Genomic DNA, 243793 nt, shown 5'->3' with positions numbered 1-243793 from the left:
TTTTGTAGGAAGACCAACATACAGTTTTGCAGTCATCTTGTACTGACGTCACTGTGGCATGAATCCAGGTGGCCAGATCAGTTGTGATCAAGGTAAGGGGGCATTTTTGGAGCTAGATTGAGTTGAAAGAACAGCTTTATTGCAACTGCATTGACTTGTTTCTCCATCTGTCATGTTGTGTCCAGCATAACCCCAAGTCAGCAAAAGTCAGTTGAACCTCATAAAAAATGGGGTGCTCCATGTCCTGTCTTCCACACTAGCATTACTTCTGCTTTCCAGGGTTTAGTTTCAATTTTTCACTATTAAGACATTTTACCACAGAAGTTCAGGGTGGGGCACACACCATAAATAAATACAAAATACAATTAAGAGCCCTATTTGTATGTTAAGGGCTGCCAAGTCGCTTCCAACTCATGGCGACCAAACGAATCAATGCCCTCCAAAAGAGTCCTCCTGGTAACAGTCCTGTTCAGGCCAAATCAATAATTTAAAAAAAAATCAACCGATTAAAAGAAAAATCCATGAACGGACATTCCTGAGGGTTTCCCTTCATCCTGCCCTCGCGCCAGCCTGATCACGTGCCCGCCACCTTGGACCGCGCGCGCAAACGGACTCGCGAGTCATCACAACCGTGCCTCTGGTGTCATGGCGACGGGACGCGCGCATGCGTCCAAATCGACGGAGAGGGGGGGGAGGGAGCGCTTGCCACGTGGCCGCCCACGTCCAATGAGCGGCGCCGGTGGCGAGGGGCTCTGGCTACCGAGAAGCTTCCCTCCCTGCCCTTCCTCGCGGGCGTTCTGACGGTTGGTGACCGTTGGGCGCGCGCGCTGCGGCTCTCCCCCCCCCCCCCACCTCCAGCAAGCAAGGAAACTGTCGCGTCGCCTCCTCTTCAGTTGAGGAGAAGGCGGAGGATGGTGGTGCCGCTCCGCCCGGCTTCAAAACCCTCCCTGTCTTCTGGCTTCGTGCTGCCGCAACGCCGGTGAGTCTGCAAGAACCGGCGGGGATGACCGCCGTCTGGGGCCACCTCACAACGGGGGGCGGGGGCGGGGGCGGGGGGGGCGGCCCTAGCTACCATTCCTCCCGACCCCTCCGGGATATTGGCGCCCTTCCAGGGAGGGAGGGAGAGGGATCAGACCCGACGGGGGAGGGATCCTGATGCAGCCGAATTGCCGCCTCCCCCTGGGCTGGCTCCCCGCAGCCTCAGTCAGTCGGTGCGAGAGCGGCGCTTCCTTCGCCTGCCTCCTTCGTTTGCCTCATCCTCCCTTGCAGGACCCCGCCTGGATGATCCAGGCTGGATCCAAACTCCGCCGGCTTTCAGGCCCCCCAAGAAGCCCCGTTATTTTTTGCTGCAGCCTCCTGGCAGTGCAGTCCCGAGGAGCGCAGCTGGGTCGAGCGGGCTTAGACGGGAGGGATCCTGCATCGTTGCAGCCTCCTCTGGAATGTCTGTTACTGTTGGATCTGGAGTCAAGGACAGAAGAGCCTAAACTCAGGGATGGCGAAGCTTTTGGGCTCCGCCTGTCAGGAATTCGGAAGGGGAGGAGCGGCCTGTTAATGAAGTAAACATAAATGTCTAAGTCGATTCTGCTGGTGTGTCAACCCCCCACCCCCATCAAAAGAGAAATAATTATGTACATACTCATTGATTGTGTTGTGGTTTTTCCAGGCTATGTGGCCATGGTCTGGTAGTTTTTGCATCTAATGTTTCATCCACATTTGTGATTCACATACAGAAATGCATTTTACCTTGACACACCTCTGAAGATGCCAGATGTGTGGGTGAAACCTTAGGAGCAACAGCCTCCAGACCATGACCACACAGCCCAGACAACTCACAACAGCCAGTTGAATCCAGCCGCAAAAGCCTTCCACAATACAGTCCAATCATATGTCGTGCTATGTATATATATAATGAAACAGAGGGTGCTAGTGAACACTGACATGTCACCCTAAACGTTGTGACGTGTCACATATGTAATAAGTTTGGCATTGGCTTAGCTTGTGCACGCATGCATAGGAGGCATATTGCTAATTACATCAGTTTAGGGTAAGCAAGGCATTGTGATACTTACAGGTGGATGACAAAGGAATTGAAATTGTCTGAGGTTTTCTGTTACTTGGCTCCATTTTCACCCCAAAGGGAGACACAACCAAGAAATCAGAAAGTGATTCTAGACTGGGAAAGAGAGCCATGAAGGAGCTAGAAAAGAATGTTAAATAAGGATGTGCCCCTGGAGGTGAGGATCAAGATAATTCATGCTGTAGTATTCTCATGGAAGGCATCTTGAGTGATGGCACCTAGCTGTTCAGGGAGGCATGACTAAATTGCCACTTGCTGTCTCTCAGACAGGAATTTCCTGAGCTCAGTTTACTTCCTGCCTTGTACAGGGAGAGCAGCTGAAGAAGCTATCCTTTGATTAAATCTACTTATAATCTTAAGAATTCTTTCACTGATCCTTGCTAAAGAGAAAGCTTCAACTTTCTGTCTTCCCTTTCTTCCTTTCTTTCATTCTGCGTGCCTCATAATTTAGGCTACATTTTTATTTCTCCACCCACCTTTTCCCTCAGGGCAGTTTGAGGCTTAAGGGGAACCCTGTGGATATGGTTTTCTTTCAGAAGACAGTGCTAACCCAGGCCTACTTTCCTGTAAGCCACAATACAACAAAGCCTCGTACAACGGAGGACAGGGAGAATGGCCGAAGGAGACTGTGGTGCTGAAATGAAAGCGGCAAACAGAGCTGCTTAAAAATGGTGTTAAATGGTGTTTTCCTCCTTGAAGGAGGAAATGGCCCCAGTGGCTACCAGTTTGGCCCTAAGCAGCTTTGATCGTAGACCTTCCCACCAAATGACAGCCATCCAACCCAAATGTCTGAAGTGGAGTCAACAAGGGTTAACGTACAACCTTCCACCCCCTGTTGTGCCTTTGGGAAGGCAACTACCTTGCTGCAATGAGATCATGGAAGCAAGTCAGGAGGGCCTTAAGGAAACTGTTACAACAGATCCAAATGCAATTCTCTCCCACTTCATCCATGAGTTGTCATCACTTTCCTCCCTAGATTTCTCCCCCACCCCCAGCATATTCTCATTGACTGGTATGGTTATGGGGAAGGTCATATTGCTTCGTACATGGAGCGCTTATGGCAGCACCCCACTTAAGCAGCTAGATTTAGAAAGATTTCATACTCAGGCTCTCACTTCAGACATTCCTCAGCAATGTATTTCCCTTTTCAGTATCGGACAATGAAAAAGGAAGGCGAGTTCTCATCAGACAATGAGCACACAGTGGAAGAGCAATCTAAGCTTCTGTTTTTGAGCCAGACTGTGTATATTGTACTCTGAGTCAGTTTGCCATTTGCATTACAGTAAAAATGTGATCTCAAGCTATGTGGAATCCTTCCTCAGCCTTGCTGGCCCAAGCTAGTCTGATATTGTCAGATTTTGGAAGCTCAGGAGGTTTGGCCCTGGCAAGTAATTGGATGGGAGACTAAGAATGTGCAGGGTTGGTGCATGGAGGCAGGCAGTGACAAATCACCTTTGCTTAACTCCTTCCTTGAATAGCATCCTGGGTCACCATAAATTGACTGTGTTGACAGCACGTTACAAACATGTAAACTTGCTGCAAAAAAAAAGGCATGGGTGGATTTAGTATCTTTATCAAACCAGGACTGACTCATCCCAATTGCCAAGCCACTTAGGCACTTAATGTTTTCATCAGTGAATATATTTGCTTGTTTCACTGATGAAAAAGAAAGGAAGGGGTCTCCTTTAACCATCATGGGGATTTAGGGTTGTAGTTGGCAAGATATGTATAATGGTGGCTATAATAAGGAGTGTATTGGCCAGAACTGAGTGAAAAACGGTGACTGGGTCCAGGGCAATGCCTTTCGTAGGCTACAGACTCTCTCTTAGGCCTCTTCCACACATGCAGAATAATGCACTTTCAGTCCACTTTCATAATTGTTTGCAAGTGGATTTTCTTAGCAATTTTCTTAATTCCAAGAGAAAATAATTTACATGGAATGAGCAACCTGTGTTCTCATAAATTGGACCCATGTCAAATCTTTAGCACTTGCCATGAAAGCTTATGCTTCCATATACCTGTTAGTCTTCGAGGTATCACAAGACTCTCTCTTTATTTTGCTTTATCTTCTTTTTGCTCAAACAAACTGACATGGCAGTCCTACTGGTATTATTACTTCATTTACTATGCTGTTTATTTGGATAAGCAGTGTTGCCAGTTTGTATTTATCATAGCTGTCAAGTTATCTTGAGGACTGAATTGGCAGATGATTGAAGATACTGTAATTGTGAATGTGAAAAAACATTTTTGTTTGCTTGGAGTGTGTTGATTGGAGGTTATAATATTTCCCTTTATTGTATACTCTGGTAGTACCAATTTCTGCTGTTGTTGCTATGTTGTACAGGTCCTTCTCATTATTTTTTGAATTGTGATTGTTGCATACTGACAAATGAGACTGGAGGGCAGAACTATTATTATTGCGGAGGATGGTACAGGGCACTTTGAAGAAGAGTAAAGCAAATACAGAAAGGAGAGCCATTCTTTAGCTGTGACTGCTGAAGTAATCCTGCTAAATCCCACAAAGTCTAATCTTCTGGCAGGGATGCATTTAGTAGCATGGTGATTAAGTACTGATTTTTGAAACTGGATAAAATATGGGAAACATAGTCCAAAGTGGGCAAAGCAAATATAAGAACACAGCACCACAATAAAGCACATGCTGAGTGAATATCCTTGAGATTCAGCACAAACTAGGAGCCATGTCTTCTTTTTTAAATACTTGAGATGTTGTAATGTTAATATTAAATTCACAATATACAGTTATATGTAGCATGTGAAATACTGGACATGTTGTGCGTGTGATTACTGAAGGCTTTTAAAAAATGTAAATGGACTATAATGTTCTTAAGCCAACATGCAAATAATTAAAAAGAGTCTCAGGTTTGCAAAGCTTCCTAATGTGAGGATTTCCTGATTAGGATAATCTCTTTTGGGTTTGGGTTGGTGATGGTTGCTCATCATCTGCCTTAAAATCTTCAGTGACAAGTCATGTAGGTTTTTGTTCTACTTCAAGTAGCTGTGAAAGGAGGACTTCCCTGTCATTTCAACATTTCCTAGTCCACAAGCTTGCAGCCTTGGTTCTATTGCTGTGGTTGGACCTATACATTGTGGAAGAGGCTGGACAATTCTTTTCATTGGCTCCAGTTACTGATGAGGATAAGGCCTGATCACAATGCATTAATCCTGCTGAAGTGAATCTAGTCTGAGGTTGGTCAGGGCCTTAGTTGGAGGTCTTTTGGGAACTTTGTTACTTTGAGTTACATAATAGAAGAGAAATGTCTGGCTAAGATGCACTTCTCATGCTGCCATATTGCTTATATTTCTTTTATCTTCTATTGCTACTTTTGCTGAGGGGTGAGTGCAATCAGAAGTTTTAGAAGGGTGTAATTTTGTTTAGGATTATACAATTATTCATGGAATTATCCAGGGTTGCCTCCTCTTTATCTTTATGATCTGTGATGTTCTGGACTTAGTATGCAGTGGTTGGTGTAATACATAAATGCTGTAAAGTTCAGCATTTATGTAAATGGAAAGTTGTCTGTTTGCTATTAAAGTGTGTAATGAATTTGTAGAAGTTGCTGCCACAAGATATCTGGTGTGTTTGGGTTAGGTGACTTTAAAAGGAGGTTATACAGATTTAGAACAGGTTCAACTACAGCCAGGAGGTCTGAATGGGATCTCTCATGTTTGGATGTGTCAGTTGCTGGGGGTGGGGTAGTAAAGAAGGACTTTTGTGTCCCCGCCATGGTTCTTCCAGGGCATCTGTGGTGGATTCCATATGGGCCAAAAACAGCAGTGTGAAAACGATGTAAACCTTTTTACACTGTTTTAAACCATTTTACACCATTTTCACACCACCGTTTTTGGCCCATGCTGAATCCGCTTGTGCGAAGCAAGATGTTGGACTAGCTATTCTGTCAGGGATCTTGCTTAAGTTTCCTGGGTGGGTTCTTGTGTAGCTTTTTGTCCCTCTGCATAGCAGAGACCAAACATCTCTACAAAGCAGAAATGTGTACAAATTTCTTTGTTTGAATTATATATGTGTCATTTGTAAGGAATATTTTGTTGGCACAAAACTTGATGTGCATTGCCTCAGAACCATATTCTTTTTAAAAATCATCTTCAGTCCTAACTGCAAGCCACTGAAGTTTTATTCCATGTTTACTGGAAGACTCATCCCAAGCTTTGTTGTGTTCTGTGGTTTTATGTTTTCTGCAGGGTCATGGGTGGTATTTTCAAAGGCAACTTTCAGTGTTTTCTGACTCTTCTTTGTAACACTGAGCTCTAAAAACAGGTCAGTGCATCCGCTGGCATGTGGCTTGGATGGTACAACATTATTTTCTTCGCATTTTTTGGGCAAAGGAAACACTTCTGATTGGAAAATAACTTCAACAATGACTAGAGAAGAAGCAGAAAAGGCACTAAGTGCAAGGAGGATTTCAAAGGCAAGAGAATTTAAATCTGGAACAAAATAAGAAGCAACAGAAGGGCTGTTTCTTTTTGCCTTTTCATAATTATGTCCTATATCAGTAGCAATACATTGCTGTATTATGATCACGTCACAAAAATCTGAAAGTATTTGGGGTACCCAAAATAGAAAATTTATTATTTTTTAAGCTGTTCTTGGTAAGCCATAATTATTTAGAGTAAATATTTATGTAACAATCACTGCTGCCTCTCTGTTCCAAACGGGATTTTTCAGTACTGGCATGTTTCCTCAGTTTATATGTGTGTGTTCTAATCTGTGCTGCTGGCAGGTGCTAGCTAAGGCATGGCCTGACAGACCAGAGGCCAGATGGGCAACAAGTGAGACGTAGTCAAGACAGACTGTAGTTAGGACAGGGAGCAAGCAAAGGCACGGGCAAGGCAGGGTGGACAGCAGGCCAAGGTGTGCAGCAGCCATGCCCCACCCAATGGGGAATGCCATGGCAATACTCACACCAACTGGCAGGATCCTTCTCCTTTTCCCCAAACTCATCCAGTGCAGCATACTGACAAATGGGTTAGCTGCCTGGGAACTGTCCCAACAGAGCTGGCTCCCAACAATTTGAGATAGCCTGAAAGGGCAGGAGGCACCTGAGGATGCTATCCGCTGGTGGCCCTAGCTGTCAGAAGTTCACCAGTAGCTGGAGCAATCAAGCTGGCTGATTGTTGAGTTGGGAGTGGGATGAATGCATGTCCAGAGACTCAGCATTATGATGGCGGAGGAGAAGCTTGTCTCTGATTGATTCCAGATAACTTCCTGGATAATCAGGTAGTGCACAGCAAAGCTTTTACTGTTCTGAATTATCAGGAATATGCTTGGGATTATTGAAGGAGAAAAGACAGAACTAGGTGTGTAATCACTGGTGCCATCATTGAGAGGGTGCTATTGATATATAAATCAAGAGAGGAACCTGGAGATAATTGTTTCTTGTATGTGAAATGGGCTTCCTGGAATTAGTTTGGCTCCTAGACACTTTCTGTCTCATCTGTTGCCTAACCCTCATTTCAGAATCTATTCTTAATATGTTTCTCATCAACTTCTGTACAAAGAGACATGACGTGGACAAACATGAGTGAATTCTGGAAGAATTCTGACTGAGCCTCTGTTTCTGTACTTGCTTGGAAGAACTTCTTGTTACTATTTTTTTAGCCCTTACACAATTTTAAGTGAGGAACCTGTTAAAAATTAGTTGCTGACCACAACTGCTAATAGATTAATGGATCAGGTTGTAAATATTTAAACTTTGTAGCTATGCCAATTTCTAGCACCTGACAACTTGACTTTGCCAACTGTCAGTGAACGAGAACTTCATTTCAGACCAAGGTCTTTGTGCAACTTTCTTCTTTTTGTGTTTGTCTTGCACTGCTTGCCCCCAGTGTTGACAACACTGGTGGTCAGAGGTCTGGAGCAACCTGTTTTTTTTGTTTGTTTTTTGTTTTAAAACCACCCTGTTTTCTGTCTGGAATTGCAAGCTGCTTTTTAGTGTCAGAAGGTAAAATGACTTTGGCAACTGCTAACTTACAATTTTAATGAAGTTTTGAAGAAGGTTTGGAAACTTTTGCCTGCACTGATCCAGACACATTTATTGGGAAAGGTTCAGAAGGCATATGAAAGTGGATTCCTGCAGGATATGGTTATGTTGAAAAATGCTATTGATATTGCTTTGTAGAGTGCTCTGTAGCTATACACCATGCTATAAATGCTTCACTTAAAGTAATTTCAGTATCCAGTATTGCTTAGTGTTGTAACATTTTAAAGATGGCCCAATGCAGAATTGGAAGACTAATTTAATGTGTATTTTATTATTTTGTGTAGGATGAAGGCTAGATTTATTCTTGGACGCAATTACTAAAATACGGCATTAATCTAAAAAACAGAATTTTCTGATAGGCCATCTTTTAAGAACTCCAAGCTAGGAAAGTAGGTTTTGTAAATCTCACTCTTTTTTCTTTGATTTTTTAAAAGGGGATTGAGAATGCACAACCGACAATGCTAGGATTACAATGGGAAGTGCCACACTTCGCTATTTCTGCTATGGCTGCCTCTTCACTTCTGTGACTTGGACGCTTCTGCTTTTTATTTATTTCAACTTCAGTGAAGAGACCCAATCTTTCAAGTATGTGCCCATCAAGGGGTTTGAGCCTCAGAAGCCATTTCCCAAAAAATTCTATCCCCGTTTCGTTCGTGGGTCAGTCCATGTACCTGAGCCTCAGCACAAAGACAGTAATCCATTAGGAAATGGTGCAAAGAATTCTGTTGAAGGTGATGCTGAATTTTCTCCTGAAATGGGTAAGTCTAAGGGATTAGAACTGCATCATAATGCAACAACTCAAGAGGTTACATTTATAAGGGAATAGGATTGTAGTCAGTTCAGTGCTTGTTTTGTATATCATCCTCTTTTACTGTTTTGTCTTCTAACTTTGTAAGCCACTTTTTGCATTGTAGCATTTTCATGTCTTAGGCAGCTTTTTATTTGTGTTCTCGTTCTCCCTGGTGGTAGCAGGCCATCTGGTTTGGGTTGTTCGCTGCCCTGCGGCGAGTAGGCAGGAAAAGGCTCTTTGGTGACTTCCTGTCAGGTGTCCGTGGTGGTGCCGCCCCAGTATCTTCCTGCCTCGGTCAGAGTAGGCAGCACTATCCACAGGCTCCTAGGCTGGATTTCACAAAGCTACCTTTTCTTCCTTGTGTTGTTGTTTTTTGTGATTCCCTTGTGTGCAGTGTACGTTTGATCGTTTTTCCACTCCTTTTGTCTGCGTGCTGACTGAGCTCTCTCCTTCCCTTGTGTTCCCGCCTTTTTCTTGGCTTGAGGAAGGAAGAGCTATGGCGTCGGCGCCATTTTCTCCACCAAGGGAGTCCTTCTACCGATCGCGGTAGAAACCACTAGGTTCAGTCTCCCACACACAGTCGCTGGGCTGATAGTGAGGAGACTCTTCTCGGACCCAACAGTCTCCCACACACAGCCGCTGGGCTGATAGTGAGGAGACTCTTCAGGAGCTGCGCAACAGCCGTGGGGCTGGGCGGCGGGCTCGCTCGCGCTTCCCAGGCCCGCCAAGGCAGGAAGACGCTGCATCTCGGTGGGGCCCTTCACAAGGACGGGAAGCGCGGGCCGGATCGACCGTGACCGCGGACAGGAGACAGATCGTTGCGGCGACTGCTCAGGCGTGCACCCAGGGCATCGCCTCTGCCTCCGGCCGGGGCCTTTGATGTCTGCTGCTTCACAAGCCTTTTTTTCCCCACCCCCGCTCTTGTTAGAACGTCTGAGGGAACTTCGCTGCAGGTCAAGTCATGCGGGTGCCATGACGGGGAGGCTGCCTTGGGAGTATCTCTGCCTTCAGACTGGAGCGCCTTTCTCCCCGCAGCAACTGGTCTCCTTACTACAGGGCTCCATAGACCAGTCGGCTAGTAGACATTTAAATGCTCGTGCCTCCCCTCAGACAAGCAGACGCAGATCCCCTTCCAGGTCCTGCAGGAGAATCAGATTGCTTGATTATGATGCAAGTACTTGAGTGAAGGGGAGGTAGACCTGGACTCAGACGCCTTTCTGAGGGAGAGTCTTCACTACCAGTTCAGGCAGACCAGAGCCACAGATTAATTACGGTGGAACAATTATCCACTCTTTTAGCCAAAACAATGTCGGCTTTGGAACTGAGGGTCTCTGAGGAGGCGGGCGATCCCAATGCTCCTGCCACGTCCAAGCCCACTAAGGGCTGCCCTAAAGGGATCTCCTACATCTTTCCTTAGAGGATCAGGCTACTCATTTTTTCCCGCTCCCAGAGTCTTTGGCCCACAGTTCAGAAAAGAATGGGTCACCCCCGCTTCAAACAGAGGGTTTCCTCCAGTCTACAAGTAGCTTTACCTAGCTCCGGACTAATTTTTGAGAATGATTAGAACCCCTCTAGTTGACGGTCCCATCTCCTCACTGCATTCAGGGGGTCTGGTTTCCCGGGACGGAGAGGGTGATGTTAAAGACCCCATTGATCGTAAGGCGGAACATGGTCTCCGCAGAGTTCATGATGGTGCGACCATGGCAGCAAAAAAATCCTGGTTCTGGCAGCCACCGTCCCCACAGCTCCCATTCTTTGGCTCCAACGCCTTCAGAGCATCATTCCACCCGAGTGCCAAGGCATTAGAGAGGGGGTGGAGAGGGTAGTCATGGCCACCTCCTTCCCAGCTGATGCCACCCTAGATGCACTCCTAGTCTCCTCTAGACCCATGTCTTCGGCATCAGTCTCACATAGATTGCTCTGGCTTAAGCCCTGGCAGGCTGACACCCTATCTAAGACAGCGGTGGCTAGTTTTGATTTTGAGGGAGGGACCCTATTTGGGTCAGAGTTAAATAAGACCCTGGTGGAGACCAAGGACCATAAATAAGCTATGCCACGGTCCGTCAGAGACAGGCCCAGGTTTTCTGCAAAACCTGCCCTCAAAGTATTTCGTGGCCCCTTCCACCAATCACGGGAATATAAGCAGACTAGCTGGCAGCCTCAGTCGTCCTTCTGTAAGACACACGATTTTCGCAGCTCCAACTAGAGCGGCAACCCATTTCGGACCGACGCCTCTGGCAATAACAACAAGGCGGGACTACGCCAGGGTTCCAGTCGGCGCTCGGCTCCTTTCCTTCAGCCCCGATTGGCAAGGAAGACGAAGCCAACAGACTAAAGCTGGCTGTCAAACAGCTACTTACCATCAGAGCCATAGAACCGGTACCAAAATATCAACAAGGGATGGGAGTGTGCTCCCATTTTTTCACTGTCCCCAAAAAGAATGGGGATGTCAGGGCGATCCTCAGCTAAGACATGTCAATCGTCATCTGCGCAAATTCAGGTTTCGCATGGAAACCATCAGATCCACGGTTGCGGCCATCAGGAGAGGGGACATGATCACCTCCTTGGTTCTGATGGAGGCATACCTCCATGTACCCATACACCTGGCTCATCATCGCTTCCTCGGTCCGCGATAGCAGACCTCCATTTTCAGTACATAGCTCTGCCGGTCGATTGGCGACATCTCCCTGAGTTTTCACGAAAGTCTTGATTGCACCCATTTCCCTGCTCCGCAGTCAAGGGATGCATATCTATTCGTATCTCGACGACCTTCTCATCAGATCTTGATCGGAAATACAGGCTGTCAGAGACGTGGAAAGGGTCCAACTGGTCTTATCGGATTTGTCATCACGTGAGCAAGAGTTCCTTGGCCCCTTCCCAACAGATGGAACACTTAGGGGCATTGATAGACACGTCCATTTGTACTCCCTTTGTACCTCGGGTAAAAGTCCAGAAAATCCAAGAGACCAGTCTTCGCACCTTGCGGGCAAAATCTTCCAACTTACTACAACTTGCCAGCTTGCTGGGCCCTTTGCTGTCCACAATGGACCTCATACAGTGGGGTCGAGCCCACGCCAGGCCTCTACAAGCCCTTCTACGGCCTTATGCAAAGCAAATCATTCTGAAGACAGATCGATCATTGAGCCTCCCCCAGCAGTCTGTCTCAGTCTAAAATGGTGGACCACCCACCACAACCTCCTACAAGGTAAGTTTTTCGCCCCTTCGCAACAGATCCATATCCTTGTGGATGCCAGTCTGTCCGGCTGGGGTGCCAAACTGAGCCACCACCTGGCTCAGGGCTCCTGATCCGAAGCACAGGCTCAGCTTCCGATCAACATTCTAGTAGGTCAGAGCAATATGATGGGCCCTGTAATCATTCAAGCAACTTATTCTGCAGAAGCACGTAGTGCTTCACGCCGACAACATCTCGGCGAAGTGCCTTGTCAATCATCAGGGAGGCTCCAGGTCGCCTGCCCTACACAGAGAAGCTTTGCGTGTGATCTCATGGGCGGAACAGAATCTTGCATCCCTGCGAGCCGAACACATTCGAGGCTCACTAAACACGGAAGCCGACTGGCTCAGCCGGACCACGCTCTCCAGCTCCAAGTGGAAGCTGAACCCAGCAGTTTTCCAGACCATCCAGGAACGACCCGGGATGGCGACGATCGACCTCTTTGCATCACTCCTCAATGCTCAGATCAGCGTATTCTTCACCAGATACCACCATTCACAGACGACAGCGACCGATGCGCTCTCAGCTCCCTGGCCACAGGGGTTCCTCTATGTTTTCCTCCCGATCCAAGTTTTTCACAGACTACTCCACTGCGTGCAGTCGGAATGGAGGGAAATCATACTGGGGGCTCCGAACTGGCCCAGGAGGTCCTGGTACTCAGTACTAAAACAGCTATCTGTCACACCACCGTTGGTTCTACCACAACTGCCAGACCTGCTCTCCCAGGGCCCCCTACTACATCCTGGCCCAGGCTGGCTCAGACTAGCCGCCTGGCGCTTGAGCGGAGACTGTTAAGAAAACGGGGTTATCCTAAAAGGGTCATAAAGGCTATTTTAGCTGCTAGAAGAAAGTCCAATCAGAATTTATGACTCCTCCTGGAAGGCTTATGTGCGGTGGTGCCGTAGAAAAAGAAGGGTCCCTGAGTTAGCTTCCCTGCTGTACATATTGGAATTCCTGCAGAACGGGTTTGAGTCAGGGTTGAGCAGTTCCACCCTAAGGCGTCAGGTAGCTGCCATTGCAACGGTTCTACCTGGGACGAAGGGGATGCCTATCACCAGGCACCCAGACACCTTAAAATTCTCAAAGGGGTTTCTCAGTCCCAACCGCCAGTACAGCATCGCTTCCCTACCTGGCGTCTCCATGGGGTGCTAGACGCACCTACCAAACCCTCCTTTGAACCTGTTCGACACATACATTTAAAATGACTTAGGATGAAGCTTTTGTTCCTGGTAGCCATAACCTCCGCTGGAAGGGTATTAGAGATTAGAGCCATGTCAACTAATCCAAATTTATGCTTTTTCCCCTGCTTTAGACCTAAAGTGGCATCTAAATTCCATTTGCAGCAGGAGGTGGTTCTGACAAAAAATAAAAATAAAAAAAGTTTTGTCCGAATCCCACACACCCTGTAGAGAGCCAAGCCCGTTGGCATCACACCTGGATGTGAGAGTATGCTTCTCTCAAGACCTTTCTGATAATGTACTTCAAAACAAGACTCTGCAAATCGGAGGCTCTTGCTTACTAACATCAGCCCGCTTCCAGATTGGGCGAACCTATGTCGGGCTGCTTCTATCAGCTCTACTATTAAGGCCTGCATCCTTGAGGCCCATAAGGCCAGGGGATTCCCCATGCCGACCGGAGTTACAGCCCACTCCACCAGGAGCACGGCCGCCAATGCAGCTCTCCTTAAACGCATTCCCCTTGAACAGATTTGTAGGGCAGCCACTTGGGCTCCACCCTCTTCATTCGTTAAACATTGGGAGGCCCATTCTGGAGCATATTATCGGGGAGTAACCGAACCCTCCCTTTTTCTCAGGGCACTGCTTGGGAAGTTCCCAACCAGATGGCCTGCTACCACCAGGGAGAACGACCCATTGGATACTCACCGTGAAGGGGTCTTCCTTGCAGTGGTCGTGAGGCCATCTGGGCCCACCCCGGGTTTTTTTTTGCTATTGACCCGATAATGTGTTCTCTAAATATCCAGCTTTACAGTTTTTTATCGTTTACAGTTCAGCCTGTTCTTTGTTGGGCTCTTTGGTCCCCTTTTAAATAGGATTATTCGTTTCCTTCATGGCATGTTGGGCCGTGGTGTTGTATATTGTACTTTTGTTACGTTTGCCGTGTACTGTTACTCTCGGCTAGTCAGATACTGGGGCGGCACCACCACGGACACCTGACAGGAAGTCACCAAAGAGCCTTTTCCTGCCTACTCGCCGCAGGGCAGCGAACAACCCAAACCAGATGGCCTGCGACCACCAAGGAGAAGACCCCTTCACGGTGAGTATCCAATGGGTCGTTTTCCCCATTGTTGAGTTCTACTGCACTGTTTATTGCAGATCTTTGCTGTGTAACTGAATTGTGTTTTCAACTCTGCAATCTGTCCTGAGTTCCAGCAGGAAAGGTGGACTGTAAATGAAGTAAATTAAAAAATAAAATAAAAGCAATAATTGTTATAGTGTCTTTAGAGATCAGACTTTACATAGGCACTTAAGCCTCTTGAATGTCTCACTGTTTTATTAATTTTCTTCCATCTTGTGGAGATTTAAAGTATTTTAATAGTCTTGTTCAGGTCACTCAATTCTCCCCTTGACAGTACTCTGTATGAGTGTGTAAGATACGGAAATGAATTCTTTCTTACTCTTTCTTCCTTTAGTTTGATAGAGTGGGGATGAAGTGGTCAGCGTGTGAGGGATACTAACTCAGAAAGTCTCTTGGCCAAAGTTCAAATTGTAAAAAAAGGTTTCATTCCACTCATATAATAAAGAAGTGTAAGAGATGAAACTATAAAATACAACACAAAAGAAAACAAATTTCTTGCTACCTGAAAGTTAGCAAAACTTTAGACTGCTCCTCTGAGATGCATCACCTTTTCCACAGCATAACATCTGATCTTAGTAAAGAGTGATAGAAAATTGTTCCTTTCAGCACCATATTTCAAGGGGTTCCTCAGGTGCTCTTCAGTTAAATGTGAGTGCTTACTCTTTTCCCACTAAAGGATGATTTGATGAATAAACTCAGGATTGTAGGGAACCTCGGTATAATAGGAGCTTTGTCCCCAGTTCTTCTTAACAGCTCTTCTTAACACAGAGCTCAAAGGAAGTCTGGAAGGAGCTAAGGGAATTCAGGCCAGATGTCAAACGAGAAGAAACTCTCCATCAATTCCTGCTGGGTTGACTGTTGCCAGGTCATTGTGACAGATGGCCAGGTGTCACACCTGTAGAATGCTTATGTGCGTTTCTAATCTCTGTTTAATGGAGCTTGCAGTTTCTCTGAATAAGGCTTGCCTACCCTTTGCCTAAAACATAGGAATGGGCTGAGTTATCATTGATATGCTATGGAAACCCACCTTGAACTATTTTGGGGGGTTTTTTTGGATAATGATGGGCTAAAAATTTCTTTAAGCAAGCTAGATCTACTGACGCCTTCTTTTCACATTGTTGTAAACCAGAAGAGAAGAGAGGACCATGTTAGAAACTGATGAGAAAACCTTATTCCTTGAAACCCACCAACTTGCCTGGATTATTAGTAAGAGCTAAAGATTTATTTATAACTTGCTAGGATATATTGCTAACGGAAAATGCAGAGGCCATTAAATTAGATCTGCTCCTTAGATTTAAACTGGATCTAATTTTTCTCTTGTTCAGTTTAGGATGTTCCAGGTAGAGAGGGCTGGTTGTCAGGTGTGAGAAAACATCATCTGATCAAGATAATCCTGCTTTGTTTCAATGTGGTATGAAAATTCAATATAGTAGTGTTGCTCCATACAAGTCTTGTTCTGAAGGGTGAATAATAGATTCTTGGATTCATATTGCTGAAAGGGGTCTTATGGGTTGTCTAGTCCAAAGTCCTGCTTAATGTAGGAGATCCGGAGCTAGAGCGTGCCCAGCAAATGGCTGTCTGGCCTGTGCTGAAAGATCTCTGGCAAGGGACACCCTCAACTCCCAAGGTAATTGCCTCCATTATGGGACTGCTGTCAAGATTCAACTGAAATCTACACTCCTAGAGTTTTAGCCCATTCGTTCTAGTCTCCCCTTTCAGGCAACAGAGGACAAGGTTCACCTCCTTCTGCGTGACAGCCCTTCAGGTATTTGAATAGCTTAACCATCTCCCATAGTGCCCCTGTTTTCTACTCTTGGATGAACATACTCAGTTCCTTCAACCTTTCCCCTCATAGGAGCTGAAATTTGTTAATATATATAAAGTGTTCCTGCATGAAACTGTTGTCAAGTGTCTTTCTGTCAAGTTGTTTTTCATAAATGTGGAAATGTTATGAATCCTTTTGTTTTTAAGTCACTGTTCCTTTAAGGGCTTTTTTTAGTGCAGATGAAAAGGCCAATAGCTGTGACTATTGGTAATGTTAAGCTGTCTGACCTAAGAACCATCTACAGTTCCAGATGTATTTAGCATCCTGAAAATCTTTACTTTCATTTAGACTTGTGATCTTCATGGTTGCAAGTAGACAGCAAATTGATTGTGTCTAGGGCTTGCATCAGTGATTAAGCTCCAAAGCCCTGGCCTAGTAAAGAGCTTAAGAGGCAGAGGTAAAGTAAATCAAGTGTAAATTTATTTGGCTGCAGCACCAGTTTTCGAGAAGCAGAAGCAAAGAACACAAAGGATTTCCAAGTTTTATACTGTTTACAGAGTCATAGAGTCAGCATCATCATAACATCATCTGCGAGGTCAAATAGCACCTAAGAAACAATTGAATATGAAAGTTCATCCTGAGATGGGCACCACAAAAGTAATAAAGGTCTGGAAAGCAGCAGCTGAAGGGCCAGACCTCATTTGAAGCTGGACTTCAAGTGGAAATGATACATGGGGTAATTTGGTTCCAGAAAGATGACACAGGGAACAGTGATACGGACTAAGAGGGCAACACTGGCGGAAGGAGGATATTTATGCTTTATTTGGCTTATTGCTTTATTTGCTTCACCTTTTTCTCACTGAAATGCAAGTCTGTAAGATAGTGAGATAAATAACAGGCAGGATTGTTTTGTTTTTTCTTACTCTGATTTTAAGCATCCTGGAGATCATTTTGATTGTGGAAACAGTGTGGGGGAATAATTAATCTCTCCTTTCCCCAGTTCTGTGATCCAGCTCCATGATGGACCACATAACACTTAAACGGAGTTCCAGCCAGTATCATGTGAAACATGGCCTTAACAATCCCAAATTTATTGCGTTTAAACTTTAATAATTCTTCTAAATCCTCGAGGCTGATTCCCCTCTTGATGTGCCTTCTTGTTAATGGATAATATAACTGCCAGTTACAGTACCATGATGAAGCAAGATAGTTGCAGTCTACTGTTATGTGACAGAATTGCAGCAGACTTTTATTTATTACCAACCAGCTGTTGTCTTTTTGACGCATAATGAATAAAGCAAATTGCACAATTGACCTGTGTGATATAAATCTGGAGGGGAGCTCTCTGAGCAACAGAAAATTTTGGAAGCACTTCATTTGAAAGAAGTGGTGCTTGGTGCTCTCTTCTGTTCTATACAGTCTGTCCTTCTCACGTCCTAGATACTTGTAGGATATCTGTCTAGCTGGGAACACCCTGTCCAGTTCGACTGTTTTGCCTCCCCAGATGAGATCAAGATTCTTCACAACATTTTAGCCATTGGGTATCAGCCGTCATTAAACCTCTCCCCTTGGGGTATGTGGTGCCCAGTCTTGAAAAGGAGGATGATCCAGAATGTTTCAAACTGAGGCTCTTCACAGGAACAGAGCCTATTTATATGACTATACAGAGGGCCTCAACAATTTCTTTTGGAAAAAGAACATTGTAGCAGCTTTACATTGCTAAGGTAGTTACGTGTATTTCTGCTTCGGCTTTTATAAGTGTTAATAGGCATCCTCCCACTGAGCAGAAGACATTTTGTAGGTGTTCTTCACCATCCAGTCAGGGTGGCAGGAAATGACCTTTTTTCTCCTTCCTGGTTGTGATGAGACTGCCCATCTTTCCTCTGTTTGGGAACTAAACTAATCAAGAATAATAGCAACGAATCCAACTTACAGTAACATAGCAACAACAGAAAGAGACTACGCAGAAGAAGTAAAGAAGTAAAGCAGGTTACATCTTTACATCTTGTGCTCTGTGCGTCTCGCCTCCCGGTTGCATTGCCTGCTCCGTAGCCTTGGCCCCTGCCTTGGTTCCTTTTGCTGTATTGAGCGGCCTTGCTATTGTGAACTGGGGAGCTTGGAATTGGGGGGGACAACAGCGACAACAAGAATTCCCCCCCTGCAGCTCCCGGCGGGGCTCCGGTGGCTCTCAGCGGGTCCTTCGGCAAGACGTCTCGGCGGGCTGGGGCGAAGGCGGAGGCAGCGGCAGTGACGGGACGCCTCCCTCCATAGTCGAGATTACGGCTTTGGCGGAGTCAACAGTCTGGAGTGCCCATTGCCCCTTTGGATCTCGGCGGGCCGACGGTGAGAGAGTCGTGCGAGCTGTGGACCCAAAGTGTGGCTGGAGGAGGGGCGACCGGAGGAACAGACTGGTTTGGAGAGCTGGAAAAATAGACCAACGTAACAGGAATACCAGCTGCTCTTTTGGGACTCGGCGAGCCGGTGGTGTGAGGGCTGTGCGCGCCGCGGATCCAAGGAGCAGCAGACGACGGAAATTGGCATTTTCGAACTTGCCTGATACAGCTGGAGGCATAGGCCTCCTGCTGTTACCCTGTTCTGCCCATAGGCACTCCATTAGCTCTTCAGGCCTGAATTCAACCAAGTGGCTGGCCGGGTGGTGGGAGCCCCGTGCTTTGCCTATTCTGTCCACCAGAGGGCGCAGGGAATTGGTAGCTACCATTCCCTTTTACCATCTACTGACGCCCTCTGTTGACTCTGGTCTTGACCTCTCCCTGTATTTTTTACATCTGTTTGAGGGTCAGAGGCAGGAACCTACGACGACGATTGGTTACATCCGCAGCTCATTAGTGAGAGTACTGAGCTGCTATATATCTGAATGATTGGGTGCAGATTTCGTTCTTCTATTCCACTCCTGTCTGTTAGTTTAGATAGAATTGTATTGTAGAGTAGTTGTTTAGTATATTGTAGGATTAATGGGTAGTCAGTTAGTTGGTTTGTCTAGGTGGAGTGTCTAGCTTATTTATTATAGTTAGTCGACTGATGTTAGTCAGTAGTAAGTTTAGTCCCACCTATAAGGGTGTTATTATTGTTCAGTAGGCTATTGGATAAATAGGGAGTAGTGGGGATATGGGGGCGCCATTGGGGCTAGGGATCCCAGTTTTAATGGGACGAGGTAAGTACGGTAGGCGGTGGGCTTATGAGAGAAGACGAACGAGATATGGGTATGCTCGCTCACCTTCTGCCCTCCGACCTATCCCAAGAAACGAAGGTGGTTGGGTTCAGGAACACCCCGCTTCGTCCCTGGTGTTGATCAATGCCAGGTCCATCAATAATAAAACAGCAGTGCTTCGGGATTTCTTAGGAAACCAGCAGATGGACCTGGCTTGCATCACCGAAACCTGGGTGCGTGAAGGGGAGACAGTTGCTTTATGCGAAGTTTCCCCACCAGGTTTCGCGTGCCTCCACCAGTCACGAACACGGGGCCGGGGGGGCGGCGTGGCAATGTTCATCCGAGATTCCATCCCCTTTAGGGCTATCCCGGTCCCGGAGATCACCGGTATGGAGTGTGTCGGCCTAGAGTGGTTGGCAACGGAGAGGTTGGCCGTCCTCCTGGTGTACCGGTCGCCTAGCGCACCGGGGGACGGTCTGCTGCGGCTGCTGGAGGTGGTGTCTGACTGGGCATTGAGGTTTCCCAGACTTATTGTCCTGGGGGATTTCAATGTCCATGTCGACGCTGCCTCATGTGCAGTAGCTGCGGACCTGGTGTCATCCATGGCGACGCTGGGCCTCTCCTTGGTAAATTCTGGCCCCACTCATGAGGCGGGTCACACGCTGGATTTGGTCTTCGGGTCGGGAATCAATATGGTCGTATCCTCTACTGATAGAGTGCCATGGTCCGACCATTATGCCCTGAAGGTTTGGATGGACTTGCCATGCCTCCCCCGTCTAGGCGACAGACTGATTTATGTCCGCCCGCGGAGACTTATGGATCCACTTGGTTTCCTGAATGCTCTGCGGGATCCTGAACCTGCCGGCACACTCGATGAGCAGGTGGAAGATTGGAATGCCCGGCTTTCCGATGCCATTGATGTTGTTGCCCCCCGGCGTCCTCTGCGTCCCCGTTCACGGCTGGCTGCGTGGTATACTGAGGAGCTACGCCATATGAAACGGGAACTCAGACGACTAGAGCGAGTGTGGAGGAAATTTCGTGACGAAGCTACGCGAACATCCTATAGGACGTTTATGAAGGCCTATGAGATGGCGACGAAAGAGGCGAAGAGAGTCTTCCTCTCCTCTTCTCTCGCATCTGCTGGCTCCCGCCCGGCACAATTGTTCCGTTTAATTCGGACTTTGACCTCATTACCTGCAGGTTCTACAAATTCTCAATTGGCTATCAGCTGTGAGGCATTTATGAGCTTCTTTGCAGACAAAGTCGCGTCGCTCCGCCAGGACCTTCCTTCTGTGTTGAATACAATTAGCGAACTAGAGGCTCCCTTGCCGTCTTCCGGCCCTTGTTTGGCCCAGTTTTCCCTGCTCTCTGAAGCCAGTGTCGACAGGGTTCTGGCTGCTGTTAGACCTACTACCTGTCCTCTGGATCCGTGCCCCTCCTGGCTTATTAAAGCTTGCCAGGGGGAGCTACGACCCCACCTGTTGAAGATCATCAATGGCTCCCTTGAGCAAGGAGTCTTTCCGGGTGGGTTGAAGGAGGCAGTGGTCCGCCCACTCTTAAAAAGACCATCGTTAGATCCAGGAGATCTGGCCAATTACCGCCCCGTCTCGAATCTTTCGTTTCTGGGGAAGGTAATTGAAAGAGTGGTGTTGGAGCAGCTTCAGAGTTTCCTGGAGGACGCACAGGCTTTCGATCCCTTCCAGTCCGGCTTCCGTGCTGGGCATGGGACGGAGACTGTTCTCGTCGCCATCACGGATACGCTCCGCATACAACTTGACCAAGGCGGATCGGCGCTGCTGGTATTACTAGACCTTACCGCAGCGTTTGATATGGTCGACCACAACCTTTTGGCCCACCGCCTGGCCACTTCCGGGGTGCGGGGCACTGTCCTTCAGTGGATTGTCTCGTTCCTCCGGGGGTGGAGTCAGCAAGTGTGGTGTGGGGACCAAGCCTCCCAGAGGTGCCCACTTCAGTGTGGTGTGCCCCAGGGGGCATTGCTCTCCCCGCTATTGTTTAACATCTATATGCGACCACTTGCTCAGTTGGTGCGGAGCTTTGGGCTGATCTGTCACCAGTATGCTGATGACACTCAGCTCATTCTGTTGATGGACAGTCGCTGCCCCTGCAGCTCTACAGCATTGTTTGGAGGCGGTTGCTGGATGGTTACAACAGAGCAGGTTAAAACTGAATCCATCGAAGACGGAGATCCTTTGGCTGGGCCGCCGGGGGGAGGCGGGGGATTTCCAACCGCCGGAGTGGGAGCGGGCTACATTGGCACCAGCCTCCTCCATTCGCAGCCTGGGGGTCCACCTGGATTCGTATCCTTCAATGGCGCCCCAGGTCGCCCATATAACCCAGGTTGACTTTTTTCACCTTAGACAGGCCCGGCGGTTGGCCCACTTCCTCTCCCAGGCGGACCTCGCCACTGTGATCCATGCAACAGTCACCTCTAGGTTAGACTATTGTAACTTCGCTCTACGCGAGGCCTTCCCTTACGCCTGATCCGGGAAGTTGAAACTGGTACAACATGCAGCGGCACGTGTGCTAACAGGTGGTGCCATTAGCGAACAAAATCCACCTGTGTTGCGCGGCATTGCATTGGCTTCCGGTTGAGTTCGAATCATTCATAAGGTGTGGGTACTCACCTTTAAGGCCTTACGCTGTCTGGGACCTTCGTGACCTTCGGGACCGTCTTACCCCATATGTCCCTTTGCGGCCTCTATGCTCGGCAGAGGCCAACTTGTTGGCTGTCCCTAGCCCCTCAATGATGCGGTTGGCCTCTACCCGGGCCAGGGCCATTACACCCCTGGCCCCTGCCTGGTGGAACACTCTACCACCAGCTATTAGGGCCTCCTGCGGGATCTTGGAGAGTTCCGCAGGGCCTGAAAGACCTAATTGTTCCAATCAAGGCGGTTTGGAGGGCTGACCGCTGAAGTCGCCCTCCCCTCTCCTCCTTTATGCTCTGGGCCCTTAATTGGGCCCTCAGCTTTTTGGGTCTGTTTCCAGGGTGGGTGTATTACGTTTTATGAAGTTTTGTTGGATGCCGCTGTAACTTATTTAATTCGCTGTTTTAATTGGGGTTTTAATGTTATTGTTGTGATGATTGTGTTGTTTACCGCCCAGAGCCCTTCGGGGGAGGGGCGGTATATAAATTTGATTATAAAATAAATAAATAAATAAATAAATAAATAAATAAATAAATAAATAAGGTTGTCTTAAAATAGTCATGATGATCTTTGGGAGTGGCAAGATATCCTCCTTAATTCAGAGGAGAGGGACCATTCACAGTAAGTATCCAGTGGTCATTCTCCCACTGAGCAGAGGACATCTTGTGGGGCTTCCCAGAGCAGTGTTTCAAAGTGTCCCAAAGAATGGGTGGTTAATCATTACCGTGTTTCCCCAAAAATAAGACAGTGTCTTATATTAAATTTTGCTCCCAAATATGCGCTATGTCTTATTTTCAGGGAATGTCTTATTTTTCCGCTCCACAGCTGCATGCTCTGGTGTTCTGTTCGACGGGCATGCTTCCAAACAAAAACTTTGCTACATCTTACTTTCGGGGGATGCTTTATATTTAGCACTTCAGCAAAACCTCTACTATGTCTTATTCTCAGGGGATGTCTTATTTTCGGGGAAACAGGGTAGTTGGACTGATGTATGTGCCATTAGACTCTTCAGCCAAAGGCTGCCTCCAAAAAAGCTGTAAGATCAAATGAAGATCAAATGGCCGCTTTGCAAATATCTTCAACAGAAGTGGGGTGGCATTTGGTAAGTATCCAATGGTTGTTTTTGTATAACTGTAGTAGTTTCATGTTGATATTTTCCTTATCCTGTCAAGAATTACTGTGGAAGCAGTACATATTGGGATAGTTGAACTTTTGGTTTTAAAAATCAGATGCCCCATGAACTAATTTTGGTCCTTTTTTCTGTTATAGGAATGATTTTTAATGAACAAGACCAGGAAGTAAGAGACTTGGGCTATCAAAAACATGCCTTCAATATGCTCATCAGTAACAGGCTGGGATATCACAGAGATGTGCCAGACACAAGAGATCCAAAGTATGTTTCCGCATTTTCTCAATAAAACAAATGATTGCTTCAAAAGACTTACGATGCTGAGCTAGTGAAATGTCTATCCTTAGTGGGTAGGGGTAGAGAGCAGGGATTTGTGTTGCAGGAACTGCTGTGGAATGTGGCAAAGCAGAATGAAACATTGTTCTTACCAGGGGATTTAATCCTGTTAGGGAGCTGATTTTGAAATTTAATATTCTTGTCATCTGAAAAAAAAAGTAGACTGAGGTGGAATGTTGTGGCAGAAATAGTGAAGACTTTTTTTGTAGCAAAATAATGTAAAAGGAGGCAGAGGCCAGAGAGCCAGTGTGATGTAGTAGTGGTTAAAGTGCTGGAATAGGATCTGGCAGACCCAGGTTCGAATCCCCACTTCTACCATGGAAGCTCGCTGGGAGACCTTGGACCAATCACACCTTCACAGTCTAATGAACATCACAGAGGCCCCTTCCGTACATGCAAAATAATGCATTTTCAAACCACTTTCACAACTGTTTGCAAGTGGATTTTGCCATTCTGCACAGCTTCAAAGAGCATTGAAAGCAGTTTGAAAGTGCATTATTCTGCATGTGCGGAATGAGCCAGAGTTTCCATAAAGATAAAATGGAGGAAAGAAGAATGGTGTGAATGGGTCCTCATTGAGGTGAAAGGTAGGGTATAAATAAAGTAAATAAAACAATAGTAAATAAAGTAAATAAAATGGTAAATAAATTAGATATTGGCAGGTCACATGGAGGGATGGGAAAGTGCCTTTCTTTTCTCCTCAGCAACCCACCTGCCTGGCCCAATTTTTAGATTCTAGCGGCTGCTGGACATCTGGATGTTTGATTCTGACATTTACTGTGAACAAAATCTGTCATGAGCAGGAAAAGGAGCAGTTTAAGCTTTGAAGTTATATGTGGTGTTTTTTCACAGGTGTAAGGAAAAGAGTTACCCTCCTGATTTGCCACACGCTAGCATTGTAATATGTTTCTATAATGAAGCACTTTCTGCCTTGCTCCGGACAGTTCATGGTGTCCTAGACCGCACTCCATCATATCTTCTCCATGAAATTATCTTGGTGGATGACAACAGTGAATTAGGTGAGAAACTCTTACATTTTATGCTAGTTTTGTTTAGTGTGATTCAGCTGTTAGGTTTGTGTTGGGCTGACAAAATAGCTTTGCCAGGGGCTCTGGTCAGGCATGTCAGTGTTTCAGATCCATTCTTTGTGACCCAGCAGGAGTTATTTATTTATTTATTTTTTTATTTTATTATTTGGGTTTATAAACCGCCCTCCCCCAAAGGGCTCAGGGCGGTGTACAACATGGATAGAGCACAATAACATTTTAAATACGATAAATATAAGTTAAAACAGCTCTAATAAGAATAAAAATAAACCCTTCCCCATTTAAAATGCAGCATTAATAGTTACAGTGAACTATTTCTCAGGGAAGAGTGTTGCTGGGAGAAAGACAAGGTCTTGTAACCCTTTTTATTTTAGCTTAAGCTTTTGTCTGCTGGAGCCTACTTGGCCAAATACTTGAGTGATCCGAGTTACTGATTCTTCCTATTTGTGTTCATGAACAGCTACTTTCAAGCTTTGAGAAATATTCCCAAGTCCACATAGCGATCTGAGTTTTCAGGCAGCTAAAATCAACTGATGGTTGGTTTGTACTAAATTTGGTCTTTGGAGGAGGAAGGGGAGGATTGTGTGCTTCTTCCCCTTTTGTGCATGCACCAAGAGCCTATTCAGATGATATTTCAATCATTGTCTATTTTATTTATTTACTTTGTTTATACCCCCTTTTCTCCCCAGTGGGGATCCAAAATGGCTTACATCATTCTCCTGTCCTCCATTTTATCCTCACAGCAATCTTGTGAGGTAGGTTAGGCGGAGAGAGTGTGACAGGCCTAAGGTAACCCAGCAAGCTTCCATGACAGAAGTGGGGATTCAAACTTGGGTCTCCCAGATACTAGTCTGATACTTTTAACCACGACACCACACTGAAGGACTGAAAACATTTTTGTTAATATTCTACTTTTGTATCAGAGGTATATTATTGACCTCTGTTTCTTTTTTAGATGACCTGAAAGAACACTTGGGTGTTTATATATCAAAAAACCTTCCAAACAAAATAAAACTAGTCAGAAATGAGAAACGAGAAGGATTAATTCGAGGGCGAATGATTGGAGCCTCCCACGCTACAGGTGATATTGCCTTTCTTGTCAGCCTTAACTGGTCAAATCAGGATGATTGAACACAGTTGCTTGTAACTTCAGTAGCGTAGTTGGTAGACAACATGTTTTTTCTTCTACTGTCTCAAACTGATTCTTCCCTAATAGTTAGCTATTTGATAAATGTGTCCCATTGTTGAGTGCAGACTTTATTAGTCAAACCACTCAGGAAAAGGGTCAGATGGTGTAGAAAAAATATGCTTGTGGCCCTAGATTGCTGTTTGGAAAATAGAGTAAGCAATAGAGTAATTCTTGAGCATGCCAAGGTTGGCTAGCCCTTCCCTAACCAACAAACATGGAATTTCCCATGAACTGTAGGGACATCTCACTTACAGTTGTGGCAACAAGAGCAAGGGAGGGAGGGAGGGAGGGAGGGAGGGAGGAAGGAAGGAAGGAAGGAAGGAAGGAAGGAAGGAAGGAAGGAAGGAAGGAAGGAAGGAAGGAAGGAAGGAAGGAAGGAAGGAAGGAAGGAAGGAAGGAAGGAAGAGTGTCTCCTCCTGAGTTTGAAATGCATTAGGAGTGGAATGTTAGAATGGGTCTTCCCTATAAATATTTTCATTTGATCTTAATGTACACTTACTGTGAAAAACGAGGTTTAGAAAATTCACTGAAACTATGTCCCAAAAGGAGGTCTACCCACTCAAGTCTCATTAAATATAGGATGGTACATTCAGATGATGGTTGTCACTATGGCAACACAGACACACCCAGTGTTAGTGCAGTTTACAAATACTCCCTCCCCTTGATCCACCAGAGAGGTTTGCTGCGGCTATAGTAATTAATTGGGTTAGAATATTACTTGATAATCTGTGTAATTAGCCTGCATTATACATTAGCATGCATCAGTGATAACATGGTGTTAAATCAGGAAAGCTTGTATTGTAACCGGTAATGATGGCATAAGCTCTCCCTAATTAATGTGTGCTAATCACCAACATTGCAGTAACATGATTTAATTCAGATCCCTGTCTTTGAACCCATTAGCTAAATTTACAATACATTGAAATGACAAGAGTACTGGGTTCAATGCTGCAGCGAAAAAATTGTCTCTTGGACCAGTATCAGTGATGAGAAAGATAAATCTGTACAGCTATAATGGGAATAAAAATAGCTTTCCTGAATGGAATCTCTTTTAGTTCCTCTCGAAATATGAAAAATTTGGCTTTCATTTACAAATAACCAGTAGGGATTTTTGTAAATCATTAGGTTTTCTCTGTTATCTACAATGCTAGCTGTGTTCCTTTCATTCCTTTCCTTTCACCATTTCAGCTTCCAGACTGCCATAAAATTAAAAGAGGATGCTTTACTTTGATTTGGCTAGTATTGGCAAGCTATGCACTCCATGGCAGCTTTGGAAAAACAAGCAAGTAGGAGTTATGTTGCTGCTGTTACACTTGGCCTTATCCAAAAGGGGAGATGCTCATACAAACCATAAGGACATCTGTCTGCACTGTTGCATTGCAGACAGCTGCCCATGTGCGCCAGATATGAAACAGTTGGGATAGATGGATAAATAATGAGAGCTCTGAGAACTATGATAAAATTGTGCCTTTTGTTTGTTTTAAATGTTTCCTGGCCTCAAACTTTGTTATGATCGTATTTCTCAAGGCTCTCGCCAAATGAACTAGAAAGTAGAAGGCATTTGGGACTGGCCTGTTTTTGTGTTTCTCTCTCTGGTAAAATAGGAATTGATTCTGCATCTTGTGAAATGGTAAAACTCTGAAAGTGGTGCCGTTGCTTCCTCGTCCGCCATGCCTGACGTGCTCTTGCCTTCTCAGGGAAGGTGCTCGTGTTCCTAGACAGCCACTGTGAAGTGAACAAGCTGTGGATCCAGCCTTTGCTGACACCTATCCGGGAATCACGCAGAACAGTGGTTTGCCCTGTCATTGACATAATCAGTGCGGACACCCTGACCTACAGCTCTTCCCCAGTGGTCCGTGGAGGGTTCAACTGGGGCCTGCATTTCAAATGGGATCTTGTTCCTTTATCTGAACTGGAAGGCCCTGAGGGAGCCACTTCTCCAATCAAGTAAGATTTCTGCCTGATTGCCTGCTGATACTTTTCTGCTGCCCACCAAGTCTATTTAGATAGCATTTGTGATCAGATGGGGCTCCTGCCCACGTACTTCTGAATCGCCACTGAAGATCTGATTGGCTGTGCAGATTAAAATTTCATTATTTCCACAGCTGGTGCTACCACAGTGTTTATTTTATTTCCTTGCCCTCTTCTTTCCCACAGTATTTTTTTAAAATTGCTACTCTTGTGGGTGTGTGGTGCAGGAAGGAGAGAAGAGGAAAAGTAATATTCGAAGGAGAAAGTAGAGAAAGCAGTTGTCACCAGCCCTTTTTGTTAATTTTGTTTAATTTAGATCCTTCTCTGCGGTCATCTGTTTTTTCCCCTCTCCCTTCTATTGCTTGTCCATTCCAATATCCAGAATATCCAGACAGTAATTCCCCTACCCCCTCTCTCTCCTTTGATTAGATATGATTTCCAAAGCAATTATTTTTTTTACAGGTCACCTACAATGGCAGGAGGCTTGTTTGCTATGGACAGAGAATACTTCAATGAACTTGGACAATATGATAGCGGCATGGACATCTGGGGAGGCGAAAACCTGGAAATATCATTTCGGGTGTGTATATGCAGATGACACCCCCTTTTTCTTAGAGTACTGTTGGAATGTTAGCATTTTTCTGCATACTGTAGCAGGTCCCTAAACTGTTCCTAGTTTTGCAGAGCAGTATGGACTCTGGGTTACTTAACTTATCTGTGACCAGCACAGCTGAGTATAAGCATCTGGCAGGTGCGTGGCCAGTACAGAGAGAGTACAGAGCTCAGGAGAAGATTAAAGGTTATTTTGATCAAAAGCTGTTACGATAAGAGATTGTAACTGTCTCTAAAACAACCTAAACTGGGTGGAACTTTTCCCTCACTTTGTATCTTGAGATGAAGTGAAAAATTCTTGGGGTGGAGCTGAAAATATGATCAAGAAAACACACAGTTTAACAAAGTATGCAGACATATAGAACTTAGCAGTGGTCTCGTCCACTGAAAATCCACTTCACCTCCGTGACCCGTTACTTGGACTAGTTGCATCTTGGTGATGCAATTTGGTTAGGATTATGAAACAAAATGAGTTATATGACATCAGTCCCGCCCCCGCTTCAATAGCTATTGCTTGACACGTTTAAGAAATTAAGGGCAAAATACTAGACATCAGCATCATCTTTACAATAAAGGACTATGAAGAAATTTTTAAAAACCCATGTATGTATTTGTGTATATATAATTGTAAATAGAAAAGTATGTGTATAAGAATGAGTTTAAGGTCTTTTTGTGTCTTAGAAAGCTAAGTAATCATGCAAATTTAGAGTTTGTAAAGCTAACCAATTAGAGAAGGAGGAAGGAAAATGGAGCTTTTATATTGGCCCTTAGTCTGGTAAGAGAAGAACCAATCAGACAGCAAAGAGAACGTAGTAATCTTATTGTTCTGGTAGAAGCCAATCAAAAGTTGGATGTTTCAATCCTTCTTCAACCTACAAGTAGAACAAGCTAAGGCTGTTTCTGCACAGCCAATTAAAGTGTTGTGCCATCGGTGTTATTGGCAAAGCTGCAGTAACGGGGCGTTCGCATGGGCAGGTGCTCCATAGACAGGTAGCACATCTTCTGAACCCCAGCGCTTTGCACAGCTGCTGATAACACTTTTTACTGTCATTTTACTGGCTTTTTTGACCTGTGTGGAAATGGCCTCAGTCTGCCAGGAACTTCAGAAAACAGGACCAGAGCTGAAATCCAGATATCTGCAGCAGAGAATTCCCTTAAGAGGCATAAGGTGCCTGAGAGCTAAGAGAGCTGTTACCAGAGAGGGTTGAATAGCTGCGGAGAGATCTGTAGGTTGCTGTTAATCTCAGGGCCATTCACAAAGGAAGTTTGTTGCACTGAAGTCCTGGAAAGAGGAGGCTCTGCTCCCCATGAGAACACCAGCAGAAAAGGCCTCAGAAGTTTGTAAGTTGGAATTAATATAGAACAAGAACAAAGAGAATTCCATGGTATCCAGTTTCTGCATTTTTCTGTTGTTATCCAGTTGGTGTTCAATAGTAAAGAATAGTTTGTTTAGATTCAAAGAGAAACAAATCATTATTTTACTTGGGAAGCAAGCACCTAAGGTGTCTACCTATTCTAACCAGCTCTGAATATCCTGACAAGGCTATTGTTGTATCAAAAATAGAGATAGGGTCTAGTATATGATACCCCATTATGATAATGGTTAGTGTCTGTATGATTAGGACTGAGGAGAGCTAGGTTCAAACTCCTGCTGCTGATCTTGGGGCCGTTTGGTTTCTACCTCCTTCACAGGGTGGTTTTGAGGGTAAAATAGAAGTGGGGAGAACCATGTATGTTGCTCTGTGCTCCTTGGAGGATGAGCACCATAAAGATGTTTGTTCACAACAAAATGAGTAAATAAGACCAGCCGTTCCTACATGTATATTTATATGTGATATCTTTGTTTTACTTTCTCTGTGTTTTTGGGCAGATCTGGATGTGTGGGGGCAAACTTCTCATTATCCCATGTTCCAGAGTGGGGCACATCTTCCGTAAGCGTCGTCCTTATGGCTCACCAGGCGGACGGGACACCATGGCGCATAATTCATTGCGTCTAGCACATGTGTGGATGGATGATTATAAGGCAAGAAAACCACTACTTCAATAGTAATTAATGCCCATTGTTGGTTCCTGGCCTGCGTGGCCCAGGCTACTCAGTCTCGTCAGATCTCAGAAGCTCAGCAGGGTTGGCCCTGGTTTGTATTAGGATGGAAGACCACCAAGAAAGTCCAGGGTTACTATACAGAGATAGCTAATGGCAAACCACCTTTAAACGGTGGGAGCTTAGAAAGAAGTGTTCACGAATTGCACTGAAAGGAAAAGATGGAGGCCCATTCTGATTATTCCCAGAATTTGCATTACAACCTAAAGGTTCTGTAGCAGTAGTGAGAACAAGGTACACTGAATCCTACACACATTTGCTCATAAGGAAGTCCCACTTTGTTCAGTTGGGCTTACTCCAAAGTCAGTGTTCTTTGGATTGTAGCCATAGTCTCAGGTTTGAAATTGCATGTTATAGTAGATGCCTGTCATCAAAGCTATCTGTAGACTTTTGGGTTGTAGGTTAGCTTGCACAGATGACTTTACTTTCACTCATACCGATCAGTTGCTCTTTCCCACATTGTTTATGAATTCTCAGTGTAATTTTTCCTTCTCCCTCTCTTGAACGTAGGAACAATATTTTGCCCTAAGACCAGAACTAAGAAATAGGAGCTATGGCAATATTACTGACCGTGTCGAGTTGAGGAAAAAACTGAACTGCGAGTCGTTTAAGTGGTACTTAGACAATATATACCCAGAGATGCAAATTTCAGGACCCAATGCCAAACCACAGCCTCCAGTCTTTTTTAATCGAGGGCAGAAACGACCCAAAACACTTCAGCGTGGACGGGTAAGCATGTTGTGCCATCTCTGCAGCCTCCAAATCAATTTCTTTTTTCAAAAAATGTAATTTTGAACCTTGAGAAGCTTTGTGTGAATTGAAAGAAATACTGTTGTGACCTTATAGTGGCTATTATGGTGCAACTTTGAAGAAATTACTTTGAAAACTGGCAAGTGCACCCTGTAATTCTCTGATCAAAGGTGCTAAAAGAAAGCAGACTTGCAACTTCCTTTCAGGTAAAGAGAGTTGTCCTACAAAAGGGTCTTTGACATTTGTAGGCCACCGTGTCTTGTGAGACCAGCAGTTCTATGGGACTGTTCTGTTTTTGAAGCACAAATGAAACATGTTGAAGTTTTAGCTGTGGTTGGTCTCTGTATGACTTGGTGATTTTTGTCCACCATAGTCTGTAGTTCTTATTTCTGGCAAAGGCTCTGCAGGATAAATTGAAGTTTTACCTGGTGCTGCAATAATGCAATGACTAGAAGGTAATGTTAAAGAAATGGAAGTATTATCTTAAATTCTGTAGGTGCCACATCATAAGAACCACCCTGCTGAGTCAGAAAAAGTCCAATATACCATTTCCAATATTACTGCTTCTTCCTCTCACCTGGTATTCCATATGACAGTTGTCAGTCTTCTGCTCTTAAAGAGCTAGCAGCTAAGGTTGAAATGAAGCAGAACCTCATCTTCCCATGCAGTCCCCCAGTAGTACTTCCCAGATCTTGTGCAGATCTGTTCCACTCCAAACAATCTTCTGTTCATTGAACTTTGTAAAATTTAGCACTTAAGAAGTAAGCACTTGATTCTGTGCATATAGATTTGCAAAGGAACAGTGGGATTAAGGTATTTTTCTCAATTCTGTTTTTGTAACATTTGTGCTGTGAAGAAGAGACATGTTATCCCTACAGACACAAATTCATTGTTTTGAGAAATGCAAACTCATGCATCCATTATATTATTTTCTAGAAAACTGTCCAAAATAATCTCACAGAAACCTCTGGAAGAGCATGACATTATGAATGGATTAATTGAATTCATTTACCAAAAAAATTAAATATTGCATTAATATACATACAGCCTTATGCTACACACCGTATATACTCATGTATAAGTCGAATTTTTCACCACATTTTTAATGCTGAAAAAGCTCCCCTCGACTTATATGCGGGTCATTAACATTTTTTGTGTTTTTACTTTGCCGGCCAGCAGGGGGCGCAGTTTTAATGCTAGCAACACCAAAATTTCAGGGTTCCCTCAGAAGACACTCCTGATGGTACCAGCCAAGTTTGGTAAAGTTTGGGTCTAAAGGGGGGTCTCAAAGTTATGGACCCCAAAGGAGGGTGTGCCCCCCTATCTCCCTCATTGTTTCTCAATGGGAGCTATTAGTAGATGGGGCTACTCCTTTTGAGGGAGTCCATAATCCTTTGGATCCTTTCTGAACCAAACTTCACTAGAACCTGGCTGAGATCTCATCAAGGAGAGTCTCCTGTATGATACCAACCAGGTTTGGTGAAGTTTCTGGGTAAAAGGGGATCCCAAGAGTTATTGATCCCAAAAAGGATGTCCCATCCCCATTGCTTGCTTACAATGGGAAGCTAATAGTAGATTCTTTTCCATTTCTGATAATATCCTTCTTAAAATCTAAGTTGAGTTACATTTGGACACACAGATGATGATGAGAAATCCAGTTTTGAAGGATTTTAACTCTTGTGTTTTAGCTTGGTTTCTGACTGAGCTAAGGTGTTTGTACTTTTAAAGTTATTGTTGATACCATATTGTTCTTGTTGACCCTCTTTTCCACTTACAGAGCCAGTTTACTGTTTTTCTTTGAAATAAATATTCAAAAACATTTAACCTACTGATGCCTCAATTGATGTAATTTTATTGGTATCTATTTTTATTTTTGAAATTTACCAGCAGCTGCTTAATTTCCCATCCTCGATTTATACGCGAGTCAATAAGTTTTCCCAGCTTTTTGTGGTAAAATTAGGTGCCTCGACTTATATGCGGGTCGACTTATACACGAGTATATACGGTAATTAAAAATAATCCTTATTTCATGGTGAATAACCTTCGGACTGTAATGTATTGTTAATCGTAAACTCTGTAGAGTTTTCCTTTGAAAGCATTTCATTAAAAACTGTTTTAAAGTTTTAAAAATCGAATTTAAATTTTTAAATCCATTTTTAAAAAATTCTTAAACAATAATTGATTTTTTAAAATCCGCCCTGCTTTCCAGTGGGGTGATAATTACCCTGATAGCAAACAGCTTATTTTTTTCTTATGCCAGTTCGGTGTCTGAACAGCTGTGAAGGAGAATGGGTGAAACAGAAAGGAAAATGGACTGCTGGGTTGAAGAGGCCAGAGAAACCGAGGCGGAACTAGATGGAGTACTGATGATCCTAGAGGAAAGAGGGGGATGGGATGGGATGGGATGGGATGGGATGGGATGGGATGGGATGGCTGAAAAGCCATGAAAGCTCTGGGTCTAGCGTAAGATATCTGTTGGGACCTGAGCTGAGATCTGTTGCCTTTACCCAGCTGAACTGATTTCTCTGCCTGGATGTCATTTTTCTAAACAGTGATGTAAATGGGTAAGAATTGGTTATGTTCTGGATAACATGGCTCAAACTAGATTGTTCTGGGCTAGAGAGAATCAGGTAAAGAACTTCCTCTTGGTTCAGTTAAATATTAAGAATATTGGATAATGTTTTCGTTGGAATGTAGGGAATGGGATGATAACTTACAGGTTCAATGTTGTCTGCTCTAGATAGTTATTACACCAGGAAAGAAGGGGCACTAAAATAGAGCCCATTTAGACATGGCCAGCCCAACCCAGCAGGGAGATGGCGGCGAAAGGACTTGTGGAATTGGCACGGGCTTGCACCAATGTGGGTTCCCACCTCGCTGCTGCAAGTGGCAAATGCGCCTGCGGGGCAGGGTAAAGAGGATGACAGGCCGGCGCCGCACAGCTTGGTGGCGCCCAATCTGAAAAAGAGCTGAGGCCTCAGAGCTCTGCCGGCCTAAACCTGACCATCAATGCAGCTGGGGGAGGGCCTGGGACGTTCCTGGGGCAGAGCCAACTGTAGTTGGCTTCCACCGGGTTTTCAACCCAAGGGCACACCCAAGCGTAACCCTCAGACTTATGCCACTCAAAAGGTTGATGTAAGTCCGTTTTTGGCTGTGGAGGCTTTTGAGGTGGCCAGGGTTTTCCAGATCCTTGCTACACTGCTTGGAATCCCTCAGGAGGTGGTGCAGCAACTCTGGATTGGGCTATAAGTAACTAAAAGCCTATCAGGGAAAACATGTGCAGACTTACTCAGTCTTCTGAGAGCATAGATTTCACTGGGCTTAGAATAACTGCATCAGATTGAACTACAGAAAGCTCACACTGGTGCTGATGGTATTCACTTTAGAGCAGACTGTGCTATTACTAATATTTATTTGTAAAATGTTTATTGTACCACAGTAAAAATAATGTAAAGAAATAAAACCAAACAAAATATACTTAATACATTCTACATGTAATACAGTCACAGAGCACTTGAACCTGAGTGCTGAATCTGCTGTTTCAGTAACGGTACATTGGTCATTGTTTATTGTGCTGCCTTTCAAGAGCTGAGAATCAAGCTAGAAAATAAAATTGTTGCAATATGCATTCTCTTTTACTGTGGTGTTTACACTGTGTTGTATTAATGGTTTTATAGAAGGCAGTGACCAGTATTAGTGTTGAAAGTACAATTCAATGATCCTTGTCTCCAAACCAGTCCTGGCTTCTCCTGTTGTACATTTTCCCCATAAATCCCCAGATAGCTGGTTCTAGGATTGAAAATGAAAAACAATATCTGAAAGTAGTCTAATATGAAAATGTACATCTCTTTTAGCCAATACAAACTATTCCATTACAGATTCAGTTCTGCAAGATTTGTAACTGGTGTTCCAAATATTGAAACTGAGGCAGTAGCTTTGTAAAAGCCAACAGAAAGTTGAAGTGGCACCAGTCTACCTTAGATCCAATAGAGCTTGTCTGGAGATTTCAGTTCACTTCTTTTCCTTTCCAAAATTAACCTCCCCCAACTAACCTGATCAAATTTATCCAGTCTCTTTTTAAACGCCACCTGTGTCACAACTCCAGACTTGATCAATGAAGGAATTAATACTTTGAAAGCAGAATTTTCGTTTATTGATGGCAACCATAGGAAAGCTGTTGACTTATATTGTCAGAACTGAGTACATTAAAACAGGCAAAGCATTATATACCCCGTCAGGCCCACAACTTTCCCTGAAGCGGAAAGGTGCTATTTCACACTCATATGCTCACGTGCACACACATTCCTCAGATGGTGAGAACTTGGATGAAAACACTGCAGTTTCCACCACCCACCTCTGCATTTGCAGAGATGAGGGCAGGCTGGCACAGGGAAACATTCCCAGACCTGCTTAAGTAGTAAACATTCAGTAGACAGAGATATGGCAGGACCCAGGCTAAGGCACTAGAGGGTCATGCCAACCTGTGATTTTGACAGTCAGTAGTTTTTCTGTTGGTAAGGTCCATAAATTGCGTATTATGTGATGAACTTATTAGTTCATCCTGAATCTCTGTCCAACTTTCCTGGGTGCCTACAAGTGTTAGTATTATGAGCCTGCCTTTATAAGCCTCTGTCATGTGTTCCCCCTTAGTCATTTTTTTCTCAACTGTAAAGCTCCAACTGTTTAGCCTCACAGGGAAGGTTTTTCAACCAAGCCCATGGTCATTTCAGTTGTGTTCTTCTGCAGCCTTTTGCCATTCCACTTTCTGTTTTGAGATGGGGCGATCGGATGTTCAGTGTTTCAGAATGTACTTCAATATAGCTAGCTGCATTTTCCTGGAACAAATAATGTCAATATCTGCTGTCTTTCATACCGATAGCTGTTTAGAAACAGTTTTTATAATTATCTTTTAAAAAGTAAGCCGCTGAGCTTCTGAAACATGTAAAACCTGGAGATGCATACATAATCTTCCCTCCTAAAAATTTGCTTTCTTGAGCTGCTACAACCACAAAATTGCCTGTTTGTTATGAAAGCTGGTTTCTGTTAAGTGATAACTCCTAGTGTACTCTTCTTCAGCCTTCTGTGTTCCTATGAGGTCTGGGCAAGTGAGCCCCACTGAAACTGACAAAGATAGTGCAAACAACTGTACTTTGAGCCGTACCCCAGGATATTGTCTGAAATAATAGCACTATCTGTACTACTAATGACAGTGTTTGTGACATGACTGCACAGTTCATTGGAGCTTTCCCTTTTCCATGTGAATTGTGGGCTCAAATGTTACATGTACCTTTTTTCCAGAAAGTGGTCCAGTTAAAACATGAGACCCTGATGAAAAATGGATTTTAACTGTTGCTGTTGCAAAGTGCTTGAATGACAACCGCTATCTGTGCAGAGCAAAGCCATAGTGTGGAACTCACTTTTGCACATCTGATAGGAAAACTCAGAGCCAACCAGAGCATTGTTCCTAAATGTAAATGTAACATTTAAATGCAAATTTAAACATTCTATCTACATTCAGAAGTCACAACAGTTTTAGATTAAGCTGGAGGACATCTGTGTCAGGTAGGAATGCAGTTTTGGTCCTGAACTGCAACTCTCTGGTCTGATCCAGTTGCAGTTCACTGGGACCTGAACAAATTGGCCCTGGTTTACTTCTTGCAACCTACCTCACTTTACAATCTCACTTTGCGGGCGATAAACGTCAATTTTTTCATGACAAATAGGAGCTTGATCAAATTAAATGTGTTTTGGTCAAGCTCTGCTCCCCAGTGGACACCAGAGGGGAGTGTTGGAATACAGCTAAAGTTGTGTTTTGTGCCAGACATCAACATCATCTGTTTAATCTCAGATTGTTGTGATACTTAAATACAGCCACTGAGATGCTTGTATTTTCCATCGTATAAGCATGTGCATGTGTGTGTGTTTTCCCCCTTGCAGTTATACCACCTCCAGACAAAAAAATGTCTGGTTGCCCAAGGTCATCCAAGTCAGAAGGGAGGACCCGTTGTGGTCAAGGAGTGTGACTACAGTGATCAGAATCAGGCAAGTGACCAGTGTTTGCTTTCAGCTTGCGTTGTCTCCTGGCTATACAGTTTCCCATTGTTGTTTAACTTTGCTCAGGCTACTTAAGGTAGTGACGAACCTGTTCAAACATGGAAGTAGACTCTACTGGGAGCGTCAGTTTGCTGGACTCCAAATGCTCTGGTCATCCATGTCTTTGTGAGCATTGCAACACCAGGAGGCATCCTATTCAGTGCTCATGCTTATTAGATTTTTAAGGAAAACTACTTCAAAGTGGAGCTTAATCAAATTAAAACAGTAAGGCCAGTATAAAACAGCCAGTTTAAATTGTATACGAAACCATAACCATAATAATGAGCATCTACCTGGTCACCCCAAAAGTAATGTATTCATTCATTAGCTTTCTTAGCCACCATTTTTTTATTCTGCTTCAGGATTAGTTTCTAGAAAGATTATTGTTTTTCCTGCATCAAACCCTAGAAGCAGCTTCATGAGAATGCTGTACGTTTGAGAGCTCCAGCAGCTATTTAGCTGGTAAAAAAAGCAAGCAAATAGGTCAATATCCTGTTGTCCCAGAAGGTTTCCTAGTGGGCGCTGCAGAGCGATAGAATTAGATGGATTCACGAACCCATGATTGCTTCATCCTAGGCTTCTGGAGCCATATTTGGTTTTGTTGGCCAAGAGTAGCCGGTGGACCCCTCTCTTTTTTTTGGCAATTGAACCTCTTTCACTCCATTGCCTTAATGCTTTTCTGCCATTTTTTAAAAAGTTGTCAATTTTAGGGTCCCACGTTTTAAAGAGATGGCTCCATAAATCTGTGTACGGTTGCAAATTGGAGTATTAGCGGGGCCCAAATTTATTAAACACTTCTACAAGCAGGTGTTCTATGGAAAAGCCGCGTTTACTTGGTGAATTTCTTTACTTCCTACTCTGAACCCTCCCAGCCTCTCCTAAAGGATATCAAGGTCATTGGTGTAGCAGGCCACTGATAGGTCCAAGAGGATGAATCAACAGGGAAAAACTCCCCTGTTTCTCTCCCAGTGAAGATTATCAGTCAGTGTAATGAAGGCAATTTCTGTCTCAGGCCTGAATTTGAAGTGAAAGGAATGTAGATAATCTGTTTCCTCTGAGACCATCTGAAGCTGTGAAGGTTCCACCTGCTAACGCACCGTGTCCAAAAAAGACCACAGAGTGGTAGTTGTTTAGGTCAGTGGGAAGTCTTTGAGATGGAACTAATCTCTGCTCTGCTTGCTTCAGACTTGGTATTTAAATCTCTCTAAATAGACCCTATCCATAGACCCAGTTGTGTTGTCTGTTATGGAGGGGTTTATGAATGTAACCTCTGAGTGTACACAGTTTAAAAACAGAAATCATATATAATATGCCTTGTTAACCCAGCAAAAGTCCTACTTCCATTGCTTTCTTATAGACAAAAATTGTAGGGGGGAAATGTTCAGGGGCTTTAAACCTGTTATATCCAGAGTTCAAAATGGTTTCTTAGAAATGTATTCGTCTCCTGTTGAAGCCAGTTCTTTAGTTTGATGCATTAGAGGCATATTTTTACATCTCAGGAGAACAGCAAATGTCTTTGAGCTGTTATAGAATAGAATAGAATCTTTATTGGCCAAGTGTGATTGGACACACAAGGAATTTGTCTCCGGTGCATATGCTCTCAGTGTACATAAAAGAAAATACATTTGTCAAGAATCATAAGGTACAGCACTTAATGATTGTCATATAGGTCTAGTAAGCAATCAGGAAACAATCAATAGTAATAAAAACATAAAATGTAAAATCATAAAATAAAATGAAATGTCAGCACAGGCTATAGTCATACAGTCATAATTGGGAGGAGATGGGTAATAGGAATGATGAAAAAAGTAGTGCAGTAATTATATAATAAATATATAATAAATAGTTTGACATTATCGAGGGAATTATTTGTTTAACAGAGTGATGGCATTCGGGAAAAAACTGTTCTTATGTCTAGTTGTATTTGGATACTAAGGTTTACTTAAAAATAAACAACACTAAATGTATTAATTGCTCCCATTCCTAGGTTTGGCTTTATAATGAAGACCATGAGCTGATTTTAAACAATCTGTTGTGCTTGGATGTGTCCGAAACGCGCACTTCTGATCCACCACGCCTGATGAAGTGCCATGGGTCAGGAGGGTCTCAGCAGTGGGTGTTGGGGGTAAGTGTGCTGAGAACAGGGATAGTTGGAGACTGGAGGGGAAGGGAATGATAAACACTGCTTTGGGTCTCCACTGTGGAGGAAGCATGGAAAAGTGAAGAAAATAAATATATAGTAACTTTAGTGCTCTAAGTGTGAGAAAGAACAAAGATTTTACCATATTGGCTTGCAGTAGAGATTCCTATAAAATGGTCTGTAAAACTTCATTACAGTCTATATACTGTGCTCTCAGGGTACGTGATCCATGATATGGACTATTGCTACCAATTAAGTTCCAGTAAATATTGCATGAGTATATCCAGCCAGTAGGGTACACCCATGTAGGAAAGAAAACATTTTGTCCAGACATAGATTTGACACAAAACTGGTCTCATTTCAGTTCCATGTGTAGGTTGACTGCCTCTCTAGTAGCTTTCTAAACAAACTGGCAGAGACTTTAGAATTCTTTACATGCAAAGATCCTGGTGACAACCACATCACTGACTACTCCCACAGCCAGATCAGCTCCTTCGTTTTCTGATGAACTGGAGCTGGCCTAAGGGCTGGTTGGAATTCCAATGCTAAATATAACTCATCACATGTGAGCGGTCATTTTATGAGACAAAATAGGTTAGTCAGATCTGCTTCATTTTGATTTCCAGCTAGGTTTTGTAACAAACCACTTCAGTTGCCTTAGCGCAGGGGTGCTCAACCTTTTTGCCCGTGGGCACATTTGGAATTTTGACACGACGCTGTGGGTACAGCAACAAAACAGTGGCCACAAAATGGCGGGTGCAGGGGCAGCCACAAAATGATCACCACAGCTTAATACAGTAACAGAGTAGAGTCTCATGCTGTGCTGGCAACTGCTGCCAAAGCAACATTTACAAAAGTCTGCAAGCCAGTCAAATCTCCAGTAGTGAGTCGGAAGCCCTATTTGGCCCCATCTGCTTCTCAGAAACACTTGGTGGGCCCAAGAAAAGGTGTCAGTGGGTGCCATGCTGCCCACAGGCACCATGTTGGGGACCCCTGCCCTAGTGGATTATATCTGCACTCAGAGCTGAACAGGGCCCATGTTACCCTGTTAATTCTCCTGGAACAATTCCCAATTTGAGGTTCCATTGAGCCAGGGAATCCTGTAGTGACTTGTTACAATGGGACTGGGTGGCACTGTTTGCCATTAGTCAATTTTGTCAGTTCTAGAAGGTGGTGGTGTCCCACCAGAGGGGCTGATGGTGCCTCCCATGGTATTTAACATCTGTATGGAGTAGCCTTAGTGAAGTAGTTCAGAGATTTGAGCTGAGGTGTCATCAGATTATAAGTGGCACTCAGCTAAGTCACTTTTGGAGGGAGGCTCTGGAAGTCAGGGGTCAGTGCTGGCAATCGTGACTGACTGGATGTGGGTTAATGAACTGAAGCTTCAGTTCCTGATTTCTAAATAAGAATTTATATCGTTGGAATCTGAGTAACTGCTGAAAGTCCTAGTAAGATCATCTCTTTACAGGCACAGTAATAAGAATGACATTGTACTGTTTTATCTCAACTGTTTTAGCTCAGCTCTTCCTTGATATTCTTTTCTCTCCAGAAAAACAGTCGACTCTATCAGGTGTCTGTTGGGCAATGTATGAAGGTTGTCGACCCCCTTAGCATCAAAGGGTATGTGACCATGGCCATTTGTGATGGTTCTCTTCCTCAGCAATGGCGTCTGGAAAGCTGAGAGTCAACAGAGGTGTGTTTTCTCACTAGCAGATATTTGAACTGAGAATTTGGAAAGTTTCCGCTCCTAGAACTGTTATTTCCGATAGAGAGTATTTTAAAGAAACTATTTTAATGGCAGTCTGAAAAGCCCACAGCTGGCTATAATGTTCAGATGAGACAAAAGCAATTGGCAACTCCCTCTACACTAGTAGAAGTGCAATTAAACTGTTCCTTGGAGTTCCTTTGCATATGGAAAAATGCTAAGTAATAAGTAAAACGGTGTAATTTAATTAGTTGGTAAAATGAGTACCCAGCTTGCTTGGGGGTAAAGTGTAGATGACTGGGGAAGGCCATGGCAAACCAGCCCCTAAACACAGCCTGCCTAGTAAACGTTGTGATGTACATCACTCCTTGGGTCAGTAATGACCCAGCGCTTGCACAGGGGATATCTTTACCTTTTATTAATCCGTGGGAAATTTAACTAATGATCTTATCCAGTTGTCTGAAGCAGAATATGATCCTGTCCTTCCTATATTTGCACAAGTATCATGGTACTAGACATGTTCATTTTCCATTTTAATGGCTGAATTATTTTAGCTGGTATGGAACAATCATGTTTTATCTGAAAATCATTTGTATATTTAATTTAGTTTTAAAATTAACGTTATATAATGAAAATGGTTTTTTGTCTTGCAGTATTTAAAATAAAGTTATTGCAGTTTATTTGTGGTGCTGTCTGGATGTGACATTTTAAAAGAAATGTGATGCTTTATTTGGTAGCATCGTGAGCTGTTCTCCTTAGCCTGTAAGCCAGGAGGTTTGCAGAAATAGAACTAAAACGCTGATGATGGTGGCAGTAAAGGCGTAAGTCAGAAAAATACACTTCTGCCTTAGGACTAAAGTATAGATTACAAAAATCTGAACAGTATGCATGGCAGAATCAGAAAAGCTTTATAAATGGTTTGCAATGTTGCTTTTCTAAAAAGTGCTTGACTTTAGAAATGAACCAGCAGGGGACCCACAAAGACTTATTGGGTGGGGTAGTTATTTCCCCCTCCCCCACTATTTCCTCTTTTCCTTCCCTGGCAGACCCCATAGCCTCCTCCCTTTACATGTTTCTGTTCTTCCCAGATTTCCACAAGATAACATACTTTTACCTGTCCTCCTGCCTTCACCTTTTGCTCTTCCTTCCCCTGGCAAAGTCTGGCCAAGTTTCATAGGGCCAATCTGGGCCAGTTGTATGGGTAGCAAGTCTCCAGTGATCATCGTAGGTCTTGTATCCATCAAGTCCTATTTCATGGGCACATGACAGAAAGGTCACAGGGCCTTTCACAAGGTGTTTTGGTCTCCAAGTGCTCTCCACTTCCATCTCTCCTTCATTCACCAACCAACCGTTTATCTGCCTTCCCCATCTTCAGCTGTATTATTTACTGCAGTTATATGCTGTGTCCTCTGCAATGGAGGTTTAAAGTAGCTTATATCAATCACTTGGCATTTTATACTCACAACTCTGAGGTAGGTTAGGCTGAGACCATGAGAATGGCCCAAAGTTACTTAATGAGCTTTCACAGCAAACTGGTGATTCAGACCTCAATCTCCCAGTAACTAGCTTGAAGCTCTAACCACTGCATCACTCCTGTGGCTGCTGTTGAGCAAGAAGCCAGGCCCAGGTGAATCATGCAGGTTGGGCAACAGCAAATTGCCTAGTGATTGCTGCCAGGCCTGGCTCCTCTCCCAAAGGCTAAAGCAATCCCGGAAAGCCCCCCTCCCTGCCCAATTTTACTGACCAAAGCCAAGTCTAGTAATATTGTTGCCTAGCAACTGCCACTGACAGCATACCTTTCTTAAAGCTACCAGTATTCTTTTTATCCCTTTTGGGGTGGGGAAAGCTAACCCTTCTGCCAATTTTTTAAATTTGTATTTTTCTGAAAATCTGGGACATTTTCTAAGTTTGTAGACAAATAAATCTTGCCTGTCTAAGGCCCCAGTATACAACTTTAAATATCCACAGCTTTGGCCACATTGAGAATTTGCTATATTCACTACTTTGCAGATTACTTGGGAGAAAGCATGCTGGTGATACTCAAAAGTAACATATACCAAGATAAATTCACATCTGTTATAGTTGGCTACTAAGCTAACCTGCTTAATTGACAACATCCCTACTTAATTTGTGTTTCTGTGTTTCACTTGAACAGTTAGGTTTTGAAACCTCACTACCAAGATAAAGATCCAAATCATTCAGTCAACTAAGTAGTAGTATGTGTGTACTAAGTATCTCAAGTGATCCTGTGGATGGATAACATTCCTAATAGCCAGATCCCTGACTGCAGAATGTGAGGTGTTGCAGGCATAAGCTGCCCTTTTCATTTAAATGAAAACAGCACCCCTGCATGATAAAACATATTTTCCATTTAATTGGGTAGGGAAGTGGCTTCTGTGCGTCAGGTCAACTAGCAAGGCTGTGGTCACATGAAAGGAATCCTTCCCAGGGCATAATTATCATGAGATAAAGCCGGAAGGGGTGTGTGTGTATCTGAGAATCCACCACAATTGTTACTATGCAGATGGAGGATGGATGGGTATCTGCGGAAACTGTGAACAAGCTAAGGTAGTGCATTATGATTACATCTGTCATACATGAAACCATGGCTGGACTAAGCATTTCCCAAGAAATGCACGGGAGACTGTTAGTTTTGCCATCATAGAGGATCATTCAGTTTTCTCCAATCCACTTTGCTTTTTTCTCAGCAATTAAAATATAATCTCAGTAAACCGCTTCTTGGTAAGGAATTGTTATACAAAACAGGAACTGTGCTAAATTGATTCTGTCTTGGCATAATACTGCAAAACTGTACTGAAATCTTGAGCCTGCTTAAAATATTCTGTGGAAGTCGCACAGTATGGAAGGATACATCCTGCCACAAAGAATAAACACTCCCAAATGAAAATGTGGAACATGGTGCTTTATAGATGTAAAATATTTTATTTGTAAATGCTGATCTTCTAAATCTGTTTCCACAAATTTCAAAGCCCATAACACTCTGTATACTTCAAAAATTTCATTTTTGCCAACATTAGATACTATTATACAGAACAGAAAAAAACCTGTAGGACAAATACTGGTAGGATGTTGGAATATTGTACAAGAGAAGAAAAATATTCAAGAAACAATTTCATACAGCTATTTATCAAGAGAAAAATATATACAATTGATTTATTCTGTAAGATAAAAATACATCATGCCATATACATTACAAGTTCAGAACTGTATCACTGAATATACCAACAGTTTTACAGTCCACTTTAGTTGTGCACACAAAAAAACTTCATTTTTTTTAATATTTAGACTGTGAAGTGTCAGTACCAGAATTTAAAGTACAAAATAAAAAACTAACCTGGTTCAAAATGTTGATTAGGTTTCTACAAACACAAACAGTGTTTATTTTTAAAAAGAAATGTAAACAAAACAATCCATACAAACACATTTTTAAATTACATTTTCCAAAACCCTACTGCCAGAGTCCTGCAGCTGAAAACACAATTACACCTAATTTTTTCCTTGTTTTTATTTTTAAAGAAGGCAGCTATTGTATTAGACTTACGTTCTCACTACACAGTTCTATTTTCATTACATGATTTTAGTGTAAGCTGAACGGCCATCTAATCTTCGCTACTTTTTGCTGGAAAAAAAATGTTCAGCCTCTATTTTGGGTGGTTTTAGCAGTTATTCACAGTTATCACAAATCCTAAGCACAAAAAACCTGATTTAAGAAATAGGGATGTGACAATATAATACAGATAAAATAAATCAGTCAGTCTAAATTTCCTCAGACATCTACAAAAGTCATAATTGTAATATACATGCTCTCTACCACTCTTAAGGGTTACTTAAAAAGTTTATTAATAGAACACAATTGAGCCTGCTTTAAATATTAAAAAAATAAAGTAAAACCTCTCTTTAAATTGAGATTTTGGTTATTCCATAACATCTGTAATGGCATGTTTAATAATACAGAAGATCATATTGTAACATCCCTATCAGAGTCTTATAATAAGCACCCGAACTTCTGCAGAGCCTGGTAGCATTTGGTCAATTACTATTTTTTTTTGTATACTGTAATGTTTTTTTCTTAAAATATTTACACTTTTGTACAAAGTAACAGGGTTGTTAGTTCTGCAGGTAACAGCAGCAGCTTGGCTTCTAACTTTTCCTTTTAAAAATAGCTTCATTCACTTATTTCAATAATAAATACAAAAAGTTTCTCTTATTTTACAGAAATCAAAAACTACAATAAACTGACTCATGGAATCAAGTATTTTAAATGTATTTTAGTGCAAGTTATTTTTTCCCTTAGCTCTATCCCTAAGGAAGTCATTTCAGTACATTCCTTGTTCAGTGGTGTTTATTTTATTTTAATTTTTTTTTCTGCATTTAGAGGGCCTGCCCCTTTAATAAGTAAGGCTGTGGCCAGCACTTTGGACGTCTCCCTTTCGCTGGTGATTTCAGTCTACATTCATTGATGCCCCACTGCCCTTCAGCAGGTCAGCCGTAGCTTTTCTGCCCAAGTTCAATGATTTCTCCTTAGTGAGTTCATAAAGTCAAAAGTGCTGGACCGGTCTGGAGATCAGTGTCGCCTCCGTGTGCCTGGGCAGCCAGGCAACGCCACCTTCTGCCGGCTTCCGCTTCTGACGCTTGCTTGACACGCAAGTTGAAGGAAGTGTAATTTACAAAAGTGATTTGTGTTCACAACCCCCCCCCCCCCACCCTCAAACATCACTTCTTCCTTGGGACAAGCAACCCTCTGAGACAGCAAGGAATGCATCTAGTTCATCCATTTTCGGCAGTTTACCGCTCCACAGTGACATGGAATCTTGTGCTGGTCATCTTCAAAATCAAACTTATAGTCATAACAGAGCTGGAAAAAAGTGATAATCGTCAGGGGAAGAGTTAGTGCTTTAGGCCTTGCCAAACACCAAACCCACCAACCTTTGCAGCTGTATGGATAAACACATCCTCCGTTTCATCACAGTGTCGGATTTAAAAAGGCTGATGTTACTGAAAGAAGAGATTAGCATTGCAGTTATGATGGCCCACCTCCCCAGTCAGTACAAGGGTGAACGGCAGTTTTGACCTGCAACGTGATACATGGGGAATTTAATGATCAAGCCCCAGCTAGTTTATTATTGGAGCTAGAGCTCTTGTATTCCTCTTCTCAGGCCTGAAACCCATGTGCAGACTTAAAAACCTGAATCCTCACATGAGGATCAAGTTTCAAGCAGAGAAACATGTGTAAGTACCCACTTGAACCGTCTTCACGGTGACTTTCTAATGGGGGAGGGGGCGGCTACACAAATAATACTAAAAAGGTAGTACAACCCTCAGATTTTCAGCATTCTATGTAACTTTGTGCTTCAGCATACACTTTTTGAGATACAGGTTCTCATTACAATTATGTAAACAAATCTCTAAAAATTGTAACTTCTTTACAATCTCAACACTTTCAGCAGGCTTCCATCCAGCCATTATCTGCAACTGCTGCCCCACATACGGTCTAGTTTCTGTAGCAGTCGCTGAAAGCAGCAGAGAGAAAGAGCTGCGACTGACCAGAAATTGGTGCAGAAACTCAGTAGACTTTTAAAACAAAATGCTGGTGGACAGTGCATCTTGCACTTTTGACAAAGTGATCTGAAAGGAGAAATGGAACATATTCTGTAAAGGAAGATATAAATCTCACCTCTTCTCCTTTCTGGATTCTCCTGCTGGAGCTGATGATAATCTTGTGTCCCCTTTCAAAGGTTACCACCTCAGCCACACAGTTTGGTGCGCAGGAATGGTTAATATACCTATGCGTGGGGGGATCAGTATTTTATTTGACTGTGGACTACTGTAAATTGATTATACTATTAAACAGACATTCAATCACTGCACTCTAAACAAGAATGGCTACATCAACAGCTTACAGCTACACATCTGTCAAGACAGCAGCAAAATCAAGACTATAGCAAGTTAATACACCAGCTTCATATTTCAGAGAAAGTATGGACATTGAATGAGCCCACTCAGAAACTAAAGGATGTTACTGAAGAAAGCATCCAGCAGACCCTCCCAGGAAAGAGGCAGCGAAAGGAACGTATCTCATCTCCAAGAATGAGATGACCATTTCTATAGAGCCACCCACCTTGCAGGACCTCCTGTCAATGTGGCATCAATGACATGGTCATTGTCAATGCGGAACATGTACACCCCACGATTCTAGAGGGTGGAAAAAAAGAGAAGATTTCACTCCACCACCCTCTAAATCTTTGTTAGGCAATGTGAATGTTTGCAACAGCAGTCACGCTGCCTTACCTGAGATTCATACAGCTTCTCTTTCCTGTTGGCTACCTCATTGCGGATGATAGTTCCGATATATTCAATGACCATGGTGTGCTTTTCAATGTCCCTAGCAGCATATAAGCCCAGGCCCTGTAAAGACAGCGAACAGTTATAGCAAACTCGGGTCCCAAAACCCCCTTCTAAATACCAAAGTGTATACAGGAACCACTACACTGGTTTAGGACGAAAATTTAGATGAAAAACAGCACTACCACAACCCAAGAATTAATGCCATCCAGACACAGATATTGTAACTGACCTGAATACGTGAACGTGCCAAATACACATTGGATTTCCATTCGGTCTTCATTTTTCGGTATTGTGAGGACTTTGAATGAACAAACTGTTTACTGTAAGGTGCATTCAGTTCTCCGGTAACTGTGCTCTGAAATGACTTTGAAGTGCTGGTGCTATTCAAGGTGTGAGGCCTGTAGGAGTGGGTCATAGAACAGAAGAGACATACAAAGAAAACTGAAGATCTCTCTGAATTGTTGTGTGTTTTGAATTTTAAAAAATTCCAGACAGACATTCAAAGCCAGCTAGCAGAGACGACAAAGCAGCTTCCCTGGCTTGGACATGCACATACACAGCCGACAACAGCAGGGTTTGTAAGCAGCACACAGAAGCACAAATATCCTACGCAGCCTATAAACCCTGGGCTGTACTATGTGAATTTAAAAGAAAATACCTTAACACAAACCTCTTGACATGGGTACTCATTTTCGGCTCAGAGCGGGCACAGCCGGTGGGGTTGATGGCAAGCGGGAGTTCCATGAGTGGATTTCGGCCATACCGGAAGGTGTAATTCTCACAAGCCTCAACCCCGGGAAGCTGAAAATACACCAAGGGTTTACATGTCAGCGTGGATGCCGAAGAAAGAGCCAAAGAAATGGCCAGTGGTGGTTTCAGCAGTGTAGTTAATGAGCACAGCTGCGGCTTTGCTACAAGCAGGCAACCCAAGCACTTTGCAAACCTCCCATTTTCCTTGCTGATTTTCCTTTACAAGCAGGTCCCCACAGCTGCCTTTTCAGATCCTGCTCACAAGACTTATCACCATTCTTTGCATGATACTGTGCACAGATGATACCCTCTTGTCTACTCCACCACATATGCATTCTCATATTCCCTGGCAGGGAGGCGATACCTCCCCATATCTAACTTGTATTTCCTTTCTTAAGTTTTTTGAAACCTCCCTCAAAAAGGGAATCTACAGCTTAGGAAAAAGGTATACCTGCCTTCTGCATGACAGGGAAACAGGAACTATAGACATATGGCACCAGGATTCAAGGCAGTTACTGTAAGAAAATCTTTTGCCATCACATTAGTCTATCCTGTTTTGCGCAATGGCCTCCCAGATGCCCCAGATTGCCAACAAATAGGGTACAAAGTCCAAAGCATTCCTCTGATGTTGGCTCAGACCACGGGTATTCAGATGTTTACAGACTCCCCCTTAGTCGCCATGGCCAGTAGCTACTGATCGAGCTACCCATCCATGAATCTGTCCCAGTGCCCATTCAAAGCCACCTATTCATGTGGTCATCATTACTGTTCACTAGCAGTGAATCCCCTAATTTAAATACTCCTTTAACTGGATCTGCTTTACATCTACGCTGCGCAAGGTCATGCAACATACTTTGTCTTGGGATGTTTGTTAGATCTGGGCATAAATCTTAGACAACCAAGCATAGCAATTCATGCATTTGATGAAATGGGCTCCGGCTCATTAAAGCTTTCTTAGTCTTTATGATGCCATAAAGACTCTACTGTTATAATACCAGTTTTAGGTCACTGTCAAACATCAGTATTAAGCAAGAACAGATCAAGAGCCGATTTGAGGAAAGCCACTCACAGATTCTGCTATTCTTGCCACTGCAGAGACAGTCAAACCAAAGAGGTCTTCGCCCTTCAGATATGCAGGGAAAAGCTGAAGCATTTCAGAACTCTTCCGCACAGCAACAACAGGATCCAGGATTTTATCCCAAACACCTGCATGCACACATACACAGGGGGAAAAAAGAACAGAAGAAGTCTAGGACTCTGTGTTTATACCACCTGAAGGACATGGGTACTATGGATGTAGCATGAAGATGTCCTCTAGAACTTGGGGGAGGAAGATGGTGCATTTCTCTCACAATAAATTCTTTACACTGGATCACAGGCATATATTTTGCTCTATGCTGCAGCAATGTGCTGTGTGCTGTATTGGGAAACAGTCTGAAGTCATCACAAGGGATAGTGATTGTGGACATTCACAGTTTGCTACAAGTGATATATTGTAGAAATGTGTTTTGTGTGATGGCCTTCCCCAATTTTGCCTGCCTTTGCTAGGAAACTGCAAGAGGCAATAGAGAGGTCAGTGGTCAGCTAATAATTGCAGGTACTTAACTGACTCAGTGGAATGAAGTGAATCACATAAAATGTTTTCATATTAATTTAGCCTAACCCAACATAAAACAACCACCAAGTTACCCAAGAATACCATATGGAAGTAAAGAATAAATGTGACAAGAAGGTGACAGAGAAGGAAATCAGAGATTCATGTGTTACCTTTTGGGGTTGAGTCAGTAAGAACCACATCTTCATGGCCTTGCTCAGTAATCCTAATCACAAAAAAGGGAAGGCCCTCCTTTTCTTCAATAGAACACAGGTAGCGACACCTGCGGTTGGCATACCGTGTACTCCAATATAACCGGCTGGCCTCGTAGCCCACAGGGTAGAGAACCTTTGAGGAGTGGAAGGCCTGCATCTGGTGAGGCAACAGCTGGCCAATGGTGTGGAAGATAAGGCTCCCCACTCGGAAGGTGTGCTCTCGGTCCCCCCGCTGTACGATGCTGGCAATCTGGCGGACTTCATCACGCTGGATATAGACCCGCCTGAAGACTGCAAAATAACTGAGTTCTTGCTCATGAGCTCCCTTTGGTTTGTGCATGGGGCAAAGCATGGTTTTGTCTTTGAAAAACATGCATTGTGCTTTAATGGCACAGGTAAAGTGATAAATATTGGTGCACCTTAACCTGTGACAGCCGCTGGTGGCGCCCATCTTGTGGCAGAACGTGCATTTCATTTGCAAGCCCCTTCTCAGGGCAAGTTCCACATTTATTAAGGCACCAGCTTGTGTCTCATAGACCTCAGTAGACCAAAGTGCACAATTCAAATGGACCCAAAGGTCTAGGTCAAGGTTAAGAAGTCTTGCTGGTCCATCTGTTAACCCATCACCCTCTTCATGACAGAAACAACACTTTCGGTAGTCTTTAGGCACCGGATCAGGTTTAATGGTTGTGCCCAGTCTCCTGAGGAACTCATCTATCTCCTCATCACAAGGAGGCCTGAAGGTCCCTTTAGGAATCACAATCTGGATGTTCCATTTCTTCCACTTCATTCCTTTCCATTTCTTACTGAATGGTCGACAGTCATCAAAACCATTGGGTATTGTTCTCAAACGGGGTTTGAGTTTCACGGTTACCTTCAGCTCGTCTGGTTTTGGCTCCACCCTGGCTGCTTCAAAAGCAAGAGGGAAGGTCAGGGGAGATGATGGTGGAGAAAACCTTTCCTGGATTTGAGGGAGACAATGTACATCCAGTGTGGAAATGTTGTTGTTATACTGATGGTAAACTTTGGGGGGTGCCTCCTTCATGGGGAACTGTGGTAAAGAAGGAATTGATTCCTGTAGGGGGAAAAAAGAAAGCATGTCACACAACTTAAGAAACATACATTCATGCAGTATTATAAAGGGAGAAAAGCTACCATTGGGAAACTGGAAATTCTTAGCTTAATTTATTAATATCAGTCCTTATACTACATAAGTGTTCCTCATTAGACAGCATCAACCTTCTCAATGAAAACTAAATTACTTTTCTAATCCATGAATTCAGACAGAGGACTTTAAACACCATATTAAAATGGAGTAGTAAATTGTTTCTGGAAAGAAGAGCCTCGAGAATCGGCAGTTTACAAGGACTGGTATTAAACCTCTGCAGTGAAACACTGAAGAGAACAACTGTGTATGTGTACAGAGTGGGGTATTTATGCATCCGCACTTACTTCTGTGAGGCCTGACTAGGAGAAACTCCTGGTAGATGCCCTGAAAAAGAGCTGAAAAATTTGGACAAGATCCCAGTAAAATTCACCTACATTAACTCTATACATTTATATTAAGAGAGAACTAAAGGACAAAACTTGCAGAAAATAAGGTGAATTAAAGTAGTTCACCTCTGTTATTTAATCCTACAGAATTCTGAAAAGTAAACCACATGACTAGCCACATCAATGTGGATATTTTGAATGAAATTTTAATGTGTGTTTCGTTAAAGCAGCAATTTCAGGAAGGCCCGGGTATAACGTGCTTGTAAACTTACCTTGCTCTCTGAATTTTTTGCTTGCATGGATGCTGAATAAAGAACAAAGCAGTTATTGCTACAAAAGACAACATCTTTCTCAAGTCTCTCAGACCTCTCTCTGGAATCCTGAAAACGAAAACCCAAACAGCATAAAAATGCAGCTCTAGAAACTACATTTCACATCAGCTAGCATTTAAAAAATAAAATCCCCTTTATTTATATGATTCCATCTTAGTCTAATAATTTGGAGCCCAAATCATGCTCAGAAAGGCCTTGTCATGCTTAGATCTTAACTGTTTAAATAAATGCAAAGTAACACAACTGATTTGTTTCTTGACACACAAAACAATGGCATCATAAAAAAATTTAAAAAAGGAAAAAAGCTTCCCTAAACTCACTGCACTAGTACTACATTTTAGCGAAAGCGAAATCTGTTGAATTCTTTGCCCTTCAAGAAGCAATAAAAAGAACAATAATTTACACAGAGTATAATAATTAAAACAATCTGCATGCATGCACACACATAATCTTAACCCTATGTGCAAAATAAAACCATTCTTTTTGCTACAGTACCTTATTTAGGAAAGATGGATCTTTGAAAGACTTCCGCACACCACTGCCCAGAACTACCACTTTACAGTGTGAACACCATTGTAGCCTTGGACCGGAACACTCTGTAGCACTGGGACTGTGAACCTTATAGCCTGCCAACCCTAAAGACAGTGGGAACAAAATTTGTAATGAAGTGCAGTTTTAATCAAGACATTTGAATTTGCTTTGAACTTTCTATCCTCAAGCCCATATTTCCCCGAATGACACCCTCTTACATTTTAGTCGTTTGGGACTGGCAACACTAGAATGACAGAATGTGCCTCCTGCCCGAAATGGTATAACCTCTATTTTGCCTCATCACCCCCATTAGAACATGTTTTGAATTAATTACAAAAGTGAAGCACAGTCAGTTATTCTCTACACTCAAATTATCTTCCAGATATAAGTTGGGAAAAAGCAATGATCCAAATCCCTTTAATAGCACCAGCTGAATTACCGTTGCCACTTGCGGGAAATGGCATGTTGGGCTGTTTGAGTCCATAAGGCCCTGTGAAACCGAGAGAGCCTGGCTGGGGACCATGAAGCAGCAGCTGTTGTCTGTATTCAAAGGCAGGATTTGCTCTGTGGGGGTTTATCAGTCCCATGGAAGAAGGAACCTCTGGGGCACTGCTGATCTCATAACTGTTGGGAATTCTGACATGCAGGAGGCTGGAAAATGCAGCTACGACACTGCCAATATTCTACAGAAGAAAGAAAAGATGAAACCTACACGCCAAGCCAATTTTAAGAAACAAATAAACAGGCTACAGCAGGGGTGTTGAACTCATTTGTTATGAGGGCTGGAAATGACATGTGATTTGGTTGGGCCACGTCTGGGGCGGGGACAGTGGATGCCTCAGCTGGCCCCAGAACAGCACTTGGGAAGGAGGGTGTATAGGACTGGCAAGCACGCAGCACAGTGGGGGGGACATAGGTTCAAAAGTAAGATGAGGCAAACCCCCCCCCCCCCCCCACACACACACACTCCTGATCTGGCCTGGTAAGAGTGATGGGGCAGGGGAGCTGCTTCAGCTGGCTCGCGATCCTGAGAAGCCTTCTTAAAGGGCCAGGTCCATGCTCAAGGCTGCACGTTTGACACCCCTGGGCTACAGCCAAACAGGGCGTGAGTCGGGGGTGCATGTATCTATTTTCTGTAACCCTAAGTCTCTCCCTGGAATACAGCCATCTGTTTTGCAAAAAGGGACAAAAACAAATGCCCGTTCAGAGAAAGCTACAGTTGATTGGCTGTGGGATGTAGCATCATCCTGTTGTCTTATATCCGTGGTGGCGAACCTTTGGCACTCCTGGCAGGGGCTGATGGGAATTGTAGTCCATAACATCTGGAGTGCCAAAGGTTCGCCACCACTGTCTTATATGATTCTTGGTGAAGATCGCCTCTGAAAGAATCTTGTTTTTAAAAACTAGCGTTAAAGTTGCACATCATGGGAAGAAGTTATTGCAAAAGATTACAATGATTTTTTTGGGGTGAAATTTCCCCCTGCCTAGTCTTTCCCTAGTCTTTCACCTGGGCAATTTTCATGGGTAAAATTTAGTATGATTAAATGAAACTGACTGAAATCAGCATTTATAACTGTCTTATCGAAGCAAGTCATTTCCAAACATAAGATGAGTAGCCATCACATCCAAAGATTGCACACAATATTATCAGAGGTTAGATGTGATTTGCTCCAAGCTGGAATTTAAGGACATTTACTTCTTTTACTTTGTCCTTTAGATTCATGATTCATCTATACATTAGGCAAAGTCACATCAGACTGGCACATCGCCATCAGAGTGATTCTCAATGTGATTTGCTGGAACTTCACTTTCTTACCTCTGCAGCTGTGGGGTGCAAAGTAATTGCTACAGACACAAGGCCAGATTTTGGACCATTTGGGGAAGGTCCAAGCTGAGAGCCAAAAAACCCCGAGCAAGGTTCTGTTTTAATAAAATTCCTTTTTGCTTCTGAACCTTAATGAAAAAGAGAAAAAAATGCAACATTTGAAGTAAATGCTAATACAAGGAAAGAAAATCAGAACGTGCATTTAGGATTTAAATCAGCATTACCCTTTCCAGAACTGGTGGGTAGAATTGGAATGATAGGAGACGGGACCGGCTCTGGGGCCTCTTCCTTGACAGCTGACAGATCAGGATATCTACTTATTTCCATGCCCATGACACTCTCAGGGGATGATGAGGGAACGAAGCTGTCAGGAGTGTCTCTGTCACCACAAGGATCTTGAACCCTGAGAAGGAAAGAAGCCCAGAAATTTGGGAAACGAAGATCAATGAGGAGACGGGGAGCTGTGCTTGATAGTAATAGGAGGTAAACTGCAATTCCACTGGCCTTTTTTATATAGCTATGGGGGGATGGGGAAAGGGCTTTTTCTGCCATCAGTTTTAACCGTAAAGTGGTGCTTATGTTGTATTTAATCATTTTAAAATTGTTTTTATAGGAATGTTGTATTTATAGTTTTATATATTAATTTTTATGTTGTAACCCATCCTGAGCCCTATGGGGAAAGGGTGGGATATAAATTTAACAAAATAAATATAAATAAATGAAGAGAAGCAAGCCATGATGCCAACAGGTATATCATGGTGATGCCTCCCATAAGAAATTCACCCCTTTGCCTTTGCAATCCAGCTGTTTGAAGATGCTTGTAGGGTACTACAAAATACTATTAATACCAGATAATTAAAATCCCAACTGTGAAATTTTGTATGTGGAAATGGTGCCATCCGAAGAGGGTCAACTCTCCCCACTGACTTATATGTCTCAATTTTGGATTTTTAAAATCCAGGGCTTTGTACTGAGAGAGAGGACAGCTGGTTAACCTAGCTCAAAGGAACAGCATACAACCCTATTCTAGTGGGGAACAAGTAGGTACTTACAGAGGATTCCATTGAGATTTGAAAACATGAGGTCAGTGTCTAGCCATTAAGAGGACCAATAAGAATCTGGACACTAGAAATATTACCATGAGCAACAGTAGAAATACTCGCAACCTAAAATACTGGCAAGCTGTCTGTAACTTCCTTACGGTCACTTGTTGAATACATATTTCATAAACAAAGCTGAAATTCCTAACCTGACAAGTTTCTGGCTTGAATTAGGGGTTATCTCAAAGGTCAAACCATTTGCTTGTGACTGGCACAAGAAGGAACCCCAACTGGACATTTGTAACTATAAACAATCTTCGCAGAATTCAGTCACGCCAAGGGGCTAATTAGGCTACCAGGTACCCAAGGAGTTCGACGAAAACATTTACCTTAATTCTTCATGATTGTTATGAGGCGGAGTTGGAAGGGATGCAGGAACATCCACACTTTTTGGACCCTGAGCCATTGCTCTGGCTAACAGATCATCTGGAGGTCTGAAAGGCAGCTGAAACTGCTTCGATCCTAAAGCCTTGGTAACTGAAAGACAGCAAAAACAAGGTAAATAAATAATTTAACATATCTGATGACACATATGAAAAAATCACTTCCATTCATGTTTCTTTTGCGTAGTCAGTTCACAACCAAATCCCCTGAAACTCCATCACACAAAATCATTTTAAAAAAGAAAAAAACACTAACAACCCTCTATTTAGAGACACGAGCAATGGAATTCTTATACATGTTCATCAAAATGTGGTGGGATGCACAGAACACTTACCTCGGGGCTCTTCATTACACAGTGGGTTTGCAGAGGGTTTCCTCGTGTTTTTCTGTTTACATGCGAGGAATCATTCTCTGCCTGCCCTGAAGCTAGCTTGCCTCTGCAGCCTCTGCAGCTTTTCCTGGTTATCTTAACTCTACTCATCAATTCCTCTGAAAGGCACAGATCTAATCACACCCGTACTTGCAAGATAAAGGGCATTGTTAAAGCTCTTTAAATTGCATTTATATTGATATACCTCTGATAGCAAGTATATTGCTATTGTAGCTCCTTTCCCAACATAGCCGCACCCCCCCCCCCCCAAATGGGCTAGTCACAGCTTTTCGGAGCTCTCTCAGCCCCACCCACCTCACAGAGTGTTTGTTGTGAGGGGGGAAGGGAAAGAAGATTGTAAACCCCTTTGAGTCCCCAACAGAAAAGAAAGGGGGACATAAATCCAAACTCCTCCTCTTCTTCTTAACTCAAGTCACCACTACCAGTACCTATGGCTCAAAGCCATTCAGCCCTCGTGCCCAAGAACTTCTGTAATGACTTCCAAATTTGCAAATGGATCTCAGTGCTTGGAATTGCCACACCAGGCGGCAGCTATCGATATTTCTTAATACTATGCCAACAACTGAGTAGCCACATAAGCCTTGGCATTCTTCCCATAAATTTTGTGAAGATTGCAAAACATTCTGATTTAAAGTAAGTTACAAGCATATAGTAAAGTAATTCCAGATTTCATTGTGAACATCTTTGGCAAACACCGAGACTTACCATCATGTCCCCCCAACATTCCGGCCTTGCTAGCGAGTTCCTCAGTGGTTGCAAATCCATTGACCATTTTTTGGCAAGCCACAGGTGGAGGGGTCGGAGGGAGGGAGGCTGGAGGGGTAGGAGGATTGCTCAAGTTGTTTTGCTGCAGAAGAGGGTAGGACATCAAGTTAGTTTGTAGCAAGCCTATCTGAAATAACAGGAAAAGTAATCCGCTTACAAAAAACAGTTATAAATCATGCAGATCTGATAGAATACCTATAACATTTATTTTCTCAAACTGTCAAATAACACAACAACTTAATGTACTGTCGAAGGCTTTCATGGCCAAAAATCAACCGACTGTTGTGGGTTTTCCTGGCTTAGTCGCCAGCCACACAGCCTGGAAAGCCCACAACAGCCCAATGCAACAACTGTTCTACCAAAACACTGCACGCCAAGTCACAAAAGAAACAACATTCGATTTTGGACTTGGAAGTTAATTGGTAAATCCTTGATAAATCAACATTTCCACTGAAAGAAAACCTTTCATCAGATAAGAACCAATAAGGCTCTGCAGTGTATTCTATGCCAGATGTGTCAAACTCATTTGTTACGAGGGCCAGATATAACATAAATGTGACTTGGTCAAGCCAGGGCGGAGTGTGTGTGTGTTTGACTGTCTCAGCTGATGAATTCCCAGTAGGTTCCCCAGCCCACACTGGCACAGGGGGGCGGTTATCTCAGTTTGAGAGGGCTTATCAGGCCCATGAGCCAGCTGAGGCAATTCCCCCCTTGCTCCCTCTCTGGCCTGGCAAGCCAGGCTCACGGGGGGCGGGGGGGGGGGCAGCGGCGCTAATAAGCCCTCTTAAGGGGCTGAATCGGCACCCAGGCCACATGTTTGACACCCTTGTTCTATATCAAGTGAGGGATGTGTATAGCTATGTACAGGTGAGCATGTATGTGAGAGCAAGGGGAGCCATTTCTCCCTTAGCACCGACATGGCACTGGGGTGGGGAACATTACTCAGCCCCAGAGATGTCATATGCATCTTTCCTTGCGCCACTGCTGTTCTCACTTTTGGCCACTCATTTAGCTTTCTCCAGGTACTGCTGTAAAACCTCTAACATCTTGTTTAGAAAGAGGCAATGGCAGAACGAGAGGAAAAAAACTGAACACAGGCCTCTGTCCCCAAACAATGACAACATCACATTATGTCTTTCAGGCCTGAGTACATAGTCTGTATTCATGAATGCAAAAGGAAATGCTTATTTATTTATTGGCTTTGTGTCCCACCCTATCCCCACAGGGCTCAAAAGTTTTACTAAATGAGGCAGTAATCAGTGACCTCTTGGTCAAATCGGACCAATTTCCCATCTTAGAGTTAAAGGGTATATCTGGTTAAACAGCGCCAGTGTGCCGTGGGACTGGCAGAAAGCTACTCTAGAGGAGAAACACAAGAACTTGATCTGCCACTCCCAATTCTGTAAAAAAACTAGTTGCTGGCCTGAGCTTCAATTGCTGCAAAGTGCTGAAGTGGCAAAATATAGTCATAACAGGTTCAGCACAATTTTATACTGAAGGAATTCAAACTGGGGTCTGCAAGATCTTTTAATAGACAATTTTTTAAAAAACCCTGCCAGTGACAGGCTGCCTAATGCCAGTTCAGGAAAAAAGCAATCCTTTTCTGCTTGAAATTATCTTGCTTTGTAATAAGATTTCCTTTTCCTCCACTGTGAAGGCTATGACAACAATTTATGATGCTATATTGGTTTGAAAATGGAGTAAAATTTTCACCACCCTATGAATAATGCCTGTAAGAGCCAGTGTGGTCTAGTGGTTCGAATGTCAACCTATGACCTGGGAGTCTCGGGGCTGAATCCTTGCTCTGCCATAGAAATTTCCTTCATTATCTTGGATCAGTAATTCTCAGTCTAACCTACTTCACAGGGTTGTTGTGAGGATACACTGGAGGAGAGGAAAATGATCTAAGCCATTTTGGATCCCCACTGGGGAGAAAGGCAGGGCATAAAACAATATGCTCTAATATTTCTGGTTCCAATAAGCACAAAAACTGATGACAGCAGGGCAACAAAATAATCTTGTTAGATACATCAGGGCCATGTCAATCACCAGCTGTGTTTCTTACAGAATTTTTGCAAAATCTTAATACAGGAAAAAAGTACCTTGTAAATTAGTTGAGAATAGTAATCTGATACTCCATCAAGTGTAGCGCTACCAAAGCTTCCCATAAGGTGACTTCCACTATTCAGATGGCCACTGCCATATGGCAGAAAGTGGGCAAAACTCACGCCGATTATTGGCTCCATTAGAGGCAACAAAGAGAGTTGCTGTAGGAAAAGATGAGCAATTATGATTCAAAGTGACAAAAATCATCACGAACTAGCTGTGAATTCCACTCAATTACACTAGACTGATGGTTATCATTAGAAGCCCGGTTTTCCCCACTTATACAGTGGTGCTCAAGGAGTCCTGTAGTACTTCAATTGTGACCCTAGTTAAAACACTTCAGGCATATGCCAAAGTCTGTCTGCTTCAGCCTCTACCAATGCAGCTGAATTCCCAACCAAGGACCCTGGGTCTCCAAATGTCAAACAGTGCCACTGTTATATAAACTTCTCTTAATAACAGATGTTATATTAACAGGAAACCAAATGGCTTTCTTATTAGAGATTAACTGTGAATATCAAAAAGTCAACATTTGATTGGTTTATAATAATTTGGAATTTGCAGCAGTTCCTCTGCCAACTTCAGCATTAAAAGTGGTTGCTGTTACTCTTTTCCCCCCCACTTTTTAATCTTGCTGCCCTTTTGCCAGCCAGACCCTTTCTTGCCAACAGAAGGTCTTTCGTTTAGCTCTCTTTGCCATGGCTGCCTCTGCCCATCTTCTTTCTTTCCTAGCCCCAAGGATCAGGGCTGCTTTCTTTCCCTGGCACTCCCAACAAGTACAGAAATTCAACAGCTTCCCAAAAAACTGAACCCAGGGCAGATAACCTCTGCAGAAATTATCCCAGCCAGAGAGTGTTATGCACATATCTTTTAATCTGCCTTAAGTAACCAAATGTGCTGAAAACACAAACTGTTGTAGGGGATGTGCCCATCTTGTACAACACGTGTCTTCCCCTGGCACAAATTGGACCCCTCCTCCCACCACAGGTTGCCACGATGGCAAAAGACTAGCATAAGAGCAAGACACGACTCCGCACAAATTGGATGCCTCCCACGAGAGTTTTGGGATCCATTGTGTGTCAAGCTTAGTCAGGAAGGCCATTGTCCACTGAACTTTTCCCCTGGCTCTACGATGTGCCTGGCTGGATAACGGGGCCAACTAATCTCCACTGTTTCACCCGAAGATAATTTAATCACACTCTGTGTAGACCATCAGTGTTCTGGAGAACAGCACAGGTATTCTCGTGGGTCCTGATCAAGCCTCTCCTATCTTTTCATTCAAATTACAGAAAAGCGAACAATTATGTTGCCTCAGGACCCATTTTGGGATATAAATATTGATCTGTGTGTGTGTGTGTGTGTTCTGGATCAGTGCACACACACGCGCGCGCGCGCGCGCTTGTGCATGGCTTTCTTTTGCTCCTGGAAACACTAGTTGTTTTTCTCTTCAAAGACTAGTCACTTTCACCCAGTGACGTAGGTATAGATTTTTTATGGGGGGGTTCGGGGGCGAGGCCACGCCCCCACCCACCCCTGGGGTTGTGGCCACACCTCACCAAGCCACGCCCATGGCCTCAGTGCTTATAAAAAGCAGCTCTACGAGGCAAGGGATGGCAGACTCCTATGACCTGCCCCCCCCACCGGCTGGGCTCCCCAGCTGGCAGCCGGCAGTCCCTTCTCTCTCCCCTCCAGGCAGAGGGGTAGCTAGGGAAAATGGAGCCCAGTGCAAAATCTGAGGTTTTATTATTTTTATTCTTTAATAAAATCAATTTTAATTCTACAACTACCTGCTCATCTGAGAGTTTCCACCCAGGACTTTCCTAATATAGACAAGTGATCAATCCCAGTTAAACGCTCTTGCCCTCCGTCCCACAGTACAGACTTAAGTGCTTAAGATAACAAAGGAGCCTTTCTTTAATACAAGAATTTCTGCCACTAGAAGAAGAGTCTGTGGCATCCAGCCCATTTTAGACCAATATGGAGGTGAATTTTTTCTCTCTTAACCTCTGATGAGGTGTCCTTTCCCCCTTCAGTGCTCACCTGTTTTAACTGCATAAACATGTCAGCATTGGGGTAAATAGCCTGTTTTTCTTCTTCCTCTTTCTTTCTCTTCTTAGATCGAGGTGCTGTCTTCTCACCTGCCCTCTGTGTTCGTTTGTTTCGCTGCTTTTTCATTTCATGCCCTAAATCTGCTCTCTGAAGCTGGCTGTTACTACATCCCAGTGTGCCCTGCAAAGGGTTTCCTAATGATTGCTGATGGGGAAAGGAAGATAAAAGGTATAAGCTATATTAAGATATATATGACTTACGTTTTGTTTTTATAGTTTTTGGAACACGCCATTCTTACCAAAGCACTCCTGTGTACCTACAACAAACCCGTGTTTCTCTTTTCATGCTGCAGGAGTCATTACAATAGTACATCCCAAGGTGGAAGAAACAATGTGACCATGAAGAGCCAATCCCAACTTTCCTTCCTCTTTCCATTCTCTTTGCCCATCAGGCTGTTTCTCAGCCTGAAGTTGCAATTTACGAATAGATCTTGGGGGGAGGGGGGGGAGTTTCTGAAGCTGCCCTTGCAGAAGGGGCTTCTCCTTCACCCCCATGAATGGTCACAGGCTCCTCAAACAAATCTTCACCTCTGGTGATAAACTTCCTGCCCAAGCCAGCAAAAGACTACAGAAGAAAAAATGGATGAAGACTTTCTTATGTGGAGAAATGCTTTGGGGGTCCATGACTCAATATGCAAAGGTTTTATGACTATCATTCATTTCTCAAAATGTCAGTGAAGTCACAGAGGTCAGCAAAGACTGGTGCTCCTTTCATTACATGATTGTTCAAGCACAACTAAAGAGTGCACTGAACTGAGAAGACAGCCTCACTCCACATGAAACCTTTATTACAAGTGGTGCTGCAGAGGAACATTCCGGTCTCATGTGTGCTGTGTAGTGTTCTTAAAACTATTCAGGGTTTTTTTTTTGCCAGCTGTATCCCACTTCTTGAATCAGAAAGATTTGCCCAGTTATCCATGTTTTGATCACATCCAGATTCAATTAACTACATGACATCTTTTGAATACTATCTGGGAACTTTAACTAGGGCAGAATCAACAGCAAGGTTACTGCCTGGTACTGCTGCTCCAGACCATATTTCACCATTTCTCTGTGCCACAGAAAGAAACACATGTCACCATGACATGCTTCTAAAAATGATACCAATAGATGCAGGCAAAACGCCAGGAGCAAAAACTACCAGACCACAGCCACACAGCCTGGAGAACCTACAACAGTGCACTGATTTTGGCCGTGAAAGTCTTCAACAATACATATTTCGCCATTGCTAAAAAAAGCTGCACTGGCAGATGGTGGGAGGCCTGGATAACTGAACAGAACCTCCATATTTAGTGGCAGTGTATCAGATTCCTAGCACACCACAGGTGATGGCCATCATCTGTATTGTTTTGTTGTAAGTTTCCAGAGGCATCTGTTGCCAACAGAACTCTGGATGAGAGAGACCATAATCTGATTTAATCAGACAATTATCTTGTTTCCGTCAGCCTAAACAATAGTGTGTGATAACAAAGTGGCAAAATAAAAACACAGGGTTGGATCGAGACTAGAGTCAATTGTCACTGTTTACTCCTCCCCGCTGTGGCTCCCCATGTCTGTCCCCCAGACGTAGCTTTTTGTGAAGGTAAGTGGGCTGCAAGGAGCAAGGCAAGAAAGTTCCATTCTACTGATGGAAAATTTAGTGTAGATCTAACCCATTTATACATTTATCTTCCCCGGCCCCAATATGTTTCACTTAATTTTAGTCAATCCCAAGTTATACAGGCACAGCAGAATTTGAAATTGTAATAAAACCTAAGTAGAATGGCTAGGAGAAGGAAAGAAGTGGCTCCTCCAGCAAGAGAGGATCAGCTGCTGGAACGATGTATTCAAACCCTACATGAGTTTGCCAAGGGGCTCATAGGCTCAGGGTCACGCTTTTTCGTATGGGCCTGTCACGCTTCTTTACTTCCGGCTTCAAGTGGTGAGCCCTGAAGGATGTCAAAGCCCTTCTTACTCCATCTGGAGCACAGCTGACATCCTCAGATTTTTTGAAAGAGGAGAAATTTCTCTTAGACATCAGTCATTTAATAAAGAATCAACACAATACATTGGTCATTATGCTGTTAAAAATGTTCAATGCTGAGAGAGTCTGGATGTTAATAAAAAATAATGTGCTTACCATGCTGCCTTCAACTGGGTCATGTTTTTCCATGAATTTGTTCTCCTCAGTACTCTCTTCTGACGGGAAGCTGCTTTTTGATTTCGAATTGAGAAGAGTGGCAGATTTTTTGTTCTTCAGCAAGTGTTTGAGGAGTTCGTTCCCCGATTCCCCTTTTGCTGCTGGGATGCTGGTGGGTTGCGCCTGACCCTCGGAAGAAGGGGCAGGCTGAGCTGAAGCTTTATCCTCTTCTACTTTAATGCCACTTTGATTCTCTATCTTAGGCTCAGCTTGACCAGGGCACTGATCAGCTTCTGTCTTTTCCTGTCTAATTTCCTGAGTGCTCCCAGAAGCATCAGTCTTGACCTTGTCTCTTTCTGGCTTTATACCTGATTGCTCAGGCAATTTGTTTTGTGGCAAATCACTACTGGAGAGCTGACCTTTCAGTTCTAAGGAAGACTGGCTCTTGGCAGCAATTGGAGGTGATGAACCTGGCAGCTCTTCTGCCTCCACCTCCCCTGGATGGCGTGAAAGTTCACCAGGCGTGCTAACTGTCAGGGTGGAGATGGAATCTGAAACAACTGGCACTGGCGGCCCTGCTGTATCTGAGTGTGGTGTTGATGGGGTATTTATTGATTCAGCATCATCCTCTTTTTTCTTTTTCCTCGTTCTTTTCTTTTTGCCTTTCTCCTCTGGGATGATATCAGAATAGAGCTGAATGAGAGACTGACTTGCTCCAGGACAGTTGGTTCCATGGGCCAGGGTGCTGTCCTGACCACAAGGGGAGCCAGTACCAGCTACTGGAGAAGAAGCAGGCAAGCCAGGGGCAAACTGAGGTCTCACTTGATACTGACTAAATCCGACTCCAGAGATACCTCCATGGGATTGTTTAACAGCAGGGAAAGTGGGACTGCCATCTGGAGCAAGGGGTGGATCAGGTCCAAAAGGGGAAGATCCCACAGGTTGTTGCTCACCACATAGGAGAAAGTTGGGGGCAGATGCAGAGTTTGATGGTCCTTGCTGCAAAATGTGCCCCATTTTCTGCTGCTGCTGTGGAGACTGCTGAAGGGGCCGTGGGGGTTGCATGAAATCACACGGCAGGTCAGTATTGAAGAACGGCGCTTGGGACAAGGAAGGCCTAGCATTTAATGCTGAGCCCATCGTGCCATGTTGCTCCATTTCCATTCTCTGCTGTAAAGCTCTTTGCCGATCCACCTCTTGCATCAGCTGAATCCGCTGCCTTTCCTGCTGTTCTCGCAAACGCTCCTTTCGTTCTCGCTCCTGGAAGCTTTCGCTGAATGGATTATTGTCATCGAACTCTACATGAGGTGCTGGCCCTGACTGCACACTTGCACTGGGAGCTGAGACAGGAGTGGGCGTCACAGTATTCACTGGCAACTGTGTCAGTGGAGGCTGCAGTCTTGGTGCATTGTGGGGGATGTGCGTTGGGCCAGTGTTGGGAGGTTGCCAACCAGGCAAACTGGGCATCCGAGGTTGGTTCGGTTGCCCAGGAACACCGCCTGGATGCTGTGGATGCTGAAGCTGTTGTGGTACCATTGGGAAGCTTTGTTGACCCATTGCTGGTGGTGATCCTCCCGGGACCATTGGAGGCTGAGATGGCATGCCGGGTACCATGGCGTGAGGGCCCATGCCACCCTGTTGCTGCTTTATTCGGTATTCTTCAATGAGTTCGGTGTGTTCCTTTTGTTGCTTTCGGATCTACAATGTAAAATTGTCATTAAGGGATATTTCATAGGGCAGTGATGGCAAACCTTTTCGAGACCGAGTGCCCAAATTGCAACCCAAAACCCGCTTATTTATCGCAAAGTGCCAATACGGCAATTTAACCTGAATACTGAGGTTTTAGTTTAGAAAAAACAGTTGGCTCCGAGGTGTGCGTTACTCAGGAGTAAGCTTGGTGGTAGTTGGAGGGTTTACTCAGAAGCAGGGGTCCCAAAACTTTTTAAACAGGGGGCCAGTTCACGCATGGCCAGAGCCCAGCTGGGGGCCGGACCAAGTGCCGCCCGCGGGGGGGGGGCATCCATCCGCCCTCGACCCGCCCCTGGCCGAGCCCCCCACCCCGCGGTCCCCTTCCAATCCGGCCCTGAAGCTCCGCCTTTCTCTCTCCCCCCTTTGCCGCATTGGTACGGTCCCCTCCGGCCGCTTGGAATGAGCAGCGAGTCGCCCACGCTTGAGGCTGTTTGTAAACCTGGGGGTCGGGGTGCCAAGCTCCAGGGGCCGCCTGGAGTTTGACACCCTGACCCCCGGGTTTACAAACAGCCTCACGCTGGGCTTACTCGCTCATTCTAAGCGGCCGGAGGGGACCATGCGACAAGGGGGGGAGGAGGAGAAAGGCAGCTCTTCCGCCTTTCTCTCTCTCCCCCCTTGCTGCATTGGTATGGTCCCCTCCGGCCGCTTGGAATGAGCAGCAAGTCGCCCGCGCTTAATGCTGTTTGTAAACCTGGGGAAAAGGAGATAGAGAAGGGGGAGATCCGCTTCTGCCCAGTGGGCCGGATAAATGTCTTCCGGGGGCCTGATTTGGCCCCCGGGCCGTAGTTTGGGGACCCCTGCTCAGAAGCAAGCCCCATTGCCGAGCTTACTCCCTGGTAAAGGATCGTGCTTTAGTTCTTCACATGAAAATCAGTGGGGTTTAACAGTGCTTAACAGGGTTACCTACACTGCTTTCCCAAAACTAGGTGTTAGGTTTAATTCTAATAATCGAGCCCAGCGGGCCAGGCCAGCCTAGATATGTGTGTGTGGGGTGGTGGGGGCGACTCTGTTTGCCCATGCCCACAGAGAGGGCTCTGAGTGCCACTTCTGGCACTCATGCCATAGGTTCGCCACCACTGTCATAGGGGCACTGCTTTCTATTCGTCAAGTTGCAGAAATATGAAAAAAAAACAGGAAAAGATATTTAATCAAAATATTTGGGTATAAACACTAAAGTCTACTTTAGCCCTTTGCCCAGCTCAAAAGCTGGAGAATATTAGTTTCTATGACATATAAATCTTTGTTGTTTGTGGCATACAAGATATGCAAGAATGCCCAATGTCTTTACACAGTAGTCTGAATCCTATACCCGGGTGTACTGCTTCCTTTACCACCACTTCTATCATTTAAAAAAATCACTGCTGTTGTAACACAATCTATTTAGGAACAATAGAGTTCACCTGCTTTCTGCCAAACCCACCCCCATTACCTGTTCCAGCTGCTTTTGAACCATACTCTGCTGCTCCGTAATATGCTTAAGCTGCTCTGCATCTTCCTCAGGAAATTCTCGGCCAGCTTTTTTTGCAGTACGCTGCTTTGCAGAAAGCGCTTTTTTTGATTTCCTGTGTGCTCCAATTTGGTCTTCAAGGAATTTCTGCTGCATTTGAAGCAGTTGCTGTGTTTCTTGCAGCCATTCTTCATATTGCTTTCTGTGTGAATCATCTGAGGTGGACAAATATAAAACAATATTTTTTAAAGGATTTAAATTGTTTAAAAAGTTTTCTTTCTCAGTTGTGCAGCCATTTTGTACCAGGGGTCTTAGATACACATCATTCAAAGTTTCCAAACAGCCTCATTTTCCAAGGACTCTCATAGCATTATCATTTGCTTGTTTTTGCTACAGACTTAAAATTAAAAAACTGAAAAGAGAAATGTAGAACACTGTTCATTATATATGCACAAAATCTCTTATATAAGATCATACTAGTAACCTCACCCTTTTCTTTAGCTTGATCAAGGATCAGTGCCATCATTTTGAAACTGTGACTAAGCTACACAAGCCTTTTTTGCTTTGCTACAGGAAAAACTGTATGTGTAATTAACTGAATGCTTAAGATATGGAAGTGAAAGCTGCATTTTGCAAATGACTAGTAAAACGAGTCCAGTTTTGAATTGTTATTTCACTTTTACCACTTTTCTATCGTTACAATTTTACATTAAAATTCTATCAGTAGTTCTGTAAGTAACTGCTGATAATCACCTTATTTCATTAGTTCAAATTGAAAGGAAAAGTAATGGATCTAAATGAAATAATAAAAAATATTTTCTCAACAATTTGCTCCACATTTTTACCACAACTGGACAACTCCATAAAATAAAAGCTATGACGACTTTTTGATCTTGTCTGGAGAAACACAAATTATTTATTGTTTTATAACTCCCTATGATACCATGTAGGATGCTATAGCTTGAGTTAATCAACGTAACATTCATTTACTTGAGTTTTCTTTGTTGTCAAATAATGAAGATTTTGAATATATTCTTAGATACTGGACTGTTTTATTCAGTTCTTATCTCCAGTGACATACTTCTTGAGTTGATCTATTTCACAGCAGAAGTGCAAAATATACATAAGATTTTCTGAACAAAATTTTTAAAATTCAATGCTAATTAAACATTTTTATTTGATACCCTGCTCCATCATTTCTCCCATGTGGAAGCTCTTAAATTTTAGATAAAATTTGTTTGGCATCATCAAAAAAAATCAAATTTGGTTCAAACTAATCTTTCCCTTTCAAAGCAACATAAACGGATCTACAATGGTTCCATAAAATTATTTTTTCTTCTATGTGTTTTATACAGCATTCTGTCTTCTGTGGTGTGTCATGTTTCAAACACTGATTATGAATTGGTTCAGAATGTCTCAGTTATTTTGTTTGAATTATGATCTATCTGAAAAGTGAATGCCAGAGAATCAGTGGACTGTAAAAAAACAAAAAATTCATATATTTTGAAAAATAAAAATACACATGGATATGTTTTTGTGTAGAAAGCCATGATCACACAGAAGAAATTTAACTCATATACTTACTTACAAAACCAGGACCAAAATTTGGAGGGTTTGGTCTAGAAATCTGAGGTGCTAGGTTTCCATCCTTTAAAGAAAGAAACAATATTATAATGTGGTAATGCAACTCTAATTTATAGTTGATCAGATGAAGCAAGGTTGGATTTTTTTGTGCGTGCTGTCAAGTCACAGCTGATTTATGGCTACTGCTGGTGGGGTTTTCATGGCAAGAGACATTTGGAGGTGATTTATCATTGCCTGCCTGTGTCACAGTTCTGGTGTTCCTTGGAGGTCACACATCCAAATACTAATCAAGGCTGACCCTGCTTAGCTTCGGGAGATCAGGCTACCCAGGGCCTGTTCAGATCAGCATGATGAATCTAGTGGCAAGCCTGCAACAAGTAACAGGCTTCTACATTTGGATACGAGCCCATGGGCAAGGCTGCTGAGATTGTATAAACATTTGTAGATGGCAAGTATAGCTCCAGCCGCAACCTTTAGAAGCTGCTGCTTGACCTGTGGGACTGCTATCATAGGCAACACTCGACCTCTAGGAACCGAGGATGGTATTTTTCTGAAGTTACCCAAGAAAAAGAAGAGTTTGGATTTATAATCGTCCCTTCCCTTTCTCCTCTGTAAGGAGTCTCAAAGCAGCTCACAAACTCCTTTCTCTTCCTCTTCACACAACTGATATCTTGTGAGGTAAACACTAACCCATGCTGGCTCCCAATGAGTACATGAACAATTTGACCCAGGTGCCCCAGCACGCCGTCTGCTACCCTGCACTGGCTCATGGGTTACGATTCCAGTTAAGAAAAATTAAGCCACTTGACAGAGACATTTAGACAGCTTCCATTACCTGCGTAATTGCTTGCTGTACTACATTCTGGCCTTCACCACTCTGTGTTCCTGCCACCGACTGACCCAGAAAGGCAAATCTACAAATATGCAATAGAAAACCAAGATTTCAATTTCTTTTACAACTCATGTACGGGATATAAAATGAGCAAGACAAGTTTGACGTCTCCTTGCATCCTTCGTCCTTCCCTGCCACTGTCAGGGGTTTCCACCATTCTGGGACCGTTTTTAATTTTCTTTTTAAAGTTGATTATGGGCACATCCCACCCAGCAATCTTGAGAGAGAATGACAGTAAGTTATCATGACCTTTTAGTCTCTATTTATCTGGCATTACTATCCGCCCCTTGACTTGTGACCTCCTCACCTATTTTGCCAACCTCAGAAAAAAAGTGCAGGAACAAAGAAGGTGAGTGGCGCAAAAGAAAAGGCAGAAGCAGCCACTGTATATGACTGATTTATAGCTATGAATGTTTTACTTACTTCCATATATTCAAATATTTATATCTTGCCTTTAAGGCTTACAATAATAGTTAAAAACATTTTCAAAAACTGAAATAAAACACCAAATCTCAAAAAAAACCCAACCTTAAAATATACCTACCACTCAACCCTTCTTCAAACACTCTAGCAAACAGGAAGGCCGCTGGCAACATCAGACTGTTACTTAATTAATTTTACTTTTGAAACTGATAGCATTGTGATATAAAAAGCCCTACCCAGCCACACCTTCTTTCCACCCCCAGCGGCTTGCCCCTCCCTAATATGGAAAAATTCCATATTCCTATTATGGAAAATATGGATTCCTAATTCCCAATATGGAAAAATTCCTAATAAGGCCCAGGGGTGTCAATGCTGTCATCTCCTCTTCCTAACTAATCCATAAGGTCTCCATGGCTCCCTCCCAACTCAAGAAAATCAACTGCTATTGGTTTCCATTATTCCATGTCCCCTATTATTATTATTATTTTGTTTGTTGTTCCTACCTGTTTATAACCATTGGAGGCATTCCCATATTGTTCTGTGCCATGACTTTATTAATCCCTTTCAATGCTACCATTTTGGCTTTCATGATAGGATCAGTGATTGCATCAAAATCTATGAAACAAGAGTTTGAGAGTTGTCAAATCTGCAAAATATTTAACTTACACAAAACCCTGCTTGTACAAAATCAGTTCATTCACTTAGAACTAAGACTTTCTAAAAAAATATTATGCAACTGCAACAAAAAAAACCCTGTGCCACGAGCTTCCAATTTTTCAGACCACTTAAGCGGTTACTAAACAGTTCTTTAGGAAACTGCCATAACAAGAATGGGATTCACATGACAATAGGACAGGGCTAATCTATCAAATGGTGGGATGCTGACTGGAATCACAGCAAAGCAAACTTTTGCACAGAGCAGCACTGATGAAGTGCCAGTTCCTCTTAATGGGAGGGTTGAGCATGCGCCAGAACCATGATATCCCACTCCCAAGGAGACGAACCATGCTGCCACGGAGAAAGAGATGGGGAGAGGTGGTGCCTGATAATGGAAAATGTCAAGTGCTTTTCTGATGCATATTTACATGGAGGTTTTCAGCCTCCCCACCTCTCCTGTGCTTCTTATTACCGGATTTTGACTGAGCTGGTCCCACTGCCTCTCCCAACTGCCAGTTCAGTCTGTAACCTGAAATCTGCAGGTTTGCTCCAGTTGAGTAAACACAGGATTTCGACAGATCTCCTTAAAGCAGGGAACTTTTGTTCTTTTGAGGCCACAGCGAGGCAAAAATTTAACCCATGATTTATTTTCGGCATATCTACAGAGCATGCTGGTTCATATGAGCCTGGAATGAAGCTTGTGTACTATCATTAAATACCTTAAAATTGTGTCTACACATAATCTAGCAAATATAAGATTAAGATATCCAAGAGGAGCTATGCAAAAATTCATGATGGAGAGGAGTGGCAGAGAGGTGGACTTGTTTCTGCCCTCCCTCCCTCCCTCTCTGCCCCCCACACCTTCCCATCTCTCTCTCCTTAGGCTGACAATGTTCCTCTTCTCCTATTTCAAGTGGCAGCAACAAAGATGAGAGAAAAGAAGCAATGACGGACATCCCAATCTGTAAGGTTAAGATGTTTATTTATTTATTTGATTAATTAATACCCGACCCTTTCCCAGCAAGTTAGGAAATTTGGCTTCAAGGTTGGGGACTGGCCAAGCATGCTGATCACATCGACCATTCACATGTCTGCTTAGAACATAATGCTCATCCATCCATTGGGGAGAGCCACAAAGTATGAGCCTTCACACACCATTTTCTGCAAGGGCAGAAACCCTGCTCCTGCCCTGACCAGCCTTCCAACTTTCATCCTCCATTTCCTCTACATGGGTAGCATAGAAATATTGCATTGGATCAATTAGTGGAACTGACAGACATTGGCAGTTTCCTATGCATATCAGACCACAAATAACTATAGCAAAACCTACCGATGTTGGGGAAAAATGGCTCTGAACGCTGGCGAATCATGGCCTGCATCTGTCGCTGCTGCTGCTGCTCTTGCCTCTCTTGATCCAGCAGGTCCTGCAGCAGAAGAGGCTGTTCCTCTAGCAGAAGAGGCCGCTCTCGGTTTTGCTGCTGGGCCAAAGTCTGAGGAAGCATCATTTGCTGGGAAGTAGGCAGACCACTGGCACCAGGACAATTCACAACAGGCACAGTTTGATTCCCAGAGTGCCCTGTCCCCAAGTTATGGTTAACTGGTTGGCCAGGGATGAAGGCCGGATTCACTGTGGTCCCTTGAGAGAAATTATGGCTTATCTGTGGAACCATGTTCACATTAGGAGGTACTGCATTTTCTATGGTCTGACCAGCAGGTGCCATTAAAGTCTGTGGAATACTTGAAATGGAGTTGGTTTGTGCTGCTGGCAAAGAGTGAGGTGGAGAGTTCAGGGGCCTGGTGTCAGAGCTGTCTGAACTCTCATTAGCTAGCAAACTTGTAAGAACTGGAGTAGATCCAGAAATATTATGAGGGCTTGTTATACTTTGAGCAGGTGGTAGAGCAGGGCCCTGGATAGCACCTGGACTAGACACAGTGGCTTCTTCATTAGTGCTTGGCTTGTCTGGCAGCTCCACATTACAAAGGAACGTTGACTTTTTCTCTCCATCGAGCAATTCTGTTTCAGCAGTAAGTGAATTGCTTGAAGATGCTGCATTCCCATCACCTTTTTCATGTTCAGTTTTCATTTCCTCCAATGTACTTGGAGAGAGCACTTCTGTTTTAATCTCAGTAACCTTGACGGGTTTTTTCTGAAGAGCAAGCAAGTCTGAAGGAACTGCAGCTTTATTATCTTGAAGCTTCTGATGAGCACTGTCTCCTTTGCCCTGTATGTCATCTATAGGAACACTGAGATCCAGCTCCTCATTAAACATACTCTTTTTGTCACCTAAATCGAGTTCTGGATCAGTGTAAGCAATTATGTCAAACTCTCCTGATCTTAGGAGGTCATCAAGGTGGCGATCGTTAGTTTCAAGGTTATCTAATGTGTCCAGCTCATCTCCTTTTCCATCCTCTGGGTCCAGATTTAGATTTTCAAGATCTTCATCAACTAAATCCTTAACCTCCACACCATCCAAGTCTTTGACATCTAAATCTTTCACAGCGGGATCATCAGGATCAAGCTTTTCTTCTAATCCATCAGTGTGCTGGTTTGAAATCTGTAAACCACCTGATGCCCCAGCAGATGCTGATGCTGGCAAAGGAGCTCCTGAAAAGGCCTCATTAACTGATGGATGATTTAGAGGGCACATGACTAGCACAGAACGAGGATTCACGGGACCTTGATGAGAGGGTGGTAAATGTTCCAAGCCCGTGGACACATGCAATGGATTGTTTAAGCTTTGAGGGTTGTGTCTTGCAGGCTCCAGTTGTCTTGAGCCTTGACAGTCCTGCCGAGGTACAAACCCTGCACGTTGTTGGTGCTGGGGAACCATGTTCATAGCAGCACTAGCTGATGAGGAATTAAAAGGAAGCCTTGGTCTGCTATCGGGTGCTCTGTGACACAGTTCAATAAATGCCTGACCCATTATGTTATGTTGCTGAACCTGAATTCCTTGTGGTAGGAAATGCTGAGACAGTCCAATAGGGTTACCCATTTGTGGTTTGTTTGGTAATCTAGGCAAATCTATAGGCATGGATCTTCTTAGTTGGGGTGGAACTGGAGGACGTTGCATTTGTTGTGAAGGACCAAGGAAACGTTCTTGACATGGTGGAGGACCACGGCCACCTCCAGAAAAACCAAATCTGGAAAAGGTAAAAAGAAGCCTTTTGTTGACTTAGATGGTCTACTGCAACGTACTTAACATAATAAACAACGTTTGTTGGCTATTGGTGGACGCAGAATGTTGGACTGGATGGACTTTGGATCTGACCCGTAACAAACATATTCCAATGTATCTTGTCATGTCTTTTATTTAACAGAATTTATCTATTCATGAAAGAAAGTCTAAAATTAAGGCTCTCTTTCGGATCTCTTCCTGACAGATGGCAAGGACTTCCTACTTGAAGACTTGTGCACTCAACTTTTCAGAGGCAAAAGCTGGAAGTTACCCAGCAGAAGAGTATCATTTAGTGATAGGGAAATTTGATGCTCCTGCTGTTGGGTTGACAGGAGTCTAAAATCTTCACAATTGTAATAATAAAGTGATATATTTTATTTATTTATTTATTTATTATATTTGTAAACCGCCCCATCCCCTAAGGGTCATATTTATAATGTTGGAGATTATGTTTAAAAAAACCTGTTTTAGCGAATTTAGTTTGATGAAGTAACAGCTTCAGCTTTGAGGAATTATGGGTTGATCAAAAACAATGGGACTTTTTACATAGGAAGACAATTTGTTCCAACCCCATGGTTTGGGCCCAATTTTATGAGTACAGACTTTAATACATTTCACTGGATTCTACAGAGATAATTTTGAACCACATTTTCACAGACACTGTAACTGACATTAAACTAAAGTTAAAAAAATTAAAAAAAATTATCAAAGTATCATTACATATAAAATGTTTAATTAATAACAAAACTGTCAATGAATATGCTAATTCATTCCAATGATTCTGGTTGACATGCTAACAATGCCAAAAGAATCCTGATTTTTAAAAACTCATTACTTCATTAAACTTTATTTTATGATTAAAAAGACCAAGAAGCATACCTAATTGCATGAGGCCTCACTCCCATGCCACCCAGATCTCCTAGAAACTGGGGTCTATTAAACTGTCCATCAACAGCAAACCCCGGGAACCTTAAGCCAACAGGTGGGACCATGGATGACCGAATGTTGCCAGGGTAGGGCGGAGGAGGCCGGTTGAAAACCTGGTTCAGATTTTCTTGTTGCCACTGCTGAACAGGGGCTGTATGGGGTGTGGTAGCCTGCTGTGATGCTTTCTCTTGACGTGCTGCATTCTTCTTTTGTTGTTGCTGCTGCAGAATAATTTCACGTAATTTCTGGCGCTGAAATGGAATAATTGATCATGTTAACCTAAGGAATGAACTTCTCCCAAGTGCTATCTCTGAGGACCATGCAGGTATACAGAAGCAAGGATCACTAGGAGCCTCACTCCTTCCAAACCCACCCACCTCCAATCTCCTTCCCCTAACCACAGTATCAGAATCCAGTGGCAAAAACTATGATTAAGGCTATCTAGGCTCCCCCTTTGATTAACATTTTAAGCTGGTTAAGAATTCTGATTACAGAGCACAGCGATTCTTATCCATGTTACTATAGGTAGCAAAGTGTTCCCTAACTGATTAGGGAGATGTGATTAGGAGAGATGAAGAATCTCATGCCCAGACCCCAGTCTCTTAAATAGCTCTCAATTACATATGCAGTGGCTCAAAAAATGTCCATGTATTACTTCCAGCAAATGACATGATACTGGGGAGAGGACGGTTCATATCATTATATCCCCAAAGTTCCCTCATTCTTCACTACTGCAGGAACCACAGACTCCCTGTCCAATTTGGAAGAAGTATAGTCTTGCTTCCCTCAGACAAAGAACATCTGGTGCTACTTGGTTGCTGAATAGCACATTTCGGAGGCAAGAACTATTGCCATCACAGAGGATAGGAGAGATCCCGACTTCTCTGCCTTAACCACGGTGGGTTCTCAGATCTTCCTATCAATGCAAAGATGACTTTTTTGCCCAACAATCCTGAGTTCAAAATATCTGAAACCATAGCCAAATTTTTGCTGTGCCATTTGAACTAGGTTCCCTTGGCTTCTGTTCACATTATTTTCAGTGTTCTTTACTGGATTTACTCTTCTTTGTCCCTATGTTGTATATGCCTAATAAAGGTCTCTGAATGTGAATCTGGATAGGAGAGAGAATCTGCCTTCATAATAGTCACCAATGCTTTTAAAAAAATCTTCCTATGTTTGTTGCAACAGTCTTTTCCTATTGAAAGCCACCTCAAAGGCCTGTGTTCAACCAAAAGAAGCAGCATTTAAATAACTAAGATACTAGTAAGAGGACAGCAAATCTGCTACTGTAGAAGCTACAGCTGTGTGTTTCACATCCAGTAGAAGTTATTTCTGAGAGAGTAGAATTGCAACATTTCTAAAAGCAACTAATCTTTCAACTATCGCATCTCAAAGTTTCAGCAGCACATTATCCAACACACCTGTCTTAGTTTCTCTGCATCTACCTGAGACATTGGGCTCTGTGTGTTTGTTGCTCCTGTTGTTGGTGCTGGACCAGGAACTTGAGAGGTCTGGGGAAACTGTTGCCCCTGTGAGCTCATGGAAGAGTTTGCAGATGCATTGAAGTTCCCCTCAGATCCAGATCTTGGTTGATCTACAACATCATGGGGAAGCTGAGAAGTTCCAAAGTTTTCTGGCTGAGGCCTTGGAGTTCCAGGAGGCTGATCATAAGGGTCACATGATGGTGCATTTGGAGCAAGGCTAAAAGAATCTGTCACAGTAGATCCTGATGTTCTTGGAGGCTGAATACATGGATCAGATGGCCTTACAAAAGTCCCAGGTAAAGTCCTACTCTGTGACACCTGTATATAAGGATCTCGATTTGGCATTGCAGCTGGTCTATTGTAAGCTTCTGATATTCCAGGCCTTGGGGTTGCTGGTGGCTGGGAATATGGATCATTACTAACCGGTCTTGGTGTACCTGGAGGCTGGGCATAAGGGTCAGAATGCCTTTGATTAGCTGAAACCTGAGCAAATAAGTCTGCTGCCTGTGCAGGTCTTGGGGTAGGTGGTTGATGCATATATGGATCAACTGCAGAGGGTCGAGGAGTACCCGGAGGCTGAGCGTAAGGGTCCAAGACTGGGCGCGAAGTACCCGGAGGTTGAGCGTAAGGGTCCGAGACTGGGCGCGGAGTACCCGGAGGTTGAGCGTAAGGGTCCGAGACTGGGCGCGGAGTACCCGGAGGTTGAGCGTAAGGGTCCGAGACTGGGCGCGGAGTACCCGGAGGTTGGGCATAAGGGTCCGAGACTGGGCGCGGAGTACCCGGAGGTTGGGCATAAGGGTCCGAGATTGGGCGTGGAGTACCCGGAGGTTGGGCATAAGGGTCTGAGACTGGGCGCGGAGTACCCGGAGGTTGGGCATAAGGGTCCGAGATTGGGCGTGGAGTACCCGGAGGTTGGGCATAAGGGTCAGAGACTGGGCGCGGAGTACCCGGAGGTTGGGCGTAAGGGTCTGAAATGGGATGTGGAGTACCTGGAGGCTGGGCATAAGGGTCCTGAGGAGCTCCCCTTAAAATAGTTCCAGACTGAGCAAAAGAATCACTCTGGTTTCGTATTACTCTTTGAGGATGGACAAAGGTCTCTTTTATTGCTGTGTGGGATGCCAGAGTGGGCTGACTATATAATTCAGTAGATGGATTGTGCGAAAAGCTATCCATAGGCCTTGGCGTCAACACAGGCCGTTCATAGGGATCCACACTCATACGTCTCGGAGTTGATGGCATCGAAGCATAAGGGTCTTGTGGGGACTGAGGAGGGCGCATTGGAGTTTTAAATGTGCCTGGACTGCCCTCAACAACAGAAGTGGGAGACAACGGTGGCCGTACATATGAATCAGTAGGAGACATTCGAGGCCTCTGAAATGCATCTGTTCTAACAGGTGGTTTTGTGAATGGATCATTGTTTGCTGCTGTTAAAGGAGGTTTCCCTGGTTGCTCTGAAATTAGAGGTGATCTTGGTAGCCCCAAAGGTTTGGAGAATGGTTCTACTGCCACTATAGGCCTGGGTGTATCTGGAGGTTTTGCATAAGGGTCACTGCTGACTGGAGACAAAGAACATGAATCTCTGACTGGTGATGGCCGGCTTCCTGTTGACTCAGATACCTGAGCTGGCCTGGATATGGGTGATGGGGGTGGACGGATATCTACTGATGTAACAGAATTCCTCCTGACAAAATTCTGATTTTGGTTAACAGGTGGTGGCCTGGGCGTTCCCACCATTTTTGCATATGGGTCAACTGGAGAAGGTGGTCTGGTGTTAGAGGAGCTAGGAGGAAGAATCTGTTGTGAAGAAGACTGAGAATGTGAATCCTGAACAGGCATTCTGCTTGTTGTCGCATGCGGAGGAGGCGGTTGTGGTTTTAGAAATATATCGGAAGGGATGGAAGTAGGGGTGCCAGGCAATGGTTTTGTAAATAAGTCTTTGTGGAATGTCTGTTGCGCAGGAGACATGCTTTCATTGCCAGCCTGAGGCGTTAAGGGACTCTGTATCCCACTGCTAGGTGTATCTGAACCTGACTGGTTCAAAAGCTGTTGTGACCCAAGTTGTTGCTGGAGTTGCTGCTGCTCATTTTTCACTTGCTCAAGTTTCTGAGTTGCTTCAATTTTAGCTTGCTGCTTACTTTTCTGACGCATTTGCTGTTTCAGAAAAGAAAGAAAAAATACTATTACAGCTATGGACAAATTAAAATAAAAGAAAGGCATTAAACCCAAAAGGAAATTTAAATATCTTTTCTAAAAATCTGACATTACTCAGAACAAGGGCCAGAGGTTTCTACAATCGAATTATTTAGACATACAGCTAGATGAATAAAGGCAAAAGAACCATCTCCAAACATCTCCTGCCTTGAAAACCCTACAGAGTCACCATAAGTCAACTGGGACTTGATGGTGCGCGTGCACATGCGCATACAGATACTCTCCCCCCCCCCCCCATTTTTAGCAACCAACCAAAGCTTTTTCTGCAGCTATAGTAGATGGGGGGAGGGGGGAAGGAAAACCAAATACAGCTCACCTGTCTAAATTTCCATTCTTGCTCGTGCTCAGACTCCCTCTGTTTTAATGGGTCCTTAAAGAGTTCAGAGTCGATACGAGAGCTTGGATCAATGCTATCCTGTGGCTGTGGCCTTTTCATGGAATCATTTGACATCTGAACTTTGTTGATTCGCAGCGCAGCTCTATTATCTCTGGCTTTTTGCTGTTAAAGAAAAGAGAGATACATACATGCCATTCGTCAAGTTTATGATGGATAAATACAAGCAATGCATCTAACTATAGTTCCCACAAAAATACCAAATAATTCATCAGATTCAATTATCTAGATGAAATATGAAGCTAAATCAATTGCTGGTACCTGGAATTACTGATCCCCATAAAGATGTAATATAAGGTGGGTTCATTTAATGTAATTTACATGGTGGACAAAAGCATTATTGGCAAAAAGCATTGAGCTATACACTAGAATTCCTGTGATGTTTTGCATGAAGAAACAGCAGAACATGTTCATCATTAGCTGAAGAGAATTTGGGCAAAATTCCAAATCAAGCTGAGCAATGTAAGAAGTGAAAAAAGTATTATAAACCAAAGAATATGGACATTTGCTTCAGTTATTCACTATAAGAAATAGAGCAGCTTTTAATTATTTAAAAGCAGCTATAAGCACTTATTTCTGATGGATAACCTTGATCTTGTTTCTCCAGAGATCACACCACCCTTAAAGATTTTCAAAGGTTATCACAAGTTAAGTTTTTGGATATGCAAAACAGAAGTCACAAGGAACTACCTGCATCTGGTCCCTACCAAGTTGGAATGGTCTTAGTAGCAATTTAGAGAACCAGACAAGAAAAGATCTCCAAGAACTGGCCAGAAACTGTGTTTTAAAAACATTCCTTGCTGAACCAATTTGGGTTTTAGCAGTTTTAAAACCTATATTAATTGAAGACAACTTAGTAGAAGCTACATATGGAACAGCTTTTCCTCCATTAAAAAAAAGTTGAAAGTGTTCTTTACCACATATGGAGCTCTTTCCTGTGAGCTTGCTTTTCTCCACAGTTTAGCAATCTGCTTCACTCTTGTCGCCCAGTCTAAGAGATTGCAGGGGGGAAAGGGGAATGTGTTATTTTGCAGTGATTTGGCATCTCATGAAAGCACAGCTCAACCTTCTCTGTTCTTTATGAATTCTATACATTCACCAGTAAAGACCCAAAGTGACTTGCCAGATTCTCCTTCCCCCCATTTTATCCCCATAACCACCTTGTGAGATAGACTAGGCTGAGCGGGTGTGACTGGCTCAAGGTCACCCAACAAGCTTCCGTGGTGAAGCGGAGGTTAGAATTTGGGTCTCACACTCTGACCACTACACCACACAGGCTCTTTGAAAAGCTGTGCTTAACCCTACAATTTACAACATACCTGGGAACTCTTCTTTGAGGTTTGGAAAATTGATATTTGTGTACAAAACAGGTGCCACTGTTGCCATTTCACCAAGTGCTTCCTCTTTCTCCCATTTCAGTGTGCTCCTCTGTGCATTAGACATGGTATCACCCTCACCTTCCATTGGGGCAGCAGATGGGACCCAAGAACTGGTGGTATCATTCATCACTGCATTAAATGTTGCATTCTTATCCCTGAGAAAGGGAAACCGGTTTATTAATTTGCATTTAAGTTGTTCTAAAGCAGGGGTAGGGAACCTGCGGCTCTCCAGATGTTCAGGAACTACAATTCCCATCAGCCCCTACCAGCATGGCCAATTGGCCATGCTGACAGAGGCTGATGGGAATTGTAGTTCCTGAACATCTGGAGAGCCGCAGGTTCCCTACCCCTGTTCTAAAGGCTGGGTAAAGGGGGAAAAAGACATCTTCCTAATGACATGCTGCATTAAATTAATGTTGTTACAGAATACTTTTTTTTGGTAAAAATTATATTTCTTAGTTTTACTCACCTGGTACCTGTATATGACGATTGTGCTATAGTAGAAAAAGTGCCTAATCCACCTCCAGGAACCAATGGGGTATGAGAGAGATGTGGGGCTGGTCCAATCAAACCATTCATAAGTGGAACTCTTGAAAACACGTTCTCCCCTTTAAGGAAAAGGGAAAATCTGAATGGCAATTTCTACTTTTATCCATTCTCTACAGCAGAAAAAGTAATTGCAATTTATGATACTGATAAAGACTTCACATACTGCTTTGGAGCATCCCAAGCATTTTACATCAATAAGACTCTGGTTTTATATCTTGCAGTAGCAGACTAAAACCATTTGTAGTGACCTTATTTGGACAACACGGAGTAATAATAACATATAATTTTATTTCTAATTTAAAGAGCATGTGAGGAGAATGCATCCCAGGGACTTCTTCACCCTAAATAACTTTTCCTCTCATATTATATTGTTTTGCATTCAATAAGGTGAGCTATGCAGTTTCTGAAAGAGACACACAACAGCTATTTTGATTGAAACATGTATCATGACTTTTCTAGGTAGGATTATTAAACAATGGAAGGTACATCTATGAAAAAAAAGAACCCACATCCTCAAAAACAATGGACAGATTCCATATTACAACTTCTGCGCTTCTCCGTACTGTCAAACAGACTGTCCCTTCACAGTCTGTTTCTCAGATCTCCCTTTCCTACAACTTATAACTAAAGGCTGCCAAGGTATCAGATGAGTGGATCAGTACAGCAGTGTCCTATAATTTTGGAGGTCTCAGCTGCTATGATAGAACTGTACTGCTGGAAGTGACCACCCAGTCATATGGTCCAATTCCCTGTACTAAAGCAAGATCCTTCACAACTCACTGGAACATAATCCAGGGGAAGGTTTTAAAGAACACATCCAGATGGCACAAGCAAGCAATGTGAAATCTGAAGATACAAAATACCACAATATTTCAAACAGTTCAGCCACATAAAATGTTCTTGCCCATCTTCAGATGTGATAAAATCAGACCTAAGGCATGAAAGCAAAACTCATCTGTTGAGTTTCCTTCAAGAGAAAGTTTTCTTAGCACTTTACCTCTTGTTCTCCCCATCTGATATCCTGTCTCTAGATGTGGCCATCTCTGAAACCTCAATGGAATGGGGAAAACCCAAAATCTAAAGGGGAAAAAAATTTCTTCCTGACCTCAATAGGCCACTTAAGAGACATCAGACTTAAAAGGTACCATAGTATACTCTTCCAAGTTGAGTTTTTAAAACTAAAACTGTACTAGGGAGATATACTACTCTGGAGCAATCTTATTATTTCTCAAAGTCCCTTTAATGTAAGAACCTATCACAAGAAAGCAAAAATAGTCTATGTGGCTACTGCTTAAATCATCTAAACCTTATACTACTCAAAATTAGCCTAGGGAAAAGTTATTATAGTGACTGGGCATTTGATTTAGAATGCCAAGCACGTGTAAGTAATACCACCTTCAAGGTTCATTAAAAAGTTCTAAAACTTCAAACAATTTGCCCACCAAAATGTCATTTGAAACCTCTCAAAGGTTGATGGAATAGTTTTATAGTTTGTTAACCAATGCTGGTTAGAATTCCAGTTCAGTGGTCTCCCCTAACCCATTAACCCGGAAGTCTAGTGCTGTGTTCTCCATTATCTCCATAACATTAGAGCAGCTAAGCAAAAAAAGCATGATAACCCAAGGCCCGCTGTGCCATCAAAGCATATTAGGGATTCACTTTCTAGACAACTCACTGTCAATATGCCTGTCTGTCTATATCTGCTGAGCAAGCAATGACATTCTAACCTGCATCTTTTTCCAAAAGACAACATGGCATGCATCTGGGCAGTGTAACAAGAGAGACACATCTCTCAGTACTGGGATGGAAAGTTTTGTTTTTATAGTTGAAAAATACCATTTACTTCTGCCTTTTTGCAAGATGGAGGAAACTGCCATACTGTTTTTGAAGGAAAGCTAAGAAGAAACATTAAAAACAAACCTTGATTGTGCAAATGTACTAGCTGTGGTGGAGCCGGAGGTGGGGGTTGTGGCAAAGGAGCAGACTGAGTGGTTGCAGGACTCAATACAGCAGTGAACAAGTCTTCAACATCCTTTCCTTCCAGCTCTGTAAAACACCGCTTGTGAGTATGTGGATATGACTGTGTACTGCAAAGTTCATAAGTACTGAGATACCAGACAAAAGGCCTTTTCTGTAGTCGGTCCCATCTGCAGACCTCCTTCTCCAGAGAAGTTCACCTAACACTGCCATCTTATAGATGCCAGACAAATCTGTCTTGCTTTTTCTTGCTTTGGAAAGCTGAATTCCCCTTCCCTTATGTTTTTATTCAGTGTTACAGCTGTGTGTTTTAAACATATTGCAGTATTATTTTAATTTCATTACATTTGTATCTCTTAATGGAAATCCCTCTGCCTATTTGTGCAACAGAAAAGCAGAACAGGTATATAAAAATAAATGAAAGGGTAAGGCAAAGCAAGAAAGCATACCTGGAATCTTGTACAGTTTACCAAGAATTGCACCTGGATAGAGTAAAAGCAACATCAATGTTAGCTACGTTTCCTATAATAGATTGCAACACATTCATTTCAAGAGTTGGAAGAACAAAGCCCATCTAAGAATGCATGCAGATGGGAACCTTCTAAAATCTTGGGTATCCCCATAAGGCAGTGATGCAAGACACACATTTACCATCTGTGACCATCTTGTCCAGTTCTGGGCTGAGGATTCCATCTAGTTGTTCTTCACTCAATGGCCGAGCAGTCTGGCTGATGCATGGTGGAGGCAAAGAGGAAGGATCGTCAGAGATGGGTCCAATATCTAGTCCAGCTAGAGGGAGGAAGGAAAGAAGAATACTGTCAGTCAAACAAGGCGATACAAGAAACAAATCATACAAACTGGTTTAGGAATGTAGTCTGCCAGAATTTTCTTTTTTCCATTTTAATAAATTGACATCAATAACTTGGGATAATCCAAGCTGCACTGAATTTTTTAAAAAAAAACTTTTAATGGTAAGCCTCACCTCTTGATGAGTCCCAATAACAAATATGGAGCCTATACAACGTAACGATTGGGATATTTTAAAATTATAGTGAAAGACAGGGAGGGGTGCTTTGCTGTCAGCATTTAGACAGGGGGTGGGAAATCGCTATTTCAAATTTTAAACAGGGCTCTTTTTTCAGAGTTCCCAGGTCAATAGACCAGGGGCCGCAGAACAAATGGAGAGTATTCTGAGCCAGGGGGTGTATTGGCTGTGGAGGCTTTCTTTTCATTCCCTTTTCTACCAACATGGCATAATGAAAGTCATCAATGTGAGAATGGACAGGAAGTTAGCAAAGTCGATTCTAGTACCTTTTTTAGAGAAGAAAAGAAAAGGGTCAGCAAATAGGAACTACTTCAGGGGCATTGATGGATATGTATTTTCTACTGGCACCAGTAACACAAGCAGCTTTCTAGCAGTGGTGAAGGTACCACTGATGTAAGAGGCAGAAAAGATATACTGAAGGTTTGAAGACCCAAAGAATTTTGTAGGTTATCACAAGGGCAAAGAAAAAGGGCAGCAGAGAAAGGGGAACAGCAAATATCTGGAACCTGGGTGTGCATGAGTAGAAATGCCTTCTGCACCTTTGGATGCAAGCTTTGGTGAGGAATATTGAGGCACTCTATTTGAGGAGTCACCCTTAGGTATTAAGCGCACATTGCTGCAAAGGCCTTTCTCTGTGCTTCGCCTTTTGGCTAAGAGAATAAGCCAAACACTCGCTGCTTAGCAAAAGTCTACACTCCGCTTGGCAGTTCTCCCTAAAAATTCTTCAGTGGCTCTTTTGTGTAACGAGGCGCATTCTGATGATCGCTGGCCAATACTTACTGAAGCTGCCCCTGATTCACAGTAAAATGCACTGCTCATTCCTGAATGCGGGGCTTGCTCTTGTTCACCTGCTCTCAACCTCTATCAGCATCTGCCTTTCCTGAATCCCCTTTGATTGAATTCTTGATCCTCTATGCTTCTGACTATGCACTCAACTCCTCCCTTTTATTGACGACTGATAGTTGTGCTATACCTATTCCTGCTGGCACCTCACAGTAGTAAGGAAGCAAAACAGTTCTTTATATTAGATTGGCTAGTCAACCACTGAACAGGATTTCACTTTCTCATGTTGCCTGAGATCAACTGGGTTTTAGTAAGCATCCATTATAAGAGCCTGAAGTGCTAGATTCCTAATGCGTATTTGATATCTCATATGGCCCACTCTTGTCTGAATAATAAAAATGTTAAGACGTCTGATTACAGAAGAGCTTGCCCCATAGCATTTTGATAATTTGACCAAGACAAAGGTTTTGCACAAGTGTTATTTAACAGAGAGCTGTACCTTCAACACTTTTACCCACCAAATAAAAATATAAATGTGGACTCATTATAAACAAACCTTGACCTGCATGTGCTTCAGGTTTGTAACAGCACATTAATGTGCCACTGACCACTCAAGGTCAAACAGAAGCCTGAAGTTAATCTTGTACTCATGCTTTTCATATTATGACAAAATAAAAAGCCAGATTGCCACCATGACTAGAGGCATGTTACGCATTATAATAATTTAGAAGGAAGGAAACATATTATTTCGTACTGCAAAATGTGTCTACTCACACCCACAAACAAATCCAAAATGTGGGGTTATTTAAAACATTTTCAACACTTTTAAACAATTCCAGGTGCACTGCTGAAGCTGTTAATGCTGTGCGAGACTTTGACCAAAAAGATAGTGAAAAATCAAAATATTTTAGTAACTTATGAAAAAACCATGACGTTTACACATGCACACCAAAACAAAACAAAAATCAGCTAAAATCACTAGGAAAGATTACTACGTCTAACAACGGATCATCCATGGTTTATTTTCTTACCAAATGGGGAAGATGGGTTCTCAACCTGGAAAGTGCATAAATCAAGACCTACAGGATCCAAATCAGATAAAATGGATGATTATAATAAGAAAAGGAAAAAAAGACTGAAAAAAAGCAAGAAAGCATAAACTAAAAGTATATACAGCTGCATGCTGAAATAGCACATGGGGGTGACAGACACCAAAAGATTTTTTAAAAATGTTATCCTCATACCAATAGCAAAGCAAAGTGCAAAATAAAATAAATAGGAATTTTATTGATCAAAGCAAGATAGAAGTCCTTTACTTGTTGAAGCACAGGTAAGACAAATGTATGTAAATATAACTAATTGCGTAAAATTGTGAACAGGGCACTGGATGAGTTTGTATACCAAAAACAACTCCAGAAACATATACCTGAATGTTCCCCAGATTTCACCAAATCATCAGAAAACATTCCAAGAATATCCTCATCAGTGTTCAACACATCTGAAAGGGCTGCTAAAGGATCATCAGAGGTACCTACGGAAAACAGATGCTTCACACTTAGTCATCATAACTATGAATTGTTAGATTTCTTCAGCAATGTATCTATTCAATCTAACTTCAAATATTGCTACGCATCGACTGAATACTTTTGAAGTGACCTACAATACCACTGCAAGTCCACCATACCTCAGAATCCGAACCTTCTTTATATTGTTAAACAATTAATTATAAGTGCTACCATAACTGTCATAAAATGATTCCTACCTAGTGTTAAGAAGAACAATGATATTAATTTTTTTCTGCACCCTGCTTACCAGTTTCTGGGTTTAATTCAAGGTCCTGTTCTTAACTTATAAATACAGTCTGGGATCCCCACATTTCAGCCCATGAACCAATTACGGCCATTCTATGTTAGGTGAGGTAGTCAAAGGCAGGTGAACTTAGAATAACAATGCCTACTGTATGGAACTGTCTCCTGGAAACTGTTCATAAAAATAAAACTCAGAAGGGGTGTAAAGGATTGCTTTTTCAGAGGGCTCTTGAAGATATGCTTCTATTTTGCTTTTCTTCAGGCTATATTCTGGCTATGTTTATATATTTTCCAAGATGGCAGAAAATTATTTTAAATAAATGGCATCGGATCCCATAATTTACTCCCGTGTTTGCCAAGACTCAGCTTGGATGTTATACTTTTTTGCACTCCAGTTTTCTTCTCATACCCAGAATCCATGTGTGCAGGGATGGGGGTGGGAAGCAAGAAAAAGCTTCATTATGGCCCAACCTCTATAATTTTATATATTTATATATCCCTCAGTAAACAAAGTTACTGAGGTGATGCACAGATCAAAATGGATTAGCAAAGCTAAACATTAAAATAATAAAACCATTTCAAGAAACACAATAAAATAACAATACAGACATATAAAACAGTACCACTATCTTTTGCTATTATAACTTAAAAGAGTAAAAGTGGCCAGAAAACACGGGACCAGCAACAACAAATGTCAGTAATCAATACAAAGGTGTTTTTCCTGCTCCTGGGAGGCCATCAACTAAGGCAGCAGGCAAAATAGTTACTGGGAAAGTCTCCTATAAACCAAAGCATCACAAGAGAAACAACACAGATTTGTTTTGTTCACTTGCTAAGGGACTGTATATGAGATCAGACTAAGTGAAAGGCAAGTTGCAAGTTCATACCAGGCCCAGATGAATTATGACTGACTCCTGAGTGTAGCTTCTAAGGGAACAATTAGGGTTAGGGTTAAGGGAGGGAAGGGGCCCAGCCTCTGGTTTTTCCCCACATAGGGTATGGGAAGAATTAGGGTTAGGGCAGAGGTGGGATCCAGCAGGTTCTCACCAGTTCCCGAGAGTGGGTTACTAATTATTTGTGTGTGCCAAGAGGGGGTTACTAATTGGGTCTGCTTTTCTGTTAGAAATTCCATTAGGTCCAAAAATCATAAAGTCCTGTTGTTTCCTATGTGGCTGGTTAGCGAAGTTTGAAAACGGGATAATTCTCCCTATTGGGCTGTTTTAAAAAACATGTTTTAGTAATATGGTAAAATTTCTTGTTTAAGGAAAGTATCCTTCTTTTGATTTCTAGAAACAAAATTAAGTATTTGAAAGTATTCAGTATTTGACAGGCAGTCAATTAGAGGAGAAGTAGTTGTTTCTGTTGGCAGTAGATGGAGTTTAAATTATGGACAGAAAGATACCAGCTGGAAATTAGGAACTTTTTTTAACAGTAAGAGTTTTTTACAGTTAACAGAGAAAGTAGTAATGCTTGCCCAGATGTCATTATAGGTACTCACAGCCACTGTTTGAATCCCACCACCATGGGTACCTGTTACTAAAAATTTTGGATCCCACCACTGGGTTAGGTTAAGGGAGGAAAGGGGCCCAGCCTCTGGTTTTTTCCCACATAAGGTATGGGAAGAATTAGGGTTAGGGTTAAGGGAGGGAAGGGGCCCAGCCTCTGTTTTTTTTCCCACATACCCTAAGGGAAGAATTAGGGTTAGAGTTAAGGGAGGGAAGGGGCCCAGCATCTGGTTTTTCCCCACATACCCTAAGTCCGTGGTGGCGAACCTTTGGCACTCCAGATGTTATGGACTACAATTCCCATCAGCCCCTGCCAGCATGGCCAATTGGCAGGGGCTGATGGGAATTGTAGTCCACAACATCTGGAGTGCCAAGTGCACTACCATAACCTCTGAGGAAAATTAGGGTTAAGGAGGGAGGGGTCCCACCCTCTAGTTTTCCCACCTAGAGGCAGGGGGTAGGGAACCTCTTGACTCTGTTCAGGAACTACAGAATTCCTATCAGCCCTACCAGCATGGCCAGTGGCCATGCTGACAGAGCTTGATGGGGTGTAGTTCCACACACTCTAAGGTCCACACTGCCCTAGAAGAGTAGAGGTTAGGGTTAAGGGAGGGGAAGGGGCCCTCTGGTTTTTTTCCCCACATACCCTAAGGGAAGAATTAGGGTTAGGGTTAAGGGAGGGAAGGGGCCCAGCCTCTGGTTTTTCCCCACATACCCTAAGGGAAGAATTAAGGTTAGGGTTAAGGGAGGGAAGGGGCCCAGCATCTGGTTTTTCCCCACATACACTAATGTCATAAGACTACTCTAACCCAGCTCAGACAGCCTGGAAACAAATTCTTAGTTAATTCCCACATCTGATTACTCCTTCTAAAGGCCCCCAGCAAAGCTTGCTCTCACAAAAGCAGTACTTTCTGCAGCATTGAGGACGTTCCCAAGGGTTTTTTAGACTTTTTACTTAAGATGGCAATACTATGAAACTCCTTTCTGACACAAGAGCATTCCTACCAGATGAGTGTATTTGGACTAATATCAGACAGCACATTTTAGTTCCCACAGTCTTGGATCCAATTTCTATATTAATAAGATAGCTATTCAACATATTCCTCTTCCCCCATCCCTTCTGCAACTTTACTTTTCAATAGTTTTTTTTCAAAGCTTTTCCAAGAAGCACCCTTTGAAGTAGCACACATACTGTAGAGCACTTCCACTTCATGTCCCTTACCAATTATAAACAAAGCCCAAAGTTTAATTTTCTAAATACCTTGCGTTCCAAGTTTTAATGGAGCCGGAGTAGAAGTTGTGCTGGGTAGTAGGTCTGAAGATGGATCTAAGTAGTTTGCATTCAAATTTACTTTGCATGAAATGTTAAGGCTTTCTTCAGATAAATGATCTAAACTCGTTTTACTTTGCCTACTGGTATCTAGGAGGTCCTTTCCAAAGAAGGCTTCCTGCAATTAAAGGTAAATAATTTTTTTAAAAAATTAAAACATTCTTTTTTTTAATTCACATGATTCTCCATACATGAGGACTGGTAAAGAAGCAAACAATGATTTTTTTAGGGTCTAATACTGTTTTTATCAGATTCAATTTATTCTGCTTTTTACTATTTTACTAAAATTCAACTATTCACAAGATAAGTCATTTTTACATATAAAACCTGAAATTGTTTTCCTCTACTTTTGATTCAAATAATTTACTTTAAGTAATAAATGGAAAAAGTAATAAAAGTCACATATCGTTACTGCCTATTTTCTATTTAAACAGGTATGGGAAAAGGCTCTTTTTAGTAGAAGAAAAGTTACATAAGAACATAAGAACATAAGAACAAGCCAGCTGGATCAGACCAGAGTCCATCTAGTCCAGCTCTCTGCTACTCACAGTGGCCCACCAGGTGCCTTTGGGAGTTCACATGTAGGATGTGAAAGCAATGGCCTTCTGCGGCTGTTGCTCCCGAGCACCTGGACTGTTAAGGCATTTGCAATCTCAGATCAAAGAGGATCAAGATTGGTAGCCATAAATTGACTTCTCCTCCATAAATCTGTCCAAGCCCCTTTTAAAGCTATCCAGGTTAGTGGCCATCACCACCTCCTGTGGCAGCATATTCCAAAACACCAATCACACGTTGCGTGAAGAAGTGTTTCCTTTTATTAGTTCTAATTCTTCCCCCCAGCATTTTCAATGAATGCCCCCTGCTTCTAGTATTGTGAGAAAGAGAGAAAAATTTCTCTCTGTCAACATTTTCTACCCCATGCATAATTTTATAGACTTCAATCATATCCCCCCCCTCAGACGTCTCCTCTCCAAAACTAAAGAGTCCCAAAGCAGCCTTTCCTCATAAGGGAAGCTGGGTGCTCCAGTCCCTCAATCATCCTCGTTGCCCTTCTCTGCACTTTTCTATCTCTCTTCAATATCCTTTTTTTGAGATGTGGTGACCAAGAGACTGAACACAGTACTTGCTCCAAGTGTACAGCACCACCTGCCTTTATATAAGGGCATGACAATCTTTGCAGTTTGTTTATTTATCAATTCCTTTCCTAATGATCCCCTAAGCATAGAGTTCTGCCTTTTCACAGCTGCCATACATTGAGTTGACATTCCCATGGAACTATCAATTAAGACGCCCAAATCCCTTTCCTGGTCTGTGACTGATAGCACTGACCCTGTAAGCGTGTATGTGAAGTTTGGATTTTTGCCCCTTTGTGCATCACTCTTGCATTTTGCTACATTGAACTGCATTTGCCATTTCTTAGCCCACTCACCTAATTCCCATCACAAGGTCAGCTTGGAGCTCCTGCAATCCTTCTGTGGTTCTCACCACCCCACATAATTTGGTATCATCTGCAAACTTGGCCATACCACGCTTACCCACCCCTACTTCCAGGTCATTTTATGAATAGGTTAGCAGAGCACTGGTCCCAACACACGTGGATCCTTCTGGGGACACCACTCCCCACATCTCTCCATTGTGAGAATTTCCCCATTTACACCCACTTCCTTTGCTTCCTTGTTTCTCAAATCCAGTTTTTAATCCATAGGAGTGTACTTCCCCTCTTATTCCTTCATTGCTGAGTTTTCTCAATATTCTCTAGTGAGGAACTCTTGTCAAAAGCCTTTTGGAAATCCAAGTAGACAATGTCCACTTCTGGTTCCCCCTTATCCACTGCCTATTTACATCCCTCAAAGAACTCTAGTAAGTTTTGTAAGACAGGGATTTGCTCTCTGCAAAAGCCATGCTGACTCTTTCTCAGCAGGTTTTGCTTTTGTACATGTTTACTTATAATTTTATCTTTAATTTGACAGATTCTACTAATTTTACCAGGAACAGATGTCAAACTGACTGGTCTAATTGTGCATTCTCGGGTCCCCCCTAGATCGCTTTTCTTAAAGATTGGTGTGACATTGGCCATCTCTCCAGTCTTCTGTGGGATTTTGGCTTCCGATTCTCAAGGATAAGTTGTATATTAAAGTGTGAGAACATCAGCAATTTCATGCTTGAGCTCTTTAAGAACTCTTGGGTGAATGCAATCAAATTTGGGCCAGGGGATTTCAAGTAACATTTAGTTTATCAGTAATGGCTGCCAGAACTTTCTCTTCCCTTTTTTGTCTACCACTATCTTCAAGTTAGTTCCTGGGATTCTCGGCCTCCTAAGAAAGCTTGGTTCAGGGTGCAGGAATTTTCCTCACCTCCCTCCTAAGGTGAAGACAGATGCAAAAAGAATTCATTCAGCTTTTCTGCAATCTCCCTGTCATCTTTTAGCACACCCTTTGTTTCCTTTTGTCATCTAACGGGCCTACACAGCCTCCTTTGCTGGTCTTCCCTGCTTTTGATGTAATTTGAAGAACTGTTTGTTGCTGGTCTTTGATGTTCACAGCCATGCCTTCCTCAGTAATCCTTTTTGCCTCCCCTTTACAGCTAACTCTGCTTCTCTCTTTTGCCACCATTTGTGTTCTCTCTGGTATTCATTATCAGTCAAGTTGGACTTCCATGTTCTAAAAGACATCTTTTTTTCGCTAATAATTTCCCTCAACCTCCCTTGTTAACCATGGTGGCTTTCTTTTGGACTGGGCGCTGCCTTTCCTAACCTGCGGAACACATTCCAGCTGAGCTTTTAAGACTGTGTTTTTAAATAACCTCCAAGCACCTTGGACATTTTTGACTCTCTTGATTTTCCCTTTCAGCTTCCTGCGCACTATCCCCCTCATCTTTGAGAAATTTCCCTTTCAGTTCTCTTCCTCCTTCCGTTTCTTTCTGTTGCTCCTTTATCATGCGTTTCTGCCAGCTATTAAAATTGGAAGGAAATTACGCTGGATTAAAAGGAAAATACTTCCAGGGAGAAGTCAATTGGATCACGTCACAAACCTCATTCAGAAAAGATACTACATTGTTTTTTCTGATAAGAAATCCCCCCCCCCCCAAAAAAAACCATTTGAAATAATCACCATCTCTGAACTACATTCCTGAATGTGAGACAGAATTCCTTTTCCCAAGATCCTGGGGGCACATGTTGAAATCACAAGGTCCTGGGGATTCATTCCACTAAGGGGTCATTTTCCCCCTTCAGGGCAAGGAGAAGAAGAAGAAGAGTTTGGATTTATATCCCCCCTTTCTCTCCTGCAGGAGACTCAAAGGGGCTGACAATCTCCTTGCCCTTCCCCCCTCACAACAAACACCCTGTGAGGTAGGTGGGGCTGAGAGAGCTCCGAGAAGCTGTGTCTAGCCCAAGGTCACCCAGCTGACATGTGTGGGAGTGTACAGGCTAATCTGAATCCCCCAGATAAGCCTTCACAGCTCAGGCGGCAGAGCTGAGAATCACACCCGGTTCCTTCATATTAGATACACGAGCTCTTAACCTCCTACGCCACTGCTGGACAGCTGCAGGAGGAGGACAGCTGCAGCAGGCTCCTTGGACCAAGGGGAAATGCCACTGTTAAGGAAACCAAACCACAGAACTTCCACACGTGATCCAGGGCTCTGTAGAACTTCCCTACTGGCAGAAGCCCCTCCTGCTGTCCCAAACACAGCTTCCCCACATTCAGTAACATTTTCCCAGGAGCATGAAAGGATAGAACTGAAGGGAGTATATAAAAATATATAGCGGAATCCTACTAGCAGCAGCAAGCTGTACACAATATTATACTTACACTCCCCAATAAATTGTGAACCGTTTCATATGGTGCAACTCTATTACCTGCATATAAAGCCCTGTAGAATAATTCAGTGTTGCATATTTCCCAGAAAGCTGGTGGACGGGATACAAGTCTAATACTTATCTGACCCATAGAGGCTTTTCTGTCTTTGAACCAGGAGGATCAGGGGAAAGCGCGAACGCAGTCCCCCACTACTCCTTGGATCGATGTCAGTGTTTAATCCCCAAATACCTGAAAGTTTTACTATGTTGCATAATTTAACTACTTTCTTTTTACTAACCTCCCCCCCCCCCTCCCCAACCTGAAGAGGCTGCAAGACTGAGTGAAACCCTTCATGCCTGTAGAGCAAGAGAAACCTCTACATTGGCAGGATCTGGATTTGGCTGACATAAAGCACTAGAGCCAGCAAACATTTCATTGAGAGGTGAAATATTCCTCAAGAAAAAAGCAAAATCAAAATAATGTATCTGAAGCTTGAGTTTGTTACCATATATACACTCAGTCTGGTATGGTTCTCCACTGAGAGCCCCATCAGCCCCTGCCAGCATGGCCACTTGGCAGGGGCTGATGGGAATTGTAGTCCATTACATCTGGAGTGCCAAAGGTTCGCCATCACGGCACTAAACTAAGTAACTCTTTTGGTTACAGTTCATTTGTTTCACATTCCAAGTTCTAGCTGAATCCTTAGTCAATTTCCACTTGGTGGTTTTAGGGCTGGGGTTATAGTCTGGGTGGATTTGTTCCACGACAGCCTGGGAGTTTGTGGTTGGCATTCAGACTACAGAGAGCCCAGCCACACTGTGCCCAGGAGAGGGAAAGTTTAGTGTGGTATATTGTCCATGTCCCAGGGTGGGGAACCAATCATTAAGACATGGACAATATACCACACTAAACTTTCCCATCTCACTTAGACACAGTGTAAAACTGGCTTTTCTCTGTGATACACCTCTGAAGATGCCAGCCACAGATGCAGGCGAAATGTTAGGAACAAAATCCACCAGACCACGGCCACACAGGCCAGAAAACCCACCAGAACCAGTTGAATCCGGCCATGAAAGCCTTCAGCAATACATGTAAACAATCTGTTCTCACATAAATACATACTTCTACATCCAGAGAGCTTTTTTCCCAACCCCTTCAGTGTGAGGGCTTAGCTTAACTGCCTTAACTGCCGCAGATAGAATGTTCATTCCTGAAAATTTATCCCAGCATTCAATCTCTTCACAGATGCCCTACTCTGACTCCAGATTTCCCTCACTCTCGCAGCCCCTTCAGATCTCTGGAAAGGATGAAATTACCACTCATCTGAATGCATGTGTGTGCATTCGTTCATTCTTTCATTCTGACTCAGTGGTTTCGTAAAAATTCCTCCTAAGGCTGAATGCATGTTTTGTTACCTAAGGTGTGCAAGATACCTGTTAACTGTAGTTTTCCTACTTATCTGGCTGTGTACCAAACTCTACTAACAAGGAACACATACACAGCACATTTTTAAAAATCGACATATCACAGGAAACATGGTTAAATGTTGTAGTTTCCATGCAGTCCCCCATTAGAACTGCTCAGTTGCAGGCCAGCCACAGAACAGATTTCCAAAGCTTTTTGATAGACTAGAAATGTCCCTTTTCCCTCTAGCGCCTTCACATGACTCAGGGAGAAACACTACTCTCTCACTTCTCTTTTGGCCAGCGTTAAGAGAGGATCTCCATTGCTGTTCTGAGTTTTTTCCCCACCTCATTCTTGAGCCTCAGGAGTCTTTTTTCTCACATAAATAGTAATTCTAATGAAGAATACACTACAATTAAAGAAGAATTTTTTTCCTTGATTTTCCTTGTTATGACTCAAAATGCCTCCTCAGGATTGTGCAAACTGGCTTCAAAATGGTGCTGAGAAATGCCCGTTCTCTGTGCCTTATCTGCCTGGGGCATCACACAGCAAAGCTACCTGCTCTTTCTGTCGCCAGTTTACCCTGAAGGCATGAATTTGAAAGAACTGAACTCAAATGAGCTCACTTTCAAAGGCTTTGGCTACACGCCAGTCTGAAGAAAGGCACCTTCTCCCTCTCAGGCATGGGGTCGTCCCACAGAGTCTTGGATTCACTGGCTCGTTTCAAAGGCTTTGGCTACCCACTGGCCTAAATAAAGTTGCATACCCTCTCCCTGGCTTGTCAGCTCTGAGGTGAGAAGCCTGGAGATATGGTCTGACAGTGCCTCTGATTCAGACCAGCTCTTTTCTAAGGCATTGGCTGCAGCCTGCCTGCCTGAAGCTCCCTTCCCCTCTTTCTGTTGACTCCAGGAGAGATGTTTGGAGGTGTGTTCTGGCAGACACTGCCTGAAGGAAGGACTCCTTCCTCTCTTTCTGTTAACTCCAAAGTCTGTTGACAGTGAAGGGAAAAGTCTGGAGGCATATTTTGGCAGACACTGCATGGTTGAGGATTTCCCTTCCCCTGCTTCAGTTGACAGAGACTTGCAATTCTTAAAGGCTCTTAGTAAAAGGTATTGTGATTTATGTATGGGGTGTGTGTGTATGTGTGTGTGCTTTTTTGTTAGGGCTGTTTGGACCTCTTCAGCCCCTATAGTTTTTTTTAGAGTTGCTAAGTGGGGGGGGGGGGAGTTTCCTATTCCTGCTAGCTGTGTTCTGAGACAGCAAACAGGCTTTATGCCTGCTCAGCTTCAATCTACAGTATATTTGGTCCACCATTTCGATGCAATGTCTTAGCACTGACACTTAATCCCGAGGGGCTTTCAGCACAGGTACTGTTTCAAGCAGATGCAAGGCTTGTTATTGCCTTTTACATGGCAAACCCAGAACTGATCACCAAGAATGCTTTTGGGAGGCAAGCCTGAGAAATTCATCTCTCATCTCAATTCCATGACAGCCTTTGGAATTGTCAATGATGATTTGGTGCTCCTTGGCTGCTACTTTAATAGCAAAGATAAATGTGCACCTCTAGGTCTAATCCTTTCGTAGGCAATTTTCCCCTACTGGTTTCATGTTAGCCCACACACCCTTCTCCCTACCAGGGAACTGCACTGACTCTCCTCAGGATTCTTAATCTCACTCCTGCTTCTGGGAGACAGCTTCTTTTTCAACAGGGTTCAGACTGTCTCGGGAGTCACTCTTACGTGACACCACCTGTGGTGAAGCCAATGTGGTATAGTGGTTAGAGCACTGGGCTAGGATATGTGAGACCCAGGTTCAAATGCCTTTCTGTTTGAAAACTTGCCGAGACCTTGTGTCCACTGCATTCTCTCAACATGACCACCCTCTCAGGGTTCTGGTGAGGATAGAATGGAAAAGTGTAAATGTTACAAGTCACTTTCCTATTGGGAAGTAAGATGGAGTACAGATACTCCATTCTCATCTTTTTCAAGAACATTTGATGTTTCTACTGAAAACAGATATCCCATGAGACAAAGTCTTCAACATTCACAATTGACTTATTGGCTGATGTTAGAGCCTGTACTCCTTTAGCAACTATATACTTGATTCCACTGGTCATCTCTACTGCTGCTGAAGGCCTGCAGATTAAATATAACCTGTTAGCCAGGGTGGGATATGGAATTTCTCTGCCACAATTTCCAGAGTTGTGAGCATGGCCAAATAAATTCAAAGCAAGTTGCACAAATCTACATCCTCTGCACAACACTTATTTCAGTTCTGCCCATCACATTATCCATTACCACTCAGATGTTTGTCAGGAAAAAATGTCCTGTATGGTACTTCTATATATGGCACATGTCGGTAACAAATGTCCTCATCAGTACAGATGCTACTGTTAAATGAATAAAACCTTTTTTACGGCCACATCATTGAACAATTTAGGGCCCCATTAATGCTCTTTGTATGATGACATTTTGATTAGCCGGGTTGTTATGTGCTTTGCTCAAGCACCGATAAAGTGTGAAAAGTGTTGGTTGATTACTGAAGTGACACCTGACTGTATTTAGCACCTTCTCAGGTGTTAAGGAACAGACTGCAGGGAATGGGACCCACCCATTATCACCCATAATAAAAAAGGAATCAACATAATTAGATTTATAATCGAGGGAGGAAGACTCAAATTTGTAAATACAAAATTAGACTTACAAAGAGTAGATCACATAAATCCAAATGCAATGTCTACTCTGTAATACTCAATTGTCCACTCTTATAGAACATTCTATAATCAGATCTCATAAGGTATGTTCATGTGTTTATAAAAAACAAGTCCTAATTTTATTGGTACTTTAACAGCATTTAAAATTGTTATCTGGGCTCAGTCTAGAAGACCCCAATTGTGGGTGAAGGCAAATCCCTGGTTCATAGCACAGTTGAATCTGGTATTCTTGTGAGTTAGTGTACACAATATTGGGGGAAGCATTTGTAGGTTTTTTTCTCCCTCAACTCTGAATCACCTATGCCTAGCATCACCTTCTGGGAGATAATCATGACCATAAATGGCCAACATAAATCACACGTAGCAATGTGAACTTTCTTGACATTTTGAAACCGTGTGTATGTATGTAAACTGTACAAATAAAAAAATATGCTAGGCTTTCCTTTTGTATAAAACCTATCCTTATTTGAGTGCTTTAAACAACATAAACTTAACACATAAAATGGTACTATTTGGTACATTCCTAAAATCGATAAACATAAATGCCTACAAACACAATTGTGAATTGACAGAGACAGAGAGATGCCCACTGTTGTGCCTTCTGCTACCTTAGCACATTTCTCTTAGTTTCCACAGTCTGAGAGGTAGGAGCAAGCAAAACAAGAAAAAACACAGAATTTGTAGTAGAGAAAATAAGTGTGATAATTGGACAGACACAATTTTATACAGTCACAACTAAGCTAGCAAAATATTTGGGGACTTAACACTTTATAACACTGATTTTTTTTACAATGTATTATCACCATAGACATCGTAGGATATTAATCAGAGACAATATTAGTTGCGTTTAAACCATAAATATGTTCTTCAAAATATTGTATATGTCTACAGTATACAAAAGAATTATCATTACCAAAGACCATAACATGTCTCATATAAAAATCTACATACTAAATGTTTCTATATGAGTAACATCTTGCAAAAAGCACTTTATCTATCCCCAAACCAAAGGTATTTCATTATTTGATTTTGTTTTAGTGTCCCATTGTCCATTTTTTTCCTGTTAGCATTTTTTTTAAGGCGGGGACAGTGCTTGTTTTTTTCTCAGGTCTTCACATCTCTAGCAATACTGAAGCACATGGGTGTATGAAATCGGGGTGGTGGTGGAATGTGCCACCAAGTTGCAGCTGATTTATGGTGACCCCATTGGGATTTCAAGGCAAGTAATGTTCAGAGATAGTCTGCCATTGCCTGCCTCAGAACTGTGACCCTGGACTTTCTTGATAAGTCACCCATTTACAGACAAACCAAGGCTGACCCTGCTTAGCTTCTGAGATCTGGGGTAGACAAGATAAAAATCAAATGCCCCAGCTTACAAGATAGCAAATGTTTCACTGCTCATGAAGGGAAAATTGGCATGCTATAAACTGGGGACAATCAGAAAGTGGAAACCATTAGCTACTACTGATAAGAGGAATCAGGTTGATAAATTCTGGAAAGGTGCAGAGTTGCCTAGGGTTTTGTTAGCATGCCTGGGATCATGTCATTCTGACTTGATAACTGCCAGGACTGCATATACCTACTTTGCAGAATGCTGTACAAATATGTCATCAGTTAGTCCCTTAGTGAAAAAATGTACCTACACAAATAATGTAAGATACAGGACAAGAGGCATAGAGGTATCAAATGATACAACCTTATTCAAACTACTAAAACAGGGCAAGGAACTAGAAAAAGGGCGTAATATGCACTCTAATGTTGAATAGAAGTTTACAAAACTGTAGGAACAAAGAAACAGTAAGAACGTTCAAAACCTACTTTTATGACCCTGCAGGTGTGACAGCTCCTAACAGTGCTCATAGACTATTATGACTCTTTTGGCTCATTAGGAACAATGGGCAACACTGAATACACAGATATTAGAAAACAACAATTCATTCAGTAAAGCTACAGTGTAATAAACCTTAATAATATAATGTCCCTAAGTTGGCATACATGGCGTAATTCTGGCATAAATATGCAAAATGGGCTGTTGCACTGTATTAAGCACAAGATGCTCAAATTAGTACCCACTTTCGTCTCTGTTAGGCATCTGTTCAGATATGGAGCCACAGGAATCTTTCCTGGAGAGAGATCGCTTTGTTTTTCCTTGTCCTGTACGACTTCTCTGGCGCACCATAAATCCGCCAATGCCTGTAAAATCATACACACTGCAATTTAAGACATTTTGTAGATGTACAGTCTCTCTCATGCACACAATATTAAGGTCCACTTCCACTATGACAGCAGAAATCACTGCACATTTTGCACCAGCTCGTTAAGTAAAAGGAAGTAGCTACACACACCCCACTTGGTCACATGAACATTGTGTACACATGCATCCAGGAGTTGGATTGACCATGTGGCATGTTCCCATAGTATGTATGTATGTATGTATGTATGTATGTATGTATGTATGTATGTATGTATGTATGTATGTATTTATTATTCATTCATTCATTCATTCATTCATTCATTCATTCATTCATTCATTCATTCATTCATTCATTCATTCATTCATTCATTCATTATTGGGTTTTATATACCGCCCTACCCCCAAAGGGCTCTGGGCGGTGTACAATATAACTTCACAACAACATACAACTAAAACCCATTAAAATTAAATGTAAATACAGCAGTTAATACAGTAAAATGGTGTCCAGCGATAAAACCTTTAATTAAAACCCTCCTTGGGGAACGGTGGGTCCCATAGATGTTAAAGGGACCCTGAACATAAGGAGAATAAAAGGAGGCATTGCAGTCAGCGGCTGGTCACTCCAAAGGCCCGGTGGAACAACTCAGTCTAAAATAACGATGATCAGGCTCGATAGCTGATTAGCCTCAGGCAAACCAGAGACTGCCAATAAGTTGTCAAATTTCTCTTATAGGGCCAATTCATCACAATCTATTTGAAGTGCTGAGGAAGAACAATGAAAAGCAATAGGAGCAAACACTTCAGGCATATTCTAAAGGACAGAGAGATCTCAGCGGAAGATTTCCCAAATATGTTCAGAAGAGGCTAAAAAGGTGTTTTGTGGAGGGTTTCACCCAACCCCATGGGATGGGGGTTAATGAAGCTCATCTTGAAGAATCGAGAACTGTAGTGCAAAATATTCAAAAGGAAATACTTCGAAGGAACAATATTCGGGATCTCCCTGGATCTGGTGATTGGGCAGGTGGGAGAGACAAAGGCCAAGTGCACAGCGGGAAACTGCTCCGAGTCTATTTTGCCATATGCCAGCTGACTGTGGCACTAGATCTCCAGCCACGGCTGCAGAAAGTAACATGAGTACTAAACTACCACACAAAAGCCACAGAGGGACTGCTGCATTCTTCCTTGTGACCATTTAGACCAGTTTTAATTAGAGAAAAAGTGGGCAGAGAAAGCTGTGAAACCATGATAGTGCGGTGTGGCAAAATGACCGTTTGCTCAGTTTTCCTTCCTGGGGAAAAGAATCATAGTTGTAAATGTGGGGTTTCTTGGTCAAAATGAGAATGTTCTTTCCTCTTAGCTGGTGTCTCAAGTAGGCAGCTGTAGTGAAACTAGCACACTCCTATCCCACTATCCTCAAAGAAAGGGAAAGAGGATTTTTAAAAAGTAAGGAAAGAAGAAAGAAGATAGGAGATTAAACTTGGTCAATGAGGGAGAGCAAAGAATGAGACAGTGCCGACACCCTGTCTGAGTAAGAAATAGACTGGAGCGGGGAATCCTCTCTCCTCAAGTGCCATTCCCTCCAAATCTGTAGAAGTTACTCAGCGATATGAAAAACCCTTAGGTTGCAATTCTAAAGACACTTCCCTGGGAGTAAGCCCCATGGAGTAGCATGGGAATTACCTCTGAGTAGACCTGCCTGGGATTGCTTTCTACATTTTTAAACCTCCGGCTATGCTGTTAAATCTCTTTGTCCCAAGATGTCACAATCATAAACATCCTTACTTGATACAAGCTACCTAAAATAGTGGTTAGTGATGTAAATAAATGCTCTGGTAACAGCAACAAAAGCTCATGCTGATCTTAAATAAAAATGAACAGTGAGCTGAAATATCATCAAGAGAGTGCTCTTGAGAAATATGCTTTCTTAAAACACTCTTCAATAGTAGCAACATCCTTTTACAACAAATTAGAGAGTCTGGCCATAATCCAGCCTTTAACAGCGTAATGAGGGCAAGGATTCCTGCTGTTTGGAAACTCTGGAATGTACATTGTTATAATTGGACCATAAATTCAGTCTTAACCTGATCTAAGGAAACTACAGCATACATGAATGAACAAAGAAGGCATTTCTCAGCAGTATATTACTTAGCCTTCATCATTTAATTTTTTTAAAAAATTACACAATCAATAAATCTCAACCGAATGCATGTGCAAATATTCAAGGCTTATACCCTACCTGGTCTGTATGGTTTCCTTTTTCTCTTCTTGATCCCTTCTGTTCCTTCTACCCCCTTAGGATCATCTTCCACAGGTTCCCGTTCAGGGCTAGTGTCCGATTTTCCTTCACAGTCCATTAGGTCTCCTTCTAAAGAGAAAACTATAATTAGTCAGAAGCTGCCTGAGTATTTGGTTATGTGTTATTATAAATACACACATACATTCTCACATATACTTTGTACGCCTTTGAAAGTTTTACCACTTACCAGTCAATTCACATAAAAATGTCAGTATCAAAGTGAAAGGAAATGTTAAATATAGTGGACATTAAGTGACTTTCTGTTTCAACAGTTGTGCTATTCAGCCAGCCATTCTTCCTGACAAGGGTTAAAAAAAATTTTTTTATTTACTTCATATATATCTTGCCTTTTTCCTTCATGAAGACCTAAAGAAGTTTGCATAGTTCTCCTCTCCTCTATTTTATATTAACCCAATGAGGTAGGTTAGGCCGAGAGCATGTAACTGGTCCATACTCACCCAGTGAACCACCATGGCAGAGTGGGGATTTGAACCTGGTGCTATTCTAAAACTTTAACTCAATCAATAATTCACAGGTGACCCACATATTTTTACATAAAGTCATTTCATCTTAGAATATTAAGTTTGTTTTGTTAATATGATTCTGTTTCCAAACAGGTGGATTCTAATCTGGACAACCGGGTTTGACTCCCCACTCCTCCATCTGAGTGGCGGAGAATTATCTGGTGAACAAGATGTGTTTCTGCACTCCTTCATTCCTGCTGGGTGACCTTGGACTAGTCACAATTCTTTGGAACTCTCTCAGCCCCACCTACCTCACAAGGTTTCTGTTGTGGGGAGAGGAAGGGAAAGGAATTTGTAAGACACCTTGAGTTTCCTTACAGGGGAGAAAGGTGGGATATAAATCCAAAATTCTTCTTCTTCATCATCACACTAATCATTTCCTAAACTATCGAATCATGGCTTTTGACAGAAGGGTTACAAACCATGGTGAGTCCATGTTCTCACCTACATCATGCATTATTTGATTATGCAGCCAAATAGTGACAAACCCTATTTTTCATCCCTTCTGTTATATGTATTTCCTATGCAGAAAATAAAGTGAAACTACACTGTGCATGCACGCATCTTTATCTTTTCGTTGGCTTTCTATGGGTTCCAGTGGCAACCAAACATTGCCAACCTAGCTAATGTTTGTTTATAATGCTTGGAATACCTGACAACATTTTCTTATTTATTCAGAAAGAGCTAACAGGTCAAAGTTGTCATGAACTCTGGAAGATAAAGTCTCAAAAAAAGAACAAAATCAGTACTGTTCAACTAACAGCAGATTAGAACCAGGATCGCAAAAAGGCTGTCATATATCAACAAAAGAGAGTCTAGAGCATAAGTGTCAAACTCGTGGCCCTCCAGATATTATAGACTACAGTTCCCATCATCCCTTGCCAGCATCATGCTGGCAGGGGATGATGGGAACTGTAGTCCATAACATCTGGAGGGCCGCGAGTATAACACCTGTGGTCTAGAGTTATCAACAAAGTACAGGCTATAATTGTTAACTCAATCCCTAGCATTTCCAGCAACAGGATGTCAGGTAAAGGGCAAGGAACACTGAGCCACTGCTAATTTGGGTAGACATTACTAGCCCATGTGGATAAATCCAGCAGTGTCATAGACACGATATTACATGGTTGAATCTCAAACTTTCTACCAGTAACATGCCTCTTATATAGAATACAATTAATATCAAAACTATGCTGCATATACATGAAAAGAAGTTTAGCCAGTGGTGAGATAAATACCCATTTTCCACTTGTTGATAAATACCTGCATTATTAATTTCATGGCTTGTTATTATATTCTGGGATGATTAGCGGCTTCTACTGCTTGTTGACCATCACATCTGTGGGCACTGACCTCCCTTGGAGACATCACAACCATTCACTGAGAAATTAGTACCAGACGAGCAGCAACTCGTCAGTTAACAAGCTCATCTGAGCAATCTAAATCTAAATATACGACTAGTAAAAAACCACTGTGTAAAAGGGATCCGTAGCACCAGAACGACTGTTATTATGATGTTTTTTTCATTCTTCATTAAATTCATTCTCAGAAGCACCTTGAGATAACCTGCAGTTGCTCACATTTTACATGAAGGAAAAAGAAACTGACATCCATGGTTAAACCGGATGCAAGAGAGTAAGGTTGCCGTGCAAACAGCATGGACTGGCTTTCCTATCTGACTTTCTACCATTTGGGGGAGCAAATGGGACATAAATGCATAGAAATAGGTTCCTGGGATTTTATGAGAGGGTTGCATTCATTGCTGAGCTGCAAGTTTCTTCTATCGACAGTTTCATTTCAAAAAGTCTGAACTACACTTGAACATATATTGACCATTAGTCTATTAAGGTCATAATTGTCTATTGTGACTGATAGAGGCTCTCAGGTAAAGATCTTTCATATCACCTTAACACAGATCCCTTTTTACTAGAGATGCCAGAGACTGAACCTGGAACACTCTGTATGGAAAACAGATGTGCTTCCCCCTCAGATATGATTCCTGTCCCTCCAAAAAAAATGACTTCAGCTATCTAACTCTTCTTTCTCAAAATCCCAACAGCTTTGATATCTCTGCAAACAGCTGCTATTGTTAGTAACAAAACACACCACAAAGCAACAGTTACCTCTACTGTCATCCATCTCGCCATCCCTTGAATGTTCTGATTGTATATCAGGAGGTGTCTGGAGTACAGCCACGCTATTCTGGTTGATAATTTTCAACTTGAGCTTTGGTTTTGTCCGTTTTCTCCTTGGTACAACAGCACTGAGGCTCTGTAACTGAGACAGCCCCATTTCCGTCAGACAGACTCCATCTTGAGTGTACGTCTTCGGTGGGTCTATGAAATCAGCATGAACCGTAAAAGGAATACAAAAGGTCTTTAATAAATTACACTTACAAACATTGGGTAGTACTTTATTCATTGACTGCTCTTCAATCCTTTTTTAAAAGAAATTACAACCTATTCCAGTGGTGGCGAACCTTTGGCACTCCAGATGTTATGGACTACAATTCCCATCAGCCCCTTCCAGCATGGCCAATTGGCCATGCTGGCAGGGGCTGATGGGAATTGTAGTCCATAACATCTGGAGTGCCAAAGGTTCGCCACCATGGACCTATTCTAATGATTCAGCAAGAAAAAACCCCAGCACAACTAATTCAGCAGTAAGCCTAAATTGCACAGAATAAGGCAAAGCCATGACTTCTTGATATCTGAGAGCAAAATTACATTGTTTTCTTATGATCTCCCTGAGTGCGTGTGGCAGCTACCTGTTCATGGTTCTCAGTAATGTCATTACTTCGTTCATGCAGAAAGTCTAGTCAAATTGAATCCTGTGCTGCAAACTGTTTGTGGTTCACTTAAAGACTTACTTAAAGAAGTAAGCAGTCCCATTCATTTCAAAAGAGCATTTGCACATTTAAAATTAAGCCAACTTGTAGGTGCTTTAAAAATAAAAATCTAATTTAAAAAAAGCAATCTAAAAGGGTGGCAAAAAATACATGTAATGTTCATGCGATATACTGATAACACAATAAAAATAAATAAATCTAGACTCCAAAGTGACACATCACCAGAAACCTGATAGAGCAGTGGTGGCGAACCTTTGGCACTTTGGCCAATTGGCCATGCTGGCAGGGGCTGATGGGAATTGTAGTCCATAACATCTGGAGTGCCAAAGGTTCGCCACCACGGAGATAGAGGAAAGCAATTTAAAAAAATGTACCAAGTTCCTTTGCCTTTGTTATAATTTGGGCTGCAATTGATGATTCACAGCATTCTGAAGAAGGCACTGAAAAATAAAGAAGTAAATTATTAGATAACTAAACAATCACATTAATGTTACCTTTAAAAATAATTATCTCCATAACGTCTACTTTTGATAGTGATACCACTGCTATTGTTATTAGGGATGACAGCCACCAGTTAGGGACTGGAGATACCCAGGAATTACAGCTCATCTCGAGAGTGCAAAGATCAGTTCCCCCGGAGAACGTGGATGCTTTGGAGAACGGAGTCTACTTCACTGGGGTCCCTGTTTTCCCCAGGTGCCACCCCTAAATCTCCAGGAGTTTCCCAACTTGGATCTGGCAACCCTACCTCCGATCCCACTGCCAGTGGCCAGGGGGGAGTCTGGTAACCCTAGTTATTATAAACCATCCCTTTCCTGCTCCTCGCACTTAACATCAGACATGCCAGAGATGTATGGCTGTCATTTTTTAAATATTTTAAAAGCTGACCTCATTTTTGATTGGCACACGTTCTCTTTTTGTGTGCTTGTACTAGGAATACAGTGGAAGGCGCAGTATAGAAATGAAAAATAACAATTGCTTGCTAATGAAATAACAAAAGAAATAATATTTCTAAAAGCTCTATGCCCAATCCAAAGAAAGTTAGGATCATCACAATTTTGCAGAAAATAATGGAATTTACTATCCTATATATTTTTTACTCAGAATTAACTCCCACTGTGATTAATTACTCTTATTTCCAGGTGGACAGAATTGTAGCCTCTCATTGCTCAGTTTTTAATACTTATCAATTTTAACAAAAAACTAAGCATGTATTCCTTCAGATTAATCCCAGAAGTGTAGCAGACAGTTTTAGTCTTTGACTGCCAAAGTCACAGATTCTTTTGGCATCTTGGGGGTAGTGACTGCAAAGACAGATATGCAAAAGTGAAAGCAAGAGCCCATCAAAAGTGTGAAGAACAGGTATGGACAACTTCCAACTTTTGTTGAATTGGAAAAGTAGGATGAATCTGAATAAGGTACATAAACATATGCGAAACAAGTGCTTTTTATATTGAGCTAACCATCCTTATGTCCTTACTGAATCCAATCTAATTGTATCAGCTCTGCATATGAATTCCAACTCAGCAGGAGCTTAGATCAGGAATCTCCTTTTGAATGTCTGTTACTGAAAGTCTAGGGAGATTGAAATGTAAACTGAAGGGCATTGTTAGGATGAATGAACGCTTGGTGATCTGGATAATAATGTTACTGGATCCTGTGGCAATGGCTACAGAAAAAGAGATTTGTTGTAGAAACCACTGGGAAAACTGGCTAGTCTCCGTGCTCATCAGACATTTAAAACAGAAACACTGAGAAACTAGTACTGGAGTCAAACACCACGGAAATGCCAATTAAAGGTTGTAGGAATTCAGCAGAAAAGTTTCAAGGAGAGAAGCTGAGTTGAACTCATGTGCAGATGTGATACTATCACACTTGAAAAGGTCTTGAGATGATTACCTGACTACAGAAAATAATTGCACAGGGACAACTGTGTTAAGCACTGACCTGCATAACCCCAGCCTAGTTGATCTTGTCAGATCTCAGAAGCTAATGGGAGACTTACAAGGAATATCAGGGGTGTGAATAAGAAGGCAGAAAGTGGCAAACCACTTATGAGTATCTCTTGCCTCAAAACCCCCATGGGGTCACTCAGCTGTGACCTGATGGCAAAAAACAGCTGTGTTCATCTATTGCAACAAAACAAAATAGAATCTATTGCTAAAGTATTCATCAAGAGATTCATTACTATCTCTCTCCTAGATCTGTGATACACCTCTGAAGATGCCAGCCACAGATGCAGGCGAAACATTAGGAACAAGATCTACCAGACCACGGCCACACAGCCCAGAAAGCCCAAAACAAACAGTTGAGTCCGGCCATGAAAGCCTTCGACAATATAAGAAATAACTGTTCCGTCTCTAGGGTTTATGTATGTTATTCAGATTCATTCTAATCTGTAGCCTTGCCAACTGCATGTTGGGAAATTGCTGGAGGTTTTGGGAGTGCAGCCTGAGGTTTGGGGAGGGGAGAGACCACAGCAAGATATAATGCCACAGAGTTCATCCTCCAAAGCAGCCATTTGCTCCATATGAACTGATCCTTGTTGTCTGGAAATGAGCTGTAGTTCTGGGAAACCTCCAGGCCCCACCAAGCCTTCCAACATGCATCCAATAAGCAGGTTCCAGCTTATGAAAAGCTTCTGCTATAATAAATTTATTAGTCTTTAAGGTGCACAAGATATTCTGTTACTTCCTTTGGATGGTGAGGAAAATGGAAGGTGGAACTGTACAGCATTGCAATGGTAGTATTAGTTTCTCTCAACACTGTTAATTCAAATTACTGTTGGTTTAAATTAACTCCACCAATCCTGAAAACCTTGGCAGGTGTCAATAGATTTAAAAATGCAAACAAAATTAAAATTCTTGTTGATTGTAATCTGATTGTAATCTAATCAGGTTTCCTTTATGGGACAGTAGAGAACAACTTTCTGTAGAAGAGGCTAGACCAGTGGTAGGATTCAAATAATTTAGCAACCGGTTCCGAATGGACTCAGTAATGGATTACAGCCAGTTCTCTGAACTAAACAAAAAATTAGCTACCGGTTCTACCGAATAGGTGCGAATAGGCTGGATCCCACCACTGGGCTAGACTCAGGACAACCAGCGGGGAGTATTAACAACTCACCATGGGTTGAATGCAAAACATTTGCATCTTGCATATACAAATGGCCAATTAGGACACAAACGTAAAAACTCCTCTAAAAAATGGGCATTTACAGAAGGAGTAAGACACATTTCCTTCTTTCCCTTTGCTCCTTGATTCAAGAACAATCAGAGCCAAAAGGACTAGTGGCAGCAGCATCCCATGGGTTTTTGTTCTAACTCAGGGGTCTGCAACCTGCGGCTCTCCAGATGTTCATGAACTACAATTCCCATCAGATGTTCTCCAGATGTTCATGAACTACATGAACATGGGTTTTTGATCTAGCTCAGGGGTCTACAACCTGCAGCTCTCCAGATGTTCATGAACTAAAATTCCCATCAGATGTTCTCCAGGTTCATGAACTACAATTCCCAATTGGCCATGCTGGCAGGGGCTGATGGGAATTGTAGTTCATGAACATCTGGAGAGCCGCAGGTTGCAGACCCCTGTTCTAGCTGTCTTCCAACACGTGGCTCTTAAAGGGACTCTAGAAATACTGATAGCACTACTCATTTATGTAGTCTGAGAATTCCTGACCTGGGAAGGCTACTAATACTGGCAGCAGCTGGTCCTAGTTCACTCTGAGAAGATGATAAATTACACAAACCAAGAAGATCTTGCTGGTGCTTGAAACAAATAATTCCAACCTACTGGCTCTAACTTAGTTTCCAAACTGAATGGGATGGCTGGACTGGGATGGGAGAGTCCTTCTCAACTATCTTATAATGTGCGATAGCCCCTTCTCTTGGGGAATTCCACTGATACGAGGTGAGCAGACATAAACAAGGCCTATGGGGAGAGGTTGGTATATTCAGGACTATGGCAGTGCTTTTCGTCTCTACAGGTGTAGGGCTGTACACAGGGACTGAAGTAGGTCACAAGGTACAGACAAATGCACTAATTTTTGACAGCCATCACTGCCATTTAGGGTGGAAAGCTTTAGATGTGGTCTTGTTTCTAGCATTTTAGCAACTCATTTTAACACTTCTAAATGTACTAGGTCAGTGATGGCGAACCTATGGCACGGGTGCCAGAGGTGGCACTCAGAGCCCTCTCTGTGGGCACACGCACACAGAGTTTGTCTTGAAATCGCTGCCCCAATGGCCACACATCTATAGGGCTGGCCTGGGCACGACCTGACTCGGCTGAGTGGGCCTGGTCCCTGTGCTCCAGGGGGCTGCTGACCCGGGGGGCGGGGCAGAGGCGGCAGAGATGCCAGAGAGGCGCAGAGTGGCAGATGTGGGACTTGCTGGGGGCATTTGCAATAAATAAGCGGGTTTTGGGTTGCAATTTGGGCACTCGGTCTCGAAAAAAAGGTCTCAGTTGCACCATCACTGTACTAGGTGAAGACAGGTCAACTATCAGAAAAAACTGGGAGCAACATTTTAAAGAAAATAGAGCCTTCCCTTTTCAAAATAATGGTATCTGGCTGGCAGCATTTCATTTTTCAAAATCATAGAGTCTGGCTGGCAGCATTTCATTTTTCTGATATTATACATCTCAGATTTACATAACCACTGACGAAACAAGAGACTGATCCACATCCCTACTGTACATTGTTTGTAATCATATTCTGAATGTGTAGCACCATGAGGAAATGTGGGGTTATAAATGTTTTAATAAATACACATAGAAGGCAGAAAATAGAATTCTTCTCTAAAGCAGCACCTTGGTGATTAATTCACTATCCACCACTCACAGAGAGATAAAAATGTGCTGAAAAGCTCTCCAATTGTGCTAGATATCCCAGTGAGAAATTTCTTACCAATTGCTGGTGGTATATATGGTCTACACATGGAACAGTCAAAACCAGTGTCAGCTGTATTTTCTACATCTTCTTCTGTGTTTAAGTTTTGACAGACTGAATGCATCCATCTGAAAGTTAAATTGAGAAGGGGTTGGGGGAGATCAGCTGAAAGACCCACAAATTTTACATCAAAAAGATCATCAGACATTTCTGAGATCCTGAACATAAAAGTAATGCTATCAGAAAGCATGTAAACAATCAGAAAGCAAAAATATTAGCGTTTCCACAGGGGCAACTTGAAATACAACATCCACCAGCAATGTTTTGCTTGTTCAAGTCAGACGATACAGCTATAATCTTTACCTGATAATAATGTATGAAATAAAGTGAATGCCAGACCATCGTAACTACTTTATATGTAGAACGTTTGAATATTATATTTTAAACAGGAGTTCTGTGGCATCTTAAAACTAAAACTCATTTCTGCAGTTGCAAGATGCTTTCATTCCTAGCAGCAACAGAAGAAGTAAAAAGAGAAGGGGCACCATTTTTTTGGGGGGGGGGGGTGAGTTTGCCCTCCCACTACTGCTGTGGCAATGCCCCTTTCTCCTGCTGCAAACAACAGAACCATGCAGCTGTGTGTCCAGGGATGGAAGCAATTTTTAGAACAAGTTTTCAAAGCTGGCATCAACTCACATGGCCCTTGAAAACCATGAAGTGTTATGTTCTGGGCGGGTAGGAAAGAAAGTCCATTTTACAGCAGAAACACTGAACACTTCTTCCAAGAAAGGGTAGATTACTTTTGAGAGTCTCTGGAATTTAAAAACTATACACAAAAGTATTATCTTGAGCTTGAGTAAAAATATTCAGCTTGCACTGTATACAAAAGGGAAGTCATCAATTCATTTATTCACAACTGGATCCACATTTTTGAAAGGAGGCATAAGTACAAAATAATACCCTCATACATTATACACATAATTTCTATTCAGACTAGTAGCAACTCTCCAGGGTCTAGGCAGAGGCTTTGACTGAACCTTTGACTTGACTTGAGCCTTTGACTGGAGATGCCAGGAATTGAACCTGGGACTTTCTGAATGACAAGCAAATGCTATACCAGTGAATCACAGCCCCTCCCCTACCACTAATTTCCACCACCATTTAGACCTTGACCATACGCTAACACTGCTGCTATTCTGCCATTCAGAACTCTTCCTCCTGTAGTGATACAGGGAATGACATTGCTGAAGTGGTTAAAGGTGCAGCGGTCCAGATGGATGCTCTTTCTGCACCCACCCTGCAGTTTCCCCCTAAAACCACAGAAAATTAGGTTTTCATTTACTCCCAATTAAAGGGGGAGAAAGCAGGATCTAGAGAAGTCATGCAGTTGTGGAGGGAAGAAATGATATTTGTCTCTAAAAACTCAAAAGACCCACAATCTTCTGGTAAGCATGCTTTATAAGTTTGCAAAGCATCTGCTCTTCGAGCATGGGGGCTAGACGCTTTGCATCTGGTGGATGTGTGAAGAAAGTGGTGGTTTTCTTTTCTGTTTCATCAGTGACATAAGCTGGGGATTTCTCCTTCAAAGTATTCTTTGGGTCAGAAAACAGCACAGCTATGGTAAAGAAGTGGACAAGTAAATTATAGGAACCAAACTTGTAATTAAGCTGGTTTTCATACTGCATCATGCTATGAAAGAAAGACTGTGTTATGGGGGGAAAACTCAGTGTATTAGAAACCCTGACCTGTCACACTGCCTGCACTGCAGAATAAGCTCTTCTTCTCTGTAATTGCAGCAGCAGACTGGACAGGTAGATAAACTTGCACAGGGGGCACACTGTGTGTAATTATTCTGCCATTCACATCTCAAACCAGGAGAAGTTGCTCCGCAGTGTCTGCACCAAACACACCTACAAAACACAAAACAGGCGAGGTTTTCTCAAAATGAAACCAAAATGAATTTCCTTTATCCTCTTAAAGCACTTTTTTCATCATAGGCAGCATATACAAGTTCTTGAATAACCTAGTAATTCCCATCTCAATTGTTTAGGGTTGAAATTAGACATACGCAGACACCTCTCGGATAGTCCCATACCCAACACTACATTAAATGAAATATATATATTCCAACAACTGCCAGATTTTTACAAAATACTGAACAGTGAACATGATAAAAAATGAAACCACACATACCATTTGCATTTCCACCCTCCTTTGGGAACTGTCTGCAGTGGCGGATCTAGGCAGTACGTGTGATAGCTGATGTCACAGTCATCACAAAGGAGCAGCCGTCCCGGGTCGGTAGCCTTCCCGCAGGCTTCGCACACAGTGCACTCAAGGCACCTCCATCCTTTGTGCAGCACCACTTTTGTAATCTACATTGAGGAAGACAGGCTGCAAATCACTCTCAAAAGCCCCACCGGAATCCCAGTTGTTTTCCAGGGTTTTATTACTACCAATTTACCTACATCTTTTTGAAAAAGTATGCCTTTTCAGCTAATATTTGCAGCTCTCCCTCCCTCCCCCAGGTAAGAGGTGCTCTAAACTACTGAAAAATTAAAAATCCTCTTGCAGATGTATATACAGCGGCAGCAGATATGTAGTATGCTTTAATTGTGAGAGTTTCCCACACACTCTTTCAAAGCATGTTTATACCAAGTCCTCTGCTGTGGAATAATTAACTTGCAGTATATTCAAAATAACCATGAGATTAAAATAGTCTCTTCACAATTGTGAACACTCCTGAAAGCACATCACCCATCCATATCATTTGACCATTATCGCTGTGGTTATACAAAATGATCACAGTGTGTGCAAGCGACTGGGGGGGAGGGGGCGGCGGCAAAGTAATACATATTATCTTATCTCACACCCGATTTTATATTTTGAAACATTATTTTGTGCTGGTATCTTTGAAAAAAAATGCTGTCAAAATAACATTCTTAAAATGAATAACCATTTCCCAAAGCTTATCTAAACCTCAGTTTAAATGATGTGGTACATGAAATAAAAACCTGCATTTTAAATAACAGCACTTATAAAATGAAAAGGGCACTTTATAGTTTATATGTGGCAGCAAATAGCTTATTATCTGTGCATAAGTCATATAATACACAAATTTAATTTTCACACATTCTCTCCTAGCCTAATGAATGTAAAACATTAATTAACTACTCCACTTGCTGTCAATTCTGACAGCCAAAGACAAACTGAATTAATTGAACCTTATTACCTTCATAAATGCAGATGTAGTTTAATTTTTTTCAAGAAAGAAATCCTGCTATAGGTTTTAAGCTTATGTTTTAATACTTTCTTTTAACGAGCTGCTGGATAATAATTTCTATTTATGGCTGCAAAATTACAGAAAGGTTAGCTCCACTTGCAACTATGAAATGTCATTTAATTAAAGTGTTCTGTAAGATGCATACAAATAATGATTACATTTACATAGCAGTATTAGACAAGCTAACAATACTGCTAATAATGTCAAAACCAGAATCAACACAGCATGCTCAAGTACAGTATGGCTGAAGTTGTTCCAGAGAACTCACCTTAATACTGACACAGTAGGGATGGTAACACTGACCACACTGGGAGCAGGCGAGTAATCGGCCTTCTGCACCTTTGCCAAAACTCCCACAAACGACACACATATCCTAGAACATAAAAAAGGATATTTTCAGTTTAGTACTAAAGACACAAACATTCTGGGGCTGCTCTAAGAGGTGTAACTTGAATATGCAGACTTCTAGTCATTTTTTGAAGTGCAATTCAGCACATCTGTCTTTTCTATCAAAACTGGAACACCGTATGAGGCTTCTGTCCAGTGCATGGTAAAATGCTTGTTCAACCACCTTGAACTTTTTGTTAAAGTATGCACCCTAGAACTCCTAAAATAATAACAGTGTATAAAGCAACAAGCCATTCACAACGTTCCAATAATTAATCTACTAACAGCACCATCCTAAGCAGAGTTATTCTTTTCCAAGTCAATTTGGAAGCCAATGGGATTAGTTGAAGGGACTCTGTTTAGGATGGCATAGTAGGTTTATTGGCTGTGTATTGGAATTTGCATCAAAGTGAAATAGATGCACCTTCATCTACATTCTATGGATGACTATACAAATGTACATCCAGATGTGTATGCTACTACAAGCAAAGCAGTATGGATACTCTGATGCTCAACTTGATATTAATTTCATTTAAGTCGTGTCTTTCTTGCCACTCTGGGGTTTCATTGCTCACCAGTGCTGTGTGGCAAGGCAGGCAGCAGCATTACTTCTGGTTCAAAAAAAGGTAGGTATGTAATGTTTACCCTTCCCCCTTCAATCATGCAAAAGGTAGGAGATGAAACACACTGTGAAATGCAGACCTTTGTTCTTTCATGTTGAGCCCTGGCTCTGCAAGACTTTGCAGGTTCCTATGAATACCTTGACTTGTCTCCTGAAACTACTAGTGTAATGGACAGAGTTCTCAGTGATTCAACCCCAGGAGGAGGTCAGGAGTCACACACTGCTCATGCTGCTCTACAAGGGCAGCCCATGAATAGCACATCACCATCAATCTCCCAGTTTACTAAACCAACCATCAACAGGGTAGAAAATAAAGATTAATAGACATTACAACCTGCTGCAAAGTAAACTTGTCACTGCTGGAAAATAGTACAACGGTATTGTGCATTGAATTTTCCTCCTCATCTTTGATAGAAAAAGTATCCATATCCATGACCTATGCACAAAAAAACAAAAAATAGTTGTTACCTGTCTTAAAGCTTGCTTGTTACTCATGTTATGCAACATTTAGGATGTTAGGAGGCTACAGACATGAGAAAACAACAAAGAATGATATTTATGGGCTACCTGATTCTATATATTAAGATTGATGAGAAGCAGATCACTTCTGACCTGAGGCAAATAGCACTTCCTTCTAGTTTTACTGCAAGTGGCTTAGAAGCATTATATGAAGTTCAACAATAGGTATTCAGGTGGCTGCTAATGCTATGCTGTACAGAAGATGAGATGTTGGGCATATGAACTCTGACACGTTTAAACAGACAAGGGACTGTTACATGGGTGTGGGGTTGGGATGGGGAATCCTAACTTTGGATATGTGTGGGGGCCTTGGGTGACCAGGACTGGGATTCAGTGGGGATCTTGGGGTTGTGGTGGAGGGCTCTGAGTGATTGTTGACCTGGTGTGCAGCAGCGATGAAGGGGACAGACTCCATGCTAGGAACTATTAGGAATTATAGGCCAGTTGAAAGAATCAAAGTAGGACTGACGGGAACTGTTCAAATTTACATTCAAGAAAGTCTGTGTTCATTAGAATATATAATGCTGGGTTAGATTCATAGAAACAAGCACTTCTAACTCTTCTCATTACTTTGCTTGATCAAGGTAATTTAAATTAAATGTTACGGGTATGCCATGGATTCTTACCCCTGGAGTAAGAAGAGACCCAATTCCATTCTTCAATTTTGATCTTCCTCTTCCACCTCTCCCAGAAAGGCCTGCACCCCGTGGTCTCCGCTTTCCAGGGAACCCTGATCCACGACCCTATTTAACACAAAGTCAAATATTTAAAATTACTTTAATCTTCTGAGCATTCTTTACGAAACAGAACTGATTCTTATGAAGTAGGCCAAATGGGTTGATTAGCAACAGCTTAAACCTCCAAACTATTTACTACAGCAGGGTGCCATCAGGGTTGAAACATGAGTGTATATGTCAACTGTCCTTATTTATTAATTATATTTATACTTTGCATTGTGCTATGAGCTCAAGAAAGATTTCAACCAATTTCATTAAAATTATATTTATCACACATCCCACCATCTAGGTTAAATAATATTGATGACATGAGAAAAAGATCACTTGCTTTCTACTCACAATAATTTCCAAAAAATGTTCTTTGTTCAAATTCTGTTCATCATACACACACCCCAATTCTCAAAACTCAATCAGAAAGACACAAGATAGTGTATCTCATTCCTCAACAACCTGCTGTGAATGGAAAGACCCAGTTCTAAGTGCTAGTGCAGCAGTACTGCCAAAAACTCTACAACAGAATGTCACCACCACCACCACTCACCTTAGCTACATGTAGAAGAAGCAGAAGAAGAGTTTGGACTTATAACCCACTTTTCTTTCCTGTAAGGAGTTTCAAAGCAGTTTGCAAACTCCTTCCCCTCCCTTCTCCACAGACACTCTGTGAAGTAGGTGGGGCTCAGGGAGTTCTGGGAGAACTGTGACTGGCCCAAGGTCCCCCAGAATGTGGAGGAGTGGGGAAACAAATTCAATTCACCAGATTAGAAGAGTGGGAAATCAAACCTGGTTTTCCAGATTACAATCCACTGCTCTTAACCACAATATCATGTACTTTTTATATACTTTTGATATACATACTTATAAAAGTATCAGTCAGTTGCCAATTTTCCGTTGGGGCTTAGAGATCTCCAGGGATTACAACTAATCTCCAGGGGAGAGATCAGTTCACCTGGAGAAACTGGTCACCTTGGATTCTATGGCATTATACCCCATTGAAGTCCCTCCTCTCCCCAAACAAGGCCCTCTTCAAACTCCACCCCCACCCCTGACATCTTCAGACACTTCCCAACCCAAGCTGGCAACCTCAGGTATCAGTATAACCTTCTCATTAACATTATCCTCTAAAATTATAACACACTGACAATGAGTTGCCATGTTCTCATAAAACAAAATATACATACACAATTAGTGGCACCATATGAGTTTCACATAGGAAAAAGGAAAAATGTAGTAATGCTTAAACTGATGACCAGAGTCAACTAAGCCTTGTGAAAAATTCCTCCTTTTACAGATTTTAGAATGGACAGAAAATCAACATTTTCTAAAAGTGTAAATAACTACCATTTAAATAATAACAAATTACTTTGACAGATGTCTGGTACTGTCACATATATTATGCTCAAGAACACTAAGTGACAAATCAGCAAGCATTCTGCATGTTATGCATTTTAGAAAATGTGTTAAACTACTTTCCACACATGCTAGGAGCACTGAACAAAAGGAGATGGGATAAGTAAATCAAACAAAATACATCAACACATTTATCTTTTAAAACAAGATAAACAATAAACAGCAGCAGTACACAGCCAATAAGTTCTACTAGTGAGAGGCATGCACTGACCTTTACTAATAATATTAATATACACTGTTCTTTCAGACACCATAAGCTAACAAATTAGTAACATACTAGGACATAATAGTGCAATTATGTGGAAGCCAAAATCAATTCAAACATAAAAAGAACCTACATACAGATCTCCAGCATCAGATTCTTTTGTTTTTTTTTAGTGCTACAAATTCAATTTTTAAAATGTTTATAAATTGAATAGGCTGAACTATAAGTTTAAAGTAGCTATAAAGTAGCTACAGTTTGTGTGTGTGCGTAACTGTCACATTATTCACTTTAAACTCCAGAAACCATGATGGACTGTAGAGCTCTGGGGTATCTTATTCTCAGGGCTCTACCTATACCTTCAGTCCCCATCTAGAAAGCAATAGTGGTTGAGGCTATAGTGCATGCCCCAATCACAGTTTACAAAATGCAGAGGAGGACTGACAGTGCAATCCTAAACAGAGTTGCTCCAGTCTAAGTCCACTGGAAAAAAACCATGAATTCCACTGAAATAACTAAATAAATAAATTGGGGCTAAGTACCAGCCACACCTCAATAAGTTGTATTTTAAATTTATTGCATCATTTTATGTATTTTTATTTCTTATACAAATGTCAGCTTTTATCCCAAAAGTTCACAATCAACTCCCATGTTTACCGATCTCCTTTTGCCCCTAGGTATTTACTGACCCCTGGGATAGTCCCATCAACCCTCAGGGGTCAATATAGACCACTTCGGCGATCCAAAGGGGCCTAGGGGCTAAAGTATCACTGTTTCACAACTAGCTAAGCTTTCAAAGGTTTTTATTCCAATCACTTTTTAGGACTTTGACAGTGAAATCCACGGAGGGTGTTTGTATGAAAGGACTCAAGAGGTGGTCTAACTCTGGTGCTGGCACAAATGTAGTAGCATAATGGGCATTTATGCCAGTGCTAGAAAGCTGTGTGGCAGTGTGACAGCCAGTGTTAGCGCAGTTGCCATGGCAGTGCTCCTCTTTGGCGCAGGAGCTCGACTGGCACTCAAGGGGGCGTTCCTGGGGCTGGGCCTGGCATTAATTGGCTTCCTGAGCCCTTTCAGCTTGGGAACACACCACTTGCTGGCACAAACGTGCACAGGCAAAAATGGTGATGCAGCCCATTGTGCTGCTAAGGGCACTTTTGCAGAGGTAGGGGGAGCATCACCGTTAAGGATATTGGCCGTGGTACAGGAAGCCTCTTAAGAAGCGGTGCAGCTGTGCCATTCCTGGCTGCAGCATACCTGCCCCTCCACCCCACCCCGGATTGCACTGTTAAAAAAACTTCATAGCTGGCTGTGGTGGGTTTTATGGTCGGATAGTGTTTACTCCTCGTGTTAGCTAGTTTCTGCTCCTTTGTTCGGCAATTCATACCTCATAGCTCTTTAGGGTCAAAAGGGAGGTCAAGAACAATACACAGGTGAATTAGCAGCTCGCCAGATGTGTTGTTTTGTATATCTATGATTTTGGCAAAAGAATATTTTTCTCTGTGTTCAGAGAGCTGATATGTATTTTAAAAAGAATGTGAATACTCCCAATGTTTAAAAACCACATTGAAAAGATAACATGTTAATGAAGTTGGGCTTCAGGAGAGCTTTCACCAACATCTTTTTAGTACAGCGATAACAAAAGATAAAAAAAAGATAAATACAGATTAATTACCACTTTGATGCTCCACATGGAACTGCCAGATAGCGGCCTGGATTTAAAAGTTTCCCGACCTTCTGAAATGTCTGGGGACCAGGAAGGTGGGCTCACTGTATTATGGGTACTCCAAACCCCCTAGATATGTCAGGTGAGAAAATAGATGTATAAAACTTAGCCAAATTAAATAAAAATAAACTAAAGGCTGCAAATTAAAGTCCAGAATGCAAAGCACATGCAGGCACATAGATATACATGCACTCAGTTTAACAAGCAAATGGACACCAAGAGAAGTTTCAATCTAGCATTCCCATTTCAAGATGATTCCAGTCAGAATTCAGTGTATTTAAAAAGATTATAAAATAAATATTAAAAAAGCACTGTAAAAAAAATAAAAGGTTACTGGCATAAATAAAAGATGAAGTATGATTATAACAAAGGCTGCATCCATACAAGGGTAGGAAAAGACACCCCCATGGTGGAAATAGCAGCAAGCAGGAGATCAACTACGGCACCCATCAGTGACAGCATGACTTGACATGATGTTACTTTGGGGAAAACCCTCTCTAGGAATCACCATAAATTCTATGATTTTCCGGAAGTGATGTTACACCATTGTTGATTTTTGTTCTTTTTCCCTCTGGCCACTGGAGTGCCAGTGGGCACATGGCAACCCTGTTTATTATTGGGCAGAAACAAAATGTCTGTATGCAGAGGATTAGTACCTTTGTAGAATCTCAGACATTATCTACCAAGGAAGTTCTCAAAGGCAAGAAATAAAACAGGTGCGTTAGTCAATGCTTTGGCTTTTTGTTTAGGCCCATGAAAGCACAGTTCCAAGAAAAATGTTCAGTCTCTCTTTAAAAAAAACCCCTCTAGCATTAGCAAGCACTTCAGAATAAACCAGTTTCCTCTGAATTGCTTGGCTACAATTAGTTAAAAAGGGAAAACACATAATCAACTAAATCAGCAGGTCTAATGAAATCAGTGAGTTCTGAATCTTTACAATTATGACTGTGTACTACTTTAAGTTGAAATGGAATCACCACTAGGTGATGCTTCTGCTTTTATCATACAACGTGTTTTCAAAAACATTGCCGAACGAAGATTAAAACTCCATGCACTTATTTTAAGAAGAATGCTACATCCTCATTTTGAAGACTATGTTGCTGCAAACCAGATGAAGGTCACTGCAGTTGTCATCGCTGTCCACTTTCTAACTGAAGCATCCTTGCTCATGTTTTACACCATTTTGTTGAATACTTTTCTAATTTTGTTATCCGACCTTATTGCATTGTTTATTGTATGTCTTATTCTATTCCCAGTAAATTTTTAAAAATATTTTGTGATGCACCTTGGGTTTCAGCAAGAAATCTGATTTATGAAGTCACAATTTCCTGGGAACCATCTGGATAGAATTCAATGGATTTGATCCAGCCAACTTGTTCATTCAGTCAGACTCCTCCTCACAAATGGCTTTTGTGCATTCAACAACCTTTATTTGTACACGTCCAACAACCTCTATTTTTCTACTGTGGAAAAGATGTTTGGATCCAACCCAAGTTTGAAATTCTGCCATTCCTCTCAAGGATCTTCAACATTTTCTTTTTAAAAAGGTAAACTCAACTTTCAAAAGTATAACCTGCTTATTTAATATGGGCTGGATCAGGGGTAGGGAACCTGCGGCTCTCCAGATGTTCAGGAACTACAATTCCCATCAGCCCCTACCAGCATGGCCAATTGGCCATGCTGACAGAGGCTGATGGGAATTGTAGTTCCTGAACATCTGGAGAGCCGCAGGTTCCCTACCCCTGGGCTGGATAAAAGGAAATGGATGAAAAATTTCCATGAGCACTGTCCCACAAATGCTTGAGAGAGACTTGGTCCTGATGACCCATCCTCACCTTTACACTTCCTCTCTGAGCTCTGAGGGTGGGCACTGCAGCCCCAAACCAGTGTGGAAGTGAACCTCCTAGCACAGGATACCTCAGTGGTGGCTGGCTAGACTAAGAGTTTACAAGCAGCGGCAGGTGCATCAGCCAAATGACACTTGGGAATGAGACAAGCCTCAGCTGCACATGTTGGCATCAAGTAGTTGAGATGGCTGGCAAATGCTGGTACAGGAATGATGAGGGGCACCAAACAGGTCCAACTGGACAAGGGAAAGGAATGAAGGCAATAGCCTATAGGAAGATGGCAAGAGAAGGGATGTAGAAACAGCTAGGAGTGGAGTCAATCTAAGCCTAGCAATAGGAGACTTGGGAGACCAGGAGTTTTCACACGAATTATTGCAGGCTTGGAATTTTGACCAAATATCATTTTACAAATATCATTTTACAAAATATACGTATTAGCAAAAAAAATCATTTATCGAACATCAAATTATCTTGAACACATGGTTGTGCTTTATACTAAAGCACAACCATGTATTTATCAAAATCACTGCTATCTACTCTGATGTGAACTGGCCTCTCTTATCACCTATTTCCTGGTCCTTTTAACCAGATACATTAGGGATTTAACCTGAGGCCTGCAGCATGCAGAGTTCTACTACTGAGTCAGGGCTATTCCTCAAACGTGGCGGTGGGGGTCAGTGCCATCAAGTCACAGCCAATTTATGGCAACCCCACAGGGTTTTCAAGGCAACAGATGCTCAGAGGTCCTTTTGGTGTTGCCTGTCCACACAGTGACCCTGGACTTCCCTTAATTTTAATTAATTTGGAGCATTTCTATATTGTCTCTACAGAGTCCTGCTTGAGGTGGCACACAGTCAAAACACAACCTTATTAAAACAAGCCATTAGACATAAGCAGAATAAAAACTGCCCATAAAACAGAGCAGACTATTAGAAAAGGGCTAAGGTAAATTCCTCAGCAAATTTCTGTTAGTTACAGTCATGCTTTGAACTGAACAAAAGGCACAATTAAGGATCTCAGATATTTCTCCTCCAAAGAGGCTGCCCCAGCAACACTCCAAATTTTCCATTACACATGTGTGTGGCACTATCCAAAGTCCACATATATTAAATGGGAGAATCCACTAGGACCTTGGTTCATTCAGTTTCCAGACAAAAATATTTTCTAGCTCGGGGGATGGGGAAAAAAAAACAACGATAAGGAATGAAAGGGGCAACATTCTTCCAAAATATGCATCTGTGTCTTGAACTTCTATGCATTAAAGAAGGGGGGGACAGACTCTTCTACAATATGAGCCAATGCAAAATCAGTATCGTGTTTCTCATGAACACGAGGCAAGAATTCTACCCCTATTTGGCATATTGAAACTCACATTAAATGATGACTAAATGCTTCACTTCCCATTTATACAAGTCTAAGCCATGTCAGTTCACTCTTATGGTATACTTTTAAAACACTTTTTGAAGCACTACCCAGTTCTACATGTGCAGGGGACATCTTGGTATGACAGTACACTTTCTGGTACTTCTACATGTAAAGATGAATTTGGCCATATGTGGAAAACCTTGCCAAGAAATGGTAGCAAGAAAATATAACTTCAGTAGAACACTTTATGCCTCCCACTAGAGGTTCGACAGGTGCCAACACTATATATCTTTTGGCACCTGATTAAAACTGTCATTTTCGCCCGAACATTTGAATGACTGATGACATCTACCCACAAGTCCACTGGGCTTGTTCAGAACTTGTCCTCCATCTGCATCTGGGAGGGTTAGGGAGGGGATGGGTATGTTTTTAGGTATGTTTTAGCTTTAGGTATGTTTTTAGGAATTTTTATCTGTACATAATGCTGTTTTAATTGTAATGTGGGAAGCATTTGTAGACTGTGGTAACCCGCCCTGGGGTGCATTTGAAGGGTGGGATAGAAAGCAACTAACTAAATAAATAAATATTGTGAAACACAATTATCTATCTATCCAATCACAAACAAGCAGCTGGGGGGTGGGCTTTTTCTACCCCAAGAGACTTAGGCTTAGGGTAGAAATGGCACCTCAAATGCAATGTGTTAAGGTTTTTTCTTAACATTGGCAAGTTAAATATAACTTGATAATTCAGTTACAATAAAATCAAAATAACTGTAAGAGTTCACTGAGAAAAAATCTGTTTCCAATTCTGAAAAAAAAGAGGAAAAACAACTTCTAATTTCTAAAGCAAATTTTAAAAGGAATTAATATTGGAAACATGATACAGTAGCAGGGACATACTCTCTCCTTTTCCTTATTAAGATTAACAGGCTGCAAATAAGTAGAGAAGTTATGTACAAAAGAGAAATATGATATTCACTAGACCCCAGTGAAATAAATTATCTATGCAATTTGTTGGCTTTACAGAACAGGATTAGATGAGTCTCACATTATCTATCTATGGATGTCACTGTTCTTCCATTCATAAAGAATAAGGTTTGCTCTAGATATCAGAGCAGCCAAAAAATAGTAATACTGAAAAGTATGCCAAACTATAAACTCTCACGCAAACCTGAAAATGTTAACGTTATCTATGAACCAAGTGAAAACATGGGCAAAAAAATATTGTGTGACAGCTGCTTCTACAACTTCAGAAAATTTGCTGTAACAGTTTTTCCCCACAGCACTTGTCATCAGCATACTTTTAAAAACCATCACTGAATCTCAGTACTAAGCAAAAAATGGCATATGACTCTCTAAAGACCACAAACAAAGTGATGATTCCCATGAGACTATTAAATACTTTAAAAAGTGGGTTTGTACGTAAGAAGTTTCAGTAAAGCACGCTTACCTGTCTTGACCTTGGTCTCCCAGGAGAAAACTTTCTTTTGGTGATAGCTGGTTTTCCCATGCCAATTTTTGGAGTGAAAGATGAATACGCTGCTGGAAGAGCTGCCAAGGATTCTAGCGATGACATTTGACTGCGCACCATGTCATGTGAGGACCCTAACTCTAATGAAGCTGCTGGTGAGGAAGATACGCTGGTCTTGTTTATTTCAACAGACGATGGAAATGAAGAATATGTCTCAGCTGGTGATTTTAAAGATTTCTCTCCCGATGGTGAACTGTCAGTTGCACAACTTTCACTTACAGGAAAAGATGATGTTTCATAATTTTCAGGAGTGCTACCTCCTTCTGCATTTTCTGGCACAATCCTTGCTTCTAATTGCTCTTCTTTCCTGAAGGAGGATCTCACATTGTTTACCAAAATGAAGGTTTCTGGCATCTTAGTTGTGGTGTCAGGTGTAACAGGTGAAAGTTGAGATTCCTCCGTAGATACTTCTAACACCTCAGTGCTTTCCTGTGATGGCTTCATTTCCTCGGCTTGCTTCTCCGATACTTGCTGAATTGTCTCTGGAATATTTTCAGCCACTTCCATCTCTTTGTCAATGTGGTTACTATCAAGTGTGGGACTCTTTTTACAAGATGCTTCCATTTTATCAGCACCAACATTATCAAAAATGTGTATTTCCAGTTCACCTTTCTTTTCACCTACTGAGATGCCTGAAACAAGGACATCTCATTTTAGCAGCAAGTGATAGTATCATTAGCAGAAAAAATTCTCAGCATTTTACAAATAAGAGCTATTTTACAAAACAAGAGCTTCTAAGATACCGTGTCCATAAATCCACACACAGTAGTCGTGTGTGCGCGCGCGCACGCGCGTGCATTGTGATAATGGGATTTTCATGTTTGACTTCCTAATCAAATCCGATATAGAATCACTACTGCAGGCTGTGGGACAAACCACAAGATAAAATATTTAAGTATTTTCACCTACTTGAAGCTGAATTTTCAGCAACAAAATAGGGAAAGTAAGTGCCTACCACCACCATTCTGGCTCATGACATGGTGGGCAGGAGTCTCCCCAGCCCCTGTCACAATGCTGCCCTGAGCCAAACTGACCTCTCACAGGCTCTTAAAGAGCTGCTCCCCAAACCACATCAGGTCTGGGTTGACAACTCATTAACATTTTTATTATGAAGTTTGGCTCTGAGTTGATGTTTTCATTGAAATACCACTACAATATGAACCCAAGGAGATTTAAAATACCTATAAATTCTAGCAACCTTTTCACAGTGAAAATTCTGCTAATTTTCTTCCACTAAAATATTATCTATATAATGAGCTACACATGACTATGTTTATTTATCACTGATAAATCTGAGATATTTTAAGGCATTAGAAACAAGTTTTAAAAAGTATACTATGGAAAACTACTAAACCAATTCTACAGGGTAGTCACTAAATAACCAAAGTCACTAAATAACCAAAGTCTATATTTAAGCACTTATTTATTTATTTATTTATTTATTTTATTAAACTTATAGGCCGCCTATCCCCGAAGGGCTCCTGGCGGCTTCCAACATGGCTGTTACATAGACAGCAATCAACAACATAAAATACTAAAATCATTAAAACCTAAGAACTAAGCAGCAGTTTACTACAGAACTATAGGTTAAGCAACCCAGTTCATAAATTAATTAAGACAGGCGCCCCGCCGAAGGCCATTAAAAGAAGAAAAAGGGGAGGGAGTAAGTAGGGCCTGGGATGGTATTTATAAGTAAGACAGGCCCAGCTTTAATAGAATGGAACGGCAGTCTCAGTTTTGATTTCAATTCCAGTGTCGATAGGGGGCAGTAGATCCACGGCCGGCCTCCCCGAAAGCCCGGTGGAAAAGCTCCGTCTTGCAGGCCCTGCGGAACTCATTAAGGTCCCGCAGGGCCCGCACAGCCGGAGGTAAGGCATTCCACCAGGTAAGGCATTCCATATTATCAAAAATATATCAAAATATATCAGTAACAGCTTTCATTTTGGTTTGGTTACTGATTTCACATGGGATCATCTATCATCTATTTTATTACTGGGATCCTTAAACTTGACTTCTTTTATGTGACAGCTTTTATAGTTATTTTATCCATTTATGCTGACCAATATGCACTGGAATCTGCTTGATTTTTTTTTCAATTCTTCTGCTTTCACCATCTTTTAAATTGGTATCTACAAATTTCTCCTTCCACTGAGTGGCTGAGCCAATCATCTAGGAACCGCCATGCCTTCCAAAAAAAAGCATCCAGTAGTAAACTTCAACAGACATTTTTCAGATTGTCTTAAAAATTGATACAATACATGACTTTCATAGAAAATTTTAAAAATACTTTCAAAAATACAGGCAAGCTTATATACACTTATATTTTCTGCCTACTTCTGTTATCAAAATCATTTTCTTTCTCATTACATGGGAAAGTCTACTATTCCATAACTGGCAATGTCTAGAGTCTCCAATCTTTTCTGCCAGCATGGTATCAACTACCCATAGGAAATTATACACTTTGTCTTATTGCATAATGTTCTTACCATCAATCATGTATCCAATGGCTGGTTCTTGGGTAGGGTTGCCGTCCATTATTAGCTGGTCTTTGTTTACCACATCATCTGCACCATCTTCTATTTCCATTCCATCTGCACAAACTTAAACAATAGCAAATAGTTCATCAGTCTTGATGTGTTTATTGCATTATCTTATTGTCAGGCAAAGATGTATTTTATCTCCCTGTTTCTTCAATCCACACACACAATATATCATAAGGAAAACTGGATTAGATTTAGACCACGGTGAAGTGAAAATTGGTGGAAGGAACATTAACAATTTAATATGCAAACAATACCACATTACTTCCAGAAAACAGTGAAGACATGAAATGACTGTTGATGAAGGTTAAAGCAGAAAGTGCCAAAGCAGGATTACAGCTGAACATGAAGAAGATAAAAATAATGACTACTGAGAAACTATGCAAGTTAAAAGTCAGCAATGAAGAAATTGAAACTGTTCATGATTGTCTATTTCTTGGTTCCATCATCAACCAAAAGGGAGATGACAACCAAGAAATCAGGAGACAACTGGCAAGAAAACTAAAAAGGAACGAAAAAAGATTCTTAAATGTAACTGTGTTACTGTCAACCAATATCAAAGTAATTCATACGATAGTATTCCCCATTACGATGCGCGGGTGTGAAAACTTGGACAATGAAGAAAACAGATAGGAAGAAAGTTGGATTCATTTGAAATGTGGTATTGGAGAATAGTTTTACTGATACTGTGGACTGTCAGAAAGACAAATCAGTGGGTTCTACATCAAATCTAGCCTGGATGTTTCTAGAAGCTAAAAAGGTTAAACTCAGGCTACTGGACCCATTATATGAAGACAGATTCATTGGAAATGACAAATTATTCTAGGAAATGTTGAAGGCAACAGGAAAAAAGAAAAAGCTAAAATGAAATGGATTGACTCAATCAAGGAATCCCCAGCCCTCAATATGCAAGACTTGAGCAAGGCTGTTAACGACAGGGCATTTTGGAGGTAATTTGTTCATAGGGCTGTCATAAGTAAAAAGTGACTTCATAACCCTTAAGACTTAGATGCGCACACAGTCAGTAAGTGATGTCACAGCTTGACCTTTGTTTAAGAACACAAAGTGGTATTTTGACAGTGTGGTTTCAGTGAGCTATTTCAGAACAGTTCCAAATGTGGGTAGAATGGTCATGGAAACGTATTAATAATTTAAGAGAATAATTCTAATGGTCAGCTATACCACCACATAAGCTTCTGTAAGGGATTAAAGTGTTCTAGTGACAAAGTAAATTACATTCTTACTTTTCACTTCCAAGTCAGCTAGATTTTGTAGCTCCAAAGTTAAACTGCCTTTGAATGAATTCCCATTTCCATCTAAGAATGATCCTGCAAAGAACCCGACCCCTTGCTGATCTTCACAAGCTTTAACAATGTTCAGCACAAGAAACTTTCATCCTGCCTGAATGACTCAGTGAAAATAGAGCATGAATTTTCTACCTGATCTTTAGCACTTAACTAGTTAAAGTTTCAAGAAGAAATCCCAATTTCTCAAACAAATAATCTAGTTTTTAAGTTCAAGCTCACTGTGATGTACACCAGCTACAAAATCTCAACATTCGAGTTCATACCAGTTACAATCATTAAAATGCACTAAAGCCAATAGGCACAGAGAAACTGTTTCTACAGGAATATTAAGTTTTATGAGAACACTTGTAGAGGATATTATCATAAAGAGGCGAAGATCCCTTTTATAGGAAAAAAGCCCAGCAAAAGTTTAAACTGCTAAAACTGACTGGAGACATGGCTGCTTTCATTGACTAATCTATTCCAGTATGAGCCTCCAACATCATTAAGATGAAATTTAAACTCCAATTTGAATGAAATAATTTACAATGGTTTCAAATCTGGATTTAAACCACAGAAGTGATTTCCTGAGTGTATTGTAAAACATAACTACATTAATCTAACAGCTTCATATTGTTCTTTTTCATTAAAATAACAGTGCCATTTTCCCCATGAGAAGAATATGTTGCTTAATTTTTCTTCCAGTTTGAATTAAGACAAAATTACATGTTCTTATGTTCTTATGTACTGTTAATACACTTGTTCTGCATGACTTTACATTCTACTTTATCATCACTGTTGTTATTTCATTTCTGTACTACCTCTTTATGGAACCATATCTGAGAATACTTAGTTCCAGTGGCAGGAGCTGTGAATGGACCATCATTTATATACCAACAGTGAAGTCGGCCAAATCTCAGGACACTTAGAAGAGTTTGGATTTATACCGCTTTTCTTTCCTGTAAGGAGTCTCAAAATGGCTTACAAAATCCTTCCATTCCTCTCCCCACAACAAACACCTTGTGAAGCAGGTCTGTGAGAGTTCTGAGGGAACTGTGACTGGCCCAAGGTCACCAGCAGGCTTCATGTGTAGGAGTGGGGAAACAAATCCAGTGACTAGATAGAGGCCATCGCTCATATGAAAGAGTGGGCAATCAAACCCAGTTCTCCAGAGTCCACTGCTCTTAACCACTAGACCACACTGTCTCACACTGGAGCTGCAAATGAGCAAGGCAGATCTTTCTACAACCTACAAAAAATATATTGGGTTTTTTTTAAATCCCCAAATTTAAAAAGGAGCACCTACATCTTTAAGAAACAGAAGTTTTTGGTAGCTGCCACTAAGCAATCATAGCTTCCCAGGATTCGCTTCTGTGAGTAAAAGGCATGGGGAGGGGTCAGCGTCTTTTCCACGTCTGCTTTTGCCTTTGAGGGAGGACTCGCTGGATCCAGGCCTGGGTCTGGCAGCAACCACTGGATGACTTGATACTATATGATTCACATAACTTAACTAGGCCTGGCTGCTTGCTTTGGTTTAACAGCAGCCACCCTATGAAAGCCAGCATGGTGTAGCAGTTAGAGCTTTAGAGGAGGGTCTAGGAGTTGCAGGTGCAAAATCCCAATCAGGCTGTGAAAGCTCACTGGGCAAGTCAGGGCCAGTCATATACTTTCAACCTAATCTACCTCACAAGATTGTTGTGGGGATACAATGGTGGAGAGGAGACTGGTCCCCTCTGCAGAGAAAAATGGGACATAAATAAAGTAAATAAATAATAAATATAGCTGAAGATGAGAGGCAAATAAAACATTGGTGAAAAGATGAGAAGGAGAGACTGATGTAGGGAAAGGGAAGAGGATACGGGGTAGCCAGGAAAAGAGAAAGAGGAAATAGTGAAGGGAGGAGGGTACAGGGGGAAATAAAGTGTACCCCACAAGTCCTTGATAATTCCTTACCACACAACTGGGCTAACCCTGGGGCCAGTACCGCACAACTGTACCATAGTTTTCTTAGGCAGTTGCTGCAGGTGGGGGAGAGCAGTAAGACAGAAGGACAGATAAATGTAGGTGTGCTTTAGGTGGGAAGAGAGAAGAAAGAAGGAAAAGGAGAGAAGTTTTGCCTCCTGGAAGTCCTTGTGGCTTCCCACTTGCAAATTCTATTAGACAAGTTGGCCAAATCTGAGGATACTCAAAGCTGGTGACTGGAGTCGTGAATGGAGAAGACTCTTTCCACAAACCCTCCCTCCACTCACTTGCATGCCACCCCTCCCTCACTCCTCTTCCCTTGCATGGCACCCCTTCCCTCCCTTCCCCTCCCTCCCTCCGCTAGGGTAGGTGGACCATGTCCAGATGCTGGACCCCTCCCTCCCCTCCCTTGCATGCCACCCCTCCCTCCCTCCTCATCCCTTGCATGGCACCCCTCCCCTTCCCTTGCGTGCCCCAGGTTTGCAAAAAAAAAAACCTGAAATCTTTAAAAAAAACACTGTGGGGTTTAAAAAATAGCACATTAAGAAACAGAAGCCATCAGGGGCTGTTGCTAGGCAACTGAAACATTCTAGGCCTGTTTTTTGTTAGTAAAAGTTAAGGGGCAAGGCAAAGTCCTTTCTAAGGCTATTTTGGCCTTTGAGGGAGAACTCATTGGGCCAGGTCTGGAAGCAGCCACCAGGCTACTTGACTTGCATGACTCACTTAGGCCTGGCTGTTTGTTGTTGTTCAACAGAAGCCACCATATGAAAGCCACAGTGGTTAGAGCATCATGCTACAGGCGAGAATGCTCAGCTGCAATCTAATCCAGTTGCATATTACTTATAAAATAATCACAATATATCTTTATGAATGGTGTATGACTTATCTACTGACTTTATACTCGAAGTAATTGCATATACCAATCAGTTCATTGCCTTGTGTCTCTATATATACAGTCCATGCTTCTTAGGCTTGGCTGGCCTCAGATTTTCTAGTATTGGTTTGACTGTCTATATTTGCTGATTTGTCTAATCAAAATGTACAAACACAGTGGCCACATGGACTTTTTCAAGGAGCAGTAGCTGAAGCTGAAAAAGGTACCTGAGCCTTCAGGTACAGGCCAACATTCAGCAACACCAACAAGCGACAAACCTGAACCTTCAGGGGGAGTGTGACCGCCTTCAGAAAAGGCTAATTCCATAGTCCTTGAGCAGCTTTGTTACTGTCCAAAAGACTGCATCCTCATGTGAACCGACCTTCAATTTACTGAATCTTATCCATCCCTGTAACTCTCAAGGGATCACTTGCTCAAGGCTTCCACAGGCCTACCTGACTCAGCTGGAAAGTGTACTTCATTTCGAAAGCATGAGAACTGTATTATTATTAACTCTGGGTCACATTGTGCTATAGACAATGGCATGAAAGGTATAATTGTTCTAAAGGTTCGGGGCTTTAATGTGGAGTACCACAAATTAAGAGATCAGCAGTAGTAGGGGAAAACATTTTAAATCCTTCTGTTTTTGCTGCACTGTTTACCCTAGATATCAGAAGACAGACAAGAAGCAAATTGGGAACAGATGAAGTGCAAGAGAATGAGTTTTACCTGGACCGGCTTCAGGGAGCAGTTGGGCAGTTTCCATTATATCGCATGGTTGTGAATGTACCTCTTCTTCTGAATGTTTGCAGAGACTGCAGATATATTCTTTTAATTGAACATCTAAGTCATTTTCAGGGGGTTTGTCACATTCTATGTGAATCCACCTGGACAGAAACATAAATTAACATTATATCATCTATTTTAATATTCTGCTAAGGGGGAGGAAATGACTTGTGATCCTGGAGCAAGTTTAAGTGAATACCAGAAAGCCATCTTTGAAGTTAGAATACAGATAGTCTCAGCCAATTTTTGACCTATAGAACTGATACCCTGTGCCTCCACACAAAACTGGGCAAGATTCATTTCTGGCTACAGAAATGAACAAGCCACATATGACAGTTATTTCTATTTATTTGTATTAGAACATTTATATTCCACCTTTCCCCATGGCCAAAGGTCTCTTATAATACATAATTAAAACTTCACACCAAAGTCCCAAAGTTTTCTTTCCAATCTAAGAAAGTCTAGCAACATAAAATAAATGCCTGATGTTTTCAACAATGTAAAAAGTGTATAAATAAGTTTGACAGCAGGGTGTGGGTGGGAAGTAATGTAGTTATACAGTGGCGTTTCTGCCTAGGGACAGGGGGTACCCTATGTCCCCGGGCGCCCCACATTTGGTCACGTGGGGGGGCGCCACCATTTCAGGGTCGTTTGTGTGATTTTTAAATTTTTTAGTGTTTTTCACATTTTGGCCTGCAGGGGGCGCGTTTTTAAGGCTAGCAACACCAAATTTTCAGGGTACCATCCAGAGACTGTCCTGATGATACCACCCAAGTGATGTTACCAGATGATACCCTGAAAATTTGGTGTCACTAGCTTTAAAAATACACCTCTTACAGGCACCCCAAGAAAGCTGCCCAAGATTCTTTGTTTTGCAGTGACTTTGCTCCACTGTAGCCAATGGGGAATTTCTGAGTGTGTAGGCAGGCTGCACATTTTTGAAGACAGAGGCACCAGACTTTCAAGGTGGCTCAGGAGGCCCTCCTGGTAATAGCATCCAGGCATAGAGACCTTTGCTTCTGAGGGTTCAATTTTATGGACCCCCAAAAGGCTTATTTTGTTTCCATGCTCCAGATGGCTCTGTGGTAGAGGTTTCAATGGGAGGCACTGTGGTAGGGGTCTTGCTCTGGGTGGGGGCATTTCCTGCAGGGCTGCTGGTGTGAGTTTCCTGAAAGGAACCAACAAAATTTGCTAAAATGCTGTGGGCACCAAGTTGAAGGTGAACCTGATGCCCACAGCATTCGGCCATCCCAGGCAAACTTTAGTGCCCCCACTCAGAGCAAGACCACTACCACATTGCCTCCTGTTGAAACCTCTACCACAGCGCCAGCTGGGCATAGCAGAAAGCCCCATTGAAGTCTATGGTGGGAAAAATAATGTTTCCCACCATAGAACTTGCTGAAGAGCCTGGCAGATTCTGGGGAATTTCTGAGTGTGTAAGCACTGACCACACATTTTTTAAGATAGAGGCGCCAGACTTTCAAGGTGGCTCCAAGAGGCCTTGGGTAATAGCATCCAAGCTTGGTGAGCTTTGCTTCTGGAGGGGGGGCGAGTTGAGAGAGTTCTGAGAGAACTCAGCCCACAGGCTTCATGGGCAGGAGCATGGAAACAAAATAAGCCTCTTGGGGGCCCATAAAATTGAACCCTCAGAAGCAAAGGTCTCTATGCCTGGATGCTTTTACCAGGAGGGCTTCCTGGAGCCACCTTGAAAGTCTGGTGCCTCTATCTTCAGAAATGTGCAGCCTGCCTACACACTCAGAAATTCCCCATTGGCTACAGTGGAGCAAAGTCACTGCAAAACAAAGAATCTTGGGCAACTTTCTTGGGGTGCCTGTAAGGGGTGTATTTTAAAAGCTAGTGACACCAAAATTTCAGGGTATCATCTGGTAACTATTCTTATGATGCCACCCAAGTTTGGTGAAGTTAGGTTCAGGGGGAGCAAAGTTATGGTCCCTCAAATGGGTAGCCCCCATCTACTGTTAGCTCCCATTGAAAACAATGGGGATGGGGGCATTCCATTTGGGCGTCCATAACTTTGCTTCCCCTGAACCAAACATCACCAAACTTGGGTGGCATCATCAGGGCAGTCTCTGGATGATGCCCTGAAATCATGGTGCCACTAGCTTTAAAAATGCGCTCCCTGCAGGCCGAAAAAACCCCAAAAATACCCCCCCCAACCGAAATACCTTGCATCCGCATTTGTTCATAATTGGGCAGGACATACTCAGACAATTTTTGTCCGAATGTGCCCAAATTTGCCCAGATTCCAGCCGAATCTGCTATTTGAATCTCCAACCCTCAAAAGTGATGCTGTTTCAGGATGGGGGAGAATCCACCCCCAAACAGCATCACTTTCAATTTTGTTTTAACCGGGGACCCCAGATTCTCCCTTTAAGGTAGATTTAAAAGAAGAATCTGAGCTCCCTAGTTTAAACACCATTGAAAGTGATGCTGTTTGGGGGTGGATTCCACTGGAGGTGTTTTGTGAGAGATGATGCTGACATTTGTTTGGTAAATGTTTTGCTGGGGGTGGTTTGTGAGAGGTTTACATGCTTAATATCCACTTGCACTGGCTTGGAGTTGTTTCTCAGGCTAGCAACCTACCTCATAGGTTTGTTGTGATTAGGAAATTAGGAAAAGAGTTGGTGGGGAGAGAGCCATGTATGTTTTGCTGGGAGTGGGAGGTGTTTTGTGAGCTGGTGCAAAAAATAATTGTTCATGGTGTGGGAGGGTGGCCGCCCATTCGCTGGGGGGGGGGGGTCAGGTTTTGTCCCCGGGCTCCAGTTTGCCTAGGTTCGCCCCTGTAGTTATATGTTGGTCCTCTGTTGCTTTTTTTTCCTTTTGTAAATAGATTACAGTGGGTGGATCACTTTTCTCTTTTCCATTTGTTTAAGTTGTTGTAGTTTTAGTTGTAAAAACAACAACAAAATATATTAAAAACATAAAGTACATGCAACAAAATGAAAAAGCTATTCCAATGTGTGGCGGAATTTATCCTCAAATTATAAATATTTTGAAGGTAAGACCCATTATTGGCTAGAAGTAGCTGTTGGGCATATGAAACCAAGGCAGTTTTCAATGCATTAGTGTTGGGCCTCACATGTGAGCACCAAAAGTAAAGCAAGATGCAGAACCCCCCCCCCCCCCAAGATCACATGAGAATAAGCACCAGAGTTATCCAATCATTAAGGCCCTTTCCGCACAGGCGGAATAGAGGGTCCCAGGGACGGCAAAAACGCCATCCCTGGGGAGGCGTTTGCACAGCAGACGCTGCTGCTGGCAACGCCCAGGTAGCATGGAAATGCCCCTTTTGAACCTCGCTCCACAAGCGAGGTTTTTCAAAAGGGGCACCTTCCAGCTGCTGCCGTTCAGAAGGTAGCGTTTTCCTCCCGCCTCCCCCAACTGGCTTACCTTCTCCTGTTGGCTCCTGTCGCACTGTGGAGGCCAGGGGACACGTCCCCTGGCCGTCTCCAGAGCAGTCGCTCTGACCAGGGGGGCATGTCCCCTGGCCTCCATAGCGCAACGGGAGCCAGCAGGAGAAGGTAAGCTGGTTGGGGAAGGCGCAGCCTGTGCGAAGGCTGCGCCTTCCCTGCGCCCCTACCAGGACCGTCTGTGCTAACGGTGCATCAGTGCTCGTGCAGAAAGGGCCTAAGACTGAAAGTTAAGGTTTCTTACCTTTTGCACATATGGCAACGCAACTTGTCTTTTTGCAAGTCTGGATGGGATGATTTTTCACAGAAAGGACAAGGCAGGTTGTCATGCTGATGGTAACAACTGTCACACATGAGACAATTGTGATGCCACTGGCTACTAGTACGAGTGCCACATTCTGCACATATCCTGCAGTTCTGAAAATCAGAGAAAACCTTCTGTGTTTAGCATAAGAAAAGCCTTGCTAAATCAAATCTGATCAAGCCCAGCAGTCTGTTCACAACCAACTAAGAAGCCCACAGCATTATCTTACCTGTCTTCTACAGTACCAAATATAACAAGCATGCTCTGTTGATCATCAACATCATCAAATCAGATACTGTACAGAATAGGTATGCATCATGACTAATATCCATTCTGATAGTAGCCCTGGATAGCCCTATTCTGCATAAACATGTTCACTCGCCTGTCAAAGCCTTTCAAGTTGGTGGTAACCACCCCATCCTGGGGCAGAGAGTTTCACAATTTAACTATGAACTGTGCCAAGAGATACCTACTTTTGTCTGTTTTGAATCTTTTCTCTTTCAGCCTCAGCAGATGACCTTGCATTCTAGTATTATGACAAAGGGAGAAAAACTTTCCCCTGTCCTCTCTAGACCTTATATAATGTACAGACCTCCATCATGTCTTCCCTTAACTGCCTTACTTCTAAGCTAAACCTCAGAGTGTTTAACAGATCCTCATAGGCAGTTGCTCTAGCCCCCCTGATCATTTTGGTTGCCCTTTTCTGACCCTTCTCAAGCTCTACAATATCCTTTTTTAGGTTTGGTGACCAGAGATGGTATTCCAAGTGTGGTCTCCCCATAGATTTATACAAGGCAGCATGAAAGCAAAATGCTTTATTCCCTCTTCCTTGTTTAATTATGGCCAGCATGGAATTTGCCTTTTTCACAGCAGCCAAGCACATTTTCATCGAACTATCCACTACTACTCCAAGATCCCTTACTTGGTCTGTCACTACTAGATCCCATCAGTGTGATTGTGAAGTTGGGATTTCCCCCCCAACAAGTATAACTTTTACACTTGCTCACACTGACTCTCATTGGAAGGTGTGGGGGAGCCCGTTGCAGAAGGGAAGAAATAATCTCTAGTTTTATACAGATGATGATATGTGGATGTCACAGAAAAATGAAGTTTAATTAAATGATTCAGATAGCTGTTACAGTAAGGAGGGTACTAGTCTGGTAACAAGTCCAATTGATATTAATCACAAACAAATCTCAATTCTTCACAACTTAACATCCTTTTGAAATAATATGATAAACAAAGTATTTCTGTTGTTGGCATCAAACTATAAATTATATGTAAACTCACTTTGCATTTCCAGCCATTTGTTGGTACAGAGTCCATAACTGGTTGTAAACAAAAGGTGTGATACCCTTTGTCACATGTATCACACACAAGCATCTTGTTGTCTTCTCCGGAATGCCTAAGAAAAGGGTCAGCAGTTTAAGTCTCATTGGCCAAGAAAGAAAAATAATCCTTTAGAACTTGTGTCATTTTGAAGCAAGTTAGCAGGGCACAAAGAGCCACACATGGGTCAAAAGAAACAAGTTAATTAAATGCTAGATTCTTAACGGAAAAAGAAAACCTCGTACCCCCAATAACACTTTTATCCACAAGAAGAAAACACATGCTTATTATCTAATGCCACAAGTCACATACCTGGTGTGATATGACAAGCCACAACTTTACATCAATGTGGCAAAGAATATGCCCACACGTATATTATGGAATAAGGAGTTCTAGTAAGCTTTTATGTTGAAACTGCCTTAGACTGATAGTGGGAGGTGAAAGGAGAAGTGAAGGTTGAGCTCTGAAACCACATCCACCAGCCCCATCATTAACTCTGAAACCAATTCAGACAGTAACTCTGATGTGCAGGGATTTGGCAAGGAAACAAATGAAGGGAATTCCCAATGTACTGTGGAGCTCCCACTCACTGATCATAGACCATCTCTGAGGCCAAGAAATTGGACAGATCCACTAAGGCCATGTAAACTTGGATGGAAGAATTCCTACTCATATCCATGGAAGAAAATCAGGTTGATTGGGGACAAAGCCATTCCAGAATATTTTCACTTCCCCCTCCATTCCTATCTATTTTAACTGTTTCCCCACTCTCTGCACATAAGCCTTTATACCACTATCTTGCTTTACATGGATCGCCCCATCCTCTTTTTCTCTTACTTCTGTTTATCAAGGTTTCTTATGGGTTTCCAGGAATGCTCCTTTTCTTCCTCACCACCTTCTGTGAGTTAAACTTTCCAGTGCAGATGTTAACATATGTATGGACCACATCCCAATTTCACTTACTTGCAGTTCTGGCACACTTTGCAGTCAGGGCACTGCCAGCCTGCCCGTTTTATAGGTGTCACTTGGATATCCAGGCATATCCCATGGTAATGCTGGCCACAGGTAGTACAAAACAGTTGATCTAAGAGGTCTCCAGGGCTATCACACAATGCACAGTTTGCTTCTTCCTTTGCTACAAATTAACAGAAGTCTTCTGAACCATGTTACAGGAAGATAAAACTTTTTCAAACTTTAGAAAAAAACCCAGTCAGATATAGCCTCCAATTAGAAGAAGAAGAGTTTGGATTTATATCCCCTCTTTCTCTCCTGCAAGGAAACTCAAAGGGGCTTACAAACTCCTCTGCCCTTCCTCTCTCCTCAACAGACACCTCGTAAGGCAGGCGGGGCTGAGACAGTTCCAAAGAACTGTGACTAGCTCAAGGTCACCCAGATGGAATGTAGGAGCAAGAAAACAAATCTGGTTCTCCAGATTAAAGTCCACCTGGTCTTAACCACTACACCATATTAACAACTTTAATTAAGTATTAGTCCAACATTATATAAGGATTACAGTCAAGTCTACAAAATACTATGAAAGAAAATATGTTTGAATTAAATGACAAGTAGCTTCAATATAAATACATGCAACAGTGAATGTGATTTCTCAGTCAAATGTATGCTCAGGTTATATTCCGTTATCAATGAAAAGATGGTAAAGTGGGGGAGGGGGAGATTTCCTGCTACCATGTTTATAATAATTGTTTTGTGATGTTTTGTTGCATTAGAAAATAAGATGTTACCATGCAGATGTGCTCACTATTGTAACAATGCAACTTCACAAGGTACTGTTAAGTGGGATTATCCGCCACATTGTAATGGACTCTGTACTAGACAGTTTCAAGGCTTTGCCCCTGTAAAAACTGATTAGACCCATAGATCTCCAGGGTCTATCATGTCAGAGAAACTTTTCTGCCTCAGACTCTGATAATACAAATTTTTTGAGTAATGTGTCTGTTCTTTTATCTTGAACTATTAGGAAACCAGACAAGACACCTTTATCTTTTACTGAACAGGGAAAATATTCTTTTTATTGAGTAAGACAAAAAAAAAGGACAAAAAAGAATTAATACCACAAGTTCTGTTGAAACAAGTGCTAAAGTGATCAAACTTCCTAGTATTGCTAAATCACATGATAGCTGGTGATAGTTTTAAAACAAATCAGGTTTCAGCTTTTGTCTCACTGCTTTCAGGTATTATCAAAATAGCCCAAGATACCCAAAATTTCACCAAGAGATTTCAACTCTTAGTCCTCTGAGACTTCCAGCTAGAGATATCTGATTTGCTTGTCACCAAAATCCTTATTTATAGAAAAAAAAATCAACCTTATCTTTCCCCAAGTTTTATTTATCAAAAACATGTGGTAATTTCTAGATATTTGATAGGTTACAACTAAATAAGAGATAACCAACAAAATAGCCAATCAACAGGTGCATAAGACATCATCTGATACAGCAAAATAAGGCCAATTGCAATTCTTAATTGCACTTAATCTAGTCTTTTTCCAACTATGTCTAAGGTAAAGACAGTTCTAATCAACAGGTATGTAGTCTCAGTCTCCAAAAGGGGTGTAGAGTGGCAGTGAGGGTACCAACAGCGCACTGACTCCAAAGAGGTGATCAGTAGTGTAGGCACTGGGAGAGAAGGAAAAACTCCTTTCTCTCCCTGGAAAAGCCCACAGGCGCGCAAGACTTACACCACCCTTTTGGGTGGTGCACAACACTCCTGGGTTGAATGCCGTTCTCCTCACCGCCACCACCACTACCACCACCACCACCACCACCACCAGTGTGTCTTCCTGCATTGCAGGAGCAATATCATTAAAATTTGTTCATACTTCTTATATGCATGTAGACCAACAGGTAATGCCCATAGTCCAGCTCATACATTCTTCTCTTCTCCCAAAGGCTGTACTCCTTGCTATTTCCATTCACACTGCAGAACCCTTCCCCCATACTTTCTTCATTCTAGACAGACTGCAGGCAAGGTAGGCAGCAACTCAAGTATAATGTGAGAATGATTCAGGATAAGTCAACTGTAATGCACTAAGGAATTTATGGTGATGGAATTGGCTGTACAGGTGATTGACAGAGATGTGGTTAGCAGAACAATTTCTGGCTGCCGTTGCCTGAAACGGAAAGACCCTAAAGACCATCAGAGCAGGCAGTGGGTTCCAGGAACTGAGAAACGGAGAAAGCAGGACTAAACTTAATAGCCTGAGAAGGTACCATGCAAGTTTGAGACGGCAGAGAACTGCACATGATCAGAACTTGCAGAAACTAAGGAAGGTTTAAGTACACATAATGACTGGAAATAAGCAGCCAGGTTTTTGGATGAAAGCCCCTGTCATCATCTTTTCTAACTTAGACTACTGGTACTTACATCTTTGTGGAGCCTGATCAATGTGGTCTGGGCAAAGAAGGGAGAAGTTACTAAAATCCTGAAAAGTGCCTGCTCCAGCAGCACATGGGTAATGGTAGATCTGGGTGCATTTCTCTTCACAGCATTTGATAGTGGCTCCAAGGTGCTTGCAATATGCACATTGCTGAAAAATACAACAGGCACCTATTTAGTATTAACAAAAAATAAAACCAACACAAAGTACTAAGTAAGAAATTTAGCACTTTTCTCTGAGCAAGTTTTTGAGCCTTGCTGAGAAATGTTTCTCTCCTCTCCACAAGATGTTTTCCCTCTGGTGATGCTCTTCAGACTATGCATAAGCTTTTCTCTAACAACTTTCCATGGCTTTTTAGGGAGGGCAGCTGCATAATCTAGAACCAGTGCTGTATTCTGTTCCCTATTTTTCAATGCCATAGGCTCACACAATCTACAGAATGCTCTCAGGTACCATCATTTTCAGTCACTGATGTCACGTTTATAATGATTTTTAGATTATTCATATGTACAGGTTGTATATTAAATATGATACCATATTTAATATACAAAGTGTGCCTAGCAATCATTACTCTTAAAAATGTATACTTTGTTGAGTTTCTAGGAACAATTAATATGTTTTTAACTTCATCCTCACCACTTTCTGTGACCATTACACATTCAAGTGTAGATGTCAGCATATGTATGAACCTCATTCCAATCTCACTTACTTACAGTTTTGGTGCACTTTGCAGTGAGGGAATGCCAACCTGCCCCTTTTTATATTCCAGCCAAATAACAAATAACTACCTTATTCTGATGAGAGTGACATGTGTTGTGTTCTCACCAAAAATTTCAAATATGGGTTGTTTCAATTTTTTTAAAAAATGCATAAAATATTTTTTACAAATTTAAAGTTTAAATAGTTGTGTTTATGCCTTGAACATAACATGATCCAAAATTTGCAATTTGTATTTATACATGCATACATATTTATTTATTTGTAGGTTGTTTCCCAAGCATATTGAGCCATCAGTTTACCAGAAATAACCCTTCAACATTGTGCCGCTTCTTCCAAAGGTTATCAACTAAGTGGTTTTGTCATCAATTTTAACACAGGGGAATTATATAAATTAGATTTTCAGAATAAGAACAGTCTGGAGTAACTTGAGAAACAGTGAAACGCCTCACACATGTTGATTTACAATACCAATGCAAAAAACGGGGCAAAGGGAGAAGAGAAAACAGAATCCCTCAGTACAATTAATTAAACCCTCAAGACACATGATAAAATTATGTTGGCAGTTAAAGGCACGTGGCCACAAAGCAAGATATCCATTTTATGACCAATGTGGTATACATAATCTGAACCAAATAAAACAAAATTTAAGGATATCAACATTTGTTGAATTTATAAAGCTGAGCAATAAAGCAGTCAGAAGTAATAAATCCCCATAGGAAGTTTTTGTAACAGCTGCTAACTAGAAGGCTTTATTTCTCATTGCCACAACAGCAGCTACTCGTTTACTACAAACAAGACTGGAAGTTACAATCCAAGAAGCTAAAGTAAATTGTTATAGTAACTCAACCTGACCGTTGACAAAGAAAAGTTCAAATAGCACATGAAAAAAAAACCTTTTTTTTAGCTGTCTTATATAAGAAATTACCTATTTCGTTCTTAAGTATGGAACTGTGTGTGGGGGGGGGGGGGGGGCGGGCCCATGCTGTGGATCTGCCCTCCCTGGGGCACTAACCCCGGTGAAGGAGCAAACACGCCAGTGGGCGAACACTGTGGCCCTCTGGGATGCCTGGGATGCCCGGACACAGTGCTGTAGACGTTAGTTGGCTTCTACCCTGACTTTACAGCAGTTACACCATGGCCCAGTGTTTGGTCTTACACCACCCTTTCAAATGGTGCAAGTCCATTAAGCCCTATGGAGGGCTTTCTGGCGGCAAGGTTTTGTTTTGTTTTTCTGGCTCCATGCACCATACGGAAGCCCTTTGGAGGCGGTAAGGTGGTACAGTGAAGTGGTACATGCCGTACCACTTCACTGTACCACCTTACCGCCTCCAAAGGACAGCCATCTGACAAGAATTTAAAATACTAGCAGATACAACACAAATGGTACCCAAAGGCCTCTTTGATACTGGCTAAAGATGGCTTTTCAGAGAAGACGTTTGTAAAATAAAATTTAAAAAAACATGATAAAAAACCTGCCAAAACAAGCATACTTCAGTTGCTAGTAAAAAGTATAATAAATTTTGAGCAGTTCCTTGATTTGAAGACATTTTACTTTGTGACTGTAAACTAGTCAGCAAATTAAAACCAATTAACTCCACCCCATGTTTTTAAAAAACACATTAATCTAATTCAATTATAAATTATGTTAAACATTAATTCAATACATTACACAGCCATACAGTAAACTACACATATATATATATTGGTATAGATACTGAGCTATATGTTAACAAGTGATATCTACAAATTACTACATCAATACATTGAAATTCTTCTTAAATTATAATTATAAAATTTAGTTTCTACTCACACTTGTAAGCTAAATAATTGAAGTATGACAGGGCAGGAAACTTTGTCATCAATTGTACATTGTTAGAATTTTCCATTCCTTTTACTTGAGAAGATATTATATTTGCTACCATGGTATCACAGATTTGGTTGTACCAAGCTATTATGGTTGGAAGTTTTCTTTCATCTGTGGGCAATTTATATTTTGCCTGCTATCAACAACAGATTTATTAATTGTATTGTGTGTGTGTGTTCAATATATCCTAGAATTATTTTCCTTGCCTATAATGGAATGGAATATCCTGTAATTTTCCTAAAGTGATATTTAATTTTGATCCAAAGGGGCTTTAGTTTTCTATACTGCTACTTCATACCTAAATATATTATGAATTCTGTTTAACTCATGCACATTCCATGATTCATATGATTTTTGTGTTATACCAGGTGGGGAAAACATTTGGCCTAAAAAGGTCTTTATTGAGATGGTCCATTGCTAATTTGGAGCAATCCCAAATTTTAAGTATATTATTCCAAAATGACTGCTCCACAATGAACTGTAACTAATTTCCCACATTGTTTTCATTTTGATTCTTTTTTCCCCATTCTTGGCTACTCAAAATTATTCTTGAATTAATATCTAGGAATTTAAAAAGCAACCATTTTTCTTCCATACTTAGCGGACAAGGGAAAGAAGTTAGTTTTGTAGCCTGAAGATACTTAAGTAGAGTTTCTGGTGGCTGGTACTATAGGTACTCAAGAGTGAGGGTCTTCTTCTTTCTACTCTATTCTAACTGACAAGATTTCAATGCAACCAGATGGACTTCAACCAGATAGCACTTAAACTGTGAGAAATGATCAGGAGCTGGATACATAATAATAGGCAGCTATTTTTAGGAGAGATTTAATGCAGGACTTAGTTTGATTCTGAAATTCTTTATCCAGAAGCTAAAATAACAGTTGAAAAAAACCAGGATCCATCCTGGCCTGGATGGCCCAGGTTAGTCTGATCATCAGATCTTGGAAGTTAAGAAGGGTTGGCGCTGATTAATACTGGGATGAGAGACCACCAAGGCAGTCCAAGGTTGCTACATAGAGGCAGGCAAGACAAACAACATTTGCTTGTCTCTTGCCTTGAAAACCCCTACCAGGCCACCATAAATCATCTGTGACAGCACTTTCCACCACCAGATCCACAACCAATGCCCAAATGTCCCATGCACTTCCACCAAACTATTCTAGCAATGCCAACAATGAACTGAATAGGAGGAAGAGGTCTCTTCCTTAAAGGTAATTTTGAGCTTTTAATAAAGTTACCTATTGATTATATATCATCAGCGTAGTCTCCCTTTCTGCATATTTAACAGCCTCACCTGGAAATACTGAATTGCTGTATGAACTTGATATGTGTAATCCAATATTTGGCTATTTTTAGTTTTCAGCTTGGAAAAAAAATGTACATTTGCCAACTGAATTCCACTGAATTCCACAGAACATTTAACCTGATACTTAGTGTAAGCCATAACTGTGATATAAACGATACCCTTTTGATAAATGTATGAAAACATTGATTTCTCTAACCATTTAACTATGTCCCCAAACAGATGTGCAGAACTGCAACATCCATTTCCTTCCTGGTTTATGAAATGCAATGACATTTTTACAACGATGCATGATCCCCTCACCCAAGAGTAAAACAAACCATAATAACACTTCACCATCTGTCTGATAATTCGGCATTCAGTTAACTTTGCATTCCAAACTAATAATCATTTCTCTTTTCATACAGATTGTTCCACTGATAGACATGATCATTTTAAAGAGTTTATATAATACTGGATAGTGTATCTATAATGCTTGTTCTTAATTATATTATCATCAATGCCACTGAATGGTAGATCTACATTTACTCCCTTCCAATACTGTTACCCGTTATTCAGCATACCTTTGCTCTTTCCAAGTTCCCACTGCCTCCTGATCCTCTATATACTGACATATAAAGTAATCAGAATTCTACAAATGCTTTCTTTTAAGTCACTTCCACATAGAGGTATTTTTATATCTCTAAGGTACTCATCCACTGTCTGGCAGCAACAGGGTCAACATTTACACTCTCATGCTCTTGATAGACAGGATCTCAGAGACGATGTAAGAAGAATATTGTTTTATGCCGTAGCTGTTAAAATTAAGGGGTGATAAACTTAAGGGGTGATATAATTTTCAATTTTCCATGCTGAACATGTACATAAAACCACTGAGGGAAATATGGTGCTTTGGACCACTATGACTCACCACCACCATGCAGTCAGTTCTATTCCTCATTTCCATCATCTGCTGCTTAGAATAAGGGAAGCACAGGATGTAGGGAAACAAACAAACTTAAGCCAAACAAAGACAGAAATATTGTTTGTCCTGTATAAGGTACAGCTAGTTCTAGATAGGGCTGTGCTAGTTATAAAGTATCAGGTGCATAATATGGTGTGATCCTGAACCCATTACTGCTGCGAGAGAATATATCACTGAAGTGGCCAAGAATGCCTTTTACCTGCTTAAAATGGCTCACCAGCTGCTGCTGTTCCTGGAAAGAGCTGACTTTGCTGCAGCTACACCATGATAACATCCAGATTAGACTGTCCCACACTAGACTGTGCTCTACAAGAGGTTGCCTAGAAGAATGTCCAGAAAATTCAGTTGTTTCAGAAATAAATGATAGGGCCATATGCTGACCAACCACAATATGCATATAATACCAGCACTGTATCACCTTCACCAGCTGCCAATCTGTAGTTAACACCCAATTCAAAGAGGGTTTAAAAAAAACCCTTTACAAAGCATTAAGCAGTCTGATCAAATGTTACCTCTGCCCTTAGGAGCCTGCTAAGGCGTGTGATCATCTATGCTAGTGCAAATTAAGACCAGAAGTCATGCTTCATGCGGTCTTCCCGACTGCTGCATCCAGTCTACATAACTATTTTGCCTTCTGAGCTTGATTTGAACCCTTCCTTCTTGGTGGTCTAAAAATTTGCCAGTTCCCAGGTGAAATTGGCTGCCTTCTGCTTTCTGACACTGCTGATTTGTTTGCACTGCTGTTGCTAATTTTATCCATGCCTCCCTTGATGATTTATCTGTCTTATTGATGTTGTATTTTATGCCCTGAAATATCCTGTGCTAGAAAGGTGAGATAAAATTCTTATAAAACTAAAAATGCAGTACAGTCAAAAATTCAATAAACCATTGGTCTATAAAGGTAGTGGCTATACTCTGTTCCACAGAAAGATGATAGTTCGGTCAGCTGAGGTGCAGCAGTTGAGAAAATTGTATTCTTATGCATTAAAATAGAGTCCCAAACGAATATGAGAATTATCATGCATTTTTACACACTGCCTTTGTCAAAACCATTATTTTGTGCATTGTTGCACATGGTGCTTTGATACAAGAGCATTTATGTCAAAATATATTTTTACTTTCAAACGGATGGGGGGGGGGGGGCAGGACTTGATAGGCACCAGGACCCCAGCGGAGCATTCTACAACAAAGAAGGTCTGGCATGCTTTGTTCTGTGGCGGAGGAATATACTATCACCTTTATGTGGAACAAGACTATAGCAGTGGTGGCGAACCTATGGCACGGGTGCCAGAGGTGGCACTCAGAGCCCTCTCTGTGGGCACATGCACACAGAGTTCATCATGGGGAGGGGGAATTGCCCCCCACACACACACATCTAGGCTGGCCTGGGCCGCTGGACTTGATGTGCATGCACCTCAGTGAGCAGGGAGGACTCGGCTGGCGGGCCTGGTGCCTGTGCTCCAGGTGGCTGCTGCCCAGGGAGGGTGGGGAGAGAGGCGGCAGAGATGCTAGAGAGGTGCAGAGTGGCGGATGTGGGACTTGCCGGAGGCTACAGCTGGCTGGCCCCTACTCGAGAGGGTTATTCAGGTTAAATTGCTGTGTTGGCACTTTGCGATAAGTAAGTGGGTTTTGGGTTGCAATTTGGGCACTTGGTCTCGAAAAGGTTTGCCATCATTGGACTATAGCAATAGCTTGTCAGAGTCTTGAAAGAGGTATTTCTCTTACCTACTTCTCAATCTTTTTAAACTGGAGATATCAGCACCTGAACACTGGACCTTATTCATGCTTTCAAAGAAGATCCCCGGCCTACAGGTTCCTCTGTCAGCAGTTTAGAGAGCTGTTGCCAGTCACTGACCTTGCCAGTCAATGGTCTGATTCAGGAGAAGGCAGCTTCATGTGACAACGTATGCTATTCTATTCTCCAGCTTGTCATGGTAACATATATGATAAACTGTAGTTTACGTAACCTTTCTTCAATAAACAAAATATGTTCAAAAATTCCCCCTAGCATCAGTCTAAAAAAACACTCACAAACTTATTCCAACTTTTAATTTTGGGGTGGGGGGAGGATCATGAAGTGAGAAAAACCTCCTATGTAGACTTCTTATGGATCTAACTACATTTCTTGTTTGCATGTATGAAACTATATACAACTACGTTTTACCAGTATTTAATTAGCAACTGACAGCTAATAATCTTTGATTTTATTGTGGCTTCCATGATTTGATTTACAAACATTAATTGGCAATATATGTACAGTTTCACTAAATATTTTCTGACAATTTATGGCTACATTTTTTTAATCTAAAAAGAGCTGTCCTTGCCTTTTGCAAACAAATTAATGATTCTCATAAATTACTATGTACACGTTCTTAATATTTTCAAAGGTAAAATATGAAAGCTGTGGTGAAAATTGTTTTCATGACCTTACAAGACAGTCCAATGAAAACATTCAGAGTCTTGGTTAGGGGATGTCTCTCTGTGGTGTAATTCTCTCTCCTTTGAAAGCTGCCAAAACTGATAATTTTCAAAAATACCAGAAAATCAAACCTGGCCATAAATGATTTCTTTACACAGAAGAAAAGAATATAGCTTCATTGAAAGAAAAAAAGCACAGGTGAACAAAAGGAGACCCAATTTTGCTCTTATTTTCAACAGGCTATGTTGCTTAATCGTTTTCGACATTTAATGTCAGATTCCACAGACTTGAGCAGTGGTCAGTGATTTAATGGTAGGACCCATACTGAAAAGAAGAAGTACTGCCACAACCTTGATTTTGTCCAATTAAAAAAGTGTAATGAAGTGGACAGAATACTAAATTACCACATAGGGCTTAATAAGGTTGACATTTTTGTTGCAGACAAAATAAATGAACTGCCAATGTTAATGTACATAACAAATCCAAATAAATTAAAAGAATGTGATTATGACCCCTTTACACTGATATGCAGTGCCTGGTTTCTAGCTCTACCTCACCTGCCTCCTGAGTACTTTGACCTTTTTGTTTTTCAGATGAGTGAACACTATTGCCAGGCCTGACCTTTTCTAGAGGACTTATCCATCATAATAGTCAGAGCTGACAGTGAACAAACATTTTCAAGATACCCAAGGAACAATCTGATGTAAGATGCGGTCTACTCCAAACCATTCTTCTGTTTTCCTTAAATCTGAATTTATTTCTTGCCATAATCAACAAATATATACTTAATAAGGAACAGTATAATCATATGACTCTGAAATAGATTTGACTCATAGGTATGGTACACATCTACCTGCACTGGACACAGAAACTGTGGGACAAAATAATAGATGCAAGAAATCAAAATAGAGTGCAACGTAAGAACCAGGAAAGAAATTCTAAAGAGGCACGACGCACTCAAAACTTCCTGCATATATAGTGTTTAATACGAAGTGTGATCCTAAGATAACAAAACCATCTATATATATAAAAAGTTAACCGTGTATTTGTTACTGATGTTCTAACGCCAAAACGCCTGGACCGATTGCTCCCAAATTTACACACAATGTGGCTTTCCATTGCAGTCAGGTTTTCAGACCTTCAGATTTACCTGAGCCCGGTAAAATGTACTTTTTCCCAAACCCCACACCAGAACAATGAGGGGCTGTGGTACCAGGGGGTGTGGTTTGCCCGCCTTCTCCGCAACGTGTGCATTCATGCCACGTGAAACTGCCTGCTGTGTGACTCGCCCACGAGACACAGGAAGAGGAAGGAGGAGCGTTACCAGCAACCCACTGCTGGACCAAAGAGGGGCCATGGTACCCGGGGAGCCTGGCTTACCCGCCTCCACTGCGGCGTGCGTGTTCACGGCAGGCGAAACTGCCTGCTGCCTGACTTGCCCACGAGACACAGGGAGAGGAAGCGTTACCACCAAAGCGGTAGGAAAAACCCGTTACGCCTCTCCCCTTCCTCCTCCCTTGCCACTGTATGCCACAGTGAAGCGTGGCCGGGCCCGCTAGTAATGCCATAAAGTGAAAACACCAATTGTATAAAATGAGAAAGTTATCATAATACACATAACTTATCTAAATGGAGTAAATCACATTCAGATACACGAATCAACACGAAACAGTTTGTATAGGATATAATCAATCTAGCCAATGTCCGACAGTGTTTCTGAATCAGTCCATATGTATCAGTGTCGGTAGGCCTTTAACTGATTCCCTTAAAAGGTGTTGGGAGGCCTGTTTATTTCGGGGTTTGCTTTTGCTGCTTTCTGGCTGTTGGGGTGGTGGAATGGGTTAATTGCATTTCTAACTGACTTTTCTCTGTCTTTTGTGTAATGCTATATAGTACCAGGTGCTGTTCAAGGTCAGTGCCTGGATGTCTTTACTGTTATCTCATTTGCAGCTCTTTTGGCGGGCATTCCCACGATGGGGGGGGGGGGTGCACCCTGCTTTAACTGTAGGGGTTTGCGCGGGCAAATCCCAGTTCTGACTTTAACCAGGGAAGATCCTCATTATCTCCAATAAACTACTGTTCTTCTACATGAGTTTGTTGCTGTTTTTGGGATTCTGACATCAAGCCAGAACTGGGATTGGCCTTTCCTACCTAGCCACCGAGGTATTTTCCAACAGCAAATAACAACGTTCTATGACTGATCAGCAACAATAACCAAATGTTTCGAGTTAGTGAGCAACCTTCAAAAGATGAAGAAAAGTACATAAAAGTACATAAAAGACAGAAACCCTTTTGTAAAAAGAAACCTCAGGTTTGGGTCATCCTCCGTCTTACTCTCAGATTGCAGAATGCCTTGCACGTAAAGATGCATTTTCAAATAGTTTTCAAATAGTCTTCATCAATATAAATCACATTTTTCACAGACTGACAAACCTGGCCACATCATAGATGGGGTTTGTATCTCTTATCCAAACTGATATGACCCCAGGTGGCTGCATGAGGTTGTATATCTCACAAATAGCTATTATCTCACAACTTCTTGCAACAATCTTGTAATATAGCCCAATATATTATAGATGGGAGAGATAGGGCTGATGCTAACAGAGATTTTTCTAAGATTGTAATTGAATAACATTTTGTTATTCATTAAAGTCACTGGGATGACTGCAACAACTTCTATTTGTAGCTGCAGAAATGTATAGGATGGTGGCCTTAATCTTTGCATCCCATCCTTAAAGTTCACAAGTTGAATGGAATGTTCCCTATACAAGTGCCAGTTCATTACTAACTCATGGGGTATTGTCACATTATGACATTTACTAGGCAGACTATGCTTGAAGGGTGGTTTGCCATTATCTTCCCCAGACAACTACACTTTACCCCAGCAAGCTGGGGATTCATTTTACCGGCCTCTAAAGGACAGAAGGCTGAGTCAGGCTTGAGCTGGCTACCTAAAACTGACTTTTGTTGGGATAAAGCTCAGGTCATGAGCGGACCTTTGACAGCTATATTGCAGGTTACCACTCTGTGACACAGGACAAATCTCCCTGTCCCCAAATATTTTATCTGCTATTGTTACAGTTAAGCTATTTGTAACTGTAAATAATTACTGGGGTGTATGTCTGTGTACAATACCACTTCATGCACAGCTAGTTTTACAGCTTATCTTTAATAGTCACATCTTCCAGCTGTTCAGTCTGTAATAACACCAAATAAAATTTTCTAAAGATAAAAAATATGTCATAGATCAGTGATGGTGAACCTTTTTGAGACCGAGTGCCCAAATTGCAACCCAAACCGCACTTATTTATCGCAAAGTGCCAACCCGGCAATTTAACCTGAATGCTGAGGTTTTAGTTTAGAAAAAAAACGGTTGGCTCCCTCTTCCTCCGCCCCACCTGCTCAAGCAGGGGCCAGCCTGCTCTAGCCTCCAGCAAGTCCCATGCACACCGCTCTGTGCCTCTCTAGCATCTCTGCCTCCTCTGCACCCACCCACCCCCGGCAGCAGCCACCTGGAGCACAGGCACCAGGCTCGCTAGCCGAGTCCTCCCTTCTCACCGCAGTGCGCGCATATCGTGCTCTGTGGCCCAGGCCAGCCTAGATGTGTGTGGAAAACTCTGTGTGCGCGTGCCCACAGAGAGGGCTCCGAGTGCCACCTCTGGCACCCGTGCCATAGGTTCGCCATCACTGTCATAGATCAATAAAAGTAGGCACTGGAGACTCACTGTTAGATGTAATTAATGCAAATATTTAATATTTCTTTCTAGAACACAAATTATATTAAAATCACATTATCTCCAAAATATAATAAGTGAGAAAAAAAATCATTCTACGTTATAGGCTTAATAGATCTGTTCACAAATTCATTCCCAACAACCCAAAATGCAGTCCAGTGACGACACTGTGTTGGTGTGTGCTGAATTCCAAGTAATCCTGCCTGACTTTATTAAAAGGGCATTCAAGGTTTCAATCCTGCCTTGTTTGCTGACAATAATCTGTGGATATTTTTCAAGTAAATATCCTAGAACTACCTGCTCAGGGAATTCATAAATGCATGTAATTCCTGCAGTTTACCCAAACAATCTGTTTCTTCAATATTTATAGTCAAATAGACCATGTAGACATATGCAGTTCATTATATGAAGACTAATTTGGGTGCACACTAAAACCCTGTACAATTAATTATCACAATATATTCACAAGTAGTCCCATCAGCTTCAAGAAATTCCTCCCCCTACCCAAAAAACATACAATTTGCAAGTAATAAATGCAGTTTAGTAGATCAGTAGATTTAACACACTTTGATACAATCCAGACCTCCAAATATTAGCAACTGTAGTTGTCATGTGCCACATTCCAAAAGACAGGTCTAATGCAACCTTCACTAAAATGAAAGACTAGATTGTTTAATAGGGTATACCATTAAAAAGTAGTAGACTTACATTTCTACACCTTATATACTTGTGTATAAGTCTACTTTTTCAGCACTTTTTTTGTGCTGAAAAAGCCCCCCTCGACTTATATGCAAGTGAGGGTCCCACTTAATTCTTGTGTGGTATTCCCCCTCTCTCATCTTCGCTCTCTCCTGCCTTCTTCTCTGCCTTCCCCCTCTTAACCGCTTTCTCTGCCTCTGCTTCGCTCTCCTCTGCCTTCTTCTCTGCCTCCCCCACTTTCAGACGCTTTCTCAACCTCCTTCTCTGCTTCGCACTACTCTGCCTTCTTCTCTGCCTTCCCCCTTTCAGACGCTTTCTCTGCCTCTGCCTCCTTCTTAGCGGCGGCCGGCCCCTGGCTCTCGGTGGGTGACAGCCAGTCGACCTGGGTGAGCTGGACAAGCTGCGGAATGGAGAGGTCAGTGGTAGAGGCCTTGGGATTGTTGAGATGGGGGGTCAGTGGCAGAGACCCCCGAATAGCGCCCAACCGTATCTACTTTTATTTTTGAAATTTACCAGCAGCTGCTGCATTTCCCATCCTAGACTTATACTCGAGTCAATAAGTTTTCCCAGTTTTTTGTGGTAAAATTAGGTGCCTCGACTTATATTCGGGTCGACTTATACACGAGTATATACGGTAAGGGTTTTTTTGTGTGTGAAATTTCTAAGGGGTCGCCTTACATTCAACTTCATCTTTCTTGTTCGTAAATATGGTATCTACAGCATACTGAATAAGGTACCCAAGAACCATTCCTATTGCAATAGTAAGTGGAAACTTACATAAATTCTGTAAGTAAAATAAAACCGTAATATCACTTTACAACCAGAGAAGCTGAACATTGTGAACGTTTGATCAAAGCATCACCCAGGCCAATCTTACCAACTTCCACCACCAAGCCCCATTAAAATAATAAGTAATATATTAGAACATAGTCTAGGCTTGCAGCAAAATTGGCTTGGTAAGGTGAAAGCCTCACCTGTAGTGGAAACACAAAAGGAAAATAAGAAGGCCATGAAGCTAGGTTCTTGGTAAGGAACAGCCATCTCAATTCTAACTCTAGGGCCTCCAAAAAGTACCAAAAAGTAGCTATTCTATTGCTTCCATTATATTTTTAAGTGTTTCCTATTCAATTATGCAAAAAAGGATAAAAACTCTTTAAAAAACAAATGAGAATGTGTTAATTCAGAACTCTCAGAAAACAACTTTGCTAAGTGCTGGTGGATAAAAGAAGCCTGCAGTGGAAATTCCTTGAGGAACACAGCTCCTTTTATGCATCTTCGATGGGCCTTTCAAGCTTTTTGTATTTGTACTGTTGCGGCTTCTCTGTCAGTTTCTCTCTGGATGCCCTTGCCATTCTGTCTTTTTCCAAAGCATTTGGGCTTCCAAGCATCTGTTGTATTTCTGATCTTATTCAGCATCAAACCCTCTTTGAAATTCCTTTGTAGCAACAACCTCTCTTCCTTCATTCGAGTACCCCGACATACAAAACGTAGAGTTCAAGAAAAGGCCTTTTCCATAGAATTGAAGTTAAGAAAGGCAAGTGAAAACTCTTACAAGACTGCCTCTACTTTCTTGCTTCACAGCCAAGCATGCATTCACACAGAATATTTCCTACCAGACATTTTTTTGGCATTGTATGCTGAAATTGGAGCAGTACTTCAGCAGAGAAAAAAGGGTTGGGTAGAAATAAAGCTGCTTTCTTTCTTCCTTTTTTAGAGCAGACAGTACCAAAAGTAGATACTATAATAAAGCGATCCTTTGCCATTTGCACCTCTAAAACCATATGCATCTTATTCAACTGGGAATAACTAAACATTCCTCATGGGCAACAGTGGAAAGCAATCAAGATAATTGCACAGACTTAGGCAATACAATAACCACACCCATGCCACTGTCCCTCTTCTTCCCTCATTAGCATTTGTGCTGGACATGGACCAACAGGTAAAAAACCTGGGAAGCAACAGTAAAGCCACAAAGGACACGGAGGAACTTTTTAACATTAGCCCCATGTTCATGTATACTGATGGCCAAACTAAATGTTACTTTAAGAGACCAGTGAATTGAACTATCGCTTTTTTAAAAAGGATTAATAGTCTCAAGATAACAACAGCCTTGCTGGATTATACCAATAGCCCTCTAGTAAATAGCCCTCTAGTCAAGCATCCTGTTTCACACCATATCCAGATGCCCATGGAAGATCTACAAACACGGCACAGTACATGTGAAGGTAGCTGAAGTTGTATTACATAACTTCCTAAACTAATTCCTCCTTTAACTGGAGATACCTAAGCTTGAACTTGGAACCTTCTCTCTTTCAAGATAACCCTTAGGAGTTTGGGTCAGGTGGGGTAGCGCAAAATGAAATTACTTTTCAGGCTTGCTGCAACCCTCCATAGCAATTCTGCTGGGGAGTCTATTCCTCTTAGGTTTTTAGTGTCTCATAATCTGTGCCATAAGAACCTCTTCTTCCTCAATACGTCCTTCTTGGTCCTTCCAGACCAGAAACAGTCATATCCTACTAATTTTCCTCATCTGACCAGGTTTCTGAAACACCCACAAAGTTTTCTTTTAATACCAAGTACTTCACATTCCACTTCTAGCTCCAAGGCTTCCAGGACCTAAAATTTGTTTTCTTCTCTAAAAACCATGGCCCTTCGGACTCAACAGTTGTAATTTCCTGGCACACTCACAGTCAAATTCTAGCCCATTACCATCTAGATTACCCATACCAGTTAATCCATTATCGCTTAGGGATGAGTCATCCTAAACTGGATGCTCTCCAGCTCCCGCTGGCTTTCCCCCAGAAATTCTGCACTATACTGAATCTGACTATTGTGCTGTCAAGCTCCACTCTGTCTACTCTGACTGACAGTGCCTCCCCAGAATCTTGAGCTGGAATGTTTCACATCATCTGCGACCGGATCCTTTAACTGAAAACACCAGAGATAAACTAGGAGCTTTCTGTATGCAAGGCATGCAACCTGCAACTCATCCTCCCAATGGAAGAGAATATTTTTTGCATGTCAATTCAAGCAGACAATATTGAGTGCTGATAGATCAATACTCAGTTGAAGGCAGCTTTACAACTGTTTGCATCAGAGGAGCAGTAAAATCTGATTAGTCTTCTGAACCTTCTCGGCCTAGATTTCCACCCTTATCACCAGTGTAAAATCATTTCAGTAAATACTCCCACTGTGGGAATTTTTTCCCCTGAAGCATATTTAAAATACATTTATCTCACTCTCACTATCAAGTATAGCTGAGCAACAAGACCACTCCGAAATGATCTATTCTTCATTCGGGGTTGGAAATGTCTATTAATATATTCCTGAGGTGGGGAGGGAACGATGAAAGCCTATTCATTTTTTAAAAGAAACAGTCCATCTAGAAAAGAGGCCTGATACCATTCTTTTAGTTCAATTATGGGTGAGTATCACAGATATATGACTTGAGATCCTTCCTGAATTACTAAATACACCAAGAATCCATCACGGCAAAAGATGCAACTTCAATAGCAGTACATACCGGTAATATCTGTCAGCAAAAATATGATTGTTAATTTGTCCAGTACTGCACAGACCTCTGTAGAAAACTCTATCTTCTCAGGAGATAATTGTCATCCCTTATTACACTTTTCTTACACTATGACATGTTCAGAGAAAAAAAATGCCTCTTGTTTTGCATGTTTAAAAGATGGGAAGGGAAATGGAAAACAATTCATGGTTACCTTGGAACGTACATACTTGTCAAAAGGTTTCTTGAGAATGTAAGTTGTACCATTTAGACCATGACAAGGAGCAAATCAAGTGCTAGTTTTGCAAACATATTTTGAATTAAGAAGATACATGTCATCACTACATTACTGATTTTGTATTATCGAAGGCTTTCATGGCCGGAATCACTGGGGTGCTGTCTGGTTTCCGGGCTGTATGGCCGTGTTCTAGCAGCATTCTCTCCTGACGTTTCGCTTGCATCTGTGGCTGGCATCTTCAGAGGATCTGAACTTACTGATTACTGATTTTTTTTGCATTATGACATTGTATATTTGTATGACAATTTCAACGAATTCAAGTTAAAGTGTGCTAACTTAATTAATTTCAACTCACTTTTGTGCTCCCTGAGACAACGGCTTTGTCCACATTCACTGGTGGCGACTCTTCAGTCTGGCATACTCCCAGTGACCACTCCGCACAGCGGTGATGAGCCCAGCAGTGACCTAACAGGGGATGACCAGCAAATTAATGGGTCAGTTTTACAGTTCTTGGTTTGTATATAAAACAATTTAAGACACCTTTCTACCCATCTTAGGTTCCCAAAGCAGTGAACAATAAAAATATTAAAATAAGATTAACAGCCCACACAGATACATAGAAACCAAGTAAAATACATAAACACTTGAATGGGAGGAAGGGTCAATGAGAATCAGTGAAGGAAAGTCAGATGAAACAAAAATGTATTTTCCTGCTGGCACCACACCATGAAAGAAGGGGATAACCTGGGGAAGGTATTCCATAATTTTGGTGCCACAGCCAAGGAGGCTCTTTCTCAGGTTGGCATTCATTCAGAGTCAGATGTCAGAAACATTCAAAGCAGGGCCTCCAAACATGAATGTAGTGATTGGTTAGGATCAAATGGGAGGAACCCGTCCTCATGACAGGCTGGCCCCAAGCCACATAGAGCTTTAGGGTCAATAACAGGCCCTTCACCTGTGTCTGGAAGCAAACTGGGAATTGCACAGATGGAACAAGACTGGAGTGATATGGACCCCATGATCCACTCCAGTCAGAATTCTGGTTGCACCATTTTACACTGATTGTAAGATCCAAACACTTTTCCAGGGCTGCTCCGTGTACAGCAGGTTGCAGAAGATGTTAATTTAGATGTTACAAGGGCATGCACCACTATGGCAAGATATTTTTTTGGCCAGGAAAGGCTGCAGATGACTCACCAACCAAAGCAGATGAAAGGAATTCCTGCCCACCTTGTCACCTCCTTTTCCAGCAGGAGGCCTTTGTCCAGCATAACCTCCATGCTATGAACCTGCTCTTTTAGGGGGAGTGAAACCCCACCCAGGACAAGAGGCATCTCAATTCCTGGGTCAATCCTTCCTCCTACCAATAGTACCTCCGCTTTTTCAGGATTAAGCTTCAGTTTTTTAGCCCTTATCTATCCCAAAACTGCCTCCAGGTCCCAGGTTCACAATTTTCACAGTCTCCCTGGGATCTGCTAGGAACATGAGATAGAGCTGAATATCATCTGCATATGGATGACAACCCAGTCCGAATCTCAGAATGAAAAGATGGACTCTTGCAAGAGTCTTGGGGCCAGAACAGCTGTCCCTCACCACAACTGTCTGAATCTACTTTCCATGCAGGACTGAAAATCACTGCAAAATGATTTCCTCCCAGTCCTGACCTTGAAAGGTAGTCTACAAGCATACCATGATCCATGATACTGAAAGCCAGTGAAGGGTCCAGGAGAATTGACAAGAGAATCAACTCCTCCTGCCCCCATTCAGCCCTTGGCACAGGAGATCTAACAGGATGACCAAGACTGTTTCAGCCCCATAGTCAAGACTGAAATCAGATAGAAACAGATCCAAACAATCTGTTTCTTCCAGGAATCCTTGGAGTTCTCCAGTCACCATTTGTTCAATCACATTGCTCAAAAATGGGACATTTTGTGGACAATAATTACTCAAGTCTCCTGGATCCAAAGTAGATTTCTTTAAAAGTAAGTACAAACTGCCTGTTTCAAAGCAGGGGCAACCATCCCCTCTCTCGAGGAACCATTTTGCCTCAGAGTTTTTGCCTTATTGGTTCAAAAAGAGAAAACAAAGTGAAAAAATGTGAGATGCTTAAAAATTGTCAGGTTCATATGGATGTGAAATATTCAATTTTTTTAAACCTGATGAAGTCTGAAACTAAGAAGTGTCTCATAGTATCTTAAAAACTAGAAAAAAAGAAAGTACTGTAGCACAAGCTTTCATCTCCAGTCAGTAATTGACAGATGTTCAGCATTTGGCCCACAGTCTCTTACTTAAGGAAGTAATGGCATATTTTCATTACATGTGCATTCTAAGAAGAGTCAGATTTATTTGCAATCCAAGAGAGATTCGCCTCTGCAGCTACAGAGGGTTTGTTTGTCCTGTTTTCATGTGAGCTGCCTCTAGCATGTACCATAGAAATTAATTAAGACCGTAACCCAATTATTTGTTTTACTTGACCATTTTTCTAAAGACTGTTAGATCCATATCCCATTTTTACATTAGCAGTCCCATCCCTTTCCTAACGGCAGTTCAGCAACCAAACTATTAGGACGTGAAAGCTCACAGATTGTACAAAGATTAACAAAATACTTCTGCAACTCTTGCCTGATAGTCTGAACTGTACTTTCTCAGGATACAAGTTCTCCTAATAGTTCACCGCAGCATGACTCATGCATTACAAAGAACCACACTTTGCCACCACCTAGGTAAGCCTGAAGCATTACTGGGCTTGCATGCTTCACTCTCCCCTTGTGCACAGCAAGCTAACAAATGTTTCTGCTTTCACAGAAAATCAGTTGGGATGTAAAAGCAGAGTACAGCTTGCCAGAAACACAGAGTATAGTTCAAAAGGTACTTGACAACAGCAACCTTGATAACACTGAGTTTTGGATAGGAACAGTGGCTGGATGGGAAACCTTTTGGAAATACTATGTATCCAACTTTGAGTTCTGCGCAAGTAGAAACAAGGGACATAAATATATATATATATTTAAAATCACTACCTGGTCACTTGTAAGCCTAAGAATTCCCCAAGCTTCCTTCATGAAGTGGAAAACCATGGGTTGTTGTTATGTGAGAATCATACCAATAGTTTTATTGGAATTCTAGCTAAGAAATGTTGAATATGCCTTAGCTTTTACAAATCCTGAGCTTCAAATATGGAACACAAATATTTTCAAATATGTCTAATATGAATATATAGATCCATATACAAAGTTGAGCGCAGATTCTGAATCTAGACTTTTTTATTTTGCAAATAACAACCTGTACATTATCACTATTCATTTTACTGAGAAGAGGCCAAAGCTCAGGTGTTTGTATGCAAATGTCCCAGGGCAAATCCCTGGCATTATAAGTTTAAAGTATCTCAGGCACCAGAACCAGGCAAGACAATGGCTCTGCATCAGCTACAGTAGATGGCTTGTAACAGTATGATATATCTTCATATGAATAAAATACAAGTCAAATAAAACTGTTACACGTGAACTGAACCATTTGTAGCTAACCCCCCCCCCCCCCAAAAAAAAACCCCACTGAAAATGTACACTGAAATATTAATAGTAAATCCTACAACAGATGCTTATGGAAACAATCCAGTAGCTGATCTGCAGGCTAAGTGCAGTTAACTTCTAAAGGACCATATTTATATGGCTATAAAACTGCAGCTCTATATTACTATCAGTTCTAGTATATCTAATTATATACACATCCATACTACCAAAACAAATAGTAAAACATGAATGATTTGATTGGTGTGGCATTCTCTTTATTAAGCATTTTGGGAGCAGTACCTTACCTGTTGGCTCAAATAAGGCTTGGACATCAATGTCATCTGGTAGACCAACCATTTTCAGTTCATCCCATAATCTGACTATCCGATCATCAGGAGTAGTTTGAGTGCTTATACTTGTACATGTTATACTCTGATGAGACTTCTCTCTGTGGGGGACACAACAGCTGATTAGATAACTGCAATCACAATAATTTGAATTACAAACTAATTTATGTTTTTTTTTAAATATTAGAAAAAGTAAATGAACAGGGCAGCATGACAACTAAATTCATTTAAATAAGACACGACTATATTTTGGATTATTGCCTTTACATTGCTAGTGCCTCATTCGTCCAATTGATAAATATGGCTTATTCTAGGGCATTCAATTTAAAAAACAAACACATGTATTTTATATCAGATAAATTTCTACTTTTAATTTATTCTGAAGAAATAGCTATCCACATAATTTCTCACTGACGTGGGAACAGGATTGCAATAAACTATATATGTTTTCAAGAGGGAAACTGAAGCTGGGGGTCTAAATAGATTAAAAATAACCAGGTACAAAGAGTTGCAGCTCTGTGGAATATATGGAAACAAAGAATCTCGCTGCAGAATTGTAGAAGTTTATGATAAACATAATTTTTATGCTCAATCACCAGCTAAGGGGAGAAAAGGTGGATTAATTTGTGGGTTTTTTCCCTCATAAGTATTAATGAATCTCGTACAAGAAACAGGCAGCTGGGTTACATATTTGTGTCTCAAAAACATTCTACTTGGGAAGATATGTTGGACAGGATATTAAGATATTAAGAATGTAACTGCTTCCTATATTTGGAATCAGAATGAAACTGCTGCCCCCCTCCCTCAGTTTGCTGGGTAACCTTGGACCAGCCTAACCTACCTCACAGATGACTGTCATGGGTTTTTCAGGCTATGTGGCCGTGATCTGGTAATTTTTGTTCCCAATGTTTTGCTCACTTCTATGACTGCCGTCTTCAGAGGCATGTAGATGTGTTTCTTTCAATGACACTGTGTGGAGTGAATGTGTGGTGGGGGTATATGCTTTGTCCACCTCACAGGTGCGGGTATGTCAGGGTCATTTGCATGTGTCTGGGTAGAGTTGCATTTGCAGTAGTGCTTGCATTTGAACGTGAAAGGCACTGCTAATTAATCCAACCCGAGAAATCAGCAGTAGCTGAACTTGCTGTAAACCAAGCCATGCATAGGATGTTATTTGAAGATACAGAAATTCTTGACAACTCCAACAGATACTATGTCAGACTACATAGGAAAGCCACTGAAATCCACTAACACTGAGACAATTTCAACAAGGAGGAAGAGAGTCTGAAAATCAACAAAACCTGGCTACCAGTATTAAAAAACACCAAAGCCAAAAACCAGACACATTCAAATGCAACTACAAATTAACTCCACTTGGACACATTAATCCAACTGCAGATGCAAATGCCAAGGGCTAAAGCAACTGCAACTGCAAATGAATTCCAGAAAATAGGGGAAAATAGGGAAAAAACAATCAAGGCTTTGCATGACAGACTTACAAAAACACATCAAGCTTTTAATACAAACATGAACTATTTGCTTGTTTCATATTAGTTATAGTTTTGTTTAAATGGGGGAAATTTTATACACAAGGGAAGTCCAATCTAAGGAGAAACCAAGAAAGTCAAATGGAACGTCAAATTGAAAATGAATACTATAGTGATAATTTGAATTTTTTTCAGAATAAATTAGCCTTTATGCTTACAAATGCTCACATTACAATTCATGTAAACACAAACCAGTTTTTTTTTTAAAAAAGCTATCCAGATTTATTTATTAATTAAAATATTTATATCTCGCAGTTTCTTCCAAGATACATGCTTTTAAAATCAGGTTTTCCTTAAACTGGCCCACCTTAAGTCCCTTTAAAAGGCTGCTTCTCTTTGTTATTGTTTCATTTCCTACTTTACTGCTTCATTCTACTGGCAGAGGTCCAGAGCTAGCCACCAATCAGAGAGCTCCAACACAACAATCCCTTTAGTGCCTAACCTTGGATGCCAGCCAGCATGGCACTTGGGTATGATTACATCACCATCCTCAGGGGACAGAGCTGGTTAGCTGTTCCAAGCTAAATTAATTTTGCACTTTCCCATAGGCTACAAAACCCTCTACTAATCAGCCAGCACAACAGAATCCAAAGGGTAGCAAAACAGCACATTAAGAAAATGCCTGCCCAAGATAAAAGTAAAATAAATTCTATTTTTTAAAAAATCTGCTGAACAAAAAGAAACATTGTGCTTTCTGATAACTGATGCACTTATATTTCATTTCCATAACTATAATAAACATTTTCATTCAATATGGACTGTATAACTATTATTTTTCAAAAACAGCTATTAGATAACTCACTGATGCAGACTCTGGTACACAAATTAGATAACATGAGCAGCAACTAAATGGAATTACTACACAGAAGGCTGAAGTCAACAAATTATAGGCTACTTCTCATAGCTGCAAGACATATTTTTCTAGAAGAACAAAACTACAAAAGTAGTCGGGCTAGTAGCTGATATTTATTTATTACATTTGTATCATGGCCTTCAACCAAAGGAAAACAAAGTTGTAATTGTAAATCAACTTGAGGCAGAGGCTAAACTGAGAGGCAAGGACTTGGGTTCAGATCTGAGCGGTGGCTTGCAATGAGATTTCCCACATCCATACTGAAGTCAGAGCACAAGCAACAAATGATGAGTGCCTCTCTAGCATTTTTATTTGTATTTCTTTGCAAGTGCTTTAGATTTGCTTGTACTGCTTCTACAATACTGCCTATTGATAACCACATTGATAGATACATTAATATTTTAGAAGTCAGAAATGTAGTTCTTTGATTTTTGGTTCCTAGATAGACAAACAGGAAAGACTATGCTAACAATTTTAAGCTGTTTTCGTTTTCAAGAACACTGCATACTCATACTACACATTTACTAGCACAGAAAAGACAGAACTTTAAATTAAGCATTTTATTCTGTTAAGGATGCAAAGCCTTACTTCTTTTGTCCTCTTGATTTGCGCGGGACTGAGTTCTGCCTTGGAGTACTCTCAGAAATGCTATTGTTGCCTTCCTCAATTTCACTCTTCTTTAAAGCCTGGTTGTTGCATGGAGCGATAAATCCTGGTGTTGGACTGAATTGTTTCAGTTCTCCTTGTCCTAAAGAGCTTCGTTCCCCACAGTAACAAAAAGCACAGAGATGTTCTCTGCTAGAGACAGGAAAAGAAAAAAGAAACAATTTTTTAAAGTGCATATCTGAGGACACAGAAATAGAACTCTTTCTCTGATTTAACAGATACCTTGCTATTCAAAAATATTAATCACCAATGAACTATACAATTTGAATTAAACTCAATTTAAGCTTCAGTTCTCACTACAGAAACATCTGTTACACAATGAGAAATGTACCGTCAGATATAATAGAACGTTTTTTTCCAGCTACCAGGGTCCGTTCTATCAGCTACCAGCATGGCCAATTGGCCATGCTGACAGGGGCTGATGGGAATTGCAGTTCCTGCTTGACATCTGAGAGCCAGATGTTCCTACCCTGGAACTATTCCATCCAATACCAGCATGGCCAATTAGCCATCTGACGAAACTTGATAGGGTGTTGCAGTTCCTGAACATCCTGAAGCTCCCTTCTCCATTATACTCAATGATAAGTCCCATCAGCCCCTACTAGCATTAGCCATGCTGACAGAAACTGATAGAATTACAGATCAATGATCAGCGTTATAAGTTCGGGGAGAGCACCTAATTTTGCCTGTGAAGAACTGGGAAACCCTTATTGACTTCAGCCAGGTATAAGTCGAGGGTGGGAAAGGTCCATGGGGAGGTGGAGATGCCTGAGCAGACAAAGGAGCCGCAGTTGGGGGAAAGGAAGCTCCCCAGAAGCCTTTGGGAGGCTTCTTTTTTAAAGAGGGAGCAAGGTGGGTCTGGGGAGAGGGGAATAAACTAGGGGACCTTGGAGTGTGAACGGTATGGGAGGTGTTGGTGGAAAAGGCAGAGAAGAGACAGAGGCACAGAAAGCCGGCTACGAAAGCGGGGCGGCAGAGAAAAAAAGTGACGGCAGAGAAGAGCAGGCAAGAAGCGGTCACTAACGCGCTCCATTTCCCTCCCCCCTTCCGCAGGAGCTGTAAGACTTGAGTTTCCAGAGAAGCTGCCTGTTGGGCAGTCTGCCTCTGTGGTTTTTTTTCTTAAAAGGGTAGTGCTCAAAAGGTTGCTTAAGCAATCTGTGCAGCATTGCCCAACTTTAAGAAAAAAATCATATGAGGCAGGCTGCCCAACAGGGCAGCTTCTCTAACCAAGAATCTTACAGCCTGCCGGGAAAAAAAGGAAAAAAAGGGTGAAGTTAGTGAGGGGGCCTGCCAGTCAAAAGCCGAAACGAGAAAACCCCAAGCACAGAGAATGAAAGCTTGGAAAGAGTGACGCAGAGAAGAAGGCAGATCAGAGCGAAGAAAGGACAGGGGGAACACCACCCAAGAATTACCGGTAAGTGGGACCTGCGTATAAGTCGAGGGGGGCATTTTTCAGCCTTAAAAAAAGGCTGAAAACCTTGACTTATGCGCGAGTATATACGGTATCATTACACCAGCGTTTCTCAAACTTTAAGAAATCACACCTATCTCTCAAACCAGTGGTTCTCAACCTGGGGATCGGGACCCCTTTGGGGGTCAAAAGACCCTTTCACAGGGGTCGCCTAAGACTCTCTGCATCAGTATTCTCCATCTGTAAAATGCATAAATGTTAGGGTTGGGGGTCACTACAACATGAGAAACTGTATTAAAGGGTCGCGGCATTAAGAAGATTGAGAACCACTGTCTCATGTCAGTGTCTAAGGTCATTCCAACTTTAGTCATGGCTCAGCAGGGATATGAAATTAACGGTGTAATCTTTAGAGGGGAAAGGTAGTTGCTCCAGGGATGGCACAACCACACTGCCTCCAAAAAGGCTTGTTGTGACATGGACAGAAAGCCCAAAGTGATGAAGCCCCTTCTCCCAACAAAGTGGCCTATGCAGTTTAATGGGCAGCACCACTGATTCTGCTGGTGGAAGTCTGCACTGGCAAAAGAGGGTGTTCCCAGGTCAAAAGGGCTCAGGACTAAAAGTTGACTAAAGCATTCCTGCCCCTGGGAACACCCCCTCTGGCACTGGCATAGACTCGTGTGCCAGAAGAGTGCAGGTCCACAGCTCCCCAGCACCAGTGTAAGTGCTTCTGTGTCAACGTAAATGCCCCTGGTGCTGGTGCAAGTGGTATTTATGCCAACGCAGGGGTCATTCTGTCTCTTGTGTGATTTTTGCCCCCTGCTGGGTTCTAGTTCAACTCTCTAATCATATTACCACAATGGCTCCACTATTGCTTCTGGAACGTGTAAACCAACAATGGCTCCACTATTTCTTCTGGAACATGTAAACCCCCAAATCACAAATCACTCCAAGACAATTTAGCACCATGTCGCTAAGAGTGAATTAACAGCATATGTTATACCTTTCCTTGTTGTAATTTTATGTAGCACAAATATGCCTAATAAAGGTCTTTGTATTGTATTGCAATTTAGCACCAGATGCTGCAAACACCCCCCTCTACTATAGGAAAAGCAATATTGAAAGTTAAATGATAGCAACCAAAATATTTTATTTCACTCTGCTTCAAAGTAAGATTGGTCCCTGCAACTCTGTTGAATAATGACTGTGAAGTAACACAGTTATATGTACCACACTGAGGATCAATTTTATTAAATATTATTAAAGAAGATTCTCCTTTATGTTCACCTGCACTTTGTTGCTTGACACTAATCCCAATATTTGATTGTATCAGTGTAATACTTCACTTCTTCTGATAATTGGAACCCACCTAAAATGGGTTTGGTGTGGTTTATATACATGTGGTTTATATTCCACTATTTAATTAAGCTCCGGTTTATTGTTAGATCTAAAGGCAGGATGTCCACCAAGCTATGGTTTGTTGGTGGGTTCTAAACTACATGTTCCATATAACAAGCTTCTCTTTGATTGAGTACTCCCTCCTCCTCCCTTTGGGTGCAGCTTGTGAGAGATAAAAAACTGCCTCTGGTCCAAGCACATGTGTTCAAATGTCACGGCAAATAGTACTTGGATTCCCAAACAGAAGATTTCAATTGTACTCCATGGCGTGGGGAATATGGAGAGAGTACACAGCAAAGCAAACAACCAGTGTCAGTGCTGTCATGGCTAGAGATCTGTCATTACTTCTAAATACAGTCACAGTTTGCATTTGGCTCATTAACTGTCTTTCATCATTACAACTGAAGGCAGAAATCCTGGTTGGTTCAGTAGCATCCTCCCCCTCCACACACCTGTTTCATGCAGCGAAGGCTGCCCAGAGCAACAGAAAAAACTTCTAGCTGCATTCAGTTACTGATGGTGCTTTCTTGGTACACCTTCCACCTTCCTCCCTCCCTCTTCTTTCTAAAAATCCCATTCTCTGTAAGTAATAACTAACTAAGCTTTACCCCCTTCTGAGGGAAAATTTAATAGCTTAAAAAGGATTCACCTGCATAAAAATGTTTAAGAGATTATTATAGAGAGAACACAAGATATGGCAATGGCCACATCAAAGCTCCAAATACCCCTGTGGCAGAAGAGGGAGACCAAACAAATTGACAAAGCAACTGCCAATGATCAAGCAAGTTATATACTAAATTGATATAGGACATGTTAATATCTTTAAAAATCAGACCCTGTGAGATAAGCTTATCAGTCCAACCCTATTGCGGGGGGTGGGGAGGGGACAACAAATCAGCTCTCAGAGACAGCATGAGACCAGGTCAGCATGTTTGCCCACCCCACCATCAAAAGTGACATTTACATCAGTAGGGACGGCAGAATGGGAGGCGGGCAGTGGCGTACCTAGACAAACTGGAGCCCTGGGCAAAATCTGAGTTTGTTGGCCCCCCCCCCAATGGGCGGCCACCCTCTCCCACCGTGACCAAACAATGATTTTTTTCCACCAGGTCGTTTCAAAGTCATCATCCCATTATAGAACATGCCCCAACTCACAAATCTAAACACAGCAATGGGCCATGCCACACAGCAGAATTTTGTTTTGGAAAACATTTTCAAAATGCTTTCAAAATGTTTTATTACCGCTATAAAAACATTTTATGGTTTTGTATCCAGTCCCCCCAATTGGGGGAAACAGCATCACTTTCAATATTATTTAAACCGGGGACCCCAGATTCTCCCTTTAAGGTGGATTTAAAAGAGAGAATCTGGGCTCCCTAGTTTAAACAAGTGATGCTGGAATTCACCCCCAAACAGCATTATTTTCAATGGTGTTTAAACTAGGGAGTTTAAACAACATTGAAAGTGATACTGTACTGGAGTGGATTATCCCCCACCCTGCAACAGCATCACGTTCAATGTTGAAACTGGGGACCTCAGATTCTCCCTTTAAATCCATGCCGAAGGGGTTGGATTTAATAATAATAATAATAACCTTTATTAGGCATTGAGAGAATAAAAGAAAGAAAGAAAACAAGCATTGGTAGGAAGGGGGTGGATTTAAAAGGAAAATCTGGGGAAATTTAGGGGGTGCCTGCTGTCAGGGGTGCAATTATTAAGATAGCAGCACCAAAATTTCAGAGTATCTTCGTGAGAACCTACTGATGATACCACCCAGGTTTGGCGATGTTTGGTTTAGGGGGTCCAAATTATGAACCCTCAAATTATGGACCCTCAAATTGGAAACAATGGGGGATGGGGGCACTCCCTTTGGGAGTCCATAACTTTGGACTCCCTAAACCAAACCTCACCAAACCTGGGTGATATCATCAGGAGAGTCTCCCGAAAAATCCCTGAAATGTTGGTGCTGCTAGCCTAAACACTGCAGGCCAAAAACGGAAAAACACTGAAAATACAAAAAAATCCCACAAACGAACCTGCAGTTTTTGCGCCCCCCCCACAAGGGGGCACCCTGGGCAACTGCCCACTTTGCCCAATGGGAGGAACGCCTCTGGAGGCAGGCACCACAGAGCTCTGTGGTATCCAACCAAGAACAGTCTGCACCCCACCAAGTAGTGCCGTTCTGAACTTGACTGCCAGCGTAGCAGGGGTGGGCTAGAGGTGTTCCCAGAGGTGGAGCTGACTTTAGTCAACCTCCACCGGGCTTTTGAGCCAGGACGCCCCAGCGTAGGTCTCGGGCTAGGGGGTGTGGCTGGGGAGAGGGCTAGGGGCATACTTTGGGGTGGAGCCAACACCAGGCTTCTTTTTGGTTGGTTCCAGACTTCTACAATCCTAAAGTATTGTTTACTGCATGTCCCACTTCGTTGACTGTACTGGTTCACTATGAGTTATCCACCTTGAGTCCCTGTGATACACATGGGCTATAAATAACATAACTAAATAAAACTCACATTTTCATTATATTAAATCCATATACGAATTCCAAAACATATTATTCTGAATAATACTGATAGTTCCTTGCTCAATTTGTTAACTGGCAGCAACATTTCTACAGCGGTTGCCTGCATAGGCTAATGCTACAAAGCAAAGAGGATAAAGAAAAAAGTCTGTACTCCTATTATTGTCTGAATGACCTGTTCAGATTACAGCAGCCAAACCCCAACAGCGACTCGGTATCTGTCTCTCTCATTTTCTAACCTGGTTTTTGCTTCAACACCAATCGAGGCAACAGAGCTTGCAGATTCCTCAGACACTGAGCGCTGAAGGATTGGTGTTAGCTTCTTGCTGACATCCACTTCAGTTTGGCCGTCCTCCTCTGAAGATTGTTCTTTAACTTCTGTTTGACAAAGAAAGCAAGCTGGTTAAAGGTACCGTTTTAAAGTGTTAAAACATAATTTCTCTTATTATCTCTTCATTTATTTCAATTATCTTTATCCTGTCCATTTTCTACTCCAGGATTGTAAAGGGTAACTACAAAAATGTAAATACAAACTCACTAAAATCCAACATAATAAAACATGTTAGTATTAAAATACTAAAAGAACTTGAAAATATGTGTGTGTGTGTGCGTGTGCGTGTGTGTAAGTGCACCACAGTTAGGGACAGCACAGCCATAGCACAGCTGTACTTCCTCCTATGAGGCTTACTGCACCACAGCTGGCAATCCAACATCGATGCTCCTCCTCTCCCTGCTCATCCTCCCCCACTGCAAAATGGACTGTGTCACTGTTTTTGCCAGCATAAATTCATGCTGGCAAGTGGGGGTGTTATCGAATCAAAAGGGCTCATGGAGCTGGCTAATGCCTTTCCTGCCCCCAGGAATGCCCCCTTTGACACCAGTGCAAGATCCTGAACTGGAGGAAAACTGCTACAGTGGCTGTGGTGGCACCCAGACTTTGCATGGCTCCCAAACACCGGCATCAATGCCCCTTATAATGGCAAAAATGGAATTTACTGGGCCATGCCACCTCCTGAGCAATTTCTATTCCCCTCTTTGGATTGCATTGCAAATGTTAAGGGATGTGTGTTCCCTGCTACCAATGTTTATTGATTTAACTCCATGATTATACTAATATAAATATGTTTACCCTTTGAAATATTTTTCCACACATGGACAATTTAAAAAATTAAAATGTTATTATATGATCAATACGGACAAGGACTGTATAACATAATATTCTCCCGTTCATGAAAGTATGCAGAGGTGCTTAAACACAAATAGTCTTTTTTTTTCATAGAAGGAGAATGGTTGCAATGGTTAGTGGCTTCAGAGTGACAATGGAAAGAAAATTATTGATTTTGCTTTTTAATAGGATTGCTGGCCACTAGCAAAAATGGGGGGGGGGGGGGGCTGTTTTTGCAATGGTATTACACCACTTGCAAGGAAAATGCAGAAGTGATGTAACACTGTTCTAGGAATCACCGGAAACTCTGGGGTGTTTCTCCTGGAAATGATGCAATGCCATCAGGCCTATCGTGATTTTTTTTTAAATTTCCCTGAAGGCACTGGGGCTATGGCAGGCAATGGGAGCTTTGATTAATTATGTTTTATTTATTTATATCTATTTCTGGCCAATGAACATATAAACTAGCTACCCAAGGATTCTTAAAGAACTCAAATGAGAAACTGTTTATCTCCTAAGAAAAATATGTAATCTATCACTGAAACTGGCTTCTACCAGAAGACTTGAAAGCAGCAAACCTAAGAGCAATTTTGTGGGGGGATCCCATAAATTTCTCACTAAATAACCTAACATCTGTTGCAGATAAATTTGTTACATTAAAGATGGAATTATTAAGAATTTTAAAAAGCCAAGCTGTAACTGAAACAACAGCCACAATGTTCAAGAAGTTAGGTAGCATCTTAACTACAAAGAGAGGCTAAAATGTTTTGAGACATTTTGATCTTACTAAAAAGAGCTAATTAAGAGGGAAATATTAAAAAGATTTATGAAATTATGTCGGGAGAAACTGAAAAGAACTTCCTCCTCAAAATACTAGAACAGGCACTGATAAATGAACATTGAAGGAGCGACACTAAATAGGGCTACTCAGAAGTAAACCCCATATATTTCAATGATGCTTATTTCCAGGAAAATGTTTTTAGGATTGCACCCTTTGTTTCCACTATTCTTATGTTGCCAAACTTCAAATTTTGCACATATGCTCAATATCTTAATTTTGTATTCATAATCAGTCCAACTAACAAAAAGATTTAATCCACTAGAATAAAAGATATACTTGTCAAGAAGTCAGAAAAATAGGGAACTAGGGACAGAGAGGGAGCACTGCCACTGCTACTATAAGCTCTTTTACCGGTTTCCACAGTGTTTTCTGTTTCTGCTGCCTCCAACCCATCCATGCTGTCTTCATCCTCCACTGCAGGTTTTCCTCTACTCCGAGGCCTTTGAAAAAAAAAGATAAATAGTAGATCACTAACAAAACCAATCTATATAGACTAAGGTAAATAATGCTAAATTATTTCTAAAGTAGTTATGTCGGTTGTTTACTTGCTTCTTAGAACAATGCAGAGCACTTACGGTGGCTTTAATCCCCTAACCAAGGAACTTAACATCTCTTACTCTCACAAGGGCCTTCCCTAGAACGAAGGCTTGTAAGGCCTGCCCTAGAACAAAGGCCTTCTCTGGAACGAAGGAGCAGCAGCACCATAGTGGTTAAGAGCAGGTGTACTCTAATTTGGAGGAACCGGGTTTGATTCGCCACTCTGCCGCCTGAGCTGTGGAGGCTTATCTGGGGAATTCAGATTAGAAGAAGAAGAGTTGGATTTATATCCTCCCTTTCTATCCTATAGGAAACTCAAAGGGGCTTACAAACACCTTTCCCTTCCCCCCTCACAACAAACACCCTGTGAGGTAGGTGGGGCTGAAAGAGTTCAGAAGAACTGTGACTTGTCCAAGGTCACCCAGCTGGCATGTGTTGGAGTGTACAGGCTGTGATCCCTCATTTTCAAAAAAGCAACTTTAGGCAAATGCTTTACAACCCAAAGAAGGGTTGGGGTTTTTTTTTCCATTTTGAACAACCACCCCACTCTCATATGTCATTCCTACAAACCAGTCCTACTGAAGTAGTTTGCCATCAGTGGGTGAGGGGCTACAGCTGTTAAAATATAAGTCTATAGAACAAAGTATATGGAACTAAGCACACAATTTGTTGAATCCTGATCACAGTATGTTATTTTAAAAGGTTAATTATCTTTCAAAACAGGTTACTAAAGTACAAAAATATAATCAGCAAAAACAGTTCAGCAGAACTAAGGAATGAGAGGCAACAACAGTTGTAACCTTCAAAGCATTCACTACTCAGGCTTCTAACCATAATAAAATCTTTCCGAAACCCTTCAATAATACTTTCCTATTATTCAGATAATGGGCTTGTGCTACAATCTCAACCACAATTACATGTAAATAAATTAATTTGAATTAACAAAGGTATTTGGATTAATTGCACTGATGCCACTTAAAATTTCAGCACTATGTCACCACCACAAATATCTACTGAGATTCAGTTTTGAATCAGATGAAAAAATTGCACATTAGGTGACTTTAAAATTGTGTAGTTAAAATTATCACATGGATTACAGAAAGTTTTAAAAGATACTCTATGATACAAACACCAAAAAGATAAACGGAATAAACTATAGGATAGAAGAGAAAAGCTATTTATGTGGGAAAAGAAATCTGAAATGGAAACCAAAAGTAAAACATCTAAAATATGCCACAAAATTGAAGCAAAGACGATGTGAATGATAGGTGGAAGAACATGAACTATGGTATATCGGTTTCATTTCTGAATTTACTGGATCACATGCCAAGAGAAGATGACAAGCCAAATGCTCCCATGACAGGTCCAAAGGTTTTTATTTATTAGATGCACTTTTATCCTGCTCTTCCTCCATGTAGCTCCAGAAGGCATACATAGTCCTTTTTTTGCCTTGATTTTATTCTCACAACTCTAAGGTAAGTTGGGATAAAAGAAAAACTCTGCAGCAAAGTTTGTCTCAAGAAGGGAAGTAAACTGGGCAGCCCAATCCAGGGGGTTGGGAATCCTCCTCTGGAAGTGGCGCGGGCTTACATGAGTGAATTTATTTATTTTTATTATTTATTTATTATTTAAATGTATAGACCGCCCCATCCCCGAGGGATTTGCCTTCCATTCACCTTGGCGGAGGGGGAAATCAGCCAGCACCCAGCTGCTGTGTGGCCCTGTGGCACCCAGCAGCAGCACCCAGGTCTGCACCAATGCTCCCATGCAGCCCCGAGCCTTGTCGACATGGTGGAGGCATTGTTGGGGCAGGGCCGACCTTAGTTAGTCTCCAGAGCCTGGTCAGTCCTAGTGCGCAGGTGGAATCACCAGCAGGGATATGCCACAGTTGTAGTGGCATATCTCTGTTCTTGCCTATGAGAGATTTAAAGGTGAGTCTTCTATAAAAAAAACTTTTTGGGCTTCCTATGTTGCTGGAAAGCACTTTGGAGGTGGTAGAGTGGTGCCAGAGCAGTCCTGCCCCTACCTGGCAGCCCAGTCTGGATTGGACTGTAAGTCTCTTCATTTCCATACCAACATTCTAGTTACTCAACCACACTGGTTTTCAATTTAGAAACACCACATCACTACATTCAAGCAAATGTTTGTAGTTGCCACAGATGCACAATAAACAAGCATGCTTGTGAAACTAAACTGAGTTAGTGTCTATGTAGAAAGAGTTTGTTTCTTTTCATGGGCACATTTCTAGCCCCTGCGTTTAGCTGCTTTCTCTTCTCTAAGTACTTTCTACATTACTTCTGAAAGAAACTTTTGGGTTCTTTTTTCACCTTAAGATTATTTCACAAGTGTAAACACAACAGCAAATATATGTAATTTTTTTAAAAGATGGATGATTATTCCATGCTTACACCTTCTGAACAAAGTTATCAAATTAAACGGTGTCCCAACAATAAGGAAAAACAGATAAAATGGGGTTCCATACCATCACTGATTCAGAAAAACAGTCAATGTGAAAGAGTAGCTAAATCCCTCAAATGGATTGAGATGAAAAAGTGCCTACAGGTACCCTCTACTCACAGCACCCTCAGCATATATGCGTACTAGCTGGAAGGCACTACTAAAGATAAAATGATGCTTTGAAAGCACACTTGGTTACTCAAAATATGACATATACTTATTCTTACAGAAAAACACTTGGTAGGTAGATACAAATATTTTCCTTCAGTTATTTCACAGGTTATATAAACTTTGTATTTACATCCAATAACGAAAGCATTAATATGGAGAGAGCTGAACACACACATATACACCTTTTAAATGTGCCCCCACTGCTGATTTCTCAACTGTCTCCCCCTCCCCCAAACACATTTTAAGCAATACATTTAACATTAGCGAAATCACAGGTTTGAACTAATTGAGTATAATTACTTCTTTTCAATAGCAAACATACCCACATCTGGTGTTTTCATGCAATTTTCCTCTTGTGCGTTTACTACAAAGAGACCTTTCAATTACTGCACAGGTTTAAAATAGCTTCGTTAGATAAAAATCCAAAATTAGAAGTCAGAATAATATATTTATACTTCAATTTAATTGGGTTTTTAGTGTATGAAATGATACGAAGAAATAATGCAGTGTTCTATAATCTACAGCAGTTTTATAATGGAAGCTGCTTCTACACAGAGATCTATTTTTCTGCCTTTTGCTTCCAAACTAGAGTATGTTTTGGTGCAGCCACATGATGTCGTCCTCCAATCATTCTGCTTCCAGGTTTCCCTGTCCTCACAATGCTCTTTCCTAAACCTGCTTTACTCTGACCTTGTAGACAAAGATCCAAACACATCAGCATGCTGCCCAGAAAAAATGTGTGCATTTTCCAGCCCTACAAAGGTCAGCCATCAGCCCTTCATGTCCATCTCTATATCTTCATGTAATAAATGTAAACCCAGACTGTAATTAAACAAGTAGTAACCCCTCTGGCACTAGATCCCTTCCTAGGTTCTGAGGCTGTTTCCGCACGGGCAGAAGGCAGCACCCTAGCAACAGTAAAAACACCGTCCCTGGGGCGCTGGTGATGCAGCATCGCAGAAGTGCTGTGCTTGCCTCCCTCAAGCGGGGCGAAAAAGCTGCTTTTGAACCTCACTCAATGAGCAAAGTTTTTCAAAAGCGGCGTCTTCTACCCACTGCCGTGCGAATGGCAGCGGGTGGAAGGCAGCGTTTTCCCCACACTGACCCCAAATGCCTCCTTACCTCCTCCTGGCTTCCGTCGCTCTGTGGAAGCCAGGGGACACTTCTGTGGCAGAGGAATATACAGCCCTACTAATATCTTTTTTTGAGACAGACTATAGATGGGGTTGGACAAGTCAGTGTCTCTCAGTGTAACGTTGTGAGGATTAAACTTCACGTACATCACCCTAAGTTTCTTAGAGAAAGAGCAGCATAAAAAATCCTGAGGTTTCTTATGAGCAACAGACACACCCAAAAGCAACTTACTGACTCCACAAAAAACAGGTAAACATGGAAAAAGCCACAGGGAAACATTTCTATTTCCTGTAGCTTTCCCCTTATCAGGTACAAGAGGAATATCCCTAGAGCTCCAAACCACTAGCAGCTTTCTTATAGGTTTCTTTAAATAGTATCTGAATTAGGTATCTTACTATCCAGAAGCAGCATGCAGCTCATAAGATTGCAGTCTGGTGTCTTATGACATCTACCTTTTAATTATAAGCAAAAAGGGCATCAAGGCTTTAAAGACTGCATCCTTGTTCACAAAGCTGGCATAGCAGGGGAGGAAACGGTCCATTGGTTCACTTACCGTGAAGGGCCCTTCTCTTGTAGGCGAAGGGGCATCTTGGTGGGTGATTCTCCACCCCCAATTCAGGGAGGCAGGAAACAGAATTTCGTCACTTCCTGTCCAGGCTTGGCATCCATTTTAGCCAGTATTCGACTGACCGAGCAGTCCAGAAAGGGAAACATGAAGTGAAAAAGGTCCCTCAAAGATAACGTAAACAACAATGAAATAACCCCAGAACAACATTAGTCATAAGAAGAACATCAACTACAGGGACAATTGTCCTAGAGAAGGTATTTTAAACACTAACTTTTCATAACTGAATATATATACAGAGACTGAGACTCATGATAAATGCTAACGACTCGCTGGGAGGGCCAAGATGCCCCTTCGCCATTACAAGAGAAGCTGAGACCCTTCCACGGTAAGTGAACCAATGGACCGCTTCTCTTGGAGGCTCGGGGACATCTTGGTTTGGGACTCCTCCCAAAGCGAGGTGTCCCCAATTAGGAATTGGAGTTGTGCGTTAAGCATCTATAATGTGTTCCAGAACCCTACGCCCGAACTTTACTGTGTCCAGCTGCACCCCATAGAATTAAGCTTGTAATGTATCTAACAAAAGTGGGAAAGGCGTTGACCAAGAGTATGGCTGCTGCTTGCCAGATCTGTTCCACTGAGGCGCTCATGTCTGAATGCTGCGTTAGTGGCTGCTGATCTAGTGGAATCGCGGCTTCGTGATGCCAGCCGGAACTGAAATGTTCATGGCCTTATGGAGCTTCCGATACAGCTCTTAATGTTAGCACTAATGGGAAGCCGCTGACATGGGCATGCCCTACCAGAGTTTGGGGCAGCTGTGTTGATGAAAGAGGAGTCCTGAGGACTTTTCCTGATGCGATTCGGAATGGCGATATAATGAAAGCTTTTAGAGACTTAGATCTGACGTCTAGAAGTTGTGCCATACAAGCGTTCCTTTGGATGGTTTGGTCGAGGACAAAAGATGGCAAAATAGTAATGTCCTGTTGCCAAATGGAAGGAAGAGGATGCCTTGGGCTTGAAGGTGGGATCTGTCGCGAGAAGGACCACCTTAGTCGATCGGTGGAAGAGCATACAAATTCAGGGGGTTAATGGAAAGGGCCCTTAATTCTACGATGATGCCCTTCTGGCCGATGTGCCCGTTGGCCACTAAGAATAATGTCTTCATCCTTAATAGCCAACGTGAAGTGAATAGTCTGGATCGGTTCGAAGAAGGGGACTTTGTTAGAGCTGAAAGGACCGAGTTTAGCTTCCTATGATGGGAAGCTGATGATGGCATGTGATGGAGTGGCGCAACTGTATGACTGTTGAACGCCTATTTAAGAATACCCTGATGACATCCGGATGTTGTGAGGCTGAAATTCCTTGGAACTTTTGCCATACAGTGGACAAAGCATGGCGACTTGTCTTCTCAGAATGTTGGAACGCAGACCCGCTTGGAAGCCGTCTTGTAGGAATTCCAACACCGATACCAGGGAAGGATGTTCAGGATCTATCTGTCTGGTCGAAGACCATTTGACAAAAGCCTTCCAGGTGTAGTTATAGATGCGCACGGTCGCAGGACGTCTTGAGGCTAGAAGGGTGTCTGTTACCGCTGTTGAATAACCTTTGTCTGTCAGACGTCTCCGCTCAAGCGCCAAGCGGTCAGATGGAACCATCCCGGATCGGGGTGCAGAAGCGGACCCTGATGGAGCAGAGTTGGCGAGACTGGAATGTGGAACGGCCGACATGTTGACAGTTCTTGTATTGCGGAGAACCACGGTCTCCTCGGCCAATTGGGTGCGATGAGGATGATCTGAGCTTTTGTTTCGATGATTTTTTGAAGTAGTTTGGGTATGAGAGGAATGGGTGGAAAGGCATACAGAAGAACTGGCGGCCATGGACTGGTCAGAGCATCTACCGCAAGAGCTTTGGGATGAAAGTACCTGGACATGAACTGTGGCAACTGTGTGTTTTGTGCCGTTGCGAAGAGGTCGATCGATGGCACCCCGAGGTGTTGTGTGATGGTCCAGAAAATCTTCTTGTTCAGTGCCCATTCTGCCGGAGAGATGGATTGCCGGCTCAGCCAGTCGGCTTGTAGGTTCAGAACTCCTTGAATGTGTTCTGCCTTCAGGCTCTTGATGTTGTGTTCTGCCCAGGTCAGAATGCTGGACACTTCCCTGTGCAATCGTGAGGATCTTGACCCCCCTTGATTGTTGATATGAGCCTTTGCCGCTATGTTGTCGGTGCGGATTAAGACATGTTGATTGGAAACCGAGGTCTGGAATGATTTGAGTGCTAGGAAGATCGCTTTGACCTCCAACACGTTGATGGGCAGACAGGACTGATTGCGTGTCCATTTTCCCTGTGCATATTTGTTTTGCAGGCTGGCTCCCCAGCCCGATAGGCTTGCGTCTGTGAAGATCTGAATCTGAGACGTATGGAGAAATTGTTTGCCTTGAATAAGATTCTTTTTGCACATCCACCAGCGGAGCCGGGATTTCAGGAGTTGCGGAATCAGAATCTTTCTGTCCCTCTTGTGAAGTATGTCCTGTTGATAGGGACGGAGAAACTGTTGGAGTGGACGTGCGTGGAACCTTCCCCACTGGGTGAGGTCAATGGTTGCTATGAGAGTTCCCAGAATCTTTACTAGAAAGAGAAGAGATGCAGATTGGGATTGTAGAAGAATTCCTATCATTCTTTGAATGTTGTTTATTTTTTCCTCTGGGAGGAAGAGAGCGTTTTTGTTCGTGTCTATGATGGCTCCTAGATGAGTTAGACGTTGTGTTGGCTTTAAGGAGCTCTTTTGGATGTTGATGATGAAACCGTGTGTCTGTAGGGTTTGTCTGACCAAACTCAGATCTTGGATTGCTTGTTCCCTGGACCGTGAGCGAATTAAAAGGTCGTCCAGATAGGGGTGGATGTGGACCCCTTGCTGACGGAGGAGAGTGATGGGTGCTATCAGTATCTTCGAAAAAACTCTCGGGGCCGAGGCCAGCCCAAAGGGAAGAGCCCTGAACTGGTAATGTTTGTTGTTCACCGCAAACCTGAGGAACTTCCTGTGAGAAGGTCTTATGGGTACATGAAGATATGCCTCGGAAAGATCCAGAGATGTCATGAAATCCCCGCTCCTGAGGGCCTCTGAGATGGTTCTGAGGGATTCCATTTTGAATCTGCGGGGTCTGATGAATTTGTTGATTCTTTGAAGATTCAGGATTGCCCTCCAGTCCCCGGATTTTTTGGGGACCGTAAAGAAATGCGAGTAGTGCCCGGAGAACATCTCTGTCTTGGGTACCTCTTCTATGGCGGCTATCGTCAGGAGGTGTTTTACGGCTTCCAGAGTTCGTTTGGCTTTGTCCTTCTTGTTGCTTAGAGGAGAAGGAAGGAAGAAGGTTGGGGGCAGAGAAAGAAATTCTATGGCATATCCTAGGGAGACGGCTTCTGCAGTCCACGCATCGACGTGGTTGCCTTTCCAGCTTTCCTGGAAGAGTAGAAGACGTCCCCCGACCTGGGGGGAGTCAGGACTTGGGTGCTCCGTCTCCTCTGGTATTCTTATCGAATTTTGACCTAAAGTTTCCTCTTCGACGAAAGGAACCGGATCCACGTGGATACCATGAGGAATTTCTACCCTCTCTCTGAGTCCAGGAGTTGTTCTTGCCGTCTCTGGATGTGCGTGGCAACACTCTCTGAGAACGAAAAGACGTTTTGGGCCAGGGTTGATTTTTGTCGGAACGAAGGAATTTGGGTAATGTCTTCTTCTTATCCTTGGTTTCCACGACTATGCGATCCATTAGAGTAAGCCAAACAAGGTATTACCCTGAAAGGCATAGCTGGTAATCATGTTCCTAGATTGGGTATCTGCTTGCCAGGCTCTAATCCAGGCATTACGCCGGGCCACTATGGAAGAGGCCATGGATCGAGCCGATAACACCAGCGCATCGAAGGAAGCATCTGCAATGAATGCTGCGCCCATTCTAATACGATCAACCCCTTCCCTAGCTGCCGTTAGTTCTAGGGGCAGAATATCAAGGACTCTGTTGGCCCAAACCAGAAGGGCCCTGGCCACAGTAGATGCTGGGGCAATGGCCTTCATGGAGGTAGCCAGGGATTCGTGAGATCTCCTGAGCATGGTGTCGGTTCTTTTATCACGGGCATCCTTGATGCTGCCCTCACCTTCTTTAACTAGAAGTCCTCCAGATTGGGTGGCAACAACGGGGGCATCCACAGGAGGAGTCTTTAGGATGGAATCCACATATTCTGGGACCAAGTATCGTCTTTTGGCCGTTGAAATGGAGTGTTTGTTGGAGGCTGGCGCTTCCCACTCTTTTTTAATTTTCTTAAGAAAGAATTCAGGGATCGGAAAGACCATTTTGGGAGTTTCCTCCTGTGGGAGGAACTGTTTGCTTCCCTTGGGACAGCCTTTAATCGGGGGAAGTGATGAAGAGGCGCCTGGCAGTTGGGCATCTTCTGTATCTTGCAATTCCAGGGCAGAAATGGTTTTGGTGATTAGGAGAGCTAGCTCTTCATCCTTAAAACACCTGGTAGAGGTCTCTGAAGAACTCACATCTACCTCCTCAGAATCAGAAAAATGCACTGGAGAGCGCTGTCCTTCATCCTCATCACCACTGCCCTCCTCTTCCTGAGGGAATTGCAGGGGATCTTCCATGGGGATTCTAGGGTAACCCCTAGTTAGCCCCTGGGTAAGAACTGGGGGTCTAGGGTAACCCCTAGCGTGCCCAGACAGGGGAGGGGCATAGGTCAGGCCCTGAACTGAAGGCTGCAATTGCCCTCCAAAGGGTCCCTGGAGGGACGTGCCTGAGCCATCTAATGGGGACCTAGGGTAGCCCCTAGTCTGCCCATGTAAATAATTTTGGGGCGCTGTCACGATCTCAGGTTCCCCTGGGGGTCTGAATCCGCTGTACTGAAGATTTTGCAGCTTGTCCTCGATGGTCTTATTTAAGAAGGCTGCAAAATCCGCGGGAGTTAATGACTGCCAGTTAAATGGCTGAACAGCGCCCGCCCCTCCCTCCTCCATAGCTTGAACTGCTCCTCCTCCCCCTTCGCGGCGGGTCTCTTGCCTGCTTGGTGGAGGCGCGTCAATGTCTTGCACTGAGTAAGCATCGTGGGTGCAAGCCGCCGTTGTTGCGCTTGACTCCGTCGTTGCGCTGAATGCGGACGGGGGTTCCCTCTCCGCCTGAGCGCTCGCCTGAAGCATCGGCAGAGCCGAGAACTCCGCGTCGCTGGGGCGGCTCGCAGAAGCGGCGGGGCGCCCGATCTGCAGCCGCTTGTCAGGCGGCTGTTCCGGCGCTCCGAGAAGGGAGAGAGAGCGTTTGGCGGTTTGGGCGGAACTCTGTCTGAGGGGCTCTGCAGAGGATCTGGACGGTTCCGAGGCCCCTTTAGAATTTTTGGTAGCCTTACTAGAGGGCTTGAGGGAGGCTCTAGTAGCCTCTGCGGCAGATCTGTGGAATCCTGCCGGAGGAGAAAATCGGCCGTCGGCCATTTTGGTATTCTCTTTTTGGCGGGAAGAATTCCCTGAGGGAAGGTACTAACTATCCTTAGCCCTAACCCCCAAACTAGTCACACTAGACAAACGGAGGAGGGAGGTAACAGAAAAGGGATACAACAAGAGTGACAAAACTGGACAGGAGACGAAAAGAAGGAAGAATAGACAGGAATTGGGTACCAGGACCAAGAATTCCGTGCACTCCCTGTCTAGGCAGAAGAAATACTGGCTAAAATGGATGCCAAGCCTGGACAGGAAGTGACGAAATTCTGTTTCCTGCCTCCCTGAATTGGGGGTGGAGAATCACCCACCAAGATGCCCCGAGCCTCCAAGAGAATTAGCTTGGTAAATGGTCCGGTTAAAGTTGCAAGGAAATTCTGCTCCTTCCATTGCAATGCATGGGGCACCCATTCTGGCCAGAGTGTATTGAATATGAATTTTGAGACCCTGTAGCACTCCATCACAGCATATGCCTATATATTTGGTACAAGAATATTTAATGAAACAGCAGGTGACTTTAAAAAAAGGCAATTAAAAAGTAATTAATGAACGAGCAGCTAACTGTCACAAAGAATAACTGAACTGTAGAGCAGGAAGGTCAGTAGTCCAAGCCATGTATAAAAATAGATTCAAACGAATAAAAAAAATCTGTCTATGAAATAACATCCACTAAATGAAATAAACTCTCTCTACTCAGTGCTTCCCACTGTTAGTTATCACCATTAGTTTTCACAAGTATTCCACAAAAAAACACAATTAAATTTTCATGATTTGCTACTTACAAAAAGACTCAGGGGAGGGCTGGTTCTCAGTTAATTCCTGCCAGAGATTTTGCAGAAGGGGTACAGGAGTATTGCACCATCTCTGTCTTCTGCAGATCCTGCAAACTATCATTAAGAATTTTAGTAAGGTATTCCTAGGCCAACGACTAGGGCAGTCAGGGTCTATCATCTTGCCTGGCCTTCCCCCCTACCTACCTGTATGGCATAGTGGCTGCCTATTAGAGTATCACTCTAATGGCAGCCACCTGGGGAATCTACCACAATGGTGGAGGAAGGGGTTGGGGATTGAATGCTTCCTGCTTGCCTAGTTCTCTCAGGCAAGCAAGAAGTGTTTGCAACCCGAGTTAAAGAAAAAACGTTGCTAATTTAGTGATTTTCATTAATCCGTGTTCTGGCCACTAAAACGGATTAGAGGCATTTGAGGGGAGAGTTCTGTGGGAACTCCCCTCCCAAAACACTTTTTAAAAGGGCCTGAACCCATGTTACTTGGTCCATGCAGAATCACCCAAAGAGGATTACAAACGCCTTACCTTTCTCACCCCACAACAGACCCTTGAGGTAGGTGGGGCTGAGAAAGTACTGTGAGAACTGGGACTAGTCAAAGATCACCCAGTTGGCTCCATGTGTAGGAGACAAGAAACAAATCCAGTTCACCAGATAAGAGTCCACCACTCTTAATGTTTTAATATTTTAAAAGTTATTTTATTTCACTCTTTTTTTAAAAAATTGAGTTTAATTATTTTATTTTCATACATGTCATCTAAGTTTAGGTATACTCCAATTGAAAAAAGATATCAGTAAAGAGGTTTTATATACTGTCATCATTTATGTAATAATTCAGTTAAAAATTAGCTTAACTGAATAAATTTAATCAAACTGAACAGATTTGGAGCATTGAACACAATTTGTTCCCTAGACAAAATATGTGTTTGCAATGTTACCAAACATCACTTCCTCACTACCTAAGTGCCTTTCTATACTACCAGTTAAGACAACTACTAACTTACCGGTACCTGTACACTTTAGAAGGGGGCCAACATTTTCATTTTAAAATATCTGTAACCACACAAGGTGGCTCAAATGTTTAACATCTCTACAGGAAATAGAAATTTCCAAGGTGGCTCAAATGGTTAACATCTCTCACTGAAGATAATGACTTGTTTTCATCTGGAGGCTTCCAGTATTCCCAACAAAACCACCACTTCCAACAAATGCCCAATACATATAGAGTTTTATTTCAAAAGAGTGCTCCCACAGCAATAACGAGCTAAATAAAATTAAACTGCAGTGGAAGAAAAGCTCTGTCATTTGAAATCAAAGATTGGTTATCACAAGAAAAAGAGAAAGAAAATTAGTACCCTACCCTAGAGTCAAGTGAAGATTTACACAAGAACTGGAACAGCGGAGGGGGGAAGTAGGATTCCATATATCCATTGAAAATATTCAGGTTTCTTTAGGAAAGCCTGTCTACCATTTTAATAGCTCCCTCTGAAACAGGGTTACTCTGATCTAAGCCCACTACTATTTAAAAAAAAAGGTAAAGGGCCTGGAACTGAAATTTTAGAACTTTAGAAAATTTGCTCCAAAAAAACCTGGACACATCATGGCAGATCACGAGCATGAAGTGTTGTTCTAAACCCAGACTGATTGATTTAGAAATTGTGGTACAGTGAGTGGAGTACCACACTAGGACCTGGGGAATCAGGTTCAAATCTCCCACTGTGCAACGAAGCTTGATAAGTTACCTTGGGCCAATCTCTTTCTGCCTAACCTACCTCAGATGTTGGTTTTGAGGATAAAATTTGGAAAGGAAAACCCACATATACCACTGTGAGGTCATTAATAGAAAGTGAACAAAGAGTTGGATGAATCACATCTTATACTTATAAAGAATGTTTGGGTTACCCAAAAAGAAACATTTCATTACTAGAGGCAACCTAAAGACTGGATTTTGGGATATTTCTGTTAAGTTTAATTAACCATAATTCATCTGTAGATAGCAGAAAACGACCATCTTTTTATGTGCCCAATAACACGGGGAAGAAGGGAGGTATTTACAAAGGTTTTCACTTAAACTTTGGACTCCACTACAATCATTAGAAATCAAGATGTATAATTGAGAACATCCTGTCAAAATTATGAAGGCTATACTGTTATCACTTTTGGCAACTCACTCATTGTAAAATTTCACACCAAGGCAGTAATTGGCAGGGACAAAATTATATAGCAATTAGGGCATGACAGCAAAAGCAGACAAGTACTGAAAATGGGTTCGACACTTCTAGTAACAAGCAGGTAATTATCACAGCTGCTTGAAAGGGGCATAATCAACCAAACTGACATCATCCCTCCCACATAATAAACGTAAAATCTCTTTACGTCCAACATAGCTTTTACCTACAGCTGGTAAATGTGGCAAGTCTAGTCTCCTTGTCTGGGCCTCCTTCTAGATAACTACTTTTTAAACCTGGAAATTTCCACATATCCACTTCCTGTATGAAAGGGGGGCCACAGAACAGAGCTTGAATAGGGATTTTAACTTACACTAATCATTCACAATTGGAGTTCCATGTGGACAAGACAGTCCAGATTCAAATGATTCCTATAGCATCTCAAAAGCGCAATATCAAATGGCCACTTGAGCCCACTTCATCATTTTTAAACAAACCTCTGTTGACTGCACTGCTGAGAGGAGAGGAGAGGAGGATGCATGGACATTTGTATGGGTTTTTTTTTCAAAAAGTTCATCTATACATAATAGAGGAGTGTCAGTCTGCATCTGATATAAAGAGGGTTAAAATTTTTGTACATTACAGAAATAAGTGGTTGAAGCAGGAGCACAAATGTTATTATTATTATTATTATTTATTAGGTTTATAAACCGCCCTCCCCCGAAGGGACCATGTTACGGTAGCACAGATGATAATGAACTTCAAGGAGAATGAGAACCAGTCAGTATCTCTAGAGTGATATAACTGACAGGCAGACAAATAAATTTTCTGTCTATCTATTAGAAGTTAAATCACTATGATTTTCTTTACAGGCAAAATAATAATAATTCAAACGGGTTGTATAAAATTAAAAAATGTGCGTTAATAAGGCTGTTGACATAGATACCTTTAAAAGGAAAGTAGTCAGATTCACGGAAAAGAGGTCCATCATTTGCAACTAACCATAGTGGGCAAAGGGAAACTCTGTATTCAAAGAGTAAGTTTTTAATACCAGTTTTGAATACTCTCATCTGGCAACTACTGAACTAGTTGCTATGCAATACTTCCTTCTGGACAGTTATCTTAATGGTGCATAAGCACTGCAGAAAGGAAACTGAGTTTTGTGAGTGTGTGTAAAATGCAGTACATATTTTAATATACACATTTTGATCAGTAGTTGGAAGCCTGACGGAACAGGCTTCCAAGGGAGATCCGCGCCCTGCGGGACCTGCAGAGTTTCCACAGGACCTATAAGATGGACCTGTTCCGCCAGGCATTTGGCCAGCCTGATTAAATACATCGCTGCCATTTCATCTGGCCTACTGTGGGCATAAAGGTGGGGAGGGGGAGGGATAAAACGCCATCTGATGCTATATGGTTCCTGATTTTATTATTGCTAATTAGTTGCTTTATGTTATGTTTTAAGCTATTTTTATCACTGTGGTCCACCGCCCTGAACCCCGAGGGGGAGGGCGGTTTAGAAATTCAATAAAATAATAATAATAATAATAATAATAATAATAATAATAATAATAATAATAATAATAATAATAATAATAATAATAATAATAATAATTTTGTATTTTTGTGATCAGTAAGTAGAAATATATCTAATTCTAACATGTCTAATTGAAAATGTATCTAATTCTCAATGTGGCCAAATCTATACATGGTTAAATCATGACTAGAGTCATGAACAGACAAGACAGGACTTTCCACAAACTTGAGAAAAGTTCCAGGTTTGCAGAAAAATCTGAAAACTTAAAAAAGCAAACCCCAAAATGATAAAAGGGGGGCCTGTATTAAAACTACCAGTAGACTGTCTTAAATGAAGTTTCCATACTGCACTTTTAGGATAAATTTTAATTTTAAAAAGCCTTTAAATATTCCAAAAGGAAAAATCATATATATTTTAATGCTCCCCTACAATTTTCCCATCAGTAAATTGGATAAAGTTCTGAGGGTGGGTGGGATTTTTATGGTTTTCTCCTCAAGCCTTCATACCAAGAAATTACTTCATAGTCTTCCCCTCCGCTCTCAAACCCCATTACACCCTCTGTATATGTGGTCTTCAATTCTTCAGTTCCCCTGCCCTTAGCCATCTATAAATTGTAAGAGGCGATCCATACTGCAAGAAAATCCAAAACACTGGGGAACTGGTAGAGTCACAGAGCAGCCAAGTCATGAAAAGGCTAGGGATTTTTGACCCTACTAGTGCTAAAAAGGAATCCTTGCCAATGCCACCTCATTTCATGTTGCCTCAACAGCATCCTGATGATTGTTTAAGTATGTATGCCATAGTAGAAAGGGTATGTGGTACTTTCACTCTCTCTGCATGCACACTAGCATATGGCCTTCCACAAAAGAGCAAAAAATGGCAGCTTTATCCAGCAGATGAGGTTCTGCAACCAATCTGAGAATCCCAGGTCCATGGTTTGAAGGCCACTGGGCTAGAGTCCAGAATCCACTTTACCAGAACTGGCAAAAATGGTATACACATTCCAATAAGTAACATTTTTCTATAATATTGAGTTAAGATTCAACCCAGGATCTTTAAACATGAGGATGCTTTCTGCTGCATCAACCCAATCGTCTATCAAGATCAATACTGTCAACTTTGACTGGAAGCCACTCTCCAAGGTCCCAAGAGGAAGTCACCTACCACTTGACTGTTTGATCTGGAGGTGCCAGGGACTGACCTTCTGCATGCAAAGCAGATGCTCTACCACTGAGTAGCACCTCTGTTCTTCTGTATGAAAAGACTTTGATGCTTAGTTTCTTCCAAAAGCAAATGCAATCAGACTTTAACTTCTAGAGCTGATATACACATAAAGATTACAACTCCTATAGCACTTTGTGTGTGCATTAATGAAGTTTTGTATCACATTGAGGCCATCTGTTTACTGTATTTTATCACAGTTGGTCATAATGCAAGTACAAACACTGGAACTTTAATTTTATATTTAACACACACACACACACACACACACACTCCGTATCTCCCATTTTTTACAAACATAAATAAAACCCATTACACTTTTCACATCCTGGGGGAGGGGGGGACCATGTTACGGTAGCACAGATGATAATGAACTTCAAGGAGAATGAGAACCAGTCAGTATCTCTAGAGTGATATAACTGACAGGCAGACAAATAAATTTTCTGTCTATCTATTAGAAGTTAAATCACTATGATTTTCTTTACAGGCAAAATAATAATAATTCAAACGGGTTGTATAAAGTTGTGAATGATTCCAACTGCTAGTTCATGTATATCTAAAATACTACAGGCCGATATTTTAGTTCAGTGCTACAAAGACACCATATTTTAAGTTTCTGGCTGTTCCTTGTACAGGGGCACAGATTTTAAAAGTGAATGTAAATCACTAATGTAAATCAAGACTGTCATTTTGAAAGTCATAAGATTCCTAAACCAATACACATATTAACTAGCTGCAATAATTCAGGCATGTTAGTTTGCCTTTGTACTAGGAGCATAATCCAAAACCTTGTGTTTTCAAAGCCATACATTCTTGCATCACTGAATTACAACTGCTTAGAGACAACAAGCAGATCTTTGCTCTTTGTGCAGGATTTTACTTTGGTATGATCACTCATTTACTGGCTGATGTAGAGGCAAGTACCACTGAACAAAGTAAACATCCATAGGACCGGTCTACAAGTATCCAGAACTTTCTAAAAGCAAAAAATGGTAACTGCTGGGCAAAACACCATTTTTCCATGAGAAAAAGCAAACATCCATGTCACTTGGTTAGTAGACTTAAAATGATATAAAATTTAATGAATTAATATTTCGAAGATCCCAGGTGGAGGGCATGCATACAATAATTCATGTGAGCCAAGTACAAGTATCTAAAGATTTTGGCTGGTCTTGATTGTCAGTCATAATTTGTGATTGCAACCACTGCAAAGCAACAACAGCAGCACTTCGTTTGAGAGACTGATGCTTTTCTTCCTGTAATTTTGTTCAAAGCAAAGCACAGAACATTTCCCAGGTGGAAGCCCATATGCCTGCTCACCAGCAGAACAGCAGATCACAGATAAACTGGTCTGATTGCTGAAGGTTTGCTTCTATGAGCCCCTGCCACTGCCACTTTAAATCCTGAATGCTGTAAAGAGCAGTGAGTCATGGATTTCACGGTTAAAAGGGTGCTGGGCTGCTTTTGGCTGGTATGGTATACTGTTTACAATGTATGCAGAACCCTTTGATTTGCTATGTCAGCTGTGACTTGACAGCAACAAAAATACACGAAAAAGCACACATACTAAGAAGAAGCATGAAAGGATACAGTTCCCAAAATATGAAATGTAGCAATTAAGAGGTGTTTTTATTGGCTATTACAAGTTTTCATATTTGAACTTAATCCATGAGAATATCTGAGCTCCATCTACCAAGAAAACCTGACCTTGGCACTCACAAGGCAAGACCTAAAAACTTCTTGGAAAGGACAGACAGCACAAGAAAGCAAACACACACTGTGCCCTGCCTTCCAGTGAGGATGTTTCAAGTGCTAACCATAGAACTTCCATTCATACTCATTCCATCCAACTACAAAGGCCAATTTGATTCCAGATAGCAAGCTGGACTAGCCTATAGCAGCAAAATAAACAGGAGTCCATCAACACCTCAATGAGAAAACAAAGTGTGGAGCACCCTGAACGACCATTGGTCTTACCCGTGAAGGGTCATTCTCCTTCTGGGTAAAAGGACATCTGGGTATTTCATCAACAACCAATCAAGGAGGCAGGAATCTTAAGTAAGATTTTTTGCTTCACTGTTGCAATGGGACCCTCCCACTTCTCCTCCAGTTTCGGAGACTCCAGATAGCAGAGTCAGCTCTTGCACTGAATCAACAGGAACCATGTAACTTTTTCCTAAGATAAACACTAAAAATCGAGTTAGTAAGTAAAGACAAGAATTGCGTAGAAAACAGCATGCAGGTGGCTTGCAACTGAACATGCATATGTAACAACACAGCTGGAGGCTAACAGTGAAACAAAACATAGATTAACATAGTACAGTGGAACAAACAATTGCCTGATTGAGAAACAGATATGACTACTTGGGAGGGCAGAAGTCCTTTCACCCAGAAGGAGAATGACCCTTCACAGGTATGACCTTTGGGTTTCAGGACACCTGGGTGACCTCCCTAGCAGTGCCACCTTCATCCCCTATAATGTGTTCCAGCACTCTTCTGCCGTATCTGGAATCTGAAGAGTTGTAAGCGTTAAGTCTGACAAAAGTAGAAATTGACGACCAAGTTGCTGTCCTATAGATCTCGTTTACTGCAAGAACTTACTAATGGTTTGCGCAGATATCTTTGTTCAGGTTGGTCACTGAAATGAACAAAGCCGCAGATCGTCTGAGCTCGCCTTAACTTATGCCAATGAATCTCCTTAAGATGACTGGTATTGGCACAAAACATTGGGAAGAAAATCTCCTGATTCCTATGAAACGGCGAGTTGATCTTGGGGATGAAGGGGGGATCCAATCTTGTTGAAAGCGAGGATTTGACTGACAATGCTGCCAACTCTGACACTCTTCTCGCTGCTGTGAGAGAGATTAGGAAAATTACCTTAAGTTTAAGGTATTTTAAAGAAGTCTCCATGATCGGCCCAAAAAGAAGCCTGGTCAGAGCATGCAGCACCGTATGAAGTTTCCAAGACATTAAGTGATGTTTGGTGGGTCCATCCTTGAACCTTTGCCCCCCATAGGAATCTGGCTACATCAGGGGTAGGGAACCTGCGGCTCTCCAGATGTTCAGGAACTACAATTCCCATCAGCCCCTGTCAGCATGGCCAATTGGTTCCCTACCCCTGGGCTACATGATGATGAGTGGAAAGATCATGTCCCTCTACTGAAGGAAGTACTGAGGTGATAGCCACAAGCTGCCTTCTTAACGTGGGGGACTTTAAATCATACTCTAACCATCCTGAAGAAAGGTCAATATTTCCTTGATCTTTGGAGTGGTAGGACATACCTTCTTTCTCCTGGCCCAACGAACAAACGCCTTCCACATCATGTTATAGATTTGCCTGGTAGAGGCCCGCCATGATGAAATGATAGTGTCGGAGTCAGCTGAACTATATCCCTGCACTATTAGATCCTACCGCTCAATCACCATGCGGTCAAGGACAACCATTCTGGATCTGGGTGAAACACCAGTCCCTGATGTAGCAGATCCCTTGATAGCGGGGGGTGTAATGGGTTCTGGCTGGACAATTGCAAGATGTTTGCGAACCACGGTCTCCTTGGTCACCAAGGAGCCACAAGAATAACCCCTGCTCTTGCATAGTACCCAGGGAATGAGAGGGAAGGAAGGAAAGGCATATAGCAGTCCTGGTGGCCAGCTGGAGGACAGAACATCCATGACTTCCACCTGAGGTTGATAGAAGCGAGAGAAGAACTTCTGGGTCTGGTTGTTGTGGTAAGATGTGAATAAGTCTACTGTCGGAAACCCCATCACCTGAGGGATGTGGAGGAAGACCTCTCTCTTCAGCACCCACTCACCGGGATGCAGGGACTGTAAGATCAACCAATCTGCCTGGTCGTTTTATATGCCCCGAATGTGTTCTGCCTGGAGTGACAGGAGGTGAGGCTCCGCCCAAATGAGGATCCTCCTTGGCTCCCTCTGGAGCGCTGTCAAGTGAGACCCTCCTTGGCGATTCAGGTAGGATTTGGCTGCCATGTTGTCAGTTCTGACCAACATGTGAAGTCCCTCTAGGGGTGTCTGAAAATGCTTTAATGCTAGCCGAATAGCACGTAGTTCCAATACGTTGAGGGGCAACCTGGTATCCAAGAAGGTCCATGATCCCTGGAGTGGGTGGTCCTCCAGAACCGCACCCCAGCCCGTCAGACTGGCATTTGTGAAAACCTGCTTGGTGGATGCTATCCAAAAACTCTTCCCTTGACTCAGGTTGGCACATTTGGTCTACCAAAGAAGATTGACTTTGAGAGGACGGGGAACAGATACCTGTTTGTGGACCTTGTTCGTTATCTGTTCCTGGAAGGGGCATAAAAAAACGTGTAGTTCCCTGGAGTGGAGCTGTCCCCACTGAATCGCCTCTGAGCATGCAATGAATAGCCCCATCAAACTGGCTAGGCTTTGAAGGGAGCACCTGGTTCTGGTTGTGATTGCACGCTCTTTGGCCGTTAATTCCCTCTGTTTGGACCAGGGTACAAATAGTCTGCGCGCTATTGTATCTATGAGAAAACCCAAGTGTTCTAGTCTCTTGAGTTGGGACAAGAGAGCTCTTCCCATAATTTACTAAAAAAACCATGCTAGGGTTTGAATAGTCCTCTGGCAATCTATCAGTGCTTGTTCTCTCGACTCCGACCTGATAAGAATATTGTCCCAGAAGAGGTAAAGACATATTGGCCTCTGCCCGCCCTCAGATTCATCTCAGATTGATCTGATTTAAACATGATTCTGGTGAAGCAAACATGTGACTTTCCACTCACATCTCGTTTTAAATTGCAGCCCGAGCAAAACAGCAACACAAGCCTAATTAGTACACCACCACAACACCAACCTAGGCTGCCGTGGCATGCTTATTAAATAATCATAACTGTTTTTGCAGAAGTAGCAGCCCAGTTTCAGTGAGATGTTACATGCATTAAAGGTCTCATTGGCAACTTTTCTCCCCTCATCAGCGTCTTAGAAAACTTCACAAGCATACTTTCAGTCCTTAGAAAAACTGAACATCTTCAAAACCAAACTATGGGTGGGAATATCTAAAACCCAATTATATACACTTTTAAAAAATCTACAAACCTAAACAGGACGCTCAGCATTTTAGAAAGATGGGATAGCTGCTTCTGCATTTAGTACACTGTCTAGTGCCGTGGTGGCGAACCTTTGGCACTCCAGATGTTATAGACTACAATTCCCATCAGCCCCAGCCAGCATGGCCAATTGGCCATGCTGGCAGGGGCTGATGGGAATTGTGGTCCATAACACCTGGAGTGCCAAGGGTTCACCACCACTGGTCTAGTGCCATGGGAAATATATAGACGTGCCACAAAAATACCTTTGAGTTTAACTATTTCAGTTTGGAAAATTCTTTTCTTCCAGAATGACTGGAAAGATTGATTTGTACAGTTATTCCTCTCCTCTTCAAAATCATGCTATGCCTGAGATAACATCTCATTTCTCTTACCTCAATACACCATGTCAGTGGCAGAATACTGGTTGCTAATGCAGCCCACCAACCAGTATACAATGACAGCTTTAATCATCTGGCTTAAACTTATTGGATTCATTAATCACTCATTCAAGATCCTTTAATTTGAAAAAAAAAATCTGTCTGTGTACCCAAGACATATAATATGTTCAAATAATTCCTTTATTAATTTGTTTGTTTATTAGACCAGCACCTTCCACCTGTTTCCATGGGCTCAGAGGCTTACATCATCATTCCTCCATACAATGAATTTATTAAAAAACGATACAACAACATACAACATATTTTACGAAAAGGTGATACAAAAATGTTGCAGATTTTAAAATGCTGACCAAATAACAGTAAAGTGGCTCATTTAATACATTTTGAAACTTCCACTACGGTTTGGATTTGTTAATAGATTTGGGGAAACCTGCAGTCTTTCACTTGGGAGAAAGCACCACAAATGTCTCCTCGACTCTAGGTGTTGCACTGCACAGGCTGTTGTTGCCCCCTCTCTCCGAGATTCTAACTGGACTATCATGTACCTGCTCAGTTGGCCACTCCAGCAATCCTCAAGAAAGTAGGATGAAAATACTGTGAGCAGTAAAGAGGAAATCCTATCCTATAATTACCTAGATGTTGTGCTGGCACACTCCTAGCCAATTGCCGTGCAGAACTCAGCCGTGCCTGGAACTAATTGGCTTGCCACCAGCCCCCTGTCATCCTCCCCCTGCCCCAAACACCAATCCGGTCCTGCCGGAGCAGCAACACCTTGCCGCCCAAGTCCCACCAGTCCCAGAAGCAGCCTTGCATTCCACCACCCACCCTCCCCCATCCCCAAGCACCAGCCTTCCATTTCCCGCCTTGCATTCCACCACCCACCCTTCCCCCCACTTTCTAGAGCCCATTTTATTGGAGCATAAAATTAAATTTAATGCTAGTAAACAACAAAAGAAACAATCTTGCATAGCCAGCAGTGACTGTCAAGTGTACAATCATGAGGAAAAGAGTTAAAATGTCTAATATGGTAATGAACAAAAACCAGTCCAAGCGCTGCAGCCGGCAGTGTGGTGCTTGAGAAATGAAGGCTATATTCTGATAGTTTCACCAACACTCAGAAAAAATGTCACACAAAAACATTTACTCATTATGCAAGGACTTAAACACCGCCATTTTCCCACATACATTCCAAAGAACATATATGGAACTGTAGCACAAAAATAAGCACTTGCCAACTAGTACTGAAAGGAACAAAGGAAGACAAGACAAGATAGGAAATATAGACACAAGCATATGGACAGAAAAAATTATGGAGGAAGCAGGTACCAAGGAAAGGAAATCTATGGCAGAATAGCTGGGAAGACAAGAAAAAACCTACAGAACAATAACAGTGTTAACATTTATGCAACCACTGTTGACATACACCATGTATGAACTCCATAGGAACTCTTCTTGCTCATTTCAAAGCAGCGACATGAAAAGGCAAATTTGTTATTAATTCAGAATAAAATCTAAATCTAAGACCAAGAAATAGTCAAGCTAGAGGTTCTCTTATCTTTAAATAGGGCAGACACTGAGACATTTAAAATATCCAGCATCTACCGTATATACTCATGTATAAGTCGAATTTTTCAGCACATTTTTAATGCTGAAAAAGCTCCCCTCGACTTATATGCGGGTCATTAAAAATTTTTTTGTGTTTTTACTTTGCCGGCCAGCAGGGGGCACAGTTTTTATGCTAGAGGCACCAGAATTTCAGGGTACCCTCAGAAGACTCTCCTGGTGATACCAGCCAAGTTTGGTAAAGTTTGGTTCAGGGGGTCCAAAGTTATGTACCCCCAAAGGAGGTGCCCTCATTCCCCATTGTTTTCAATGGGAGCTATTAGTAGATGGGGCTACCCTTTTGAGGGTCCATAACTTTGGACCCTCTGAACCAAACTTCACCAAACCTGGCTGGTCTCATCAGGAGAGTCTCTTTATGATACCAGCCAGGTTTGGTGAAGTTTGGGTCAGGGGATCCAAAGTTATTGACCCCCAAAGGGGATGCCACATCCCCCATTGTTTACAATGGAAGCTAATAGTAGATTTTTCATTTCTGATAATATCCCTCTTAAAATCTAAGTTGGGTTACATTTGGACATACAGATGATGATGAGGAATCCAGTTTTGAAGGATTTTAACTCTTGTGTTTTAGCTTGGTTGCTGGTTGAGCTAAGGTTTTTGTACTTTTAAAGTTATTGTTGATACCATATTGTTCTTGTTGACCCTCTTTTCCACTTACAGAGCCAGTTCACTGTTTTTCTTTGAAATAAATATTCAAAAACCTTTAACCTACTGATGCCTCAATTGATGCTGCATTTCCCACCCTCGACTTATACGCGAGTCAATAAGTTTTCCCAGTTTTTTGTGGAAAAATTAGGTGCCTCGACTTATATGCGGGTCGACTTATACACGAGTATATACGGTAATTTTTTTCTCAAAGAAATCATGGCCTTTTCATAAGGAACAGCTTCTCACAGATTTTCCTGGTGGACAAACCTTCAAAACATTTTCTGTGAAATTATTCCGCATACCACCTTTCTTGGTTGTTTTGGGTTCTGTCCCCCGCCCCCACCCTGGTCTCCTCAATTGCACTTATTCAAAATGCGACTGCTGAAAACATATTATTCCTGATGGTGGTACAACCCTCTCTCTTTTTTCATTTGTGCAGCCGCTCTAGCATTACTGCGCACTTACATTTTGAAAAAAACAATTCAAAAAATGTCTCAGCCTACATTTCTACTGTTGAGAACGACCAATCCAAAATGGAAGTCAAAACAACTCCTAGAGCAGGCCCCATCACCTGAAGGGACAGAAACACACAGCCGACTCCTACACACATAAAGGACATTTTTCAGCCAAACTTAATCTGCAATAATGCACAATCGTTACTGCAACAGTCCCAGATTGCATATCGCTATTACTTCCAGTATTCTTTCCAATCGCCCTCAGTGTCTCAATTGATCTCTGCCCTAGCGTTAGATCACTAGTTCAATATGACAAAAAGATTTTTTTTTAATTCTTCTATAAACAGAGGAGGGGGAGGACGAAACTACATAGGGTGTGGATAGGGGCCAGGCGTTTGCACAAAATGGAAGCAAAAACAACAACAACCCACAAGACCAAGCACTATTACTTGAAGGTACAGAAACATGTAGCCTGCCCACCCCCCAACAAAAAACCCATATTTTCCAATCAAATTAAGAGCTGCAGAAACACATGCTTATTATTACAGCAATCTCAATTTCCTCCTGCAAAAGCAACCTCCCTGGTCACCACAAACTGCACACAAAGTGTATTTTCACCTTAAGGTTACATTGCTAATTTAAGATGAAATTGACAAGCCTGATACAATGGATCTGGTTTGTGTCTGTGCCTTATTGTCATACTGAAGTTCATTTCCCACCCGCCTTACCCCCGCCAAAAAAGATTGACTCTGCATATTTATACAAGTTTCACTGCAAGTTCTATATGAAATTGACAAAACTAATTCAATTGATCCTGCTTCTGTATGTCTATGCCTAAAGTTCACATCACTAGTTCAAAGTGACAAACGGGAAAAAAATTAAATTCCTTTTGAAAAAGGAGAAAATGGCTGAAGGGGAAGTTGGGCGACTATGTGGGGACATGGGTAAGGGCCAGGAATTTAGTTGGGCAGAGAAATATAGACTGTTTCAACATGATAGCAAGATACGTAATAAACCACTCGTGTGGAAAAGTCTACAGCTAGACTATCTGTAGTGGAAATAATTGAAAGTGTAACTGTACTTGTGGCATTTTTCTCCCCATCTTCCAGGCTCTTGGGTTATCCCTTGCTTGTCTTTCACTTTTTGGTATACATCCACTGTTCTTAAGCAAGTTAAATTAAATTTGTTTCATTTTAACTTGTAGGTCACAAGACTGAATCAAATGGTATTATCCATCAAGACCATAGTACAATGAAGCCTCTCGCTTTATTAAACTGTGTGTAATTCCTTGAATGAAAAACATCAAAATAAAGTCACATAAGGAAAAGGTTTCGGGCTATAAACCAGATAATTAGTATGAATCACTACTGTTCAGACTGGTGAGATCCAGAAAATGGAAACAACTTCATCTATCTGCTGGCAGATCTATATCTAAAGACAAAAGGGTTGGAAAGGTCTCAGGAACCTCTGCAGTGGCCTAGCATGGAGGCATCCCCACTGCACCATGTCGGTTGCCGTGACGAAGAGGCCCATGATTCTGGCCAGCTGTAGCAATGGCTGAGGTTTCGGTGAGATGGTCTGGGCAACCTGTTTTTGAATGCGGCGAATCTTCTCTCGAGACAGATCCAGTGTGTTTGAAGTGGTTGAGATCACTGCCCCCATGTGCTCCATGGTTTGTGATGGAGTGAGCAAACTTTTGTCCAGGTTGTATTGTCGAAGGCTTTCACGGCCGGAATCACTTGGGTGCTGTGTGGTTTCCGGGCTGTATGGCCGTGTTCTAGCAGCATTCTCTCCTGACGTTTCGCCTGCATCTGTGGCTGGCATCTTCAGAGGATCTGATGTTGGAAAAGCAAGTGGAGTATATATCTGTTGGAGTGTCCAGGGTGGGTGGGGAAACCTTGCCTGTGAGTAACAAAGGCGGCAACCAGGTCAATAGTTGAGGGCATCTGAATAGAAGTATGAGTAACAATGAAGACTATAGCCTGGGAGTAACCCTGTAGATAGCAAGGTCACTGGTGGGAGCATCTGAATAGAAGTATCTTGGCCTTTGTTTCTTTTGTCTATGGTCATCCTGTGTTTGTGTGGAGCTGGTTTGACACAGTCTTGACCCTAGTATTTTTCAACACTGGCAGCCAAGTTCTGTTCATTTTCATAGTTTCTTCCTTCCTGTTAAAATTGTCCATGTGCTTATGGATTTCAATTGCTTCTCTGTGTAGTCTGACGTAGTGGCTTTCAGAGTGGTCCAGAATTTCTGTTTTTTCAAATAATAGTCTATGTCCAGGTTGATTTATCATGTGTTCTGCTATTGCTGATTTTTCTGGCTGAAATAGTCTGCAGTGCCTTTCGTGTTCTTTGATACGTGTCTGTGCGCTGCGTTTGGTGGTTCCTATGTAGACTTGTCCACAGCTGCATGGTATGCGATAGACTCCTGCAGTAGCTAAAGGATCCCTCTTATCCTTTGCTGAACGTAGCATCTGTTGAATTTTCTTAGTGGGTCTGTAGATGGTTTGTAGGTTGTGCTTCTTCATCAGTTTTCCTATGCGATCAGTGGTTCCCTTGATGTATGGTAACCTTTTGATGTATGGTAACCTTTTGTCCAGGTTGATTTGAAATCCGTGTTCTTGAAGAACCTGGATTACCTGTAGTATGTCCCATTTTTTCAAATTTTGTTGGGGGACGGAGACAATTTTTTTTTGCAGAAACTTGAATTATATGCAGTACTTTCTTTCCTATCTAATCTAAACTTATTTTATCAATTTAACATCATTTATACATCATTTATAACTTTGCATCCAAAAGTAAATTATCTGATATGTTTATGGAATTTAAAAATACAAACATCTTCATTTTCTACCAGAAAAAATGAAAGTGTGCTCCATACCTTAGAAGAAGTATAAAAAATAAGTTGGAGGTAGGGAACACATTGTGTATCAAACAAAAGAAAGCATATATTCGAAATGCCGTTACAGAATAGGCTGGACTGCCAGCATGTTTGGGTAGTCTGAATGTCCTAATGTTGAAAATATCAAAATCTTCAATAATGTATTATCATTAAATATTTTACAACATACCCGTATATACTCGTGTATAAGTCGACCCGCATATAAGTCGAGGCACCTAATTTTACCACATAAAACTGGGAAAACTTATTGACTCGCGTGTAAGTCGAGGGTGGGAAATGCAGCGACTACTGGTAAATGTAAAAAATAAAAATAGATAACAATAAAATTACATTAATTGAGGCATCAGTAGGTTAAATGTTTTTGGATATTTATTTCAAACAGAAACAGTAAACTAGCTCTGTAAGTGGAAAAGAGGGTCAACAAGAACAATATGGTACCAACAATAACTTTAAAAGTACAAAAACCTTAGCTTTTTTGTAAGGAAGGAGTTTAAACAATGGATCTTACAATAAAAACTGGAATGAACATGCCTGTTCACTGCGACTCAAAACTACCCTGCTTTTAAAAAGAATAGTTCATTATTTTTAGTGTACATATTTTTAAAATTGCACATGGCAAGTGTCCTTTTAGAAGGAACATTCACACAACCTGTCATGGGAGGAATGTTTATGTTAGCAGTACCAACTTTCAGAGTATCTTTGAGAGACCCTCCTGATGATACCACCCAGGTTTGGTGAAGTTTGGTTCAGGGAGTCCAAAGTTATGGACTCTCAAAATGTAGCTCCATCTACTATTAGCTCCCTTTGGAAACAATGGGGGATGGGAGCACCCACTTTGGTGATCCATAACTTTGGACCCCCTAAACCAAACATCACCAAACCTGGCTGGTATCAGCAAGAGATTATTCTGATGATACCACCCACGTTTAATGAAGTTTGGTTCAAGGGGTCCAAAGTTATGGACCCTCAAAATGTAGCCCCATCTACTATTAGCTCCCATTGGAAACAATGGGGGATGGGGGCACCCCAATGGGTTGATGGGGCACCCCAAAGTTATGGACCCCCAGAACCAAATTTTACCAAACCTGGGTGGTATCATCAGGAGCGTCACCTGATAATACCCTGAAATTTTGGTGCTGCTAGCTTAAAAACTGCGCCCCCTGGCAGCCGACAAAGTAAAAACCCTAAAGTATTTTTTTAAATACAGCTGACTCGTGTATAAGTCGAGGGGGGCTTTTTAAACTCAAAAAATGTGCTGAAAAACTCGACTTATACATGAGTATATATGGTACTAATTGTTGCCCATTTTATTGATATATTTTTAAAAATCTTGACAATGTTATAAATGTCAACAGTATTTTTTTCACTGCTCCCCCCAAAAAGTATACAAACCCTTGACTTAAAAACCATTTTACTCATTCTAAAAGTGAAAATATTTCATCGAGCCTGGAGTGGTCTCAGCAAAAGAGAATGGCAGAGTTCCTTGTCAGCTCTGTTCCTACCATCCATTTCTGCTTTGTGACTTCTTGCCCAACTAACCTTTACTGGAAAAGAGGTGCCCCATCCTTCCCCTCCCCCTTTTCAGGTGGGAGACCCATAGTTATCACTATCAGTGAAAATGGACTAACAACTCTGCAGAGAAAAAATGAATTCTCACTCTCTAATCCTATGCAAGAACTTGGAAGTATCCCATTAATTTCAATAGGTCTTAAGCAAAGGTAAGCTGGAGCAGAATTCCATATTTAAATCATGAGTCTATGTAAAGTTTCTGTAGAAACAGGTTTGCCCAGGACTGTGGCCCACTCCTATTCATATTTACTTAGAAATCAGCCCCACTAAGTTCAGTGGAGTTATTTCCAAGTACACAGTCTCAATAATGTAATGTTTCCTGGAGTGGGGTGCAGGCTGGGGGAACCAGAGGTGGGTATTGAATGGGGGAGACTGAAGTTGAGAAGATGACATCAGTGAGGCTTTATTAGTCAAGCCAGTTACTTTGACAGAAACATGCAAATAACAGCAGACGACTTTCCTCCTTGTCTGCCAAAAGACTAAAGAACAAGGTCAACATCTAACCCTGTTAACTGAATTTTAATAATGCAACTTCTGATCACTTGCTTTTGCATCTGAAGAAAACACCTCTGCTGCATTTGATGAGTTGAAGCGGCATTTGTTTTTTCTCCCATATCCTGTCCTCTCATAGATGAGAGGTTCAGTAAGGGAAGAATAGTGGGATATAACTGAAGCAAATAAATAAATTCAAAATTCTTTGTATTATGAACTATTAAGACATTAAGATAGGACAAAGCATCATTACGGCATGAATGACAAAATATAACCTTAATATTTCATAAGGTAGACAAATATCTTGCAGCTCTAAGAATTCTGAAGAATTATCAGTACTGTTGGTCTAAAGTCAATTGGTTGGCCCATCTGTATCCCATACAGTCAACTTTTTAAATACTGTATAGCTCATATTTAAGCTATTACTGTTCGAAATAAATGTTGAAGAGCTACCTGCTACAGAAATGACCAAGCTGTGACAAGATTCTTCACAATAATAAAAAGAATCTAAGTGCTATAAACTCAAATGTAAAAGTGGAAGAAACAAACAAAAAACCTTGAAATGGATCAACTTCATTTTTCATCATTCTAAGACAAGAATTGACATTGTACAAATACAAAACAAAGGTTGTAATCTATAACAGAACAATCAGTATACTTGAACATGTATGGGGATGGATACTTACCCCTACCATACCACTCTACTGAACAAAGTCTGAAGCCTGCCTCTCGCTTAAGGAGCCTTCCTGCAATTTAAATGGCTCTTCCCTTGAAGGAAGAGCTTGTTAAGTTGGAGGGAGGTTCCTTGGAGGATGGTTAGATCCACTCCAGTAGGTTTAAACAAAAGATGTTTTACAGTACTTATGCAAAAAAGGTCATAAATGTATAGCATAGTAGTATACATGATCCAGTCACTCAGCCCTCTTATTATGTTATCTTACAAGTGTTTGTGGACCAGCATACAAGAGTTATGCAGCAACTGCCTTCATAGTATTAAGACACCACTGTATTATCCTCTTCAAAGAAACATAAATGAATGGCTTGAAAACACCTTCATTGCTCTGCTCATAGAACAGTTTGTTATCCTCTGACTGTATCTGCCTTGAAAATATTTTGTCTCCAGCATTGCCCTGTAGGGATTTTCTTTCCATAGAAAGGGTATGTTCTATTGTTCCTGAACATAGCAGCAAAAATACTTAACAATTGCAAAATACAATTAAGTTAACCATACTCTGCATTTTATCAGGGTATAAGAGGTTTTATGATCACAAGGCTGGTATGGAGTTAATGGTTTTGCAAAAGCAAAACAGATCCTCACCTGCCTTCAAGCAAGTTCAGTAAAGGTATAATGTTTTTAAGTTTTCACATTTTAACAACAGCACAACTGCATCATATTTCAAAAACAGAAATATCAACTGCATTCAATTCCTCAAGACAACTGCATATAGATACCTTTTACAAAGTTTATCTTAGAGATAGGAAGAAATTAACACTGTAGGTCTTACTTGAAGGGAACAGCATCCATACAATATGCTGAAGCACTTCTTCCTTCCACTGCTGTATCAAGTTCCCTGAAACAAACCAGTTACATAACCCATTCTTTCACTTATGACCTATTTCTATTATTTTTAAAATGGCTTCAATATTTATACTTCATTTTACGTTCCATATAAGACTTTCAAGAACATGTTCATCTAAGAAAATAATGCTATGCATACCAATTTGCTTTTAAAATTTTGTACATACTTAAAATGATTTGATAAAATAGCTGGACAGGCAAGAGTCATCTGTAAAAAACATACATTGCAAGCTGTCCAACAATCCAATATTCAAGAGGAGAAAAAAAAACAGCTAGCAAAATTATTTCACCCACATCATTTTTTGAAAAGATATTTCAGGTATTTAAACAAATGGCTTTTGTGCATAAAACTCCTGCCACCCGACACCAGAGTTTTTCACATGATCGTGGGGTATTAACTAACAAATGTTCAACATACACCGAAATAAGAATTTAATGACAACTAAAGAGAACAAACGCCGCTGAAATAATCTCGAATATCAGTGTCAACCGAGATCTCCCGATAACTTTCTCGGGTCTCGCTGCCCCTCTCCCGAAGCCTATAATAAATACAACCTGCCATATATAGCCTCGAGGCTCCTGTCATATTTTGCCCTTTAATACAAAGAAGTTAACGGCAGGCTACTCACCCCCGTCCAGTCTGGTCTGCACCACATAATTCCCAGCCTTGAAACCTTTCACAAACCCCCCCGGAAAGACGGAGGGGCTGGCATCGAGGCGCAAAGCTGATTATCCGCAGGAAGAAGTTATTTACATGTTATAATCCAAGCCCAGCGTCGGAGAGCGCGAGAGACAAACTGCTCAGCACCCTCTTAGATCAGCCATATTACTCTCCCGAACCGAGCGACACTTCCCTCCCCCGGCGACTCTCCCAGCGGCCTCGGCGGAGACTACCGGTGGGCGCTCCGCACCGGGCGAGACCGGCCAGGCCTCTCCTCGCAGGCGCTGCCCTAGAAGGGGATCCTGGAGCCCCAGAAACGCTTCGGAACTTGAGCGCTCAGCCTTCCCCCCACAACCAGACTGGAGCCGCCAGAGGAGCAGCAGCAGGAGGAGGAGGAAGAGGAGGAGGAGAAGGGAAGAGAGAAGAGGAGGGGGTAAAGAGAGAAAGTAGATCCGACCATTCCGAGCGCCGCGAATATGCGGACTGGATTCCGCCCGCCGAGGAGTCGGAGCGGCCAGCCTCAGCCACACGCACGGCGGCTCCGCCTTAACTCTTTCCCTACCGGCTGAGAGCCTGAAGTACCCGCGAGGGACTTCGCCCTACGCGGCCGCCTCCAGCCCGGCACAGACCCGCAGCGGGTGTCGGGGCCTCTCTCTCGCCACCTGCGATCGCCAAGAGAGCCCCGTGTCCGAAAGCCTCAGCCCCACACAGGACTCCAGTGTGCCTTCGGCTGCGCGCAGTGCCGGGAACGGGAAGGGAAATCGTGTCTCGGTCCCTTCGCCTCCTGCTAAAACAACTCCGTTCTCCTGCATTTAAACCCTTCTACATAATCAGCCTCTGGTGGATTCCGCACAGAACATTTATGGCAAACTGAGTTCATTTATTACGATTGCAAGTCGTAAATGTGCTGTGCGGAATCCACCGCTGAGGCAGGCATGTTCAGAAACTACAGCAGGGCACTCAGCTGAAGGGTTTTCATCCATTTCCTCCTCATAAGGCTAGGCTGTGGTTACCTCTGTGTCCCCTTTCCAGTCCCTCCGCTGGCTTCTGCCAAAAAAACTCTCAACTGAACAGAAACAAAGGAAACATTATGTAACTCACTTTACTTGTCCTGATCTTGCCCTCAAAAATATCACAAACTCACCCAGTTATCCGTCAAAGCCAACCATCGACCAACTCTTAAGCCACAAGGTCAAGCCGGAAGTCCGCAGATCTTTTATATGCCTCAAAACTAAAATAAATAAAACAATTTTTGTGCCTTGCTGTGCACTCAAATTTTAACTGTGTTGCTCAGTTATCTGCTCAGATAAATAGAAAACCAAAATTTAACACTTCTGGCTAAAAATTTGGCAAGTGTCCCGTGGCTTAAAACAGTGCTTGGAAGAAGCATAATGATGCTTAATTCACATTTGCTGCTGCTCATGTCAGATCATTCGGTTCAACAACTAATGCTGTCATCCAATTCACATGTACTTTGAGAACCAATTTAATTGAAATCAGTGGGATTTACTTCTGAATAAATATGGATATGATCAAGCTATTCATTTGTTTAACACATCATCCCTATTATATACCTATAGAAAAACCATGGTGTTTGGTGCAATTTGTGCTGATTCCACAAGCTGAGGATTGCTTTCATCACCACTAAGAATAGAAGAGGAAGAGGAAGAAGAAGAGTTTGGATTTATATCCCCTCTTTCTCTCCTGTAGGAGACCCAAAAGGGCTTATAATCTCCTCACAACAAACACCCTGTGACGTAGATGGGGCAGAGAGAGCTCTGAAAAGCTGTGACTAGCCCAACATCACCCAGCTGGTGTGTGTGGGAGTGCGCAATACAGAAGCACAATGCAGAAGCACACACACAATACAGAAGCACACACACTGACAACACAGTATTCACACACAGAGTTTTCTGCAACTTCTCTGTCCACACACATACATTTCCCTGCAGAGATAGGTGTGTGTAGGGGGGGGGGGGTGCTGTCAAGTCACAGCTGACTTATGGCAACCCCTTATTGTTTTCAAGGAAAGAGACATTCAGAGGATGTGGTTTGCCATTGCCTGCCTTCACGTCATGAACCCAGTCTTCCTTGGGCCCATTTAAATAGTAATCATGGCCAACCCTGGAGACCAGGCTATTTTGGACCTATCCAGGTCAGGGCTATCCAGAAGAGAGAATATGACAGAATAAATATACTAGGGTAAAGCAGATTTTTGGAAAAGTGCGTACTGAGAATAGGGAAAATGTGGAACTATTATTACAATATGTTAAATGGAACTTCCAGAAAGAAGTGCTGAAGTTTTGGAGCTAATACAAAGAAAAACTTTGCACAGAAGCAGCCTTGCACCAGGTTAGCTGGGCACGGTCCAAAGCAAGTACAGTACAACTGTTCTCATTCACTATGCCGTCAGGGCCTGTTCTGTGTCCTCCAACCAATTCGGTGCCAGGCAAAAACATTTTGCCTGGCAACTGTGGCTACTGCTGAGGTAGCAGTGCCATTCCATTGTCCTACACCAGCATGACATTTTGTGTTGGCTCTAGTACCAGCGTAACAATCTGTAAAGTTTTCCTGTAACAAATTTTACCCCACTGCACTTCTCCAACATTTGCTTACCCAATTTCAGACAGAGAAGAAACTTAGAAGAAGAAATACAGCCCAACAAAGCAAGCGGTATTAACAATAGTAAAGTATAATCTAAAATCTAATGAAGCTTCACAGAGGAAATATCTGTTTTGTTACAGAGTATAAGGCTGTGTTATATGCTGAAACTCAACTATGCTTTTTGTGGGAATGATGAGATATCCAATTGCCACTCATTGGGCAGCAGTATCTAGAGAAGTGGCGGCGAACCTTTGGCACTCCAGATGTTATGGACTACAATTCCCATCAGCCCCTCCCAGCATGGCCAATTGTAGTCCATAACATCTGGAGTGCCAAAGGTTCGCCACCACGGATCTAGAGCAATAGGTCATCTTCAACCTTTTCAGAAACTGAACACACTGAACCCAAAACTGTATCCCTGCTTTTTATTAATTATCATATAGTCCATTTTTCTTCGTCACCAGACACTAAAAAGAAGTGGGAATTGTGCTGTTTGCTATGAAGAAATGGAGAAAGTCACACTCAGTGGAAGTACTGAGAATTCTATGGTTAATAGCATCTGGTTCTCTCTCCCTTTCTCCCTTGCAGGCGAGAGCAGCATTTCCAGGAGTTCCATGGGTGTCAAAGTCTGAAAGTTTTTCCAAACTCCCTCTTACCCCAGTGTCCTCTAGCTACAAGTTATTAAGAAACAGCATGTATTGCTGTCTTCAAGGAAAAGCCCCTTCAATCTGTGAGATTGAATATAACTTGGATCAAAGCTTTTAAAATCATGACCTTATAGAATCTCTGAAAGCTAATTGTTTAAGCCACAGACAGGACAAATGTACTTAAAATTGCTTTTAAAAGGTTCCTTGACACATGCATGGCATGCTCTACACCAGGGGTGTAAAACATGCTGCAGTGGCAAAGCCACCAGGGGAAGGGGGTGCGCAACGCACCGGGCGCACCGATTCTGGTCACGTGGGGCAGAAAAATCCCCTTGCCCCCCTTCTGCAGCACCCCCCTGCCCCCCACGGCGCACCCCCCCCCCACTTACTTTTAGAAATGGAACATCCCAGAGAAGAAGCCTGCCTGCGTTGCCTGGGCCTGGTGGGAACTACATTTCCCAGGGGCTCTTGGGAAATGTAGTTCCCACCAGGCCCAGGCAACGCAGGCAGGCTTCTTCGGCCTGCTCCTTTCCTAAAAGTAGGAGTGGAATAATGCCCAGCCCGAGGCTGCCACTTGTGCCCAGGGGGACCCAGAGTGTGCACCGGGCGCACTCTGGCCTAGCTACGCCTCTGACATGCTGCCCAGGGGCTGGATTTGGCTGTTTGAGGGAGCCTATCAGGCCCACGAGCCAGCTGAGGCAACCCCCTCCTTGCTCTTGATTTGGCCTGACAAGTCCACTGGGCTATTTCTAACAACTCTTGTTTTATGTATTGTCGAAGGCTTTCACGGCCGGAATCACTTGGGTGCTGTGTGGTTTCCGGGCTGTATGGCCGTGTTCTAGCAGCATTCTCTCCTGACATTTCGCCTGCATCTGTGGCTGGCATCTTCAGAGAATCTGATGTTGGGAAAGCAAGTGGAGTATATATATCTGTTGGAGTGTCCAGGGTGGGTGAAGAAACATAGTCTGTGAGTAACAAAGAAGGCAACCAGGTCAATAGTTGAGGGCATCTGAATAGAAGTATGAGTAACAATGAAGACTATAGCATGGGAGTGTCAATGGCATTCTCCACCCACCCTGGACACTCCAACAGATATATATACTCCACTTGCTTTCCCAACATCAGATCCTCTGAAGATGCCAGCCACAGATGCAGGCGAAACGTCAGGAGAGAATGCTGCTAGAACACGGCCATACAGCCCGGAAACCACACAGAACCCAAACTCTTGTTTTAACATACCGGTATACTGAAACAGACAGACACTCCCATCCATCTAAGGGCACTATATGATCAGAAGCAAACTTTCATAACCATATCCGTAGCTGGATGTATTCCTATTTAGATGCTGCAAGCACAATTCCCACTTGACCATAAAAATAGTCATGCCTTTCAGGCACATGAAAGGTTGAACATCTATATGGTGGGAGGGGGAATATCCCCAGGCAAACCTGTACTGCTTGAGAAATGTTCCTGAAGATGTCTAAAATTTGGATAGCAACCTGTCAAGCAATATAGAGTGATGTTGTTAGGACATGAATCACAAACATTGATCACAAGAACCTTGCTGGATCTGACCACAGGTCCACCTAGACCAACATCCTGCCTAACACAGTTATTCTGGAGAATCAACAACTGGCCAACTAGTTATTCTGGAGAGTCAACAACAGGGGATAGAAGTGGAGATCTTTCCCCAATGTTGCCTCCTGACACTGACATTCAGAGGTTTATTGCTTCTAGACATGGAGGTTTCTTTTACTCACTACAATAAGCCACTGACAGATCGTCCCCTTTTCAGGTTTTCTATGCCTATGGCAACGCTACTTTCTCTGGCAGCAAATTTTCTATTTTAATCACTTCTTGACAGAAGTATTTCCTTTTGTCGCTCCTAAAGTCCATCAGCTTCATTGGATACTGTTTAGTTCTAGTACTTTGAGAAAGAAAGAGTTTCATTTATCCACACTCTCTAGCCCCTGCATAATTTAACCTCTCCTCATAGGAAAGGTTCTCCAGCCCCTTAATTATCCTGGTGGCCCTTTCCTGTACTTGTTCCAGCCCAGCAATGCCCTTTTTGAGATACAGTGACCAGAGCTGCACACAGTATTCCAAATGAGGCCACACCATAAATTTCTACAATTTTATTTTGAATTGCTTTCCTAATAACCCCCAGCACACTGATCTGACACTTTCATTCAGCTGTACACAATGACCCCAACGTTTTCCCCTCACCCTCTCAGAAAGTTCAGACTCTTATCAGCAATGCTGCCTAATTTTTGTCTCCTCCTTGTAGATGCCTGCAAGATCTATTTTCATCTCTGTTCATGTAACTAAGCTTCTTGGGGGCATCTTGATCAGGCATTATCTTTACTCCCCTTGGTCTCAGTCATTCTTTTCCTTATTTTGAGACATTCAAACAATTGCTATGTAATCCTGGCTTAGTATTTTGACAGTATTATCTAATGCCTGACATCTAAATGTGCATTCTACTTTTAAAAACTAACTATACATTGGAGAATCTTATATAAATGATTGAGACAAGAAAAAAATGAAAAATGTATGCGTGAAAGAAAACATATGAAGGATACCCCCTGAAAATAAGGAAAAGCTGGAAAACATAAGCAGGATAAAAACTTGAACTTTTATAGATAAACAGCCACTGATTTTCACAACACATGTAGCCCTGTATTGTAATGAATTACCATACAACTATGAGATTTTACACAATATAAAATGTGGTACCACAACAAAATTTGCTGCACTTCAAGGAGTCCCAATTTCACAAGACAGTGCAAGAGAATGATTTGTATTTTGCTACTGCAGTGCTCTCCTAAGCAAGGACTACAAGTGAACATCAACAGGATTCCCTGTTTGTATTCCCAAAGGAAGGGGGAAAGAGAATCACAGTATCTTCCACATATACAATGTTCAGAACATTCCATCCTCACTTCCATTATCTACTATCTCCCCGCCCTTTTTTTGGTTTAGGCATGTTTTTACTGTTCATATTCCTGACTTAAGCCTCTTTGCTGCACAGAAAAGAAGCTCCCAGGTGGTAGGGAATTCTGCAGAAACATTTTGTGACAACACACACATTTTGAAATCTCTCAATAAAAATCTAAGATGTAATAAAAGAATTAATGTTTAGGCACCTGATGTGCTGTGCCCACTAACTTTGTATTGTTCACAGTTACCTTTTGCTGCACCTATCTCATCACCATATGTTGCCTTCATTTTAAATTTGAGGCTTTGTTGGATAGAATATGCCTTCCAATGTGAATATGAAGCACTTACCCCAATGCTGCTTTGCTATCATAAAATGCTTATGTACAAGCAGATATCATTTGGGAGAAGGGGAACCAAAATTAAGAAAACCATAATCAAATAAAGAAACACGTATACACTACCATAAACTTTTAGAGAGATTTTTTCTATATATACCAATATAATGTGTGGCCTACAAGTGGGAACTCTGTAAGGTTTTTAAGACAAGGGACAGTGGTTTGCTGTTGCCCAACACACAATAAAGGCCTATGAAGTTACACCTCCAAACCAGTGCCATGTTTAAGGGGAATAGCAAATATTTCTAGATATCACAACAGGGATTATGCATAAATTTCCCCTCTCCAATTCATTAGAAACTGTTCACATTTGGGTTTATTTATCTGAACTATCCATATACTATCTTCTGCCACATGCACCCAGTTTCAGGAGATAAATGAACAATGTGTCAATGACTTCTTAGAAATTCAACATGCTTATCACATATGAGCCACAATCCAGCACAAGCATTAAATTTATTGCTTGTAATAGGACTCAACATGCCTTACTAGGCTGGATTGTGGCCATGGACATTTTAAAATTGATAGCATCTTTTACATATAATAAATTAAATTGTAATAAAATCATATACAGGCACTAAATACGGTTCACTTCCTATCTACTTCTGATCTTTGAGTAGATTTATACAACTGCTGTCTTAGCACAAGAAAGCAATGTTTATGTTAATTTCACAATGAGATCAAATTGGAAAGCAATCATGTCAACAGGCCCTAAAGATATTAAAACATTCTCTTCTTCACACAAGACATGTCTCAAAAATCAGGCTGACTGAACTCACAGTTGAAACAGTCCAATAAAATAGTAAGAAGCAGCATTCCACAAGGGCCAGTATAGGGACCAGTGATATTAGTTCACAATAATCTTAAACTGAGGGTGAGCAGCAAAGTGCCCACATCTCCAAATTATTCAGGAAGGTGAGAAGCTCCAAAGAGATTTCTCCAAATTGGGTGATAACATGGCAAATTAAGTTCAGTGCTAGGTATATTCACTGCGAATGCAAGGAAGTACTTCTCTCAGAGAGCAATTATCTAGTGAAATTCACTGCCATATGATAAAGGATAACTGAGTTAGCTTTAAAGGCAAATTTTAGAAATTCATGAAGGCTAGACCCAGCAACAGTTATTAGCCATGATGATGCAATAAAACCTCTGTACTCAGAAGCTGTAACCCTTTGAGTACAAATGCTAAAGGACAACAAGGAGATGCTTTGGCCTCTACTGTCTGTTTGCAGGCCTTCTGGGGGCAAGTGACTGGCTACTGAGTGAAACAGAATGCTCATATAGATGGAACACTGGTTCAGTCCAGCACAGCTGGTTTGTAGTTTAAACTATCATTCTGTCCAGTTATTTCCCTGTAAAAGAGTGTTTTTTATCAGACCAGACCCCCAGTTTGCAGAAAAATCTAAAAAAATAAAAAAATAAAACCAACAACTGGAGGTTAAAATCTCACAAAACAATACAAGTAGCCTCTGTAGCTTTAAGAAATGAATGCACTCTGTGGTGGCAGCACTAACTTCCAGCCTTGGTTTGTGACAGTGAAAGGAAGAGGATGGGGGCAGGGCTCTTTTCAGGACTGTTTTGGCCTTGGAGGGAGTACTCATGGGGCCAGGCTTAATAGCAACTAACAGGTGACTTGACACCCTGCCACTTAGATGACTCACCCAGGCCTAGCTGCTACTACTGTTCAACGCACAAAAGCCAGTGTGGTATAGCAGTTTCAGACTAGGATCTGGGAAACCCAAGTTCAAATCCCCACTGTATCATGGAAGCTTGCTGGATAACCTCATCACTCTCTCAGCCTATCCTACTTCGGGGGTGGGGGGGGTTGTGATGTAAGCTGCTTTGTGTCTCCACTATTGAAAAAGTCACGGTATAAATAATAAATACAACTTAAGATAAAAGATTGGAGGGAGGGAGGGAGGGAGGGAGGGAGGGAGGGAGGGAGGGAGAAAGAAAAAGATGTGGGAAAAGGTAAGGATACAGGAACTATAAAGAGAAAATAGTCCGAGAAGGAGGATTCAAGGAAAAGCAAGGTAATCCCCACAATTTTTGAGGGTTCCACACTGTGCAACTAGCCCTGGCTTTGTGCCCAGCACTGCACAACTGAGCTAAGCCCAGCAGCTGGAACAATACAGAGATTTCCCAGGGCATGTCTTCCATGGGGAGAAAGCAGAGAAAGTTGAAGATTGGGGGGCTGGGGAAGATAAAAAGTTTGTTTAGGTGGTGAGAGGGGAGGAACAGATGAAGGACAGGGGGGAAAGCTATGGGGATTTTCAAAGAAGGGGAAAAAAGAAATAGAGGTAAAATTAGATACACTCCTGCAAGTCCTTATGCCTCCCTCCCCCAGACCTGACCATTTAAACCAGTTTTTAAAAAGTGGGTGGGAAGAGGTGGAGCTGTTTTCAAGCAGGGTTTCTGATTGGTCACTGAAGATCTGGTTGATTGTACAGATTGTACAAATGCAGTGGCATTTTTAATTACTCCTCTTCTCCCCTGCGTTTGGCCTTCCCCTATGTGGCTCCAACTGCTGTGGCAACCATTTTATGGTTGCATCCACCATACTACATCAGAATTCCAAAGGCGTCCAAAAAGGCTCAAAAAGGCTGGAGACACTGATTTAAACAGTCAGGTCTGCGGGGGTGTGTGTGTGTGTGTGTGTGTGTGTGTGTGTGTGCGCGCGCGCGTGTGCGCATTTGATGTTTAAATCTATAAATTTAAATAAGACAATTTTTCCACGGAATTCTAGGGCCTTTCCCCACTCTCGTCGTTCCCCTCTATGCCGCGCGCTGCTCTCAGCGCGCAGCATCCCAGGTGCGCGTCCGGCCGTCCCCACGACCCCGCGCTCTGCACGGGGCCATCAAAAGGTGCCGTTAAGAAGAGCGTCTGGGATGCTGCGCTCTGAGGGGCGCAACAGCAGCAGCTTTGGGCCGGCTGCGCTGTCGCCGCCCCTCTCAGTGGGGAGTGCCGAGGGACCCAGCGCTACTCTCCTCGAGTAGCGCAGGGCTTAAGGTAAGTGGGGAAAGGCCCCTAGTTTGACAGCTTACCAAGTAATGGTGAAAAGTGTAAAATAAATACATAATTTATCCTTCTGCCCTTAGCATATGGCTGGTGGGATGCCAACATCTCATGGTAAAGAAAAGATTATGAAAATAGATATATCAATAGAATATAATTTTCTCATATTTGAACAGAATCACTGACCACAAGTCTAGATTCCTGTCACACCCAGCCTGAAAGAATAGCCTGACTTCACACAGATATGCTCCAAAAAGGTGAGCGATGGGGCAATAAGTTGTTTGAAATCTGTAATAAAATTTATTTTGTATTAAAGCTGAACTCGATATAGTAGATTTTCTGCTGATTTGCACTCTTCATTCCTAATAGAGCCCTAATGACCACAACAGCAGAGGAGCCTCCTTGGCTCCTCTCATCCAGCTTCCACAAACCAGAGGCTGGGTGCACAAAATTACTTTGGCAAACATATATCATGACTTCTTCCTTTTTGCTAACTGCATCTCATCACACTGGTGGCTGCTCTGGAAGCTCCCCAAATGGGGACTGGTTTGGCATCTGACTCAAGGGAATAATTTAAAAATTGAGATTCCTGAAATCCTGTTCAAGAATGGTTTCTCATGTAAGTTTTTGATCCTAATCCTGAGAATGTGGGTCCAAATTGCATGTGTACAACCACATAGAGGTTTAGACTGAGGTGCTATCAACAAGGTGATGATATCCAGAAACATCAGAAATGTATATATGATAGCATTTGCTTTTATATATTGTTTGGCTACAACTAGTGAGCGAGGTAAGTCCAATGAAATTGAATCCAGCCAAGAACGAGATAATAATAGTTAGCAACTCTTATGACCTGAAGGGAATATATCCACAGTCACTGATAAGGTGCAGCCTCCCCTGAACACGCAACTAATAATCCAGGGACGGCCATGGGTAACTGCACTGGTAAAATTGACTAGGAGCACTTTCCACCAGCTCCTTCTGGGTAGAAGGTTGGAAGCCTTGCAGCAGATTTAGAGCAGTCATCTGTCATTCTTGTCTTCATAATGTCAAGACTGAGCAACTGTTGTTTTTCACTAGATTTTAAGCTCACTCTGCAGGGACCATATCATTTCTTGAATGCATCTGACATATATTCGTAGCATAGTAAATGGCAGTGCTATTTACCAAAGACTACTTTGGAGGGAATTAAAATGCCACAGTTGGTGCAAGATAGGACAGCCTATCTTCCCGATCTCCAGAATCCATGAAGTTTTATATTGCCTTACAGACACAATCCAAGAGGCTGGTTATGACCAATACGGTGCTAAATATCTGGGGCCTAGATCCATGAGAAACCAGCTACTTTCTGTTGGGTAACCTTGGGCAAGTCACACATTCTCAGCCTAGCCGATGCAAAAGGATGGTGTGAAGATAAATGGAGAAGGGGACAATGTTGTAACACACCTTTGGTCTCCATTGGGGAAAAATATGGGGCATAAATTAAGTAAGTAAACAAATAAATAAATGGCATCTTTGGGGGGGGGGAGCAGTTGAGCAGACAGCAAGAACCAGGATGGGCACAAAAAGAGGTACACTTGGCAGTCGCTCTCCAATGTGAAACCTGCCAAATCTAAAGCTGCACCCTTATCCTTGAGGAAGTACAGTGTTTATATTCAGACAAATGTTTGGAGGCAAAGGATAAGCAAGGGTTTATATATAAATAAAGCAACACATAAACCTCTCAGATTAACAGAATTAGACATAATTTCAAAATAAATATGTTGATCACTGGCAATGAGCCAAATTAACATGACAGAACTGACCACTCATTCAAATTCTAACAACATAAGGATATTAGTCCACAACATGGTGGACTAAGCACAAGTAGCTGTATTGCCAAAGTTAACAGTACACTTATCATGGTGAGCATGTAACCAGCAGGTGGAAGAGACCAGGTATACCAGGCAAATTACTATTCTGAGCAGACTTACTGGATGATAATTTGCAGACCACGTGGCAATAGAGAAAAATATTGTTTTAACATGTTACCATAACAGCAACTGTGCAGTAATGTATAGTGGTTAGAGAGGAATCAAGAGAAACAGTGGCATACAAATGTTTTAATAAACAAATATGCAAACAAGAACGAGGTAATAATAGTTGGCTTGAATCGCCACCCTGCCATGGAAGCTTGCTGAGTGGCCATGGACCAATCAAACACTCTCAGCTTAACCTATCTCATAAGGTCCAGGGGAAAAATGAAGGAAATGAGAATGCATACAAACCACAATGAGTCCCTACTGGGGAGAAAGGCAGGGTATGAATGAAACAAATAAAAATAAAGTAAATTTAATTTGGCATTTCAGAGGAAGATAGTACTGGAATGTGTCCAATATAGACACTTTTTTAAAAGTACAATTTCTGCGTTGAAACAGCCTCATTTCATTACAACTGGTGAGATCTGCTCAATAGGGCTTATGTGTGTTGTAGTGACTATACCCAAATTGGGAGGAGGGGCTTTTCACAACAAAAGGAAGATTAAAATACCTAAAAGCAAAAACATTAATTTAAAATTGATTATGGAGATCTGTGCTGAGAAATCATATTGTACTTATTTTTTAAACACCAATGAAAACACACAGAACTCCCTCACAAAGCACTTTGCCAGATTCTCAATATGTACAGTAGACACACTGTCATGTGGTCACAGAAGGGTGTGGAAATCACTTACAAAATAACTTTATTTTTCAGCTGATCAACATTTGAACTTGAGATATAGTTTACAAACACCATTAAAACAATTGCACAGCTAATTTTCACACCACGATAGCAGTAAATCTTCATGGCAGGACTTACTACGTCATATCAAGCAAAACTGAGGCTGCAGTCGTATGCACATCTTATTGGAAGCAACTCCCACTGAACAAAGTGGGGTCTATTTCCAGCAAACATGCATAAATAGACTGAAAATATCACCAACAGATTAATAACATTGGTATCTTCAGCTGAGCAGAATACTTCTGGATGCTTTCTAAGGTATTGGTGTGCAGTAGAAGTGAGAGTTTTTATATTCAGTTTCTGAATTATAAAATACCGGTATGAACATTTCATATTTTTGAGGCTCATCTGAAAAGTTAAAGATTACTTTTACTGTAAAAATAGGATATAAAAAATAACTACCTGTAAATTGAATATGGTCTACTACCTACAAGTATAGATTTTCCCACAAACCTGAAACTCACTTTTTAAACTAAGCATCTTAACTGTTAAAGCAAGCACACTCGTATGAGTTTTGTTTGGGTGAACATCGAATCAATTAAATACCAAAAGTTAGCCATGCCCAAAGACGACCGCTACTTCCAAATGTACTGAAAACAGGAACATCGATTGCTTCAAAAGCAAATGCAAAACTGCCACATATTCCTTCTCTATGATTATTTGAATCCATATTTTAAACAGATTATGTGTATGCGATATTCCCAATTCTTTGCACTAAACCAAAGTATGTTGGTCTGTAAATAACACTTTCAGTTTCAAGGCAAAACCCAGACAAAACCCTCTGAATCAAAGGCAGCAAAGGACATAATCAAATAACTCAAGTCCTTAGCACTTAAAAACATGGGATGTGGATTTAATTTTTTCACATTAACTAGGAGAAGGTAGCAAAAAAGAGAAAGGTGGTAGTTACAAGGGACAAAGCCAAAACAAGGCAGTCTTTCCCCACACTCTCCTGTTGTTGTGTATACTCCTGCCTGTGGCTTTTGACAGCTCCTAGGGAGGAGCCTTCCATTACATTGTTTGCAAAAGTCCCCCTGATCTGGCAAAAATCTGACTATACCCTGTTTATACACATAAGCAAGAGCAATACCGAAAACCTCTTGAGGAAAAAAGATAGGCAACAGCAACAATCCTTACTTGGGAGTAAGCCTCATTGAACTTAGCGAGGCTTACATCTGAGTAAATACACTTAAGGCTTGCACCAAGAAAACAACACAGGGGAGAAAGAACAGGCTGAAGTTAATTATAACGAGAGAGAAGGGACGGCGACAAAGGAGGAAAGGGAGATCAAGGAGCAGACAAGAGAAGCAGCAAGGAAAGGAAAAATCAGGGAGAGCCATTTCAGACTGGGATGGAGGAGGGGAAAGGAAGTTAAAAGTCCAGAAACTGAGATGGGCAGGGTGGTGACAAAGAACGGGGTGGGGGCAAGAACAGGAGAAAGTGGGAGAGGAAAAACAGAGCGGGGGCGATTAGAAGGGGTGAGCCAGGGGCCGGGGCCATTCTCAAGAAGGCGCTGGGGCAGGAAAGGGGAGGGAAAGAGGGGGGGGGGAGAGAAGGAACGGGGGGGGGGGGAGAAAGGCACAGGAGAGGAGGGCGAAATGGGGAAGCAGCCGCGGCAAGGGATGGCCATTCTTGACATGGCACCTCCAGGGTCAGCGACGAGGAAGGGGGGGGGAGGGAGCCGAGGAAGGGAGGAGGGCGGCCGCTGCTTGACAGTCTCGCCTCTCCCGGCCCCGCCAAGCGTCCCTCTTCGGCCCCTTCCCTCCCTCCGGCTTGACAGAGCCGCTCGCCAGCCCGCCCGCCCGCCCGCAACTTACTTCTTTCTGACTCTCTGGAAAGGGGAAGCGCCATCTTTGCGAGGCCGGCCCCGAGGTCTTTTGTCTGTGGCGGCGGCGGCGGCGGGGGCCGTGGGGGGAACTCCTGGCTCGGGGAGTCGCGGCGGCGGTTCTTGCCGCTGCTCCGCCGCCCGCGTCAGGCTCCGCTCGTCGGTTGACATCCTAGTCAGCGGGACAGGAGTGACACATGGAGGACGGCGAGGGCTGGCGGTGAGGAGGCTGATCCCGAGGCTCCTCCTGCTTCGGCTGCTGCCGCGGCGGTTCTCCCTGTCGGCCTCCTCCTCCTCCTCCTCTCCTACCTCCGCCTCGCATTGCTGGCCTCCGCCGCCGCGGACCAGCGCGCAGGTAGCGGCATGGGGAGGAGAGGAGAGGAGAGCCCGCCTCAGTCGCGACGCCACGCAGAGACCCTCGCGCGGCTGGGGGGAAGGGGGCGGCGGCGGCGGCGGCGGCGCTTGGCCCGACTGCCAGGCGGTGGCGCCTCTCTGAGGAGAACCCCGCTCCTCCGCCCACCTCCTCACAGGCCACGGGCTGGGGCGGTCGAGGCTGAGGCGGCGGCGGCGGCGACTCCGTTCCCCTTGCCCTGGCGCTGCTACTGCTGAGGCGACCGTGGTTGCTTCATGGCGCGCTGGCCCCGCGCCCTTCCCTCCCCCGCCCCCAGGAGAAGAGGAGGCGGAGGCCGCGGAGGGCGGCTGAGAGGAAGTTTTGACAGCTCCTCCAGCTGCTGTGGGGGAAGCGGAGGGCGGCCGGGTGAGGTGGGGAGGGAGGAACGGCCGGCGTGGACGCGCGTGATAGTCGCATAGGCGAATTATTCACTATTATATATATATATATATATATGAACGCGCAAACAGTGCCAACTGGAGCCTCCCCGCCTTCCCCTCAGGCGGGCCGAGCCAGGAACTTTGACGGGGGGAGGGGCCGGGGAGGCGGTCCCCGTGAGGGGAAAAGGTGTCGCTTGCACCGCCGCCGTCTGTCACTCCACTCCCTGAGGCGGCCGGTCCGATTCGGTTTGGGTTGGCGCGTAAACAACCCGCGCGCGCTCCGCAGTCGCACCTCAAAGGGACGTTAACCGTCACAACGGCTGCCTTTTTCAATAAGGGTGGTGGGGGGGGGAGAGACGGGAGGAATTAAGTATAGCGATTCCCTCCTAACAGCCGCCGCCTGCCTGGCAGGGAGGCGGCAGACGGCGACACCCGCTCGCCCTCTCGCTCCCTACCCCCCCCCCTCTCGGAGCGAGGCCCCACACTGCGCCTGCCCAAGGGCCCCGCCCACCGGCCCTCCCTCCCTCGGCACAGGCGGCTCAGTCGACGCGCCGCCGCCGCTGACCTCACGGGCTCTGCTGCTGCTGCCAGCGGTGGAGACGGCGGCGGCTGGAGCAAAAACATGGAGTGCAGGATCCCGGGATGAAGTTTCTCAAAGGGTTAAACAGTCGACCCCCACCCGGGAGCAGCTTTAAAAGGCTGACACCGCTTTAGTCCAGCACAAACTTTCATTTGCTGTAGCCAAAAATATAAATAAGGAGTTATGGACACTTTGGAGAGTGTTATCCCGGAGCATGTTTAGAAAAGGAGTAAAATATTAGCTTTTAAGGTGCCGCAGGACTTGTTTTTTTTTTTTGTGCTGCAACAGAATTTGTTTGCTGGAGAATTTCAGCGTGCAATTGTGGTTGAGAACTCCTAGTTATTACACGCTCCGTCGCACCTTTCCTGTACCGCGTGTCGTTTTTTGTTTTTTTTGCACGTGTGAATATGCACGCGCAGTGTGAAACTGAACGCCAGCGATCCGCCTAAGTGGTTAGCACGGACAGACTGGATGGAACGCTGTGGTTGCGAGTCAACTTCTCTGCCGCCCCCAGACCCGCCTGGGCGAATTGTATCCTCGAGCAAGGCAAGTCACTCCACCTGGCCACCTCCTCATGTTCTCCCACCAACACAGAGACTCGAGTCCTGAATCCACAGGACATTTTGCATGAGACAGATCACCGGCTTGGATAAGTTCTCTTTGCCAAGATTGCAGATCACAAGGCGGAGGGGTCGGTACCCTTTCCCACTATTCAGTACCTTTTCCCACTATTCATTTGACGGGGAGGAAGAGACCCATCCAGATGTTGGGGTGTTCATTTCTCCGAGTCAAGACTTACTTGGGTCACATACTCTGGAAAGTTCATCCCCTCCCCCCATCACCACCACCCTTGGTCTCTAAGTTGCTGCTGGACTTGAATCTGGCCAGTTTACTGCAGACCCCCAAAGCAACCCTGGAAACTATTGCAACAGACCTGGCCAAAAAAATCCCATCCCCAGGGTGGCTTCAGGTTGTGGATGGCGCAGGACTCTTTGGCCTGCAGCAACAAACCTCCCCCTCCCAGCACCCCACACACTCGCTAGTGAGGCTGGCAGGGGTGTGGGGCGCAGGGCACATGAATGCCTGGGGAGCAGTTCCCCCTTACTCTGGCCCTGCTAGTGGTGTGTGCCTGAGTAAGGCCAGAGCATGGATGCACATATAACCTACTCCTCCTTAGCTACATCAGTCTCCATTGGAGACCCAGGAAAATTTAAAATTTGATAAAACGACAGCCCCCCGTGGCTTGTCAAACAAATATGAAATTGCTTTAACAAATTAACAAACCTTTAATATGTAGCACAACTCAATTATACAAAATCTTCAGTGCTTTTCACGAAAAGCACTCAAAACAGTTTCAATTACTAACAGTGCCCAGTAAATAAAGAAAAGTGCGAAAGTCCAAACAATGCAAGCTTTCTTTATCCCATCTGTTCTTCTGCATAGGCTGCAGCTGCTGACGGTCTTTCTTCAACTTGGTAAAAAAAATAAGCAAGTGAGCTGTGGGCCTTCCTTTCCCTGTTGCAGACCAGATTAACTGAAGAGCGTGGGGCTCTTACAATTAATAATATACAAGCAAGCTTACCCAGGGCACATACTGATCGAGCTCTTGTCCTCTGGGCCCGAAGATCCAACCAAAACACAAATAGTAAAATGGCATCAGTTACACACACCTGAAAACTTGAGCTTCTGGTCTTCTCCCCTCCCTGCTCTTGGTTGCTGGGATGGGGGCACGTGATAAGGGGCGGGGCCTTGGGGGGGCTGCTGTGAGGGCAGGGGAAGTTGGGCCCAGCGGCCCAAGACCACAGGCGCGCCCCGAGCCCTTGGCCTGAAGTGAGGGGTGGCTGCGGAGGGAGTGGGGAGAGAGGCGAGTGGCCAGTGAGGCTTTCTGGTTGCAACAGCTGCTGCTGCTGCAAGGTGATGGAGAGAGCTGGGGCTTGTGCTAATCCGGCTCCTTCTCCCCCTGGGATATGGGCCGAGTCTCCCTGGCTGAGAGCCCGGATTCTGGGAGGCTCAGGGGTGTGTGCGTGTGTGAAGGCTTCTGACTTGTCTCAGAGCACAGCTACAGCTGGCTCAGAGCAGGGAGACGCCTGTTTGATGCCCCTGCCAGTGTGAAGGTGTGGGGATGGTGGATTCAGTTTTTGGGAAAGCCAGAACTGCGTAGCTGAAGGGGAGGCACAAGATGTGGGGTGTGCCCATGTGCTCAAGGCCAATCAATACTTCTCCCCTGTCCCCAATCCCACCTGTCCCCAACCTGGGGATTTTATTTTGCAAATAGTTGCAGAATAAGACTGTGCAAACAGGAAGAACTTTTTTGTTTTTCTGGAGTCGCTGAGCAATCTGGTTCACCCAACCTAACACTGCCCCCGCCCTCTGCTCCAAGAGAACCTACTCTGTTCCTTTTTAAATCCTCGCCCTTTTAAGAATATTCATCCCTTCCCCCTTTCAGGTAATAGCTTGAGGTTTCAGTTATGCTGTGTAAGTTACCACAACTGCTGAGTCATGCAACTAAGTTATGAGCAATGAAAAGAATTAAGCCTGGAGCTTTTCAATGAGCCATAGGTACACAGATGACTTGGCGAGCGCGCATTTGAAATAACCACAGACGTAGCACTATTATAATAATGGGTACTCTCAGAAGCATCCACAAGATAGGCTCTTGGATAAATAATTTACATTCCAGCCTAATTTTCTGTCCCTAGTGTGCGGGCACATTTCTGTTTCTTTCGGTTCTTTAGCCTGTATTTGGGTCACAGTTAATTTAGAGAGAAAGGTTTGGGGAAATCTGCATGAGGTCGCCAGCACAAGCTGTAGGGACTCTGCATGTCCCCAGTTTTGCTGTGCAAGTATAGCGTTTGATATGTGGATCAGAATTTCGCAACCTGAAATCCCCAGGTTTATCCCCCTCCCCAAACCTTAAGTCTTCCAGGCCAATAAAGAAGTTTGACAACCCTTTAAGAACAAACATATGAGAAGGGCAGAGGCATGTGGAACCTCCAGTGTTAAAGAGGTTATGGTTTAGGGAACAATCTTAAACAGGTCTACTTGGAAGTGTTATTCAGCGAGGCTCGCTCATAGGAGAGTGCCTACGTTTAAGCTTACAGCAGGACCCTAATCTTTAACCCTTCCCTCCCTGTTTCTTAATGACCACTACTACATCTTGGTTTTATGAAAAACTAGCAAACAAAACCCAAAAGTTTAAATCTTGAAAATGAAAAAAAAATGTATATGATTTAAATAATTCGGTTTCCAGAACTTTGGGGAAGGGAGTAGTGACCGACTGTATTATTTTTCCAGTGTTCTCACAAGGCGTTAGAATTTGCTAAAGTTTTGTGTCATGGGGGTGTTTGGGGAATCGATTTCCTAGGCTATGGAGCTCCTTCCTCTGGGAGAGAAGTCTTGGTGGAGGTAGTTGAATATGTTCTTTTAAACATTTGCAAGGCCTATGAAAGATGGCTGGTGGCAGTTTTATTGGACTCTGAAATATGCTTAAACCTGGTTGGCTTTTAATGACATGAACTATATTAATGAGTTTATGAAGTCTTTTATGGTTTTGAAATTGTGAATTGCCTTGGATACCTTTCTAAAGCAGAAAGGTAGCAAGTAAACACACCTGTCTAGTGTAACTACAGTTATACCTTAGATATTCTTACCATTGTTCCAGATGTAACAATCGTGTATAATAATTAATATAGTTGGGGTTAGTGTTCAAATCTCTTAGCATTCAATATTTCAATATTTATTCATATTTCTATGTCCCCTCTTTAGAGTCCTGCTGGATAAAACAAGATGAAAAGCCAGCCATTAAAAACACAAGCCATTAGATATAAACAACATAAAAACTGCATAAAAGAGAACAGACCATTACAAAACCGGTGAGATAAACCCCCTAATTAAAAGCCTCAGTTAAAAAGATGTGTTTTAGGCTGGTGCCTGAAGGAAAGGAAAGTAGGCACCAGGCAAACTTCAAATGGGAGGGCATTCCAAAAGTGAGGTGCCACTACACAAAATGCCCTGTCTCTAGTTGCCGCCTGCCTCACCTCTGAAGGCAGGTCGTAGAGAGCAGGGCTGGAGAACCAGATCCCAACTTGCAGGCTGGATAGCATTGGAGGAGATTATCCTTCTGGTACATGATCTCAGTAAGCCTTACAACAGAAGTATAAGATAGACCACTGTTGCTATCCCCCCATTGTAAATGGATGGCTGAGATAAAGCAGTTTGCCTAATCTCACCTGGTTAGGTCATAACCAAGGTAAGATTGGGACTATGGAACTGATACTTCACATCCATAAGTGCTACATCCAAGCTCTTATGAACAGGCCCCTGAAACGGCAAAAAGACATCTAAGCCTCAGCCAATTTTCTAATAGCAATTCCTGCCTCAAATCCTAGTGCAAATTTAGCAACAACAACTTGTCTTTCCTCCTGATAGCACATATTGCACACTACAACAGACAGTTCCAGTACCATAAATGAACAGGTGTTAAGGAACAGTTTGGCAACAGGAATAAAAAAAATAGCTAATAAAAGTGATGAACACAGGCATGTTTAGTTGACTTTTTAAATTCCCTGCCTCAAGATGTGGTCATAGCTACTTAAATTTCAAAGCTAGTTGAAAAGATCTATGGAGGATAGATCTGAATGGGACATTTGATTATCAGATGCTGGGAGCTGTCACTGTCGTCATTGGGCCCTATGGGCTCCCATGTGGCCGCTCTAGAAACAATGCTGGTCTGATCTGGCATGGTGGAAAGTGCCATCAAATCACAGTCAACTTATGGTGGCCCCATAGGGTTTTCAGACAAGAGATGTTTAGAGGTGGTTGCTATTGCCTACCTTTGCAAAGCAACCCTAGACTTCCTTGGTGGTCTCCCATCTAAGTACTAACCAGAGCAGGATGGGAGGCAAGCAGGGTGGGCAAGCAGCCAAATGCACCCTCCGTGCAACCTAGGTGAGTGGCGATTGGGTCTCTAGCCCTCTCATGCCCCTCCTAGTTACACCATTGTCCAAGTGTGGATAATACATCTATGGTGTTTGAAAGGCTCTTCTGCTGGTTTGTATGTATTTTAATTTTTATCTCTGCATAAGTTTTTACATAAGAGTTTTACTGTTACATGAATATAAAACTCATGTCCATTCTCTGAAGTGCAGCAACAATTCATCGCTGTTACTAAGTGGCAGATAGTACATTGTCTCACATCCAAAGCACATTTGGCCTCTATATAATGGCAAACTGCCCCACGGTTCAGTACTAAGCAAGAATGTCATCCTTCTTAATCCACTTAAGTCAGTGGACTCAGAAAACTGCAACAATTACATTGCATGTACGTTATCCCAATTTCCACAATACTGCACTGTGCCATACTCGTATGATAACACCAGGAAGTAATCACAAGTGATACAAGGGAGAATGTCACAAGGGAGATATGTCCCATCTCAGCCTCTGCGTTCGGCAGAGGCCAATTTGCTGGTGGTTCCTGGCCTCCACCCGGGCCAGGCCCTTTACAGCCCTGGCCCCTGCCTGGTGGAATGCTCTCCCGCCAGCTGTCCGGGCCCTGCGGGACCTTAACGAGTTTTGCAGGGCCTGTAAGACTGAGCTATTCCGCCGGGCTTTTGGAGAGACCAGCCGCTGATGCCGATGCCCCCTCCCTGCCCCCCTTTTATTTTAACAACTGGGGCTTTGCTGTTCCCTCTTAAGGGGAGTTTTAATTATTGGACGCCATCTGTTCTGCTGTGTTGTTGTTTGACATGTTTTACGATTGACTATTGTATTTTAAAGTGTATTACCATCATTGTATGATGTGCTTACTATTTCTGTTGAAAACCGCCCTGAGCCCTTTGGGGGAGGGCGGTGTATAAATTTAATAATAAATAAAATAAATAAAATCTTAATTTCACAAAATGTCGCAAAGAAGTGTGTGCTTATTGTGGTGCTATAAAAGGGCACCTCCTAGAGGCACAATTAAGACTGTACTCCTACGCATGTTTTCTTGGGATCAAATTCACCGAGCACTGTGCTATTTATTACGGAGTAACTGGAACCTGGATAGCCCAGGCTAGCCTGATCTTGGCAGCTCTCAAAAGCTAAGCACAGACAGCCCTGTCAATATTCGGATGGGAGACTATCAAGGATTGTTCCACAGAGGCAGGCAATGGCAAACCACCTCTAAATATCTCTTGCCTTGAAAATATCTCTTATGGAGTCACCATATGTCAGCTCTGACTTTATGGCAAAAAGGGTTCAGGACTGGCTTGGAATTCAAAGCTTGTTTGCTTGGGTATCAGTCTTATTATAAATCAAGGGGGCCTACTTTCAAGTCAACAGGATTACGATAAGGCTGTGAATAGGGAGTGTGCTGTTTCCATGAGATTTCTTCCCTGCCCAAACTATTTCACAACAGCACCATCATGTGAGTGCTTCTTGGTTGTGCAACATCTGGAGCTCAAAACAAGCTTTCTAAAAATGGTCTATAAAACGTTGCACAACCATCATGGTGTGAATGCATCCTTCGGAGGACTAGCGCATTAGAGGGAATCAAGGTCAGACAACCATGATAACTAACGAATGAATATCAGCAAATCTACAAACAGAGCCCCAATGCTCTGCTTTAGAGATCCCACCCATTTATATTGTCAAATCTCAGAAGCTAAGCATGGTCATCCCTGGTTAGTATTTATTTGGATGAGAAGGAGACAACCAAGGAAGTCCAGGGATGCTATGCAGAGGCAGGCAAAGGCAAACTACCTCTGTGTGTCTCTGGCCTTGAAAACCCTATGGGATCGCCATATTCTGGCTGCAACTTGATGACCCTTCACCCACAGTAAAGCTGGACGTGGTGGTGAAGGGCATGTTTGCAATTGTGCTGGGTCAAGCATATTGTAAACTTGCAGGTGTGATCTTCCATTGCTTTTTTGTACCATTACAGACATTCGAATGAAGGATTTTTTTGCCTTCATTGGAATGCTGTGTGGTAAATAAATGTTACTATAACATTGCAGCACAATGTTTACTGTATTTGTAGTTGTTTACTTCTAGGTTTTCAGTCTTATTTATTTATTTGATTAAATTTTTATTTATTTATTTATTTATTATTAATTAGATTTAGGAACTGCCCACCCCCGAAGGGATCTGGGCAGTGTACATCAAACCATAGATCAACAATAATACACAATAAATAATTTAAAATCATACTAAGAACTCTATAAAAACAGAGCAGCATTACATATACAGTGCAACAATGCTGCAATAATGGTGATGCCCGGTCTAAAGGCCGGGAGGGGACAGACAGTGCTGAACAGATGTTATATCGGGCCTGCCGAAGATGGTATAGCACGCAACACAGGGGCATCTGGGAGGGGGAATCGGTGGCTGGCCTCACCAAAGGTCTGGAGGAACAATACGGTTTTGTAGGCCCTGTGAAATTCACCAAGATCCTGCAGGGCTCGCACATTTGATGGAAGAGTGTTCCACCAGACAGGGGTCAGAGCCGTAAAAGCCCTGGCCTGGGTAGAGGCCAGCCGAACCATGGAGGCCTCCATGCTGCCCTCTCCAAAATAACTCAGGGCGGCTTACAGTAATATAACATAACAAAACTCAATTTAATAAACAATTAAAACTGCTGCTAATAATTAAAATCAAGTCCAAGACTAGTTAAAATACAACTAAAATTAGAATCTACTTAGAACTTAAAGCTTAAAACCAGGATTGGGGCCAGAAACAGACGTAATTATATAGGCCTCAACCAGAAGCCTGGTGGCTGTTTTATACCTCATCAATTGCTTGGGAAACAGAAGAGTTATCACCCAATACTGGCTGATCACACTTTAGCATCATCAAGAAACAGAAGCAGCAGGTTGGTGGTTAACCTTTTCCTGCTGCCTTCCACTTTTCCTAGAATGGGGGTGCCATTACTCAAATGGATGGATCTCCTAGACAGGCGCCCAGCCTGCCTCTCCCCCTCAACAAAAGCGAGAATAAGATGCAACTTGGAGCATCCTGCTTGTAAGTGATGCCGATGCATCTCTTCAGCCTACTCAGTTCTCAGAACTGGATCCATCTGGTCGGACCCAAAGGGCAGCCGGAACGGGTCCAAGAAGTGTCGCCAGGGTTTTGTGCCCTGCGGGTGTGTGGTCTGGACCCGTCCAGAGATCACCGTGGGTCGCTTAATGAAAAATGGACCGAGGGGAGGACGATTCGGACCCTTTACTGGACCCGGCTGGAGTCCTGAAGGTGCCGCTGGGCTTTCCCGAAGAGCAGCAGAGCGCGGGCGCGTTTTTCCCGGAGGCGCCTGCCGGGCGGGAGGTCCCAAGCAGGGCTTGCGGCGCCAGGCCCTCCACCTGCCCGACCCAGGAGAGGCCGAAGTAGGTCAAGCCTTTCCCCGAGCAGGGGCCCCCGGAGGCCGCGCGCGCACCAGGGGGGAACACGCTCCGCTCCAGGCGGCCTCCCGGCCAGGCCGCGCCCTCTCCACGGGCAGGCGCTTCTGGCACCCGGACGCGCCTCCTCCCCGCCGAGGGAAGGAGGGAGGGCAGAATGGGCAGCCTGCCTCCCTCCCCCTCCTTGGGTGGGAGAGCGGCGGACGGAGGGGAGGGACGCGCCTTGGCTCTTTGCCCGACACCGCTCGGCAGTAGCCACCTCTCCAAGGCGTGGGCAGGAAGGGGCTTGGCCGCCGCAGCGCGGGGGTGCCCTTCCCCGGGCCAGCTCCGGGGACGCGCGCCCGGCTGCTCCAGATGTTCAGGGCGACTGGCGTAAACCCCGCAGGGCAATCCCGCCGGCCTCCTTTGCCCCCGTCCCATCCGCCGAGTAGCCCCGTAGTCCCTTCTTCTCGCCCTTCCCGGGGAAGTCTCCTTTTTTCTTCGCCGAAAACCCCCAAGACTAGCAACGGCACTATTTTGCGCGGAAGGACCTCCCTCTGAGGGAGGGCGGTGATGGGTCCGGCGATCTCCCGGACGAGCTGCTTTGCGGCGGGGCTGGTGGGGAAGCCGGGGGGTGGGGTGGGGGCTCCTGGACACGTGGAGATATTTGGAAACTCGTGCAACGCCAGGCAGGGCACAGAGAGGGAGGCTGTTCGGTCCGCGGGACTGGCAGGCTCTCCAGCGCGCCCCCTCCTCCTCCCGGCCATTGCAATTCAGGCTTGATTTAAATGTCAGGCAGAGCCGCTGGGCGCTTGAAGAAGGGAAGCCCCGCCTTGGCTGCTTGAGGGCAAAGTCCTGCGGGAAAGCGCTCGCCCCCTTTGCGAGGGTCACGTCAGGCTTGGGCCTGTGCTGAGTGACAGCTGTCATTCATGGGCATGCCCTGTAATATCCTTTGGGGTGCGGGGTGTGTGGGATTGTTTACCTCCTCCGATTGCACGCAGGCAACTCCGGCAACTTCAGCAAAGGCCGCCTTTGCAGCCACTTGGAACTTCCACCTGCAGACTCAGGATTAGAATTGAGCGAGGCCTCTCCCTACTCGCCCTGATGGGGGAATCAGAAACTAGATTGTGCGGGTTCTCTTAAAGGCATATGCATCTATACATCTACATACATCGCTGTCCCTGCAACACGCTACCAAAATGATCTACAGAATCTTTTCACCCGTATCCTTATACTTTAAGAGTTTCTCCGTGGGATTGTGTGTGTACACAAAGACCAAGTAGGATCCACTATAACTCCTTTTTGAAAAAGCATTCAGCCCCTAACTCATTCTTTAATTTGATACTCCTATTTTTGTTAATGTGGACTGTTATAATCTGCATTCTCACAATCCATCTGCTGCATTGTTGATTGCTGTGAGTTTCAGAAAGGGGGAAATATCTATATATACAGTAACTGCTGGGCCAATTCCTCTGAAAATTCCCAGCCACCATAGTCAGCCAGGCGAGAGTGTTTTTAGCTGTTCACATACCTGAAATTTCACACCTGGCCCAGGTAAAACGCCTTTTTCCTGGCGCTCCATGGTGAAGGACATGCAGCTGCCTCTGTGTAACTGTCACCCTTAGAATGTTCATGCTGCGTAGAATGTTCACTCAGACGGCCAGAAATGAGCAGTGGAAACAGTACATAGGCAGTAACTCGACTGGAAGTGAAACACACACACACACACACACACACACACACACACACACACACACACACGAGGGAGAGGGAAGGGAAGGAGGGGGAGGGGTGGCATGCAAGGGAAGAGAAGTGAGGGAGGGGAGAGAGTGAGGGGTGACATGCAAGGGACGGGAGGGAGGGGCCAGGCACCCTAGATTCCCTGAATACTGCGGTTACGGTTAAGAAAACCAGGCATGCATTACTCAGGAGTAAGCTCGGTACAGCAACCGTGACATACTCTGAATGACTGCATCGCGCCCCTCAGAGGGTTTCCTCAGAAGCAACACCCATTGCCAGCAACCAAACTTACTCCCAGGTAAAGGATCATGACCAGCCAGCCTAGATGTGTGGGAGGCGTGCCTTTCCATTCCCCCCACAAGGAATGCGGGCACACACATCACTGACATTGCACAGTATCAGGCTGCGTATTTGCATGAGCACGTACTGCTGGCCTCTGCAATTGATTTGCTGCTACTGTTCCTTTCCCATTTCACCACAATAAGCCACAGCAACGCGTGGCCGGGCCCCGCTAGTTTAAAATAAAATGGGGGAGGGGGAGGAGGTGGGCTGAGAATAGATTTTGTGCCCAGTCCAGTCAATTTATAGGCTAATTTTACTAGGCTGCTTCCTCAAATTGGTGGTGTGGTAAAGTGCCATCACCACAGCTGATGTATGGTGAGCCCACAGTGTCTCAAGGCAAGGGACCTTCAAGAGTGGTTTGCTATTGTTTTCCTCCATGTGGGCCGAGAGAGTTTTGAAGGACAGTGAGTGGCCCATGGTTGCCCAGCAGGCTTCATGTGAAATAGTGGGGAACTGAACCTGATCCCCCAGATTAGAGTCCAGTGCATATAACTACTACACCATACTGGCTCTCTCCCCACAAGTTAATATGATTTGTTTATTTATTTGCTTCATTTGTAACCCACCAATCTTTCCCTTGGAGGACCCAGAGTGGCTCCAGTCATTCTTCTTTCCTCTATTTTATCCTCATGATATCACTGTGCAGTAGGTTGGGCTGCGGGTATGTGAGTGGCCCAAGCGCCCAAAAGTTTTAAGCATGTTTGACATTAATTGCTATGCATTACGTTACAGTTTCATAAAAAATATCTGATAGATGTGTAAAACAAAAGTACATGCATGTTTCAACTGATAATAGATTTACATATTTAATTTTTAACATAGATCATTTAAAATACACAGTCCTCTAGGTAAATGGGGAACACTTCCTGTAGCATTGTGGTTAAGGGCAAGTGGGCTCTAATCAGAAAACCAGGTTTTAGAGAATAAAATGGAGGAGGGAGAACAATCTGGTCAACTGGTTTGAGAACACACTGAGGAAACAGTGGAAACAGTGCAGCTTTTGCCTAGGGATTACCAGTATCACCCCATTTATTATGACTGTCAGCAAATGCAGCCTGCAAGTTTTTGTTTGAGTCCAGTAGTACCTTAGCGGTCAAAAGGAGTTTTGGGCATCAAAGCTCCCTTCATTAGATACCTTCATAAAATAACGAGAAATGCTATTGCTCATGTCTGCTCTGAACCAAGGTACACTTCAACACTCTCTGTAAAATATCTGCTGGACAGTAGGGTGGCTGGCACACCAAAATCTCTAATGACCTAATTCTTAGATATGAGGAATGAATATTCTGTGCTGGCCACACAGGTTACCAACTAGGTTCAGAAATATCTGGAGATTTGAGGGTACAGCCTCTGGAGGGCAGGGGTTAGAGAGGGGAAAGATCTTGGTCGAGTACAATGGCACACAGTCCACCTTCCAAAGCAGCCATTTTCTCCAGGAGAAATGGAATAAATGTCTTAAATAAATAATGAATAAGTAAGCCGTCTCTGTAGTCTGGAGAGCAGCTGTAATTCTGGGAGTTCTCCAGCCTCCACCTCTCATTCATCCCTGCAGCCACAGTTCTATATTCTGGCCTCTGGGTTATGTTGTACAAGGCACCTGATGGAAACACCTGGGTCCGTCACTGGGTTAGCAATCTGATCCACCTCGGTCTTTGTAATGCCAGCCATGTTGGCAGTGAGCAAGTGAGCAAGCAAGGACACGGGCTCTACATTTGCCTTAACCTACAAAAGTGAAAATAGAGTGTGACTGTATGAATAACATTATATTGCATGTTGGCAATGCATAAAAATAACAGAAAAACAAAACAGCATTTGGAAATTCATCATCATCTCTATGCAGACAATAATTTGAGCACAAGGGAGTATGCAAAAGAAGGAGGTCAGGGTTGTGCCCACTGGCCCAACCCATAACATTTTCCAACATCGACTTGCACAGGAGGTCTATGTTTATGTAGTAGAACATTCCGTTACAGGCTTACTACACATACTCTGTAACATTCTTCATTTCTGCATGGTACAGACTGCACATCTGTACTTGAGTTTGGGTGTACTCCCATAATACTCTGCAAACATGGGGCCAGCAAATGGATCCCTGATTCTTCTCCATGTATTAATTCGTATTCACATTGTTCAGGAGGGCATTTCTGTAAAGCTATTAGGACTTGGCAACTTGCTGGGCATATCTCTTTGGACTAGTCCAATACTCTCAGTCTTGACATTGGCTAGCATTTAGATAGGAGATGTCCAAGGAATACTAGAATCATCATGCAGAGGCAGGCGATGGCAAACCACCTCTGAATGTCTCTTGCCTTGAAAACCCTATGGGGTCACCATAAGTCAATACTTTACACAATAAAATTATAGTATAACAGAGTGGCTCAGGAAGCCACCTGGAAAGTGAAAAGAATTGTGAACTATCCTATGGTATACAGGACACATCTATCTGCTGTACGCATTATCCTGCTTGTTGCTCCATTATTTACTAACATAATACCATTTTTTTCTGTATTGTATCTGCATTACATGTCATATCTAAGATCGTATGTTTGTTTCTGAAATCCTAGTCATAGTACATTGCATATTGGGTTTATTTATTTTATTCAATTTCTACTCCACCATTTCCTGGCAAGAGCTGGGCTCAGGGCAGCCAACAACAGCCTAACATTTACAATGTATCAATACGATGTCTCAGATTAGATGACTGCATCGATTTGCACTGTATAATCCATTAATCTCTTACATTTCTTCATTTGTATAAATCTCTAGCCAGTTTAGCTTAACACTATACACATGCCATGGAGCAGCGTATTTAAAAGGTATCCTATTCACTTTTGCGTTCTTCATGGGTATGTTTGGCCAAGGCACCATGTACATAATTCTCTTCCAGAAGAGGGATTTGTGTAAATCCTCAAAAATGTCCTGGCAAAGTTCAATATTACCACTTGGCTATGTGAGCCCAGACTTTGGGAATGAAATCTGGAATGTTTTTTGATTTTCAGCCCATGAAAGCTGCATAGACATTCCATCTTACTGGACACTGCGGGACACCTTTGCAGACTCTCAGGTTGCTACACTGAAGTGGCACCCTAAGCTAGGATACAATCATAGAGGTGGAAGAGACCATATAGGCCATTTAGTCCAACCCCCTGCTCAATGCAGGATCAGCCTAAAGCAGTGATGGCAAACTTTTTCGAGACCAAGTGCCCAAACTGCAACCCAAAACTCACTTATTTATCACAAAGTGCCAACACGGCAATTTAACCTGAATATTGAGATTTTAATTTAGGAAAAACGGTTGGCTCCGAGGTGCCCATTACTCGGGAGTAAGCTTGGTGGTAGTCGGTGGCTTTGCTTTGAAGCAACCGTGCAACGTTTTGAATGGGTGAATCACAACCCTAGGAGGGTTTACTGAGAAGCAAGACCCACTGCCAGCTACCAAGCTTACTCCCAGGTAAAGGATTGCGCTTTAGTTCTTTGCATGAAAATCAGTGGGGTTTAACAGCTCTTAACAGGGTTACCTACACTGCTTCCCCAAAACTAGGTCTTAGGTTTAATGCTAATAATCTCCCTGAAATAATTACACTATTACACACTGGGGGGCCTGGCAGGAGAAGGGGGAGGGGTGTGGGGGGAAAGGGAAGTAAAATTTTCGCTTTCTGAAACCCAATAACCCCCACCCCCCCCACCAAATAGAAGTAAAAAGGCAGTCAAGGAAGGCAATCCTAAGCAAGAATGCTGTGCGAGGGGTGGGATAACGTCAGGAAAGCTAAACTTGTGGAGCAGCCATCTGATCTGCAGTTTTTCCTTCACATGTCATCACAGCACTTGACTTCCCACAAAAATGCACAGGAATAGAAAAATAATTGCAGTTCTAGCAAAGACCTTGGTGTGCTTTTTAAAAAAACCCTAAATGCATCTTGGTTCCTCCTCCCTAGGCTTGATCTGCCCAGGCGATCGGCAAAAAACTTGGGCCTGAGCATTTCCCTGGTGTTTGGAAAGGCACATGTTTTGTTTGTTCAACCCCTTGAGCAGCAGCAGCTAGCCTGCTCCAGCCTCCAGCAGGTCCTGCATGCACCCGCCTAGCTCTGCCCTGTGCTGCAACAGCACCTCTACCCCATCCCCTCCAGCAGGGGCCAGCCTGCTCTAGCCTCCAGCAAGTCCCGTGTGCACAACTTTGCAACTCTCTAGCATCTCTGCCTCCTCTGCCTCTGCCCCCCCCCCCGGCAGCAGCCCCCCGGAACACAGGCACCAGACCCACCAGTCCTCCCTGCTCGCCGTGGTGTGCACCCGTCGTGCCCAACAGCCCAGCTAGATGTATGTGGGGGGGGGCGGGCGATTTTCTACCCCCCCCACATGACGAACTCTGTGCACGCGTGCCCACAGAGAGGGCTCTGAGTGCCACCTCTGGCACGCATGCCATAGGTTTGTCACCACTGGCCTAAAGCATCCCTGACAAACAGTCATCCAGCCACTGCTTAATAACTGCCAGAGAGAAGCTCAGCACCTCCCTAGGTAGCTGATTCCACTGCTGAACTATTCTCACTGTAAACATTTTTTCTAATGTTCAGCTGATAGTGCCCTGGCTGCCTGTCATTCACACCCATTATTTCAAGTCCTATCATCTGCTGCCCTCCTCGAACGGACAGCCTTTCAGATACTTAAAGAGAGCAACCATGTCCCCTCTCAACCTCCTTTTCTCCACACTGAACATTCCCAAGCCCCTTGTAGGTCTGGTAGTGGTGCTGCCAGCTTGAGTAGCCTTTCCTAGCTCTGCATAAACCAATTTCCATCCAGCAACTGCTTTAATCCTTTCTCACACATACTCATCTCTGTGTCTTCTGCCAATTTGAAATGCCATCAGACAGAGACTGGCACTATGGGTTATCTCCTGATCTCTCTTTAGTCCAGAGTGATTTACTCACGTGAAATTACCATTCCAGGTGGCATTCCAGCCACAACGCTCCTCCGCAGTTTCAGAGGTGTCAGCGCACCATAAATCCCTCACCAGATCCCTCTTTGGTGGATTTGATGACTAGGAGAATAAGAAAATGATGATCTGAGGACTTCGAAAATAAGAAGATGTATATACTAGAGCAGTGGTGGCGAACCTTTGGCACTCCAGGTGTTATGGACTACAATTCCCATCAGCCCCTTCCAGCATGGCCAATTGGCCCTGCTGGAAGGGGCTGATGGGAATTGTAGTCCATAACGTCTGGAGTGCCAAAGGTCCGCCACCACTGTACTAGAGAAAAGTGTGAATCGTCCGCCGTTAGCAATAATCAATACTTAATGGAATTATAATTTATAACTGTAAACTGATTTGCGGATTATAATTGAGTTAACTGAATGATAACTTACGATTTCATATTTGCAACTTTTAAACTGTGTTAATATTTGGCAAAGAGGAAATCGTAAGCCCTTCCCTTTTCCTTCAATGTATTGTTTTTGTGTGCATTTTTAGTTCTTGCTTTGTTTGCCTTTTTAAATAGTTGAAATAAAATTATATTAAAAATAAAAAATTTACAAAGGAGACTGGCTCAAAAACAAGTTGTTAACTAGGCATTTCTGAACTGCTGATTTTTCTCCCCTTTAACGGATGTCATTTTCTACTTGCAATTAGCAGGAATTTGGATGATACCTGCCTGGAATTTGGTGCGCCAAATGATGTATCATGAACTCCTTTTGTTCTGTCAATTAGAAGATTCATAACATTTCAAAACAACAGTGTATTATCTTTCTCTAATTTTGGATTTTATACCTTTAAACTTCGATGCTGGGACCCATTTAACAGTTAAAAATTAGTTTTAAATGCTTGAGCTTACGAACCTATAAAATCCGATTAAACGTTCCCTCTTTAAGAATTCTTCTGAGATTTGCCTAGAAAATTCAGAACCTGGAGTAGGCCCACATCAGCCTCAATGGGCTTATTTTGGTATTACTTGGCTCATTCCGCACATGCAGAATAATGCACTTTCAAACTGCTTTCAGTGCTCTTTGAAGCTGTGCGGAATGGCAAAATCCACTTGCAAACAGTTGTGAAAGTGGTTTGAAAATGCATTATTTTGTGTGTGTGGAAGGGGCCCTTGTATAATATTATTTGGGAAGATGAGCACTGGGGCTGGAAAACCTCTCTGTTGTATAAGAAACAGGTGCAGAAATATGTTGTAAAGTAGTTGAAGTTTCCTTGAATGAGGTGCCAGTATGAAAGTTTGTTTTATTTGCCCTCACCATGTGCAACCAGACACAAAATGTTCAGTTTTGGTAAGAACAAAAAATGCAGTTCAGGAAAAAAAAAACCTGTGCCACTGAAAAATTCCAGTCACACAAAAGATGCTACATTATTATATTAGATGGTGTAAAAAGTGTTCTGCCCAGATCTGGATGGCCAACCCTGATCCTGTCAGATGTCAGAAGCTAAGCAGAATCCTAAGTGGAGGCAGCAATGGCAGGCCACCCTGTTACAGTGGGACCTCGGTTTTCATTGCCTTCAGTTTTCATCAGTTTCGGTTTTCATCGATTTTTTCAGTGAAAAATTTGTCTCGGTTTTCATCGATTTGCCTCGGTTTTCATCGATTTGCAGTAAGGTGCAAGGGTTTGTGGAGAAAAACCACCTGGACAAAGCTGTTGCAGGCCGTGTCTGCAACTTGTTTAATGACAATGTCTCGCCCCATTTCAGACAAATCTTAAAGAGGCATCAGAAACAGACCTCTTTGGACAGCTTTCTGGTGCGACATTGGTCCACTGGCTCTGAAGCTGGTCCTAGTGTTATTCTTTGTTACTGCTTTCAGCATTAAACACTATGTTTATTCACCAAAAATGTGTTTTTGGTATGTTTTTTGGAATGCCTAGAACGGATTAATTGGATTTACATTGATTCCTATGGAAAAGTTTGCCTTGGTTTTCATCGGTTTTGGTTTTCATCGATTCTTTTCGGACAGATTACCAACGAAAACCGAGGTTCCACTGTATTCTCTTTTCTTGAAAACCCTATCAGGGGTTGCCATGAGTTGACTATGACTTGATGACATCGTACACAAAAACACAAAATGGCCTATGAAAATGACTTAATAAAGGAAGCCATGGTCTTCAGTTTGCTAGACCTGAGCAAGACTGAATAATAGGATGTTTTGGACATCATAAATTCACAGGATCATCATAAGTTGAAAACAACCTGCACACAACACACATACACACTAATAATAAGAGTTGGATGTATAGCCCCCCTTTTTCTCCTGTAAGGAAACTCAAAGGGGCTTACAAACTCCTTTCCCTTCCCCCCTCACAACAAACACCCTGTGAGGTAGGTGGGGCTGAGAGAGCTCCGAAGAACTGTGACTAGCCCAAGGTCACCCAGCTGGCATGTGTTGGAGTGCACAAATGAATCTAGTTCACCACAGCTCAAGTGCCACAGCGGGGAATCAAACCCGATTCTCCAGATTAGAGTACACCTGCTCTTAACCACTACACCACGCTGGCATGTGGAAAGTACATGGAGACTTTGAGACACCTCTAGAACCCTGATCAAGTGCAGCCATTTCTCCTTTTCTTGCCAAACACGCTCCTTACAGACTCCACAGGAGTATTGTATCAATATGTGCTATGTGTGTAAATTACAATTGCATTTTACTATGCAACTCCAAAATTTCCACTTAAAAAAAATCCCTGGTTGGTCGCATTCTTGCCTTCCTGTGTGTTAAAATCCTGAGTGTGAGCAGCGTGTCATCTCCTCAAGATTAGCCTTTTTAACGGTGGCAGTATGGATCTATAAAGAAAATTCAGCCTGCAGCAGTTATGAAACAAGCTAAATAAATACCCCTGAAATATTATTATCTGCTCCTTTTGTAACTCTGGGTTTATGTGCTCATAAAGTTGTTAGAAGTGAATTAGATAAATGACACTGATTATTTTTCTTGCTCTCTTGTGGAGCAGCAGAGAGGATTTTCCATCTTTACTCTGATAGTTATGATGATGCAGCGTGGCTTCCACTGAGCCGTCCCTCTGTGACCCTTCATGGGGTGTGCCACATCTCGTTTGCACAATGAAAAATATGGGAGCTTCGCTCTCAACTGGAGCTCCTCAAGGAGGGAAAGCGACAGAATTCAATTGCACCGACTTCTTAGAAAGATTACCAAAAGATTGTTAGAAGGGTATTCACTGGTGGTCTCGGTGCAGTGTTTGCAGTTTCTTGAAAGAAATTCATTAAGCTCGGAAGGGCTGGCACCAGCCCAGTCTTCCTGTAATGTCTTCTGTAATGCGCTATGAGGGAGACATTTACAGTCACTCCTGGTTGTCTTTATGGGACTACGGCAAGATAAAGGACCAGTTCCCAGCCATAAGACTTTTTAATGAATAGAAGCTGGTTGCTTCCCATAGCCCAAATAATTTTCCAGGCATCTCGAGCACAGGACGGCCCTTTGAGTAGCAGCAGGCTTTCCCAAGGATGGGCAGAATAGAATAGCTGTAATCTCCAGAATCACTGTGATTATCATGACTCTTTCGTGTTTTAAGATAATCCCTTTAGACACAGAAGGATACATTCAGATACTGCACTTTTTGCCGCTCATAATCTTCCCAAAGGACTTCGTATCTTTTATTGTATTCCTCTTAGCTTCCTTTTATGAGCTTCTGGAAATAGCACACAGCGATTGGAAGACTATTTTTTTGCTTTGAATCTCAGATATCCTTGCTAGGCCTAATTAGAGGCAGCAAGACGCAGGCTTCTGTATTGCATCACCTGCCAAGGAATCTAGTTAGGAAATACATGTGGGTTATAATTTACATTTGTTGGCTAAATTATAAACACAGTTACCCCTTAGGATATTCCAGTTGGATCATAATTCTGATTGATCAACTAAAAAAAAAAACTTTCCATAGTTAGGGTTTTGAACACATGGGGCTGCCAACTTGCAGTGGGTTTTCTTGGAGTTACAACTGATCTTCAGGCTACAGAGATCTGTTTCCATGGAGAAAATGGCTGCTCTGGAAGGTGAACTCTATGGAATCATACCCTGCTGAGATTCCTCCATTCCCCACACCCTGCCAGCCCCAGGCTCCAACCCCAAATCTCCAGTTGTTTCCCAACCTGGAGCTGGCAACCTTCCAAAGAGCCTGGAATTGTGGGAACATTGTTGCCTATGATTTGCAGGCTGCTACTGGGAGGGGTTGATGGAGTTCCTACCTTGATCCATAGGCCTGAGACACAGGGTTGGGTTGGGTACATTTGGGTTGGGTTGGGTACATTTTTTGTTCATTTCTTTTTTCCTAATGACGATTCTAGATTGTCCTGATCAGGAAGAGAGACTGAAATATTCCCGTGCAGCCTTTCAGGTAGTTTCACCACCTCCCTTAGGAACATTTCATACTTAAGAGCCACCTCTCACTCCTTCTACGTGAAAATCTTTGAAGGCAAATTAGTGTAAAGTGGAGTGCTATTATTCAAGCAGCTCAATCGAATGATTCCAGAGGTTTCTGGGAAGTGTTCATCTGTCCCTTTTGCCTCTAATATTGATTCTCAAACCTGGCATAGGCGTTTCTGTGACCTGCTCAGTAATGAACCTGACAACATCAATAGGGACGATCACCCTTCTGCTGGTGGTGCTTCCTGGTGGTCCCCAGTTACTGAAGGCGAAGTAAGGCTATTAATCAATAATCTTAAATCTAACAAGGCACCTGGTCCTGATGGCATCCCAGCTGAATTTTATAAATCATTTGCCAATTGGTGGTCTCTTCTATTAGCTGCTCTATTCACTATGGTGAATAATTTAGGCCTGGTTCCATCCTTTTGGACAAATGCCACCATTATTCCCTTGTTTTAAAAAAGTAATCACAACCTGCCAGAACTACAGACCAATCAGCCTCTTGGCGATCTCTGACAAACTGTATGCCAAATTCCTATTAAACCATCTTGGATTTTGGCAAAAAAAAATTATTGGCATTGAACAGATTTGATTTATGAAGGGGAAGTCCACCTTAGACCACTGCACCAAAGTCCTCCCGAAGTCGATGATCCCCATCCTGCTCTCTGTGAGCTTCCAAAAATCGCATCAATTGTCGACACCGACAGATACTGTTGCTGCTAAGAGTGACCAGAATTCAGTATTATTAGTCTGACTTGATAAATCTTCAATGGCTCATGAATTCATCATTATTTTCACTGTTCCTCAGTATTGTTTCAAATAATTTCATTCACACCATTCAAATTGGACCATGTTTATCTCTGCACTGTTTGTTAGTGTGTTTTCAAATCAGCTTAGAGAAGCTTGCTGATGATGTAGCTATTCACATATATGGTGTAGGGACATGATTTGTACCACAGTCCCATGGTAGACCTGGTTTACTTTACTTACTCAGTAAATGGTTCGATTACTCAGTCTTTGGACTGCAAGCCATTTTTTGAGCAAATTGTGGATTGTTGATATTTCTGTGAGACAGAATGACCATTCTTGAACTGACCTCCAATTTTTTTTAACTTAAACCTATCCATACTATTCCCTATACACCTCTGCTGCAGTGCTTTCTTTGGACAAAAAAACCATAGCTATCCCCACATATCTAGGAAGTGAGATTTAGGAGTCACAGCTTTCCTGACAAGGAAGACTCCCTTATGTTGCAAAGTAAGCATTCATTAGACCAGACAGCTTCACAACCCAGTGGTGTTTTGGGCGAAGCATCCTAATGTTGACTTATCTTTCAAATTTAGAATCCCCCCTCTCAAACGGAAAGAAATGCAGTTTTACTTGAGCCCCCTCAGCTAAGGTGTTGCTTAGCAGTGAGCATGTAACCAATCCACAGTTAAACCAAGGAAGAACGTTACTTTGGAGATATACCTTTTCCCATCTCTACAAATGACCTGGCTCACCATAGGGACTGCGTGTTAATTATCGCGGGGATGCTGTGATCAGTCTGAAAGCTGCCAGCCTTTCAACAAGCAGGCTAATTCAATTTCACCTCAGCTGATGTTGTGGCCTCGTGCAGCTGAACGATGGCCATTTCGGTTTCTGACAACTTGGCAGCAGGGCCTCCGCTTAAAAAGAAACCGCAAAAGCAAAACCTGCCAATTTGCCCTCTGTTGGGAAGAGGTCACCCAACAGGTGTTGCGCAGGGACAAGGATTTTGTTTTTAATTTTGCTTCATCCCTCAACATCAGTTTGAAGCCTGGCAAAAAGTGAGATGGTTAGAATACTGAGGTGGTGGAATGGAATGAACCAGCTTCATGTAACAGGTTGTAGATTCTAGCCCTGAATATTCCTTAGGGTTGCCAAAAAGCCCGGAGAAAGATGTCCTGTCCCTTTCATGGAGGCTTAATGTGTAGAAGTGGGCAGCTGGAGCTTTTTCTGGCACCGAAGTAGATGACATCACCTGATAAATAACATCCCATTTGATGGGCGACGTTGCATCCGACTTATGGTGAGCCGGTATGGTTTTCAAGGCAAGAGATGAACACTGGTGTTTTGCTATTGCCTGCATCTATTAAGGGGGCAGGAATCTCTAGTCTTGTTAGCAGCCTGATAAAGTTCACATTCAAACCTAACCCCTGCAAACAAAAAACTAAATGCTTCCATTCCTTTTCTTCACTTGGTGTTTTGGCTGTTTTCAGGGCTGCTGTAACACAGGGGCATCCTAGAAGAACAGGATGATTATTTTGGATTTATACTCCACCTTTCTCTCCTGTAAGGAGTCTCAAGGCAGCTTACAAACTCCTTTTCCTTTCCTATCTCCACAACAGACAGCTTGTGAGGTAGGTGGGACTGAGAGAGTTCTGTGACTGGTCCAAGATCACCCTGCAGGATTCATGTGGAGGAGTGGGAAAACAAATCCAGTTCACCAGATAAGAGTCCACTGTTCATGTGGAGGAGCGGGGAATCAAACTCGGTTCTCCAGATTAGAGTCCACCTGCTCTTTACCACTACACCACGGTGGCCACATTTTGTACGTTTACATGATCTTTCCCATGATTCACAAGTGGTGCGCTCCAGCCAGCCATCTTATTCCTGTCCCCTTCTCTTGCATGTGTGATTCATGAGATTATGACAGAGACTGATCCAGAAAAGAAAAGAATGTCCACTGGGGAAGCTTTATGAAAAGCCACCTGTAATTCTGACAAGACAATAATGCTAAGAAAAGCCAAAGGCAGCAGGAAAAGAGGAAGATGCAACATGAGATGGACTGACTGTATAAAGCAAGCCAAGGCCCTCAATTTGCAAGACCCAGCAAGACTTTGAATGATGGCACACTGTGCATGTCATTAATTCATAGGGCCACCATAAGTCCAGAAGGGACTTGAGGGCACTTAACACACATCTCTTTTAAATGAAAAATGCACTATGTTCAGCAGAGATAGTGAGTGGTTCAAGGGAATCCAGTGACGCATTCAGGTCACCCTGATTCAAGGCTAGTCACTCTGCCCAGAATAGGCCACTAATTTGAGAATGGATTTGTAATTCAGTCCATTGTATTAGGTTGGGCGATGCCCTTTTGAGCAATGACTTTAAAAACAAGTCTGATTAGCTGAGTCCCATTCTCTTGGCTCATTGAAATAGAATTCCTTATCACCAGATTAAATTGCCTCTTTCTATTTGATCAGATCTTCCCTGTTTGGAAGCTCTGCAGGCCTTGCAATTGTTCTCTTTTTATCTGTTATTTGCTGTCCTACTGTCTTTTCGTGTGTAACTGTTGGTTGCCGTTTTAATTTAATTGTAGTTTTAACTGGTGTTGGTGTCTTAAACTGTTTTGTTGTTGTGAATGGCTTTCTGAGCGATAATGGTTGAAAAGCATTATTGAAATATTTGCTGGGATTTGAAAAATTGCAAGCAGACGACCTCTAGTCACACAAAAGACTTTTGCAGATGCCTCTTTCTTGTTGCAGTCCTCTGTACCCCTCCCCCAGCCACTTCTGAGGGTTGGAAGACCCTCAGGAATGATGTTGAAGGGGGCTACATTGGGATAGTGGAAATCAGCAGCAATCCCCACTCTCTGCATTGGTGGATGTGCCCTTCTATCCATGGGAGGGAGGGTTTGCACCCATCTCTTTATTAGTAAATGGGGGACCCTATACTCTAACAAGTGGCATAATGCCTCTGCTAGAAATCTGTCAAAGTGGAAAATGATAATAAATAGGGTCACCAGACTCTGGTTTATCAGCTTTTCCAGCCATCAACTCCCTCAGGATACAATTTTATAGAAAATAATAAGTGTATTTAACATAATTGGTTGTGTGTGGAGAGACTATATTTCATAAAACTGAATTAATGCATAAAGAACTGATATCCAAGTTGAAACGCTAAAGCTGGTGAGTTTGAGGTGAATTTTTTTTCTCCATTCCCCCTTGGAAATTCGCTCTCCAAAGTTCTTTTAACATTGTGATTTTTTTTCTCATTTCCCTTGAAAGGTTCCCCAGTCCAAATCAGTAGAGGACATGCTCTCCCCCCACATCCTTCAGAGGCTCTGGCTCACAACCTGTCAGAAAGCTTGTGAGCGTTCCTAAAGAAGTCTACTTCGAAACATGTCCCGTGTTGTTCAACGGGCTTGAGTCCCAAGGAAGTGTCTTTAAAATTGCAGCCGCCTTCCAGGCCAACCTCACAATCCTCTTCAGCACTCTGAGTATCGGCAATTCCAGATTCCAGAGAGGTAGACACAAGTGCACAAAGTGCACTTGTGTTTGGATAAAAACGTGTTGGTCTTTGAAGTGCCACAAAATTCCACTTTATGTTTACTTCCTGATTGATTCATTCATAAGAGGTCTGTATCAGAGCCTGCTAAAATTCACCCTCAGAGAGGACAGAAAATATATGCAAACATTACTATACGATAATGCTATTGTTGTTTGTGAAGTGCTGACTTACGGCGACCCCTACGAGTTTTAATGTAAGAGGCAAAACAGAGGTGGTTTCACACTGACTGCCTTCACTTAGCAATGCTAATTTCTGTGGCGGTCTCCCATCCGTAGTGAACAAGCCATCCAAGTACTAACCAGGGTTGACCCTACGTAGCTTTTGAAATCGGACAAGATTGGGCTTGGCTGGGCCATCTGGGCCATCATTAAATAAACAAGCTATCAAGTGATGGAGGTCTCTTCTTCAGGGTAGATAGTAAGCAAAGTCAAAAGAATATCCAACTTAACACATTCCAAATGTTTTCAGAATTATTTTTTTAAACGAAGATGCCATTTGTCTGTTTTGCAAACTGGAAATGATCAGTTTCCACCTCACATGGATTTGCTGATAGCGTTTTGGTGCTTTGTCATTTGAACAAATAGTCCCGGGCAAAAAAGGAGCAAGCCAAACTCTGAACTACAGCAGCCCCTAATGGCCTCTCAAACTATTTCATTTTTGCAGGAAAAGAATGCAGTTGCATCTCAAGAGAGAGCATCAGTCACCTGTCCAACTGGGTGCCATCCAGGCACTGAGATAATCTGGAGGCAGATGAATTGCATTTATTACAGGTGGACAAGTTCTTGGAACAGCTGCCCAGGTAGTCACCATTCCAGGGACATCTGCACCAGAACAGCTGAATTAAAAACAATTAGAAGTAGCTTTCAAGCAATGTGGATTGAGGAAAACTTTTAAGGCACAACCAGAATATGGGAGCGATCCTTCGCAGATCTGCTCAAGATAACTCTCATTTTATTCAGTTGGCCTTACTCCCAGGAAAGTGTTCTTTGAGTTGCAACCTATATTGTCCTAATTCTAAATTGAGTGAAGGCATAGATAGACACAAGCTTCTATCCCCTCATTCAGTGTTCCCACAGTTGACTTTAGGAACATATAATGACAGTAAGACTCAAGATAAGAAAGAGAATGGGTTAATTTGTCCCCCTTCTCATTTGGGCTCCCCCACAGCCATTAGAATTGGCTCTAGAAATTATGCATTTGCTGCCAAAACAGTATCATAAAATCATGGAAGCACTGGCGAATCTAAGAGGGGAAGGGAGGTTTCAAGCCCCAGGCACCACTTCTTGTTGGGGGCGCATTTATGCCTCCACCCCCTAATTGCGCCCCAGTCTGGATTTCCCCTAGGATACAGACACAGTTAAAGGCCAGTGAGCCTGACTTGCCCCACCTTAGTGAATGGGGTCGGCCAGCTCGCCCTACCTCTATCTCTATGTGGTCGGGTGTGGGGATGGCCCCACCCCCAATCTCCATGTGGAGATGGAAGCAGGCTTCACTCCTAAGCTCCATTTTGGGTTGGAAGGGGAGGGAAGAGCCAACAGTATACAGCTGGATGAAAGGAGCCAGCTTCAGTCTGAGCCTGGCTGCAGCTTAGAATTGGATCCAAGCCTGGCCTTTGCTACTCCCATCTCCACATGGAGATCAAGGTGGGGCCATCCCCACAGCCAACCTCCATGTGGAGATGACAGCTCATTAGCAATCTCCATGTGCAGATTGCAGGCAGGGTGAGCTGAGTTCACAGGCCTTCAGCTGCCTTCTGCTCTGGTGCAAGGTGCAACTGTGGGAGGAATGTGTGGCGCCCGGGCTACCACTGGGCACCATTTTAAGTAGATATGGCCCTAGTTGGAAGGGGCCATATAGTGCAACCCCCTGCTCAATGCTGGATCAGTCTAGAGAACCCTGACAAGTGTCACAGAGAGCCAGAACGGTGGAGTGAAGAGCAGTGGACTCTAGTTTGGAGAACTGGGTTGATTCCCCACTCCTCCACATGAATGGCAGACTCTTATCTGGTGAACTGGATTTGTTTCCTGTATTCCTGCTGAGTGACCTTGGGCTAGTCACAGCTCGTTTAGAACTCTCTCAGTCTCACCCACCCCACAGGGTGCCTGTTGTGGAGAGAGGAAGGGAAAGGAGTTTGTGAGCTGCCTTGAGTCTCCTTATAGGAAAGAAAGGTGAGGTATCAATCCAAACTCTTCTTCTTTGTCCAGCCACTGCCTGAAGACTGCCCATGAAGGGGAGCTCACCACCTCCCTGAACAACTCTTACTGGGAAAAAAAAATCCTAATACCCAGCCAGTACCTTTCTGCCCATAATTTATATCCATTATTGTGAGTCCTCTCCTCAGATCATCTCCCTGCCCTCCTCTAAGCGATAACATTTTAAATACTTCAAGAGAAGAATCATGTCTCCCCTCAACCTCTTCTTTTCCAGACTAAACATTCCCAAGTCCATCAGGAATCCCACAGCACAAGTCCCCTTCCTCATAAGGTTTGGTCTCCATGCCCCAGATATACACTTTGAAGGTTATGTTTGAATGTGCAGTATCCAGTGAATCATCGGCAGAGTTCTGCTTACAGAAGCCATTTTTCCCCAGCTCCACCCCCACCTTTTCAAAACTGCTTCTGAGGATCAAGGGGCCTGTGGGGAACACCATGAACAGCCCAGAGCTGCAAGTAGCACAAATCCTCCTCACATCAGCAGAAGTTATCTTCTGCTCCTGTGTAGGTGGACGATGAGTCCAGCCCATGGCAAAACAAGCTGGAAATGCTGACAATCTGATGGAATCTTTGGAGTCTGCAAATGTCAGCACCTGAAGCTCGGAGTTTGGGCCGCATTGCTTTAGTCTGCTCATGGGATTGATGTTCTTCCACACACAAAATTCCCTGCACATACAGAGGTGGCATCTAGCCTGGATTTATATCATGCACTGGCTGATTCTTTCTGTAGATGCAGGAGAAGTTAATGGGAGCACACTCAAGCGAGCACACACACAGGGAGGGACCCTGCCTCAGTGGTAGAGCATTTGTTTGGCATTCTTGGTTCAATCTCTGGCATCTCCAGTTAAAAAAGTATCTGGCTCCCCTCTGCCTGAGTCCCCGGAGAGCTGCTGTCAGTCTGTGAAAACAATACTGACATTGATGGACCAATACCTTGATTCAGTATAAGGCAATGTCATGTTTTCAAAATGTCCTTCCTTCACCAACCAGTAACTATAGGCATTTCTCATCTATCTGGGATGACAGACAGTATGCCTTCTAGGCAGGTTTTTAATACTCCCTTTTCCTTTTTCCACCGGTACCATCAAGTCAGTCTTCAGAGACAGGCCTGTTGCTATATTCTGACTTTGAACTTGGCAAAATTCTTTCAGAACTGCAGCCTGTTTTGCTTCTGTGTGAACCCAAAAGAAGTTTTTTTTTCTTTCCAGTAGCTCAACCAAGGAGGCTGCGCTGGTGGCAGCTTCATAATATACATTTTTTAAAATGCATGGAATCATCGTTTCCCTTTCAAGCTGTTTTTGCTGTGGCCTCTTCTTTCCTCGCTCAATGGCCGTTTTGGCACACAGGCAATTTTGTTTTTCTGTCTCAAGGCCATTCAATTGAGTGGGAAGTGCCGCTGGAGAGATACTGGGCACACTGTTCCCACATCTCCCCAAGGCTGAGCTTTATGCAGCTGTGACTCTGAGGGGCACCTCTGGAAATAAAGGACGGCTTATTACCCATCTTTTCCAAGTTCTGTCAGGGAAGTAAATATCCTGGAGTCAGGAGTAGCCCCTACACAATGCCCCTTTATAGCTCTCAGTGGGCCTCTGCTGCTGGCTCCAGCTGCCTCGACATGCTGTTTTTCCTCCGTTCTTTTCTTCAATATTTTTTCCACTTGACTTAATTATTACAGTGCATGGAGCAGACTGAGGAAAATACACTGATGCTTGGAGTTGGCATCACGGTGAGTGCTAGGGGAGAGAGAAGCGCCTCTGCCATGGAATGACATCATCCGGGAGGTGATTGGTCACATTCCTTCTGAAGGTGGCTCTGGCACTAGGCCTTCAGGCTCCCTTCCCCTTACTTCCGTGACACAGAACAGAGCTGGGGCCTGTCTCTTGCCAAGCCTGCTTTGCTGCCAGTGCCCTGGCAAAGCCTAAGAGACATTTATAAAAACAGTACAGTACTTAGCCCTGTGCTGATGGGGGAGGGTTATGCGGGGGGGTGGGGGGAGAATACAAAGTCACTTCACAGCTCCAGCGTGGACCCCAAGCAGGAATAAGCCCATGAAAGAAATTCCCAGCAAACCTGACAAGATAATA

At 42.7% G+C, this 243793-nt stretch overlaps 2 protein-coding genes and 1 long non-coding RNA gene across 6 annotated transcripts; 1 reads left to right on the top strand and 2 right to left on the bottom strand.

Moving 5' to 3' along the window:
* Positions 1-741: 741 nt before the first annotated feature.
* On the top strand, positions 742-41784 carry GALNT11 (polypeptide N-acetylgalactosaminyltransferase 11). 2 transcript variants are annotated; one of them, XM_048510348.1, is made up of 12 exons: positions 744-979; positions 8529-8852; positions 23302-23425; positions 24350-24516; positions 25499-25624; positions 27430-27679; positions 28166-28283; positions 30186-30338; positions 30927-31145; positions 37104-37208; positions 39247-39384; positions 40949-41784. In XM_048510348.1, exons 2-12 carry the CDS (start codon positions 8567-8569, stop codon positions 41078-41080), a joined length of 1818 nt encoding a protein of 605 aa, XP_048366305.1. In that variant the 5' UTR covers positions 744-979; positions 8529-8566; the 3' UTR covers positions 41081-41784. The 2 variants fall into 2 exon arrangements, with proteins under 2 accessions (XP_048366306.1, XP_048366305.1); XM_048510349.1 differs by lacking the exons at positions 37104-37208; positions 39247-39384; positions 40949-41784 and adding an exon at positions 33427-34794 and having other exon boundaries at positions 742-979.
* Positions 41785-44027: 2243 nt separating this feature from the next.
* Positions 44028-214677, bottom strand: KMT2C (lysine methyltransferase 2C). The gene is made up of 59 exons (XM_048510499.1): positions 214038-214677; positions 168761-168849; positions 166643-166781; positions 161002-161208; positions 157972-158114; positions 154513-154622; positions 138693-138855; positions 136275-136446; positions 135273-135387; positions 133923-134095; positions 130191-130348; positions 125286-125399; positions 122719-123431; positions 118007-118126; positions 114612-114728; positions 113801-113902; positions 112726-112830; positions 111368-111549; positions 110920-111084; positions 109193-109302; positions 104658-104723; positions 103559-103771; positions 100852-100980; positions 98495-98614; positions 88436-88630; positions 85288-85392; positions 84893-84940; positions 82685-82822; positions 82483-82515; positions 81977-82102; positions 79977-80115; positions 79448-79662; positions 79046-79119; positions 78051-78233; positions 75461-77674; positions 73992-74290; positions 71267-73077; positions 69783-69894; positions 68800-68878; positions 67965-68028; positions 66363-66595; positions 63185-64882; positions 60998-61210; positions 58954-59118; positions 56792-56978; positions 55641-55788; positions 54436-54614; positions 54203-54339; positions 52826-53069; positions 52351-52490; positions 51796-51903; positions 49988-51104; positions 49290-49426; positions 48129-48271; positions 47700-47868; positions 47414-47530; positions 47244-47317; positions 46800-46908; positions 44028-45980 (listed from the first exon to the last, which is right to left on the bottom strand). Exons 1-59 carry the CDS (start codon positions 214214-214216, stop codon positions 45888-45890), a joined length of 15150 nt encoding a protein of 5049 aa, XP_048366456.1. The 5' UTR covers positions 214217-214677; the 3' UTR covers positions 44028-45887.
* A 2009-nt stretch (positions 214678-216686) lies between these two features.
* On the bottom strand, positions 216687-224231 carry LOC125440537. Of its 3 annotated transcripts, none has more exons than XR_007245723.1 (4): positions 223427-224231; positions 219626-219716; positions 219047-219168; positions 216687-217009 (listed from the first exon to the last, which is right to left on the bottom strand). It is a non-coding gene; the product is annotated as an uncharacterized LOC125440537 (long non-coding RNA). The 3 variants fall into 3 exon arrangements; XR_007245725.1 differs by having other exon boundaries at positions 219047-219165; XR_007245724.1 differs by lacking the exon at positions 219626-219716.
* Positions 224232-243793: the final 19562 nt, after the last annotated feature.

Source organism: Sphaerodactylus townsendi, linkage group LG11 (assembly GCF_021028975.2).
Source record: "Sphaerodactylus townsendi isolate TG3544 linkage group LG11, MPM_Stown_v2.3, whole genome shotgun sequence".
NCBI lineage: Eukaryota > Metazoa > Chordata > Lepidosauria > Squamata > Sphaerodactylidae > Sphaerodactylus > Sphaerodactylus townsendi.
The sequence above is the reverse complement of the archived record's forward strand: the minus strand, read 5'-3'. Positions and strand labels throughout refer to the sequence as shown.

Excerpts from the sequence above, each read along its gene's own strand:
- KMT2C (XM_048510499.1), bottom strand. The coding sequence starts at position 214,216 with ATGTCAACCGACGAGCGGAGCCTGACGCGGGCGGCGGAGCAGCGGCAA. Across the intron at positions 135,388-136,274 it reads AAAGTGTGCCAGAACTGCAA|GCATTCCGGAGAAGACAACA; the intron begins GTAAGTGAAATT and ends CCCTTTTCTTAG. Across the intron at positions 79,663-79,976 it reads TCGTCATATACAGGTACCAG|GGATAAGAATGCAACATTTA; the intron begins GTGAGTAAAACT and ends TCCCTTTCTCAG.
- GALNT11 (XM_048510348.1), top strand. The coding sequence starts at position 8,567 with ATGGGAAGTGCCACACTTCGCTATTTCTGCTATGGCTGCCTCTTCACT. Across the intron at positions 8,853-23,301 it reads TGAATTTTCTCCTGAAATGG|GAATGATTTTTAATGAACAA; the intron begins GTAAGTCTAAGG and ends TTTCTGTTATAG. Across the intron at positions 30,339-30,926 it reads TGTGGATGGATGATTATAAG|GAACAATATTTTGCCCTAAG; the intron begins GCAAGAAAACCA and ends TCTTGAACGTAG.